At 38.2% G+C, this 288,358-nt stretch overlaps 4 protein-coding genes and 1 non-coding gene across 10 annotated transcripts; 2 read left to right on the plus strand and 3 right to left on the minus strand.

Moving 5' to 3' along the window:
• Positions 1-2,875: 2,875 nt before the first annotated feature.
• Positions 2,876-34,052, plus strand: LOC146003993 (uncharacterized). The gene is made up of 2 exons (XM_083142534.1): positions 2,876-3,026; positions 32,071-34,052. Exons 1-2 carry the CDS (start codon positions 2,960-2,962, stop codon positions 33,054-33,056), a joined length of 1,053 nt encoding a protein of 350 aa, XP_082998660.1. The 5' UTR covers positions 2,876-2,959; the 3' UTR covers positions 33,057-34,052.
• Positions 34,053-54,851: 20,799 nt separating this feature from the next.
• Positions 54,852-105,999, plus strand: LOC146004005 (uncharacterized). Its single transcript, XM_083142552.1, has 8 exons — positions 54,852-55,072; positions 56,858-56,995; positions 62,359-62,464; positions 63,778-63,854; positions 95,387-95,569; positions 100,024-100,189; positions 100,719-100,798; positions 105,500-105,999. The coding sequence occupies exons 1-8, from the start codon at positions 54,874-54,876 to the stop codon at positions 105,673-105,675; spliced, it is 1,125 nt and encodes a 374-aa protein (XP_082998678.1). The 5' UTR covers positions 54,852-54,873; the 3' UTR covers positions 105,676-105,999.
• Positions 106,000-108,410: 2,411 nt separating this feature from the next.
• On the minus strand, positions 108,411-227,370 carry LOC146004392 (uncharacterized). 6 transcript variants are annotated; one of them, XM_083143203.1, is made up of 11 exons: positions 227,138-227,370; positions 219,562-219,627; positions 154,233-154,400; positions 147,578-147,773; positions 144,553-144,633; positions 140,544-140,651; positions 136,749-136,885; positions 135,790-135,841; positions 119,668-119,832; positions 117,335-117,481; positions 108,411-114,586 (listed from the first exon to the last, which is right to left on the minus strand). In XM_083143203.1, exons 1-11 carry the CDS (start codon positions 227,215-227,217, stop codon positions 114,476-114,478), a joined length of 1,311 nt encoding a protein of 436 aa, XP_082999329.1. In that variant the 5' UTR covers positions 227,218-227,370; the 3' UTR covers positions 108,411-114,475. The 6 variants fall into 6 exon arrangements, with proteins under 6 accessions (XP_082999329.1, XP_082999326.1, XP_082999328.1 ...); XM_083143200.1 differs by having other exon boundaries at positions 119,668-119,928; XM_083143202.1 differs by lacking the exon at positions 144,553-144,633 and having other exon boundaries at positions 119,668-119,928.
• On the minus strand, positions 206,561-206,635 carry TRNAT-AGU (transfer RNA threonine (anticodon AGU)). The gene has a single exon. It is a non-coding gene; the product is annotated as a tRNA-Thr (tRNA).
• Positions 227,371-259,402: 32,032 nt separating the features above from the next.
• Positions 259,403-277,016, minus strand: LOC146003902 (uncharacterized). The gene is made up of 7 exons (XM_083142378.1): positions 276,565-277,016; positions 275,971-276,096; positions 272,624-272,743; positions 268,753-268,957; positions 267,957-268,164; positions 266,893-267,020; positions 259,403-262,716 (listed from the first exon to the last, which is right to left on the minus strand). Exons 1-7 carry the CDS (start codon positions 276,888-276,890, stop codon positions 259,483-259,485), a joined length of 4,347 nt encoding a protein of 1,448 aa, XP_082998504.1. The 5' UTR covers positions 276,891-277,016; the 3' UTR covers positions 259,403-259,482.
• Positions 277,017-288,358: the final 11,342 nt, after the last annotated feature.

A 288,358-nucleotide genomic window follows, 5' to 3' on the forward strand; every position in this document is an offset into this window, starting at 1 on the left:
TGTAAATAAATTCAGATTATATTCATTAATGCTAAGCCATCCATTGCATTAAAATAAATGTAAAGTACCTACTAAATCATGACGTCTGGTAGCCTTGCATCAATGGTTATAAAAGTAAAATAACAAATATTGCAGCCTCTCTCTACAAACAACATATTCATTTAAGCAATGACAAAATCGAAATTCTTCCAAATTTAGAAATATTCAATGTTACTTTCGTAGGTTTTAAAATATTTCATGGCTCGAGGGAGGGCGGCATGCTTCCCCCCTGGTTACGGGCCTGCTTCGACAGTGGAAGTAAGCCAAAAGCCCGGTTTTGTATGTACAGTAATTACATATTCTATTCCTTTCTAGCTACATACCTTGAACAGGAAAATGTCAACGAATTATATAGCTGACATGATTTTGCATAAGTTTTATGTTACATAGTTTTACATACTTGCCAGGATATTACACATTTTACATATTTGCTAATTTACTTTAAATAAAACAACATATTTCGGTTTATTTTCCCCTATCTTGATCCTTTTCCCTATTCGATCTCTGAAACATGATGAAGGAAATTTGTATCTCATGTGATGTCATATTTTCTAATCAATAAGATGCATAGTGCTTACGGTCACCTAAAATTGACTGCCAAGTCGAAACACAGGCTGAAGACAAAAACAATAATAATTCCCGGAAACTGTTACTTATCGAAAGATGCCCCTTCTGGACACATATTTTCGTTTCGCTTTTATGTTTAGGCGAAGCACCTAGAAACTTGGCATCGGTGGACAAGAAAATTACTTTCCTGTATGTAGCGAGTTACACAATATGTTCCCTTGCACAGAAAGTGCAAGAGTAGCTATGTAATTTTTTCGATTGTTCTTTCTGTAGACGCTCTTTTCTTCACAATTTGTTTCGAAAGTTACAAAGAGCGAGCTACCTCTTACATATTTACATATTCTACAATAATTTACGATGGGAAAAGTAATTAATAGTTGACAAAATTGGTTTCTTAAATATGTACACGTTGCTGTGCTTTTTTGAGTTTATAAATTTGATACATATTTTAATTTGAACAACTTATGTCCTTAAAATTATGTTGAATATGTTTCAATAAAATAAATATCTATCAGAATTCTTGAAATTGCTTGAATACTCGATTGTTATTATACATTTTATTTCATACTACATATTTAGGTACATATTTTGTACATTGATATTACATAAAAATCCGGGGTGTACTTATCATCCACTGAGGAGGCAACTAATTTCCCCAACTTATCCCCCTCTTTTCTATCCTTCTGGGTATTTACTTTCCAATCCTCTGGACAATGATGATGCTCAACGATTCTTTCAAGATATACCGTTAAACATTCCTACACTGGGAGATAAACAAGCAAAACTGTCAGCAAAAAATGTCCATTTAGTTTGCAGAAAATACAATCGGTATTGTAATCTTTTTCATGGCATGGGAAACAAATACAGTAAACCCCCGAGTTACGTAAGTAATGCGTTCCGTAAACCTTTACGTAACTTAAATTTTACGTAAGTTGAATTTGTAAATTGCTTAAGTGTAACTTCGTAGGATATCTACTGCAATATGTGTTATTATTATATGATATAACTTACAGAGTATTATTTTATAAATGAAACATCAAGCAGCAGTATTTATTCGGATATAAACTATAAAAATATGAAAAATGTATAAAAGAATATTAAAGCAAACTGAAATCACACTTTTCAAATAAAAAAATGTCTTGTGACAGCTACGTAGTTATTACGAAACTGCGAATTTACATAAGTCGGGGGGGGGGGGGGGGTTACTGTAAAGAAAAAGAAGAAGAAAAGTTTCAAAAACGAGGTGTGGCAATAAAATTTCCAGACTCATGCTGTAACTCTTTTATTGAAAAAATCAGACAATCGAAATATTGTACCCTTCAATGTAGTCCCCTCCCCTATCCCTACCCCGCTCCACGAGGATCTCCCACTGCTAGAAGCAGTGTTGCAAGTCATTTTCTGATATGCTGTTCAAGAGTCGCGTCGATTTGGCTTTCACCGCGTCCACAGACTCGAACCGGGTTCCTTTTACTGCAGACTTGACTTTTGGGAAGGTAAAAAGTCGCACTGGGCTAGGTCCGGCAAGTACGGTGGATATTCTAACACTGGAACGTTGTGTTTTACCAAAAACTTCTTCGCAGATAGCGCGTTGTGAATTGGTACGTTGTCCTGATGAAGAACGCATGAGCCATTCTTCCACATGTCTGATCTCCTTCTTCTCGCCCGTCCACAAAGCCGCTGTGCAATATTCGTCAAAAGGGAGTCGAAGCCGCGGCCCCTTGAGAAAATAGTTTTTCCCTTTGTTTATTCACTTTATTTCTCATGCCTGATCGATCAGTTTACCGTGGCAGTGGGAGGAATTATTATAACAGCATACAATAATAGCCATCTACGTATTCCTGCCCTGGGTCGTGTATAACAATAGTCAGCTTCGTTCCTGTTTACAGTATGATGCATTGTTAATATACAAATACAAATGTAGGTTAGAATTGATTCTTGAAATTCGCCTCTCCCAACTGTAACTTCTAGATCCGCCATTGACAGCCTCACTATTAACCTAAAGAGTCATAAAAAATAGAAAAACAAAGAAAGAACTACTAATTAAAGATCCCTAGGTGTAGGGAAATACCGATATAGTTGATAACACTTCTGTAGGAAAACCAATTGTTGTCATGCGCTCGCCAGCACAAAAGCTAACTGCAAGTTATTGCCAGTAGGTGACAGGTTAAGCGCACCGCCGCAGCACAACAGTTCTACGTGCGACTTCTGACAATCACAAAGAGGTCCAGCGGGCGGAGGTTGCATCATACCTTTCGCCCTTCCTCAAAACTCCTGTCTCGCACCAGCCACTGAGCACTTCAAGCTGAAAGCAAGAAGTTCTGTCCTCTCGTACCAGAGATTGTGAGCGCCTAGAATGAGTTGGTTGCAATCGGAACTTGCGAGATTGTTTCCTCCGACTTGCGGGAGCAGCAACAATATCTGTGAGTAAATTTAATTTTAATTTACACCGACTTTAGTTTGCATGCCACAATATAGCTTATTTGATAATATAGCAAGATTTTGCTCCATCTCGTATTTAGTTTCGAAGATGCATGTTACGAAATATGGACTTATGTAGAATTTCTGAAACGGCTAGAATGCATGGATCATATTTGTTGTTGTTATATGACGCCGTAAGCATATTTTCTATTATAAATACATGGGCAACCGAAAGTAGAATGAACAAGAAGGGTGTTTTCGGAAGAAGCCCAAACAGCAAACATTTCAGAATTTAGAAGCACACGCTTGTTCTTAGAAGCTAACGATAATTTCGAAAAATTTCGTTTCCTTATCGTCCAGAGGCACCTAGCGTTAGCGTCCCTAAATGATCGGGTTGAGAATTTGAGATTGTTCAAACTAAGCGTGGGGTACCATAATACCCCCACGCTTAGGTTGTTTACTTTCCATGACGGTGTCATTTTTTCCGTTAACTTTATAGAAGTGTTTTACAATCATGATTAGGTTCGTGTCCGTGCAATATTATCGTAAGATTGGCGTAACAATGCGAATAATTATATGAAATCGTGATACGATTGTACAAATAGTGAAACGCGTAACGAAAAACTGAAGCCATCGCAGCTGTATGAGAACGTTAGGCTTATACGTTGAGTAAAATATACTTTCAACAATAACAAGAACGGCGCTTCTTTTTCTATGACGCTAAACTTTCAGACGTCCATTCTTTACAGTAAACAGCGATTTAAAAAGTATGTAAATCATGGTGGATCACATTATATAGGAATTTTTAAATCGAAATTATTGTGGGATATGTATTGAACTATAACAGTCTTTCGTTGTCCAGCGGTTATCCATAAGTGTTCTTGGATCAGCGTTATTATCATCATTCGATAGTCCACTTTTGAGGTTATCGTAGTGGTGGGAACGTAAACTATTTAAAAGTGCATTTAGACGTAATGCATGTCATTCTTACTTCACAAGTTTTTCGTAAATATAGGAAATGTATATTTTCTGTAGGAAGGATGGCCGATGTTGTGGCGCGTACGATGAGCTGTTATGTTTGTAAATCAGATGGCATCATCGTCATTAAGGTCAATGATACGTATATTAGCCAATCCTTGATTTTTTTCGAGAATTAGTGTTTAGAATTAGAGTCTTCAGAAACTTTGGAGCTCGTTAATAGATATTTTATTCGAGAATGATGGTGGTTGGAGATATCCGATTATAATGGGACGAATTCGGTTACATATTGTTATTATTATTATACTGTTGCAATGTGCCTAATGTAATGACAATCACACATCAGCAACGGCACAAAGTAACAGATACTTAAATTGGGAAAGAGACTGAACCTAGTTGCCTTAAAAAAAAACAGAGTGTGGATATTTGTATCTGGAGCCTTCCGTGAAAAGATTTATTTATGGGGGGTCCGGATCCCCCCCCAGAAAGACTTACTAAGTACTATAATTAAATAATGAAATAATAAAATAACTGCAATTAAATAATGAAAATATACTTGTTGTTTAGTCGAGGTTTATTTATTTCCTCTGAACTAATTGGAAGGCAAGGGTTACATGTATTGGGATCATACGACTTTGTATGACAGTACCAAAGAAGATTTATGCAAGATCTATTACTACTTTTAATAATGTGCATAAAATATTACCAGGAACTTTACTTTTCGTCAAGTGGATCTAACCAGGGAGTCGTAACGTACCCAATTTGCGTTACACGGTACGTTCCATTTTGTAGGAGGAAAAGTATGGTTCCACTGCTGGTACCCATGTAACGTAACGAAATGCAATATGTTATAGACTGACGTTACAAGGAACGTAACAAAATGTATTGTGGTAGATATTAACGTTATAAAGGAACGGAACGAAATGAGCACATTGGAACATAACGTAATATGCAATATGGTATATACTACCGTTACAAGTTACAAGGAACGTAGTAACGAAATGCAATATGGTATATACTAGCGTTACAAAAAAACGTAACGAAATGCAACATGGTAGTAAATAACGGTATACATAGGAACGTAATGAATGCAATCCTCCGTAACGGAATGAAGTGAAAGGCAATATGGTTAATTAACGTTACATAGGAATGTAACAAAATGTAAACCACTGTAGCGGAACGGAACAAAATGCAGTTGGGTACATACCATCTACATAAGGAACGTAAATAAATTCAGTATGGTAGATGTTAACGTTACAAGGAAAGAACAATTCACAAATGTTAGCTAGTAACGTTATAGGCGCGTGACGAATATAATCTATTTAACATCACGGAAGAAAAAGGAATAGCCAAAATCTCTTACCTTTCATTGGAACATTGCGAAAAATAACTCAGTATATCGTATGGGATTAATGTGAAATAGCCGTGAAAAATATGGTTGTTTGTAAAAAAATGAATTTCAACCAGGGTTGTTAAAGGGTCAGGAATTTTAAATCAATTCAATTCCGGTTCAGCAGGGAATATTAGCAAGCATAAATGGATCTGGACCGTAAAGAGCCTTTTTATGTATTTCAGATCGTTCCAGGGACCTTTTCTCCTGATCAATTGAAATACGGCAAAGGGACCTTCTTTCCGGATCAATTAAAAGACGGTCTAAGTTCCATATTGAAATGAAAGAATACGCAACTTGGACCGAATTTAAACTGTGCGATAAAAAAGTTTCCAGTCTTGTTGCGGAACCCAATAGAACCCATTAGAATTTATGGGTTCGTGGACGTTTAACAACCCTGATTTGATATTAAATTACATTTTTGGCTCGAAACTGAATAAAGCTTCCAACTAGTGTAGAAAGGAGTAGCAATAGGCGTGCGCACGGGGTGCAAGGGAGGGGTAAAATGCCCCCCTCGTCATGGACATCAGAGAAATATGCCATATGCAATTGCATATTAACCCGATAATAGTGTTGCCCCCTCAAGAAACACCACTTGAATTCGAAATTATCGCATTCCTGCATCCCCATTATAATAATTAATGTAAATTAGTATGACAAATCAAATTATACGTGTGAAATATATACTTTTAGCTGACATTCGTTTTCTAAAGGGGAGAGGTGGCCATCCTCGCCCCCCTTCCAGATTTCCATGCCCTTATATTATTATACTTTATTCCAGAAATTTAGGGTAGAGGAATCATATCGCCGGTTATTAAACGATATTATGCTCTTGAAGAAAATGAAGTATTTTGAAGCCGATGAAAGTTCACAAAGGAACAACGGCGGAAGAAGGTGTTGTGGCACAACCACAGGGGGCAGGGTAGATTAGCCCTCAAACTTGTACAGAAATCAATTCTAGGAGGTAAGGAAGGCAAACATTGGACTATAGAAAGAAAGGTTGCAGAATCTAAGAGTAGCAAGACAAAAGGATACTCAAGATGGATTTAGTTTTCACGTCTTTCGTGCACTATTTCTTCCAGACGGCAAGAGCACCTGCAAGGGGGCACAGAGGGGCAATTGCCCCCTCTCGATTTCTATCTTTATACCAATTTTAAAAAAAGTTATATAAACTTGGACAGTTGCTGCTGATTACGGTGTAAGTTTTGTCCGTGTAAGGTAATAAATAGATTTATTATTAATTTTTGAAGCCGCACCGTTCATTTATAAACACACTGTATATGAGTCATTGTGAATTCGAGTCAATTTAAACATTTTGCGTTGTTGCGAGATTATCTATTAGGATACAATTTGGACATAAACAATCTAAGTAGAAAAAGTGCATCTTGTATATCAAAATTGCCATGTCCATCTGATCTCCGAAAGTAGTGTTTAGCACGTCATTTTTCAAGTATATGATTGATTGATTTGGTGTTTTGAGTCCACTTTATGCACAGTAAGGCCAATCGGGACTGAACCTTCAGTTTGAAGTGGAATCCGAACCACTTGTGCCTCCACCGGGTATCGAACCCGGGACCCCTTGATTACTAGGCGACGACGCAACCACTGCGCCATCGGGGAGGCCATTTCAAGTATAGTCCATGACTGTATCTAGTATATGAATGAGATTTGTCCCTCCTCTCAAACAATTCGTGGCTTGTCCCCACCGAACGAAGTGTGTCACTTATAAATTAAGTTTCCGAAAGCAGGCATTATGCATGAACAGAACAAAAAATACTCCTGAGAAATTACAAACATTATAAGCCAGTTCGTGACCGGGAGTTATTGACGGTCTCCCCCCCCCCCCCAACCTATCCACTTTAGGTCCCGGGTTCGAGTCCTGGTCTGTAAATATCTTTTTTAGGTGTCTCTTCATCAATTTCATCTATTTATCATCCATCTTCATAGTTTCGATTAATTATAAAAGTGACAAAAGCAAAGCAAAATAAGAACAAATAAAAATAATTGCAAAATGACTACAATGTCAGAACTACATTTGAAAAATAAAATGCGAACAGAAGATTCATTTTCAAACAGGTATTTGGGTAGAATTGTGTAGACAGACAGCATGCTCCCGAAAGATGCCAATCCACGTGTAGCATGACCTTCGATACTGGGGTTGCGCTTTTTCAGGAAAGTTTTCTCGACCCTCCTCAGGCGTCTTATCAAGAATGCCTCAGTGTTCGTAGCATTGTCAACTTATTTTCCGTCGGAAAAAGTATTTTTCCTCCTATTTAATCTGCGGTTGGCTCTACAATACATACAACAACTGAATTACGGCGAAGTAGGTTAGAAACCCTGCGTGCTCAACAGCAGCTTCGATAAGGCACCTGATTGTTTCGAGCTGAACCAGGAAATGGGCGATCTTTATTCCCCAAGGCCATTCCGTAAAACTAATGCCACAAGAAGTTTTCTGTGTGGATTTGAGAGCATGAAATTGTAGGCTGATGATAGTACTAGAAGACGTCAAGTGGATTTTTTTTCTGTTTCGTTATGTTATATAGCTTTCCTACCTATATAGTTTGAATAACTAATCAATCATTTGATGAGTAGACAAACACGAAGAAGCCGATCCCGTGGCAAATTAGTTAGCGTAATACACTGCGAAGTCTAATGTCGGATTAGAAAGTATGGATGGGTCATTTGTCTTTATACCACTTCCATCACCTATCACATCCTTTATCATCGCGATTAACCGAAAGTGGTAGACGCGAAATAAAAATAGAACCTTTGCATGAATGTCCGAAAAAAAGGCAAGGGCACGAACCACCTGGAAAAGGAAAGTCAACCAAAAATTATATATATCGCGCAATTGCATTTTAGCTATAATAATATATGTTAATTATTGCATGAACATGCTTGAGGGGAGGGTGGGGAACACAATTTTTATCCCGAAATTTTGGAATTTTGAGAGTTAGCCCCCTCCCCCTCGCCACATATTTGCAAAAATTTCATATAGTCTGAATCTCTGGTTCATTCCGCGTACAACGGTATATCACTCATCTCTCTAGGACAATTAGCTTCCGATCTACACTTATTTAATTGAAACTCTGCATTTTGCTCAAAATCGGCTCGGTACCCAGAGGCTTACTTGTGAAAAAGGTCTTGGGCGTCAAAAGGTTAAAACAAGACAAACTTTCATTCTAACCTCAGTCAATTGTGGGAGCTGCTTAGAAGTAGTAGTGTTGCTGGGATGGTGGACTTCGGTTCTTACTTTTGCTTTTAACAGATAGATACATTTTGAATAATAGTGAAATCAAAGTAATCGATTATTTTACCGAATGACAAAGTTATAATGGAATTGTGTTATCTCCATTACAGAACAACTACCTAATCTCATTCAATTCCAGTGTTCTATCTGGTAGATAGATATATCAACCTTTGCAATGATGTAAACTTTCAGTGCAATGGCGACAAAAGTCCAAGAACTATAATGTCAAACTTTAAAGGTTTCCTGACAAAATAAAAAAGGGACAGACCATTTACATTCTCAATGGACATGTTGAAAAAAAGACTAATATTCATTTTTTAAAATTTCTTTTTTTAGCGTAGGTAAAAGGAAGTCACTTGAATAAAGTGGGAATATAATCAAAATGTCCATCAGGTATTCATTGATTTCAAAAAAGCATATGATTCGGTCAAAAGAGATAAATTATATAATATATTAGTCGAATTTGGAATACCTAAGAAGCTTGTTAATATGATACAAGTATGCACCAGTGAAACAGAAAGTAAAATTCGTGTGGGTATTTATGTGTCTGACAAATTTACAATTCATGATGGGTTAAAACAAGGAGATGCATTATATCCATTGCTCTTTAATTTTGCCTTAGAATATGCTGTCAGGAAGGTAACAGAAACTAACGAAGGACTAAAATTAAATGGTGTGACTCAGTTGTTAGCATATGCAGATGATGTAGACTTATTAGGGGATGATATAAATACAATTAAGAATAATGCTAAAATACTTTTCAAAACTGCTAAAGACATAGGTTTGGAAGTTAACAAAGAGAAAACTAAATATATGCTTACAGGCCGAAACCAAGTGTTAGGTAATAATCAAAATATAATTATTGATAACAACTCGTTTGAACCAGTTTCCAAATTCAAATACTTAGGAGTAATATTAACCAATGAAAATTATATTAAAGAGGAAATAAAGAGTAGGCTTAATTCAGGAAATGCAAGTTACTTCTCTCTTCATAAACTTTTGTCTTCTAGTTTAATAACTAAGAAACTAAAAGTTAAAATATACAAAACAGTAATTTTGTATGTAGTGCTCGTATTAAATGGGTGTGAAACTTGGTCCCTTACATTGAAAGAGGAACATAAATTGAGAGTATTTGAAAATAAGGTTCTTAGGAAAATATTTGGACCTAAAAGGGATGAGGAGACAGGTGAGTGGAGAAGGTTACATAATTTAGAACTACATAATTTGTATTCATGTCCAGATGTTATTAGAATAATTAAATCAAGAAGACTTAGGTGGGCAGGCCATGTGGCACGAATGGGAGAGGAAAGAGGAGTTTACAGGATTCTTGTTGGGAAACCTGATGGTAGGAGACCTGTAGGAAGGCCAAGACGAAGATGGAGGGACAACGTTGACATGGACCTAAAGGAAATCGGTAGGGATGGAAAAGAGTATATAGATCTTGCTCAATATAGGGACAGATGGACGGCCTGGGTTGCTGCAGCCATGAACCTTCGGGTTTAAGAAAGCTAGAGAGTTAGTTAGTTAGTTTAAAAGGAAGTAGCTATAAATGAGTAAATAAAAAATATTACGTGGCAGAGTGGTTAGCACAGCGCACTACGACGCCAGGGGTCCCGGTTTCGAATCCCGATCTGCACATGAGTGTTCTCTGTGAGTGTCCCTTCGTCAGTTTCAGCATTCGTCGCTCATGCTCATCTTCGCTTTCTGAACCGCCAGGTGTACAGCACCTGGCGCAGCGTTTCGCGTCCGAATTCCAGGAACAGGCAACTTACGGTTACCTGACCAAGTAGCGTTTCGTCCGAGGGCTACCATCCTAATAGTGTTTAATGAAGCAAACTCTTGCTAACACTCTTAAATGCTCCATCGAAGAAAATATATATTTTTTTGTTTTAATATTTCTTTCCCTCTGGAAATTGCAAATCTCACCTTCGTAGTTGACAGATAGTAAGAAAGTGTTGCCATCAGCCATGACTAAAATTTCTAGATCCAAGTTCACTTCCTCTCGACGATTTGTTTTGATTTGATTTGTTGTTTTAAGTCCACTTTATGCACATTAAGGCTAATAGGGATTGGACCTACAGTTTAAAGTGGGATCCGAACCACTTGTGCGTCCACCGGGTATCGAACCCGGGACCTCTCTCTCGACAATTTGTCTTGAGTCTGCACTCCGCTGTCTATGCAATGTAGTTTTAAAAGTTGTAAACCGAGGTATACTAGTCACCAATTCCATCGCTGCCAGTGGTTAGTCAAGGTGTGACTCATCATCAGCCAGGATCGAACAAAACGCAACTCATTAAACCGTCGCAGACGAACTGTAGCATTTTTCTAGAAATTTCGCTTTCGGACGAAACGCTACTGAACCGTACAGCAGTCCCAATGCCTACTCCAAGTTGCACAGCTGCTTTCGGAGCTCTTGGTTTGGAAAGGGGGTCGGGATGAGGAAAGGGTCTTGATTTTTTATACTGAAGCTCCTTCATTTCATTCTCCTATTTCTCTTGGTTGAATTTTCTGAGATACGGAATCTACCTCATTTTGCTTGTCATTACGTTTTATTGCATCACCCACGGTACGCTTACATATACTACTTAACATTTTCAATTTCCCTGTACCCTTTGGTTAGGTACGGTAAAAATAAATAGCTGCCATTCGTCAAATGTTGTATTTTTGTTTTTGTTACCCATTTTTCTCGTACTTCAGTCAGGGAGCAATGCAGCTACTGGTAACAAATGTAGTCAGGAAGTAGCATCAATTGTTCCTTCCCCGCACTGTAGTTGACCAGTAAAAAAAAACGATGTAAAGCCTCGTTTCTATTACCACAAATTTGCCGCGCGGCATGCGACGCTGCATGTGCCAAGCATTTGTTGAAATGGAAATTGTCTGCAACATGCCGCGGCGCAAGTGCCGGGGACAAAATTGCCCCAACAATTAAGACGCACAACATGCGCCGCGGACAATGGAAACAGCCTGCAGCAAGTTCCTGGGGCATGCGCACTAGAGTAGAAACAGACGACGCGACTACAATCTGTGGTCCAACAAGATTTAATAACAATGCAAAATCACTTACAGTCATTCTTACAAAGTTTTCGTATCCACTTTGAAGACGTAAGTCTCTCATCAACGAGTTATATGCTCCTTCCGAATTTCTTTTCGCTAGAAAACTTCTAATCCACCATCTAGGTCGTTTTCGCCTCTTATTTTTACAAGTTCATGGTACGCGCCTGCCATAACCACAAAACCCGCCATAGTTGTATTGTTCATCTTTACACAAGTTAAATCACTACCAAATTATTACAATACAAGAGAAGAAACACTGACTACTCTAAAGCACAATGGAACAACGCTACACTCAAGTCCTGCACTCCGGTGCTGTTGTAGGCGTATTTTGCAGAAGTAGTTTTGAATTGGAAACAGTGCACTGAATGACGCGCAACATGCGCCTGCACATGTTGCGCGTCATGGGTCTGGAACTTGTCAGAATGGAAACGTAGCTTAACAGAAACAGAAGGCTTTCACGATTTGTCTGAATATTAAAGTGATCTCTTTTTTCACACCCAAACATAAATAACTATTTTCAAATATTTAAACGTAACAGGGGTGTAAGGGGTGACCTTCCACGTATTACATCCAATCCTCAACTTCATTCCACGTAGTACGCCCTGGACTGCTCTTTCCAGACTAACGAGACTCTGGCGACTGGCCCTATGGCCAGTATAATTCTGTGTGTTCTCCTGCTTTCTGTCATATGCGCTGAGTGCCTCTTTACAGCCTCAGCTTTTAACCTAAGTCAGAATATTTTAATATTTCAGTTATGCGACATTACAGTTATGTTATTTGTTATGGTAAGGGGCTGCACCCCGTATAACGTGGCGGGTGCAAAATAGCCTAAGTGCTGACGCACCCAAATTTTTTTAAAAAAAGTTACATATAACTTTAAGAAATGCGTATAAATATTTCACCATCGTTTATATTTATGTACATGTTGTTAATTTTCAAATATTGTGAAGGAATGCAGCAAGATGCTACGTATTTGATTACTAATGTGAGCCACTGTATATGTTATGTTTTTATTTCATGAACAATGTATGGTCAAACATTATTTTGCAGAGCTCCGTGGCGGAGTGGTTAGCACAGTGCAATACGACGCCACAGGTTCCGAGTTCGGATCACAGCCTGTGCATTATTTTCTTTGTGATGTCCTTTCATCAATTTTGCCATTTCATCACCCATCCTCGTCTTCGCGATTAGCCAAAACTGGCATAAAACCAAATTTAAATATAACAAATCAAAATCAAACATTACTTGGCATGACAAGAATGGATAGGTTATTTTGAAGCTGCTGTTATTAAAAGCAAATTGTATGTAGCTTTCCTAGACAGAAGTTTCACACAGAGAAACTGATTGATTGGATAACGGCTGCGGATTCCTACTCGAGCAGAAAATATATATATTTCCATTTATTACTTACAACAATAGCAGACTGATTTCCTGCTAAATCAAAGAAAACTTGCATTCACAGTTACAAATTGACGTGTTGAATGAACTTAACTACAGATTTCTCTCACTCCAATTCTGATTAATCGAACAGCACACCACAACGTGGGTCATTATATATTTCCAGCTTACTCTCGAGTTCCTCAACTAAAAATAAATTGACTGCGAGACAAAAACTCCTCTCCGATAACACATTATATGCAGATTGTACGTAAGTTGAAATTCCATCATAATAATAATTTGAATTCTTCAAGTAGTAGCTACAAATATAATTTTTCATACATATTTTCTTAGCAAAATATGAAGTTCCTCACTTCACAAGGATAACATATACACAGTATTTCACAAGAGTTTTTAGTTCGAGCTAGTCGTAGGCCTAATATGAATATAAACGTCACTTCATTACTTAGTTAAAAAAAAAGTGCCAGGCAATCAGAATTCAAGGGTATGCCTGAAACTATTTGTAGTATCTCATGTATAAAGGGGGCTTTTTAAGTAAAATGAAGGATACATACCACATGCTTTGGTCAATTCAGAGTAGTAGAAACGTAATTATACTGCATGTTGCAACTGAAACCGTAGCCTCGAAGGCCGAAGTCGTTTAGTAATCCATTCATACACTCGGTACGTACCAAACATTTCAAGTTCGAGTAGACATCTGGGCATGGCTGTTTTTTTTATAACATCCCGTCATAGATTTAATATGATCATCATTCATCTTCATAGTCGCGATTATCTACAAGTGGCAGAAAAGCGATATAAAGCATGAATAATACAAAAGTATAACAAACAAAAGAGGATAAAAGGATGAACTGAGTTTGAGTTAATTATAGGAAGTTTTATAAAATTACTGTTTCTTGAATAATCTTGTCCTTTGTTCCGATTGTATTTCTCAGTCACACGTTGCTCAATATCCATGTCGACTGCCGTTCTTGCGTTCTTGAAAATTACTTTCTTGTCTGTCTATGACCTTCTTTCAAACGTGGTAGGTAGGCGGGCATTCTGTCTGTTTCTACACCAAAAAGTTTAATGCACCTCCTGTCCAAGAAGACAAGAATTACTGAAAGTAATTTTCAAAATTGTAAGCGGATGAGGGCCCTTGTAAATGATAAAATATACTGTCATTTTATTCGCTTAGTTTTAAGAATCACTTTCCATACAATTCTTGCCTTCTTGAGAGTCCAATGGCCCTGTCTAGCTACAGACCAGTTGCACAAACGCGGTTTCGTTTGTTTCGTACAACAATTCCATCTAACATTTCGTTTCTACGCATTTTCTACTTGCCAAAAGTGCCTTTCATATCGCCCCAAGGCGTTGTCTACTCGGATGCTTCGTGATCGAAAGTCACGTGTACAAAGTTTCAGGATTCAGATTTTCCGATTTTGCGTGGTGCTGCTGCTTTCAGTTCGGTTCGCCTTCTCAAGGTCGCGCAACAAGCAATTATTTTTGGTCTTCCGATAGGAGAAAGCTTGCCTCTCGCTTAGGTGGACGAACGATTGGCACGGATGATTTTTTGGCTCGACCATGGTTGGTCCTTTATGTTTCGTCCTTCAGCAACTTAATCTAAGCACGAATCATTCTCATCGCCAAACAACTGTATTTTTTTTTTAAAAAAAATGATGTAACACATGTAAACAGAGAGAGAGAGAGAGAGAGAGAGAGAGAGAGAGAGAGAGAGAGAGAGATGAGATAGATAGATATAAACGTTTTCCCTCAACAAACGTTTGCTTTGCTATCGTATAAAGTGAACGTACATGTTAAAATTCATCTTGCATAACTAATCAAATTAGAACAAATTCACATAAAGCGATTAAGTATGCAGAAAAGAAATATATTTGTGATAAATACATAGTTAATAAGTAAATTCCAATAACCAGAACTTTTGTCACGCCGAATCTTGTTTACGGATGTTTTCAAACGTTTTGTTTTACAATTTAATTTTTTCACTGACATCCAAAACGAAAATACGTATTATAACTTAGTGACTTTCAAGGGGTCAAAGTACTGTAATGTTAGTATGCTGCCGATCATAATTATGAGGCTTCTTCGAAAACGCCTTCGATAACGGTATTTGCTATTCGTAACGGATATGTGTATCACTTTTTCGAAACAGACTTTTGTGGAGGAAAAGAACTGTAACGCTACAAAAGTAACGAGCACAATTATACGAGAGACCTATGTTATTCTCTCCGGAACACGGCATCGGACACGGTATTGCACATCGGAACGTCTGTATCATACCAGCTATAAATAACGTTGTTGCTTTGAGAAAAGGAGTGTAACGTTTTTACAACCGTGACCTCAATTAAGTTACTGGTTAATTGTAACGTTACTATCACTTTCCACACACACTAAAGTTACTAGTCAATACGTGACGAACCTCTTTCTTACCCTGTAACGTTACTGGGTGCCGGCAATGGATGTAACGTTAAAGTGTCACGTGAAGACCTACTCCTTTAGAGATCAGTTATGGTTCGGTACCGTTATGCACACCTGTAACGTAATGTTCATATACCTGAGGTAACGTTTCTGTTCACGAAAAAAGTTATTCTGTTTCTGGTTGTAACGTAACGGAAACCGTAATTGAAAATACCGTTCCATTTCGTTACGTTACGACTCCCTGGATCTAACATCCTTTTCTGATATTCAATTAATACTCAATTTTTTATCTATTTGACCAAGGGTCCCGGGTTCGGATCCCGCACGGGCTTGGTTGTTTGTGAATGTTCATTCATCAATTTCATCATTTCATCACTCATCCCCATCTTCGCAAATTAGCCAAGAGGCACAAAACGCGAAGTAAAATAAACTAAATCAATCAATCAATAATTTTATCTATTTGACATTAATTTCCTTGCCACGGCAGTTGTTTTTATTTACAGTTTTTTGCCGAGCTTAGCTATACGTAAGGATATGTGCTGTTATACGTATCACTATCCTTATACCGTCTTTTTACCTATCCATATAATAAAATAGAATTATTTTAATTTAAACATTATTATTATTATTATTATTATTTTGAGACCCCGGGTTCAGACTCCCTGAAATATATTTCTAATTACGTACCTGCTTCGGTGGTACTTGATATGCTGTGTAAAACAAAAGTTCTTAGGTCTCCTCGCTATCTGAAGTGCAAGGTGAAACATTGTAATTGGATATCTGTTTACTTCGTTGTTGGTTTTACTGTAATCCTTCTTTCTCAATTTATGACTGCATCCCCGATGGCGCAGTGGTAGCGTCGACGCCTTGTAATCAAGGGGTCTCGGGTTTGCTACCCGGTGGAGGCACATAGTGGTTCGGATCCCACTTTAAACTGTAGGTCAAGTCCCGATTAGCCTTACTGTGCATAAAGTGAACTTAAATCACCAAATCAATCAATCAAAATCAACATATGACTGGAAGAGGCAACAGGGTTGCTGATACAGCAAGTCGATCTTCCTTTAAGTGTTGCCACTGTAGCTAGTTTTGCCAGTGTTTAAATAATACATTTAAGAAAAAGTTAATGTGCCCCCCCCCCCGATGGGGCCCCAAACGACCAAAAAGAGAAAAAGGTTGGGCTTCTGCGTAACGCCCCTTTCCTTCCCTAGCTAGAAATATTTACGCATATCTTTCTTTCCACACCAGCTTCACTGTCACCATGCTGCTACCCCAAACAAAATCCACTTCTATCCAGTAACGACACCAGAAAGAAAGGAAGAGGGTGGGCAAAAAAATAATCTAAATGTATCCACATTTTATTTATATACCTCTATACACCATACAAAATGTGTATTTAGGCTAAACGTTTTGTTTGTTTGCTGCGGGACGGACCATAACAACCAAGAAAGGTATAAGCGCGAAAGTGAAATTTTCGCGCTTGTGCCTTTCGCGCTTATTCCATTTCGCTCTAATTCATTTCGCGCTTATTCCGGTTTTCAATTTTGGTTTCGAGATTAATCCCTTTCCCTGTTATTTTCAGAATTTTCTCCAGGGAGTGGCAAGTACGACCTTTTTGAAAACAGTGCCCAGTCCCCCAAGGCCCCAACACTGCTTGATTGGTGTTTAAAGATTACCTGTAGTACTTGTACTTGCTTTCCTTGTAATTATCAGCTCCTTATAGTACAGAAGTGCATTGAAGCATTGAAGTTGGTTTTATGCATTTTATGCACATATAGGCTAATCGGAACTGGACCTACAGCATAAAGAGAACAAGTATGTTCTTTCAGAGGGTATAGAACCCTGGACCCCTTGATTACAAGACGACAACGTTACCACTATGCCATCGGGAGGCATGATACAAAGTAATGTGATCGAATTCCTGTACAAGTGTGAAATGCGTAATTTTCGACTAACATTTACTTTCCGAGGAACATTTTCCCGTCGTCTGAACACCCACGCCAAGAATTTTTTTTTCTGCTCCTTGAAGAAAACAATTTAACAAATAGTTTCATTTCATCTTTATCTCCGGGATTAGATACCTACAACGAAATAAAAGCGACGTGATTTTTTTAAGAAATCGGTTTCGTCTTTAAGATTTTATTCTGTGTGAATATTTTAAATGAATGATTTAAATTTTTAGCAAGTAACATTTTGTACCAGTGTCCTGGAAACTTAAAACTGTTGCCCTGCTAATGAAGCATACTAATGAATTACTGCATCGAGTTGTCTATCTTGCCTTCTAAACTTTCACATGAAAGGAATAGGACATTTTATTACGCAGTGGTAAATCCTGTCCTGAGAACAAAACACTTCTCGAATAAGCTATATTTGTAAACAAAGAAAATCTATTGTTGAATGTAGATGGTAGCCATAAGACAACAATACGACTTGTTTACGCGTTTCAAGTTAACAATGCAAACCTTATACAGCATTCATTGTTGGCAGAGTACATAATTTCTTCAGATACTTAGAACAATACAAGAGAAAAAAATAGTTTGGTTTGATTTATTAAGGAGAACACTTGTCAAAGTTGAGTGTCAACGAGAAAAGAATGCTTGGTAGAGGGGTGGTGGCAATGAGAAGTAGGAAATTGTAATAGACTGTCTTTTCTTGGAATAAATTGAAGGAAAACTCTTTCAGCTAGCAGGTCCAAGAGTGAAGCTGCAAGTTACCCCCTTCCAAACAAATAAATTACGCCGATTTATTATTTGAAATTCTGTTCGATTGATGAGGTTTATTTTACGTCGCTTTTCTGCCACTTTTAGGCAATCGCGAAAATAAGCATGAGCGATGCTTATTTGTTACATTTTACGTCACTTTTCTGCCATTTTGGCTAATCGGGAAGATGAGGATGAGTGATGAAATTGATGACGGGACACAAAGAACATCAATGCGCAGGCCGGGGTTGGAACTCGGGGTTCCTGGCGTCGTTGCGGGCTGTTCTAGCCAATCCGTAACGAAGGTCGGATGAAATCCTATGTAAAACATTGCATATAAACTGTTCACTCCTATCAAGTTGTTTTCTTTGTTATTCTCAAGTATTTCCACAGCAATTTTTATAGACGCGTACTTAACTTTGGCACTTTTAGAGGGAGATTATTTCCGTAACATCTTTGGCTGTTATGCATTTGAAGCATCGGAACGAGTCACAACTCTCGAAGCAGCCAATTAACCGAGCGAGCCGCTGACGTCATCTCAACCCAGAACCTATCGCTAAACCCCTTGCTCATATGTTCTACACGCCCACTAGGCTCGCTAGACAGATTCGCGCAGTCCGCTGGGGATGTTCCGAAAGTAATTTGACTTTACCTATATATTTACGTCTGCTGGTGGGAAACTGCTTTTGCCATTCTAGTGGCATCTCTACTCTGGCGAGTGATAATCACTGGCGTACGCAGAGGTTTGGGGGGGGGGGCTGATGGGGCTACAGCCCCAACCGAAATTTGGGAAAATCAACATTTTCATGTTGAAGAACTCAGGAAAAATCAGAAGAGTAGGGAATGAAATTTGTGAGCGTGGAAAGTTCGAAATATACAAAATATCTTATTGTGTATGGCGCCCCCTAGAAAGCATCCGGGGTGTCAACTTTTAGAAAGGATTCGGTCCTTATAAGTTCAAAAAATCTCATATATCCTCCCTTCCTTGTATTATAATATTCATGCACACCAACAATGCATACTTACTATTTCAAGTCTGTAATTTACTGATTTCAATAACTAATCCACTACAAATCACAATATGCTGGCCCCGTAGCGGAGTGGTTAGCACACGACGCCAGGGATCCCTGGTTCGAATACCAGCCTGGGCATGGATTTTTGTGAGTGTCCATTCATCTATTTCATCATATCATCACTCATCCCCATGTTCGTATATTAGCCACAATTGGCACAAAGCGAAGTAAAATAAAGCAAATCGATCAATCAATCAAATCAGAATAACAAATATATTTTAATAATAATACCGTATTTTACCGCATGATTGTAACAGGTTTTATGCCAAATATTTGTGCAAAAAAAGAGGGGTGCGACCATTATGTAAAGCCTTTTCTTTAATGTATCGGTATTACGTACTTAAAAATAATTTACTACCAAGTAAACGGTCTTTGGTGCAAGATCACGTACGGAATATTCGTGAACATACGTTAAAATTTAATATAGTCCAATTTGACTTACATAATTTGTTCGCGTCAGTTCAGCGAATATTTTTACCGTATAAAAACAGTTAACACATTGATTTGTGCATTATAGTCGAGGCTGGAAGTATTAAACTTGAGAAAATTTGATACAGTGCAGTGTTGCGATGTACGGACTTATAACATTTAATGTTGTGTCCGAAGATTCTGGGCTTACGTTATCCGACGCGCGGATACGATTACGCGATGAACGGTTACAAACACTTTTTTGGACTGAAAAAAAAAAACGGGATGCGAAGATTATGTCATGAAATACAGTAATTAACAGCAACACGTTATTGGGTCGGCTCGGACATGACAGACACAAGTTGGCACCACTGCCTGTCGTGGGTAGACAAGATTGTCCTCAAAATATGACCGGCAACATTCAAAAGGACTTCTTTGTCTTTGAATCTGTACACATTTCGCAATAAGTTTAGCCGCCACGGTAAAACCTTTGATATCGAATTTCCAAACAATATCTGCTTCAGACAAAACTGTCAAGGTTGCCAGTGTCGCCAAGATTCAATTTTCAATTCTCTACGGTCCCCTTTCAACAAAACTGCTTTCTGGGGCTTTGGCGAGCCTCCAAGGATGTGGAAGTCATCTCTTAATAACCTTCTGTCACAACTTCAACAAAATGATCTCATTTAACGTTGAATTTGTGCCTCATGAGACTAATCGAGACTGAAGATGGATGACAATTAGATAAAATTCATGAAGGGACAGTCAAGAAGGGACATCCCAGGGCGTGAACCCAGATCATCTGGTACTGGCATCGTTAGCGACTTTCGTTCGCGTGGGAGAAAGGGCAGAGAAAATATGGGTCTCCCTTATCGCACACTACAGCGCAGAAGAAATAGCTTGGCAGTGACGTCATCTCCCACCTTCACCTCTCCTTCCAGAAGCGAAGGCTCATTCGCTAGAGCGGACGACAAGGTAGCGTGCAAACCAATCGAAATCATTCCGAGAGGGGTGATGCAGGCGTGCAAACCCCCACACTGCTAATTAGTCCAACAAACCGCAGCTACGAGCGAGGGATTGCAGGCTATTTTGTTTCTTTGTTAGGGAGGGTTTTTTGGTTGGTTTTGTCATTGTTGTACAATGAGCAGTGGAGTAAAGAAAGGTAAGCCCTTGCACAGCGATACAAGAGAAATAGTTTTCAATGTGTATAAGTACTTTGATTGCGATGAAAACAAAACCACAGCTGTTCACAGAACGCCCGTGGCGACAGGTGTCAGTGAAAGATCTGTGTGGAGAATTTTGAAGAAGAAACACAAAAGTGTTGCGATTGCGAGCGGGAAATCTTTTTCAACGGCGGGCAAAAACCGACCGAACGCCCAGCAACGTGTCACAAATCTGGATTCTTTTGATGAAGCAGTCGTGCGCCAAACAATCCATTGTTTAATACACGAAAGGCATTGTTGTCACCATACATAAACTGATGAAGGAACTGCAAGAAAATGTTAATTTTAAGGTTTCGCGTTGGTCGTTGCGTATGATCATAAGAAAATTAGGATTCAGATTTAAAAAAGCACAGCGTAAACAGCAGGAAGCTACTCCTTGAACGAAACAGCATCGTTGCGTTGCGGCGATCATTTTTGCGTGAAGTTAAAGAACTGCGCACAGAGCAAACCGCCGGTCTTTCATTTATATGGATGAAAGTTTCGTGAACACACACCACACTGTCCCCAAAGTTTGGCTGGATTCCAAAGATTCGGGGGGGGGGGGGGGTTAAAAGTGCCAACAGGAAAGGGTCCCAGGTTTATTATTGTGCATGCCGGTGGTGAAAGTGGATTTGTGGAGGGGCGAAGTTAGTGTTCCTTTCAAAAACAACTTCTGGTGACTATCATGGGGAGATGAACGCTAACCATTTTATGTTGTGGTTCGAAGAACAGCTTCTTTCCAATCTGTCCCCAAACTTGTTATTGTGTGTGACAATCCTCCATACCACAACAAGTTACTGAAAAAAAATCCCAACATCAAACAGCAGAAGGATGAAATGAAGTCGTGGCTATCATCTCACAATATTCCGCATGCAGAAGGTTTGCTGAAAGCCGAATTATATGAAATAATTAAAATAAACAAACATAAAATAAACATCTAGCAGTGCTAACATTAAATTGAAGATTGGTAGTTTGCACCGCGATTCTTGCTGCTCGTACTCTTACTCGTGCTATGGTTCCTTTCATAGTAGTTGGCAACGCTGACTTAGCAGGGAGTGACGTTACTGCCAGGTTATTTCTTCCCGGCTGTAGAGTAACCTTGCGTTCTGACGTCAGACGAAGAATGCCTACGTTGTTAGGTTTGGTTCTATTAACATAAATACAATGACATTTTATTACAAAGAGAATTTATCCTAGCTAGCCTAACCTAACAACTTAGGCATTTAGCCGAACAATAAAAGGAGTCCCCTGTGACGTAAGAACGGAGAGTTGCTCTAGTGTTGTCCAAAAAGGAAGACTCGAGAAATATTTTCGCGTGAGCTCTGCTGTGATTCTAATATCGTTTTTTTGCTATGTATTCCTCTTTCTTTCTTTATTATATTTGTTTTCTTCCCTTGTTTTTCTATATCTTCCCGTCTCTATCGTTCTTTTTCCAGCATTTTTCTCTTCTTTTATTTCTTTCTTCTTATTTTCCTTCTTCCTCTGTTTCTTGTTTGTCTTTCCTTCCTTTGTTTCCGTATCTCTCCCTCCCCCTTTTTTCTGTTGGCGCCTAGACGGCCTTGTAAAAATCAAGCCGAGAACGAGATCAGACCCTTCGAGACTTGTCGGGATGGGAAACAGAACGAGACAGACCTCATAAAATCGAGACGAGACCGTGACTTAGTGCTTGATATTCTCGATCACGTTCGAGAATTTGGTATTGAAAAATTTACCTAACCAAATTTATTTCACTATGCCAATTTTTCAGGCAGATATCTAAGCACCGCGACAGGTTAACTTTTCAGCAGATCTTATGTATTAATCCGCGAGCGAAAACGGCGCTCGGAATCTTCCTTGCCATTCTTGCCTAAGGTGGCCAGATTTTCTGAAACGAAAAGCAGGATATCCATGGATGCGTACGGGGAGGATTGCAGCTATAACTAAAAGAATCCAGGGTCAAGTGCAAAGGAAAAAGTCCTGCTGCTTACATGTCTCCTGAAATATTACACGATTCTTTTTCATCTGTTTTCTTTCTTCTTGATTTGATGTTTGTTTTTTAACGTCACCTTCCTCTCTTACTTACTTACTCCTTGGCTGCTACAGCCCCTAAAGGGCCTTGGCCTCTCTCACAATGATAGCCCATTCTCTTCTGTCTTCTGCTCGACGTCTCCACCGTCTTACTCCCATCCTCCTAAGGTCCTCCTCAACGTCCTCCAACCATCTTTTCCTTGGCCTTCCTCTTAATCTTCTCCCTCCTGGTGTCCCTTTATAGACCTTTTTAACCGCTCTGTCTTCAGGCATTCTTTCCACATGTCCTAGCCACCTCAGTCTCATGCTTCTTATATAGGAAACTATATCTGTTTTTTTTGTAGAGTGCTCTAATTTCATCGTTTCTCCTTATTCGCCATTGTCCATTCTCATTTACTGGCCCTTATATTTTCCTCAGTATCCTTCTTTCCCATCTTCGCAAAAGTTCTTCATCTGCTTGCACCAAAGTGCATGTCTCTGCTCCATATGTCACCACTGGCTTTACGACTAGCTGATATACTTTGATTTTCAAATTTCTACTCAGGCTGCGAGATTTGAAAACTCTTAACAGTGAGAAATAACTTCGATTACCATCTGCAATTCTTGCTTTTATTTCCTCCTTAATATTATTATCCATGGTAACTAATGTTCCAAGATATTTGAAACTTTTGCTTTTTTCATAGGTGCCTCCATTAAGTTGTATATGTTGGTCTTCCCTGAAATCCATATTTCGCGCTGAGAACATGTATTTAGTCTTGGGTTGGTTTATTTGGAGTCCCATCTCACTAGCTGTGTTCTCCAATCTTTCCAGTCCTTATTTCACTTCTTGCTATCTTCGTGCCATCATATCAATGTCATCAGCATATGCTAGATTTTGGTTCACTCTGTTGAAGAGAGTTCCTCCTGGGTTACACCCTTGACCCACTCTTCTCATGATCTTTTCTAAAGCTATATTGAATAATATCGTAGATAGCACATCTCCTTGTCTCAAACCTTGGTTCAGTGCAAATTCCCTTGTGAGCTCTCCTTCAATCTTCACCTTGCATTTAGTACCCCTAAGCGTCATTCTGGTTAATCTTATTAGCTTGCTTGGGTTCCCTAGCTCCTTCATTGCCTCATACAATTTTCCTCGTATGATACTGTCATATGCCTGCTTAAAATCTATAAATAACTGATGAATATTAATGTTATATTCATAACATTTCTCCATTATCTGCCTGACCATAAAGATTTGATCCGTAGTGGATCTGTTTGGTCTAAAACCACACTGATAATCCCCTATTATTCCCTCAGTCAGTGGTGACAATCTTCCTGGTAGGATCTTTGCAAGCACTTTGTATATTACGCTTAGTAGGGCTATACCTCTATAGTTCTCACAGCAGGTTTTATCGTTCTTTTTATGTATAGGGCAGATTATTGCCATACTCCATTGATCGGGCATCTGTTCATGTTCCCATTTATCAGATAACAATTTGTGTATATACTTTATTAGTTGATTTCCTCCGTTCTTAACCATTTCAGCAGTGATATTATCAATCCCTGGGGCTTTGTTATTCTTAAGAGGCTTAATAGCTGTTCTAACTTCTTCTAGTGTTGGAGATGTTCCGGTTTCGCCATCATGGTCCTCCTCTGGGTACTCCTCTTCATCACTCAATTCTAGATCTTGGAACCCATCTTCCATATTAAGTAGCTGATTGAAGTATTCTGCCATATCTCTCTAAGATCTCATTTTTCCCGCCTATTAGGTTTCCTACTTGGTCTTTACAGAAAGCTGTCTTCGGTTGGAAGCCTTTCCTTATATCCTTCACCCTCATATACATTTTCCTTACTTGCTGATTACTATTATATTCTTCAAGTTCCTCAATCCACTCTTTCTCAAAGCATCGTTTCTTTCTCCTGCACACACAGTCTGCTTCCTTTCTTTTAAGTCTATATTGTTCTGTGTTATATCTGGTTTTCCTATTAAGCATTCTCTTTCTTGCCTCATTTCTTTCATTTATTGCTGTTCTACATCCCTCATCAAACCATTTACCTCTTCGGATCTTCGTCTTCTCTCCCAGCACTTCCTGTGCTGTTTCATGTAGGATCTTCTTTATTATACTCCATTTCCCTTCAATACTTTCGCTTTCCCACCTTTGACTTCTTTGTTGAAGTTGGTTGCCTACCATTAAACGGAATTGTTTGGCAATGGCTTCATCTCTTTTTAACTTCTCATCATCATACCTTGAGGTCACTTTCGCTCTTCTTCCATCCCTATATGTAGCTATTCTCTGTCTGTATTTAATGCGTACTAAATAATGGTCCGAATCACTGTCTGCTCCTCGACAGCTATCTACTTGTAGTATATCAGAGGCATGTCTTCTGTCTATCAGCACATGGTCAATTTGGTTTTGTCTTACACCATCTGGTGAACACCATGTCATTTTCCTCACGTTCTTCCTTTGATGCCAGGTGCTTCTAATGACCATTAAGTTACACATAGCCAGATCTATCAGTCTCAGACCATTATCATTTGAAATTTCATGCAAACTTTCCTTTCCTATAGTGTCTTGGAATGCTTCTTCACGTCCAACCTTGGCATTGAAGTCTCCCATTATTATCTTAATGTCATGTTTTGGTATACGATCGATTACCTGATCCAGCTGCTGGTAGGATCCATCCTTTTCATCTTCTTCTGCCTCTTCCGTTGGGGCATATACACATACTAAGGTAATGTTGAAGAACTTGGCTTTCATTCTCAGTAGTGTTGCCCACGAGATAGGACTTTGGCCTGTCTCGTCTCGTGTAGTCTAGTGGAAATGCTGTCTCGTCTCGAAAATATTCGTTTGTCTTATGACACATGGTCAATCTCGTCTCGTCTCGAATTTTTAAAAGCCTGTCCCGTCTCGTCCCGTGGGCAACACTAATTCTCAGCGTACATAGCCTCTCATTTATTGGTTTGAAGTTCTTTACTACAGTTTTATATTTATTGTTTACTAGGAATCCTGTGCCACCTCTTGTACTTTCACTGCTTCCACTATACATTAATGTATAATCCCCAGTAGATAACATTCCATTTCCTTGCCACCTGATCTCCTGCAATGCCGCTACTATTATTCTGTATTTCTTCATTTCCTCCTTTAGGTTTTGCAATGCACCTGGTTTACTTAATGTTCTAACATTCCATGTGGCCAGTTATATATCATTCTTCCGTTTACGTAGTCCTTTAGCATGCCTGTGTCTTTCCATAGAATCCGCCCGGATATCATTGTTTCTGAGTTCCGTAACAATGTTTGTTTTATGGGATAGGGTCGTTAGCCCCATGCTCAACCCCCAACCTGGAGGACCAGGGTTTGTATCAGGTTTGCTCCTTTAGAACGGTTGCCATCACTACGGCTGAGGAATCCACTCCATCCCCCTCGTAACCCTGAGGATGCGACTAGGGACTAGGTAGGAATATTGGGATAGGATACAATAGGTAAGATAGGACGTTGCAGAACGCCTTAGTCTGGCTTCTCTTCTGAGACCTGTCCAGCATGGGTGACCCTGCTGGTAGAAAATCTACCGCTGGCATAGCTCTCAGCCTCAACAAAGCACGCAAACCCCTCCGCCCGCACGGTCAGTGCTACTATAAGGCTGCGTTCCCTGGAGGGGTCACCTTCCTCTCACTTTTGGCTAATTGCATCAATGAATATGAGTGATGATCAGTGGCGTCGCGTGCGGTTCGCATACGAGTGTTCACAATAATGTTTCTGTACTTAATGCAGATTTACTCCTCTCCCTTGTAACTTCATCTTCAATTGAAAAAGTGAGAATAACAGTTCAATTTATTTTCAATAATTTTCCCCCAAATTCATCGCAATATTTGAAGTAATACAAGAAGGACCTAGGGGAAATTGTCCCTCTCCTTAAAATCCGCCAGGTTTGGCAAATTCTCGCTAAAGTTTGCAACTATGTAGCCAGTGCCGTACCCAGGATTTTTCCAGAGGGGGTGGGGGGCAGACCCAACGGCGGATTTTATACATTTTCTCTAAAGAGGCACATCATGTGTATTAATGTTGTAAACATTATGTCTGTGCGGTGACAGATGAGTGTTCACCCATTTTGCAAAATCAAAGTTCCTGACTTTTCCAGGCATTTTATATAACTTTTCAGACTACTGTATAATGATTTAACATGCTAATAAATTAGAGATGTACTTCAACTTTGCAAGTTAATCAAACGAATCAAGTTTGTTGAACATTTTTGAAAATAAATGAAAAATAAAAAGGAGGAATTAAAAAAAAGGAAGATTGTTGGGAAGATAAAACGAAATGTGTTTTCGGTTACAAGCAAGCAAGCAAAAATCATGTAATTCACCTGACTTTTCCAGGTTTTGAACGCTTTTTAAAAAAATCCTTTGTTTCCAATTACCTTCTCACTTTTATCCTGGTTTTCCGGACTTCTCCAATTATCCAGGACTTTCAGGCTAGTGCGAACCATGTAAATTAATTATCTGAAGGGAACGGCTAAGATAAGTAACTTCACCCTGGCAGTGTCTCTGCTGGCAAAATATTGTTTCGCTTTTTTTCGCTTTTGGAATCTTATTTGACAGTAAAAATAAATGTCGGTGGCAACCAAGAAGATATTTGTAAATGGAGTTGCATCATGTGGGATAGAAAATGCAATTTGCAGCATCTTGCAACATCGAAATTTTTTCATCTTGATGTCCTCTATATACTGTGAAAGTTGTCAGTCTTGTATGGTCACACCCCATGTATTTATAACCCCATTAAGCCTTGTTTCCATGATATGAAAAACTCAATTTGCTGACCAAGGCAGAAATTTATTTTATTATAAAACATAAACTTATAAACTTTTTTTTTTAAAAAAATAGGAAGAGGTTTCAAAGTCAAAGAAAGAAATGTAGATTATGAAGAAGTCATATATGACATTGAAGAAGCAGTGCTCCATATAAAAGAAGAACCAGAAAGAGACAAGATTAGAAGAAGAACAGCAGCCATTCTGAAAAAAGAAATGGTAAAACAAAGAAAAGTAGATAATTTGAGTCAAAAAGAAAGGGAAGGGATGAAGAAAATCAAGGCAAGAAGTGATGTGGTGACAGTGCAGGCAGATAAAGGAGGAGCAATTGTGGTGATGGAAAGAGAATGGTACGAGAGGAAGTATGAAGACCTAAAAGAGAACGGATATGAGGAGATTTGTGGAACAGAAGAAGAACAAACTATAAGAGAAAAGGTCATACAAGACTGTAGGAGGAGAGGATTCAAGAAGTGCATAAAGGAGACAGGAAGACTACCTAGTTTGAAAGGCTTTCCAAAGATACACAAAGAGGAGATAAAGTTGAGACCAGTAATGGACTGCAGAAACAATATTTTGGAACCCTTGGAAAATAAATTAAAGAAAGTTATTGAAGAGTTAGTAACACAGCAAGAAAGCAGAGCAGTTAAGAACAGTGAACAAGTAGTGGACCTCATAAAAGGACTAAAGTTGAATGAGATGAAAACGACAATGTTTAGCTTAGACGTGAAAAGTATGTTCCCGAGCATCAGGAGGGGACACGTTTTGGACATTATTAAAAAGAGGATGGAAAAAGAAATTATAGGAGAATGGGATAGTAAAAGGGTAGTGAACGCGCTGGAAACCATTTGGAATAACGGTTACAGTATAATTGGTGATAAAATAATGTTAATGAGTGAAGGAGTGAATATAGGTTCTAGCCTAAGCCCAGCATTGGCTGAATTGGTTATGAATGAATGGGAAAAGAAAGTAGTAGAAAAAGGAGGTGACAAAATGATTCTGTTTTGCAGATATGAGGACGATTGTTTTGGCATATGGAAGGGAACGAAGAGGCAGCTCGACATATTTGCCAAAGGAATACAAGATGAAGAAAAAGGGATATTATTGGAACTCGAAATAGAAGAAGAAGACAAGATAAGCTTCCTAGATATAATGATGAAAAGGAAGAGAGGACAAGAAATTGAAACCGCTTGGCATCAGAAGAAGTGTGCAGCAGGGGTATTCTGCCACAAAAGAAGTGATGTAAGTGAGGTGACAAAAAGAAATGTTATAAAGAATATGGAGGACAGAATCAAGAAAATATGCACAAAAGAATGTGTAAATGAAGGCAAAATAAATAGCATATGGAAACAGCTAGAAAAGAATGGCTATGGAAGGAGGATAGACTGGACATAAACAGAAGAAGGAAGAAAAGTTGCAGGGGAGAATTGGAAGAAAAAGAAAAAGAGGAAGAGAAAGAAAAAGAGAGAAGGTTTGGAATAAGGAGTATGGGGAAGACCACAGAAAAGATATGCAAAGTGCTTAGAAAAGCGGGCATTAAAACTTACAGGAAGGGAGGGAAAAGCGTCATAAGAATAGCGAAGAATGCAAACAAGAAAAAGGAAAACAGAGAAGAGGAAGAGGAAGGGATTATCTACGAGGTGAAATGTAAAGAATGTCAGAGTGTGTACATTGGAGAAACGTAAAAGAGACTGAAAGACAGGTTGAAACAACATAGGGATGATGTACGACTTAAGAGAGAGAGAAATGCGATATTTAAACACACGAGAGAAACAGGACATGACATAGAGTGGGATGAGGCTAAGCAGATAGGAAGGGAGAAGAGAATGCTAGTGGGAAAATGGAAAGAGGCCAAGGAAATAGAGAAGAAAGGTGAAGACACAATGAACTGGAATGGGGGACTGATGATAAACAAAGAATGGAAGAAGGTGTTAGAAAGAGTGGAAAGGACAACAGAGAAAGAGGAGAGAAGAAGGAAGAAGAATGAAGGAAATAGAGCGTGAGATAAAGAGTCCAACCACATTCACTTTCAGGTGAAAGTAAAGTTGACAAGGGAAAGCCACCTGCTAGAATGTTCCAGAACAACTTTCTAATAGTCTGGAGGGGAGTATTTTTGTGTATATATATCGTCATTTTCATTTGTACTTGGTACATAGTCTGAAGAAGACCTTGCTAGAAGGTTGAAACGTTACGTTTAGTTTATGATTTATAAAAAATAAATTTCTGCCTTGGTCAGCAAATTGAGTTTTTCCCATGTATTTATGTTCAAGACAATTACAAGTATAAAAGAATAAAAGTTGTAGTAAAATAAATTCATATTGAGTGGGACACCCGTTATAAGAAATGTGCCATTCCTTAATGTAAATCGCGAAATATCTTCGAAACGCGAGGGCGTGTGTGCGAGGGGTGTGTGTATTTGTCGAGCGCGCAAAAAAAAAAAAAAAAAAAAAAAGGGTAAACGACAGACGCGTCTTGAATTTAATGGCGAGTTGTTGTTTTTGGTTTACAAAGAAATACATTTATGTAAAATCTTGGTTACTTCGTTCGCAATATATTACCTGATCATTCATAGATAAGTAATATATATTGTACTTTCTTTACAGGAATTCCAAAGTCGATCTGTTAGTGACAATGGTGAACCTGTGATATGTGGTTATATATTCAGGATCATGTCCAGTTTTGGTAGGGCTCGTATCGTCGAAATGACGAACCGAAGAAAAAAAAGTCAATAAAAGTTCTTTGTCTTGATGACCATTATACGCTGTGGAAGTTTGTGCCCTAACATGTATATTTCGAGAGAACATTACACCGTGCATTCCACATAACAAAATCATTCAGCTGAGAAGAGTACACATTTCAACAGTTTAATAGCTCATTTCAGTGTCATCGTTGTCGCCTTCTTGACACTTGGCAGGAAGAATAAGGTGCGGCAACGGGGAACAAGCTTCACGTTATTGAGCGAATCCTAGGTATATGGCGTTCCTGGTCCCGTCCGTCCCGTCCGTCCCTCCGAGAAGAAGTTCTAAGTCGGCTGCGAATTGGACACAGCCGTCTCACCCGTGGTCACTTGCTGCAAGGGCTGGACCCCCCGATGTGTCGTGTCTGTAATGTCGTTTTAAGTGTTCGACATATTCTCATCGATTGTGCCAATTTTGCTTTCCTCAGGCAGACTTTTAATCTTCCCAACTGTTAGTCATCCCTGTTTGGAAATGACATTCTTTTACCAAATATTTTGGGTTTTGAGAAGAGCTGGTTTCTTCCACTGTCTGTGAGGAAGTTTTTAGATTATTCTCACTTTTTAATGTGTTGTGTTTGTCTTGTGAAAGTCCCTTTATGACCTTCCACTTTTAATATATCTCAAGGGACTTCTTACACCTCTTGTTTTAACATTTTAAAAGAATTTTAGGTAAGGGGATATTTCTCCGTGTAGATTAAAGGATTAATGGGTGGAAAATGGCTACCTAGGTATATGTTCCGACGCACGCACCAATTTTAAACCAATCAGTCAGTCAATAATGAATAAATGTCGCACCCTCCTTCCATCGCAGCTGTGGATTGCCTTTTCACTCTGCTGGCTGCCCACCACGCTCTTATTCTCATCAGCAATAAGCACTCGCTTATCTTATTACAGAAAATGTGATCCAAAGCTATATCGTCATTGTAATTTTAAGTTCCAAGAATGGAGAAATTTGCAGCTGTAAATTATAATCATTATCTATCTTTATGCATAATAAATTATTCAACCAAAAACAGATGTAAATTTTGACAAATGGCGAAGATGAAGATGAGCGATGATATGATGAAATTGATGAAGGGACACAAAGAACACCCATGCTCAGGCCGGGATTAGAACCCGACGTCGTAGCGCCCTGTTCTGACAACTCCTGCCAAGGGGGTCGGTAGACGATAATTCTTAACTGGAAGTTTATATTGAGGGGTAGAGCATATTTGGGGAGCAAAACACACCATGGTTGTCACGAGGATGAATTATGAATGAACGAAATTGACGAAGGGGTACACGCAAGTACGGGACTCGAACCTGAGTCTACCCTTGACACGCTCGGCCACCTAGTCGGCTGCCACCAACGTACAAATACAAGCACGATGGTTATCCAGTAAGAAAGGGAACTTTTTGGTGTAAAATACAAACGACAAATGATGTGTGCAAAAAAGAATGGTACAGGAACTACTATGCACGATTACTAAAATACTTCGATTCTGTTTGAACAATCACTTGTTTATCTGTTTAAACAAATATTTTGGTTACTGGAAACTATATTTTTGGTTATTCCAAACAGACTTTTTTCTCTGTGAAAGTTTATATAATTCTAGTGTCATATTTATATTAGCTTTTGGTTGTTCAGATGTTATTGGACACTTATTTTTCTCTTCTTCACAGCTCCTTTTGAAATTGCCCACAACACAAACATGTACGTCAACAGCAATGCAAATGAACAATCCAAGTTTTATGCCAGCACTCCTTATATGAACATCTTTACCGTGGACAACTACGCCAGTGAACAAGGGTATGCAGGTCAGTCAAGCAAAGCTATTGCAGGGAAACAAGATAACGTATTCTCATCCCCTCCACCTGCACTGGACATTCCATCATTTGCATGCGACTTCTGCAAATTGAGCCTCCACCCGACACTTCTTGATATCCCTCAGGAATCCACAAGCATCCCTAAATTAAAATGCTTCGTCGATACACCATTGCCTGAACTGCCTGGGCCCTCTACAGGTTTCAAGAAAAGGTACATTGTCAAGGAACATCCTGTGGATACTGGAGCTTGCATGCCTGGTAGCACCGAGCCTTCAGCAACAGCATCTGCGGTGGTTGATAGCAGAAACGAAACGCTTGCAGTAGCCGTACCCAGTTCATCTTGGGCGGACAGTGCCATTCTTGATCAAAACATGAATGGTTACTGGAGCGCCAGCGCCGGGGATGACACTCCTGACTTGCTCACGCCAAGTTCTTCACCAAAGAAATCCTCCGACGCTTGCACGCCACCAAAAGAGATTGATAACTTCACATCGACGTCAACGTCCTCCCTGTGTCCATCGGCGAGTGGAACTCCGAGGCGTGGTCGATCTTCACGCAGCTCTTCTCCAAGATCCATCTGCTGCGTGTTCTGCAAGAAAAACGGAGAGTCGAAAGCGATGTACCAAAGCCATCAGCTGAAGCACCCGACCTCAGGCATCATCATATGCCCAGTTCTGAGGCAGTACGCTTGCTCTGAATGTGGTGCCACTGGGGATATCGCTCACACCAGAAGCTACTGCCCGTCCCTCCAAACCAAACTTGGAAAAAAAGTTCCTAGTGCAACTCTTGCACTCAAATCTACCCTCCGGCAGGGTAATGGTAATTTGAGGAGAAGATTGTAAAGAACATTCATTGGTCAATTTTTGAAAGAGCCGAGTCACAGCATACTAAAAAACTGTGATTCCGTGTATTTGTTCTCTTAAAATTTCTATAAGACCAATTAGTATATTTTCATTAATTCTTAAAACTATATTTTTTTGTTTCCTAGTATTTAGTTAGTAATGTAGATGTCAAATATTTTTTTCTATTTGAGTCCAAAATGTTTATTGATATTTTATGTCACGATGAGTTTTTCAATATCACAATTGAAAATTTATTTTTAAAATGCTGTATACATATCGGACACCGAGAGAAGATATTTCTAGATCCCAGAGATGAATTTTTTGGTATTACAAAAGTTTGTACCGTTTCTTCGATGACAGTAATAGTTTAAATGTATTGTGGGTGCAAAAATCATGAGTATAAAATTGAGTTCAAACATTTAGATTCCGTTACGTACAATTTATTTGTTCCTCAACGAAAAAAGCTTTGTACTGCATGAAAGTCAAATTACATATTTTGAAATAATTTTTATTAATGAGCTATGTTTGACAGGATTTCATTATTACGAAAGAAATATGTTAATTTTATCAAGAAGTACAGCACTGTCTATAGTATGTTGAATAGTGTTCTTGATTTTTTCCAGTCAAAAAAGAATTTTCTTCTACCCCATATGATACAAATGTAATGTTATATACAATTTATAATTTAATATCTCCCATCATACTAACATTTATCAGGAAAAAATAGAAGTTTGTATGTTCTCACTACACGTAAGAAAACCTATATTTCATAAATATGGCATAATTATATTTGTAAAATGTGTTGGTAGAAGAAAATTGATGTGCGGGAGAAATACATTACAGACAGTGTTCATGAAGTAAGCGCAACATACCTTGATTTTCAAGTTTTATTACTTAAACTTTGAATTTTAAAAAAAAGAATCCTTTTATGAATTCCAAACTCTGTGGAGAGTTACGTGAATATATTTTCAATTATGTCAAGATTCTCACTGATATGCAACTATTAGGTACAGTGAGTATTCTCTAAATTATGTCAAATAGTTATTGCTCATATTTTTCATACTACACCATACTTATAATATCCATGTATTCTCAAAATATGAAACAAGATTCAATTATGAATGTCAGATATGATGCATTTTTCTTCCTGTAATTTCACATATTGAACACTGGTTAAAATTTACATGTAATGTTAATGCAACATACAGTCTTGCTACTTGGAAATACAATGACTTCATATATATATTATTATGAACATTCTTATATTTCGCAGTTAAATTGTATTACAGTTAATTAGTTTATGCTATAATTTTGTTCCACCAGTGTGCAATATTAGATGTTATTGTATAGGAATGGCTTTTATGGTTTGATATACTGCATGTATGGATACATATTAGAAGTATGCGGCATAACATAGCACCAAAGCTTCTCTATTGCAGTATACTTCATTATTAAAGTAGTATGTTTTCATGTTGATTGATTTCATTGATGATTTTTAAAATTCTAATATCCAAGTTATTGTTGTAGAAAATGTCTAGTGCTACTGCAGTTTGTGTAAAGTTTAACAATTATTGTAACAGGAGGAGATGAGTGTTGATGATCTTCTTGTTGGAATTTTGGCAGTTCAAATTTTAGTTTTCAATTAGTTTTATTCTTAGATGTCTCTAATCACCTACCATAATAGCGATTACATGAAATATTCATGGATACAGATGTTCAATAATGTCTGGTATCAGACTTTCAAACGATGTTAAATTTATAAAATATGGTGATGAGTGTGAAATATGGCGGCTCTTGAAATTTCAGCGATTGGTTAATTGTAACTCTTGGAACTAACTTTTGAACTATTTTAGGTGTGTTGGAAAATTTAGCTGAAAATCATACTGTCTATGTAAAATTAGTTGAACCCTCATATTTTCAATATTTCTTTTTTTTATGACTTGGCAAATGTTTCAAGATTTTGCAAACGTGAATGAAGTAAAAATATGCACAACTCTAATTATCTTGTCTTTCAAAGTATAAACTTGCAGAAAGCTTTTATTTGTGTGTTGCTAGACTGAAAATAATTTGTTTTTAGGTTTATAATGTATTTACTGTTTTCTCACGATTTGTGAAATTTTTACTAGATAATTATTATTATCTCAATATTTGTTATTATTAAGGTAAAAGAATGTTACAGCCGTGTAATTTAATGTAACAAAAGAACACAAAGTAACATTCGATGTTTGCAGATGCATGATATGCTATGAGAGCAAATTCCCCCCCCCAACATATTCAATTATGTGGGAGTAGTATTTTCTTTGTTTTCAGTGTTCAAAATGTATGTATTTTTTCTACGCGTATAATATGTGATAAAGGTCTCATGAAAAATGGTAAAATAATTTCTCACATGAGGCTTTTCAAACTGGCATTAAATCTATAGGAGATAGCTATAAAGAATGGTATTTGCCTTCGATATATCGAAACTATGCCAGTTACGATCGGTGACCTTCAGCTCACGATATATATTGCAACTTTGTACTCGTTTAGAATTTTTTGCATTTGAGTTTCATTGTTTGCAGAATTTTACATACTCATGTTGTGTTCAATTTGTGTACCGTTTCTGAGTTCAATAAAAGCTATTATCGCAATATTTAATCTTTTATGTTGGGACACCAAAAATTGGAGTAACATTTGTCAATTAGATTAATTTTACCTAGTTCACTTGAGTGACAAGGCAGATGTAAAACTATATACTCTTAAATTGGAATGAATTCATAAGAAATACAAGATATAAGCTAATATGAATCTCTGTCCACCTAACATTTCCTTTCTGGAATATTTTCCCAAAATTGTAACAAATATTTAGTAGGCTATATTATAAAGTTTGATTTTCTTCCCAAATACGTATATGGTTTAATTTGAAAGTGATCAATGTTGTTCTATCACGTAATTTTGAAGATGCATTCAATCAAAACTCTAGAAAATTCCGAGAAGTGGCAACACTGTGAGTTGAACAGTCAATGCGTAAGACACCCACACGGCATTTCTTCATAATAGAAAATATTTTTCAATAATTGTAATTTTTTTCATGTCCCTTCTAGAACACAACTGGTCGCTTTTAAAACAAAAAGAAAAAAGTACTTTCGGTCATTGTAATTATGTATTGATAATTTAATTATGATGCAGTTCAAATATATAATGTGCTAGCTGATTTAATTAAGATGGTTGATTTGTAACGGCAGCTGCAAGGGAACGTGAAGGTAAGATTGATTGAATGGGGGAAGAAGGAAGTTTGAGGAAGTGAACGCCTATCATATCATGTTAAGCTTTTCTGTTCTAGTATATTCCGCTTGAAGCAGCCAAGTGTCAAAATCGGCAAGTTGTGTTCAGCAGAGTGTGTGAGAGAAAGAGGGGGAAGGGGGCAGGCAGGAGATAGAGCAATAAAGAAGCACGTGAGATGAACAGGGAAAAATAGAAGTACAGAAGTAAGAGGAAGAGGAGTAGAATGGGAGATAGAAAAGGTAATAAAGAAGCAGAGAGACAGAAAGATAAAGATAAGTAATTAAGAAAGAATGGGATGGGTCCGAAGAGGGGATGAGAGAGAGAAGGACAGGGGATAAAACATGTAAAGGAGTATAAAACCGAGAAAAATATAGAAATGAGAGACATTGAAAAAGATAAAGAAGCGAGTAGGTAACAAAGATAGAAAGGAATAGAGCCGAGGGAGATAGGAAGAGAAAGAAATGAGAGTGGGGAGGGATAGAGAAGTAAAGCAGGGATAGAAGCGTGATGGAACTGAAGGGAATAAATGAAATTGGAGAGAAAAAAGCGCAGCTACAGCAACAAGGAAGATAAAAATAGGGGGGAAAAAGAAACAAATCAGAGAGAGAGAACGGGAGAAGGGAGGGACTAAAGAAAGGCGGCGAGGGTTGTAAGGGGTGATCCTTTCACGTAGTAGCCTTGACTGCATTTCGCAGACTAACGAGGCTCTGGCGCCTGGACCTACGGCCAGTATAATCCTCTGTGGGGCTGTGTGTGTGTTTCCCTGCGTTTTATCCTTATGTGTGCTAAGAGTATTTTAGTCCTCCGACATTACAGTTATGTTATATTAGTTATATTTTAGTTATGGTAAGGGGCTGCACCCCATATAATGTGACGGGTGTAAAATAGCCTAAGTGCTGACGCACCCAAAATTTCAAATTTAATCAATCAAAAGAGATGGCGAAAATCTAGAATCCAGTCTCAAGATACTAATATTTGAGTTTTTGTCCACTTTACGCACAGATAGGCAAATCGAGACGACTTACGATTTAAAGTGGGACTCGAGCCACTATGTGTATCGACCGGGTATCGAACCTGCGACCGTTTGATTGAATAGCGACGACTTTAACACTACGTCATCAGGGAGGCACTCAAGAAATGGAAAACAAAAGTAGGGGAAGGGGCAAATAAAATCAAGATGAAAGTAGCGGTGATTGGGTGCCACATGTTGGGGTGTAAGAACACCCTTGGTTGACAAGGCCTAAGGCCAATGCTCCCCCTTCATTTCCGCCAATGCAAGATGGTATGACAGGTAAGCACCATATATAGTCGCTCGTAAAAACAATGGATCGTATTAATAGAAACGAGTAATTCCTCCCTAATCTAGTAACTTCTGACAGACATATCAACTTATTTTATGATCTGCCAAAAAATGTACCTACACGAGTAGATGCATATTTGCTCGATTTCTAGTAACGTGGTCTAGTTTATTCACATCACAATGGGAGCACATACTCACCATTAGACAGTGTGCGAATTGACGGAGTGGGGTGAAGTGCCGCGGATTTCTCTTCGTAAAAAAAAATATCCCCGGAGAAAGTTTTTTGTATCCCTGCTGGATATAGTATACAATTTCTACGTGTATAGGACAAACGCAACTGAAAAATCGTTCCGGAAACTGTTATTTAACCTTTAAAAGAAATGCTACTTCGCGTCTGAGGTTCGATTTTTAAATAGAGTTAGAATTACTGCTGTAAGAGGTACATTGGGATCCATGAGTATTACCGTGCAAATTGTCCATCACCATGTTCGTGCACTTTATTTGACCCATTAAGAGCTTCATGAATTGAAAGAAAACTCAAAACAAGCTGTTGACAACTTCTGCACCAGCATACATAAAAATGCATCTCTTAAAAATACATAGGATGTAAGAAATAAATTAATAAAAATAGTCATGGACAATTTGCAGGGTAATACTCATGGATCCCACTGTACAAGAAATGTACGGAACTGTGTTAATAAACAGACTGAGATCGGGTCATTTATGTACTAGGCAACAGTTGTTCAGAATTGGAGTAACGAACAATAAGAGATGTGAACGTGGTTGGGAAAGTGCAGACTGGAATGTCCAAAACATAATAGCGAAATAAATACATTATACAAAACTTTATATCAATTAGAAGTGCAGCTTCCAATAAAGTTGACAAGCTTTGTTGTCAATCCAGATGTTCGGATGGGTTATATTCTGTGTTCGATGGGTTATATTCTGTTAACATTTTTAAGAAAGTGTAACATACAATTGTAAAGGAGAATGTTTTTCTTTTTGAATATAATGTCTGTGAAATATGGGGGGGGGAACTGATATTTGTAATGTAAAGCAATTATGTATGTTTCATATGCATATTAATACGTCGTTCGGAAAGTAAGTTCCATCATGCAATACAATGAAAATATAAATAGTAATATCATGACCTTTATAGGGGTGAGAATATATACATGGTACAGTGGGATCCATGAGTATTACCGTGCAAATTGTCCATGCCCATGTTCGTGCATTTTATTTGACCCAAAAAAAGCTTCAAGAATTAAAAGAAAACTCAAAATATGCTGTCGACAACTTCTGCACCAGCATACAGAAAAGTCCATCGGTTAAAAACACATAGGATGTAAGAGAAAAATTAATGAAAATAGTCATGGACAATTTGCACGGTAATACAAATGGATCCCACTGTACAACATTCACACATAATCGCCATCACAGCGAGATACCAGGTTCGTTATACCCATGGGCGTATTTAAGGGAGGGTTCAACGGGTCCAATCCCCCCCCCCTTAGGTCCAGTAAAATTACCAGATTACCTGTTCTATCAGCTTGTTCATAAAAATTTATTCGCACTTATTTTAATCTAAAAATTAGAGACGTATAGGACGGGATACAGATGACAAGAAAATTATGTAATTCCACACACCAGATGGGACTGCAGGCCAAATGTCTGCAATTTCCTAATAGTTTCGGAATTTCTGTGATACGAAACTGCATTGGGACTGTCAAATTAGTTATATTTTTTCTCCTCAAGTCTTCTTAAAGGAATTTGGTTTTTAAATAGGCAGTGCAAGAAAATCAGGGAAACACCGTAACATTCTCAAGTTATTTGACATAAGATGGACAGAAAAGTATCAACACTAAGTTGAAATATCCCCACTTGTTCTAACCAAATTGTTTTCATGCAGTGCAAGATTATGTTGCTCACCTCAAAATGAACTGTTCAAGTACTGTGAACACGTCAGTATTCTAACAGAGATATTATTAATAATAATAATAATAATAAGAGAGAGTTCTGAGAACTTTAAAGAAATTTATTCCAAAGCAGAGAAACTACTTACTACTTACTTAGACACTATGATGAAGAAATAAGAGACCTAAAACACCCAGTCGTCAAATCTCAAGGAATAATGCACCAGCTGATTGATTGATTTCTAATTCGGACTAGACCTACAGCTTAGAGTGGTACAAGGCGACAACGCTACCACTATGCCATCGGGGAGGCCTAATGCACCAGCTGAGAACACAATTCATTATTACAAGGTAAACCTTCGTTGTACACTTTTGGACCATCTTGTAGTAGAATTGATCTCACGTTTCTCTGAACACATTGCAAAATTGCAACAACTTATTCCAAAAATGTGAAATGGCTATCCCTCATTCATTGGAATAGTGTGTCAAAATGTTGGATGACCTGGTTGATCGATTGGATTTTGATAGCCTGTTCATTATTAGGTCTGCTATGTGAGCGCCCTCCCTTGCCCGGGAAAACAAAAACTACCACTACCTAGATAGAGGCGGCAAAATCTTCCTCGGACAAGTGAAAGTGCTTAACGGTCCAGGTTGAGTTCGTGTATAGGGACGGTGACCAACAGTGCGTAGCGATTAGCCATATCAAAAAAAACAAAAAAAACATACTTTCAATTACAACACCTTTACCTGTAGCCGGGAAGCGGCTAGCTGCATACCTGAAAATCACGGGTAGCGACATGCGTATGAAATGATATTGCCCAAATTAACATAAAAAAAGTATATTAAATTCATAACAAAAAATCAATGTAGTACATGTCCCCACTCTTGCATTCACACATTCACTCACAGATCCAGGCTACGGGGTCATCAACAAAAATGATACATAAAATGCACAGGTTTTTGACGACGAGCCCTAATTATTACATTCACATTTACATTTACATTGACTTTTGTTTAATCAGGTCATTTGTGAATTTGCTCCAGTGCTACTTCAAATCACTAGCCAGCCCTTACTTAAGTTCACCTTTAAAAATAGGTCGGTGCGGTGACAATACATTATTTGTCCAGAATAAACAAAATCGTCTCAACAGCAATTACGCTCACGTGGGCGGACGTTTTCCCTTTTACTTGGCCTCACGTGGTCCTAAACATAACAATAACCTCCGTTGAGCGACGCAAAAATATGCTCTCTAGCAGGCGAGACTTCAACACTTCGCCGCGACGAGCAATTAATATTACCAGGCAAATACTTTAACCATAATCACATACGCGACCTGACGTAGCTAGCAGCGACACAGCGCTGACACATATTAAACTGAACAAACCTCAAATAGATAAAACAATTAAGCGGGCGGCATTTTATTCTAGCAGTACGCACTTCAATCAATTTAAAAAAGGAGCATAAACAACAGTGAATTTAAGAACATTAAAAAAAATCACAAGAAATGAGTGAAATGGACCTGAGACAATTAGATACAAAATTAAGCGCAACGGAAGTCAGATACGAAGTGTCGAGTTGCGTGGGCGTTTTCAAAAACATCGACGAATTTCTAGGGTATTCTCTAAATATCAATCGAGCCGGTACGTGTTGACATTCATACAGATGAATACGTTACCATCTTTCTGGTTCCACGGCGCATCCTGGTGTCTTCGCGGGCGATTGAAATCACTTAGTATGCACACGAAAGGTTTTCCTATTCTTCCTCGGTCGCGACGACGAGAAGGCGATGAGCGCTCACGCATCTGGTTCCTCGGCGGATCAGTGACGATGGGTCGTCGGCGTCGCTCGGGGAACGTCAATGGGCTCGGCGTCTCTTCCTCTCGGGGTCGGTGAGCATCTCCGTGGTCAGGCGTGATTAGGACGTCGCATCTGGGCGGTGGGCGGTCGTTCTTGGCTCGTCGGCGTCTTCTCCATCACCGTCGGACGATCTCAAGCGCCGGGACGTCGATATGGCAGCGTTCGACATCTCTATCTCTCTCTGTGGCGGCTGGTAGGCATCAGGCGGCGTAGCTCAGATTTTCGGCATGATGTAGGCATTCGTCGTGGTGTCTCGTCTGGCATCGGGACGAACCGAGGGTGACCCCTCTCCTCTCTTTCCTTGTCTCCCAGCCTGGACAGAGCCGTGCTTCTGGTATGGTACCTTCGGATTAAGCCGCCGTCAGCGCGGTGCCCACAGCTCAACTGCAATCTGTGTCCATAAACTGAACGATTATAACCAATTCGATCTGGCATCCGTAATTCTTGCTTGATTGCGACGAATCTCCACACATCCATCCTGGCATACATGTTGCTGCGCTGGTAAAAGTTTCACATCAGTCCGGCTGCTCGAACCCGAGATATTCGGATGGCTGTCGTTAAGGTCGAATTTCCTAAGTTTTGGACGCATAACGTGACCTTTCAGGTGCTCGCCCGTCAGACTCGCGACTCCCTTTCTTTCGCCCGTTGGCTTGGCAGATCAAATATATATACATACAAATAAAAACACTCAACACCTTGATTAAAGACATTTTCACCGCTATGGATTAGAATAATAATAATAATAATGATAATAATGAGGCAGGTCGACGATAAATCTGACTGTCACAGCTATACGTCACGGATTTTCCGGAACAATCCCGGAATGATATAATTTGTCCTGGTGTCCCGAATAGGTTCTTCGGGATGCACAAATGTCCTGGAATCGGGTGGGAAAGAAGGAATGATTAAGACTATACTTTCTTCAAATTAAGTGCGTAATATTAAAATACTCATTTTAACAATCTAACTCCACATTGAACCGCTCCCTCTCGATGATACAAGAGTTATCGAGTTACAAGAAGACTCTGCAAAGATATTTATTTGACTTCACGATATTGCCGCCGTCTGCTAGCATCACTGAATTTTAGTTGGAAGTGTAAACAGTCAGTGATTGGGTGCCCACACTGTTCAGTCCGCAGTTCTCAAATAAAGTTTCGTCGGACCCTGTGGCCGAGTGGTCCGAGAGGTTCATTGTAGAAAGTCGACCTCTGTGGCGGAGTGGTTAGCACAGCGCGCTGCAACGCCAGGTGTTCCGGGTTCGAGTCCCGGGTAAGGCATGGGTATTTGTATTTGTCCAAAACGTGAAAATCTGAGAATACTGTAAAAATTGAAAAGTGTAAAAGTTGAAAAAGTGTGAATGACGGGGGATACCACCGCGTAGGGGTATTCCTTTACAAAAATAAAAAAAGTGGTTAGCTCATCGCGCTGCAACGCTAGGGGTCCCGGGTTCGAATCCCGCTCTGGCGTGGATGTTTGTGTTCGTACAAAAAATGAGAAACTGTGAATAAAGTGGAAATTGACCTGTATGAATGTGTACGAATGTGTGAATGACGGGGGATACTCTCGAATAGGGGTATCCCTTTTATTATATATATATATATATATATATATATATATATATATATATATATATATATATAAAGTGGTTAGCACATCGCGCTGCGACGCCAAGGGTCGCGGGTTCGAATCCCACTCGGGCTTGGTTGTTTGTGAATGTCCATTCATCAATTTCATCATTTCATCACTCATCTCCATCTTCGCAAATTAGCCAAGAGGCACAAAACGCAAAGTAAAATAAACCAAATCAATGAATCAATCAAATCAAGTTTCGACATTGTGAAATAGCAGGTTAGTTCAATATGGCACCGAAAAGGAATTGCAAGTTTAAAATTTCGAAAGAATATGATAATGGATATGTACAGTTGGATCCATGAGTACTACCGTGTAAATTGTCCATGACTATTTTCATAATTTTTTTTCCCTTCCATCCTGTGTGTTTTTAAGCAATGGATGTTTATGCATGCTGGTGCAGAAGTTGTCCACAGCTTGTTTTCAGTTTTCTTTTAATTCCTGAAGCTCATATTTGATCAAATAAAGTGGACGAACATAGTAATGGAAAATATGCACGGTAATACTCATGGACCCCACTGTACATACACACAACTTTGTCGGGTTCAGCACCCCCCCCCCCCCACACACACACACACACTCCTCAACAAGCTTCTTGTCAGCAGTTTCCCGGATTTTCACTTATGAAATATAGCAACCCTAATCATACCAAAAGTTGAACCCCCCGCCCCCCTCTTACGTGAACTATATATACGCCCATGGTTATACCCCTATCATAGAACGTTTCCGCCTGTATGGAGAACCATTGGGAAACTGCACGTTTCAGTTCTTCGTCAGTACCACAGTGGCGGATCCGGAAATTACTGTTGGGAGTGGCGAATTCCAGAGTCGGGTATCGAACCGAATCTACAATTGCATTGTTTTACGTAACAATATATGGTTCTTTTAGCAGGCGACAGCTATGCTCTACGGATTAGCTTTTTTAAGGGGTCCAGAGTGAAATAGATGGTTATTTTAGTATATTTTAGGTAGTCTACTCAGATTGGTCCGTCGAAAGAAACAATCGCGTTGTAGATTATGAATATGTACAGGGTCTGTATTTTAAGTAATGAGAATATTTTTTTTCTGGCGCGACTAGACGTCAGAGCATGCTTGGACCGGTTGGAGTCGGTAGTGGGGGGTGTGACCTTGAACGCGCTCCAAGCGACAGTTGCCTGCTGGCGTCCATTGAGGCATGATCACGCGTGGCGTGGACGTCTGCAAAGTAGTGTGTGCAAGACCAAAATGCATCAAAGCATGGAACAGCGGTACGCGATCAAATTTTGTGTGCAGCTTGGAAAATCTGGTGCAGCAACGCTGGAAATGATTCGGCAAGCGTACGGCAGTGACAGTTTATCACAAGCGCAAGTGTTTCGGTGGCACAAAATGTTCAAAGAAGGCCGGGAGAGCGTGGAGGACGAACCCCGCGCAGGGCGCCCGTCAACCTCAAGAACCAGAGACAAAGAACAACGTGTGCGAAATTTGCTGAACGTGGACAGGCGTGTCAGGACTCGATAAAATGGTTGTTCACAAAATCATCACCGAGGATCTTGGGATAAGAAAAATTTGCGCCAAGCTCGTCCCGAAAGTTTTGACGAACGACCAATTGCACAACCGCGCGGTCGTGTCGCAAGATCTTTTGGAACGCATTGAAGACAACCCGCAGTTTTTTGACAATGTCATTACCGGAGATGAAAGTTGGATCTTCGAGTACGATCCCGACACAAAACGGCAGAGCACCGCATGGCACACTCCGCAGTCTCCTCGACCAAGTCCAGAATCAAAGCATTGCTGATTGTGTTTTTTGACAAGAAAGGTGTGGTCCACGCGGAATTTGTGCCTGCAGGACAGACAGTCAATGGCTCCTTCTACGTAGGGGCGCTAAAAAGGTTGAAGAGACGGGTCAACCGAGTGCGACCAGAAATTGCCGCCGATTGGAAGCTCCATCATGACAATGTGCCATGTCACTCGTGCTTCGTGGTTAGAGAGTTCCTGATGAAATCTGGCATCACAACGATTCTTCAGCCTCCCTACAGCCCAGACCTTGCCCCTGCAGATTTTTCCTCTTTCCCAGAGTGAAAACAGCCCTCAAAGCACACCACCAGGGAACCCTGGATGCGGTCAAAGCAGCTTGCACGCGTGCTCTGAAGTCTGTCCCAGTTGCTTACTTTCAGGGAGCGTACGACGCGTGGAAAACTCGCCTGCAGAAGTGTGTTGACGCTCAAGGGGCATACTTTGAAGACTACTAAAGGTTTGTAGCGATATCTGTAATAAATTTTGTTTTCTGGATTTATTCTCATTACTTAAAATACAGACCCTGTATGGGTTTATAAGCGACATAGGGAGTTTGAATGTACGAGTGCTTATTTTATTTATTACAGACTCAGCTTTTGAAGTTACATAATTCATGTCATCATTGCGTTTCTCGTAATTTCACACCTAGATATTTAACATCCTTTACTCTTCTAAACATGTTCTCTGAGTTTCATCTGTGGGTGTTTATTAGTATTCAGCTTACCCTTTAGGATTATAAAGTGGGTCTCCTGGGTAGCAATCATCAATTTCGCCGTATCACACAAGTCCTCGAAAGAGTTTATAGCATTGTTGGACTTCCTTTCGAATAGTGATGGGTCGTTCGTGAACGAGTCGTTCAAAAGTAACGACTCTCTCTTGTGAGCGGTGAACGACTCGTTCACCAGAATTGAACGACACGTTCAAAGGGTCGTATGTGTGCCACGACTCCTCCGCCCGCCAAGCAAACTATTATTCCATTATTCCCTCTCCTTTCCACGAATTTTGCGAGGAAGGCGCATGCGCAAGTGTATACTCGCCTGGCGGCCGGAATTTTTTAAAGAAAGCAAGTCGATTCTGCGGGCAGCAAATGGGGACTGGAGAGGAGAGGGAGGGGGGTCCTCTCTGTTCCTTTTCCCTACCTCTAGTTGAGTAAAGCTGGCTGAAACGTGCCGTGTACTACGATGAGAGAGGAAGGAGCATGCTCGCGAGTCGACTCTTTCCTTCGTTCAAAGAGTCGTGGCACACTTTAGCGACTCTTTGAACGAAGGAAAGAGTCGACTCGCGAGTGTTGTTTGCAGAGAGAGAGCGCGCAACCTCAGCCCCTGACGGGCAGCGAAGAACAGCCAACAAATTTGTCCTGTAGTTTCAAGTTCGGCCAAACCATTAGCGCTAAAATTACAAGAAATTAAATGTTAGTAAAAAATATTAGGGGTCTTGTAAAAATTTTGGGAAGGTGTTAGACACAGACCTCTTGATTACAATATTCCGATTAGCCTATTTTGAGTTGTTATTGTTTAAGTCCACTTTATGTGCAGATAGGGGGAGGGCCGGCCCCCGTGGCGGAGTGGTTAGCACATCGCGGCACGAGGGCAGGGAGTCCTGAGGCCGATATTCGGTGGAAACACATAGCGGCTCGGGATACCACTTTTGCCCAGGCTTTGCTCTTCTGCCACTTTGGCTAATCGCGAAGATGAAAATCAGTGATGATATAATGAAATTGATGAAGTGACACTCAATTCCGAGATTTCTCTTAGCGCACTGTTCTAACCACTCCTCCACAGAGGCGACTGAAATTGTTGGAAGTGAATCAGTTTGACAAGTAGCAGGACAACAGGGCCAACCCTTCCAAAGTTGGTGAGATGATGAGAGACACTCTGTGTAAAATGTACTGTCCGAGAATCTCGTCTCATTGGAGTAACGATACCGATTTATGCTTTGAAATCGATAAGCGAGCAAGACCAGACAGGTGTTTTTAACTTGAAATCAAATCGCGAACAAGATATGCATTCTCATTCACGAGTTGAAACGATGTGCCAAGTCATCTTGTCTCACCACGATACTCGATCGAGTTGCTCTTCCGCTTCGTGCACATGTAAACCTTTTAATTTACACGTTCAATTTTATTTATCCAAGAAAACAAATCTGTTAACATGAAAATGAACAGAAGAAATATGCTACTAGTTATTTTCCCATTAAGGAACAAACAAATTTTAAAATGCTATAATTTCTTATAAATTAGCATGCAGTAATTATATTTTATAATTTATTAATTCAATTTTAATATTTTAACTCCCTAACACGCTTTGTTGTATTTTATGTATCTTTTATACCTAATTACTTAGTATTGACAGCGAGGATGAATTAATTTTACGTACAGATAAGCTAATCGGGACTGGATCTACAGTTTAAAGTGGGATCCACCAGGTATCGTTACAAGGCAACGACGGAGGATGGATGGTGATTAGAGTAATTGACAAGAGGTTAAATACAGATTACCACTCATCTCTGGGCTGGGGTTTGAACCCGGAACTTTCGGTGTCAATAGGCTTACTTTGAGGAGGGCGACATCACTTATCTGTCACTCCAAGATTATTTCAAGCTGGCCAACATAGAAACCAAGAAACAAAGAACATGCACCATGGAGTATGTTTTATTTATGTTATTCAGCCATCCTTTCATTCCTTGTTAAATCCTGGTAAGGAAATCGCTTCCTGTCTCGGATTCGATCCTCGGTGGAGGCACCTTGCCCAGTGATTTAGACCCCAGTTTAAAATGTAGCTTCAATCCCGATTAGACTATCTGAGCATAAAGTGAACTTTAAACATTGTCTGACAAAATCGTTTTCATATGACGTGAAATATTTCATTAACATTAACGTGTACATATTTTACTAATGAAAACAGCATTAAAGAATAAATATAGAAGTTTAATCATAAATCTCATCGTACATGATACTGCAAAAAAGCTTTTATTGAATGACTGCAGAATTAGGAACAACTACGTAAGATGGACATGGGTCATGTTCACGAGTGATATAAACAGCTGTTGGCCATCTGCGGTGAGCCTACGTGTTAAGGTGTTTTACTAGTAGAAAGCAACATTAAAAAAAAATACATACGTATAATTTGGCCCGCTTTATAGAAATTCGATCATACATTATGATATTGGCAGAAACTTATATTGAATGACTGTAGAACAACAAAAAGCTATGGATATGGGATGGACATGGATAATGTTCAAGAGCGATATAAATTTCTTAAACACAGCTGTTAGCCATCCGCGGAGAGCGAGCGGGTGGATCCTACTTTAAACTGTAGATCCAGTCTGCTGGCGAGACTGCCGCCGCCGCGCCTTGTGTAATAGAGCTCGCGACTCGCGAGCGAACGATGAGTGAGCAGAAGAGTCGCTAAGGCGAGCGAGTCGTTAAGGTGATCCACGACTCTTCGTGCCGTCTCGAGAGTCGTGAACGATGAGGGAGGAGAAGAGTCGCTAAGGCGAGCGAGTCGTTAAGGTGCTTAATGACTCTTCGTGCCGTCTCGAGAGTCGTGAACGAATGATGGGGAAAGAGTCGTGGGACTGTGCTGTGACTCTTCGTGCTGTTTCAAGAGTCGTGAACGAGCGATGCTCGTGGAAATGCAAGCATGTGTCGCAGCGCAGATCTGGAGTGCATTTTGTTGACTCGCTTTCTCACATTTGTTGCGATATTAAAACCAGTGATCGAATGCAAAAAAGGAAGAATATGTAAATGCACGTTATTACTAATAAAAGGTTGATATAATTATATAGCATTTCTGTGTATGCTATCGTACTGCATAATTTGCATTATCCGCAGCATGAAATGTAAACTGAAACAAGATACAAATATAGAAAATCTCACTCATGAGGCAGAGTAATGAAAACAAGTATGTGCAATAAATTTTGTTTGTGTGTGTGTGTGTTTACTATTTACACATATATGTATATCCACACACACAGAGAGACTCGTATTTGTATTTTTCTTATTTTATGCCGCTTTTCTTCAAATTTTAAGTAATCGCGACGATGAGGATGATGCGTGATGATATAGATGAAGGGACACTCGTAAAGAATATCCTTGCCCAGACCGGGACTAGAACCCGGGAACTTCTGTGGCAAGATCAAATGTCGATTACTTCAGAATCTTGGCCATCTAGTCGGCTACACGCACACACAAAAATGCAATACAATTTATTAATCTTGAAGGACGTACGTTGTGTTCGTTTACTTAAATACAATCATCTGCTTCAACACCTCCTACCACCCCCTTCCCCCTCTTCAGGCATGTGTTTCGAGAAAAAGAAGCTTGACGACTCTTTTGAACGACTCATTTGAACGACTCCTCTCAGTGAGCGAGCGCTCATGAGTCGACTCACACAAATGAACGGCTCGAACCCATCACTACTTTCGAACTCTGTTCTTGAATTACCTTATATAACAATTATTACGTCATCTGCATGGTCTATTTGTGCTTTTGATCCCGAAATATTTCCTAATTTTTCTAGAGATGGTTCCAGGTTTAGATTCCACAATTCTGGACCTAGAATTCGTCTCTGTGTTGTTGATTTTGAAGCCGTAAAGTTAGGACACCTGATATGCTTTCCTGTTGGTGCAATAGCTTCCATAATTCTGTCGAAAGTTCCTGGGCAATACCTATATGTCTCTTAAGATCCTGAAAAGATTAGGCTTGGTTGGTACAGGTAGATGTCAGTTCAAAGCCTCACAACGCCGTCAACGTCTCTACCATCTGTGAGGGCCTCTTTTTTCAGTTGGAAGAGGGACGCAAGGCCATTTGTACCTTACAGCCTTGCACCGGAGAACCAACTGCAATCGACTTGATATATCGCTTGCAAATACACCTGATATAAAAAAAATTTCGATTGCATCTGTGTATGACAAGATCTCGCTTGCATGTCCATAGCGATCTCTTGTAATACACCATTCTTCCTTTTGAGTCTGCAATACTAACATGGTTAAATCTAAGGTAATAAAAATTGCACAAAGCACTTGAAAGTCAACTAACCTACAAACCCAAAAGGAAAAACCGTTCGTGGTCTTACATTACATACCTACTATTTGTATATACACACACACACACACTGGCTATCAAGACTTACTTCATTACATAGCTACATTTTCCTGAAGTAACATGGAAGATCTCGGAAATTACTGGTATTACTGTAATTGTACCGTGGTAAGTTCACCTCAGCATAACAACAGTGGATTCTGAGCCACAGTAGGACCTTCCCGACCCAGCTATATATCAGAGCTGACGAACTCGTACAGCTCGGAAAACGTCATGTATTATCTCACCATAGTATAGGGCCACCAACGCAGAGGCAGGCCCATTGTCCTAGGTGGAACTTCCACGAAGTCTCCTACCAAACAGTAGGGAAAAACCTCATCGGGAGAGGTCATACAATTTTACTTGCCATCCAAATGACAAGAATCCATGAGATATAGGGTGGAAACTTAACGTGTATAGTGCTTTTAATTTTAAAAAAAGAAAACTGCCGTCTTCAGCAAAGTGTGTTTAATATGGAAACAAGGTATAATCGTGTTACAGCAAGAATCCAAGTTACTTAAGGAAAATCCTGTGTGTTATATTTTGTTAGCACAAAATGTAACACACAGGATATAACTAGTAGATAAAATAGCAGATAAAGAGAATAACTAGCATTCATTCTGCAATCTAATCTATCAAGCTGCATTCAGCAGCGGTGATGGGACTCTTATGAGTTCACTAGACGCCATCTAACGGAAATCTGGTTGGCAGGCTTTTGCAAGACCTGTTGGTCATAGGGTTTATCTATTTTACAGACAAACACCTTTGGACATATATAGCATTAATAAGGCTCCTGGGTTCGAATGATGGAATAATGCAAATGAATGTAGCATTAATAACATAAACACGCCGGTTCGGTGACCGAGTGTGTTAAGTGGTCGACTTTGGATCTTGCCACAGGAGTTCCCGTGTTCTATTCTCGATCTGGGCATGAGTGTCCTTGTAAGTGCCCTTTATTTAATTCAATTACATCATCACTCATCCCCATCGTCGCTATTAGCCAGAAATTACAGAAAAGAGACTGAAAATTATAAAATTCAAAAACTTACGTACTCTCCTGCAGCTGCCAACATCTCTCCACTTTTGAATGGAAATTCGGCATGAAGAACTTTTAAGTAAAAGCACAATAGAATTCTTATGCCTGTTGGGTCGTCAGTTTTTGGATGTAGTTTCATAGCTACTGAAACAAACTTCAACAATGAATAATAAGTGTTTGCATGTTAAAAACATTGTTGTACTGTTGTCTGTTAGATCACGTTCACTTACAAGATAATCTAGAATGTAAAAGAATTGGTTTCGAACTTAAAGAAACTAAATATTGAAACTGAACGTGAAGTTAGTTAATCTCTGGACTTAGCTAATTTTACTTTTTTTTAATGTAGTCATTTTGACATTGTTGCTCTTTACCTGTATCAGTTCATTTTGAATTTCAGAACGTGGGCAATTATTGTGAATCTCAATTTATTGTGTACGTCTGAAATGTTCTTGGGATAATTGGTCCCCCTCGTTTTTGCACCTTGCCCCACCCGCCGTTTTGGGACACAATCGCCGCCACTGGCTGTGTATAATGTTTCTCGATGTTCTCGAACCGCTAACTTATGAGAAGTCAAAAATTGTGTTTATTCTTATCAACCTTTGTAAGAGAAAGTTTCATTGTTGTTGTTTGGCTTCTTGGATATTCTATAAAATCAGACGGCTACCACCCGGTTTATTTAAAATTCTAAGTAGTTGACGTATTCAATAAAAGTGTAATGTTTCACTAGAATTTATAACCGGTTAAAATGTTGTAGTTTTATCGGCCACAAAAATTATCCCTTTTCATCTATCTTTCTCACTTCTATTTATTACATTAAAAAAAGAAAAGAAAAAGCCCATGGGACGCGAGGCCCCTGCCGCTCGCCAACTTCACCCACCCATTGCTACGGCTCTGTTGTTATCATAATTCCTCCCATTGTCACGCTAAACTGAAGGTCAGATATGAGAAGTAAAAAAAAATAAACAAATAAATAAAAACGCATTCTCTGCAGTGGTCTCAGTTCCGATTCCCTATTAACGCATCTTGTAGACTCTTTCTGATCCAAATTTAAACTGTAGGTCCAGTTCCGATTAGCCTATTATGAGCATAAAGTGGACTTCTCGAGCCTGTTAAACGTGGTAATAAAGAAACAACGAATGAGTCTTGAATATTATTAGCCATAATAATATATCCAAAGCATGGCAGTTGGGAGGGGCGATCGCCCCTATCGCCATTCCCGTGGATCCGCGCCTGCAGTACCATAATGTTTTCCAGCAAGGAATGCCTTAAGGTGGAGGTACAAATGAAAATCAGATGGGGCAAGATCAGGACTGTAAGGGGGTGTGGTAGTTTTTCCAAATGGAAGGTCGTCAGGAGTTCCTGAGTTGCATTTGCCACATGCGGACGAGCATTGTCGTGGAGGAGAATGACACCCCGACTGAGCATGCCACGTCGTTTGTTTTGGATTGCACGACGCAGGTTTTGAAGTGTCACACAATAGGTTTCGGCATTGATGTGCTGTCCACGCTCTATAAATTCCACAAGCAATACTCCATGCCTATCCCAAAACACAGTGCACACGATTTTTTTGTTCGTAAGCTCTGGTTTTGGTTGCGTTTTCCGTGACGCGGAGTGCCTCCACTCCATGGTACTTCGTTTCTGTTCTGGGGTTTCATGCAAAACCCATGTCTCGTCTCCAGTTACAATCCGATCCAACAACTCTTCCCCCTCCTCACTATACCGTTTCAAAAACTCTAATGCACTTCCCATTCTTTCCTTTTTGGCATTTTCGGATAGCTGGTGAGGGACCCAACATTTACACAATTTGCGAAATTTCAAATTCACTGTTACAATTTCATACAGCACAGTTCTGGAGATTTGTGGAAACTCTAACGACAGCTCAGACAATACAAAATGGGGGTTTCCATTTAAAATTTCACAGTTGCCCCCCCACCCCACCCCCAACAAAAAAACCTGAGATAACTTGCATCCCAAACGGACTTGTCACTGTCCACTGCTCATAGAGCTGTGAAGAAAACTACCCTAAAACCATATCGTGCTCGAGCTGTTCAAGAACTGCGAAACTTTGATAGGGATAAACGCTTGAAGTTGAAGTACTACAGGTGGTTTCGATCTCTCATCGAAGAAAATAGCATCAGAATTCTGGATTCGGGTTTTTTTTTCACTGATGAAGCTTGGTTTCATTTGAGTGGGTACGTAAATAGCCAAAACAGCAGAATATGGTCCGCTGAAAATCCTCATGCGTTCCACGAGGTTCGCTTCATCCACAAAAACTTGGAGTGTGGTGTGCCGTATCCCGACGACGTATTGTGGGTCTCATTTTCTTTGACCGAACAGTGGATGGTGTTGTATTCACAAATATCATCACTCAATTTATCTCCCTGCTTCAAGAGGATGAACGCGATTGCTGCCACACCTCCAACGAAACTATGGCATTTTTGCGCGAGTTTTTACATGAAAGAATTATTTCCAAAAATGTGTGGCCCCCAAGATCACCAGATTTACCATCTCTAGATTTCTATCTTTGGGGTCACCTCAAAGGAGTAGTTTACAAGACACATCCAACCACCCTGCAAGAATTAAAGACAAACATTGAAACTGCAATTTTGAACATTAAGGAGGAAACACTTCACCGAGTTTCAACCAACATGCTTAGAAGCGTGCGAGCATGTATTCATGAGGAAGGCACCCACTTTGAACATCTCCTGTAAACGTGACACGTTTGCTATTGTTGTCAGACTGTTTCTCTATTCCGACTTATCAACAATATCAAACACCAACAAATGATCCCATACATTGTTAAGAGTTGGTATTTACAGTTGAAAATCAGTTCTGAGTTATTTTCAGCAAATTAACAATATTTACAAAATAATGTAATTGCTTTTATTTTGATAAATGATAACATTAACTTATTAACCCAGTGATAGCCTACATGATTAGTTTAGTGACTGCATCGGAACATAGAATGTTCAAATTCTAATCATAATAAAAAAAAAGTAGACATGAGGTTTAAAAGGAACACAATGCCTCGACGAAATCGGGACGTGTAGTCGCCTTATTTATGGCTCACCCTTTTCGTAACAAGCTCTTGCCAGCTGGGTTGAGTTGGCAGGGTTGCCAGTTGCGTTGAAATTTACACTTAAAAGTAAAATTTCGGTGTAAAATTATGATTTTGATTTTTCATGCAACAGTACGGCAAATATTTAAGCATATGTTGCGTGCGTCTGTTGACAAAATTTCCACCTGCTAGTGTTGCCAGCTACGGAGATATGTCCCGAAAATGGCACTTTTTCACTTAACCCATAAAATCGCCAGTCAAAAATCCATCAAATGCTGCACACGATCAATATTGGTCGTAAATGACAGATTGATATGGCGTCAGTCATCAGACGTCTAATTATGGCCCTTCGATAATTTCTTTTATATTTTTCTCACTCAAAACTGCATTTGTGGAAAAATTTTAACCCTGCCTTCCGCCAATTATTAATTTATCTAATTTTCTGTACGGACTAAACTGATAATGTTAAGCATTAAAAATTATCTCAATGAATGAGGCTTTATAATGCAGAAAACCCGGTGTAAATATCTCTTAGAGTTTTCATGATATAAATTTTCAAAATTTGAGTTGCTGCACTTTGGAAACACCCATGAATACAATAAAACGAAAACAGTGAGATGAAATACGGTTTCTCTTTCCCGACTGAACTTTCACCAAGGCTTTTGGCCCCCCTATTCAGGGGGTTTGCGCACGTCTATGAAAATAGATAGATAGATGTAGATACAGAAATATACGATACACTTACACATTATATATGTGTGTATGTATGTGAATGTTGACGTTCCTCGATTCAGCAATTGATAAGATTGAACATACTTTTCTGTTATCTAAAGCAGAACGGTTTGTCTGATATCGAAGCCAAGATTATCACCAGTAGATTGTGAAGGCGTGTGATACAAGAGAGAAATGTCTAGCACCTTGTATTTTTTTGCGTTTTCTTGCATTTTCGCTCTGTTTTCAGCAACCCATGGTCAAGATGATGGCTGTGACTTGGACAGTAAAATAACATGCACAACAAGCCTTATAAGTTGCGGAAATGGCCTTGTGTACGAAGAAGGCGCAACTATTTGCAATAAGTGCCCGGGATGTGTTAAGTATGCTTGTGGTAAGTACCAGTTTCCGGAAAGTTAATTTGTTCACCCAGTTACAGTAACAGATAAGATATATTTAACTAATACAAACTGTTTCCTACATGAACTGCAACAGACTGTTCTTTTTTTTCAGTAATGACATGACAAAGGCTGAATTTAAGTTTCATTAATTTATGATTTCTTAATAAGTTTCAATGTGAAAATATAGTGGTAAGAAAATGATCTTATCCTTGGAAAAATTACGTCACGCAAAACATTTTCTCGTAACAAAACTAGGCCTATACCTACATATGTTTTTTAGGAAACCGTAATTTTATTCACTATTGTTGAAACGTGCAGAAAAGTCCGTTACTCTTCACCTTTTAATAATAATAGGGTCACAGTTATTCATTGTAAAACATAACTGCGTTAAAAATAACTCGTTATTTCGTAATGCAAGTAAGATAATCGTGTACTTTGCAGGGTGGTGTTTGTAGAGGAAAAATTGAGAGGGAAATAGGTTTTCTCTTTTTAGTAGTCAGTGCTATATCTTCCATCTTTTATTGTTTGTTTGTGTAAGTCGACTTTATGCACAGAAAGGCTAATTGGGACTGGACCCACAGTTTAAAATAGGATCCGAACCACTATGTGCCTTCACCGGGTATCGAACCCGGGAACCAACCGTTGATTACAAGGTGACGACATAACCTCTACGTCATCGGAGAGACCCCACCATCTTTTCTTGAACATTTCTCTTTTCCTTTCTTTTAATAATGGACCAGAAGGGATTTTGACCTTCACCAACCGTCTACTTTGGCACGCTACTGGTCGTACGTGTACTCGAAAACCAAAATGGCTGCATGGACGCACGCAGAAAATTAGAATCATATGTCGTTACGTTAACATATTATGGTAAATTAAGATAATTGGTATTTTCAAAGAAGTAGCACAGAGACAGACACAGAGAGAGCGAGAGAGAGAGAGAAATAAAGTGGATGAGGAACAGACATAAAACTGATAGAAAAGAGAAAGATACAAAAGAAACAATGAATAAAGAGAGAAAAAGAAACAATAAAGAAAGAGAGAGAGATAAAAAATAAAATAAACGATAAAAAACGTGGGAGATAAAACAAACGATAAAAAAAGTAGGAGATAAAACAAACAATAAAGAAAAAGAGAGTTAAAGAAACGATAGAGAAAAATAGAGTGAGAAAGAGAAACATACATAAAAGTGGCCGAATGAGAGCTGAAAGGAAAGAATGATACGATACAAAGAGAGAGAGAGAGAGAGAGAGAGAGAGAGAGTGCAAGAAACAGAAATGGATAGAGAAGAAGGAGGAAATGAGACAGAAAAGGAAGTAAAAGAAAAATAAACAATAGAGTGAACAAGCAAGAGGTGAAAATATAGCACGAAGAAAGACAGAAAAACGGAAAACGAACATGAAGACGAATATAATTAATCAATATCAAGTAAGATAGACATTTAATATTCCAGAGGGAGAGGAAGGGGGTGGTGAATGAGTGTGGGTAGGGGCATTACTCTCAGATAAGAGGTTAGTGAAGACACAACGTAATCAAGGGCTCCTGGGTTGGATACCCGGTGGAGGAACATTCACATAGTGATTCGCATCTCACTTTAAAATGTATGTCCAGAGTCCCAATCAGCCTATCTGTGCATAAAGTGAACTTAAAATTTATTTTTTTAAAATTAAACGATTATACCATTATGTTTTATACAAGGCAACCAAAGTTTCAACTGTAATGTACTGTGGACAGTGGTTCGAATTACACATTTTAAATGTATTTCTGTCTATTTCTAGGTTACAACGAAGCTTGTTGCGAGGAAAAGAACAAGGATGGTTTGCAGATCGGCGAATTCCCTATTATAAAATACGAGTGTGCACCAGGCCTCGAGTGTTCGGCAGGGAAATGCAAACCACCCATAAACCCTTTAAACAGTAAGTAACTTGAACCATCCTTGAACAATAAATAAAAATGTGAAATATGTTACATTCGGGTCATACCATGTAAAATCAGGGAACATATGCCACAATATTCCCTCTTATTTTGACCAGATTTCCAGTATTTGTTCTCTCAGGTTTACTGAATATGTATATATTTTTTATCGCGAAAACCCCAGCTTTTCCGAGTAAGGGCTAGAGTGTTGTATCGAGGATTTTTTTGCTCGATCGTCTAATAGTTCGCACGGATGACGCTAGATGGCTTACGGAACCAACTGTTTCTTCGCTCCAGCGAATAACCGGTGTCTCCGAGATGCGTATACTTCGTTTATACTCCGTATATGGGCCGCAACCTGTGTTATTAAAAGGACTGATGGCGTCAAAGGATTAGTCGTGTATTTTTGGGAAATACATGTAGCTATTTGAATGAGAGAAAGCTCCTTAAAGGAAGGGTGCTCAGACCGAAGCGACACGCTACAGGGGGAGTTCCCAACTAAGTGACAAGGGACATGGTGCCTTCAGTCTATTAGCAAGTGTTGCTTGCGAACAACAGATAGGCGACACGATAAACCGCACATTACAACAACAGATCTAGGCGACACGATAAGCCACACGTGTCGCTTTGTCGCTTCTGCGTCGCTCAAACTGGGCCATTTCCTCAATAGCTTGCAACATGTTGCCGTGGTCTGTTGTTCGCGCATACGCGATGCAATGAGTGTCTTGCTTTAGTGAGATTGCGCACGAAAGCAACAAGCGGCACGCGACACTTATCGCTTGAGGATTTCACCAACCGAACGCTGGCCTGTGCTTCCCGTCATGCCGGTACGATGTGAAATGTTGCTCTTGATTTGCTCCTTTCCAAGCAACATGTGTCGCTTCGGTATGAACGTTGCCTTGGACCGAAGGAGCCGTGTCGCTTTGGTGTGAAATCCTCGTATTGTATGTCGCGTGTCGCTTTGGTCTAAAATCTCCTTGAGGAAACGTTGCAGTCAGTGCTTGTGTCCCTACGGTTCGAAAGGCTGCATTAATTACCGACTGCTCGCTTTCAAGCGACACTTGTGGTTTGTCGCCTCGGTATGGGGCGTGATGCTGATCACATCAACCCCACTCACGACCGGATCAAGAAAGTGTGGAGCCTTACCCCCACACCCCCTATACGCCTTCATGGCGTGGTGCTATGCACAGGGGAGCACTTTATTTTTTTACATTTTGTTCACTTACAAATTTTAGCAATATAGCATTATATATGTTCCTTAGTTTCACTTCTTATAGTTACAGCTTTAGTTTAGTACTTGCTGCGTTATCTCGTTACATTATTTCAGGCTAAAAAGCGTGCAAACACACTAAATTATCACATTATTTGCGGAGCACAAACAAAGTAGGTTTTTATTTTATTTTATTTACTTTTACTTGGGATTACCGCTAAGCAGTTTTGCCCATCATTTCTTCTTCTGCTTCTTCTTTATGTACATAAACTTTTACAAATATTACAGTATTTGCATACCCAAGTTGGACCGTAAGTTTTTATTCCACAGCAATTTAATTACAATTATATACTAGCGATGATAATTCTTTACGAACTTACTGTAAGTTCCAAATGTAGGATTTGTTCACTTACAAATTTTAGCAATATAGCATTATATATGTTCCTTAGTTTCACTTCTTATAGTTACAGCTTTAGTTTAGTACTTGCTGCGTTATCTCGTTACATTATTTCAGGCTAAAAAGCGTGCAAACACACTAAATTATCACATTATTTGCGGAGCACAAACAAAGTAGGTTTTTATTTTATTTTATTTACTTTTACTTGGGATTACCGCTAAGCAGTTTTGCCCATCATTTCTTCTTCTGCTTCTTCTTTATGTACATAAACTTTTACAAATATTACAGTATTTGCATACCCAAGTTGGACCGTAAGTTTTTATTCCACAGCAATTTAATTACAATTATATACTAGCGATGATAATTCTTTACGAACTTACTGTAAGTTCCAAATGTAGGATACATTTTTATCTATATCGCTTTTACCATTGGTAATTTGAAATAAATACAAAGGTACGTACATTAGGCAGAACGGTAAAGATTGAATTTTACTTTTATCAATATTATTTACGTATTTTCTAATGTCATATAACATTTGAAAAGTTCTTCAGGTTATTCAGAACGAATAAAAGAAGACGATTCAGTTAAAAAACTAAATATTATACTCTTTACAATGCACTTTGTTAAATGTTGTACATGGACTATACTTGACTAATCCTGTGACGTCACGGATGCTGGTGTGAGGCCCGTATATAATTATCTCGGACTCGGAGGCCCCGGAATAACCCTCGAACAGGCAAACGACCGGTATACGCTCGAAGTCCAGTAGTTCAATACAACCGTAATTTGTCTGTGGTAGTGAGCCTTCAAATATGGTTCGTCAAGTGAAAGACTCAGTGAAATTGAAACTCAAGTGAACATAGTCATCATCTCATCTCATGTTAAATAGTAATTTAGTCTATCTTACCAATGCATAGCAATATGAAAATGAATAGATGACTATGGGCTGAAACTACCAGCACTAATTTTACACATATTTTGTACGATTATTATTGTCACATTGAAATGATATTTGATATTCTACATATTCGAGCGAATCACGCTCGAGCGTGGGAGATTCGATCGAGTTTGAGCGAGCGAAAGTGGTTCAATGCAGTACTCTAGTAAGGACATTAAAAACAGGATATTTAGAAAGCGAATTACACGTTCCATCGGTTACCACTGCTCAGAGGACATATCCAATGGCGTAGTGGTAACGTCATCCCCTTGTAATCAAGAGGTCTCAAGGCCTCTCCGATGGCGCAGTGGTAGCGTCGTCGCCTTGTAATCAAGGTGTCCCGGGTTCGATACCCGCTGGAGGCACATAGTGGTTTGGATCCCACTTTGGACTGTAGGTACAGGTCCCGATTAGCCTTACTGTGCATAAAGTGGGCTTAAAACACCAAATCAACCAACCAAACAATCAAGAGGTCCCGGATTCGGTGGAGGTACATAGTGGTAGGGATTCAACTTTAAACTGTAGGTCCAGTACCAATGAGGCTATCTGTGCATAAAAGTGGTCTTAAAACTGAAACCTCTGATCAAAACATTGATGTCGCCAGAAATTTTTGTGTGTGTGGAAGCGGAGGGGGGGGGGGGCATTGTTAAGAGTTGAATAGTAGAAATAATAATATATAATAATAATAATAATAAGTAGACCTATAATAAACGAATAAAATTTGCCAATTTTATTCCATCTTGTGAGGATCTTTCAGTACAACTTGTTTTACATTTTTTTTTTACATTTCATGTACTTAATGTACCGGAATGCATAGTTATTCTATATTGTTATTTTTACATACCTTTTTCAAGCAGAACCTTTAAAAGTTAGGGGGGAATTTTAGTCATGAAATTTATGTTGTGTGACTACTTACAGAAAACTATTTTTTTTTGGAATTTTGTAAAATGTGGAAGCATTTAGCCTTTGGATTAAATGATAAAATATGGTTCTCTTCCTGCATTATATACAATTTTATCGATGTCAAGCATTTTCTACTTTAGTTATTCTGATCGAATCGAATGGTAAGTGAACTTTATTTCTGTTATTATCAATAAAAATAACAACCTCCCTGCTTTCTTGTAACTTGAAAACTGCCAATTTTCGAAGGGGGAAGGGTTGACGTACCGGTTCGATCCCAGGATGCCCATGCTTCTGAATGAGATACAGACCTTTGAGAATACCCGTCTTGCATCTTTTATGGTCAAAAATCTAAAATTTCAAAATTTTCAAATTCCACACACAAAGATCGGTGTTGAAACGCGTCCAGTCAAAACCACTCCTTAGCAAAAAGGGAAATTCAAAATATCTGGGAAAAAGGATATTTTAACCTCTCGGTCGCTGAAGCATATCCATCCTTCATAAACTTGGTGAAAATTCTCATTCTATTCATTGTGCTTTTTTGTGGAACGTAAATATTATTCCCTTTTCAAATAATTCAAAATATATAGCACTCTCCTCCCTGGAAAAATGTTCTTTGTCCCCTGGAAAAAGGTTAATTTGCCCACCCCCTGGAAATAGTCTGGGTACGCCCATGGCGAATGATGAGCATAGCACCGGATTTTTAGGCACTAAATATTGCATAAATAGGCAGGCAAAGGGCACTATAATGGACACTAAATGAAAAATATGCTATAATAGGCATACATTTCGAATATTCTAATGATGAGAATCATTAACCATTCCCCCACCTCTTGAAAGAATGTTACATGTTGGTATATTTTCAGTGCTGTCATCGTTATTTCACCTTTGTCAAAAATCATTGTCGAAAAGGAATTCACGCTTCGATAAGACCGAGAAAATAAAGGCTATTATTCTTTTTCGCTCTTTTAGGGCACTCAGACACTAACGGAGGAAAAAGGCCCTAACAACCGGAATGATAGACGTAACTTGTGACCCTTCCCTCTCCCCAAATTGTCAGGTTTGTTCAAATTTACAAGTTAGCCTCCTGAGTTCCTAGGAGAAAAGTAATAAAGAGTAAAATCTGTGATTTAGAAGCCACGACAGTTATTTAGCAAATAATTTTTATGGGATGGGAAACTTTTTTGATTCTGCCCGCCCCTAAAGTTAGGTCCCATGATCTAAATAGGCAATTTTAAGAACAGCAAAAACGTTCGTTATATCCTACACTAAAACGCATTTCTGTTCTGAAAGCCTACGTCACCGAAACAAAATAGGCATTCAGGGCATTATTTGGGCTCTGTGATGAGTAATTAACAAGTAGCATAATTTATACCTTACAGCTCAAAAAGATAACAATGTCCCCGGCAAACTTGTGAACTAAAGTGCAGAGTCGTCTGTTTTCATCTTTTCTCCCGTGCCTGTGAGACCCGCGACTGCAGCGCCACAGGGGCATTCTTATCTTCGCTAAGCTGTACTTACAGCAATAAGCAGAGAATGTTGAAGTTACCAAATCTCTTATAATTTAAATCCTTCCCCTTTTCTGTAAGATGTTTGAAACTAGCCATAAGCTGCGATCACTCTAGGAGGCAAAATCTAAAATTTACGCAGTAAACCTATGGGGGCAACAGGTAATGAACGTTGTTTTTGTGTGACCATTGCCTCCATTTGAGCATTCAAGGAACTACAATAATAAATACACCAAAGTTTGTAATAATTGGGGAATCCATTTTCAAGTAATAATATTGTCTACAATTGCATGGACTGACTTCAATTTGATGTAACTTTGATAATGGCTTTCACCTTCAACATACATTCTCATGTTTCGTTTTCTGGATGCAATTAATAAATAATATTATTTATTTATTTATATTCTTTCTAGGAACCTGCAGTACATATCATTATCTAAACTACATAGGATACGACTCAACATGCTTACCCGATGGATCATTCGCCCCTGTACAATCCAAAGGGGGCAATGATGGCAGGTAATGTTTCACGCGCTACTATTTCCTAAGTTCCTACTACTAACTGAACGTAAACAAGAGATGTATCCTACATACAGGAGCCATATTGGGAGCGACACTAGCGCTCAGGTGGTAATTATAATCGCGAATTCTGTATATCATTAGAAAATTGTGATCGAGTGGGCAGGAGCATTACACTGATAAATTCGGATGAACCGATATAAAAATAAGACAATTTTTTTATACAGGCACGTATCTATAAATATATTTCTGCGGTGTCAGAACCAAGTGTCCCAGAAATAATATTATAAATGTTTTAATTAATATGTTAATATAATTTATAGGTCTATTCATAATAACACGAAGAGAAGACAAGACCCATATGGGTGGCAATCTCAAAACCCTTATTTTTATAACTCCTGTACATACCTCATACATACATACCTATGTATACATAGATATCATAATGTAGTATTAGTATTATTCTTGTGTAATGTTTATATATATTTTTTAATTTTATATGTGTACGCTACGAGAGTGAGAGGGATTCGAACCACTCAGTGCCTCCACCGGGTATTATTTGCTTGATGAAAGCACATTTTTTGGTTGGAGAAACAGTAAATTACAGGGAAACTGGAGAAAAATTATTTCCTCGAAGTTTATTTTAAAATTTGTTATTTTCAACTGAAAAAATATGTCGTTTTTGCATTATTTCCTACTATTGTTAGTAAATATATATTATTTACTATGAATGATTGTGTCCTACATTTTTGTGACAGTGTTTTATACATTTTTGTTTATAGTATAATCGTGTATTCCTATGGATCATGGATGACTCCCATACGTCCGTGCACCAAAATGGAGATAACCCCCCCCCCCTAAAAAAATTGAATTCATTTTCCCGAAGAAAATAGAGCACTATTACTGGTCCTCTTCGATGAAGTAGTAGTAACGTCTTCACCTTGTAATCAACGTGGTGGTTCGAATCCTACTTCAAACTGCAAGTCCAGTCCGTATTAGCCTGTTTGTGCTAAAAATGAACTTTAAAAATTATCATTATTATTACCTTGCCCCATTTGCAAGTAGCATACAAAACGCTACTTGCAGTTGACAAGTTTCCATTTATACATAAAAAAAATAGATTATAAAATCAAAACTACAACAAATGATCTTATGAAATTTCATAGACACACTATCCCACATGCTATTTTTAGAGAATGCACAGAACTTTTTCCCAGGTCTTTCTGCCTACTTCAAAATAGACTGTTGGTGCTGTAAACGAAGCTCAAACTGTAATTATCCTTTGTGTAATTATCCGTCTATTTTTTTTTCAGGCATTTTTGCTATACCGAAGATGGAAGGCGAATATTTGGTCAGCAGTGGGCGGATAGGGCAGAAAACATGACTTGCGGTAAGCAACACTGAGAATTTATAAATATCCCTCCCAAGATTCTGTAATCACTAATCAATGTCGAAGGAATAATTAATTTAAAACTGAAGAATTTCTTTTTAAGCATGAGAAATAATCGTTTTACAGTTTACTCTCTCAAAATTACAAAATCTTGATGTACGGTATGTGGCAACTTATAATTTATATAATTTGCAAATAGCCTAAAAGAAAAAAAATCATGCAATTACAACTTATGTGACAAATGGAAATAGGAAATGCAATAGAGTAAATATTGACCAAGAATGACTTGAAAAGCGAACTGTAGCTATTAATATTAATAGCTATTTCCAGTGGTATTATGGAAGGAATAATAATAATAATAATAATAACAAACATTATCTATTTACCGTGCTTGCTGATGCGCTATTCGTTTTTGAATTACAAAGAGAAATATCATCTGACTTCGGCTCTTACCTCTTAGTGGTATAGGCATCAAAAATCTGCATGCCATAACAACTTGGCAACATCGGGGAATCGTATTGAAAACTTCAGGAAAGTCCTTTATTTCTCCAACATTTCACCATAATTCTCTAGAGGAATGCTTGAACAAGGAAGCGTATCGCTAAATTTGAAAGTCAAGGTAGATAGCATACTCTTATGAAGCAGATTTATATCTTAAACACTACTCGGTTACTGCTTTTGAAATGTTTATCCCCTCTCCCCTCACTCATCGTATAGGAACATCAGCTAGAGGATTGGCTTTCTTGAATTGAATTATATCTTATTCCATAGGCGTGCACAGACCCTCTGATCAGGCGCGTCGCCTGATAATGTTCGCATGATCACGTGAACACTCATGTATATGTTTTAAATTACGTACATATTAAATGCACACACACACACACACACACACACGTATATTAATTCGAAAAAATACTGTTTCATGTACAAGTGTATATACACACACTTTACTCTGACACGACTTCTTTCACATCTGATAACTTTTTTTAGATAGTTGGTAACACTGACTCCTACGGTGTTCCACGGAGGGCGTTGAACCCAATTGCTGTGCGTGTTGCATAGAGCTGACAGCTAAGTGGCTGTTGGCCACTATACCCCGAAGATGTTCACTTCTCTGTGCGAACACTGCAAGCGACAATACTTCTTACATTCGACACCAGAGTGCAGCATATACAAGGCATGTCTTGGGGGACTCGAAAAGGCCTGTGCTACATAGTTGCAAACTTTAGCGACAATTCGCTAAACCTGGTGAATTTTAAGGGGGAGAGGGACAATTTCCCCTAGGTCCTTGTTGTATTACTTCAAATATAGCGTGGTTTAGGGGGGAAAATTGTTGAAAATAAATTGAACTGTTATTCTCACTTTTTCAATTGAATATGAAGTTACAAGGGAGAGGAGTAAATCTGCATTCAGTACAAAAACATTATTGTGAACACTCCTATGCGAACCACACGCGACGCCACTGCCTCTGATTAGGGTAGGCAAAGGCGCCGACTTGGGGGGGGGGGCGGAAAGGCACTTTCTCCCCCCTCTAGTTATATGAAGTTGCCGCCCCGGGCAAAAACCTTGATGAAAGTCCGGGAAGAAGAAAAAAACTAATTCCATCTCACTCTTTTACTGTATTGATTGATACGAAACAGGAGGCGTAGGCTATATAGTGTGTGTCCGAACCCACGGAAAATCTTCTTAGTGTAATTTAGGCGTATTATAGTTCAATTACGTAGGAAATAATGCACGCGCCTTTCCCGTAGTTGCTTGGAACTTTCATAGGCTTGGAAATACTTCTTTTTCTTTAAGAGTATAATATTGTTTAATAACGGCGATAAGATTCCTCTACACTAAATTTCTAAGTGAAAGTATATAGTCCGGAGGGGAGAGGAGAGGCAAGTATAGCCCACCTCCTCCTGTCAAACTAAAATTACATATTTCCATGGGCGTCCGGAAGGGGGGGGCAAGGGGGGCCGTGGCCCCTCCCTGGAAAATGAAAGTCAACCAAAAATTATGTATTTCACACTTATAATTTCATTTTAGCCACAATAATATGTGTTAATTATTGCATGAACACCATAAATTCAAATTTAAGCAATGTTTTTTTAGGGAACAACAGTATTTTTGGGGAAAATGTGCCTGGTTTGCCCCCCCCTGGAAAAAAATACCTTCCTTGCCCCTCCCTGGAAAAAATCCTGCGGACGTCCATGCATATTTCCCACATATAATTGGATTTCAGTCACAGTAATTTACATTAATTATTATAATGGGGATGCAGAAAGTGAAAATTTCAAACTCAAGTGGTGTTTTTTGAAAGGGCAACACTATAATGAGGGCAATACGCTTCGTTTACCCCCATGGAAAAAAATACCTTGCTTGCCCCTCCCCTCCATGGGAAAGTCTGCGGACGTCATTTACTAGGGAGGGCAATTGCCCCCCGCCCCATGCGGACGCCTATGTCTTATTCCATTGTCTTGCAATAATTTTAAACAGTTTTCACCTAAAAATAAAGTTTTCTGAAGTCACAGAAAAATTAACTTCTAGTGTTGAGATTTATTCAACAGCAACCTTTTGCGCCTGTCAAATTATTTGATTGTTATTGATTTGTTGTTTTAAGTACACTTTATGCACAGTAAGGCTAATCGGCACTGGACCTACAGTTTAAAGTGGGATCCGAACCACTGTGCAAAGTGCCTCCACCGGGTATCGAACCCAGGACCCCTTGACGACGACGCTACCACTGCGGCTTTGGGAGGCCCTCAAATTATTTGAGGAGGGTACAATTTGGGTTTAAGGGATGTGTACCCATCTGAAATAATTTAGAGGGGTAGTGTACCCCTGTATCTCGTTCCAGCGCTATAATAGCATTTACGAGCAAGGACGTGTCCGGGAAGGAATTTTCATAGTGTTTGAGTCCATGGTTTCCAAGTAGACTGTTAATTCTTGTTGTGAAACAATGTAAAGTATATGAAATAGCATATTTTAACGGTTTATTTCAAGAAATACCCGTGTTCGAGTCCTAGCTCGTGCACGGGCGTTTTTTTCTAGATGTACCTTCATCAATTTCATGAAATCCTTACACAGCCGCTCTTTCTGCCACCTTCTTCCTAGCAAACAAGAAGAACTACATAAGTAGGCCTGAAGGTTTTTTCAGCCCAAATCAACGCTCGAACCTAGAAGTGATGGGGATGGTATCCCCCCAACCGCTAGAAATTTTTTTGCAAAGCATCCACCCAGCTGTCTGTCACTATTATTCCACAAGGAGCATACCCTCAGCTCATAGGCGCGCACAGACCCTCTGATTAGAGGGGGGGGGAGGCCATGATGAAATTTCAGTCGGGAAAGAAAAACCTCATCTTATCATTGTTTTAGTGATATATATATATATATATATACACCCATCAATGCAGTGAAACTAAAACAGTGATCAAATGAGTATGTGTGTGTGTGTGTGTGTATATATATGAGGGTCAGTCAATAAATAACGAGGCAGAAGATATTTAACAGTACTTACGTAACGAACCTCAGAAGTATTGTCCGCCACTGTTTAGGCATTTATCCCATTGTGACACCAGTCGCAAAATGGCATGCTCGTTGAACTCCTTTGGCGCTGTTGGAACCAATTGCGCACGTACTCCTTGACGTCATCGTCCAATTGAAACTGTTGTCCCCGCAGTGCTTTTTTGAGCTCACCGAAGATGTGGAAGTCACACGGGGACAGATCTGGAGTATAAGGGGAGGGGGCTCAGAACTTCCCACTTGAATTTTTTCGGACATTCTTTTGTTGCGTTGGCTGTGTGTGGTTTAGTGTTGTTGTGCAATTGGACGACACCACGAGAAAGGTGACCTGGACGTTTCGATTTGATTGCCTTCCTGAGTTTCGTTAACGTTTCACAATACCGCTGGGCATTGACCGTTCCATGCTCCAAGCAGTCGACGAGGAGCGGTCCCTTGCGATCGAAGAAGAACGAAAACATGACCTTGCCGGTACTAATGTGGAGGGTCGTGAACTTTTTTGGTGGAGGGGAATCTACGTGCTTCCACTGACGACTTTGTCGTTTCGACTCGGGCTCAAAGTGTTGGCACCAATTTTCGTCGCCGGTAACAGTTGCTGAGAGGAAATTGTCCCCACCTTCGTTGTAACGCTGCAGCGATTGAAGAGACATGTCCATGCTACAGGCCTCTTGTTCCGGTGTCAACTTATGCGGGACCCATTGGCATGATTGGACACAGCCTCTGCTCGGTTAGCAGCCTTTGCCCATACCTAGCCACAGGCACGTATCCAGAGGGGGGGCTTAGGGGGCTCGAGCCCCCCGAAAGTTTTAGGTTTACACTAGATAAAATGAGTTTTTTTTTGTTTCTTGTGGTGTGAAATAAAATAATGTGACAATAATTTAAGGAAAGAAATAATTATGGAGGCAAGACGGAGAATGTTCCGTAACCCTGTTATTAATAATAGCACGTATCCAAGATGGGGCACAGGGGGCTCGACCCTATCCCCAGGAAATTTTTCACTTTACGTTAGATAAAATTAGGTTTTTGGCTTCTTAAATAATGTTAAAATAATGTAAGGAGAGAGATAATTATCGAGGCAAGACGGAGCATGTTTTATACCCCTGTCATTATTAATAGCACGTAGCCAAGGTGGGTATGAGGTGGCTCGAGCCCCCCCCCCCCTCAGGAAAGTTTTAAATTTACACTAGATAAAATTAGATTTTTGGCGTCTTGAATAATGTGAAGATAATAAATTTATAAATCTGAGAGAAATAATTATCGAGACAAGACGGAGAGTGTTCTATAACCCTATTATTGTCAATAGCACGTATCCAAGGTGGGAATCAGGAGGCTTGAGCCCCCTTCAGGATTTTTTTTCTGTTTACACTAGATAAAATTAGGATTTTGGCTTCTTGAATAATGTCATGATAATTTGGGAGAAATAATTATCGAGACAAGATGGAGAATGTTCTATAACCCTGTTATTGTTAATAGCACGTATCCAAGGTGGGGTTGATGTGGCTCGAGCCCCCCCCCCATGATTTTTTTTATTTTACACTAGATAAAATTAGGTTTTTGGCTTTTTGAATAATGTAACGATGATTTAAGGAGATAGACAAGTATCGAGGCAAGACTGAGAATGTTCTATAACCCTGTTGTTGGTAATATTGCACGTACACTTTTCTTGCGCTTTCGGTGTTGACTCAGCGCACTTGAGGACTATGTAGAGACTTGTCAGCATTTGGATGCTGCACAACAAAGGTAGAGCCACACGTAGGGCGATTCGTTGTAATTTCTAATCTCTGGAAGGCGGGAGAGGGTACGTTCTTGAATGAGAGAAGGAGTCAATTACTGGCGATATTAGCGATCGTTTTATCTGCGGAACGTTCTAGAATATAATGAGTATATAAATACGCCGATTCAATTTTTCGATTGATCTGTACAAAGAATCGGTTAATGAGATTTCAGAGGTAAGTGTGACAATTCATACAGTCGATTGGTGATCAGATCAGTCAGCGTCCTCTGGTTGCTTTATAAGATATAGTGATTCGAAAATGAAGACATTGACGACAGCAGAACTTCCGGGGCCTCAGAGTAGTGCTAGCTCGGTTCGAGGGCCGAAGAGATCAAGGACTCTCTCTCTCTCTCTCTTTCTCTCTCTCTCTCTCTCTCTCTCTCTCTCTCTCTCTCTCTCTCTCTAAAGTGAATATTTCATCAGTACCGGATATTAAAACAGAAATAAGCTGCATAGATCAACTGAAAATCAAAGTTTTGAGTGATGATTTAGTTTTGCCAGAACTAAATTTCGTATATGCAGTCTGAGAATTTCATGATATAAAAAAATACTTTTGTTTAAGCCTATTGGGTTCGAAACACATTCAAACACTTAACTACCATAAAGAGACAGCCGAAAATTTTATGAATGTCGAGAAGAGAAAGCAAGAAGATGTTGCATATGTAGACATTTTAGGCGGAAATTGCAGGCTCTACCAGGACCCACATCAGGGCTCTACCAACTGAGCCACCTAGTCATCCTTGACTTCAACCGATTTTTCGTTAAAATGTCTACATAGTACATGTCCTGTGTATATCAAATCGTAAGGTGTTGCCTGCATAGTGAACAAGCACAGAAAATATAGGAGAGAGAAGAAAACTGAGGAGCATTATCACCGGTTGCGGATAATTTTTTTCTGTGGTCAACAAGAGCTACTACTTCAAGGTGACAATGACAGTGGCCTAATAAGGGAGATTTCACACCGTGTCGCCTGAAGATTAGGTTTGTGCGGCCATTTGTGTCGCTACGGTGTGAAACGTTGCTGTTGATTGGCCCATTCCAATCGACATGTATCGCGTGTCCCTTCGGTCTGAAACCTTCCTAAGTCTTGAAAATCCAAGTCACAAGGATGGAAAATTAGGGCCTTGTTAAGGTTCGGTGTGAAGGCAGGTAGACCACAGCACCCTAAAGGATCATATTCAAACCTGCAGGAAGAACGCATCTTACTTCAATCTCCAATACGATGATAAAAACTTCTGGTGAGTTCATTTTAAAAAATGTGTCCGAGATAAAGAGAGGCGTGCCCAGGATTTTCGGAAGGGAGAGGGGTTACGCATACTATTTTTGGTAGTCAGTCCTGATTTTGCCATTTTTTCCCTGTCTTTGACGTTCATCTTTTTTTTCTTTTTTTTTAAAAAAAAGGAATACTGGGTCAAATGGGGTTATTACCTCACCAACCCTCCCTTGGGCACGTCACTGGAGATAAATGAGTAAGCATTTGATCATACTGGGAGACGAAACATTAGATGTGCTGGGAACGGAAGGATTTTCATTATGCATTAATTGTTTCGTGATCCACCTGTATTCGAGAAGACTTCCTTTGTTTCGTACCGATATATAACAAGACAGCGAAAGCTGTGACAGGCATTTTTGAATACTTGTGAGTGCTAAGGCCTGAATCGGAACAATTTGGTGGGTTTCGGCTTTTATAAGAGCTGAAAAAATGGGAGGACAAGACACGTTAGTGGTGTTCAGGCTCGAATTAGAGAGAAATATTCGAGAGCTGTCTGCGTCCAGTTCGCAACCCACAATTTGAATCTCGCGTTGTCGAGTGGATTGTCCATCCCGTGCATGTGTAACAGCTTCGTAAAAACACTCAAAGATACCATAGATGTTTTTATACCTGATGAGAAGAAATGGACAAACACACATACTGAGATGGTTCCGGCACACATTATTAATGCATGGAAACAGAGGAGTCGAGTGGTAAAAAATGTTCCGATTTCACGTTCTGATTAAAATGATAGCCTTACAGTGGCAACGATTTAAGGGATAGTTGCTCCCCATTTTTTATTTTTCTGCTTCAAAATTATGGCCTCTTAATGTTAAGCCTTGGCTACCAAGAGAAAGTAAACTTTCCTTGCAACGCCCTCCGCACCACCCCCCCCCCTCGTTTTGGAACCCAATTGCCACCACTGGTCTTAAACATACAATTGTGAGGTTCTTACTATACCCCTTAAAAATTGGTGTTGAGCACCCCCCGAAAGGAATTCCTGGATACGTGCCTGCCTAGCCAGACACGTAACGCCATCTAGCGGGAAAACGTGCACGAATCAGTTTCGTCACACCTGCACCTCCATTTCGGGCCCGTCGATCCATTTTTCTGTAACTACCATAGTTTTGGTGTAATATCTTCTGCCTCTTTATTTCTTGACTGAGCCAAATATACAAGGTAACCAAAAAAGTTCTTTCCGTTCTAGAGCAGTGATAAACAAAGAGCAATACAGTGGACGGTACGTACCTTTAGGTTTCGAAGTAATCTCCATCAGCATCCAACACTTTTTGCCAACGTTCCTGCAGTTCACAATACTCTGGTGATAAAACTCAGTGGGCTTGGATGCAAATAAGTCCATGAGTGCGTTTCGCAGGTCTCCCTCATCTGCGAAAGATCTCCCACGGAGGTGGTTGTCGAGGGAATGAAACAGGTGGTAATCTGTTGGTGCAAGGTCCAGTGAATATGGTGGATGGCACAGTGTCTCCCAGCCAAGTTGCTGAATGGTCTCACGGGTCCTCTTTTCCACATGTGGCTTGGCATTGTCGTGCAGGAACAGCATACCCTTGCGATTCACCAATGCCGGCTCCTTCTGCTGCAATGCACGGTGAACCCTTTGCAACTGCTGAGAGTAGAGGTGAGCAGTGATGGTCTGACCAGGTGGAAGGAACTCGGAATGCACCACTTGCCGACAATTCCACCATACAGAGAGCATAACCTTTCATGGGTGCAGAGGTGGTCTTGAGATGTGAGGAACAGGGTCTCGTGGCGACAACCAATGTCTAGTACACTTGGGAGTGTCATAGAGGACCCACCAGTGAGCAAGCGATCAAATATGTGTGTGTTCAGGTGCCGAGTGAGCAAGGACAAACAGGCTGTCACTCGTTGTTCCTTGTTGGCTGCCGACAATGTGTGGGGTACTCACTTGCTTAACTTGTATGACTTCCCTATCCCATGCAGGTGCAGGTAACCAAAAAAGTTCTTGCCGTTTTTGACGTCCCATTAATCATGCACTCACAGAGAGGAAATGAAATGACACACGTGCCTGCCCAGCAATCAGGATTTAGTCTGACCATCGACTGTCAGTAATATAGTCACGTTGCGCACACACAGCAGTCATAGCTCGTCCAGTGTCGAAGAGAAATGGAGGTATCGAAGCAGCTTGTTTGCGTGTGTTTGTTGTATGACTTTAAAGTGGGCCTGTCAGCTGCCCCATCAAGTCGCCGCATTTGCCAAGCATTTGGGGAGAATGCCGTGAACGAACGCACTGCCAGGCATTGGTTCCAGAAATTCCGTTCGGGAGATGTGAGCCTTTCGGATGAACCTCGCAGTGGACGACCATAAGTGTTGGATGACGAAGCCCTGAAAGCAGCCATCGAGGAGGACAGTGGTCTAACGTGTGATGAACTTGCAGAGACGTTCCACGTTTCCGCTGAAACAGTCAGACTGCACCTGCAAGGGATAGGGAAGTCATACAAGAAGGAGCCGGCATTTGTGAATCGCAAGGGTGTGCTGTTCCTGCACGACAATGCCAAGCCACATGTGGCAAAGAGGTCCCGGGAGACCCTTCAGCAATTTGGCTGGGAGACACTGTGCCATCCACCATATTCACTGGACCTTCCACCAACAAATTACCACCTGTTTCATTCCCTCGACAACCACCTCCGTGGGAGATCCTTCGCAAATGAGGGAGACCTGCCGAACGCACTCACGGACTTCTTTGCTTCCAAGCCCGCCAAGTTTTATCACCAGGGTATTGTGCAGCTGCAGGAACGTTGGCAAAAGGTGTTGGATGCTGATGGAGATTACTTCGAAACCTAAAGGTACGTACCGTCCACTGTATTGCTCTTTGTTTATCACTGCTCTAGAACGGCAAGATCTTTTTTGGTTACCTTGTATAATATATATATATACACACATACATACATACATACATACATACATCAGTGGCGTAGCGTTATAGTACGTCCATACGCCCAGCGTTCCCTGATCTAAAATTTAAAAAATATGTAAATGCTGTTAATATAAAGTAAATCTTGACTAATTTCATATATGTTTGACCTTCATGGCATTATAATAGCTATTTTTCGCGATCCGCTTGCAACGCTCCACTAACAACACTCGGTCCAGCATTTGTTTCAATGTCTTTCCTCCCTGGACGCCGGGCAGGTTCGGCCTAAAGAACTCTATCTATATTCCTTGCTGCCTTTCTGGAGGGAAAGCTTGGGTCTCTACAGCACGCGCGCAAATGCTCTCTCGTACAGTCTTAGAAAAAAATACCTGGGCCACGGGACGTAGAATTTCGTAACGTCTTAAAGCCTGTTGTTTATGCAACCCAAATAACAAAATATTCGCTTAAGTTTGCCTGGTGATTCTGAGTTCTCGGGAAGGATTGAGCTTTGATAGCATGAGTCACATGACTCGTGCCCCAGCCACAACAAACAGCTGGGTGCTACGATGCCTCCAGAAGAAAATTTCAGGAACTGGTTTCTTGACAAGAGCTACTCGTAAGGAAATACTATTCTTTCAAGTGATATTAGAGTCATTGTCAAGAAGGTTCGCTGAAATGATGGTTCTCATCACAGACCACATGCCACGCGTTAATTGTTTAAGTCCAGTTCATGCACTGGACCTACAGATTAAAATGGGATCCGAACCAAATCCTCTCTATATTTGGTATTGAATTCGGAAGCCTTTCATTACATGGCGAAGACGTTACCACTACGACATCAGAGGCAATGGAACCCCTTGAGAAAGAGATAAGCGAAAATTGCTACGTGACAAACCATATTTGCCCGTAAATTTTAAAAATAAGACAATATTTTGTACTGACAGTTTCGAACCGTGGGAGAGGCATATATTTTTTTGTACCATCGTCCATTTCACGAGTTTATAATTCTTCCTCACCGACACGAGTAACGCGAGTGGTAGAAGAAAAGCGAAGTAAAATAACTGAAATAGAAATAAAAGGAAAAAGCGAAATAAATTTTATTCATAATATTCTGCAGTCACTTGAGTTGTATTCACGGGATGCTATCTTTAAAGAAAGCCGTGGTCTCTTCCTTGTCTTTTTCGCTTCCTTTGTGCTCTTGCTTCCCCCGTCACGATTGGTCTAAAACTAATTAATGCGACGATAATTAAACAATCCAAACAACGAAACAATGCACAATCAACTGCACAAAACAACATTCCAAATGTTTTCGAATCGGAAAACAATTGAGATGCTGTAAAATGACTTAAGATGCAGTAATAAAGTGGGAATTCGGTACCGTATAGAATTAAATCGGTAGAGATGTTCGATTTGATTGGATGTTTGTTATTTAGATTTGCTATTCTTTCACTTTTGGCAAATAGCGACGATGAAGATGAGTGATGCTGTGATGAAATTGATGAAGGGACACTTACCAAGGACACCCACGCCCAAGTCGAGATTCTAACCAGGGACCCATGGCATCGTAGCGCGCTGTGCTAACCACTCCTCCATGGAGTGGACATTATACCATATTTTGTGTGCTCAATTGGGATCAATCAATGGAATGAATAGGCATATTATATGACTAATAAATTCATATCATAATACCACGTCATATTATTCGGCACGAAGTAACATCAGAGATATTCAATCTTGCATTTTTGCCTTTCAACTAATTCTTTGAATTCAGGTTAATCACAACAATAAGATAAATTATGAAGCAAATGATAGTTATTACGAATTACCTGACAGAAACAACATTAAGCAGGCTCGGTGGTCAAGCTCATTAAGTGATTGACATTCGATATCGTCGCCAAAGTTCCCGGGTTTGAGTACCGTCCTTGTCGGGGGTGTTTGACTATTTCGTCATCAATTTCATGTAATGGTCACTCGTCCTTATCGTCGCGATCATCGAACAGGGAATAAAAATTATAAAAATAAATACGATGGAAGAGTACTTACTTCATCTCTCACGAAATCTCCTACAAAACCGGAATATATAAAATACATGTATATTCATTCACATACATTTTCGATTTCTATATTTAACTAATCGAGACCGAGAACGGGAGAGCAATTTTCAATTCGACAAACCGAGAGACGGAGAAACTGTCAAGTCTCGTTTCTTCTCGGCACCTCCGTAATCGAGTTGTTCTGTTTGTCATTGGCTTTGTATTTGCAATTATTGTCATTATTCTTTCCCTGCAGGTAAACCATAACGATGAATTATGATGAAATGAAGCAGATAAAAGGGCAAGAACGAGAAAGTCATGCCTGTTCGGGACTCCAACCCAGAACCTTACGTAACGAGATTTGAAATTCTGGAGAAGGCGTCCGTGTTTCGCTTGGTTTTCTCTTTCCTCTACTTCCCTTATATTATCATACATACGATATGTTACGATTCATAATTGTGCTGGTTAGATGCTATAGATGTGAACTCCAACCTGCAATATATTATTCCCTTTTGTTTCGTATCTGGTTGAACATGAAATTTTCTTACACTGTGACAATTTCTTTCTTAGTTTTGGTTTGGTGCACAGATATGCTAATCTGGACTCGACCTTCAGTTTAAAGTGGGATACTAACCACTATGTGCATCCACCGTGTATCAAACCCGGGATCCACTGATTACAAGGCGACGACGTTATCACTACGCCATCGAGGAGGCCCCATGACAAAATGTTATTCACTCGATCTCTACCATAATTTATTTCAGCATTTACATTTTCGTTTTCTTCTTCTTTTTTCCTTTTGTTAACTACTCTTATACAACTCTTTTTGCGTCTTCGAATTTCTTCTTGTTTCAGGAAAAAATAATACATGCAGGCTGTATAAAAATCCCCCGTTCAAATAGATAAAACGTTCACTCTCGAGAACTAATTTACATGTTTATCACTAACGTAACCATTAGGAAACTATTGAAATGTTAACTGATATAACTGCAGATGAAACAATACTTACAGCCACTAACGAAATATCTATTCTTGTGTAGCCTCACAGACAACAAGTATCTGGTGAGTCATTCACTCTTACTGACTACGGGCGAAGGTCACTGAACTAAAGGGTGGTGGCAAGCAAGCAGGCTTCTGCTCTACCAAAGACGAGGTCACGTGTTCCAGTTATCAATAGCGTACGAAATAAGGAGGAACACAGCTATCTGACGTATGTTTCGGTCCCGTCATTGCACGTAGAACACTTTATCGTCGTGGCCTTGAAGTTCCCTCAGGGCACTCCTACGTAAAGGCTTCTCAGCTAGAAGGATATCTTCCCCATTGAGTGGAGGAAAAGTGGGTGCGTATAGAGGTCCTTCAACTTTCGTATTCTTTTTCATTTCAGAACCCGTGCTGTATCGTCGACTTAATCCAATCTATCCGATGTAGGTTTTAGGTTCTGTTTCTGTTCGGTTATTTCACGTTGTCTTCCTGCTTATGTTATTCGCGACGAAGGTTCTGGATTCGATAATCTGGACAATAACGGGATTGTGTTGGTTGCTTGATTTGCTGTCTTAAGTCCACTTTATGTCCTGTTAGGCTAATCGTGAATGGACCTACAGTTTAAAGGGGGATCCGAACCACTATGTTCCTCCACCGAGTATCGAACCCGGGATCCCTTAATTACAAGGCGCCCACGATCCCACTCCGCCATCGGGGATTGTGTTCGCAACGAATGAATCAAATTTGAGTGATATGATATGCAACCATTGGAAGACTATTGAAAGAAAAGCAATGGGAACCTGCCAGTTTTTCTACTGCAGACAGGAAACCATAAACATGGAAGAGAAGCTTATATTCTATGAAACCTGACGCTATGTGCTCGAATACTGGCTAAATATAATCCATAGAGGCATAGCAACGTTAAACAACCTCTTATATGATACATATAGGTTTAAAAAGGTCGAAATACAAAGATTGTGTGCGCCTCACTGTTGGCGTAGTGGTTAGGCCTTGTAATCAAGGGGTCTCGGGTACGATACCAGGTGATCGCACATAGTGGTTCGGATCCCACTTTAAACTGTATGCATTTCAGATTAGTCTATCTGTGCCGGTGACTCAGTCGGTAATGCGTCTGACTACCATTCTATAGGCCCCGGGTTCGATCCCCGGCCGGTTCAAGCCCGGGAACTTTTCTAACGTTGGAAGCGACCCCGGCGCCCACCCAGCGTCGAATGACATGGGTACCTGGGGGAAACCCTGGGGGTAAAGGCGGTCAGGGCGTGATGCTGATCACATCACCCACACTCACGAACGAATCAAGAACGTGTGGGGCGGCGTGATGCTGATCACATCACCCCCACTCACGAACGAATCAAGAAAGTGTGGGGCGTTACCCCCACACCCCCTATACGACTTCATGGCGTAGCGCTAAGCACAGGTGAGAACTTTACCTTTTTTTTTTTTTTGCATAAAGTGGACTTACAACAAAATTTAAACTTGCGTTAAAGATTATGATAAGGTATTAAAGAATTCGGTCTAACACATTTTTTTATTGTTTACCAATGACATTGTTAACTAATATTCTTAATTTCAGTTTCAAGATGAAATCGGCTACGAAATAAAAGGAGTGGGTTCATATTTCTGTTACGAAATTCCACTTTTGTAGTAGACCTGTGCCACACTAAGATGTGACATAATAAACAAATCTGAGACACTTTCAAAGTATTAAATTGCTATCTACGTATTTAGGAAAAATCTTTCAATATAATACTTTTTTTGGATGCGTCAAATCATAGTATTTAATTCCTGTTTTAGCAGCTTTAAGAAACCTGATTTTTTTTTGGGGGGGGGTTACAAATGCCCTTTCTGCTCCCGTCAAGTTACGCCTATGACAAACAGGAATTCAAAGTAAAAGACTGTCCCGACTAAATAGGGAGACACGTCTGATAGATTTACAATTGGGAAAATCATAATTAAGCGTGTAGTTGAAAACAACCTATTTTAATATATTGCATGCAGCTCTACTTTTTCTGCAATGTGGATCAAGAACTGTGGACGTGGAGAAGCACAACACTCCACGTAACCAATAGTCACGTGACCCTCTTTGCTTTCCTGTCATGTTGACCTTCGCGTGGAACACATTTCTCGGTGTTAAGACAGGCAAAATCACCCGATCATCGAAGGGTGCAATATGTGTTGCCTACCCTCCTGCATTACTTGCTCCTATTAAAGCCTTATGGGGAAGAACTTTTTTCCATGACTGTACGCCAGCGTATGGAGCAGAGGGCTACGTGAGTGGTTCATGTGACCCTTCCTGCCTTCTGAAGCAGACGACAGCGGTAGAATTCATACCCGGTTCTTTGCGCTTGTGCCACTCGTGCTATGTGATGGTACAGTACGCAATATTGACTGACGTAACTTTACCAAATTCAAATACACCATTTCTTAATGACTATTGCATTGTATAATTTATAGCACGAACAGCGATGTGTACTAAAAACTAAAAGATCAACACAGTTCTTGTCAATAAGTTGGTGATGTCCTCGTGGTAGAAGTTCAGCCTGTGCCTGCTCTACCACTTAACCCGCAAAACTATTCTTTTTTATTATTATTTTTTCGTTAGTATCTAACTGCTTAATATTGTGTCAATGGAAATGTTTAGCATTCATTTGAAAACTTTTAACATCGAATGGTCTGTGTACAAAATTATTTTAAAATGTTTATCACCATTCCAAGATGCAATAAACAGTGGTCTGACTTACAAATCGGCACTGTTACGTCAGTACAGTGTACGATAGTTGGATTATCCACCCACCTCCGTGTCAGAGTGTTTTGCACAGCGCGCCAAGACGACAGAGGTCCCTGGTTCGAATCCCGGCGTTAGCACGGGTGTTCTTTGTGAGTGTCCCTTCATTAACTTCATAAATATCACTCATATTCATATTCGCGATTAACCAAGAGTGGTAGAAAAGCAAAGTAAAATAAACCAAATCAATCAGTAGTTGGATCGTCCACAACAATGTCGTCTACTGTTGTTCAGAGGCGCTTGTGATTCAGGTAGGTTTTCTAATGACTTGCGTCATACCGAAAAGTATAAAACACCAGAGTTCAAAAAATTTGTGGCATAGTGAGGCATCTAATTTTCTAGCTAAAACATGCATGGATGATGTTTTATTGAAAACCCAGCTGACTTGAGGCAAATAAACAAAACCTGTGGCGACTAATTCCATAAGTAAATTATTAAGCAAAAAAGGGCCGACCCTTCCTTCGGACTTGGCGTTCCCACCTAAAATGAACATGCTACGCCACTGACATACATACACACATATATACACAATACATACATAATGCAGCAACATAGAGGCAGCATAACGAATAAATAAATTGTCTCTGAAATGCCGAAGAGAAGAAAATTTTTAGATCCAAATTTTTGCAAACTGAAAACAATATTGATTTAATATGGCACAAAAAAATTTCATGGGGCGCCATGGCATTCTCTTCTACATTTTTTTTGCCATTTAGGTCGTTTGGCGCCCAGGGCCAACTCCCGCCGCCCCCTAGCTACGGCTTTGAACTTGAGTAGACTGTAAAAAAAGAAAAAGGCGAAATTGCGAGCGAAGCGAGCAAGAAATTTCTACGGAATGTATTTTTATTTGTATAAAATTTGGTATCGAGGGGAGCAATTGCTCCTCTGTGTCCCCCTGCAGATGCTCTTGGCCGTCTGGAAGAAATAATGCAAGAAAGACGTGAAAACTAATTCCATCTTAAGTATCCTTTTGTTCTGCTTCTCTTAGATTCCACTAGTCTTGCTTTCTTTTACATCAATGTTTGCCCCCTTGCCCCTTAAGAATTGATTTTCGTCCAAGGTTGGGGAGGGGCAATGCCCATTGCCCTTTGTGGTTGCACCCTTCTCCCGTAGCTGCTTTGAACTTCAATCGGCTTGAAAATGCTTAATCGTTTAATAACGGCGATAAGATTTCTCTCCACTAAATTTATAAGTGAAAGTACAATAATGAAGGAGGGACATAGACGTCTGGGGGGGGCAAGGATGGCCACACCACCTCCTTAGAAATCGAATGTCAACCTAAAAGTATATATTTCACAGGTATAATTTGATTTATATGAATGCGATATTTTTTTTCATGGGGCAACACTATTATCGGGGTAATATGCCCCATGGAAAAATACCCTGCTTGTCCCTCTGTGCAAAAAATCTACGGACGTCCATGATTAGGGAGAGCAATCGCCCCCCCCCCCCCCGTGCGCACGGCTAACCCCCAATGCTCGATCAAAAATCCACCAGCACCAGCTATAACCACTTCAAGCGCTGGCCCAAATGTACATTTTTGGACGAGCGGCTATGGATAGCCACAGGAACTTGGATATATATATATATATATATATATATATATATATATATATATATATATATATATATGCTACACCTGACCTGCCTAACCTAATCACGTATGCATCTAATAGTAGAAATAAACACGTGAATAGGTTAGGGAGGTTGCTTTTTGTTTATTTCTACTATTAGAAGAATACGTGGTGCCTATATCCAAGTTGCTATAGCTGTTCCTAGCCGCTCGTCATTTTTATAGATATTATAGGAAAAAACTAAATATGCTGACCAAGGCAGAAATTTATTTTATTATAAAACATAAACTAAACGTAACGTTTCAACCTTCTAGCTAGGTTTTCTTCAGCCTCTGCACCAACTGGTACACTCAAAACCGCGTGGTTGCCTCTCGCTTCTGCATGTGTCCAATGGGACAGAGTTGCTCTTGGCCCAGAGGAAAAATTTCCTGTCACATGCCACCCTTTTCCAATTCCTGTGATTGTAGTTAATTTTCAAAATTTATCTTTCCTGGGAAAAATCCCATGTTGGTTAGCGAATGGATGATATTCAATGTGACGTCAGCGGCGCAGAGCATGATGGGAAATGTGGCCAAATCCGCACGTGGTCCGCATCAGTCCGGGGTCATTCCATGTCAAACCATCCAGAATTTTGTGAAAATGTCACCCACCATCCCCGGTTTTGATGAAATTCGGTATGCTTATAGAACTTTTGATGGTGATTACAAAATTGACAACTTTTTTAAAAATTGGTCAAGGGGATCAGAAGTTACGCGCTTTTTAAGATCTCCGTTTACGCCACATGCGGCTCCACTTTGAATGACACGCATTAGGTTATAAACGATCGTATCTTCCCTCGGGTTTGCCGTAGAATCTTCGACTTTGTTTTATTTTCTTCAGAATAGTATAAGCTTTCATTTAAATAACGTTTCCGATTAATGCATCAATAAACATGTATTTTTATATATAGTTTTATGTATTTTTTTAGAAAAATAAATGACTAACTTCAAGAGCGAATTTCATGCAATGCCCTACTTCAATTTCCCCCCAATTTAATATGTAGGTAGCTCAGAGTGTGTACTAATGGCCGATGGAAAAATTGGGATGGGCGGTTCAGACACAGGGTGATTAAAAAAACATTTGCATAAAATGACATTAAAAGTAAATCTTATTAAAAATGCTTATGTATTTAGCACAAAGCCTGAAGTACAATATGTTTCAAGCTACAATATTCAAAATTTATGTTCACTATGTGTGAATGTAAGCATAGGCGTAACCTGGCGGGGGCAAAGGTAAGCTCTTGCCCTCTCCAAAATTTATAGATTAATTTAAAATTTGCAAGTAATAATTACAGTGGAACCCCGATTTAAGTTCCTCGAGTTTACATTTTCCTTCATTTTGCATTCAATCTTGGTGGTCCCAACATAGCAAATTGATTAGAAATTTTCCAAGATTTTACATTTTCCCGTGTATTATTTTTTTTCAGCTTGAACTACTGGGTAACGTAAAATCGAGGTTCCACTGTATCTAAGTTAGTTTCAACTGTCTTCAGTTTCTTTAAAATTTTATATATTATATAATTATATATATAATCATTATTAACATTCCCAAGTTTAGCAAATTTATCTTCGAGAACATTCTTTTTGTGCATTTTATCTCAATATGGAAGTTCTCTTTTGGCTACTCTTCATGGGGATACGTAATATGAAGTAACAATGAATACTACACATTTGTGCTGATTGAAGTTTTTATCAAATTGAGCTTTTTCGCCACATGCCACAGAAAATATCCTTGTGACGGGATGGTTGGAACAGTAAAAATACTTGTATAGACTTCTATAGTATGAAGCAACAAGTGCGGCAATCATGTACCAATTCTATAGAAGTAGTATTCAAGGCATAAATTTCTTAGTAATCATCTAGGGTAACAACAACCCACAGTACAATGTGTCAGCGATTGCAAAGTACTACAACAGTACCAGAAAGTATGCACAATTTTGAACTTACAGGTTCCGTAAGTTACTTTTTACAAGTAACTGAGTTACAGTCACTGATTTAAAAAGTTACTCAGTTATTTTTACTGGTACTTTGAAAGTAACTGAGTTTCTTTTACATTTACTGTAACAGTAACGTACTGTTAATGATCATTGATTTATGTAAAAGTTACACACAATCAATGATCATGAAGACTTCCATGTTTGACTTATGTTTCTAGTACATAATATGTATTCATATATTTACATTATTACTGCTAATAAATGATGGAAAACACAGTCAGCTTTGCTTGAACGATTATAATTAAAAAATCATTTGTGTGCTGACCACGGTATTTTGAATATGGTGTCATTGATTCCCCTTGCACCTATTTCTTTCTCCTCCATTCCAAGTTCAACAAGATCCAAAGATCCACTCCCTCGACAATGACTTGTTTCTAGCTGGACAACCACATTCCAAACGAACGCAGCAGTCTACCAAAAACAATGGAGTTTTCACATACAATAAGAAATGAATTACAGTAAAGCGTGGAGTTCTAAATTTAGCATGCAACAAAGCATAGCTTCCTTGCCAGCAATTCCAAGAAAATCCTTTCACGTAGCATCTGGAGAAGGTACATATTTTTTTTATAGTCTGGAACAGAATTGTCCAATTTAGCTATTTCCCTACTGCAAAAAGTAACTCTGTTACCGTTGTTAAAAGTAGCTACTTACAGTTAGAATTCCTAAATAAAAAGTAACTGTTACTTGTAACTTTGTAACTAGTTACTTCCAAACACTAGTTGTTTAACAGTCATAGCAAAAATAGTAAGTGTTGATGTAATATGTTTTGTAACTGTATGGTTTGACTTTTGTGAAGGAATGGCTTTCCGAATTCCAACTGTAATCTGTTATGTAGTAGCATATGTGTACGTGACTCAACTTGTTTGTAGGATTGCTTCAAAAGTCCACGTGAAAATGGAGATGCAGCTATTAAATTCTTGCATCCACTTGGTCCATCAACTGCCTACTACTGGCCAAAAAGTATGCTGTGTCCAGTGAGAACATTAACAACACAAATGGAAGGACATATGTACTTAGTGATAAGTCAAATACTTTAGTGTGTTTGAAATGGTCAAAATATCCATGTAAAATGTGAACAGCACAATTTATAGTACATGATTTGGCAATGCATAGAGTACAATTTTTAGGTACTATCTTAATGGGTGTCACTTGGAAACTATTTTTGGGTTGAGATAATCACAAAGTTTACCATCGCATAAAAATAGTGGCCAGGATTATTTGATAAATACATTTGAAAAATCACAATTATTACTCTTTATGCGTTTGTTTATCAGGTGCCAGAAGGATCACAAGATATATTTAGCTTGTAAATTTTAATTAATCTATAAATTTGGGAGAGGGCAAGAGCTTACCTTTGCCCCAGCCAGGTTATGCCTATGCTTACATCCACACATAGTGAACATAAATTTTGAATATTGTAGCTTGAAACATATTGTACTTCAGGCTTTGTGCTAAATACATAAGCATTTTTAATAAGATTTACTTTTAATGTCATTTTATGCAAATGATTTTTTATCACCCTGTGTCTAAACCGCCCATCCCAATTTTTCCATCAGCCATTAGTACACACTCTGAGCTACCTACATATAAAATTGGGGGGAAATTGAAGGGGGGGCATTGCATGAAATTCGCTCTTGAAGTTAGTCATTTATTTTTCTAAAAAAATACATAAAACTATATATAAAAATACATGTTTATTGATGCATTAATCGGAAACGTTATTTAAATGAAAGCTTATACTATTCTGAAGAAAATAAAACAAAGTCGAAGTTTCTACGGTAAACCCGAGGGAAGATACGATCGTTTATAACCTAATGCGTGTCATTCAAAGTGGAGCCGCATGTGGCGTAAACGGAGATCTTAAAAAGCGCGTAACTTCTGATCCCCTTGACCAATTTTAAAAAAAGTTGTCAATTTTGTAATCACCATCAAAAGTCCTATAAGCATACCGAATTTCATCAAAATTGGGGATGGTGGGTGACATGGCATGTATGAATTGACGTGGAATGACCCTCCGGCAAACCACAGCAAGCGTGAAGCGAAGCATATGCTGCATGCATGAAAATGACCCGATGTTTAACATTTTTAATTGTATGGGCGCTGTTCACCGGATGTTTACATCTCTGTGATTCCTTGGTGCTGGCGGGGACTGCACTTCCGGTTTTGAAAAGAATAACATTGAATTCAAAGGTATTTCTTCCGAAAACGCGACAATATTTGTGTGGCTTTAGGTTTCAACGTGAGATAGGAAACAAACAATTGTTCTCAGATATCTATGCATCGTTTTCAGACAGACCCCATAAGCAAAAATGAGTGGATTTAGGCAGTAAAACGAAAAGATTGGACACAAAGACGAGGGAGTAGGCTCTGCAGTCGGCATTTCATCAAATCAAATGAAAATATTTTACGTGTTTCGAAAATTGAGGACTAAAAGTGGTAAACGTTGTAAGTGCCAAAAGCGAAAGTGTTGAGAAATCGCATCGTTCAGCACATCAGCCCGTAAGAACGTTCACACTAGTGCCTCTTTACACTCCCTTTGAACTACTTAGAGGGCTACCAGCCACATTTCACGTTTACCACATTATAAAGCATGGCACATTTCACAGTTTAACGTGTGTTTAATAACAGAAATAAGGTTCGCTTGGTTAGTATTCGAACAGAGGAATCAATGTAAAATATGTAGCTGTGTGCGGGACCCCGATAAGTCGGGATCGGGAAAAAAATATCTCGTCCCGATCCCGACTTCGGGAAATGACTTCCCGACTTTTCGAGATCCCGAGCAGTCGGGAAATACCGAATGGTCATTTTAAAAAGTTGTTAATTCTCGGCGTTTTCTGTAAGTTTCCAAAACTTATCCGAACTTGTTAGTTTTTATTCTAGAAATGCAAAAACAATCACTTACAGTGAAAATCACGTGTAGAATTCGAGATTTCCAGAGCTTCGGGAAATTTCGAACATTTCCCGTTCCGAAAATTTCCCGACTTTGTCGGGAAATTGCGAATTTTTCCCGTCCCGAATGTCGGGATTTAAAAAAATTCCCGTCCCGATCCCATCCCGACCCAAAAAATTCTGTTCCTCACACCCCTAAAAATTAGATCGAAAAAATGAGTGAAAAATACACGAACCAGGATATTTTTTTCATATTTTACCATTTAATTCAAGTAATAAATGATTCCAGTTTTCAGAAATCGAAAAATTATAATTTTAGATGAGGTCACACAATATAAACTTTGTGAGTATTTTTTCTAACTTCTAAAGTTCTTTCTTGAACGACACTTGTCAGTATAGTAACTATGAAATGTAAAATAGTTGTGCTGGATAATCACTTGGCTTGTGGATCGAATAGCATGATAATAATGAACAACAACAATAATAATAAAATTCGAATAAATTTTATTTAATTAGGTATATATTATTAGTGTATAACAATAATTTTAACCGTAGTAATTATTTTTATTTCTTTTACTGTTGTGATCGAAGTATTTCAATATTTATAAAGCTTCATTTCAACCTGGAGAAGTCTTTTCAAAAACGAAACTGATGGTAGATCAACATTGCCTTGGAAAAATATTAGTATTGTCCCTTATATCTGCATCCAAAGGATCCGGGAAATTGCCAATCTTTTCTGGGTACCTTTGTTTCTCTATATCATTCAAAAATTTCAAGTGATCCATTTTGTTTCCGATCTTTTATAAGAAAAATAAGCTCGGTGACGATCTGTATTCCACTTGTTTACATTGGAAAATTCGCCAAACCGGAAGTTCTTTCCCCGCCATCAATAATCGAATTGTCTGATCGATCATTTTTTTGTTTACTCAGGAATAACCCCGTAGTTTCCTTTTGGTGAATTAATACTTTGTGTGCAGGTGTGTGTGTGTTCTGTGTATGCCATTGTTTATGTTTTAATTGTGGGAGAACATCATACATTCACAGTGGCGGCGATTAGGGGGGACGAGGGGGGGGCAGTTTGCATAAAATTTTCGCCACTTTTGCCCATCGCACTATGCTAAACCTTATATACAAAGGGAGATATACTGTCTTTGCCTCCACCCCAGTTTTGTACTTTGCCCCCCCGGTTTTGGAACCCAATCGCCGCTAGGTGGTTAAGATAGCGTGATCTTTCCAATCCGGGATGAAATATGAATCGTATTTTGAGGCAAGTACTGTGTTTATGGCCAGTGCTGTATGACTTTTATGCTACTCTTTGCATCCGCATGTTTTGCAACGGGCGTGGTTGCTGTACGATCTCTAATGTTCACAAAAAATGAAATGGTGCTTATCAATCAGTGGATACGTTCGCAGTATGCGTATATTTGTACGTATATACGAGGCGCATGTAAAAAAAAAAAGGGTCGATATTTTTTAAAAAAGAAGAAAAATTATAGGAGAAGAAATTTATTGTGATTGATAAACAAGTACAACCTTGTCTATTTTTCGACTTAGTCACCATTAACCTCCACACATTTCTGATAGCGTGGCACAAGCTTCCGTATACATTCTGCGTAGAAATCTACCACCTGAGAGTGCAGCCAGTCCAGAACTGATGTCTTGAGCACGTCACTGTCGTTGAAACGCTTCGATGCAAGCCATTTTTTCAGGTGAAGAAAAATAAATAAATCACTGGGGGCAAGGTCGGGGCTGTAAGTGGGATGATTGAATAGTTCCCATCGAAATCTTTCAATTGTCTCAATAGTACGAGCAACTGTGTGTGGGCGGGCGTTGTCATGGATCAGAAAAAATCCAGAGCGTAGCATTCCTCTCCGCCGATTTTTGATGCCACGTCGCAAATTATACAGTGTTTCGCAATACACCTCTGCTGTAATTGTTCGTCCTGGTTCCAAGAATTCCACAAAATCACACCCTTTTGGTTCCAAAACACGGTTGCCATGATTTTGTGAACTGGTGGTGTTTGTTTGAATTTCTTCGCTTTAGGAGAACCAGAGTACAGCCATTGCATTGACTGCTGCTTCGACTCCCCAGTGGCGTACGATATCCACGTTTCATCCCCCGTCACTATGTGCGAAAAGAGATCATCCCCATCCTCCCCCAGCGGGTCAAAAAATCACGTGCAGCTGTCCTTCTTTGCTCTTTGTGAGTGTCTGTCAGCATTTTTGGTACCCACCTCGCACACAGTTTATGATACTCCAGGTTGTCAGTCACAATTCGATGCACTATTTTTGCAGACACTTCTGGAAACTCTCTGGCGAGTTCAGATACTGTGAACCGGCGATTGGAAAGCACTTTCTCGTTAACGAGTTCCACCAGATCGTCCGTCTGAACACTAGGCCTTCCGCTACGCTCATCGTCATTGACATTTGAACGCCCTTCCCGAAACTCTCTGCACCATTGCCTGATCTTCCCTTCACTCATCACTGTCGGTCCATAAATGGCACACAATTCCCGATGCATGTCAGCTGCATTCTGTTCTTTGGCGTTCAGAAATCGTATGACAGATCTCACTTCACATCTGGCGGGATTTTGTATTACGGCAGCCATTTCATCTTACTGCTACTCGCACGTACGCAACCCCACTCTGACGATTCTATCTCTGTTGCAAGCACAGAATACTAGGGCATGCTCCTGCGCATGCTCAACTTCATCAGTGTTGCCAACCCCGCGTAAAAAAAATATCGGCCCTCTTTTTTGACATGCGCCTCGTACTTTTCAGCATATCTTCTATGCCTGCCTTAATACACATACGAAAAGTGCCAATGATACGTTACGGCCTTAAAAAATATAGTACACAATTTTGTATTTCGGAACATTTTTATAAATTAGTATTTTCACGAGACAAAGTTTGACTTTAATTAACTTTTTTTTCAATTCCCCTCCAGCGGGTATCGAATTTTGGATCCTTCGATTACAAGGGCATAGCATTAGCCACTGCACAATTGATTCCATGAGAAACAGGCTCCATAGTCCTGTGTTTTTTTGGTATGTTACGTAGCTCTATACAACGTTGTTTTGTGGCAAATAGCATCTTTTTATATTCTCTGGTCATTGTTACGAGTCTTAGGAAAATATGAAGGACTACATTTGGCATATAATCGTTATATATGTACCTTGAATCACTGCCACAAAAGTTGTGATCGCAATACTTATCAAACGGGTTTCCAACACGCTCCGAAACATTTGCCGGATTCATGGCAGCGGGCGTGCTTTCGCGCAATGAATTGTTGGGGAAGTTGTTCGCTGAACATCATCCATTGGCATCGCTGTAAGGTTATATCTCCATGGTAAAATGAAGACTTCCCTGTCCAGCGCTTCGGCTAAAAACCACCCAAATACCAATACGTCACGGGTCGCCTCCAGGCGCTGGTCGGAAAAGAATGTAAAAGAAGAAGCCTGATGATAGCTTAAAGTAAAGGCGGCCATAAACTATCGTTTTCTCGCACGGTCGTTATTTGAGAGTGTAACATCAGTCACATTTGCTAATCGATTATTTCCTGTATTTAGTCTGGGCTTCAGAGCCTAGCTAACCTAAAATATACGCGCCTCATTTATATTCTGGATTACGTGGTATAATATGAGAACATGAAATTCTGAATTGATTGCTACATTTTACTCTATTTTTTTTTTTTTTTAGAGCTAACTCATCTTGTTCCTATAGTTATCCTGAATGAATACTAATGTCAGTTCCCGGCTATCAAAAAAATAAGCATTCCAGATTCCGTTTTTTTTCTTTTCATTTCAAATGAACGATGCCGATTTCGTTCGAACGATACAACTCTCTCTGGAAATAATTATCGATCTCGTCTTGATTGTCTAATTATTGACCTCATCTCGACAGGACTCGAAGGGTTTAGTTTCATTCTTTCCTCGATATTTATTTAAATGGTGGTTTCGGTACCATCTCTAATTTTCGTCATTTTTTTTTGGCTATTCGCGACGAAGAATGAGTGCTGTTCTCCCCCTGACGTCGTCATTGTGTGTGTGTGTATGTGTTTGTATGCGAGTGAACCTTGCCCCCTCCCCCAAAATATCCTCTGGGCCCCAAATATCCTACATAGAGTAGTTCTTGAAAATCCCACCAGATGGCATATCTGATAAATTTAATCGCGAATAATGCCAGGATAACATTTTTCTCTCAGTTCTTCGCCCCCCTTGCTTATTTAGCCTTGTTAGTTGATAAAGGCTGCATTAGCAATCGACGGAGGCTGCGCTCGGGGTAGGGTGCACGCCGAATTGTGAGCTCTGTGCGATTTATAAAATGAAAAACATAAATAAGTGATGTATATATAGATACAGCATAATTTCGAAATATTTACTAGGAAGAGAAAACAAAATAAACAGGATAATGACAAAATTGAATAGATATACTAAGAAGGCTAAAATGCAGGAATATAGCTAAAGGGGAACAGAAAGAAGAAGAAAAGATGAACAAATAATAAAAGAGGCGAAAATTAAGAAATGAGAAAGCATAAATTATTCTAAATGGTGAAAGGCAGACTAGACATAAAGGTGAGGGAGGGAGGTATGGCTCCTTTCTTTCTCTTGTCATCAGTGTGGTATTTATGAAATTTCCAGAGGGAGGAAATTCCACTATCTAGAGACAGTATGAGATAACGCTTTATATACATATACAGGGTGTTTCGTAAGTTCGTTTACAACGCGTGGGAGGTGATTGTACGAGTGAAAATAAGGTGGAAAGTTAATGTAACGAAATTCCGGAAACGGCTTTGTTTCCGAGTTATTGACGTTTGAAAACGTGGGAAAATGATTTTTCGAAGTGAATAATGGCAAAACGGGTGGAGAGAAGTCGTCGGTGTGGGGCGGTCCACTAAGAAATTGGGCACGCTCTTGTCAAAAAATCACGCGGCAATGTTGTGCAATGTCGGCGCAAGGGATTCCCCAAAGGACGCGAACGAAGATGTTGACGGGAGTGGGGTGGGTGTGCGTTCTGCGTGAGCTGGTATCGACGAAAATTGGCATGTGTTGAATAGCACCAGAAAACAAAGAAAATTTCCTGAACGAAGGGCACCATGACGTAAAAACGAAAAAAAAAATGAACTGTCATAGGTTGCATACCCTGAAGAGCACACAGTATGCCTAATGGAGATGTGAAGGGAACCTCATCACAGACGGTTTTCAAAGTGTCCACCATGTACTTCCAAGCAGAGGCGACAACGGCGAATCAAGGATTGTCTAGTGCGACCCAACAACCCCGGCGTTTCTGCTATCGATGCTGACACGACAGGTGTTTCGTAAACGATGCGTTTCATCTCTCCCCAGAGGAAGAAATCCAGGGGCGTAATATCAGGCGATCGAGGTGGCCATGGCACAGGCCCTCCCCTGCAAATGCACTGGTTGTGGAATACGGTATTGAGGAAATGGCGCACATTCCGATCGAAATGTGGGGGTGCACCGTCATGTTAAAACCACAGTCTTTGTCTCAGTGCCAAGGCCACGTCCTCTAGTAGTTCAGGCAAAACCTCACTGAGAAATGCTTGATAAGTGGGTTCACATAGGCGAACAGGGAGAATGTACGGTCCAATCAAATGGTCATGCAGTATCCCGTACCACACATTCACTGCGAATCTGTGCTGATGATGTGCCACTAGCAGTGCATGTGGGATTTCATGTTCCCACACATGACTGTTTTTACTATTGAACACACCAGTTTTCGTGAAGATAGCCTCATCAGTCCATAGTACCGTATTCTGAAAATTGGGGATAGTTTCAATTTGATGAACAAACCATTGGCAAAAGTCCTCACGTGGGCCAAAGTCCCGAGGTAAAAGTTCTTGCACTTTCTTCAACTTGTACGGGTCCATCCCCTCTTCTGCCAGGACTCGCCACACATTCACATGGGAGGTGTTTCGTTCGTGGGCTAGTGCGCGCGTACTGGTGCCTGGATGATCCATCACTGCAGTTAGCACATCTTCCACAAACCGTCGTGTTCGCACACTTCGCGGTCGTCCAACTTCTCGACGAGGTGGCAACACTGATCCTGTTTCCCGAAGTCGAGTGTCTACAGTTTGAACTAAGGTGTGCGATGGTAACACCCTATTTGGAAAACGTGCCCCATACAGACGCCTTGCAGGACGGCTATTACCTCCAGCTTCCCCATAAATCAGATGCATGTCCGCCAGCTCTTGGGACGTGTATGCAGCCATCCCTTACACCGGGCTACAAGTGTTTATGGCGGTGACGTCGACATTTGGGGTAGCAGTTAGTGGCGTGCTCAAGAAGGAGGGGGGGTTGGTGTGGGTCACACACCTCCTCATTTTAGGGCCAGTATTCCTACAAAAAAGAAGAATGTCAATAATAGGAAAAGATTGCAAAATTATGAATGAGTACTAGAAAAAACTACACGTAACCCCCATCCACATTCGAAAATAAAAAAAACTATTTGATTTGACTCTAAGCCAGAGATCGTGGGTTCGAATCTCGGATTGGCCATTTGTGTTCTTTGTGTGTGTCGTACCAAAGGTGGCGGAAAAGCGAAGTAAAATAAACCAAATTGAGCAATCAATCAATGATTTGATTTCATTTTTGTTACTTAGCGTCGCTTTTTTTGTCACATTTAGTTAATTGCGAAGCTGATACGATGAAATTGATGAAGGGACGAGCACAGGGAACGCCCATGCCCGGGTCGGGGTTCGAACCCGGAACTCCTGGTGTCGTAGCGCACTGTGATAACCACTCCCCCACGCTTGGTTGTATGCAACCTATGGCAGTTCATTTTTTTCCCGTTTTTACGTCATGGTTCCCTTCGGTCAGGAAATTTTCTTTGTTTTTTGGTGCCATTCAACACATGCCATTTTTCGTCGATACCAGCTCACGCAGAACGCACACCCACCCCACTCCCGTCAACATCTTCGTTCGCGTCCTTTGGGGAATCCCTTGCGCCGACATTACACAACATTGCCTGCGTGATTTTTTGACAAGAGCGTACTCAATTTCTTAGTGGACCGCTCAACACCGACGACTTCTCTCCACCCGTTTTGCCATTATTCACTTCGGAAAATCATTTTCCCACGTTTTCAAACGTCAATAACTCGGCAAGAAAGCCGTTTCCGGAATTTCGTTACATGAACTTTCCACCTTATTTTCACTCGTACAATCACCTCCCAAGCGTTGTAAACGCACTTACGAAACACCCTGTATATATACATACATATGTGTGTGTGTACCTTTGTGGCTGCTAGAGGGGAGGTGTTGCAGGGGGGGTATCTCGACAATTTTAAATAGTAAATGGGGTGACTCCACAGTTCGTTTTATGTCACTCAACTTAAAAAAACAACATATTTTTAATAATTGCTGAAAAATTGATGATTTAAATTTGTATCTTGACAAAAAGAAAAGGCCAAATCCACTTTATGATTAGTACAGCTAATCAACACTGGGCCTACAGACTTTAAAGTGAGATTTTTACACCCACCGCCAGAAATCTAGTCTGGGATCTAACTTTTAGGGATCTGAATCGAACTTGGGCATAATTTTGGGGGTGGGGAGGCAAAATTAAAAAGTTTTCTACCCCATAAAAATAGCACCCAATACTACTTTGCTAAATTGTGGTTACATTTGCGGTATCATAAAAACTACTCATTAACTTGCTTCTCTGGTCCCAGGAGCTAAACACAAGTTCCATTAGCTTGTTAATTCTGAAAATGTGTTAGGTAAGCAAGTGTTCCTGCCAAGTTGAATATAAGACAACAGCGATTAACACTACTCGTCCATCATTGTGTACATAATTTCATGATATTTTATAAATGTGTTTAGCTTGCTGCAAAATTAAAAAAACTACCAACTTGACAACACATGCTGAAATTGAAAAATATTTCCAAAAAAGGATACCACCTTCCAACTCGCTCAAGTGTTTTAAAAGTGTTTTAAAAGTGTTTTAATTCAGTGATGTTGAATGATAATGTATGTGTAACTTCATCACTAGATACATCAAGCCATGGCCATGCAATTTTCCATTTGTTAAATCTTTTGCAAGTGCATCTACTCTTGCCTTCTTGTGTAGATACACTTGCAAATTTTCAGAACCGATCGATCCTCTGATAAACACAGCCTTCACCACTACCAGTTTTATCAGATTTCATTCATTTTGAAGGCAGATTCCTGATAATGCAGAGTCTGAAATCGCAGTGTTCAATTTTTTCACTAACATTCTAGCTTCACAAAGAAATCTAGCACATTATTCTAAAAAAAAGAAAAAGCACAGTGTGTTTTTAAAAACAAGACTTTGTAAAGAGCTATTGTGCTTGTGTCAAAAATTCCATGTACCAGGTGTAGAAGTATGAAACCGGAATTTGTTTGCAAGAAGTAAATGGCTGGTGTTTGCAACTGAGAAACAATATTTTATTCAAAGTAAGCTCCATTGCTAGTTACACATTTCTCCCACCATTCCGGCAGGTTATGAATGCCACGCCAAAAAAAACGTTCTTCTTTTGAAGCGAACCAGTCCGCGAGCCATGTTCGTACATCTTCATACGAATTGAAGCGCTGTTCTGCAAGAGCGTGTCCCAGTGAGGCAAATAGATGATAATCTGAAGGAACCAAGTCGGGAGAATACGCCGCATGCCCTAGTATCTCCCATTTGAACGCCTCGATCGTTTCCCAGACCCGTTTTGCTGTGTGTGGTGAGGCGTTGTCATGGAGCAGGATGACCTTGTGTTGCCTTGCTTCATATTCCGGCCGTTTGTCACGTAATGCTCGATGTAAATTGATCATTTGCTGTTGGTAGCGATCTGCGTTAACGGTTTCACCAGGTTTTAGCTTGCAATTCGTTGTCTTCGAACTTTTTCGGAGGTTTCGCACGTTCCTCGTTTCGCAAGTCAAAATCGCCACTTTTGAATTTCTTGAACCACTCGAAACACTGTGTTTTCCCTAGAGCATGTTCGCCGTAAGCTTCGGCGCGCATTCGATGCGATTCTGCGGCGGTTTTCTTCAAATGATAACAGAACACCAATGCTGTCCGCAAATCGTAATTCGTAGGCACAAAACTCGACATGTTCCGGGTGTGCAACACCTTTCTCTGTCTGGCACTCGCGTTACTGTGTTCCGATATAACGTCCTCGGGAGTGGCGGGCATCAGCTGGCGCTGCTTACGCGATCTTCCGGGCCCTCCACTGCCGGCTAGCACCATCTATCGGCCAATTCCGGTTTCATACTTCTACACCTGGTAGGCTATCTTTGTGCACTATTGTTCCACTCATACAAATACAGACGTTCTGCAGTGACAAGTTCGAGTTACGTGACAACTCATTTGTAACTTTCACATTCATTGGGGTGGTCCTGTCAAATCCATGAACAAAGTAAAGAGAAGAGGGGAGGTGGTCTTCAACCCTGGCCACTTGTTTGACAGTTCCAGGAATAGAGCTTGAGGCCGCTAAGTGTGTTCGCCAAATGGAGCTTCCGGTTGTCCGACAGAAAATGTTACAATTGGATGGCGAAGTGGGGAAAAACTAACTAAATTGCCAATAATTTCTTGTTTCCCACCCAAATATCATTCCTCCTGCAGGGATAAAAATTGTCAAGCAGAGGGGGGACACAAGTATCCAGAGGGAGAGGGAGAATTCTGCCCCATCCCCCTACAAATACCACACTGCTTGTTATGGTCATCCAGCATTTAACTTTCTTTTTCTCCTGTTAAAAGGAAAGTTAGGCCAAGGCCTTGTGCTAGTTTGTCATATCTTTTTATTATTCTTCTATGAAGTTTGATTTCCTTTCAGCTTGTAGCCGTGAAGTTGAGAAGCTTAAAGAAACTCGTTCTGATATATCCTTGCACTGCACAGAGGAAGGGAACTACGAGGAACTTCAATGTGATGATGGGATCTGTTGGTGTGCAGGGGAAAAAACAGGAGAATCGAAATATGCTGTGGTGCCAGAAAGCTTATGGACCCTGTTACCTTGCTGTAAGTACATACCATTTTTTAAAGTTACTTATAAGCATGTTGTGACTGACTTCCTTACTTAGTGCTATCTTTTACCATTTTCATGTCTGATAGAATGGTATTTTTAAGGGAGGAACCTCTCTGGTTGCAAATTTTTAGCCCCTGGGGGCATATTACATTTAACAGTGGCATATTCTGAAATCTTGACCTGGTTTACCACAATAATTATTATTTATTGTATATATTTATTATAGGGATGGGACCGATTAATCAGTACTCAATCGGTATTGACCGATATAGGCATATCGGTTTATTGATAAAATTACCGATTATTTTACCGATCCGATATATCATTAAATATCTGATACTTTAGTGCAAAATTCTGCCATTTTGTTGTAATTTTTATGGATAATCTCCATACCCTACTTTCTAAAAAGGTAAATGTCTAAATATGCAATTTCTTTTGCACTGCAGTCACCTCAAAACCCACATTTATTAAGGAGGTCGATGAACCTTTCAGGTTCTTCAAGGACCATTTCTAATTTTATATCGGATCGGTAGAATATCGGTTATCGGTATTGGTAAATTTTATATCAGTACTTTATCGGTATCGGCCAAAATTTCATATCGGCACATCCCTTATATATTAATTGGATATAATAGTAATAAAACAGAAATGCAGGCATGCAAGTAAACAAAAAACAGAAGTCTGACAACTTCAAATTTTCCATCAATCTATGTGTATATATGAAAAAGTTGGTTTAACAGCGGTATACTAGGTAACAAGGGAGAATATGTCACATACAAACAACATTGCAACATTTAAAATTACTTGCTGAAAATGTGCCACACTGTGTAAGGAGATGTAGTGGAAGGGATAGAAGCTCAATGGCACTCTGCTGATTGCAAGTTAATTGTACCATCACTTTATGCTAGTTTAACTTCTATCAGATACAGGTAGTATAATATGGCAATTGGATAAAAAGTGTCCTCTCTTATATTAAATAATACTGTAAAAATTTGTACTTTTATGATTGATCATACTTTTTATTTGTTCAACATTTCGACACAAGTGTCTTTCTCAAGATCAACTATATGTATGTGTGTGTGTATGTATGTATATACATATATTATAGATGCATGAGACCAACGGCGTTGTGTTTCTCTGCGTGTGCTCTTTTATATTATGCATGTTATTGTATATCGTTCCATTAAAAAAAATATGACTTTGCTCCAGATGCCCCATTTGTCGATATTTTTCGACCCACCCCATACCTCCGATTTACGAGCCCCATTTGATATTATTGTTTCCCGCAAACCTCACATCGCTACTGTTTCTGGTTTCTTCGCTATTTCAGGTGGTACTTTTAGGTGCCTCACGCGGTATACACACACTATTTAGCATTGTTTTTCTGTTGCAGTTGGTGGTTGTGGTTGATTTGGTGTTTTAAGTCCACTTTATGCACAGTAAGGCAAATCGGGACTGGACCTACAGTATAAAGTGGGATCCGAACCACTGTGCCAAATGCCTCCATGTCACTGTTGGCTAATCAGAACAATATAGATGAGTGACGAAGGGACAATCACAAAGAACACCCATGCACAGGCTGGGATTCGAACCTAGGATATCTGGAATCATACCATGCTGTGCTAACTACTCTATCACAGAGGTAAGTCATGATGGGGAGAACAGGATTTGAACCCAGGAACTTCTGTGGTGAGATCGAAAGTTGACCACTTAATGGGCTCAGCCACCCAGCTGGCAAGACCAAAGCATAAATAAATAATGGATTGGAAATCATCAAGGCTGCTAACCAATATTTTCCAACCATTCATGTAGAGCAATGATCTACAAACACAACAATTAAATAATATCATTGAAAATCAAATCAATGTTCAATAACATCCATTAAAAAAAAATTAAAGGTAAAGCTTCCCCCTGACCAATGCAATATGCCTTGAAGGTATATGGATGGGGTGAGGGGATATGGAGGTACGGTTTCAACTGTTCATGCTCTCTCCCATTTTGTCAAGGTGATGTAATTAGTATCCCAGAGTTGCCGCCAGCAGGAATGTATCTAAAAATACATTTCGGGGGGAATCCGACCAAGTGTCTCAACAACAACAATAATAATAATAATAATAAATAATAATTAAATTAAAATAATATTAATTGAATATGTAAATTAATTAATATTGTATTATTACATGAATAGGTAAAAGATGGTAAAATAATAGATATACAACAGCATGTATTCATTATCTAACTTACGTGAAGTTAATATCGCCAAAATTTGTAAAAAACAACTGCCCTGGCAAGGAAATTAATGTAAAATAGCAAAGAAGGAGTCAGATCCAATTGCAATAGACAAAAATAATTGAACGTTGATCACTATCAATTGCCTATCACAATGGACGAGAAGTAAAGTTGCTGATTAATATTTTATGCATATTATCATTAGTAGTAGTATGCATAAATCTTATGTGGTAGTCAGATGACCTACTGACCTACTGACTGGACAACCAGTACGTGCAACACATGCATTTGCATGGGGCGGCAAGCTCAAGGGGGCGGCAAAATGTATAAAAAATGGAAGCTGCATTATTTGAGGCAGTTTGGTCTTCTTCGTTCGGAGAAAATTCCAATTAAATCCATTTGCATATGCTATGCAGTATAAAGCAGAAACAGAAAAGAAAAGCAAAGAGTAGCTGCGAAAGAAAATATTAGTTGTCCTTTTACAAGAGCAGCTATTATTGTTTTGTCTGTGAAAATGGTAAGCAACATCTACCATGCGTGTGCGGTGCCAAGATACAACGCTATCTATTGTTTGATCGCTCAACAGTCCGCCAGTCCTTCGACCTTGCCTCCTGTTATCGAGGTTTGAGTTAAACTGACGTGTCGCATTCGTTAGTCGGAAGTAGAGCTGCATTATTCCTTGACGAAAGGTGGTGATGATAGGTATTGCCGAATTTCGCAACACACAATAGTAAGTACGAATATCTGCTGTTTGTGTCGTTGCTGGTTGCACCTCATTTACAATCTTGACGGTGTGACGATAGTGTAGTTAGTGTATGTTGTGTATTGTGTATTTGTGCTGTCATTAAAACAACTGGTTTGTTAAGTCGTTGTAAGAGATTAAAAAAATATTTGTTGCATTTGTAATTATAAACTAAGGTATATCTGATAAGAGGGGAAAAAAACCTCTTGGGTGCAGAATATCGTAAACGCAAACGAGAAAAAGAGCGCAATATAGAAAAACAAAGTGGAGCATTGCACAAATTTCTGAAACTTGTAGTGAAAACCGAAGAAATCGAAACCGGTGATTCTGAACTCGTGGCAGGTTGTTCTAATTGCGATCCTGATGATAATGGTGTATTTCAGCAAAAAAAGTGATACATTATCTCCTTTTGTTGGTGCTCAGGATGTAGTGGAACTGTATGAAGAATATGCAGATCCATCAAACTTAAGGGGGGAAAAGGTACAAAGTGAATAGTGTAATCATGAAGAAATCGTGGTTTACGAGGCATACATAATTGTACATACATAGTTTATTGTAAAGAGTGATGAAGTGAAGATATGTTACTTCATGTACAACATTCTGGAAAATATACATAATTATATACAGTATAAATAGTCATGAAGAAATAGTGAAACAAACAAGAGAGCTGAGAGTTCTGCACGTCGGCAGAAACTATGGTGAGTAAATGCAACAGATATTTTATTATTATTAGGCTTAAATATATATTATTTTCTTATTTATGAATAACTTATCTTCTCATATTATGTATTCTTTCATTTTATTATGTTAAAAATTGGTTATACCATGTGAAATTGCCATGGATGTTGTTCATACATTACGTTTTCTTTGTACGTATTTTGGGGTTGGGGCGGCAAGAAGTAAAATTGCACGGGGCGGCAAGAAGTAAAATTGCACAGGGCGGCAAAATCACAGGGCATGGGCTGTGGAGAACTGCAACTCATCATTGGGGAATAAAATAGCAAATTTCATTACAGCAACTGCTACATATACGCAAGTTCAAAAAGTGCAAATACACCAAAGTTGTATGAGAAGAACCACTTTTAAGTACCCTTTGTTATTTAATGTTTTGTGTAATAATACTACTACTAATAATAAATTTGTATTGAATGTTGTTATTTGAACAAAAAGGTGTAAAATAGTCTTACAGAACCAAACTGAAACTATCAACAACAAAATGGAGCAATTATACTCTTCTTGAAATGCTGGAACATGTTATTTATAAAAATAGATAATAACACTGCAAAAGACAATAAAAATCTCTATCCCTTCTACAGAATTATCTCCAAATGAAAACACAATGTCATAAGCAAAATATAGACATTAACTCTGTCACTGCAAGTTACAGTTAACTATCTTGAAATGTGATCAGAGTTACTGTTATTAATAAAGTGATCATGATTAATAACTAATTATGTTGTCAACTATCTTGTACAGACAACGGAAAAATTATTGGTTCTCAATACCTGAGGCAATGTGAGAGCACTTACATCAGCCAGCAGCGGATAGTAGAAGCACTCCAAAAGCATGGAACAAAAGCTGAGTTCGGTTTCATGCTTTGTGATCCAGATGGAAGTTATGGAAGTAAAGCCGTAGAAGACATGTACGTACATTTTTTTAATATTATATTGTTAATCAATCTATCAGAACAATTTTTTTACTTAGCATTATCATCATTCTTAGATAAAAAAGGTAAAGTGCTCCCCTGTGCTTAGCACCATGCCATGAAGGCGTATAGGGGATGTGGGGGTAATGCCCCACACTTTCTTGATCCGGCCATGAGTGGGGGTGATGTGATCAGCATCACGCCCCTGACTGCCTTTACCCCCCAGGTACCCATATCATTCGACGCTAAATTGTAAGAAATTTAGTATGCTAACAGATAAAATGTTCATATTCTTGCATATTTCACAAAGGCCAATAAGCAGTATTTTCAGTCATTCATCCTTATTTATTGCATGAATGACTTTGTAATGTAAATGCGACAATGCTAAAAATCAAATTGGAGAAAGTTGAAAAGTACCAATTTTTAGAGGTAAGGTTGGGTTCTGGTGTAAGATTTCAATGAAAATTATGCAGAGTTTCTAAGTTACATAAACAAATTGGTTCAAGTTAATTTTATTTATTTCCAGGTGCTACTGCAGATGGAAAGATAACACAAATATAGAAAGTTTTTTCACTGAAAACTCTGATGCAGACAATGTTGATTGCAGTAAGTAACTTATTAGTTATAAACAGGTGAAGTTAATTGTTAGAAATTCCTCCTAGTATAAGAACATTCAGAAAACAGATTAATATTTCAACTTTCTCTCTCAAACATGTACATACTCATGTTAGTGGAGGCATGATATGAATTGCAAAAGATATAAGAAAACAATTTTACTATAACTTACTGAAAAGTTATGTGAAAGTTGTGGCTCAACCAGGGATCAAACATGAGTCTTTGGCATTCCTGCCAATTAGCCGAGCTACAATTTTTGGTTATGTATTTTGTATTTGTATGTGTAAAATCTACAGAGCATTCCCTACGAGACTCGGCATCAGCGATTGTCTTTCCTGGTGAACGAGGTCTGCGACAGTCGCACGCTACAGTCTGTTTTTTTCGCTCTCTTTCCCATTCTGCTGACGTTGCAGACTGACGCCAGTATAATCCTCCCTCGGAAGTTGTGTTGTGTCATATCCGTGTGTTGAAGATTGTGATTTAATATGGCACCACAAAAGTTTACATTACAACAAAGGATTTATCTTGTCAAATGTTACTTCGGAAATAGGAATTGTGGAGAAGTGCGATGACGTTTTGCAATGCAATTTCCTGGTGTTCCCATTCCACATGACCACTATTTTAAACCTCATAAAAAAGTTTAGAGTAACAGGGTCAGTTCTGAATAAAAGTTGAAAGAAAAACCCATGTGTACTTACTGAGGAAAAACTCGATGAGAGGACTAAGGTTAGAACAGTCTCGGAAATCTATCAGCTGCCTCTCACAAGAAACGGGTGTTTCAAAAACCACAGCATTTAGAGCCACTACAAAGTGTTGCCGATGGCGTTGTGGATCTTATATTTATTATTTTCACAGATGAAGCATGGTTTCACTTACATGGCCATGTTATAATGCAAAACAAGATACTGGAGTACAGAAAATCCTCATCTCATTCATGAAACGCCTTTACATGATGAGAAGGTTGCCGTATGGTGCGCTATAACTGCACATAGGATTATAGGCCCTATATGTTTTACGATACAATCAATGGTGACAGATACAGAACACAAATAATCACCCCATTTCTTGAACAGTTAACCGATATTGAGTGTCAGAGTGCTTATTTCCAGCAGGATTCAGCAACTGCCCATACAGCAGACGAAACATTGAATTTAATAAAGGAAATTTTCGAGGACAGGGTTAATAGTAGAGGATTATGGCCCTCTAGGTCCCCCGATTTGTCAGCCTGCGATTTCTATTTATGGGGAAATCTAAAAAATAAAGTATACAAAGACAATCCGCACACCATCCGTGAGTTAAAAGAGAGTATTGTACAAGAAATCAGAAGAATTACAGTAGACGAACTTGCACATGTACAGTAAATGCCAATTTCCTTCAGAGATGGCAGGAATGTGTTGCAGCAGAGGGACATCATTTTCAACACCTTCTGTAGTCAAGGTTAGTACACAATATGAAAACTGTAATTTTAATAGCCAACTCTAACGACTGTTGTGGACCCCGTTCACTGGGAAAGACAAGCGCTGACGCCGGCCTGCCGAGTCTCGTAGCGAATGTCAGGGAATGCTCTGTATTAATGTAGTATTGTATTGTAATATAAGTATTGACATGTTCTATATTACCATGTACTGTTATTTGTACACACTGGTAGTCCTTGGATGCAAATAAACTAAACTAAACGCCAATGTTTGGCCTCTCTAGTCCACAATTTCAACAACTTACATTCCTGCAGAGTTGGGAAGTAATGGAATGGAAGTACCATGTTACTTTTTTTTATTGTGCAATTTTTGGCATTTGCATTTGTAACACATTACTGAAATTACATGAGAAATTTTTAATGTTATTTTGTTACTTTGCAATACATTACTCGCATTACCTAGATATATTCAGAACTGCGAGAATTTATTCACTAGGATGAAGCATGTTATATTGTGTTGTTAAAACCTTCACTGCCCTACAGAAATAGTTAAATGTTCCTAGTGTATGGCAAAGTAATATGTTACTTTTGGAATCAAAGTAATGGTAATGCAATACAGGTCGATCTGCGTATATGTGTCCGATTTTTGAACAGTCACTCCTGCGAACAGAATCGACCGATCCAAGCAGTTAAAAGTGTGGAAGGACGGTTAGAGCCTGTAGTATCGTGGCACTATTGCGTGTGTGTGTTGTGTGCAACATGGCTCCTAATGTGAACGTGAATGACGGAACATCTTAAAATACATCTGCTGATGTTCCTCACAACTTACTCATTTAATTTCAGTGGTTTTCCCCTTGAGAACATTAATGGTGTGTTTTATCACACAACAATTTTCAATTTTAGCACTTGTTGTAAATATCGAGGCTTAGCAGCAACTAAAAAATCTCAATTTCAAGTAGTCTCGAGTAACAGTCACATTCTCTGAACGAGTAATAGTTTCAACACATATTTTCTTATTGGCACGCAAACAATAACAAAGTTTCAGGCTTGAAATTGGTGTGACGAGAATAAAATACATTATGTAGCACCCATTTGGTAAGAAAAAATATTTTGGAGAGACGGGGATTCAAACCTAGGATTTCAGCTTAGAAAACTGGCCTTTAACCGACATGGCCACAAGCCACGGTTAAGAAACCAAGCTATTTGAGTAATTTATCCATAAGATTGTATCTTTTCCTGTCCAGTTCGAAACTTTTGATGTCGCTTCTCGCTAATTACATTAATTTGAAAGCAATACGCTTTATCAGATAGTGTTTGTGCGCTGTGCACATTGCTGACAGAATATAAGTCAAGCTTGTGCATGAAAATGAAGAAAAATGTTGCGAAGTCGTGCTTTTGTGGAAGTTGAGTTTCCAACCCTAAATGATAATCATGTTATAGCTTCCATCAACATAGTGGATTCTGCTATGTGACGAGGAATCTTATTAACCAACGGCACATATATTATATTATTTTTAAACTATTTATTTAAAAAAGAAGTGTCATTATTCTGGAATCTACGGAGAAATTAATTCAGCCGGTACTGATTTTACGAGTCACAATTCTATGTTTTTGCTCCATTACGAAACCAAGGTGCATGTGTAAAAAAGGAAAGTCCGACAATTTTCATTTTACAAAAATTCTATTTACTGTTAAAGTTAAATGAGAGGACAACCATTGACTTATTGTTAATAGTTTGGATGACTGATGTGTGTGTGTTTGTGGTGAGGGGTACCTCTTCCCATGTGCCTCCCTGGCTGTGACATAAACACTTCTTGCTTCGGATTTCTATTATTTTTCTCATTGCATATTCAGTGCAGACTTTGCGATTATGTTTGCCAAAGTGGATGGGGAAAGAATTTATATATTCTTCAAGCCTTCTCCCGGTCTAGGATAACACTTTTTCTGAAAGAAAAAATAAGTTTTTTTTTGTCTTTTGCATCATTTTCAGGAATTACAACGGCACTATTTCTGCCTCGCTTATTCAAATTCCTTCATTTTTTTTTTCGTTATTTAGTGTTGCTTTTCTTCCATTTTCGGCCACGCGCAATGATGAAGAGAGACTAAAAAAAAACACCCATGCTCAGGCCAAATTCAAACCCGGGGCCCTCGCATTCTAACGCATTGTGATAACCACTTCTTCACAAACGTCAAAAATGCATTTTTTTTAAAATATATTTTTCACTAATTTTTCGCATTTACATTACTTTCAATTAGACGTGGAAATTCCAGTTAATTAATATTTATGCTGCAATCTTTCCGTTAGCTCTTTTCTTTGAGTCTGAGAGACATAAAATTCCCTGCATATGGTTAAATTGATTGATAGTAAGCAACACTGCTGCTTTACGAACACTTACTTCAGCTGTATTTCTGACCACGAAGCTGGACTTCAACTCAAACGAGTGTGCAACTTTTTGTGGTACAAAGAAGAAGACAAATAACAGAAAAATTAACAAAGACAAAGAATGAAGTGGTAGATTGGTGTACAATGAGACAGACCTTGAGAGGAAAGGAGTAGAATGGTACCAGGTGGTTATAATTAAAGTGACGGTGTTCAGAGTGGTACAGCACGGGCTGTAATGAGAGTAGCAGTCTGAAACTTCGTAGATATGATAATGAAGCAATGCGCTCGCGAATTATGCAAAAAAAAAAAATAGTTCCAATTCTCGCCACCAGGGTAAAAAATGGTGCTATAAGCAGTCAAAACTTGGTATAGTTATAGAAAAAACACTATAAATCGCAGAAAACAATACTCTTTGTAATAAAATATCGCTACAATTTCACTATTCGAATTACATGAACATTACTAAAGGAAAAAGCAACAAGCGTCACCAACAACAACCAGGGAGCTCACACAATGGTTAGGCAATGTCAACGACTTTGACGTCAGAGTTACGGAAAATTCCACGTTTTGACTGCTTACAGCGCCATTTTTTACCCTGGTGGCGAGACTTGGAACTATTTTTTTTTTTTTGCATAATTCGCGAGCGCATTGCTTCATTAGCATATCTACGAAGTTTCAGATTGCTACTCTCATTACAGCCCGTGCTGTACCACTCTGAACACCGTCACTTTAATTATAACCACCTTGTACATGATCAGATATGATTGAGAGATAAAATAAGATGAGCAGCATAGGAAACCCAGAAAACCTGCTGCATGGAGTTGGAAAGGGACGAAATAAGTAAGTATGGAAACAATCACTTCTATTCATCAGTATTTCTACTTTTGCATTTCAGATTGTGCCAGAGATAGGAAATATTATGAAGAAGCTGAAAAAACAACGAATTTAAAATGCAAAGGAAATGGAAATTACGAACCTATTCAGCAAGGTTCAAACGGGAAGTACTGTGTTGATGCAGATGGTTACCCTACTATTGAATATGATGAGAATACAAAATGTGATCAGCAGTAAATTGTATCTTCAATACAACGAAAGAAGAGGCCCACAAGAGACACTGAATATTATTTATGCTAAGTCATGAACAGCAAGCAGATAAGCAATTATCTATAATTTAAGAAATAACCATTTTGAGTGTTTGACAAAGTTTTGTGATAGAGCACGTTTGTGAAACTATATGGCAATCACCAATGATATGCTGTGAAATCTTTAATCGCCATCAATACTACTGATGCAAATTTAAATGACAGACATTTAACATCGAAATGTATATACTAATTTCCTTCATCTATCAATATTATTGAGGTTTTCTTTAAATAAATTTAAACTGTATGCTATTTTTATTCTATTATTTATGAACTTGTGTTTAAAATATATTTCTTTTGATTGAATTTAGTTTATTAAAGTCACTTTTCAGCCACTTTTGGCAAATCACAATGATAAAGAGTTGAACAGTCACTTATGAACAAGAGAAAACACAAGTCCCGGAGAGGATTATACTTGGCTGCAAATCCAGATGCCAGAGCCTCGTAGCCTGCAAAATGTAGTCTAGGGTGTACTAGGAGAGAGGCTGACATTTGGGTGTCTTGTCAAAGGATCACTCCTTAGAACCCTCAACAATATTTCTAAGATTCATCTACTGTGGCTAAGGATATATGCATGAAACTTTCCTGCAATTTTGACTTGTTTTGGCAGTTTTTGTGCTATCAAAGATTCCCAACTAGAGCTAGCTGCAATAAGGCAGTAAATGCACTCTACCCATGATTACTACTGATGCTTGGCAATGGGCATGTAGTCATGGACAGACTATATCGAGTGGTTCATAAGAATTGCTCCTGTAGTTACACATTATTCCAAAATACATTCCCTTCTTGGTGCAGTACACATGAGATACAGTTTCCCAGAAAAGCAACTCTTGTTTCAACATGACTTGTTCTCAACACAAAGTTTGGTGCCAAAAATATATTTGCACCCACAAATTTAAATTAGAACTGATCCAATAGTCTTGCCAATTCCATCAATCACTGTCGTTCAATACTGTAGCAATTGAAGCTGTTCTGAATATTTATAAATTTATTACTTTGCCTTTATGCCACCATAAGATATGATAACAGGAGCAGCTACTGCTTATTCGCACATGCATACCCAAATAAATCTGTAATGCAATGACTTTTTATATACTTATTCATTAAACATCATCTTCTTGAAAATATTTAATGTTACAATGCCATTTCACTGGCCATTTGCTTCGTTTGAGCAGCATCTACCTCGGTCTCTCGTGTAGATTGCGGCTGCTACAACAAACACATTTCAAACTGTTACCTCTTGTCAATGTTTTCAGTAAGCAAAGAAAGAAAGAAAGAGAATTTGGCTCTGGCTTCCATCATAGGGACTCTTTTCGTACAGCCAGCATGCATGTTGTTACTACCAGCAGTCATGCCTGGAACGTAGTGTTACAATCCTTCTCCATTTGAGACCCTGTGACGGATTCGAGGCAGCCAAAACATCACTGCAAGCTGTTCATTTTATTAATTTACTTATTTTTTTAAAAGAGAAATTTGAATTGCAATCTCACCCTGTTCCGATAATGGTAGGGGGATAAAAATCATCCAGTGCTTTGGTATCCTGCGTTGAAGGAGAAAATGGGGAGGAAGAGGGGAAGACATCATCTTCCACTACAAGAATCAAGGTCTTTGCATCGTTTGCAAATTGTGCAGCACTATCAAAAGCACTTTGCTCTTTCAGCATCAAGTGTTTGTTTATGATGGGAAAAACTATAAACAGCAAAAACAGACACTTAATATTTAACGATGCTGAGTTTTTTGACAACGGAGCAAGGGAGGAAGTTATTAATATTCTATAAACAAAGCTACAAAATGTGCAGCGACTGAAGTAATAATGCTAATAAAAGTCTGATACGGTGGAAGGGATAGAAAAATTCTGGAGTATGAAGCAGGGCAGTATCAACTAAGTGAGTACTCTTTTATTTTTTATAATTGTTATTCTCTTGATTTTGCTCGATTTTGTTGGTTGGTCGGTCAGTCATGAGTTCTGCAGATGGCAGTCGAATTGGCTTTGTTTGGTGTATGCAAAATTATTAATCTCCTTGTTCACTATTATCAGCAGAGCGAGGGAGGGAATTTTTACTAAATATTTTGCAAATCTCCAATAATATTGATACGAGGGTCACTATTTATATTTTGAGCCTAACAATGAAAAAACAGGAATTTGGCATTGAAAACTGCTTTATTGTTTTTCGAAGTATTCTCTTTTATGGTCAATACACTTTTGCATTCGTTCGAACCATTTGTCAAAGCAGTTTTTCCAATCTTGAGACATCTCCATAATATGGTTTTTGAACGCATCAACGGCCTCTTCCTCCGACGTAAATCGTTGTCCACACAATTTATTCTTGACATTTGGGAAGAAGAAGAAGTCATTGGGTGCCAAATCAACACAAACACAAATGAAGCTATTGACAAAACATTTGAAGTAGGTTATGGTCAATAATGCCAGACGATTCCGTGCAAACGTCAAATCGCGCCTAACTTCAATCAGTGTTGCCAAGGCTTAAAATATAAATAGTGACCCTTGTACGTATTATAGATCAGTATTTTTATGTTTTGTGTGATTTTGCTGCTTCAGCTGCCACTCTATGGCAATGAAATTAAGGAAGAAAATACTGCAGAACAGGAAACTTACATTCGTAAAACTAAAAAATTCAAAACATTAAAAAATCATTTGTTCATTATTACATATTTACATTAAAGAACAATGTCAGTCACAACCAGATGCTAGACAATCAAATTACAATTTCAGAGCACAACCTGCTAACAGTACTCACAAGTACATATTATTTACACACTGTAGCAGGTCTAACAAACAAACAAATCACAAACAAAAGAAACAGTTATAATCATGGAATTCATTTTACAAATAGATCATATGTAACGCTTCAATTGCTCCAATATAGTCATTATTTTTTTTAGTTGTAATAGGTAAATTTTAGCATCTTTTTAATAAACAAGTACTCAATGTACTAGAACTAATAGTAAGTTAACAATTAAGAACTCTGCACTCTTGTCCGTCATTTTACTTCTCCCTTGTACGAATCTGTTTAGGTACTATAAATTCTGATTCAATGACATCACCAAATTTTGAAACATGTTATAATGTTAGGCAGGTTATGTGAAATTCTGTGAAATATTTAGTGAACTTCACACATTTCAGCAAAAAAACTATCTTTACAACACTAAGGTTAAGAACAACTTCCTATATCCCTCTATGGGCAAGCAGATGGACATAACTTACTTTAATTTGACTCTTAGAGCTTTCTCTGAAAATCAAAGACCTAAAAATTCATTTCAAATTTCAGAATTTTGAGCCGTGATGTGTAAACTGTAAAGCACCACTCTCCTAATTGAAATTAGCAATGTACGTACATTTACTAATTTTTCTTTTTGTATTTTAATCTTTGGGCTTTAGGCTTTGTAGATAGGCTAGATTAATTGATTTGTTTATTTTATTTTGCTTTTCTGCCACTATTGGCTAATAGCGAAGATGAGGATGAGTGATGATATGATGTAATTAGTGAAGAGACCTTCACAAAGAACACACATGCTCAGGCTTTGGTTCAAACCCGGACTCCTGGGACCACAGCGTGCAGATACTCCTGCATCAGGTACCAATACCAACATTACTAGTTGATTTTGATACAGGGTGTTTCAATAAAAAGGTAACAAAGTATCCAAAACACACCATGTTCAGTTACCTTTTTATTGAAACACCCTGTAGGACTTGTTCAAGCATTCTACATTCAATGCACTCTTGTGACAAATGGTGGGAAAAGTTTGTTTGAAGTTCACTTCATGCATGAAGAAGCTAGTTGAGGCTGGCTGGACCTACAGTTAAAGTGGGATCCAGACCACTAGATGTCTGCACATGGTATTGAACCAAGGATCCTTTGAAATCAAGGTGATGTTACCACTATGCTATTGGGGAGGCCAAAATGCACCATTGTGGAATAGAACCTAGAAACCAAACGCTAAGCAGAAAGAGAACTTCACTTAAAAATGGAACATTAGAGAGAATATTCTTCACAAGAATCTATGAACAAACTAAACATTGCATGATTTTTTTCACACTCTTCAATTTTAGCAACAAAACGGTGAAGGTTCACTTGAAATTCTCAAACTTGCCAGCGTAGTTTGAACTATTTTACCACCCAAGTATTTCATAGCTTAAAGCAAAATTCATAAAGCTTTGGACAAAATCATAAGGGAGAAATTACACAAGAAACATGCTGGCACACATATTCATTTGTTAACATCAATAATTAAGGATAAAGTAGATTAACACATTACAAATGCTACATATACAAAAGTTATTCATTACAAAAATATTAGAATTTGTTTTGCATACATTATCAACACTCTTTAACAATCACAAAACCCATGCTAACACTGTGGCAGGGATGGACAATTGTAGTCATAAACATACATTCACTATCCAGTCTTGTCAACAATTGAATGCAAATTCACTTGCAAGATATTTTATGGCTCACTAAAGTACATTTTATGCTTAAAGATATTTACTGCTTTAAGTTCAATAATTTTTGATGGGACTACTCTAGTATTGGGTACCAGTTTTTATGTAATGTTAATATTCAATAGCCATCATGCTTATTTCCAATTTATGCAGGATTAAAAAAAAACAAAAAAACTAATTGACGGCTAAATAAAGCATCTCCTGTTGCATGTAGGAACATAGTATTTTTGTCCCCACACATTAGGAAAGCGAGATTGGAAATAAGTTGCAACTCTGCTATCAGTTATCAGGGCTTAAACACTTACAAAATGAAGTAATGTTTGTTCTCCACTTGATGCATATTGAATCTTTATGAGAATCAATTTATATAAATTTTAAATGATACCAGCTATTATTTCTGGAAAAATGGCATGCCTGTTGGTACATTGGTGTCAGTTTAGTTGCAGGCAATATGCTCTATTTATGAGTTTTATTAACAAAAATGAAATGAAAGCTTGGAGTGGTGTGTCGTAATGGAAACTCCCATTAACAGTTCAATTTTTCTTAATTTATTACTTTTTATCATTTTTTATTAATTTATTACTGAATTTTAAATGGAATGTGGATTATCAAGTGTTATTTCAGGGCTACTTGAATTAGGACAAGTGAACTTTTGTTATTATAATTCAGGCCCATAGCGAGGAGCAGGCTAGGGGAGGGGGTGCCATTCAAAAGCCTTTTTACCTTTTAAAAAAAGACAACAAATGCATGCGATGAAGAAATTTACACTTGGCAGAAGTACATTTTGGTAAAACAATGCTGGTATTTTCTGTTTCCCAAAGTAGTAGGAATAGTACGTTTTTAAAGATGTTATTCAGACATTAAGAATTTTTTTTTTCAAAATCAGAAATGCACACTATGAATCTTTAAATATAACCTATATTATTTTTAAATGAGGTTTTGTTTCATTTCAAAATTTGTAGGATGTAAATATCACAAACCATGCATATATTACAATAAAAATAATAATAATTTGAAGGATGCACATAAAATGTTAGTGCTTGGTAGTGTGAGGAGGAGTGGGAGCAAACTGCAATTCTGCCTAGAGTGCCAAAAAAATATCTTGGTACGGGGCCGTTATAGTTTCCCAGTAGTTTACAATTATATTTGATGCATAAACAAATTCATGAAAACAACTGCCAAGTTAGGATGCTGGATGCTAATGGGTTAAAACATACGCTTCAGGATAGAAATTTAGTGCAAGAAGTACGGTTTGAAGTTATTTCAATTATGTATTTATGCATCTTCAATGAATTTTTAACAACAAGTATTGTAATTTCTATTCCTCTGCAGTGCTTCATGAAACATTGTAATACCTGATACTTTTAGTAGTTCTTACATTGTTTTTTACTTCTCACATCACTGCTAGATATGCACACATTTCAACAAAGGGAAGCTTTAAAACAACCAGGGAAAATACCTTGAGCTCTTCCCTACAGTCTAAAACTCTTATTTGCCATTTATAAGCTTTTCTAAACATACAGTAGAGAATATATATTTTTAACAAATACACACCCCAACTTATACACAACAAAAATGTTACCTAGTATGGTATAACAACACAAGTTTTGCTTTATTTAACACTATTTTCTTTTGACCTTCAGCATGTTAACACATATATATTATGACTGAGTTGAATAAATATAACTTTAAGTACTAGTGAAACACCGAGTTTCACAATACCGGTTACTATGGTAGCTGCCAGTTCGTCTTGTAATATTAGGACTAGATTATTAATACAACAGGAACACGTCTTAGTTAAACATATAACTTTAGTGTCAAATATGTCATGCTTATCAATTCCTCTATTCATATCTTTTCTTCTCTCTCACATGCATACAGATACAAAACTTAATATGAGGTCAACATAATACTGATTTTATCATTAAGTAGTCCAGACTTTCCTAAAACATTTGAATTTATATTGTTATTATTATTATTATTATTATTACTGAAGCACAAACACATTTGAACTGATAGACCATAGACATTTGTATCACGAAACCCAATGTATTGGGAACAAAGAACAGGTAAGTTAGATTACAACTTGCATGGGATCATATCAAAGATGGTGATCTTTAGTTGCCATGTCTACCTGCTTACTGTAGTTTTTTTTCTCTACAAACGACTCGAATGTGCTGCTACTGAGAATCCATTATCTTTTCAGTTAGAATGCAGTATCCTAATCATTATAAGTAGTTTTCCCAAAATCAACTTAGTTGTTCCAGGGCAGAGAATGTATATCTACATTTTCCCCTATTGTGTACAAATTGCAGATATAAATTCTTAGTTGTTGAGCGATAATGGAAACATGTACATTGTTTCTAAGTCATTTGCCAATTGTTTTACTGCAAACGTTGGACATTTCAGTTCACAACTTGCTTGCTTGATGGCATCACAAGTGCCATCCATTTTTCATTCAATGCAATGATTCTCCATGTAAAAAAAAAAATCTGAACTACTTAATATAAAAAAAAAGTTAAATTATACCCCATAATGTGATCATTTGGTAATAACATCCATGTCTGTCACACTTAAGTTAATGTATAGAATTTGTAACAATGTAACACACACACTTCTACAACAAATGCATTTCCAAACATAACATCTCTTCAATCTATCTGCATTAGAGGAGCACAATAATGGCATACAGTTCTGCATCATGTCTTTCTTATAATATGTGAATATTAGATCAAGTAGAATTAATGTTTTACGTGTAACGAACACATGCTTCATATTTTATACCAATTAGCCTAGATAATACATTGTCTTCTGGATTTTAAAAGAGTACAAAATTACCTATATGCTATATTTACATACGTCAGAAAATAGTAAATCTTAAAACTGTTACTGGTTTAATATATCTAAAGTTAAAATTGTCTACATATGGACTTACAAGCTTAAAATTGATCCACTTTTATGGCATTGTTATCTTATAAATTCTTAAAATTTCATTGGCTAGAAATATTCTCTGCTTTTTAGGTATTCAATTATGAATAACAATGATTTTGTTGGAAGTGTGACTGATAAAAAAAATTGTTTCACCATCCACTTCTACTTTCTTTTCAAAATATGCTAAATGTTCCTTTCCATTGTTGTAATATTAAATGAAATAATTGCAAAAACAATGAAATGTTTTTGTTAAAGGTGAAATTCTTTGCATTACAGTTTATAGACTGATATTTTATATTCAAGTAAAATGATCTTGAACAATAAAAAGAAACTGTGTAGTAGAGCCACACTCATCTTCCAGTGCAATGTTTCTTCAACCAATTGTATGTAACAGTTCAAAAGATGATTTTGGATATATCTAAGCTAAATAAAACCATAAAATGCAGTAGAAATTGTAACTCAATGAGAAGGAAAAGCATGTAGAAAAATGGAATACAATGGCTTGTAAATCGATTGTTGTGAAGATACAGGCAAGGTACGACAAATGCATGTGAAATAATAATTAGTGAAATATCAGACCAAAAATTTAAATGCAGTCTTGATGCCAGTTTTATTCCTATTTTTTATCATTTTCATCACATATATATTAAAACATTTATGACATATTTTTATTATTCTGCACAATGTTTGACCTGATTCAAGATTGATTGCCAAGTGAACAAGAATACCATCACATGGACATGGAACATCCTCCTCAAAATTTTCAGTTTCATTATTAACCAAAAGTTTCATTTATATATATGCACAAAATCTCTTCATTCAATACACAGAATCTTTGATAATTACAATAAAGTATTTTATATGAATTACTAATCAAATGCAAGCCTGAATTTTATTTTTTTTACCAAGAAAATTTATTATTTGCATATGCATAAAAAAAATTTAAAACAAGTCATGTAAAGTACATTTGAAAGTAACATAGATCTATTTACAGAATAGTGTCAACAAACATGAGATTCAAAATCCATAAACTCTTACTCAATGTTAACAATTTAACAAATCTTTCACAAATCCATCAAACATTAACTTTTCAAGTTAATTGTTCACGTCTGTTTAAAATTTTAAAATTTGTTCATTTGGCATTGTAATACACTGCTAAAAATGATTCAAAAATTAACAAAAATACTACAAAAAGTGGCCTTTCTGGTTGTCTCTATTTGAATTTGCATTATTTTTATTTCATATTTTTCTTCCTTTGTTCTTCACCATGCAAGCTACCTGTTTCTAACACATGTGGATTTCACAACTTACATCTGTCTTTTTCTAAACAGGAAAATCAGTCTTCAAGCTCATCCATTCGGCACCTCACTGCCATTTCAACGACTTCAAGGCTTGGGTAATCCAGTTCCTTGACCAGACAGAGGACAGCCGAAAGAATGTTGGAATTCTGTGGAGTATATTGACAAACAATGACTCACATTTGACCATCACAATCGTAGTTACATCAACGGAGATAACATTTTCACAACACTCAATTTTTTCACCATGACAAACTGAATTTAAACCTGCTTCATCTAGCTTTTGGGAACATGACAACGTTAATTTTATTGTCTGAAAAACTTTATATTTTTTTACCATATTTTAGCTTTACGTAATTTTTGGCAAAAGTATGGTGTACAAACTTTGCTGTTTCATTTTAAAATATTCTTAGATACATTTGTTGAAACATCGCCGGAGTTGTAATTTAACAGTGGCAATGCTAAGGGGTGGGGCCGAGGAGGGCATGCCACTTACCCAGAAAAGCAGCAATAGTTTTTGCTTGGGAAAAAAAGGTGGGGGAGAGGATTATGGATCTATACTATACCTTTACTTTACAAAACTAGAGTACATGGATTGTGCAGTACATTGCCCTTCTTAGGGATTCATAGAAAAACATGCTGAAATTTCTACAACTTACATCCAACCCTGAAAAACAACCTTGCATCATGGGTTGTCGCGTGACTTTTACTAGGGATGGCACACATGAATTGATGCTCTATTGATCTTGGCATATCGATGTATCAGTTTATCGGCAAAATTACTGACAATTTTATCAATCTGAAATACCTATAAATATCTTAAATATCATATAATTTAGTACAAAATTCTGTCATTGTGTTATAATTTTTATGGATATAAACTAGGCCTGAGCTGATACCACTTTGAACTGATACCGATACTCGTTACCGATCCTACAGGTACCACTGAGATTAGTCTATGATGATACATCAGCATCGGTAATGGCTCAGCACAAATATAAAGATGTAATCTTCATTCCCTACTTTTTTAAAAAAGTAATTGTCATCTACTAATACACATAATTTAAGGAGGTCAATGAACCATTAAGGTTTTTCAAGGGCCATTTGGAATTTTACATTGGATCAGTAGAATATCGGTATTGGTAAATTTTATATTGGTACTTTATCAGTATCAGTAATTCAGGATTTGCTTTAAAGATCTTCTCACAACAGCTATTTCCTACTGACTGTACATTTATACCCATTAAAATAATGTAATCATTTTGCACTTAATTACAGGCTATTTATAGAAATATCAGATTGGTAAAATTATTCCGGAATGTTCTAATGTTACTTAACCACAAAATACACTTCCTTTAAACGTATGTTGCAGAAAATTCGTGAGAACTATGCAACTCTGGTCATTTTGTGGACCCCATGGGATAACTCCAGAAAAGCACTGGTCAGTATTGGTGATGAAATTTGAACAAATACTTTCTGATACTGATACCAGCTCTGCCCTAGTAAATATCCAACTTCTCTATTAATTCCAAATCCGAAGCCATATTAAACACTGGCACACGCAGGAAGGTAGCTGATGAGCCAGCCCCTCCGAAAATTTTGTGACGAGGGAAAAAAAACCTAGTAGTAAATGCAAGCTCCCATTAAAACGACCCCCTATTACCAAATGTCTTTGAACAACTTGTAAAATGAAGGATAAAAATGGTACTTTCAAAATATTTTATACTGTATCCCCACCCTTCGCCGTAACGCAGCTATGTAATATCCACATTTACAGTTCCAGCTCCCTTTGAAAAAAAAAATCCTGCATATGCTGGTGATATTGAATAATGTTCAGTTCAGTGAAGCCTGGCATTTTACAATACGGTTGACTCCAAAGCTCTAAGGATCAGCGTGCCTCGTATCAGAAGGTTATCTGGAAGAGGACTCAAAAGTACCAGAAGCCTGGTGCTAACATCACCACCACCACCCCTCTTGACTCAAAATTAAGAATGTGCAACATTTACACACATGCCATTTGCCTCAACACCAGATTATCTGTTTCCAGTTTAAAATTTCAGTCCAGCTAGAAAATGAACCAGGGACCTCAGCATTAGATGGAAATGAGTTTTACTAATATCATGGATGGCTTCTCATGAAATGAGCAAAAACTACTGATAGCATCACCATGGAAATTCAATGAACATAAAATCAAATTCTAGCCTCTCACAGCTGGGAAATACATTTTAAAATTTATAATAGCACAGAAATAGCATACAAAATACACATACAGCAGAGGTGTTTTATGAATATCTGATGTATATCTTAAAACAAAATGGAAGGATAATGAGAAACAGGGAAATTGAAGAACCATGTTCAAGATGGCAGATTACTACAGACAACTTTGCTGTTCTCCCTCTTTCTTCACTGGATGTTCTTATGTATTTTTATGCATTTGGCACACATTGGATTTAAAAAAAAATCTATATTTCACATAGGTGCAAAGAGTTGAGTGGAAAAAAGTAATTCTTAAGTCAATGTCCATGACAGTTAAGAAAAACATTGAAATAAGTGGAAATAGGAAAAAGATCTTGCAATACAGCAATCATAGAGATTTCCTCTAAGGTTTATACTAAACATTAAGATGCAACTTGTTTTACATGCTCCTCCTTTTTGATCTGTCAGGTGTGAAGACTCATATAAATTATATAAATTTTTATCAGTGTATTGTGTGTTTCACCTGGTGCTTCATTAATAAATTTAAAAATTGTTCAATATCCCATATTTTGTTTACAATGGCTCTACTCCAAGAGTATCTCACATTTAATACGACAAACAGGATACTTAGCAAAGGAACATTGCTTCTGATGGTTAGTAACTATACTACGGAAGCAACTACTAGCACTATCCACTCTTACCCTTGTTTTTGGTCGAGAAGGATATGGACGGTGATTGGTGCCTTTCTCTGCAGGAAGTCTTTGAGATGCACTTGCTATCTGCTGTTGCACCTGCTTGTACGTCCGTTCATAATGCTGATTCACTATATGGCGTGGATCTTCATTGCCCTACATGGGAGAAACACATGTTAGCATTATGCTTATTGATGATTTTTAGGACTGCAAGCTGATGCTGAAAGTGCAGCGTATAAAAACATCACGAGATTACAGAAATTATGCACAAGAAGCATAAACACCAAGTGAATTTATTATGAAGACAAGAGAACCGTCGCTTAATTCTTGACTTTCTGGATGACAAGCCATTTATTTGCTGGCCAAAGACAGGCAGGAATGTGCAGCTAGTGCATCACATGAAATGTCTATATCCTTAAAAAGTATCCAAGTGTATATCCTCAGGCTATGGTATAGGTGGTGCAGATATATATGCAAAATGCTACATTGCATTTCACAGAAAATTGGTTTATCCTTTTAAGAAAATTCAGAAGATGCAACTTATCACTTCTTTGCATCAGCCTACATGTGATACAGTATAAATACTTTATGCAATATTTCTACCTAATTGTTAGTTAATTGTGATGATGACAAAGGATGGATGAAACAACAAAGAATTCTTATTGTGAATTGAACTAAGGATCCCTGGTTTCACAATGTGTCATGCTAACCAAACATTTTCGAAGCTGGTGTATATATGATACAGAAGAATCATTTTTGGGAAGTCTTTTGTTGTGTTCTGCGGGAAAGAAAGCACATTGTGTATTAACACAGGGAAATTATTCTTCCCATGAACTCAAGAAAGCAGGGAGAGAATTATCATAAACTTTCAGATATTATGATTAATGATTTTTATATGACGGACACAACAAAATAATGATAACATGAATTGATGTGAGAGAAAGCACAATGACCTTCTGAAGATATTAACCAAAAATATTTTTTTAAAAAAATAGTATATGGATGATTTATTTACCTGTGTGTTTAAAGACTGTTTACAAGGAAATTATTGGAAAAAGACTGGTGGTAGTGCTAAGTCTCAAAGATCTGGAGTATAATGACTTCAGGCACCATTACCGTAAGTGAAATTTACACAATTCATAATTTCATCTTTGAATTAAAGAGTGCTTCAAAGTTAATATTTTTACCATTCATATGCACAGTGTTAGGTTAAAATGGAGCAATAAATAGGATTGTACAGGGAAGAAAGAAAAAAAATATAGGATTGTAAATCTGTTTCCACTTTTGGACATTTACCCTCCAGGTGCCCACACACACTTTGAGGACAAGCTTGGTGCTCCATGAACTAGACAGTCACACACTCTACAGAAACAAATAGGGTGGCAAAAATACACTGTCAAGTCCCTTGCTTCCTACCTTTTTGCATGAATGAATTAAAAGGTGTGAGATGTTTTGAAAAAAATATTTCAACTGAAACTTCAAAATTTTGAAGATACTTCTGAGTTTCCCAGTCACAAACTGATTGGATCTCTGAACGAATGATATTTTAAAATTCTGATACTCCCATATATGAAGGTATGAATTTTGTTAGGTAAAATTCTTCATACATTGATAGGGTACACTTGCAATACCAATACGAGATTTGGTAAGACTGCTGACATTAGCTCCAAGTGGTATTAGGTGTAATAAATATGCTACGGATAACACCAATACAAGATTTTGCAGATGTTGATAGAGTTTACCCATACTAAAAGCCAGATATTATACTGATCAGATATAAATTTACAAATGCTTCATGAAGACACTGAACTGTTTACTCACCTCCTTAATGTATGTAATGAGGTGAGTTCAAAACTACATTTTGTTAGACAGTCCACAAAATCAGAGTACAACTTTATATTTATTTACGAAAATTCCAACTTGAAAGCATTATAACACCAGTGATGGACTCAACATGCTGACCATGTGCTTGGCATCCCTTGGGCCTCAACTCAAAGTGGTGGTGTGCCAGAGTTGAGTTTAGTTATATTCAAAACAAAATATAATTTTATCCAATACCATGCAATAGGTTAATCTTCAATCCCTCCCATCCTCAATATAAACATTACTAATTTTTGCAGTGTACTGTATTCCTGTATCATTGAAATGCAACAATCACCAAATATTATGCAAGGAAAGGAGTGGAAACGAGGAAGGCCGAGGAACACAACTGGTAAATACATTATGCAAGTCAAAATAACATTCGCATGCCTCTTTAATTCAGAACAAAAAGCATGCCCACGTTACCACATCCCAAAGACAACATCAAACCAGCATGCAGTCGACGACCAATGCACACTCACCTGCCCGTTATGAGTTCCGTCAGTATACTGGGGCTGGGGTCTAAAGTTATATTGGTTAGTGTCACTGTCTGCATGGTGCCTATGCTCCCCACGGTATCGGATGCTCTCGATCTCCACGGGAACAGGCATCCGGGCCTCGTATGCGACAGGGGACTGCAGCCCCCCCTGTGGAATAGGTTCCTGTGAGTCAGGTGAGGCCACAGCTATCGCTTCATCCTCAATCTGCAAGTCTGTGCCTGCCTCCTCATTAGTGTGTGAGGACTACATAGGTTAAAAGATAACAGAAAAAAAAGAAGACATAGGTTATAAACAAAGAGAGCAATCTACAGCAAGCTTCTGTATCTTACCATGCAAGCAGGTCAGAAACGCAAGCAAATGTGTGTAATGCCAAGAGTGTTGTGGAACATGTCTGAAGTACTTTAGGTATATAGATTCACCATTTCAAAAACTAGAAACTGGGTTCACACTTAACAGTACTACAAAGTACTGTTCTTATGACCTGATATAATCCCGTTAGGCATTTAAAATGCCAAAAGTTTGATTCATTTCACTACTAAAAAGAATTGCTCTTAAAATACATATAATAATAATATATATACACAATAGTGGCATTAATTCTGGACACTTTTAGAAAAATGTTATTTTTTAAAAAAATCTTGAATGTAACAACTATATTCTGTATAGAAACATTAAACAAGTTTAAATGACATCGTTCAGTAACTTAATAATTGCATCTGAGTGCAGCATTGTAGTCTGATTATTATTGTTATTGTTATTTTCAACCAACAGAACGCTTGTGTGCGATTGTTGTATACTGTGAGCATCATTCAGTAACTTCAAGAATTGCATCTTACTGCAGCATTGTTGTCTGATTTATTGGTATTTTCTGTACTGTACTGTGGGCCAAGTGTGAGCTTCATTGTTTACAGCAGTTGGTAACTGACTTTTGTGAAGTGAACATCTTTTAGGTGCTGTACGTACGTACGGTACGTAGAGCGAATTGAAAAGTGTTACTGAAATTGCAAATAATGGCTCCTAACACAATAAAACATGCTGATTGGTCACCAAGTAAAAGAAGTAGGGAAGTATCACTTCGTGATGAAGGCAATTCTAATGAAGAAATAGCGAAAAGGTTGTTTGCATGCAGTATGAAGCAACTGAGAGCACAAAAAACTGCTCCAAGAAGTGGCGGGAAACCAAAACTAACTTCTCACGACTGTCGTAGAATCTGCCGCATTTCTCTACAAGATTGCTGGCGTTCCGCAAAATATGTTAATGCCATCTGAGAACTTATGGGGTAGAAGTTTCTGACTGAACAGCCAGACAAAAACTTTGCGAAAATGGTTTACGAGCGAGGGTCGCAAGAAAGAAGCCTTATCTCAACTAAAAGCAGAGACATAAGCATGTGGATTGGGCATTAGCACACAGGGAGTGGACACAAGAAGATTGGAGTAAAGTCATTTGGAGCGATGAAAGCAAGATCAGCATCTTTGGAAGTAATGGCATCAGGTTTGTGCGTCACTGAACAGGTGAAGACATGCTACCTGAGTGCACCACCACCACTATGAAGCATCCAGTCAAAGTCATGATGTGGGGAAGCATGGCAAGGCATGGTGTCGGGCACCTAGCAGTGTTAGAGGGCAACATTAATGCTAAAAAATACCAAGAACAGGTCTTAAGAGATAAAACTGCTACCCACTATTCGTGATTTGTTTGGGGGTGACATTCAGTGGTACATCTTTCAGCAGGACACCTTTCACTGTACATGATATTTCGTCGAATATAACATGGATAATTTGTATATAAATGTTTGTAAAATTATGAGAAATTCAAAGACATTCTGAAAAATCATTTTCAAAAATAACATTGAAAAATCATTAACAAGGAGTGTTATTATTGTGTTAGGAGCCATTATTTGCAATTTCAGTAACACTGTTCAACTTGCTCTACGTAATGTACGTACATACAGCACCTAAAAGATGTTCACTTCACAAAAGTCAGTTACCAACTGCTGTAAACAATGAAGCTCACACTTGGCCCACAGTACAATACAGAAATACCAATAATCAGACAACAATGCTGCAGTAAGATGCAATTCTTGAAGTTAGTGAATGATGCTCATAGTTGACCTCCTGTACAACAATCGCACACAAGCATTCTGTTGGTTGAAAATAACAATAACAATAATAATCAGACTACAATGCTGCACACAGATGCAATTATTGAAGTTACTGAACGATGTCATTTAAACTTGTTCAATATTTCTATACAGAATATAGTTTATACATTCGAGATTTTTAAAAAAATAACATTTTACTAAAAGTGTCCAGAATTAATGCCACTACTGTATATATATCTTAATGGCATGCATTGCTAGTAGAGCACTTAAAAATCACAAGAATTACATAAACGAACACTGTATTTCTTAAATTGGTAATGTTTTAATACTCCAGTTTTTTTTGTCAACCCATGCAACTGAAACTTGTTTATCTTCTATACATGTAGTTACAGCTACAGAGAAGTTTCATATTACAGTGAGATTCCCCACGAGGAAATGCATCACTGATATAACAAATGATAAAAAAAATGAATTCCTTCAATGGGGTCCCAGTACCTATTTCCAGTTTCCAAATGCTGAAACTATACCTGGTCTATCTCCCAGATGTTATGTATATATAATACATCTTGTATACTTCTTTTCTGATACGTGAGAAAAATGTGATTGTGATGAACTGTTATAAATACTGTTAAAACTAAGTGAAATATGAGCGTGTAGTGGGAATGACCCAGTAGTAATTTGTATTGGAAATTTAGTTTGAATGTGTAGTGAAAGTGAGTTTATCATGCAGATATAGTTACTATTATTGCAGAAACTAAAAAAAAACACATTTATTCATAATTGCTTGTTCACTCATATTCTTCCATTCTTCCCTTTCAATTCTCATCAGCAAAGGTCCAATGTTCTGTATGATTTGTTTCCAAGATAAATTATTTTTATTATCATCATCCCCAGAACCAATGTACTGTATTTCACTATTCATAAAATATCACTGTGGTGTAATAGTACACAATTTTTAAAACTTTACGCTGTAGTTACTTTGCCCTCTCCAAAAAATATGCAGTGCTTATATATATATATACACAGTGCGTCCATTTCGATCTGCAGCCGAGAGATCGGGAGAAACGTGGCGGGCGGCGCTGACGGATATGCCGACATTTGAGGCCTGTAATGCCCGCTTATTTTTGTGGACATCTTGCAAAACGAGCACTAACCTGTGTTATAACACGCAAAAGTTCTTCTGTAATTCTTCCAAGTTCCACCCTTATATACACAAATAAATACGCTTTAGAAATCATATTAAGAGTTAATCATAGTTTTGACCAGTAACGTCCTGCTTAAGTTTACATCCTTGAAAGAGTTTTGTGTCGATGGGGATCGTTTGGAGGTTTCGAATGTGCAACACTGTATCAAGATTACGCTGCAGACGAACCGTTAAAAGCTAATGGTGTTCGTGAGCTTCCTTGCAATCCGAAATCTCCTAGCTCAAGTTTTTTGTTCCTTCACGACTACAGAGCTGTGAATATAGTGGCAGGCAGATGTAAATCAAGAGCGTGTTAATTTCGTACTGTGCGTAAGAGTGTTATTCTTGGTTACTTGCCGTTACTTGTTTGTGTTATTGCAGTGTGTATGTGTGTTGTGTCAGTCAGACGATTGGAATGCCAGCCGCAAGGTTCACGTTAGAACAAAGAATTTTTATGTATGACACTTACGTGAAAACAGACTCGTGTCGAGACGTGTGTAGGCAATTTGTACAGAAATTCCCAGGCGTTTCACCTCCACATAGAGATACGGTTAGACGTCTTGTCCTTAAATTACGAGAAACTGGATCGTTAAATTTTAAAACACCTAAGCAAAAACGACGGATTCTAACCGAAGCAAAACTCGATGAAATTGGTGCAGCGTTAGAACGTTCTCCAAACAAACCTCTACGCCGTGTTTCACAGGAGATGGGCATGTCAAAATCATCAGCACATACAGCCACTAAGCTACTAAAATTAAAACCGTACAGAGTTTCTATAGTGCAAGAATTACAGCCCCCTGACAACGTAAGTAGAGTAAATTTCTGTAATTGGGTTTTGCAGAATATTGTAGATGGTATTGTTGATCCACAGTTAATAATTTTTTCGGATGAGGCATGGTTTCACTTGCGTGGTCATGTTTGTTCACAGAACAATAGATACTGGAGCACTGAAAATCCCCGAATAATACACGAAGTTCCGTTACACGATGCAAAAATTGGTGTGTGGTGTGCTGTAAGTGCCAAAAGAATAATAGGGCCTATATTTTTTGAAGACACAATAAATTCAGAGAGGTACCGCACACAAATACTCGCGCCGTTTTTTCAGTTGTTATCAGATAATGAGAGACAATATGGGTATTTTCAACAAGATTCGGCCACAGCCCATACCGCCGCTGATTCTTTGGACGCTATAAGGGAGGTGTTTGATGACAGAATAATTTCAAGAGGTTTATGGCCTTCACGTTCGCCAGATCTTACCGTATGTGACTATTATTTGTGGGGAACCTTGAAAAATAGAGTCTACCGAAATAACCCTCATAGCATCGACGAACTAAAAGTCAATATAAGGGCAGAACTAGGAAGAATTACGGAAGAAGAACTTTTGCGTGTGAATCAAAATTTCATCAAACGATGCCAGGAATGTGTGAATGTAGGTGGACATCACTTTGAACAACTCTTATAACACAGGTTAGTGCTAGTTTTGCAATATTTATATAAATGTCTGCATATGTCCATAAAAATATGCGGGCATTACAGGCCGCAAATGTCGGCACCTCCGTCAGCGCCGCCCGCCACGTTTCTCTCGATCTCTCGGCTGCAGATCGAAATGGACGCACGGTATATATATATATATATTAATTTGTTAAATGAACTTTGAAAGTGATTGAACTTATGTTTTTTCCTAGATTTTTATTAATATTTTGCTGTGTCTAGTGAGTAGTAACTATTTGTTATATTTGCAGCATTACAATGCCAACAAGTATTATGACTAATGTCTTCTCATGCATTAAATGTCAATTGAAAAAATTTAATGCCTAAAATTTTCACCTGTGAGGGGGATGACAATAAGGCTAACATGATCAGGACAACAGGTGTTCCAATTATGTGATACCATGCAGGCATTTACCATGACCTAATCAATCACTTGATCTGCAAAAAATTAAATGTAGGTTGCTGTCATGTAGACTTCTTACACAGCTATACTACAGCATCTTGAATAACGTAGTGTGGAAAACAACACAAGAAACTGGATGAGAACATAGATGGCAGTGCAATCAGTATCGGTGCTAATTTTCTTATGAAAGTAATGCGGCATAGTTAGTTTTTGGAATATATTATGTAGATTTGTTTGTCTTGAAAGGCGGTACGTGCATTGATGGAAACAGTTATATTTGTGGAGTGATTTGCAGTCACAAAATGGCATTAATTTGGAAAGAAAAGTAAAATAAAATTAATAAATAAATAGCATGTGTAACACAAGAAAAACATCGCAATGTGATTCTGGACGTCAGGTGTTGGATTGTGTACTAGAGTTTATTTTTCTATGTTATTAGAATATAAATAGTATCCTGATAGATGTTTCATACCGAGGCGACAAACCACAAGTGTCGCTTGAAAGCGAGGAGTCGGTAATCAATGCAGCCTTTCGAACTGTAGGGACACAAGCTCTGACTGCACCGTTTCCTCAAGGAAATTTTAGACCAAAGCGACATGCGACAAACGATACGAGGATTTCACACCAAAGCAACACAGGTCCTTCGGACCAAGGCAACTTTCATACCAAAGCAAGATACAACACATGTCGCTTGGAAACGAGCCAACAAGAGCAACATTTAACATTGTAAAGGCATGACGGGCAGCACAGGCCAGCGTTCGGTTGGTAAAATCCTCAAGTGATAAGTGTCGCGTGCTGCTTTGGTGCGCAATATCCCTAAAGCAAGACACTCATTGCATCGCGCATGCGCGAACAACAAACCACAGCAACACGTTGCAAGCTATTGAGGAAATGGCCCAGTTTTAGCGACACAAAAGCGACAAAGCGACACGTGTGGCTTATCATGTTGCCTAGATCTGAAGTGCCTCTTGAAGGCTGTCGCATGTCACTTAGTTGGGAACTCTCATTGTAGCACGTTGCTTCGGTCTGAGCACCCTTCCTTTAAGGAGCTTTCCGACCGAAGTAACAAGTAGCATGCAAATACGACATATGAACTTGTCGTTTGCTGTTTCGACCCTCATGCGCAATGAATGCTATTTTACAGACTGGAAGTGTCTGTGTCACTAGTCACATCAGTGTAAACATCACGTGTCGCTTGTCCCATTGGTCTGAAAGTTTCCTTATACTCATGTCGATGGCATTAAGGACGTTTTGTGGGTTTCCCTTATCTTTCATGCAATCATCATTATCATCATTGCTGCGATTAGTTTAAAGCGGAAGAAAAGAGACAGTAAATATAAAAAAATATAAATGCTTCAGTGTGTATATCTTTAAAAGAAATGATGATGATAATGATAATAATTATGAACCTAATTCATACAAAAAAATTTAGTTACAAAGAGCATCCCACACATATTTTTTCTCCCGTATTATTAATGAAAGTATAACGATAACAGGACGTGGTTGACTGTATGGAACTTCATTAATATCTTCGCGACCACTGTATCATATCAATTATTACATTCATAGAAATGCTTCATGTAAAACAATCAGACATTACAGCAAAAACTGCATTTACTTACATTATAAGCAGACAAATACCATGCACCGAGACCAGCACCTCTAGCGGTATCATATTCGAGTGGAACCAGCCACAGATCCCAGAACCGTGCCATTTTCCACACTACGTTATTCAAGGTGCTGTAGCTCTAATGAATGAGTATTAAACTGTATTTTATAATGCTTCTTTGCAACTTGATATTTAATTTGAATTGCTGGACTCTTAAAATGTTGTTGTTATGCTTGATTTAAATTTAAACCCTCACAACATAAGGTTCCAAATTTAGCCTACTGATTTTTACGAACTTAAACTTGGTACTTTGGTTTAGAAAAATTAATTTTTTACAAATTGTGTAACCTTTGGATAAATCTACAATTTACTTTAGAAGAACTGTTTGATGTACAAGCGTGATTGATACATATAACCAATACAGAAGTTCACCGTACCTCTTTGTTTTAGATTCTACTTTTTTCAAGGTCAATCATACTCGATTTTATACTAGGTTCTGAATAATATCCGAAAAGATTCAGTATTAAGTGTTCATTCAAGTTATGCCATAACTTACTCCTACAAATGAGTTGCTAGTTAGATTACCCTCCACTATATTCACGAAAATAAATGTACAGAAAAAATGCTACGGAACCACCACACTAGTAGTACAGTTCAAGAAAGCCAATCATCATCTAAATATAGAATACCATTAGGAAGAGATGCCTATACACTACAGCAATTAAACATATGTATATTCTATGATATTTGTGAATTTGATGGGAAATAATTTTTTTAAGAAATGTATTGAAGTAACTATGTAATGTATAACAATTTTTTCAGACTACTACATGCTATAGAATTAATTATTAATGGACAGGCACAGTACTTTTGCTGATCTCCTTACTGTTATTTCAGTTTTTACTAAAAGTTGTACGACTATAAATAGGTAAGGTAAAGTTCCTTGTGCATACAGCACCGTGCCATGAGGGCACATTTAGGGGATGTGGAGGAAGGGCTCCACACATTCTCGATCTCTGGTGAAGCAATGAGCACCATGCTCCGGCCACCTTTATCACCCAGGGTTGCCCCCAGATACCCAATGATTTGAGGCTGGGTGAGCCCCAGAGCTGCTTTATGCAGAGACAAGGCTGGAAAAATTCCAACCTTAGATCACCCAACTCGGGAATCGAACCTGGGTCTCCCGCATGGCAGTCAGATGCCCTACCGACTAGACCACCGCGGCTCTATGACTATATCTATCTACATATAAATCCAACCATTCTTGCTATTTCTACATTTTTTTAAATATTAGTCTTATAGAATTACTATTACATGATTCGATGGTCTGGCATGCTACAAAGTCTGTAAACATTTTTAGACAAAGATTTTGGTTTGCAAAAGTATTTTAAATTTAGAAGATACTTATTCTCAATTCAACTGATTCACAATTGATATTTTTTATGTTTTTGATCTTGAAATTAATATAGACAACAACCTCTGTTTCATATTTCCACTGACAATAAAAAAAAAAAAAATCACTGTCAAAGTTAAATGGTACCATAATGTCCTGTTCACATATATGCCCAAAAATAGTTCAGTTTTTAAAATCAAACATAGTGTTCCTTGTGAATGAAAAAGTATTGTAAGTACTCAACAATTTCCTATTACTTGGACCTTCATTGTAGCTTAATACAAATCATTATATCCTTAAGATCATGACTGGAAAATTAACGGGATTAAATCACTGCCCCCTCCCTCCCCCCAAAATAATGGAAGAAGTATTCACATGCATTTATTTTTTTCCAACACAATTTACTACTTTCGTAAAACTTTAAATAAGACAGAATAGACCTATTTTAAAGATGTTAGTATTCTAATTTTAAAACATAAAAAAAATGATAGAAAATATACAAAGATAAAACATTGGTATAGAACTCAATTTTATGAACCAGATGTACGATTCATGTTAGGAACAAAAGCAAGCTAGCACTAGTCTTAGAGAAATGGTATAGCGTATATTATAAAGAGAAATCGTTAAAAAGATCAAAGATCAATTACTCGTGTGTGTGAGTATGAAATGTCGATCAAAAGCAACGTTTCAGAGGTCAAGACTGCCTCCTTCTTCAGGTTGAAAAAGAGGAAGCATGGATAAAAAGGGTGGGTATAAAAAATGGATATACAGTACTGGATATGGAAAAGGCGGCCAAGAAAGCTAAGAAAATAATTAGGAGGGAACGCTCCCACAGCATTAAAGAGGAAGAGAAAGACGAAACCGAGGTAGGAAAGGGCGGAAATGAAACTCATTTTGTCAGAATCCCCTATCGAAAAGGTGTCTCCGAAAGAATTGAAAAAATAGTGAGAGGATATGGTGTAAAATGTGGGATGAAAGTGCCTCGGAGCATCGAAAAGCATTTCACAGGGTATAAAAAAGGGGGAGGGGATAGGCAAGATAACCCAGAAGGGCAAAAGAGAGTTTATAAGATTGGATGTGAATGTGGGAAGGAATACGTAAGACAGACGAGGAGACATGCACGTCAGGTGGGGTGAACACGACAAGGATATAAAGGAGGGTATACCCAAAACAGAACTATCAGAGCACATATTAGTTAGTGGACATAAGATCGCAACAAGAGAAGTTTTCAGGAAAGTTAACAACAAATTGGTTAGAAATGTTTATGAAACAGCCTGTATATGCACAGATAATTGGAATAAACTTATCAGAGACAACGGTAATTTGGAAGACAGATCGATTGCATTTTTCAAAAAATGGGATAAAGCCGTAAATAATAACGCCAAGATGGGTTCCCATGGTACATCCGAGGTCAAGAGGGCTGCCGAGGCGGAAACTGAGTTCACCTTGGACTGGGAATGCACCAGTTTCAAGAGGGGAAAACTATGGAGGGGAAGGTAGCTTCCCTCTCCGTGTTTAGCATACGCTGCACCCAAGCACTGGCCAGGTGGCTTCTAACAGCCGCTTAGGACGTTTTTTTAAGTGTTTTTAGATTAGGAAATGCGTGGTTTTATTAGTGTGAAGGTTTTTACAGCTACAAAGCGAGGTCTTTTCCATAAGTGTTTTTTACCATAACCTTTTACCTGTATCCTCAACTAACACTTTCTTAACGTGTCAACATGTCAGGTGTCTAAGTATACACATCAACCTGAAGAAGGAGGCAGTCTTGACATCTGAAACGTTGTTTTGATCGACATTTCATACTCACACACGTAAGTAATTGATCTTTGATCTTTTTAACGATTTCTCTTTATTTAGCAGTGAGTAATATGCACATCACAATATGTATATTATATGTATATATTTAAAATTTCTTATATTAGTTGAGTGATTCAATCCTAGATATGTTCTAGTCAGGACTCATTCCGTATGCTACATAAAACAAATATATGTGAATTTATTTACAAGATGTTAAAATTCATGAGGTTATATGCTCATACAAAATTAATCAAGCTAAGTTAAGAACAAGAAGCAAGCATTATAATGCCTCAAAATTGGAATATCCCATTCAGGTATAAAAATGCTAGGAAGTGTTCAAACTCTCAGAAATCTTAGGAAATGCACAAAACTTATTTTTCAAAAGAGAAGAAATATGAACAAGAAACTTTGAAAAACAGGATTAAGGCAATATGTACATCATTGTGGAATGCAATTTAAAAGCTACAAATGTGCGCCATAACTGGGCAAAACATGTATTTCTTGAGATAAGAAGAGTTTCTGTTGTGTGTTGATTTTATGAAAGTGAAAATATAATTTTATTGTCTGGCCTAACTATGCACATGCAGAATTCTATGGTTTTCTTGCTAGATATTATTCAGGAGAGGACTATTAAAAAAAGCAATAGCACAATGCACAAACACTATAATGAAAATAATCTTTATAATTTAAACGAATTACATTATAAGTCATGTCAACATCTCTTCTAGGAAAATAAGAATGATTTCAGGAAAGAGCTGACAATGTCAAGCCTCCTGTCCATGAATTTCAACAGTAATATTAAGTTATGTGCTAGCTGAATGGAACGTGAGGCTTACAACTTTCTAACTCATCAATAGATTGCAACACTGATGCACAGTAAATATAGTTTTTGAAATGGAAATCTCATGACAATTCCTTAGGACGTTAGTTTAATTTCTTATCACCACAAATCTGCCATTGCTGGTTTGCACTCTTCAACTTTTTTTTGGCCCAATGATGTTACTCACACTTAAATGTGCTTTAAGTGTCTGTGAATCATACCTGGAGTAATGCTTTTAAGAGTGAGACATTACATCACCACAAACTGTTAAAGCTACCCGAAAGAATGGTCTCGTCATGTCTCCATTTCAAGAGTTACCATTACTCACCCTTCACCACACATAAAATGAAGTAAAGATATCAAGGAATAAGCAAGTGCTTGCAGTTCACCGTTGTTGCTATCTATTGATAGGTTATAAAGTTTTAGCATTACTTTTTATTCACCTCTCATACATATTATACACAGGGTTGCCTGGCATTCTGGATTTTAAGGGACAATCCCTTATTAAAAGCTAGGCTGGACTTTTGGCCGCCGAAAGGGCAGATGTTCTTACATTTTCCTCTCCTCTTGAAAAACCACTATCACATTTCAAAATCTGAAAAATTACATCAGCTTAGAATTCCTTCTAGAGCATTGACGTGAATTCTTGTGTGGTTTGCTTTTGCTGTTATCCAGATATTCTAAATACGAAAGGTGTCCCATAAGTAGTGAGCCTAATAGAGTTCCCATAGGTCAATCTGAAAATAATTTGGGGATTTGAAATATCAATTCTTTGTAAGTGTATATGCAATGCGGTGTCCAGCTCTAACCATCCCTTTCTTCTTGGCAGGAGCTAGAAGTGTGCTAAGTGAGTAATGTCAGAAAAATGAAGAGAAAAGAGATACGAGCAGTGATCAAGTTTCTGTTGAAAAAGAGGTTGAGTCCCAAGGAAATCCATGAGGATATGGTGACAACATTAGGAGAGGATGCTCCATCCTCTGCCACATTGAAGAGATGGGTAGCCGAATTTAAGTGGGGGAGAGTGAGTGTGGAAGATAGCCCTCGCCCAGGCAGGCCAGTGGAGATGGTGACACAAAAAAATGTAGATAAAGTGCACAAGATTATTCTTGCAGACAGACGTGTGATTGTGTGATATATTGCAGAGGAACTGAAGATGTCAAAATCAACAGTGGAGCACATTGTGCATGACCAGTTGGGGATGAAAAATGTTTCTGCGAGTTGGGTTCCAAAACTTCTGATCTGCATCAGGACAATGCACATGTTCACACATCCCTTGTTGTGATGGCAACCATCTGTGATTGTGGGTTCGAATTGTTGGAACATCCCCCTTATTCACCCGATCCTACTTGCAGGGAAACTATGTAGAAAAATAGGTTGATATTGTGGTCCCATCCTGTTCCCTTCTAGGTTAGGCTCGCTACTTATGGGACAGCCCTCGTAGTTTAATATACTTAAGTAATCACAAAACTATTGAGAATATCTAGATAACAGTAAAAGAAAACCACACGAACATTCACGTTATTGCTCTAGAAGGAATTCTAAGGTGGTGTAATTTTTCAGGATTTGAAATATCATGGCTGTTTTTGAAGAGAGAGGAAAATTTGAAAACAGCTGCCCTGGCAGCAGCCAAAGGTCCAGCTGAGCCTTAATATGTCTCTTGTCCTGTGACAATCTTTACCAGAACATCAATTGGTCTGTATTTCACAGTTATGCTTTCTTTGACTGTTATGTTTCTGAATGCCCATATCATAGTTTCCTTCATTGATGACAGTGCATTGTGGGACAGATGTTAATTCTAGGTCTGCTTCCCCACCTGTTTGTGACCGCTAGCTCCCTGCACTATTTCTTCTCAGTGAGTGTGGTGTGTGAGCACTGTTGTAAGATCTGTTCAAACTGTTTCAAGGTAAGTGGTAAATATAAAGAACCTTCTGATACAGAGACGAAACATCTGTGTATATTTTGCAAGTCATGGTTACAGGAAGAAGATTTTCACCTGTGGTTGAAGGATAGTGATAATAAATATAATCAGGTTTCAAATACTGCAAGAAAGAATTCTTAATAGCACATGGTGGTCGCAGTGATGTTATGAACATGCTTGAGGAATGGAGCACAAGAACGACAGAACAACTTCATCTACAGCTTTATTAGTAGTTTCTTCATAAGAAAGAACTGTTCTGAAGATGAAAAGGCAAGTGAAAATGTTTATTTAGGCTACATATTCGGAAAACAGGTAAGATGATGTATTCAAAAGTGATTGCAATTCTATTCCTTATTTTCATCAGCTGGCAACCCTGATTATAACACCTTGTTTATGAATTTACTTTGATCCATGATAGCCATGGACTGTCACTTTTCTCTAAATGGGCAGCTGATGTAGACAGTGGAGACATTTCCACACAAACGTAGCTCTTGAACAGTCTTTGTTGTTTTATGCAGTAAAAACAACAGATACATGTCAATATTCCCCCCCCCCCATGATTCAGGACCATTAAATAATGTAAAATACATACTTAGTTTTCCCATACACCATCCATTTTGTATGGAAGTATATTCTATTAATTTTCTATACAATAAGTGACATATATGGCACCGAGATTGAGGAACTCTACGAAGAAACTGGGTATACAGAAAAATAAACACACATTATCATAAAAATGTTGTTACATTGTAAACAGTTAAATATTTATAAACATTTACATGTCATTGAAGTAAACAAGAAGTTTGGGAAATGTCACTTGATAAAAAATATGTGCTGTTAACAGTTCAAGTAAAAAATGTCCTCCTTCGTTCTAGATGTCTCCTTCTTTAAAGTTTTTATTAACTTATCATGTAGTTGACAACAGAACTCACCAAAATTCAGAGAACTCTGAAAATGGATATGAGGGGAAAATAAGTAAGTATTACATGCTTATAAATAATATCAATTTGCCACAAAAATTACTCTACTATTCCATTCATAGCAGCTTACTTTTTGGGACCAGTGCTTGTGAACCTGTTTTGTATTATAATACGTATTTCAAGTTTTTAAAAAAAATATATATAAAAAATATGTTTGCGATTGTGAAAGCAAGCCCAACAGCACACCCTTCCAAGCATGCTTTTCACGTAATGGAAATAACTCAGCCACAGCCATGGAGGTGAAAGCAGTGAGGTAAGCATGAAGATCACATAAAGGACAAAAACATTGTCACACAGGTCATAGAACTAAGGGATATCCACCAAACAAATTTAGTGTGCGCATGAGAGAGAGGAGCAAAATCACAGTTAGTGTGACACTTTTGACATATTCATTATCAGGTCTTGTATATCTATAGTTAGCCATACAATTAGTAATTGTTACTGCTGCATATTGAAGGAACAAATGAAACTTCATGACTCCATTCTAGCCAGTCTCATAAAATTTAACAGCTAGGCTTATGCATCAAACATAGATTGCAAACTCCGTATCTATTTCTTGAGCTAATGAACAAGACAAGCATGATGCAATGTTGCTACGTTTTGGCAAAATCCTACATAAAACAATATGTATATGATGTATGAAGCATTTGGTAGCATAAGATTACTTGATGAGAATAAGGATGTGCCTTGAAAGCAAGAAATCTACAGTCAAAACCATTATGAACTGGTTTCTCTGGATGTGTTCCACAAAGTAAAAATCCGTAGCTTCATTGTTCACTTAAATACGCTCTAGTAACTTCATGAACACTATTATCTTGAAAAATCAAGGGAAATAGAACACTGAAACAAAATATATATTAATACAATACTGAAACAGAGTAGCATTCATCAAAATATTCAAAACAGTGTTTCAATTAGTAAACTCTTAATCATGTGATTAAGTTTACTGCTCCTATTTTTATTTTTATCTATATTAATCATGCTAATAAGAAACGTGTATAACCCTATTTTGTAAAAATTATAGAACACACACCAGTGAGTGTGGAAGTATAAGTTTTTACATGTTTACTAATCTAACATTGTACAACAAAGTCACAAATACTGCTGTACTAATAATGGCTAAAATCATACTCGCACAGTGAAAGCGTCAAATTTGGTTTACCTCTGTACAAAAATGTCAATCTTGTAGTGGGATTTATTACCAAGAATTATTAGGTACAAAAAAGCTTGTTCTAATTTTTAATTTGTGCATGTAAATTACAACATTCAGTTGAATATTTTTTTATTAATGCTGATTTGCAATACCAATGGCAGTCATACGACCATTGTTTCCAAGTGCAATGAAATATATATCTCTAAGTGAGCTTTCAGAATGAAGTGACAGGCAAGAAGGGACTAGCCACAAATGGCACTTGTCACTTGGTAATGAACCTACAGATATAAATGCAATCTTTTGTATCAAATTTACTTGTTTGATTGATATGTTTTATTTTACTTCACTTTTCTGCCACTTTTGGCTAATCGCAAAGATAAGGATGAATGGCAATAAGATGAAATTGATGCAGGGACAATCCTAAACATGAGCCCCGGTCCAGGTGCCAGAGTATCAGTGGTCTGTAATTGCAGTCCAGGGTATGCTATGAGGAAGTGAGGTTGACATTCAAGTTCCTCTGAAAGGGTCACCCCCTGTACCAAAGTGTAAGCTGCACATGCCATTTGTTGCTCGCATATCACTCAGACCGAGCCATTTTCTCAATAGTATGTCAACTTGGTCTGTTGGTTTCATACCTGCAGCAATTGCTTTTTTTAATGACTGGAGAAGCCCATGCCACTTATTGTTCGGTCTGAAAGCTCCCTAACAGTAAAATTACAATGAAAAATCATGACTTTATGCTTTTTCTGCAGTGTGTACTTTTACACATGAGCACAATGATCTCAAGTCGAAGATAAATTCTAGACTGCAAGTGTTGCTAGCAACACAACACAGATTTTATGTCTTGAGAATAAGTGTTTCTAACTGCTCCCCCATATAATTGCATCTACCAAGTGGTGGTATACATGACTCTTACTGGTCACGAAACTTTAAAATATGATCAAGTAATGAATTTTATGTCTGTTATTTTCCCTCTCAATGTGAATGCTGTAGAAAATTATTCATAAGTTTCTAGATGTTCCCATCTGGTGTAGTTCAATGGAGAAAATTATTAAAAAATGTCTCAACAGATGTGGTTTCACAATGCAAAAAAAGCAATGTCAATATCTCACATAATTTTATTCATGTTATTGACAAACTTTCGGTTGTGCAACTTTTGTATCATTTTATAGAATTAATGCTTTTGAAAGTAGCATCCTATTTTTATCGAATACTGGTAGATTAAATAACTATTACATATTAAAAATATTACTTACATGTACTTGATTTTCATATGCATGAACATCAGGCACACTTGGACGTCTGTATCTGAAAATAACAAAGAGACAGAATTTATAATTTTTTATATCTGCATAAAAAAGTGGCATTTTTCACCAACCACATGTTTATGGTCATGCAAAATACATTCAAGGCAAATTCAAGATGATATAACTTAACAAATAATCAAAAATAGAAGAATTAGGGTGTGTGTATAACTTCATACAAGGCTTTCCAACTCTTTTTACACTAATTTAAGAGTAAGGGTTGAAGGGCTCCGAGTTACAACCAAAAACTGTTTTCTAGTCATTCTGGTTCAATATTCTTCAGCCTTACATTCATATCTTAATATAATAAAAAAAATTTAAAACTTGGTAAACAATATTGGCAATATATATTCACATTCCTTGACATTTCCAAGTCAGTTAGCAACCAGAGACGATTAATACAGTTACAGAATAATCAGGAAAAAAATGTTCAGAGAAATGCATGGAGATAAATAAAGTTTTCAATACCATTCTGTGCCTTCATTGATATCCTCCAGCACTGATTTGATAGATATCACACATTCAATTATATTACTCGTGAACTTAGCATGGGGGCTCCAGAATAAAAATATTATCGCTCTTGGCTTTGGTACAAGCTGTCCTGGGTCATATTCCCCAGTGGGAGCCCACAAAATTTCGGCATTGACAAAGCATCATGAGGACAATTGAGGAGCTACTTGAAAAGAAGTAGTAGCTAACTCTAGTTTTGAAAGGTAGAAAGCAGTGGCGATGGGACTCTATGCACTGACCACACATCATCCAATGAAATAGCCACTCTAGCAGGTTCTGGACCTTAGAGTGCTGTTGCACCATTGTCTCTTTAGTTTTAGAACTTAGCATGGAATTAAAACTTATGCTATTGAGATCTTTAAATAACACTGACTTGGGAGTAAATTAGTTTTTATTTTTACCCTGTGTCATGCTCATAGTTGGCATTTCTTCTGTCGGTTTCAAAACATTCAGGTTCGTCATCCTGTATGCTCATCCTTCTCATCTGTTCTGCTTCCTGCAGCCTGTCGGGAACCTGAGGTCGCCTTGCGGGAGGACTCTGCAAGGAGATAAATGAAAAAAAAAAATTCATACCGACACTGTTGTAGTAAGAACCACCAGAAATTAGAACACTGAAATGCTTAATTAAAACTAAAAGCTTATTACAAAATCCGAGATATTTATGTAGCCAAAACATTTACAAAGAATCACTGAAACATGTTTAGAATACTAAAAATATATTAAAACGTGTAACAATATTTTTCAGTCTTTGGTCATTTTCTTCATTTCTGTGCTATTTTTAAGGTCAAGTTGCTATCTTTGAAATCCCATCAGAAACACTACCTACAGTCACTATCCCAGAAACAGCAGGGTTTGTTGTTGTTGTTTTTTTTTTTTTTTTTTTTTTTTTTTGCAAAATATGGAAGTAACAAAGAACAAAGTACACATGGAGCCTTGATTCACTTTATAGAAATTGTAGTTTGATTGATTGATTGATTTAGTTTATTTTACTTCGCGTTTTGTGCCTCTTGGCTAATTTGTGAAGATGGGGATGAGTGATGAAATGATGAAATTGATGAATGGACATTCACAAACAACCAAGCCCGACCGGGATTCGAACCCGGGACCCTTGGCATCGCAGCGCGATGTGCTAACCACTCGGCCACATGGTCGGGCGTAATTGTAGTTTGAATGTTTGTCCCACAAATATATCTGGATTACTTAACGAAAACTAGAACAATAGTGTAAACATGGCATTTTATATAATAGTATGCACTAAAATAAGTAATATATCTCAAAATATGTAAAAATATGAAACATTACATTTATTTATTTAAAACAGTATTTGTGGTGCTGTACACAGAAAGTTTCCAAGTACAGCACTTTTATCCACACACTTAAAATAAAATGTTAAAAAGTAAAAGAAAGTGAACAAATAAAATGAACATAATAATAATAAAATACAAGATGTTTGAAAAGGACAAGAAATATATAAAAATCTGAACAGTAGTATATAATAATCTAACGTTAAAGTCAAATGTTAAGGAACAGAAAATCCAAACAAAATACATATACAATCAGTTATTGTTAATGACATATTTTACTTATTAGTGTGTAAAAATAATTCCTTCACATTACATTTATGTATTACTGATACTGTTCTATAATTTTGAACACCATATACTGGCATTTTTAGTTCCAATTTCATATGAATATTGGGACATGATATTTTGCCAGTATATTGCTCTTTGATCATCATTCTCTACAGTGTTGAGCAGGCATATTTTCAGGCATGCACTTAGAAAGGAGAATATTTTTATGCACATGTTACAAAATTGGCATGCTATACAACATTGGCATGCTAAGTCAAGCACTACATTTATGTACTTTGTAAATTATTAACCGTCACATAGAATATAACTTTTCATAACTACAGAAAATTGAGTGTATTGATATTTGATTGATTGATTTAGTTTAATTTGTTTTGCTTTTTGGCTACTTTTGGAATCATAAAGATGAGAAAGTGATGATATGATGAACTTTTGGAATCGTAAAGATGAGAAAGTGATGATATGATGAAATTGATGAAGGGATACTTACAAAGAACACAAATGCTCAGCCCAGGATTCGAATCCAGGACTCCTGGAGCATACTGTGCTAACCACTCCACAACAGAGGTTGGCAAGTGTATGGGCCTTCCTGAAGGCCATACTGTTAACACTGCTGCCATTGTAATCAAGAGGTCCGAGTTTGATCTACAGTGAAGGTATATGGCACTTTAAACTACCTGTATTAGGTGATTTTCCTCCTTTCAGAAAGCATCAATAGGTGTAGCACGCAGTAGAGAGAATAATACAGGGTCATCGGAAAATAATGACATGATTATAAAACAATATACTACAGTACGTGCAAAAATTAATCCGAACAAGATACACATTTTGCCATTTAATGCAATTGCTGCAATATACATAACTATACATGTATTTAGAAATACCCTTAGTACTTTATGTGACCTCCCTTGTTTGTAATCACATATTTTGCATGTTTAGGCATGGATGACACTTAATTTGCACAAATGTTTTTAATTTCTTCATCATGGTACCACACGTTAACAAGGGCACAAAGCATTTTCTCCTTGGTTGAACAATCCACTTTTGACATCCTTCTTTTGCAGATAGACCATAAATTTTCAATTGGATTTACGTCAGGTGAGTTTTCTGGCCAGGAGAGTACTTGTACATCGTTATTATCAAAGAACTCATTGACTTTTCGAGATGTATGACATTTTGCTAGGCCCTGTTGGAAAACACCATCACCATCAGGAAAAGATTTCTTGAGATGAGATATGACTTTTTGTCGCAGTATGTCAATATATTTATCACTGTTCATTATCCCCTTAACATGAACTATTGGTCCAGGCCCTTCAGATGTGAAACAATCCCAGAACATTATTTTTCTTTGGGGGGGGGGGGGGTGTTTTGGAGTTTGTTGCATGTGTTCTGGTGAAAGTTTTTCACATTTTTCTTTACGAACGAAAGACACCTTGTGACCATGCACTTCAAAATGGCATTCGTCCGAAAGAAGCACTTTCTCCCAGTCACTCACGGTCCAGTCCCGATGACGCTGTGCTCACGTTACATGCTTTTTACACATTTTTTTTGTAAGCAACTGTTTTTTCAATGGCCTACAAGCTTTTCGTCCAGATGCAAGCAGTCTGCGACGCACTGTTGTAACGTGGACGTCCACTCCACTTGACAATAAATCAAGTGTTAAATCAACAGCAGTCAGTCTGGGGTTCTGTTTGCTTTTTCTAATAAGAATTTGGTCATCCTGCAACGAGGTCTTCCGTTTGCGACCACATTTTTCCCTTTCTTTGAGGCTCAATGGATCCAGTCTCTCGGTATTGTTTCAAAATTGAATTAACCGTACCCAATCCGACACCACATTCTGTAGCAATTTGTCTCTGTGTCATTGAAGTATGCTGTGATATCGTAACAATTTTCGACCATTCGCGTGGTGTTGTATCCATTTGGGTAGAAGCCGAAAAAGAACCACTCACACAAAAAAACTTACCTTCCGCTTGGCACATAACTTGCAACACAACTGACTCTTCGTCTGTCGATGATAACAAAATACTTCAACAATAGACTCCACTTCGGGTCTTCAACAATGAACTATTGAGTAAAAATGGATCATTGTTCATAGCACAGGGCATTATCAAGAGAGAATGTGCATTCATTTCTTAAAAAAAGTGAAACTAAAGCTTAAAACTGCAACATATTTTAAGATTATTGTATACCTGAAAAAGTATGCATCTTGTTCAGATTAATTTGCACACTACTGTACTTGTAAACAATTATACATTTTTCCTTGCTCAGTATTCTTGAGGATATTTATTTGAACGTTGCAGCTACTGGATTCATTACACTTCAAAGTAACAATAAGTGCAATTCAATATCAACAATAATTATTAGCAATAAACATTAAAGACAAAGCAAGCACAAAAAAATATTTGTAAGGGATGCGTGCAAAACAGTTAATTTCCATGTTCAATCATCATTATTAGTAATGATTAGCACAATCACTGTGTCATAAATTTCAAGTATGAAATATTTTTCTAATTCGCAGCATGTTAGACACAATAAGTATGATTTTGCAGTCGTCATGCTTTATCTGTTAATTCCTTTGAGGTTAGACTTGAGACATGATCACAATACCTCATAACTTTGATGTGTACACCAACTCCCTTGAGACGGTTGGTAATTATAATCCGTTTGTTGAGCATAGTATCTTTCCTGATAGACTGCTCTACCACATGATGCAACCTAAAATTAATTCAAAGAGTTCATACAAAAGTCTTTCTGGTTGATAAAATGACATATGAACACTGTGTACGTTTCAAACTACCTCCATTACATATCACTCAGTCATTTACATATCTGCATACAGTATTATTCATGAAATTGACTCAGGATACCTTGGGGCAATCCTAGGAGGAAAAGGCAGATGAAGTGTAGTATTCGTGTATAGCCAAGCTCAAGAATGTGTGAAATTGGATCTCCACATCCAAGGCACTTAGCCTTCATGGCACCTTTTTAATTCCTTAAAAATTATTATTAAATGTATGGACGAAAGTTCAATCAACACCAAGGGCCAACACTCAAATTCAATTGTGTGTAAAGATGAGAAAAACCTTACTCAACAGAAGAAGGGCTAGTAATATTTTGAATGGTGTTTAACAACTGCATTGTTGGAATTAACCTAGAGAGGTAGAAAGGATTTGCTAAATAACCAAATGGAACAGTAAAAATGGGAAACTGACCAATTACAATGCTCTACAACATCTGCATATCGCCGGCTCAATGCAGTTTTGTTATATCCCCACTTTTCATCAGAGAGGAGTTGATGGTGTTAATGTGTACCTTACAGGTGTATGTGTTACGTTCAGAAGCGACGTATCTGTCAAGTGTTGTGAATTTTAATAAATGTTTGTGCAAATCTTGTAGTGTATATAAATCCACACACATTAAACTTTAATCACCTATCCTGTAAAGTCAGTGCAGATGGACATATGACAATACAGTATTCAGCCAGCGATATAACTACTGTAGTTAAACTAGTTCTTTTCACTCTTGAAAACATTTCTCATGTAACAAAACTGGATGATAGCTTGGAGAATCACATGAAGATTGTTTTGCACCATGCAATATAATATGTAATAGATAAGGATGCTTAAAAACTAAACATAACAGACATAACTAATGAACACAATTTATTATTTATTGCAATGAGTTTAATCATACAGCACACACACTCTCTCTCTCCCACACATCGTCCCTAGAGATGATCAAATGCAGAATATTCGCCATCTTCCCAAATAAACTTGAATTTACAGTACCACAAACAAAATGATTCAAAAGTTGTATAACTTGACTGTGATTTCCAATTATTTGCAGTCCCATGTCCTAGAGGAATGTTAATTACTGGCACAGATCAGTATGTAATTCTTCTATCATTACCCACTTTCAGTGAATAGGTACACTGGAACCTCCATTTTACATTCCCAGATTTTACATTTTCCTGTATTAACATTCAATCTTTGTGGTCCCAATAGTGCAAAATGTTATAAAATTTTCCTAGTTTTTCACTTTCTGCATTTTAAGTTTTTTCACCTCTGAAAAACTTAAAAATCAATGTTCTACTGAACAGAAAAAGATCACGGCTTAACATGGCTGTGATAGGTGACATATGGTTTGCAACCAAGCTCATGGAAAACACTTGATGGGCATGGGAATAGTAAAAATGCTATTTCAAGGCATTTGATTTAGGTTGAAAACACTGGCAGTACAAGTATGTTTGAATATTCTATTGGGCACAAGCAATGGGCGCAACATCACTCCTGTTTCAAAGCTTTGAATTGTGCTCAAATAATAATAATCCTGCAATCTTTCCTGGAACAATGTTTCCTTCACACACATTTTGACTCCACTGAACATTCATCATCAGGTAAAGGAGAAACAAGGATGCACTAATTTATCTCATGATAACTTGTATTTGACTTTTTCTTATTTTACATTTCTTCTCTGCTGCTTTTATCTAATCACAACAATTAGAATGAATGATGATTATGTCAAATCAACGAGCAGACACCAAACCCACAAGCATAGCTTACAAGATTGCGAGTTATGAAAAACTCATGAGCACACGCCAGAGGTGGATTAACAAGTTTTCCTTGCAGGGAGTGGATGAACTCCCTTTTTGATTGTTGCTCTCTAGGTTAATTGAAGACTTACTGGCAGCTTTAGATGTCACAGGGAATAATTGATTAATTTTGGAATACCAAAAGGAAGGGGTGACGATGATAACTGAAGATTTACTGTTATAATTTTAGAGTATGTGGGGCCAGAGCGTGAAGCGGAAAATGTTAGCTGGAGGGATGTTTGGTCGAGTCTTGGGGTTATATAAAGGGGGAAGGAGGGGTGCTTCCATGGTATAACATAGTGACAATGAGGCAGTCAGAAGGTTGCTTTGCACTTTGAGCACACTCCATGGAATGTGTTAAAAATGTAATACGAGGTGCATCCAGAAAGTAAGTTTCCCTATTTTTTTCCCGTGAAAGTAAACATAATGAGCCGTGTAAATTGCGCATGCGCAGCAGAGCTAAGAGGTATCAATCATATGCCAGGCGGACAGATCCCGCCTGGCACCAGTAGCGACGCAGCAGTGGCCCGAAATGGAAGCTCGTATTCCTTCTCCCGCCGCATGAGAGGTTCGGTCGGTGATAAAGTTCCTGAATGCACAAAGCATTGCGCCAATTGACATTCATCGTCAGCTCTGTGAGGTCTATGGGCCGAACATTATGAGTAAGCAGATGGTGCATCGCTGGTGTCGGCAGTTTTCGGAAGGTCGTCAAAGTGTCCATGATGAAGAGCGCAGTGGGCGTCCGTCCCTCATCACTGATGAGCTGGTTGAGCTGGTGCGGCAGCGCATCGTAGAGAACCGTCGCTTCACGATTACGGAGTTGAGTAGCCTTTTTCCGCAGATATCGCGATCCGTGTTGCATGAGATTGTCACGCAGCGCCTGCTGTTCAAAAACTTGTGTGCCAGGTGGGTGCCGAAAAACCTGACACCCGAAAACAAAATTAAACATTCAGGAGCAGCACTGACATTCCTGCAATGGTACCATGATGACGGCGATGATTTCCTCGACAGGATCGTCACGGGCGATGAGACGTGGATTTTGCACTTCACCCCGGAAAGCAAGCAGCAGTCAATGCATTGGCGGCATAGTGGATCTCCGATCAAGAAGAAATTCAAACAGACGTACATCAGGTGTTTTGACGGAATTTGGCTGGGAGTTGTTTGATCATCCACCTTACAGTCCTAATCTGGCTCCTAGCGATTTTCACGTTTTCTTGCACCTCAAGAAATTCCTGTCCTCCGGTGAGCGTTTTGGCAACGACGAAGAACTGAAGACGTCTGTCACACGCTGGTTACATTCACAGGCGGCAGAGTTCTACGACAGTGGGGTCCAAAAGTTGACCACGATACGACAAGTGTCTCAATTCTGGTGGTTGCTATGTTGAGAAATAGCTGAACCTTTGCTGTACCTGTTGCCAATAAATGGTTTCCTGAAACTGTGTTGTTGTTTTTTAAAAAAATAGGGAAACTTACTTTCTGGATGCACCTCGTATATCCTCTACGTGCCCTATACTTTTATAAAGCTACTTCGACTGAAATTTTATACAATTTTCCTATACTAGGATCTCTGAACTGCACCAAACTTTCCACATGTTCCTGTATGCTTAATACAGAATAATAATTATAATAATTATCTCAGTGGTTTATGTTTTATAATGAAAAAAACCCTCAAGGTTTTAATGCCATTAATAATTAAATTTTGAGTTGCATGACTGTTGAATCATTTTGTACTTCTATAATATTAACATGGAAAATTCAAACATCACTCAAAAACAAATAACTGAAAGTTTCATGTGCAATATATGCCAACAACTGTGCTAGCAAATCATAGACATTTGCATGCTTATTCAAAAGACCAATTGCACAGTTTACACCACAGATGGAGGAAACCTATGTCAGGCCAACAACCAAGGCAAAAGTCATGCTTTTGTAGCAAACGGATGCATAGACCCATGCAAAATTCTGCTAGTGCTTACAGAAACATCTCGCATAGATCTTGAGGGAAGTTTTCAGTTTCAATCTCACCTGATTGCGCTCATGTCTTGACCTTCTCTCTAATTCCTCCATCTCTTCATAATATGCTTGCTCCATTTGTCTAGCATACTCCTGTAATCAATCACACTCTGCACCTTACTCTGCCTGTACCACACATTCATGTGTGCATATGAATCATTCAAGAATTTTACATATTTCTAATGTAATAAAAACACTATCACGTAAACATGATTTTCTCTATTGATCACTACTTTTCATAATGTTATCTGGTGTGAAGAAAACCACACCAATAATGACAATTAAACTAGGCAAGGAAGGTTATGAATATCTTCTACCTGATATCAGAGTTTACCTGTTACACACTATCTAGGTAGTATGGTCAAGCCGATATCACTTTGAACCAATACCAAAACTGATCCCACTGTAACAATTTCTCGTGCAGATGGATCAATATGAAATTTTGGCTGAAACGAATCAAGTTCCGATATAAAATTTACCGATAACTGATATTCTACCGATCCCATATAGAATTCCAAAATGGCTCTTGAAGAACCTGAATGGATCACTGACCTCCTTAATAATTGTGTGTTTCGAGGTGACTGCAGTGCAAAAGAAGTTGCATATTTAGACACTTACTTTTTTTAAAAAAAAGGACAGCATGGAGATTATCCATAAAAATTATAACAAATGGCAGAATTTGGCACTAAATTAAAATATATTTATAAATATATCGGATCGGTAAAATAATCGGTAATTTAAGCAATAAACCGACATGCCTGTATCAGCCGAAACCGATAGATTACCGACTAATTTGTGCCATCTCTAATTTTTAGTACTCCAGAATATTTATACATGCTATCATACGATAAGTATGAGTATTCTAAGTAGTCTACTGAAATTGTACCATACCAATCTACCACAGTTCTAGTTGAAATATTTTCAAGTTCACGTGTAAGATGAATAGAATATGAAATGCATGTTACTTAATCATGCAATCAATTTTTCAACAAGAAAATATGGCAGACTGATATAGTGTGGTTACAATTTAGAGCTTACATTCTAAGCCAGCTTTCAGGCTGAAGTGACAAGCAACAGGTGACATGTGTCACTTGGAAACAAACCTTCAGAAATGAATGAATGAATCAACCTTTCGTAGCAAACTGACATGATAAGCCGGGCGTGATGCTTATGTCACTCGGACTGCGCAATTTTCTCAATAGGATTCATCATATTGCCTAGGTCTGTTGCGAAGTGAATTTTCTTTTTTCTTTTCATAATGGATGGGGTCTGCCTTGCTTGTCTCTTTGGTGTGACCTCGCCTGTCCCCTTAATTTTATGTGTGACTTGTTGCTTGTGGCCTGCTGCATGTTGCTCTTCACTTTGGTCTGAAAACTACAACAACTTAATTTTCTTGGTCACCAAGATAGTTGCCATTAACGTAATGGATGATGCAACTGTGGCTATTGTGAATTTGACAGTATGAACCCATATCTAGATTGCTATGAAGAAATACTTTACAATATTTTTAATATTTATTATAGTTGGCCACAGCTGAGTAATTTCTAATAACCTTAATGCAAGAAGTTAATAAGATTGCAAATGCACACCATCACAAGGTTTCCTCATCCATCATTCTCACATCAAATCCTGTTCAGATAAGGTGGCACACACATCAACTGTTCAACCCTATAAAGTGTGCCAGTTATGTAAGCAGGAGTGTACGAGAAGACCAAGCTGATGAATTGTTTATGAAAATTGACACACAGATTTCAGAAATGTATCTTCTAAACATTGCTTCTACAAAAATTCAAGTTTCCGCAGAATAAGATAATGGCAAATACAGTTTGTCTGAGGAAGGGGTGATGAATTCAGAGATTTCTTCTGATAACTTGGTTTGTGAATGGAAACTTGGTTTGTGAATGGAAACTTGGTTTGTGAATGGAAACTTGGTTTGTGAATGGAAACAATGCAATGTTCTGAAGCAGAAGACACCTGACCATTTCTTTTAAAGTGCAAGTTCAATATTGTTTAACATTTTTCCTATCATCATTTGGAAGCTGCGGTGGCCTAGTTGGTAGGGTATCTGACTCAAGACCCGTGTTCATTTCCGGCGTGGGTGATCTAAGGTCGGAATTATTCCACCCTTGTCCCTGCATAAAGTGGCTCTGGGGCTCAAACAGCCTCAAATCAATGGGTACCTGGGGGCAACCCTGTGGGGTAAAGGCTGCTGGGTGTGATGCTGATCACATCATCCCAACTATGGGCCCATATGCCTTCATGGCATGTGTACACATGCACAGGGGTACCTTTTATCATTTTTACTTCTGTACCCAGCAATGCAGGTACAATATTCAAAATAATATTTTTCATTGAGTGTAATTGTTTGCACCTCTTCCGATTTTCCTTAGGTTATTCTATGTAGTACAAGATCTTTGTAATTCGAGGTAGTCTCGTATACATCTCCTAAATGCATTAACAATTTTGTGAAAAAAAAATGAAAAATCATTATGGTCAATGGTGGAAAAGTAAAAGCCCAGTTATTATTGTTAATAAAAATAACAATGTGTATTTATCTCCCCTAAAACGAGAGTGCATTTATGCATTTACAGTGTACATATTGTACCGAATCAGGATCCAGTACTTGGTGGCAAGTTTAATTCACAATTCTCTTTCCTTGCTGATCCATACTATGTTGATACTTCAATACTGTAGCAATTTGAAACTGTCCACGTAGCTAGGAATGACAGAATATAAGAATTACGTTGCAACTAACAGCTTTAACTAAAACTCCACTTTTTATGTTGTGTAATTTTGGTACAAAATTAATGAAAATACTGCATTTTGCATACTTCCTAGGCATCTCTGGACTCCATGAAGATTCTGCACACCAAAAGTATCAGTCAGAGGTTAAATTCAGACCAGTATTTTCTTGCTTATGGTGGGCAATGTTTATCAACTTCAGCATAATTCAATGTATTTACAAACAAAGATCTTTGAAGAAAATAAAGATTTGCAAATTCCGTCAAATACACATAAACACACATACTGTACTTACTTCTTGGGTGTTGCTAGGACTGCGAGCTGGAGAACTTGACTGAGATGGCCACCTTTCTGGAGAGGCATCACCAATTTCCTCTGGATGGACCAACTCCCTGCCTTTCCGCATGGCATCTTGCAGTTCTTCTGGTTCCACAGTAACATTATCCAACTTCTGCAGCCGAGGAAGATTTTTCAGCACTGTCAGGCGATATCTACACAAGCAAGCAAAACTGTATTAGCATTGGCATTTTAATTTGAGTAATATTACTCTATTCATTTTGAAACTTACTGTATAAGATATGAATTACACTGGCCAAAGGCTTTTTTTTTAAAAAAATAAAATTAAATAATTTTGCATTTCATTTATTAAATTTCTTTCTTATAGGTTTGAAACATACCTACCTCACATTGTGGAAGCCAGAAATCTGAAACGGCCCCACCGCGTTATGAACGTCAATAACTGAAACACCAAATAGTTTAACTTACTCACACTGCAGGGGCAGATATTCAGATTTACCCATTGTGCTAGCATTATGTCCGTCGGAGATATGATAATCTTGTACACTCAGGGTTCGGGTATACACAATTAAAGTTAGTGCCAACTTAACAAGCTTATTACACTGGGGTAAATGTATATATCCACACAGAACGAATTCACTAGATCTTCTGATATAACTTCACTGCACTGCACTACGTTGTCCCTGAAGATCTGGGTTCAAAGCTCCTCTGCTTGAATTTTGTAAAGGGAGGGCAGTGACCATTCAATTTTTCCTCTTATGAGGTACCAGTGGGGAAATATGAGACCTTATTTTCTTAGCGCATCAATTAAGTATTGCATTAACATTTCTCTTCTGGAATATAACAGTGTTGGCATATGGGAACAATAGGGCACTAGTTTGCGACTCAAGCAACATTTAATCTGCCTTCCTATTAGCAAAAGAATAATACCAAAGAACAATATGAATTTAATGTAAGCTTGCAATATTTAAAGCTTATTTAACTTCAATCATTTAATTAAATATTTAATTACGCTAAGCTAATTGCAGTAATTAATTAACTGCTTATTCACCTTTAATGATAAATTAATAAACTGTGAATGCCATATTTTGTATAATCTACCTGGTAGGCCGAGGGATATTGCTATCTCTCGTTTCCGTTCTACCAGAGTAGGCCAGAAGACGAAGCCACTTCTATAACGGTTGTTGTGAGATGTATAATCTACTAGTAGGCCGAAGAATACGGATACCCTTCGTTTCCGTTCTACTAGTAGACCATCTCCCAACAGTAAAACAATTCACGAACTAACCCGTAACCTGATACAATGCGTATTCGTTCTACCTGTAGGCCGCACAAAGAGTACGTTTCCATTCTACAAGTAGGCCACACTGTAGGAGGTTGAGTTCAAGACAATGTGTATAATCTACCTGGTATGCCGAGGGATATTGTTATCTCTCGTTTCCGTTCTACCAGAGCAGGCCACACTGTATGAAGATTTTTATTCCTGATCACTCGTGTGCTTGCAAATACTGGGCTATTTTGTGGGAGCAGAGCTCACCCATGAGTCGCAGAAAAGCCAACACTGGTCGGGACTGTGTTGCTGCTTATATACAAATCTGAGTGCAGCACCAGCGCCTCTAGTGGATACTCGTGAACTATGACTGCGCTGCTTATTATTGACTGCCATCTATATGGGATAACAATGAACTATTAACACAGTAGCACTCCCTAGTGAGATACGGTAGAACTTCATTGTCTACCAAGCATTGCAGTGAAATTCATATGCAGAAGCGATAACAGATTTGCTAAGATTACGCAATGCGATTCTCAACAATGACAAGAAAAAGAACATATGCATAACCTTGTAGCGATCTCGCAGGATCATTGCAGGTTTCATAATTCAATCACTCAAATTGTAGCATTTCAAAAAGAATAGTTTTCTCCCATTATTTTGAAGCAACATATAACATACATTTAAACTGGACAGTAATGAGTTTCAGCTTGTTGAAACTACTTTGGTGTAGTGCATATACTGGGAGTAATTTTTATGTAATCATTCAAATGACAATAAGTTGTTTAATTTTTTAAAAAATAAAATGTGCCACCAGAAAACATTTGAATATTCTGTCTTGCATTACAGATTTTTAATTTGAACTTCCAAATAAAATAACGCACATTTTATTTTCAGGTGTCAAAGGCATATTCTCTTACATGTAACTATAAAATTATATGTTAGTTAAATAATATTAACAGCGACTTTATTAATACAATAAATAGCCATGTATTTGTTTCAACTATAAAGTGTAAATGTATTGAATGAGTTGTTGATAATTCACTTCCTTTAAAAAGCATAATATGCTATTTTTATGTTTTGTTTTGTGTTTTTAATGCTCCACCCATAAGTGCATATTTTGTCATTTTAATTGCTTCTCAATCATGACCATACAAATGTATCAATCAGAAACTATAACAACCAACAGTCCACATATGCAATAGTATATATTTTGCACTCATTGTACAACCAAATCAACAAGATATCACTTTTAGTCGATCAAACTACATTGGTTACAGAGCAGAAGTGTTATGGTATCATGCTCTGTCTTGGATTGTAAAATTAAATTTCAAAATAATTATTAGATACATGAAAATATGGTACAACATAACAGACTGGCTACTAAAAAATGCCTTAACCCACTCATACTGATGAGCCATCTGTCATCAGAGGCACAAAATTAGGTAGCTGGAAGAATTTATGGTGTTGTCATGTAGGTGTCAGCATGCTTGCTCACAACATGATACGTCTGGGGGCATAAAACATCGAATGCTCTCATTTTGCTGTGTATATATATGTACACTACAAATATTGGGCTATGCAACATGACCATGGGCATTAGGAAGAGGAGGTCAAACCAATCCCTTGACTTTTCCTGGAAATTGACATTGTTTATATCACGTTACAAAAAAGCAGGAAGAATGTTTTCTTATTGACATTAACAGAAAAACTAACAGGTAGTTAGTATTCAAAGATCATAACCTAGGTAAAAACAGCTTTAGATGGGAAAATCTGGGTGTCAAATACAGTAACTACCTTATGTGTTTTTTCCTACCATTTTAAACCAAGGAACAAATGGTTCTGTTAATTTCAATATTTCATAATTAGAATTTTATGTGAGGTCAAACAATATTAACATTATGACTAAAATCTCTCCATCAAGCTCTTTCTTGAGGCATGTAAAAGTTAATAACAAAATAGAATAACAATGCATTTCAGTACATGAACCATATGAAATATAAGATAATCTAAAACACTTCTAATTTGTCTAATATGGAATAAAGAAGAAATCCCTCAACAGTGGAAAGAATCAATCTTTGTTCCTGTGTTTTAAAAAAGTGAGAAAATGAACTGCAATAATTACAGTGGAATTTCTCAACTCTCAACATCATATAAAATATTATCTAATATTCTACTAAAAAGACGAACTCCATATGCTAAGGAAATTATAGGTGATTATCAATGTGGATTTAAACGTAACAGATCAACTGTAGATTACATTTTTCACATCAGACAGACACTTGAGAAAAAGCGGGAATATAATCAAAATGTCCATCAGCTATTCGTTGATTTTAAAAAAGCTTGTGATTCGGTTAAGAGAGATAAATTATATAATATATTAGTAAAAGTGTGGAACACCTAAGAAGCTTGTTAATCAGAGGCATCTGCTGAGTGCATGCGTATCTGAAGCGAAAGCAAATAATCATTCTTTTCCCACAATTGACACATGCGCTCAGCAGACGCCTTTGTTGTTAATATGATAGAAGTATGAAACAGAAAGTAAGATTCCTGTGGGTATTAATGTGTCTGACAAATTTACAATTCATGATAGGTTAAAACAAGGAGATGCATTATCTCCATTGCTCTATATTTTGAATTAGAATATGTTGTTAGGTAAAAGGTAAAAGAAACTAAAGAAGGACTTGAACTGTGACTCAGTTGTTAGCATATGCTGATGATGTAGACTTCGTAGGGGATTATGTAAATACAATTAAGAATAATGCTAAAGTATTTTTAAAAGCAGCTATAGAGATAGGTTTGGAAGTTAGCAAAGATAAAACTAAATATATGCTTACAGGCCGAAACCATGTGTTAGGTAATAAACAAAATCTAATTATTGATAACAACTCGATTGAACCAGTTTCCAATTTCAAGTACTTAGGAGTAATACTAACAATGAAAATGATGTTAAAGAGGAAATAAAAAGCAGGCTTAATTCAGGAAATGCATGTTACTTTTCTCTCCATAAACTTTTATCTTCTCGTATAATATCTAAGAAACTAAATATTAAAATATACAAAACACTAATATTGCCTGTAGTATTATATGGATGCGAAACTTGGTCCCTTATATTGAAAGACGGAATGCTTGAAAATAAAATCCTTAGAAAAATATTTGGACTTACAAGAATGAGGAGACAGGTGAGTGGAGAAGGTTACATAATTTAGAACTACATAATTTGTATTCATGTCTAGATATTATTAGAATGATTAATTTAAGAAGACTTAGGTGGGCAGGTCATGAGGCATGAATGGGAGAGGAAAGAGGAGTTTACAGGATTCTTGTTGGGAAGCCTGATGGTAAGAGACCTGTAGGAAGGCCAAGACGAAGATGGAGAGATAATGTTGAGATGGACCTAAAGGAAATCGGTAGGGATGGAAGAGTGGATTGATCTTGCTCAGGATAGGGACAGATGGAAGGCCTGAGTTGCTGCAGCCATAAACCTTCGGGTTTAAGAAGTCTAGAGTTAGTTAGTTAAATCTAAAACACTTCTGCTGGATGTTCACTCATCTGGTGGATTGACTGAAAAAGTAGAAAAGAGAAATTTGGAAAAATAACATTGGTTTATGTTTATCAGATTATAATAGTGATTATTCAAAATAATAATCATTAACATGATAATAATATGGTGGAAATTCATTAATATGTCAAATTCATAAATTAATTTGTTTAATATGGAATAAAGAAGAAATCCCTCAACAGTGGAAAGAATCCATAATTGTTCCTGTGTTTAAAAAAGGTGATAAAATGAACTGCAATAATTACCGTGGAATTTCTCTACTCTCAACAACATACAAAATATTGTCTAACATTCTTTTAACAAGACTAACCCCATATGCTAATGAAATTATAGGTGATTATCAATGTGGATTTAAACGTAATAGATCAACTACAGATCAAATTTTTCACATCAGACAGACACTTGAAAAAAAGTGGGAATATAATCAAAATGTCCATCAGCTATTCATTGATTTCAAAAAAGCATATGATTCGGTCAAAAGAGATAAATTATATAATATATTAGTAGAGTTTGGAATACCTAAGAAGCTTGTTAGTATGATAAAAATATGCACCAGTGAAACAGAAAGTAAAATTCGTGTGGGTAATAATATGTCTGACAAATTTATAATTCATGATGGGTTAAAACAAGGAGATGCATTATCTCCATTGCTCTTTAATTTTGCCTTAGAATATGCTGTTCGGAAGGTAAAAGAAACTAAAGAAGGACTAAAATTAAATGGTGTGACTCAGTTGTTAGCATATGCAGATGATGTAGACTTACTGGGGGATGATATAAATACGATTAAGAATAATGCTAAAATATTTTTCAAAACTGCTAAAGAGATAGGTTTGGAAGTTAACAAAGAGAAAACTAAATATATGCTTACAGGCCGAAACCAAGTGTTAGGTAATAATCAAAATCTAATTATTGATAACAACTCGTTTGAACCAGTTTCCAAATTCAAATACTTAGGAGTAATATTAACAAATGAAAATTATATTAAAGAGGAAATAAAAAGTAGGCTTAATTCAGGAAATGCATGTTACTTCTCTCTTCATAAACTTTTGTCTTCTCGTTTAATATCTAAGAAACTAAAAGTTAAAATATACAAAACAGTAATTTTGCCTGTAGTATTATACGGGTGTGAAACTTGGTCCCTTACATTAAAAGAGGAACATAAATTGAGAGTATTTGAAAATAAGATTCTTAGGAAAATATTTGGACCTAAAAGGGATGAGGAGACAGGTGAGTGGAGAAGGTTACATAATTTAGAACTACATAATTTGTATTCATGTCCAGATATTATTAGAATAATTAAATCAAGAAGACTTAGGTGGGCAGGCCATGTGGCACGAATGGGAGAGGAAAGAGGAGTTTACAGGATTCTTGTTGGGAAACCAGATGGTAAGAGACCTGTAGGAAGGCCAAGACGAAGATGGAGGGACAACGTTGAAATGGACCTAAAGGAAATCGGTAAGGATGGAAAAGAGTATATAGATCTTGCTCAAGATAGGGACAGATGGAAGGCCTGTGTTGCTGCAGCCATGAACCTTCGGGTTTAAGAAGGCTAGAGAGTTAGTTAGTTAGTTATGATAATTATTATTGTTTCAAGCTTTATCAATACGCTGACACCCCCCCCCCCCTTTACAAGATTTTCTAGGGTTCCTATAAACATGACATGGTGAATGTTTCGACACCATGTGCATGAACCAGTGTCCTTTGGCCTTCATTTGCTTTGTTTCTCCCACATGTTCCACCAGTGCACTTCTGCTCAGCTGCCTAATTTCATGGCCATTGGTAAACACATTGATAAAATAAAATAACGTTAACTACACTCACAATTCTGCTTCGGCACATGGATTTTCCTCCAACCAGAGATTCCTCAGTTTTGGAAGTTCTCGCAGGTAGCATATTTCACTCAGGTCCCGGATGTTGTTCTTCCGAACATAGAGTTCCTGCAGATTCTGACAATGCTGGAAATCTGCCAATGTTGAGATCTTATTCACACTGAAATAGAAAGAAACATTGTCATTAGATCATTTCAAAAGAATGTTACTGTTGCATGAGGTCTATATTATTACATACTAACAAAAGGTTGTTGATTTTGTGGACAATAAATTGCAGGTTTAATGCAATGTTTAAGAGGGAATGGTCACAAGAACATGGCATGTCTGACATGTGATGATTTGATTGGTTGATACTTCAATGCAGGGGTTTATTCAGAATTTATCATTTGGGAGGGGGTTATGTAAGTTCTAAGTTAGGGGAGTGTAAGGGTAAATTTAGAGCTAAGATTACCATAAACCACTTGCTAAAAATAAATAGGGTGTGTGTGTGTGTGTGTGTGTGTGTGTGTGTGTGTGAATAAATCACGGCTTAAATGCATGCCTCACAGTCTTCCGTTTAAATCTTAACTTATCTTTTACACATATGGCCTAATAATTCCTGCACCTAATGCGTTTCCAAATGAAAAATAAATGCAGGGTGTGCCTAAAGGTTGAAAATTCACAATTTTAGAACATGACTTTAAACTGACACCAGAAAAAACTGTAGTCTATGTGATACACCCAAAAAAGTTTATATGTAGTGTTTAGTCTACTTGGACATGTACAATTTTGGAAACCAGCATTCAAACTTAATGGAGCATGTCTACTTCAACTGTGGCAAAACCACTTGTTATTATGGTCTTCAAATCAATGGTGTCCTGTGCCAATGCCATAGCCAAATTATGCTACATGGAACAGAGATGGTAAATTAGTAAATACCTTCACAAAATCTTTTGATCTAGTGTATCACATGAACCACAAGTAATTATGCCAATTAAAAGTATTCTCTCTCGATTGTAAACAACCTTTATGTACATCCTTTACTTCTGACGAAATAAAAAAGGAGATCCTATGGGTACTTTTATGGACAGATTGTTCATTGCTTAAATTGAAAAGAGGAATGTCATTGCTGTGAAGGATATATTGTATTGAACTTCAATTATTTTAATTGAGTTTTTAAGTAATCACAAGACTGGGTTCCCGGTATGATTTCTAGCAATCACACCTCGCAGGCCGGCGATAGTTTTCAAAAGAATAAAAAACCCTGTCATATATAATGAATAGTAGTCAAGAGTAAATTGCCATTGTTAGGGACACTGAAATTCATTCAATTTACACCACATCCTGCAAAATAACCTTGAATTGTGTACTGCCTCTTGTTTTTTACCATTAGCTGGCTTGTTTCCAAAAAGGTATAAATTTAAACGATTCCATAACAGCGTCAATTTTCTCCTGACTGAATCTTACTTTCCGAATAGCCCTCGTCATTTCACACTGTTTGGAAAGAAACACCTCTTGGCAATGCAGAAATTGGAATATTCAGTATGATTTAGAAACTTCCCGACAACGGGCATTGTTCCATTTGAATGCAGGTAGCCAGCTGTAAATAATCCTCCTCGACACCGAAATCCACTCGGGAGAGAAATGGTCTAGAAAAATTGGTCTCTGCGCTGATACCCCTTCCCCTAGATCTTGCAAATGGCCCTCTCCTAGTCATGATAAAAGTTTTCGTGTGCATAGCGCTGATCGATCGCGGCGACTGATTCTATCACTGCATGTGCAGTTGTTTCGCCAAATGAAATCCTCGATACTCGGAACCGTCCTCACGTGCAGAGGAGGGAAGGAGAGTTCCTTGTTTGGAACTGCATCGAAGTTTGCGAGGGAGTCGCTCTGTTACCATAACCTTCAAGTTTAAACTTTTAAGGTCGAGTATTCAGCACGAAAGTAAAGACTAGTTTTTGTGCTGAACTCCACAAGGCAGACCGGCACGATGCGGCGATAGGAAATGAATGGGATGATGAGGAAAGCCATATACAGGGTGTACGATAAGTCACTCCCTATTTTAAATCTGTAACTTTTTCTCTTTAAATATCGTAAATAATTACTGCAAAATATAGAATCACAAACTTAAGTTTAAGTAATCAGTACGTACTCCTAGCCTTGACTGGTTCTGCCACTTATGGCTAATCAATCGGGACGATGAGGATGAGTAATGACTGGATGAAACCGATGAATGGACATTCATAAATCATATGGATGTCAGGGAACTTCAGTACCTAGATCGGAAGTCGACCATCTAACTCGCTCAGCCACAACCAACCAACAACCCCCCCCCCCCCAAACACACACACAGATTAGCGAGAGAGAGAGTAATCTGCAAAAGGTTACTGCCGTAGAAGGCCACAAGGAAATATTTTATCCTCTCTCGAGCCCAGTCACCTCAAAAAAATCCTCTATTGAAGGCTGTGTTCTTAACTGGGAGAATATATGCTGCTTTGGGCTCCCATATAGTCAAGCAGCTAACGCTGTTGCTTTTGGTGCGAGCGGTCCAGGGTTTGATTCCACACCGAAGCTCAAAATTTGTGTTCACGCAGCATTAAGAGGACAATTGGATTGACTGATTTGTTTTATATTACCTCACTTTTTTGTGCCACTTTTGGCTAATTTGCGAAGATGGGGATGAGTGATGATGTGATGAATGGACACTCACAAACATGCCTAGGTCGGGATTCGACCCGGAACGCCTGGCGTCGTAGCGCGATATCTGCCAATGAAAAGTCCCCCATTTTGCCCCCCTAGTTTTGGAACCCAATCTCCGCCACTGTCAGGAAGTATTGTAGGGAGTGGTGCACAAACTGGCTGAACTGTATATCCTTCATTATCCGCTGGAAACGCACATGTAGGTGCATAAGTTGATTTATCTATTTTCTTTTTCACTACTTTTAGCAGGAATATTCTCCACTCTTATCGCCCCTCAGCTAAGAAACATGCTCCTTTAGCCAGAATATACAATTTGGGTACTGTGTCTAGGGGTATATCAAAATGCGCCTCCTCTCCTACAAAATTTTCCCGCACCCTCCGACTCCTCACTCACATGTCCTCGCGCCGTCACTGAGATACTGCTCTTTTCAGCAAATATACGCGTTCACGTGAAAATACTGCGGTGACTCGAGGGGAATGAACGTTTAAAAACACACAAGTACGGGGCAACACCAGCCCTTACAACGTTATCATATTTACAATTGTGACTATTAAAAAAGCGAAAGCGTGCCGTTTTCGCCATTCACGCAGTTATTTAATTAGCGCCAGGCATTCGTTTCTCTTTACGGCGTTCATTAACATTCAGACGCGTGTACGCTTATTTATTTATACGAGTTCAACGAAGTGCGTTATGCACTAAGCCGGGTTACAAGTGTCTGACATGACGCAAGCCACGCTTCAAATAACAGCACCATGTTTCCTTTACAAGGAACGTGAAGATTAAAGCCAGATCATATAGTTGAAGTCCTGATTCGAACAGCAGTCCCGTATTTTTCACACAACTCGAGAGGAAGCCGATCGGACGCGCATCTGGTTTCGAGCCAGCCACCGATATCTGAGAAGCGCTGTTGTCGTCACTTTTACTTGCACCATTCATAATTAATTCACTGCAACGTATACTCGCGAAGTCTCCACATTGTGTGTGTGTTTAACATACATATATATATATATATATATATATATATAACAATACAATTGATTGATTGACTGATGGAGATGAGTGATGAATGGACATTTACAAACAACAAAGCCCGAGCGGGATTCGAACCCGGGACCCTTGGCATCGCAGCGTACAACAACAACACAATAACACAACCTAGCAAAGACAACGCAACTGCAACCGTACGTTATCTCTAAAGAAACAGAATTGACAACATCTCATTTACTCCACGTGGACTTGACAAGAGCTGTCAGTTCCTAAAACGGACGCTATTGGTGGGAAAGGTTTGAGGGGAGGATATGCAGGACTCCATGCAGACGTGGCGGATGGTTGTTTGCTCGTGTAACAGAGGGAACTGATCTTTCGGATCTTTTGAATCAGGACTTCAACTATACCAGAGTATTTACCGTATTTACAGGAGCGTGGTTTGAGAGATGTAACTAGGGACGGTGGTTCGAAGGCCACCAATCAAACCTCGAGACAAGAACGAGGCAACCATCTGTAAATTAGAAACAAGACCGTGACTTTAGTTCGAGATGTAGGGATTGTATCCAGACGAGACCAGACTTGGCAGTCTCCGTCTAGTCTCGAGTTGTAAACGTCTGTCTCGTTTTCGTCTCGATTTGTCTCCAATAAACAAACTTTGACGCACCAGCTTTAAATATAGCACCACCACTAAGTGTTATATTTATAGCATTGAAACTATTAAACTGGTCGACATTTTTGCCCCCCCCAAAAATAGGTTGTTTTCAAACCAATAGGTGACTAGAAGTATTTAATGCCGATCAAGGAACTGACATCCATTTTTTTCCATCACGTCAGGATTTTTCACGATTTTATAATCGAAGTTCTCCTGCACGACATTACGTTACTTAACGCAACAAAATAAATCTATCCAAGGGAAATTTAGGTTATTTCCAAGCTATTTAGGTGAGACTGAGTATTTTGATCACGGAAATGACATATTTTCTTTCAGGACATACCAGGATTGTCAAATTTTCACAATCAAAATTCTCATATTCGACATTTCATTACATTTATTACATAAAAACCGTATGTGATGGGTAAAATTGGATTTCATTTTTAGAAGCGAAATTATTCCCAGACAGCAGTCATTTGTGAGACAGCCGCCCCCATGCCGACCAGTGTTAACCAATGTCAAATATAGGGCCTCCCCTATGGCAGAGTGGTAGCATCGTCAACTTGTAATCAAGGAGTCCCGGTTTCGATACCCGGTGGAGGCACAAAGTGGTTTGGATTCCACTTTAAACTGTAGGTCCAGTCCCAACTAGCCTTACTGTGCATAAAGTGGACTTAAAACAAAACTCAATCAATCAACCAAGTCAAACACTGTTTATGGTTCACAACACACACCCTTTTCTCTGTTACCTTTTGCAATACAGTATTGCGATATTTATCCCTTTTCCAAATTCTTTATCTTTTTGCTCGCTCAGTGCTAGGCCAGGGAATAAGTGATCCCCCTCTCCTCAGTCTTCAAAAGCAAGTCTCGGTATTGTCTATAGTCTGTGAATATGTAGTATATACAACCTACACGACATGTCATCACAAATTTCCAGTGTAGAGAACTCATCACGGAAAAACATTTTTTTAATGAAGTTTTTTTTTTTATTTGACGCCTCGTTTTGACGCTACGGATCCTTGGAAATCGGAATTTTGAACTAAATAAAAACCCGGCATCGCAGACTCACAACTGTCCCTAACGGATTGACTTTGTAATTATAAACAAAATACGTGACCCGTCTATAAATAATCAGATATCCGCCTCAGGAAGTCACATAATAAAGTGAATTGGATTTAGGTAGATTTTCAATGTAGGTCCAAAGTCTCGAACGACAATGAAAACTTCGGATACAAAATCTTCTTGTTCGTCTTGATTTTACAGGCCTGTCTCGTTCTCGCCTCAATTTTTACAAGGGCGTCTCAGTACCATCCTTGACGAGAACGCTCATTACTCCCGCAGAGTAATTATAATGTGCCATTATTGTGTATAATTACTCTGATAATTCTCTCAAATTATTGGTCTTGTATGTTTCAAACTCGTGCAACACCGCCATGAAGACCACACGATGCCTGCCGCAACCGAACAAAGCTTAACTGTAAATAAAAAGTTTTATCGCCACATTATCCCTCGAGCATGTCTGTTTCAGGAATAGTTCATGCGAGAAGAACGGCATATTACACAACAAAAATTTCCACTCCATCGCTAGCCTCGTAAACTGCGTTGGAAGTTCACAGACCCCAGCGATGCGCTTTCCCCGGGGCATCCACCGCTCTCCAGAGCATACCCTGCACATGATGATAGTTTGCCTGTTTGAGTTTATTAGCGTCGGGTGTTTCTGTATAGATAACCACGCCGGCTGGGAGACACTATTCTACGAGGGACGAGAGTTTCGAGCTTCAGTGAACATTTGCCACTTTGGTAGGTAGGCTGCGTTGGCCCTTGAACCAGTGCTGTAGTCCCAAAATTAACACAGGGTATACGCTAAATATTGTGAAACGTTAAGTGGAGACCATTTTTCCATTAACTTTGGATTATGTTTCGATTAAACAATTGGATTAAATCATTTAACTTCTATAAAATTGTTATTGATGATGATGATATGCTCATGATGGGCATGAAAGAGGCATATTAATTACAATAGAGAAGGCATTTTTACAATAAAAAATATGAAACGCGTATTTTAATGATTGCACTTAAAAGTAAAGGCTACAGTACTGGGAAACACTCCAAAAGTGTATATTTTGATACGTCACTATACACTTGCCACTAGAAAGTTTCGCACGCACTCTTGAATTAGTGTGATTTGCTCCATGGTAGTTTTCCAGCCACACATTTCTGAGGTCTGGTCAACTGGTGGGCCTCCTCAACATTATGTCCGCTAACGTGAAGCCATAAGTATTTTACGGTAATAATAAGTCAAACGGCCAAATTATGTAAATAAATAAACGAAACGAAAGTACACGTATTGTAACATAACATAAGGTACACTGTAGAATCAGTAAGGTTAGCTTGAGGGTAGATAAGTGTAGGGATTGCCTCTGCTCTCTCCGACCTTCTTGCATGAACTGGGACTAGGCGAAGGGTAAATTATGAGACTGAGGGTAAAGCAACCAAGCTACAGCACTGTACTCACCCTTGTCTCCTCCTTCATTTGAAGTCGCAGAGTGTAGTTCTGTTCTTAAAGAAAATTAAATCCCTTCCGTCAGATATATACATTTTTTAACTGATTCAGTTATTTTATGTTGCCCCATAGGGTGATTAAAACGCATTGCGAAACAAGGGCACCCGATATGATTCTCAGTAGAAGCTCAACAACATACTCTGAAATCAACCATTAACTCGATCATGACATTGCTTGTATTTGTATAATCAAGTTATTTTTTTGCTTTTCTTCCTCTTTGTTCTTGATGACAAGGATGAATGACCACTAGATGAAAGAATGGAACTGCCCTAGCCGGGACTCCAATCAGGAAATTCTTATCTTCCAAGTTTGTCAGCGTTATTTCTTGTGCTAGCATTTTCCACGGCCATATCTCGGTAAACACGCTTTTATGCATTTAGTTTTGGTTTTCATGTAATGAATCCACGGCCACTGTTGCCACTGGAGTTTAACTTCAATTTATGCAGATGGACTAAGCAGGACTGGACCTACAGTTTACAGTAGGATCTGAACCGGGACCCCTTGATTACAAGGCGACGACGTTACTACTACGCCATCGGGGAATGCCATACTACCAGTGTACTCCACATGACATTATCAATAATCGTACCATTAGAAATCATGAATTACATTATAGAGCACGGCTAAATATCACAGTATTGAGTTAACTGGAGGGCTCCTGTCTACGAGGGAACAAGTCTGTCTCAATCTAATGAATCTGCATTAACTGTCGCGGCGAAAAGTACAACAAAAATGAGCGCTGCGAAAATCAATACAAGCATCTGAGCGTAGTAAAAGACGTTCATTTGCAAGAATACGTATACGGTAGCCTGGGTCCATCAGAAGCGTAGGGACCCGTACCTAAATGCGGTAAGGGTATGCAACTAACGCTATACACAAAAGAGAAGTTAAAAAATTAATGACCTCTTGTACACACACGAGCAAAAGTGTGTTGGCACGAGCCAAGGTTACCATACTTTGTGAAGCGAAGAGAGGACTTCTTAAATTTTAAAAAATCAGTAAATCTAACTAACTCAATAAATGAAATAATACATATATTACCTTTCTACATCAGCATGTTTGTTTGTTTTATTACAACTTTGAAATGGGTTATCTTTGCAGTATCTTCCGACTGCTTAATAAAACTTGTAACAAAAATGTACTAAAATACTATTTAAGATAATGCCTAATCACTTAGTTTCTCGACCAGACATATTTATCAGACGAGCCTCTTTTATTTAACGGCTTTTGGCATTTTTTGACGTATGAATAAAATTGTTCACAAGACATATTTTTGTGGTATAAGGGGGGGGGGGGGTGACCCTTTCCGAAGACACCCAACCTCCCTTCCACGTAGTACACCCTGGATTGCATTTTGCTGACTAACGAGACACTGGCATCTGGACTCATAGTCAGTATTCTCTGTGGGGCATATGTTGTCCATGTGTGTTTGTAATTGTTAATTCATCAATTTCATCTTATCACCTTTCATCGTCATTTTCGCGATTAGCCAGAAGTGACAGTAAACTGGTGACGAAAAGCACTTAAAAAATATGTGAATGTATGAGGATTCTTCATAATGCAGCAAATCGTGTCAATATATCATATAGTTTCTATGTTATGGGTGATCGGATACAGGGCTGAGCGGCTTTTGAAACACAGTTAACAAAACATGAAAACACTCGTGGCTTTTGGGGGTTTCGAACCCGGAACGTCACAACGGGTCCATATGTCTTGTTACCCCCCGAATCAATACCTTGTTATCTCTAATTCAGTGTTTCTTTGGCAGAGATGGCTGACACAAGCTCCTACAATGTAGAAGAGCGCCTTGTTGTCAGTGTTTGGGCCCATGAACGTCCAGATACCGGCAAGACCATGGAGGATGTGCGACGAGATTTCACAAGACGATTCCAAAAAAATGCACCACCAAAAGTGACAATACTGCGTTGGGAAAAGAAACTGTTTATGTTGGGATGTAGCAAAGACAAACCGAGGCCTGGTGCACAAATCAAAAGACAGAACACATGTGCAGGAGTGGAGGCATCTGTGCTTCGTTCACCACAGAAGTCACTGCGCAAACGGTCTGCTGAGCTTGGAATCCCGAAAACAACAATGTTACGACACATGAAGAAGGATCTTGGATTGAAATCCTTTGAACCAGCAAGCGTCAACGAGCTCAGTGATGATGACATGCGTAGACGACATGCAGCATGTGGAAGAATGTTGGAGGTATTTCCGACACTCCCGCAGCGGGCTGACATTTTCTTCTCCGATGAATGCGCAATATATCGAAGTGCACGTGCAAGGATTGTGTATTTCTGGTCCAAGGAAAATCCGCATTATTACGAAGAGCTGGAAAACAACCCCCCACATGTGATGCTCTGGTTCGCTATGTCCGCTAAACACTTGATAGGTCCCTATTTCTTCGATGGCGTAGTCAATCAACACTCCTCTATCTCGCCATGTTACGGGCATTTTTTGTTCCACAGCTCCAAAGAATGAATCTCCTGGGACGTTCCTGGTTTCAACAGGATGGAGCACCGCCCCACTATGCCATCGCTGTCAGGGAATATTTAAGTGAAGTGTTTCCCAATAGGTGGATAGCACGCGGATCGGTACATCATCCGGCGACTCTGGATTGGCCTCCCAGAAGGTATCACAACAACAATACCAAACAACAGAACAATTAAAGGACGCTATTAGGACAGCTTTTCTGACAACAATCACGAAAAATTTGCTTCGTAAAATCTCTCACAGGTCATGGCGCCGTGTCATTTTGTGCCATGAAAATAATGCTGGTCATACTGACCTTTTGGATGCGTGAACAACATCCTGGTTGACGCTGAATCCATACGTCTTACAAATTGTTATAGTGTTATTATCATAATATAAAATTATGTAAAATTGTTGGTGTCACACGACATATGGAATGAATGGCTACCTTACACTTCATTATATTATATTGTATTATTATAAAGTTGTATTATTATCAAGTTATGTAAAATTATGGGGGTAACAAGACATATGGACCACCCTGTACTACGCCACCAACTAGGCCACGGAGGCCAACGAATCCTCCCATTCAATCAACTGACACGGAAGGCGAGAGCGTTCGCCTGACCTTGCGTTGACATTCCCATTTGGCGAAGAAGGAGATGACTGCGTCCAGAGAGGGGTGTGGCCGCGCTTCCATTCGAAACCTGGCATTAGGCGTTGGGGAATGACGTCATTCGGTTCGGCACTCACTCAGCACGCCTTCAGATAAGGATAAACAATACCAAAATCGTACTTTTCACCTTTTCCCCAAAAATGGGTCGACAGTGTGTGTGTGTGGGGAGGTGGGGGGGAGGCAAAAGAATGAGCAATGGGCTTGGCCAAAGCAAACTTAGGTGGCAGCACCCTTGTTGCGTCCCCACGCTTTTGATCGGCAATTGTTCTACCATTTAAATACATGGGGAATTTGATGCCGAACGTGCTGCTATTACATTAAATTTCAAGTTTAATATCATCTTAACCTCAGAAATGATGTCTGACAATGATAGTTGAATAACCAACCAGCGCTGTAAGAGTAAGACTTTTGAAAAGACGATCGTCATCAACAGAAAAGATATCGGAACTCAAAGAAGCCTTAAAATTTGCACAGCACTTTTTTACGTCACTTGCAATTTTCACAATTTAAGTGATCTATTGTTGAGAATCCGATCAAGAATAATGCATAATAATTCCACGCGACTGTACTTTAATTTTTATGGTTGTTTTTAATAACGGACTTCTTTTCACGTGATATAATACTTTTCCACGTAGCTAGTAAATATGGTCCTTTGTTTTATACACACACATTTATCATCAAGAATAGTTATTACATAAAATATTTTATCTTGCTTCATGTTTCGCAACCTCTAGGGCTATCTTATTTACAGGTATTGTAATTTTGTTGTTACCAAGAAAAAGAAGGACGAAAATACGAGGGGAGAATATCTGCTTAACACAATGAAAACATACGTTAATATTAAATTATCGGATAGGGCATAATGTCAGTCATAGTGTATAATAATAATATATATCATGCATTTACGCACTTAATATTTTTTTCTTTATAATGTTGGGACTTTCTTCGATTCCTACCCGTTGAATTACACATGCTCGCAACCAGAAAATAAGCAAAGCATAGTGTAAAAATATAAATTTTTGTATTATCGACCCATGGCAGCTAGAGACGATCCAAATGACGTCAGATTTAGTGTTCTTTGTGCATAAACGTACTATATTTAGCTCGTTTTCGCAACCATTCCGTTGCGCTTTAATATATTAATTCTTAGGTTCAGGAGAATGTAATTTTCGGAAACTTATGACTGGCTACATTATCTTAAAGCTTTGCTAAACCCATTTTTATTATCGATTTACACGAGAAATTCTTACCTTCATTGAAAAGAACGTTTGAATAGCAATACCATCGAGCTCCAATGTAAAGCTTAGGGCAACCAAATGACGAACGAAATTATTTAGGGACGCAAAGGGTGTGGCGCCGCCACCGGAAAAGTTTAGCAATGAACAGCCCCATTGTTCACCAATGAGGAACTAAAGGTGGCTGAGCTGGGGGATTCGTTCAGATCGAACAGATCCGCTTAAGATTCAGAACAGAAAGAAATACGAGGGAGAGTCAAATGAAAACCTTAATTTGTGTTTTACCTAGCATATTTCTGCATGCAGGGTTGTGCAAGTTTGCTGCATTTTAGCACAGACCCATTGCTGATCTACATAGTGAGTTGGTGACGTATACCCCAAGAAGAAGGTGCAGTCGGTGGCTGCAAACTGAGGTCATTGCTTAACTTCCTCCTCCATTCGTAAACTTGCTGGTGTGGTAAGCATGCATAGACATAATGAATTTTCATTTCACGGAGAATTTCTCTAAGTTTTAGGCTTCCAGGGGGTAAGAAACCACTGCTTTTCACTGGTGCAAGTGTGTGGAGGAGGCGACTTCTTTAAAATTACAGAAATAGCGTTTTGATGGTCACTTGAATCAGCGTTGCAGCCTTGGGGTCGTTTTATAAGTAACAGTCGATACCTAATGTAAATTTGAGCTGCATACAATATAATATGTTTGTCGGACATTTAAGGTCTTTATTTGACTCACGCTCGTATTACACTGGTGGAGTATTCAACATTTATAACTGATTTTGTACCAGATGAAACTTTTTTTTTGTTGTACAATTTGTACTTTATTTACGTCGCTTTTCTGCCACTTATGTGGCTGATCGCGAAGAAAATGACTTGATGAAGGGACATTCACGAAGAAACAAGCATGCTGAGGTTGAGAATGCTGCGAATCTAACCTGGAATCTTTGACAGCTGTACCGAGAATCGAACCGGGAACCTTTGAATTCAAGATGACAATGTTACTCACTGTGCTATCGGAGAGAGAAATTTTCATCCATGCCCAGATCTGGTCTCAAAGTCCTAATCTTTGACTGAGATAATCTGCAGCCATAGTACGGCCAGAGTTAACGTTCTTATTGTGAGAGTGACAAAATCCGTGGTGCAAAAACCCGTTTAGAGTCAAGGCACATCCATCGACTTTTAATTGGCTGATAGTGGCCGGTACATTGATTTCCATCGTCGCTATTATCTGGCTCTTTGGACCGAAGTCTGGTACTCCTTTCACGCAGATCTCCAGTTGACCTCAAGATTCAGGTCAGAAGAGATATTTAGGAGATCCCATCGGAGATCGAACACACAACCGAAAGGCAAGAGCATGAAGTTTAAGCCAACTTTATGCACAACTAAGTAAATAGGGACTGGACCTACAATTTAAAATATGTTCCGAACCACTGGCCTCCACGGGGTATCGAACCCAGGACCCCTTCATTACAAGTCAACGGCGATACCACAACGTCATGGGAGGTCTTCAATGATTTGACTAGGCGGTAAGTTTGACTTTTTTTCCCTCAAGTAACAGTGCTCTTTTATTACATAAAATGTATTCCACAGCATCTTGTTAAACTTCTGAATATGAGTAAAAATTTAGTTTCGCTCGTGGAAAGAAGTTGGCCACACATACCAGCAAGATGAGGTTATAAAAGTCCTCAGTTAAAGCAATGCTCCCCCAGATCTCTAATCAAGAATATCTCTCAGCCAAGGGAAATAAATGTCCCTGGTGTCACTTACATTCTTGGAAGGAAATTAAGACCACCCCCTTGTCAGGGAAAGAAGATTAATATATCATTTCGCAAAAGCAGAAACAGAACTTCATTTGGGTTTAGAATGGAACACATAAGGGGAAACGACATAGAAGGGGGGATATATTATGACCTTTTCCCGTCTGCTTTTTGGGAATTACCTCCCGTCGAGCAATTCCACTGCAGGAGAAACAACTTCAGAGGAAAAAAAAGCGTGGAGCGAAGAAAGATCCCTCAAGCTAAACCTGCATTTACTGTTGTTTCCTTTTTCTTTTCGCCAATAAATTAAAATTTATTCAACATTAATGCCATAATACTTACGGGGAAAATCAAAAACAGTCAGTCAGATTCTTGTGGCGTCTGTCAGTCCAAATGTGATGAGATTCAACGTTAGGAAGAAACGTATAACAAAGCTAAAAGTAAGAGTTACGTTTTAAAATCAGTAACTGTAAGCCAACCCACGTTACTTTTTTTTCAGATAACGGTTAACGAAATTAATAGATGTAAACAATAACGAAGAAAATGATGGCTTGTTAAAAAAAATAATTGACAATTTTATATCTTCATATTTTCACATTTCATACGAGCACATATTTTGAATCACGTAATTTGTCCAAGCATAAGGGTTTGTTTTCCATTTTCTCGCCCCTATACTTCCACATTTAAAAACATAAGAAAACATAAGAGGTTTATGTAATTTACTGGAAGTTTTAGATGGTTATCAGTAAAGAACAGCTTGCTTGAAGTGTAACGTGCTACACGATCTACACAATCAAGGATAAAATAAAAGTAACTTACTTTCTTAAATAGTTAGTAACGGTAACTAATCAAGTTACTATTTGAGCAAAGTAACTGTAATTCAGATACTTTTAACTAGCAACTTTGAAAGGACTGACAAGATGTGAAAGTTAATAAAAATACCGTATACGATAGGAGTCTGCTGGAAAATTCCTATCTGATGTGTTCATGCTTCAGTCTTCGATCGCGCATTTCTTATCTGTTCTGATTAGATTTTATGGACAAAATTTGGATTCAGAACACATTTTGCCTTTAAAAGGCATTATGATCTTTTAGTTAGCCTACTTCAACTGTGTCTGGGACAATTCTGTCTTGTTCTTTAGACAGGCCCGTAGCCAGGCAGGGGCCAGGGGGGCTCTACCGTCAGCCTCTTTGACATTAGGTAAAACTATTTTGTATAATTGTTTTGCAGTGAAGAGTGAAAATGTAGACAGCAGATATTATTTTGCTCACAACTTTGGTGAAGGATAAATGCACATAACATGAACAGCAGCTATTACATTATTTATCTCTACCTTTGCTGCCACTGTTGCGACCTCCCTTTTAGACAGAAATCTGTGACTTTGACGTCATCATGCAAATTCCCTCCGCATCTGCGTCAAAGGCAACAGATCCCAAGTTTTGGGAACGAAGAGGAGTTTCATTGCTTCTACTAGGGGTAGAATGTACTATAGGCACTATGATTGAATATTGTACATTTTTGTGTGATTATAAATATCTGTATCATCAAAAGTAGTATGGATTGTGTAGTAAAGGATAATTTCAATAGCAGTCACTTAACACTTCAAGCGAAGCGAAGTTTTTGTACATTTCTAAATTTTATGTAACTTTATGACCCCCCACAGACGCATATAATTCACCTTCATTTAACAATATTAAACTTTTGAAAAATGGACTGTTTACAAAGTCCCCCCCTGATAACCTGTGAGCCCCCCTGGAGATCAATTCTAGCTACGGGCCTGTCTTTAGAGTATGCAATATGTAAGGGGAAATATGTAAGTATTCAGTTGCAGACTGCTCCTAAAGAAAGAAAAGTAATAATAATGCTTTATATAAATATCCTTACAATGACATTTTCCAGCAAGTTAAGTTCGTTGCTTGAAGTTGGAAGCAGCTTTCCCATCAGGATTTCTCTAAAATAAGAGAAACTCCTCATCCGCTTAGTGTTGCAAACGAATGGTGCTTGCAACAAAAGCAAACAATGCTGGAACGAGTTTTCACCGTCAATTCACTCGATTACATCCTACCGGGACAGGTATACATTTCTTGCTTTCTTAACAAACTGAATACTTGGATACTGTCTTGTACAAAATGGGTAACATACTGAGTGTTGATTTTTGCAGTAACCCTTACCCTAACAACACTGCACACAATACTTGTGTGATGTTTTCATGACGTGGAAATATGCAACTAGAAGACATGATACTTTTAGTACAAGACGTAGAAACTCAAAGCGAAGGTTTCGTACTAAAGACAATTACAAAGAAATATATCTCGATTGCTCATTGACAAAAAAAAAAACTAGTGGTTCTGCATGGCAGACCCGTTAAAGCATATTTCCAATAAAACAATAGAATTCTCGAATTTAGACACAGCGGATTTGAGAACAGAGGGTTTTAATTTTCTCCAGAACTAAAAAATAGAACGGTTGCCCAAAGTGCTAGATGTAGCCTGAAGAGAAGATACAGCTAGTGGTGGCATAAGCTGGAAGAAATTTAAAAATCATATGAAAGTTGTGAGAAATGGATTGATTTGCTTTATTTTACTTTGCTTTTTTTGTGCCACTTTTCGGTAATTTGCGAAGATGGGGATGAGTTTTGACATTATGGAATTGATGAATAGACACACACAAACATCCATGCCTCGGCCGGGACCCTTGACGTCGTAGCGCGCTGAAAGTTGTGAGAAAGAACGACATAAAGTGAAACTTTACATGTCAATTTCTAGAAAACTCTAATTAGCTAAGATCAATTTGCTTGAAAGTTGTCAGTTAAGATGCTTTTTATGTAGCTTTATTTAATTCTTGCTATAGATAAATTAATTTGATATTTGATCTGCTCCAAACTCCCTGTGAAAGAGAAGCCACAAATAAAAATACTCTTGGTGTGCTTAGGAAATGACACACTGACGTAATTGCATATTTGACAAATATGCTTTAGAAAGAAGCACTAATACCGGAGGGGAGTCAGTGTGCAGAATTAATATCTATTTTGGTTAAGTCGCAATTCTACATCTCCAAGTTAATCATAGCGATTAGAATATGTTGGTAAAAATAGATTATTGGGCAAACCACTCCGTCGAAGGTCGGTTGAATAGTATTGTCTTTGTTAACGACGGGTTCTTCGTTTACCTCTCAGCTTTTATTGGCGAACTGATTTGGTCTTTCATTTTTTAAAAAAAAAATATAAGATCTGGTGTCTCAGTATAATTTTACGGATAAAAATAGCCCAATGGCTGACACACTCATAGACTTCAAATTATCATAAAGTTCACAGAAAAGTGTGTATTAGTTTATTTTGCATCGCTTATCTTATCACTTTTGGATAATCGAGACGATGAGGATGAATTCTGATTTCATGAAATTGATTGACACCACTCACGCTACGCTAGGACTCGAACTCGGAATCTTAGGTAGCGAGATCGTGGGTGGACAACTCAACACGGTCCACCAACTAGGAGACTTGAGCGTTTCTCAACCGCCGGTCGGGAAAGATTCTCCTGATACACTGTTCAACAATGAAATTTTTACAGAAAGGAAAATGCCCAATCTTTATAGATTTTGGTACGCTGAATTCGAAAATGACAATAGTTTTTGTTTTTTAGCTCCCGTTTTTGAGATAAAGTAAAAAAACAATCTTAGAGATTTTGGTACGCTTTCGTACGTTTTCGTGCCATATGAAGTTTGTCACGTCCTTATTTCTGTTTTTTAGCTCTCGTTTTGTTGTTATTTCAGGAATGCCAATGAATGCTGTGTTTCACGCAGTTATAAGATACGCACATTGTAATGTGATGCGACGACCTTGACCACATCCTCAGATATATCGATCGGTGAACACGTGCTCCGCGTGATATTACGTCAGGATTTTGTTTCTAGCTAACGCAGTCTGAGATTGCTTGCCTTCCGGAGTGCTCCATTGTGTGTTGTGACGTGAGTTTCTGAGTTACTGTGTGGAATCAAAACTGCTGTTATAATGCCCCGCAGATGTGTTAATAACCCCAACAATTTATGTTATATATGTGGAGATGCAATTTTTGGACAAAGGAAGCGAACACTGTCAGAAGCAGTGAAAAAAGCTTTTTTCCTATATTTCGGGTGCCGTGTTGGGGACCAATCAAAAGCATGGGCTTCTCATGTTTGTTGTACGACATGTTCATCAACTCTAAATGCACGGATGAAAGGAAAAAAAGTTTCCATGCGTTTTGCAGTGCCGGCCATTTGGCGCGAACCTATAAACCACGCAACAAATTGCTACTTCTGCTTGGTGCGTCCGCTAAGTAAAGGATTGAACAAGAAAAAGAAGAGCATCATACAGTATCCTAATATACCAAGTGTGATGCGACCAGTGCCTCATGGAGTGGGTCTTCCAGTGCCAGATCCTCCAATAGCCACAACAATACACTTTTCTAATGACAGTGAAAATGAAGACCAGTCAAATACATGCCATCCTTCCACATCTAACGATCCGAGACTTGGACCTTCCAAAACATAAAGCCGAAGTATTAGCTTCTCGTTTAATGGAGTGGAATCTTCTGGAAGATACAGCTCGAGTATGTACTTTTCGCCAACGTCAAAAGCCACTCGAAAGGTTTTTCAACACAACAAACGAAATGACATACTGTACGGATGTTGAAGGTTTGATGCAAGAATATCTTATACAAACAGGACGATTGGAGACTTTTCATAGATGGTTCGAAAACTAGTTTGAAAGCCGTGCTATTACATAATGGCAATGTGCTTCCTTCCATCCCAGTGGCATATGCAGCCCTAGCAAAGGAAAGTTACATAATGATGAGAGGTATTTTAAACAGCATCGACTACGATAAGCATCAATGGCTCATATGTGCTGATTTAAAAGTCATCTGTATGCTTATGGGCCTACAAGGTGGGTACACTAAGTACTGCTGTTACATTTGTGAGTGGAACAGTCGTGCTAAGGATTTACATTACAAACATAAGGACTGGCCACGACGACAAGCTTTATTGCCTGGCAAGAAAAATGTCTCATGGGAGCCACTTGTAAATCCCAGTGAAGTCCTGTTACCACCACTACATGTGAAGCTAGGATTGATGAAGTCATTTGTAAAAGCAGTGAATAAGAGGAACGAACGAGCATTTGAATACTTGCGTGTAAAATTCCCTGGACTGAGTGCTGAGAAGATCAAGCAGGGAGTATTCATTAATCCACAAATACGTAAGGTCCTTGGAGACCAGCAATTCGAGTGTATTCTCGGTCCTGATGAGCTAAACGCGTGGCAATGCTTTCGGAAAGTTACGTCATTGTTCTTGGGCAATAGGAGGGCTGAAAATTATATTGAACTTATGAATGACCTTATATGTGCCTATGAGAAACTGAAATGCAACATGTCACTCAAAATGCACTTCATTCACTCACATATCGACGTTTTCCCTGAAGATTGTGGGGCGTTTAGTGATGAACATGGTGAGAGGTTTTACCAAGAAATCTCTGTAATGGAACATCGATACCAAAGAAGATTCAGTGCTTCAATGTTGGCAGATTTCTGCTGGACTTTGCAGAAAGACTCTCATCTTCCCCATAAGCGGCAGGCGAAGAGAACACGCGTGTTGTAAACAAGGTAGCTGTTAATAGTGTATCTTTAATTTAACTAAATTGACTAGCATTTCATGTACTTAGTCTAAAGCACTTTGATTTATTTTTTCACATGATTTGTGAATAGGTTACATTTTACCAGTTTGCATTGTTAGTTTGCTTTGTAAAAACTAGTCTGACAAAAATGATGTGATATATGGAATCAGCAAGCTTGTCATCCAAAAATTTTGAATAGAATATGAAGAATATATGTATCAGTATTTCAGTAGCAATATAACCTTAAACGCCCTGTATCTTAAAAACTAGAGCCATTCGAGAAAAACAAACTCTATATTTGTGATCAGTGCATCGAATTAACCCCAAAACCACTGTCAATTGTTTGGTAAGTAAATGTGTGTTAGACAGTGCTACGCTTGTTAGACTATGACCCATTATAATATGTGAAGAACATAAAAGTTTCACTAACTTCCAAACCTGAGCTAATCTAGATTTTTAATTGTCATTTTCAACTTCAGCACACTCAAATCCATATGAATCAGCTATTTTGGCCTCTGTAAAAAACAAAAAGTTAAAATTTGTTGTCTAGTGATATTTGCGATTTTAGTTTCTGTAACAATTTGCATTAACAAATATTTTGTAGTGGAAATAATTCTAATTGAAATTTTTCGGTGTTCAAAATGCAACATGCCAACGAAAATCAGTATATATCAATTAATTTAATGATATTGGCCTAAGATTCAATTTGATCCAGAGGATGACAACTAATTTAAATCCAACTTTATATCTATCAACAAGCCTAGATAAGTAGCTATAATCAAACTAGTACTCTTTATGATTATGCCATAATTCGTTAATATTTAATTTAAAAAATACATACGAATACGATTATTGGGATCGGGACATCGACTTTTAAAAAGAATTTACCGAGATGCGGTCTCAAGGATGTTGAGAACCTCTGGACTACAGAGGGATTACGAAAGCGAGTGTTATATACTTGGTTACACTAGATGGGTGAGAGTGGAGACGGATCAGTCCCGCTGTTTTATCCAGAATTTTGAATCGGGGAGAGAGATGGTGTAGTGGTAACATCATCACCTAGTAATTAAGGGTCCCGGGTTCGATACCCGGTGAAGGCACATAGTGGTTCGGATTCCACTTTAAAATGTAAGCCCAGTCCCAATTAGCCTATCTGCGTGTAAAGTGGAATTAAAACAAACTCGATAGGGAAGAGGGGCGTAAGGACATTTGTAGGCAGATGTAAATGTAAATTTAACTCTGAATTATCATAAATTAGGCCTTTGTGAAAATTTCTAAGGGGTGCCACAAAAAACTGGGGGTTGTTAAATCACTGATCAGCTTTCCCTAGATCTACACTTCAGTTGCAATGGTTTGACCTCTTCAAATACAAGTTGAAGTGCAGGTGCGATGACCTCCCGTCGTTGCCAGGATGGTCAAATCGCTCCGTCACGGTTTCTGCAGTCCGTGGCACACAAATCACACCACGCAGAACACCTGCCGAGGATCTGTGAAACGCATTCGGTCACCTCGTACCGAAAAACCACAAGAGCCTCACGCTAGACGGCGTGAGACCTGCCTGCACTTCCTTTCGCCCCGAAGACAACGGACCGCTATCGATCATCTCTACAGCATTCTCACACCGGACTTCTGTACAAAAATGTCGCATCCAAATATAGCGTGATTTAGTCGTGACACCCACTTTTCATAACCACATTGCAGAAGTGAAGTCTCAAACTTGGTGACGTCATAAGGGGGCACCCCCGCATAGAAAGACACACTGCCCTACACCTTCTTTCCCGCTACTACAAACGAACAAGATAAAGTTAACTAAATTGATTTTAACAGAAAATGACTGCTCGCTTATGAAGAAATGCGGGTATGTACCAAATCAGACCTGTGTAAAATCGAGAAGAGACCGAAACTTAGTGTTCTAAACTCTGGTATGTTTGTTTGAGTTTATTTTTAAGTCCACTTTATGCACAGAAAGGCTAATCGGGGACTGCACCTACAGTATAATGTGGGATCCGAAACATCATGTGCCTCCACCGGAGATCGAACGCGGGACCGCTTTATTACAAGATGACGACGAAAAACTCTGGTATGATGTTGGAAAATGGATGCCAATCTCATTATTTATTTATAGATAAATAAGTCTTACATTTTATTTATAGTAATTGCATAGCCAATGCATCAGTGGCACTTTTGGACATCTTCCGCGTGGTTACATATACACTTGGGATACAATTCGTGTAGCGTCGGAATGAGGTGTCAAATAAACATTACTAGGAAAAGTTGTTTGATTTAATGACCTCTATACTCTGTGAAAGAGTGTGTTCTGACATGCTGTATATGTTGTTTAAACTATACATTTCGAGACTCGAGACTTGCCAAGACTCGTCTCGTCTCGATATCATTCCTTGAAAATCGAGCCCCCACCCATTTTCCCTTCTCTTTTTGCTGGAGACTTCACTGCTCCAATTTCATCAGGGTAATCCACTAGTACAATTAATGAAAGTAACGCCCACTTAAGACGTGTCGTTAATTGTCGACTTTTTACGTGCCCATATGCCACACACCGGTGCGCTTTACATCATACCTGAAGTCTAGGTTCTTACTTTTCTATGTAGGCAGAGTAAGTTAAAGTAGAAGTTCTGATTCGAACGACACTTTACTTCCACAAAATAAGTTCCGAAAGTTTAGTTCCCTCTAGGAGTAAAAAACTATCCGCCACGGCTGCATGGAGTCCTACATATCCTCCCCTCAAACCTTTCCCACCAATAGCGTCCGTTTTAGGAACTGACGTTACTTGTCAAGTCCACGTGAAGTATGTGAGATGTTGCCAATTCAGTTTCTTTAGAGATTTCTTAACGTGCTATTTTTCTTTACACAATGTGGAGACCTTGGGAGTATAACCTCGCAGTGAATGAATGGATGTTTAAACACTGCAGGCAAAAGTGACAACATAGCTTTTCAGAAAAACAGGTGCGGACTTGAGAACAAATAAGCGTCCGGTGGGCTTTTCCTCTCGAGCTGTGTCAAACATATCGGACTTCAACTATACGAACAGTTCGAAACTTTTTCTTCTTCAATTTCCACACTGTATAGTTTCGGCATATAAAACTAAAACTAAATGTACACTTCTGTTAACATAATACGGGACACTGTTTAACCATCCGAACTGCCTGACCACAGTGTTTCCGGCAAAGGCAGTGGAGATGGCTAAAGGATGTAGGATGCCCAAGTACAATTACACCTTGGTAGAATGAAAAGAAGATGTTTGCTCACGTAAGGCAGCCGGAGGGGTTAATGACACAGGCGAATATAAGATAGAAACCTTTCCACGGAAGTTTTGACAACATTCCCTGCAGATGAAAATGACTGTGTTCCATTTGCAGGGAGAAGAAAATTTATATTAGAATTTTATTGGGAGGGTACCGAAGCAACCTTGTAAAAATCGAGATGAGACCGAGACTTAGTGCCCAAAGATTATCGGTCTCGTTCGAGACTTTCGTATATTTGAGAAAAACTACCTGAACCAAATTTATTTCACTTGATGACTTCTTCAGACATACCAAGTGGAAATCTACCTGATTATTTACAAGCCATGTATTTTGATTATTTTAATTACAAAATCAATCCATTAGTTGCAATTGTGAACCTATGCAGCGTAGTTGTCTACATTAAGGATACATCTTTTAGGGTTCGTAGCGTCGAAACGAGGTGTCATACAGATAAAAACTTGATTACCAAAACTTGTTTGCTTTAATGATATCTATATGCTATGAGAGTTTGTGCGGTGACAAGTTGCAATTGCTGTTTATACGAATACTATATATAATTCGAGACAGGCTACTTTTGGCGAATTGCTAAGATGAGGATGAATAGTGATAAGATTAAATTGATGAAGGGACAATCACAAACACACATGGACAGGACACAACGTAGGCCTCACACTGGATGTAAAACCAGACGCTAGAGCCTCGTTAGTCTGCAAAATGAAGTCAGGGTGTACTAAGTGAAAGATACGTTGACATTTGGGTGTCTTCGGAAAGCCAACTGCGGGTTCACTTCCGATTAGCCTGTCTGAGCATATAATGGGCTTAAAAGCTGTCAAACATATCTGCCAAATATGTAACAAACGCTCGGAAGGATTTTTAAATTGTGTCCGAAGAAAGGAAAACAATATACTTGTAAATTTTAAAACATTAAATTATGATTATCTTTGTAATACAGCGTGTCCACAAAAACACTCCTCGATTTTATTTGGTTATAAAATGAAAACTTTTTGCAATATGTTTGTAAGTATGGTGTCAGAAGGTGTAGTAACTCAAAATAAATTCAAGATGGCGCTTTCAAAACAGCAACGAAGTTGGTGTGTGTTACAATTTCACGCAACAAAGAGTGTCGTGTCTGTTCAACCTTCGTTCAGGCGTAAATTTGGTGTGGAACCACCTTCGAACAAGTCCATTTTGAAGTGGTACAAGGATTTCGTCGAAGAAGGGTGCATCTGTGACAAGCGGAAAGGGCACTCTGGCCGACCGACAGTCCCACAGCAAGTTGTTGAGAGTGTGAGGGAAACCTTTGTTCGGAGCCCCAAAAAGTCAGTGCGCAGAGCGAGTATTGAACTACAAATCCCAAAAAGTACGATTAGCAAGGTGTTACGAAAACGCTTGCACTTTCAACCATATAAACTGCAACTAGTGCAGAAGTTAAAACCTGAAGACCGTCCAAAGCGACAGCAGTTCTGTTCGGATCTCCAGCAGTTAATGAAAAATGATGACAATCTTCTGTCGAATATCATTTTCAGTGATGAAGCAACCTTCCACCTGCATGGTAAGGTAAACAGACACAATGTGCGGATATGGGGATTGGAGAATCCCCACGCCACGCTGGAGATACAACGTGATTCTCCTAAGTGTAACGTGTTTTGTGCCATATCTGAACAGAGAGTTTATGGTCCTTTTTTCTTTGAAGGCGAACTGTGTCCGGCGACAGTTACTTGGATGTGTTACAAAACTGGTTGATGCCTCAACTTACTGAGGTAGGTGACTACCTTTTCCAACAAGATGGGGCACCACCGCACTGGCATCGTAACGTCCGTAACTTTCTCAATGAGGTCCTGCCAAACAGATGGATAGGTCGTGCTGGACGCCATGATCAGGTGTTTCTTCCCTGGCCTCCTAGGTCACCGGACCTTAGTGTTTGCGATTTTTTCTTGTGGGGGGTATATCAAAAACATAGTGTTCGTACCTCCCCTACCTGCATCCATTGAAATTCTGCAGGACAGAATCACAGAAGCTATAAACACAATCACGGCCGATATGCTTTCCAGAGTCTGGAATGAGCTCGATTATCGCCTAGATGTTTGCCGTGTGACAGGTGGGGCACAGATTGAGTGTCTGTAATGAAATTCAATCACATGAAACTTTATGAGTTTTTACACGTTTACCCAAAAAATGAACACAATATTCCTCAAAGTTTTCATTTTATAACCAAATAAAATCGAGGAGTGTTTTTGTGGACACGCTGTATTTCGAAACGAAACATTTATCGACAGCCATGATATATTAAAACGTTACGCAAAAAGTTAAATTTACTTAGGTTCCCTCAATACGTAACTACTGTATACTATTATAATTTCCCTTCTTAGTTCATGAAGAAAATGTCCCTGGTTCAGACTCAACTTTAAACCGCACATTAGCCTATCTGTGCATAGTTTACCAAAACACTGAATCATACAAGGAAAAATAATCTACGTCGTTATCATAATCGTATGGACAACTGATCCCTGCCAAACGAGGTTCACACCACCACCAACCGAGATTTTAATGAACCTTGAAAAGTCACTTCTGTCACAGACGTATATATGCGCTAGTTCGCTAAATACACCGGTAGCTTGTACATACTCCTAGTTGTTTGTTTTGCGAACAAAGTGCATTGTCATATCTTGGCTACGGTTACAAGATAAATACGGTCTATCTGATTTGGATATTATTATATGCAATCCCATCGTAATGTGCCTGAGATAATCAGAAGACTAATCCCATTATTCTTATTTAGTATGTCATCAAGCCCGCTGACTCATGCGCTCACGGAAAACCGCTAGAATGAGGGCAAGCACGAACTTTGTCAGGCAACATAGATGGGCAAGATAAGTGGTCGACAAAAGCTTTGATTTAGTTTGCAGGAATTGACATAAAGGGCACAAGCCCAGTTACACAGAAGTCAATATTTCGTTTTCCAAGACGAGCACTTTTCCGGCTTGGGAAGTTTATTTTAAGAGGTGAATAAATAATGGTTCTTTGAAACGCCCCTGATAAATGATATAGTTATCGTCCACTTATAGTTAGCTATCTCAACGGCTTCCTTCTATGTAAAAAGTCTCCTTTGGAAGAACCGCGTCGATATTTTCAACTCTGATAAATTACGTGTATTTAGAATTCCGCTAGTTGGCCACATAAGCGAAACTTAAACAGATGCACGAATTAGTGCATATAGTGGGTGTGCGCTCTCCCAGAATTTGAGTACACAATACTGCAATTCAAGACGGTAATCAACTTCACACGTTATCATCAACACATTCTCGAAACAGAAAAAAAAACAAAAGTCAATATTTAGTGCATAATTTGTAAAAAAAAAAAAAAAAAAAAGGTAAAGTGCTCCCCTGTGGTTTGCACCATACCATGCAGGCGTATAGGGGGCGTGGAGTTAGGGCCCCACACTTTCTTGATCACGGCCGAAGGTGGGGGTGATGTGATCAGCACCACGCCCCTGACCGCCTTTACCACCCAGAGTATCCTCCAGCTACCCACTTTATACGACACTGGGTGGGCGCCAGAGTCACTTAAACAGGTGGAAAAAATACCGGTTCTCCCCCGCACAAAATATTGGCTTTGCTGTTCGTCGTTTCGAACATCTGGCTATGTTGGTGAAATACTGATCTCAGAATTTCTGATGCTCTTAACTTCTTATAGGAGTGCACAAATTATGTACGAATTACTACCATATTTTATTATCATTATTATTATTTTAATATATGGCCATGCCAACTTAACGTATGAAGACAATGCGAATTCGCAGCAGAGATCGAGAGTTTGCAGAATCCGGAAGTCAACTGCCAAGGTTCTTTCTTCTGGACAATGATGGTGTTCTATTGGTTGACTATCTCGGGAAGGGGTCCAGTATAACAGGTGAATGCTACACGTCACTTCTCGATCAGCTGAAGCAGAAACTAACGCCGACACGCCGCGGGAATTTGTACAGAGGTGTCATCTTCCTCCAAGACAACGCATCACAATGCAGAAATTGACGGACCTGGGTTCGAATTGCTGGACCATCCGCCATATTCCCCACCTTTCACCCCCTTCGGATTACAACCTCTTACCAAACCTCAAAAATACCTGAAGGGGACTCTCTTTTGCACCTCTGCTGAGGCCATCCAGACTGTAATTGTGTGATTTGAGCAGCAACGATAAATTTTGCCTTTTGTGAGTAATATTACTGAATTAACATTTGTTAATGTTGAATTTTTGGACTTTTAACCATTGTTTATTACTTTATATTCGTAGATTATCTGAAACAGTGGTTCAAAGTTCCAAAATTCAACATGAATCAATCACCACTGATCAGATCAGCTACAAAGAAGAACTTACCATCTGATGGATCTCTATATGAGAAACACAGAGAACAGTTCATAAACTCTGCTTGTACAGATTTGATGTTAGAATGGCACATAGTATAGATTTTCCCGTCTTATAAAATTTTTGAATTAGATTTATTAATCGGCTACGTTACTCTTTCAGGGTGCCTACCAAAATAACAAATCCAAAATTCTTGGCTTTATCTTGACATTTTGACGTTTTTCTTAACATTTAGGGGAGACCGGGGTAATTGGAACAGGAAACAGCCTGTAGAAGTTCCACTGTAAATTACTCAGAAAGTTACTGATGGATTTTTTAACAATTTCTACCATTTAAAAGGACATCTTTTGCATATTTTTGAAAAAAATAATGACCATACCTGCATTGCAAATACTCGTCCAAAAAAAAATTGTCATGACACCATAAAATTGTTCCAATTACCCCATTTGGGGTTAATGGAACATAAGTTAGAAATTTCAACTGAATAGCTTTAGATTGCTGTTGGGGTAATATGAACATCATATATAAATGTCCCATTTACCCTGCAAATTTGAACACAATAGCTCTACTTCTTCTGGAGTTATCAATGCTTGTTTAAATAAAATCCCAAGTTAACGTCTTTTTTTCATAAAGTTCAATTTCCCAGCTGTGAAGCAAATATGTGTGAATGAAAATCAGTGTTCTATGATTTATTTGAAAGGTTACAGGCCATTCTACAATGTAGTAAAGAAAAAACTTCTAATAGTTACATGTACAATCTAGTATACCCAAGCGAAATCAAGCAAATTACGCAATGTTCTAATAAATAACCCATTTGCAGAAATTTTTGGGGTAATAAGAACTTTGCTTATAAAAACCAGGCAAATTGCCCATAGACAACCAAACTCACATGAAATGATGTGTGCCCTTATGTTTTATTATAGGGGTGAAGAAAATTTTGAAAGGGTTTTCATTCACATCCAGTATATGCAGAAGCAGAGAAACACCAAGCATGCGTCACATCATTTTTGCAGGTGTAAACTTACTTTTGTGTAGTTATTCCAATAACAAATTTTCTGCATGTAGGTTTAGTGTAGGTACATAGGTATGAAATGTTATTACACCAGTCTTTTCGTTTTAAATTATTCTACATTAACATGTTCCAATAACCCCATGTTCTAATTACCCCGGTCTCCCCTATTTATTCGACCCCTATTTAGGTAAAGTTTGAAATTAGCAATTAAGAAAATAAATATTTAATTAAAAAGGCCAAAAGGCCAGTTAAATGAAAACTGTATTTAGCAAGAGAATTAGACTTGCCTGATCTATTAATGCATCCTGGACTGCATTTGACAGACTAGCGAGGCTCTGGCGTCTTGACTCGCAGCCAGTATAATCTTATGTGGGGCTCATGTTGACGTCCTTATATATTCGTGATTGTCCCTTCATCTATTTTAGCTTACCACCATTCATCCTCATCTTCGCGATTAGCCAAAGGGCAGAAAAGTAAAGTAAAATAAACTAAATCAATTAATCAGTCATTGTGATACCAAAAATTATTGACCACAAGTTCAATTTCTTTACTTTTCATTGACTTCTTGGTCTACTTGTTGATTTATTTACTTTCTGTGGACTTTCATGACTGGTAGACATCCTGTATTTTAATCCAACAGTAACAAATGTGTAAAATATTGATTGTCGAGTATTTCTTCATAATAAACTGTCAGATTCGCAATAGTAATTTCTGGTTACGTTTGAAAATCTGGATAAAATCTTCCCTAGTATAGGGGCGAAAATTTACCTCCGTTGCCAGTGTTACTTGAGCCAAGCGGAGCTCGCGCCCTGATCTTCATTCTTTGAATAAGTCTGAACAGGCCAAAGTTCTCTGATAAGGAAGTAGTACGCGCAATCCGAGGCAGCCTCAACTTTTCAGATGTTAATACATTCCGCAAGGAAACCTGTTACCGTCGGCCGAAACAAAGCGTATTAAATTAGGATTAACAAGTGGTCGAATCGAGAAGGAATGTGATCAGGCAGCGTGCCAATTTTCTCCCAAGAAAGATGATCAAGACAGGTCTCGGGAAGATTAACGTGCGGAACAAAGGCGAGCTTGTACAGCCTTATTGGGCCAATTTGGGAATAAATTAGCAGCAGTTCAAAACGATTAACAAAAAGTCACTTATACAATTACACGAAAATAATACAAACATTCGGAGCAGTAAAGCCTCAGCCGTTGTGATGATTGCAAAGATGTTTCTTGTCAGTCATTAATTAATAAAGAGTGATTTTGTCACATAACATTTCAAATTTTGTAACTGGTGTCATATTATAGGCAATTATAAAAATTGTCATATTAGTAAACAACTTGAACTTTAAAGAGACTTTATCAATATACAATACTTCAATTCTGAGTTTGCCGCCTTGGTGCCAGAGCACGATAAGTGGTCAACACACAACCTCGCCACGGAAGGGTTGCCGGTTCGAATCGCAGCCTGGATATGGGTCTTCCTAGGTAGTGTTCCGTCACCAATTTCATCAAATTGTCATTCATCCTCATCGTCGTGATTAGCCGAATAAGGTAGGAAAAAACAACATATATTCCAATTCTGAATTTGTAGGGCTATAAATTAGTGCCGATGTGGCGAAAGAACACACATATACACAACGCAATACTCATACTTTTTGTAGTAACATGATTGGTTTATTTTACTTCGCTTTTCTGTCACCTTTGGCTAATCGCGAAGATGAGGATGAGTGATGATATGATGAAATTGATGAAGGGACACTTACAAAGAACACCCATGCCCAGCCCGGGATTCGAACCCCGGACCCTTGGCATCGTAGCGCGCTGTGATAACCACTCCGCCACGGAGGTTGGCTTGTAGCACTATGCAACTAAAGAATTATCGACCGTTGAAAACTGACATCTTTATCACAAAGTGAATTGATGGGGGTAGAACGTTTAAAATTCGCATTTCAAGTGTGTGGAAAGATGAGGGGTTGGTTTTACCTACTAACCATGTTATAACTTCTGGATGGATTCGATACATCGCGATCGGAACGTGTATATTTAACAAGGAATAAAACGGTCACGCTCGCCTGGATTGTCACAGGAAAGGATGATGTGGAGCGGATGCTGGAAAGAATTACTTTCCTCTCTGGCGTGCAGTTTTCGCTCCAGTTATCTTAACGCCACCTGACTTGCAAGACAATGTTCACTTCAACATGTGATTTACGTTAACTTTGTCGCAGAGTAAACAGTCCTTCTAGTCCAGGTTGGAGTGACATCAAAACCATACAACAAATTGGATCTCCCTTAGTGCACACGTGTCGTTCCTGGACTCGTAAACCACCGAGTCGTCGTATCTTTTGCACCCCTTTATCGCAGGCACCACGTGACCGTGATGTTGCGGCGTGTGAAGCAGGGGGCCGAAACTGGGGGGGGGGGGGCAATTTTCGTTTGCACCCCCCGATAACGGGGCCCAATGTATTATGTACTTTCAACACAATTTCATTTTGTAACAAAGTATTATTTGTGTGATGAAAATTTCATAAATTACGTAAGGGCTCTGTGGGAAATTACGCAGAATTCTGCTCTGAAATGAGCATTTTACTCCATCTCAGTATTTATTTTTCCAAATACACAGTTAGTTAATGAAAACGCATGATTATGTGCGAGAATAGAGGAAGAAGCGTGGTGTCGACGTCTGTTGTTGATGTATCGGTTACCCAGTCGCGTAACCATAGGGGGGTTAGGGGGCATTGCCCCAACCTTAGACGGAAATATATTCAACGGGAGGCAAACATTGAAGTAAAAAAAGCAAGGCTAGCAGAATCTTCTAAGAGTAGCAGGACAAAAGGACTCAAGATGGTATTAGTTTTCATGTATTTCTTGCATTTTTTTCTTCCAATCTGCCAAGAGCGCATGCAGGGGGGATTGCCATCCTTCATGTCAAATTTTATGCAAAGAAAAATACATTTATTTCGTAAAATTTTCTTACTCGCTTCGTTCGCCGTGTCTACTTTTCTTATTAATTTCTTAGTTTCATCCTGTTCAGAGCCGTAGCTAGGGGGCGGAGAGAGTCGGCTCAGGCCTCTAAACAATCTAAATGAAAAATGTCGTAAAAAGGAGAATGCCATGACGACCTATTAAATCAATATTGTTTGTAGTTTGCAATAATTTGGATAAAAAAATCTTCCTCCCTACACTCGCACATTGTTTTCTGTAATGCATTGTAAATTACCAGAGTGAGAAAAGACCAAATATGTACTTCAGACTGTTGCTGTTAAACTTTTGTCTTAAATGCATGAACAATTGTTTTGAGGAAAAGGAGCGCGAACATTCGAGAGACAATTTATATAATTTTTGCTGTTGGTTTGTTATGAAAGTTATAGACTTTCAAAATGTTGGAGTATCATTGTGGACACGCTGTATATGCCATATATATATATATATATATGTGTGTGTGTGTGTGTGTGTGTGTGTGTGTGTGTGTGTGTATTAAATAAACTTTGAATACGTACACAATTTAGTGTTAACATGTTGCATATGTATTTTCTTATTCAACGTCGATCCATGTTGTATATGTGTAAAACATATGTTAAACACGAAAATTATACATGTCATATGCAGAGAAATAATTATACTCGGAATGCATTTATCACGCATTTTCTGTCTTTTAAAAATACAGTTTGTGTGCTTGTTTTCCATTATTAGCTAATGTGAAATTGAACGTGCTGAAAAAGAATTTCAAATCCTTTGTTCCAACACAAATGCTTTAGCACCGACTTCTACCCCCGTTTTGCGCTATTTACGAGAATAATATCGTCTTTGATACTACTACTAATAATAATAACAATAACAGTGATCATAACGATACATTTTAAAGTAGCTTCGCTACTGCTATTCTTCCAGAATGTAGCTTCGCTACAGCTACATTTACCAAAAAGTAGCTTGCTACACTACTCCTGTTCGCTATTCGCTACTTCGCTACTTTTGCGCTACTTCTGCATAAAAAACAAAACAACCACATCGATATTCAAAAGAAGCCCCTAGTATGATAGTTGTCCTTACTGGAAAATAGCTTCTGTTATTTATTATCATGATTCGCGTCATTCGATAATTTTGATAGCAGTGTTATTTCAGTTACTTATTCTTACTATAGTGTTTGAGAATAACGTACCTATGTAGGCCTAAGTGACGTATCAATTTCAAATTTGATGTGTGAGTATTGCAATTAGGGTGTTACCCAAATTAATGATTACAACTATATACAAATAAAATTCGGTAGTATTATTTATGTATATCAACATATTTTTTCTTGAGAATAAATATTTCATTTTTAATAGACTTATATGAAGGCAGTATTTTGAACGAAAAATATATCTCAATGACCTTCAAGGATGATAACTGTCGTGAACATGATGGATAACCAGATTTTTTGAATATCTAGATAATTATGACTGACATTCATCATTAAGATAAAATAATTCTTCTACAACTGACATTTCCACCAAAAGTTTATGTACAACAATTTTAAAAACGACATCATAGAAACATGAGCCCTGCGCGTTCTCGTGTTTCTGTCTGTTCAATTTAAGGTAAAAAACGAGACATCCAAAGTTACAAGGCCAGTGGGGCACTTAAAACGCGATCCACCATGTTGATACGTCACTGGTCCCAGACTGTTTTGTCGTCTGCTCTTCGAGAATCCATTTACTATACTCTGTCCCAGGTATCTCTAGAGTGGGGTGGGGTCTCTGTGCAAGTAGTGGCTCCGGAGAACTGACTAATGAAGGCGTGCGAGGGAAGGGGATTGAGGACAGGGAGAAGAGCGACTGCAGTTATAGCTCGACCACAAGGTAAAAAACCTTCCGCCAAAAGCGTTCGCGCATCTTCCCTGCTGTTATCGGTGCTCGGGGCAGTGTTGCCAGGTCAGACTTGAAAAAATCGGGAGATTGTTCCTTGGGAAACCAGAAGATCTGCTACAAAATCCGATGAGGGGGAAACAATGTATTTTTATCAGGCGGGTAAACGAGGCATATTACCCCGTAATAATGTTGCCCTCTCAGAAAACAACACTTGAGTTTGAAATTATCACGTTCAATGGATGTAAATTATTGTGACTGAAATCAACTCATACGTCTGAAATTATAGGTACTTTTACGTCAACATTCATTTTCCAGAAGGGGAAATAGTAATAGTAATAAAATAACAATAATGTCCTAACACAATTGAGTATCGTTTGGCATAATTTCACAGTTCAAACAGCACTTTTCATGGCTGAGTGGAGTTCCACTCTACCTCTTCCCTCCCTGTTCAAGTAAGATGAGCAGGTAACATGTTTTTGAGCAGGCCGTTGGAGGTTACATAACAATAGTTTATTAAGGAATTCTCCCGAGAAATCGATAAGTCTGGCAACACTGATGTGCGCCGCGCTGAAGGCTCCTTTCCCCCACCCGCCAGCGCGATGAGGTTCTGCGCAGGTTTCTTTCCTTGTGGTTCCACTATACCAGCCTGTCCAGCGGCGTGTACTGCTTCGCTCCACCCCCTCTCTCTCCTTCTTGCACAGCCTTGTTCCAGAGATACCCGGAACAGAGTATATACCTACGGAGAGACAACGTGCGGGGCAGTTTTACCATCTGTGTAGATTTAAATAATGGAAGAAGGAGCAATAATTGGAGGGTAAACTATGATTTGTATTGAAACGAGGTCTTACTCGTGTGCGTGTTCTCATTACGTCATGTCAAAAATATTTCTGTCACTGACTACTTTTTAAAAATTAATTGGAATTAACTATAACGTGTTAAGCAAAAGGGGAATTAGATAAGAATGTGATATTTATCAATTTTATCTTCTTGTACTCCTGCTCATCCATTCTCCACACACTGCTCATCATAATTTATCATTGTAATTCTTACAATTAGCCAAAAGTGACAGAAAGCGAATCTAGATAAGAGAATTACTAAATAAACCATTCATTCATTCTCATTGTCATGGTTAGGGAAAGTTACAGAAAAGCGACGTAAAAGTAGGGAAAATACATAAATTTGGAAACTGTATGTTAACTAAAGAAAACTGTCGTTTTTGCAGGAAAGTCAATAACTCGTACGTACGTCTTACAATATCATAAAATATATTGAGAAAACTGACGTGTAAACCCGAGTGTGCTAAACGTATTGCAATTTTAAAATTTGTGAACAAACATTATGACGAAAATAATTGTAAATCCCGAAAGTGTATGTCTATCGTTATTGTAATAATATTTTTTTTGCAGGTGGGATCCTATATACTGACAATAATCTATGCTGTTAACGTCGTGCTGAGCCATTGATTGCTGGCACTATTGCTTTGTCATTGTAGTGGAGAATGGATCTCTCGTTTTTGCACTGCAAGCTGTGTTTCACACAGTAATTAATTACATTTTGCTGTCTCTTACACCATGGATATCTACAGGATTTGTTCCAGGGTTGGCTCGAACGAGACATGTTTCTCCCCAAAATAGGGATGCAGCTAAAAAAAAGTAGCTGTTAGCTGGAATATGTTCATTTAGTTATCTGAATATTAAAATTATTCAGATAATAATGAAATAAATTGCGCGGATATCTACAATCTGCGACATCAAGATATTTATATTCAGATTATTCGTATTTCCGTGTAATAGACTTTGTGTTTATGAACCTCCTGCAAAAGTAAGCGTTATTATCGATGATCTTTTTTATTATTCTGTTGCCATTCAAAATTTACCTCAAAATGCTGAGAAGAAATGTAGTTGTAGTGAAATTTTCGCTATAACTCCAGCTACAAATTTTGTAGCTAGCTACAGAAGCGACGCTACAAATAGCGCGCTACTTCCGACCACTGAATAATAATAATAATAATAATAATAATAATAATATAGGTACGTTAATTGCCACTGTATTATTTAATCAGAATTAGTATTTTTTTACTTATACATGTAAACATTTGTGTGTTACTTCATACTGCATTACTGTGATTAGTGTTACATTTTTATACAATGCGTAAAAAAATACCTTTGTGTATGTATGTGTTAGCGTGTGTGAAGACATTAAACTCCCATAAATGATTATGCGAAAAAGTACAGTATATAAACAGAATATGATAATCAAATTCTTAATCAAAAGTTACATATAAAGTATTATGTTACATAATTATATAATCACAATATAGCCTAATGATTTTTTGACAAGCTCATCAAGTAATATGTACCCTGATATGTATAATTTTGTTGTCAGAGCTAGTAATTTTAATTACAATTTCTCAAAGGTTAACTCAAGTGTGAATATTTTTAGGTCTCTACTATTGATTTTAAAAAATGCTCCCTCCCGCAAACGGAAAGAAATAGGTATTTATGCTTTGCTTAGCTTTGCCCCCCCCCCCATAACTGAAGAAAACGGCGCCTATGGTGTGAAGGGTGGTACGCCGGGTGATGTCGAAATGGCCCTTATCAGGGAGGGACGGTGGAATTACTGATGGTTTCAGAAACCAGTGACACGAATCCGTATCTCAAACTCGAGCGCGCTGCTACGTTATTGGCTGTATGTTACTGACACGACGGGGCAGAACATAAACAGGGTGGCGAAAACGTTCGGAGACTTGCTAAGCTATTTTTTCGTCTTATTTACGTTTTTCTTTCTAATATCCAGTTCTTTTTTAATTCCTCGTTTAATTTAAACTAGAAAGTGTTATTTAAAAATTGATCACGCTCACTTCCATGAACGAAATTAAACAAAAGTGGTTGGAAAAAGCACGCCGATTGCTTCGGTTGGTCGCTGGTGATGGTCTTCATAAAGTTGTATTTACTGATGAGAATATTTTCACCATGAAGCACCTGCACAACAGTCAAAAACACCGTCAGTTACCGAAGACGGGACAGAAAAATTATACTGCTGCAAAAGTTGTCACTCGCCGTCATTTTCAGGCTTCTTTGACGGCTTGGGGGTTATATTTGTGCGACGGAAAAACGCCCTTGCTGTTCATCAATCAGAATGTCAAAATTAATGCTGCTAGATATCAACAAACAAAACGGAATGTTTTGGAAGCGTGTGCAGTGGAGCACTTCGGCGAAGACGGATTCACGCTTCAGCATGACGGGGCTCCAGCGCATTCAGCTCGATCAAAAATTGCAATGTGTAGAGAGCTGTTTCATGGTTTTCGGGCAAAGAAACTTTGACCCTCAAATTTGCCCGACTTGAATGTCGTGGATTACTCCACGATTTCGCCACCCTGCATAGAGATTCAACACGGTGTTACTAATTTCCTTGACTTCTCCATGCCTTCCAGAAATAAATTCTTCAGAATTTTGGGCAAGATACTGAATTATTAATTTTGCTTTTCTGCAGAAATGAGATATTTAAAGGGGAACTTTCGACTTTCAACTTGTCCTAAATCATGCTTCATTTTGCACCGAAACATGAGCTCGGTGTAGGAAAAAAAAAGCATCTGCCTCTTCTCAAATAAAACTACCGACGTTCAACTGGCTGCGTAGGTAACAGGTTTCACATATGCAATGGCGTCCGGAAAAGGGGTAAGAAAAGTCACAGTCCTCCTCTGGAAAGAGATCTTCGGTTCAAAATTATTTATTTCACACATGTAATTTCATTTCAACCAGTCTGTTTGGGTTATTATAAGTAACTGGTAATTACCAGCAAGGTTAGTCCGGGTTTGTGCAAGAACTTTATAAATTCAAATTCAAGCTGTTTTTAGAGGGGCGGGAGAGGTGGTCTTGGAAAAAAAAATGCCTGGTTTCACCCTTTGGAAAAAAATCTGTCAACGTCCATGTGCAAGATTCAAAGGAAAGACATTATGTATTTAGATAAATTCTTTGGGATTTGTTACGTTTAAAAAGGATGGGATTTATGACATATGGACACATTGTAAATTCCCAACAGGTTAAACACAACTTCATTAGTGCGTCTTTTGTTTGCAATAATTACCACTACAGAAGGTACTATTGCAAAGAAAATTAACATTAAAAATGAACAAAGCAATTACACCCCAGGTTAAGAATAAATATTATTCATTTTTGGCGGAGGTCACGTTTCCTGCTTACCCTCAGCTTAATGAGGTAATAATGTTTGTCCGACAGTAATGGCACGCATTGACGTCATTAGGCAGGCTTTATCAACGGCCACGATCTCAGCTCATGAGAATTCAGATGAAATTTGATAGAACACAAGAGATTTTGCACTAATTATGAAATAATAAATTACTGCGAATTATGTATTTTAACAATGGAAGGAGGGGGGTAATTGTTCTCGTGTACACCACATTTCTCACAATTGTTTTTGAGCAATACATGGACCGAAGAACGGAATTACGGCACGGTTGTTACGTTGAAGGTATATCTTGACAATGTCCGGTTTTACGGAAATTCTGTACATCGTACTTATTACTCTTGCACTTGTCATTGTGCATGTTAAAACTGTAGTGCTGTAGATTCCAGTAAGCAAATAACCCTCGCAACAGAGGCATATAATTTCTTCCAGACGTAACTTTAATCTCACATAATAGTCTCATTTAGAAAACAAAACGCCTTTCAAATTTAAACGTATTCAAATAACAATCATTTCAAGTTTTCAAATGCCATTAGTGCATTTGTTGAGACATATCTGGCTACTGCGAAACTGAGGGTATGTGCCCAGATTTATATTGAGATATCTAACAATATTTATTTAAAGTATTTTTTATTGTTGGGTAAAAATAGTCAATAAATGTTATGCAAGATATTCATAGGAAGTGGGAATCCACGCCATTGAAAGTCTTCAGGTTTCCTAATTTTCGCTTTAAATCTTTGCACAAGACTGGTTTTGAAAATTCATATGTAAAAATCAAATACTAATGTTAATTTAATTCCAATACTGATGCCATAAAACTATTTTTGGTAAAAGCGGGTGGATATCTTTACAAGAACATGCACTTCTCCATTAGATCAGCTATGAATGGCATTGTTCTACATTGCACAGAAAAAAAAACCTTATTTATTTGCTTTAACAAAACAGGTTTGGTTAAGTTTCTTGGTATGCAAACCAAAATAATTTAGTAGCCTTCTTGAATTCAGTAATTTTGGCCAAATTATTTGGTAATTCTAAACACATACACAGATTTAGTAAAAAGATTTGGAACTGGGAAAGAATCATTTGTCTCTCGCCTATTAATGGTTGGTCATCAGAAACATTTTTTTTTTTCGTTATTCCAAACAAGTTATTTTTTTGCGAGTTAATCAAGACTATGAGTGTGAATTGATGAAATTGAACATTCATGCTCGAACCTGCGACCTCTGGTTTCGCAGCGCTTTACGCTAACAACCCCGCTACGGACGCTTTAAAGTAGCTCTCAAACTGTCCTAACGATGCTGGATAATACAGATATTTTGGCACTCTCGCCCGAATGAAAATTGTAGATAATGCTTCTGCATACACAGGTAAACCCAAGGAATATAGAGATTAGGTAAAGCCATCCGAAGATTGCCGATCTTACACGAACGCGTGACGTCGCCGGAGAAGCAGTGAGCTCGGCTGAAGCAGACGGCCCCTAGCATTTATATGGGAGATTCAGAGAGCGAAAGTATATTATTACTTTTAGGAGGGGGAAAATAATAATTGTCATCCTCCAAGATGGTATTGAGGCATCCTTTTAATGATTAGTAACATAATTGAAAACGCGCTACTTTTAAAAGGGGGCAAAGTACATGTGAAAAAATGTATTTTGAAAATGAATATTCCTGAAACTTTCTGACCGATGCGCTACAAAGAAATTTGCGTGTTCTCCTTTAGAATTTCGTCATTTTACAAATCGTAATATAATTTTAACAAAAACGTGGCATGCTAAAGAAGAATTAAAGAGTTTTAAAAAATAATTGATTAATATACTTAGTTTATTTTACTTCGCTTATCTGTTACATATGGCTAATCGCAAAGATGAGGATGCGTGATGATATGATGAAATTGAAGAAAGGAAAGTAGACCCATGCCCGGGCGGGGATTCGAACCTGGGGGCCCTTGGCATCGTAATGCGTTGTGCTAACCACTTCGCCACGGAGGTCAGCATTACAAGGAAATAAACAGAAATTGGCATCTATGTTTTAATATGCGAGAAACATTTGCGAGGAGGTTATTGAAGTAACAAATAATTATTACAAGACGTTGTGATGAAAATTTTTAATATATCTGAAATATCGAGAGTTGACCTTGCAGTTTCAAAATGTACTTTTAGGGTTACGCAAAACCTTTACTCAAAATTGCTAGTGTAAATTTATAAGCTATTAAAATTTAAAACTTATTTCTGTTCTAAAAAAGAAACTGCCAAGTCAAATTAATATTTCGTAGAAATACATATATTTGTCTTTCATGAGGCCAAGAGAGTTTTTGGAGGGGACGGTGGCTTGGGAAGGTTATAGCCCCGGATCTCGATCTGCAAAGGGGCTTCCAGTGGGAAAACATACCTATGAAATAGTCCAGAAGAAGGGGCGAAATATATATATATTTTTAAATGGTTCAAGAATACAAAGATATAAGTGGATATTTGACAAGCTTAGTCTAAAACTTACAACTGAAGTCGTACGTGTGTGTGTGTGGGGGGGGGGGGGTGGCTACGTGAGGTAACACAGTGGAATATGATTCCCAATAGTAAAATTAAAATAAATATGTGGGAACAATAGAAATCAAAATATGTTGTAGCTAGTGACAGCGCAATAGTAAAGATGGAGGGGTAAAATCATATTTTCCCGGGGCAATCATTTTTATTATTCCGTCGTTTTACTGGGGGCAGATAAGAGAGAGAGAGAAATTGTCGAACGAGAATTGGGGGGCGTTCCTGTCCCCCCCCCCCCCACGTAGTGTGGTCACTGCCTATGGCTATGCTGGAGAAGAATGCACCAATTAATACGCTATTAAGTAAAATAGATACTTTTAAAACTTTTAATCAAATTATTTGTGAACTATGATTTAAATTTAGAGAGAGCACATACCTGTTTAATTTAATTTGGATGAGTTAACTTCTGAAGCCTGCCATTTCCGAGCCTTCTTCCGGTGTAACTACACTGCCCTTTGAGCCGTAGCTGCTGCGTTCAGGTGGCGGAACGAGCAGAATACTAATTAAAACAAATATGTGACAAATATATATAAAAAAACAACGTGTTGAAGCTATTGACGGCGCCAAAGAAAAGACAGAAGAAGAAGAACGGAGAGTTCAGTGATATTTTACGGGAAGCAGCAGGCACGTATCCAGGAATTCCTTTCGGGGCGGTGGCTGAATACCATTTTTTAAAGGGGTATCACAATTGTATGTTTAAGGCCAGTGGTGGCAATTGGGTTCCAAAATGTGGGGGGGGGGGGTGGACAAGGAGACAAGCATTAAGAGGCCATAGTGTGATAGTGTGGAGGCAAAAGAATGGGGCGAAACTATCTCCTAAATCGTCGCCACTGTTCAAGGCTGTCTTTGTTTGTTTGTTTGATTTGTTTTATTTTACTTCGCGTTTTGTGCCTCTTGGCTAAGTTGCGAAGATGGGGATGAGGGATGAAATTATGAAATTGATGAATGGACATTTACAAACAACCATGCCCGAGCGGGATTCGAACCCGGGACCCCCAGCTTCGCAGCGCGATGTGCTAACCACTCGGCCACGGGGTGCGGCGTTTAAGGCTGTCATTTTAATAAGAACGTGAAATCGGGACATTTTCTACCACTCAACTCCTCTGTTTCCATGCATTAATATTGTGTGCCGGAACCATCTCAGTATGTATGTATGTTTGTCCATTTCTTCTCATCAGGCATCAAAACATCTATGTACCAGAAGTGTTTTTACGAAGTTATTACACATGCACGGAATGCACAATCCACTCGACAACGCAAGATTGAAACTGTGTGCTGGCAACTGGAATCAGACAGTTCACAAATATTTCTCTCTCATTCGAGCCTGAACACCACTAATGTGTCTTGTCCTCCCATGTTTGCAGCTCTTATAAAAGCCGAAACCCACCAAATTGTTCATATTCATGCCTAAGCACTCGCAAGTGTCCAAAATTGCCTGTTGACTGTGTGTCGAACCCAGTAGCCTTAAACAAAAGTATTTTTTTATGCCATGGAATTCTCGGACTGCATACACAATATTTGGTCCTGGTACAACCAAATCATCACTCAAAACTTTGATTTTCAGTTGATCTGTGCAGCTTAATTCTTTTTTAATAAATCGCTCCAATGTCCAGCCCGATACTGCCGAAATATTCACTTTAGAGAGAGAGACCTTCGATCTCTTCGTCTTTCGACCCGAACTACTCGCAGCACTACTCGAAGTTCCGCTGTCGTCAATGTCTTTAGCTTTGGGACCGAACTGGAACTAGTGGTAGACTTCGTTACTTTACGGTATTTAGTCCATTTCATTTTCGAATCACTAGATCTTATAAAGCAACCAATGGACACTGACTGATCACTAATCGACTGTATGAATTGTCACACTTACCTCTGAAGTCTCCACGTATTCTGTTCTACAGATCAACCGGGAAATTGAAGCCGCGTATTAATATCATCATTATATTCTAGAACGTTCCGCAGATATCACCATTCGTAAATATTGCCAGTAGTTCGACTCCTCTTTTTCAAGAACGTTCCCTCTCGCGCTTTCCAGAGATTAAAAAATTACGATGAATCCGAATCGCCCTACCTGCGGCGCTACCTTTGTTGTGCAGCTTCCAAATGCTGACAAGTCTCTTCTACATAGTGTTCAAGTTCGCTACGACAACACCGAAAGCGTAAGAAAAGTTTACGTGCAATATTATCAACAACAGGGTTATAGAACATTCTCCGTCTTGCCTTGATAAGTATTTCTCTCCTAAAATTATCGTCACATTATTCAAGAAGACAAAAACCTAATTTAATCTAGTGTAAAATGAAAACTTTCCTCGTGGGGGGAGTCCACGAGTTACGTTCCCCACCTTGGATACGCACTATTAACAATAACAGGGTTATAGAACATTCTCCGTCTTGCCTTGATAAGTATTTCTCTCCTTAAATTATCGTCACATTATTCAAGAAGTCAAAAACCTAATTTTATCAGTGTAAACTGAAAAATTTCCTTTGGGAGCGGGGGGGAGGGGCCTCGAACCACCTGATCCCTACCTTGGATACGCGCTATTAACAATAACAGGCTTATAGAACATTCTCCGTCTTGCCTAGATAATTATCTCTCTCAAATTATCACCATATTATTCAAGAAGCCAAAAACCTAATTTAATCTAGCGTAAACTGAAAATTTTCTGAAGGGGGGCTTGAGCCCCCTGATTCCCACCTTGGATACGAGCTGTTACCAATAACAGGGTTATAAAATATTCTCCGTCTTGCCTCGATAATTATTTCTTTCCTTAAATTAACGTCACATTATTTTATTTGACACCCCAAGAAACAAAAAATCTCATTTTATCTATTGTAAACCGAAAACTTTCGGGGGGGCTTGAGCCCACTAAGCCCCCCCTTACACCCTTACATTTACATACAATATTATAAAGTTTTGCTTTTAGATCTCGCACAATGCCTTTTTCACAAAAATGGGCAATCTCGCATTTTTTATATCAATCAAGCTGTGATATTTTAGATTTATTCCGTTAGTTTTCTGATAATAGTTTTCACAGGTTTCCATAGCATTTAGGCATGATTTCAGTTGACAAGAACAAAATTATATTATTTCAAAACATAGAGCAAAGAGAAATCCAACGCGCTTAAGTTAAAACTCCCTTACATTGGAAGCCTGGAGAGAACAAAACAGGGGTTCCTTCGTAACACGATTTCTTGAAAACCATTTTACACATTTGAATCAACTTTGTGATAAATTGATTAGAAAGGATGAATCTTAACAGTAAAAGTTGTAGCTTTTCCCTTGCTACTATATTTTAGAAGATATTCGTTGTCAAATTTCTCAATATTTGCATAAGGAACCAGCCTTTCCGTGCCGAGTGCTTCGATGGTGACGTCATGCATCCACGGACAACTGCGCATACGATCTGCGCCGCCGAACGAGCACCCCCTGAGGTAAACCCTGATACCAGGAAACTTGAATCCTGGGGGGGGGAGGAATTCTCGTCACAACTACCCTTAAAGCTGTGCCAACCTTTATGTTTTCCTAATCACGAAGGGGGTACATATGGGAACAATTTCCGGTTTAAAAATTACACGGTTGAGCGTTAATGAAATAAGAAAACACCGGCGCGACATGTTCTAGGCTATAATTAACTGGGGCAAGTGGACAAAAAGCAGGGAGGAAGGAAACATTACTCAGAGCAATGCGCATACCAGACAGGAGAACAAGAGTGAAATAAAATTAGCTCGGGCGAAAGGGGAAAGATGAATGCGCAAAAAGGGAAAGCCAACCTCCTCGTGGTGTTGCATTACACGCTGGGAATGCAAGCTTGCCTTCAAAAGCAGCTCCAGAATAATACATTCATTCCTATGCTAAAATTTTCAAATCCATTGCCGAATCTTACCTTGTTTTCTTAAACACAGAGTACTTCCTGCTTGAAAGAAATATTTTAAGTGTACTTTATTTACATATAGGCTAATCGGGTAAAGACAGTTTAAATTGTGATCGAACCAGTGACTGAGTTCCGAACCTGGAAACCTTTGAGTATAAGGCGGCGACGTTACCACTACGCCATCGGGGAGGCCCACATGGCAATATCTGTATACTTTCATGCTATTTTTAAAATATCACATTGTAAAGTGAAAAATTAATAATTGGGCAACGCAACCTAAAGCATTAAAATACTGTTTAACTTACAGTTCAAACCAAATAGTAAATTGCCACAAGTACACTCTACATACTAAAATTGTTTACTTTTCAGCTGCAGAAACTTTTAAAAAGATTGTAATATGTTTGTTACCCACTCATTGCTCACACTCAATACTTGGCATTCATTGTTAATGCAGTATTCAGATTCATTGTTTTCGACTTCACTTAACATCATGCGATCTTCATTTCTCAAAACTCAAACGTGTAAGTTTGTATGTTGAATGTCCCAACAATACTTCTATAAACATCACTCGATTCGATTCACCAAAAACGGCAAGAATACTTTTTGGAGGGAAGTTGGAACTATCTCGGGGCAGTTCTATCTTAACCCCCATAAATACGCCATTGCAATTAGACATGCATCTGACATACTGCTAAACGTGTGTGCTTAGAAAAAGCACTGAGATGCTGCCATCATTAGCCACGATGAAAAAGTTAAGCAGCCAATAATTCATTCTACAACTCACACTGTCGAAGTTTGCGCTAACAATGTGATATCTACGGCTTAACCAAGATAAGAATGTCCCCATCAAACTGGTGAACTAAAATGCACAGTCGTTTGCTTTCCTCTCTCCTGCCTGTGGCCACAAAGGCAGTCTCATCTTGGTCAAGCTGTACACAACATGATGGAATTATGTATGTATGTCCAGCCTGAAATACCGATACATCAGATAAAAAATTAAGGGCATTGACTTTGACATACCAGATCTCCTTGGAGGTAGCACAGTAGCCGGAACAAGGATATTTTATTGTTTTCTATAATGGGAGGAAAATACGTCAGGTTTCATTCCTGCAGAACCATATGACGCCTAAATGAAACCAGTCCTTCCTTTGAGAAAGTGTTGGGTGTCAATAAATGCTAGAGTGCCCATGTTAGGGAACAGCTGGAGAAACTCGCTCACCTTTCCCCTCGCCTCCCACACTGGCCAAAGCCCACTTCCCTCTGAACGACGCAGCCTACGCGATCCACCATCTCGTTCATTACCATACACCTTCTCATAAACAAGGAGACTTTCACGCTGCTCCAAAATGAATTTTAAACAAAGAAACACGGTTCCGACAAAAAATACTTTGCTCCTAAGATGCACACGCGACATCGCTGGCTTTCCCAAACACTTTCAGGTTGAACATTCCCACATATATTAAGAGCGCACTCGTGTGGTGAACGAATGAATGTGGTGGACACGATTAACGAATGTTGAAGACAATGGCCACCACAAACTGTGTGTAGTCAATCTCCCTCCCCCCAAAGATTCTTGGATGTTCCTATTAGCATGAATTGAATGAGATATTTCCATACTTCTGGCACATAAGAACGTAACTGCAAAATAAGCTTAGTATGCGCACACAAGTGGTTCTTAACCTGATTTCCCAACCATTTTTGCAAAATTTACGACTTTTCCAGTTGTCGTGGCAATTTTAAAATAAATTTCCACACCTATCCGTGGTACTTTCACAAGTTATCAATCAAGTTTTAAGTACTAAACTGTACTTGCTATTCAAAATAATTAAGTTTACCAAGGATATTTAAAACAAATGAATAAAATTAATCGACAAAAACATTGCTTTTTAGAATATTTCTCATCAAGAAGCTGGTCCAAGACAAACGTGTCATTTATATTCATTCCCAAATCCTAGCAAATGTAAACAAAAACAAGAAGTCAAGACTTCAGTTACAGATTTTTTCACTCATTAATTTTCCTGATTTTTCCAAGTTTTCAAGGGAAGTGGGAAAACTGTTTAAAATAAATTTCTAAAATCAGCTGGTATCGAAAAACAAAAATCGAGTTATCATGATTATTGTCCGCTAAGTATACATTAGGAAAAAGTGGGATTCCGACCAATGAAATAGATCCCCTCCCCACTGGAAAACTACGCCAGTAATCCTTGAGTACAAGGAGAACTATCACCTGTACATCAGTCCCTATTAGCCTATAGTTCCTTGACATATAATTTAATTGCCATATCTTAGACCAAGATAGTGTAATTCGACCAGTTACTATACTGCAATGCACTTATCCATCAATATTTTAATTCATTTCTTCAATACACCTTACGTATGTAAAGAATGGAATTGCACAGATGCTGATGCTGAGGTTATCATTTGCCTCATCTAGCGTTTTATTTATGTTCTTGAACCTCGTACTATTACAACAAGATGAATTAAAATGGCGATGGAAAATTTGCCTGGTAATACTTATGCATCCAACTTTACAAGAGCAATGGCATACTTGTCATTCTATTACTGGGCGGATTACTTAATCTTAGAAGATTCATACTCCATAGAATTAAAGTTTCAGATCGTGGATATTTCAAGAAGATCAAGTCCGATAACTCAAATACACCAAGAAAAAGAGTACAGATTGTACATACAGTATCCTATCACACTATATTTATTTAGTTAACGCCTATTTTGAAGATACTGGGAATAACAAATATACTTGTATGATCAGTAAACATATTGGTTAGGCCCGTCGCGTTGTAACCACCAAGCGACATGCGTTGAAGCACATGACAAATGGCATATCGACCACAGACACAGTGCTGATCATACATCTCTGTGATTGATTGTGACAAAAAGTGCAGACTGTCGAAACAGCACACTGCATTGCGTGGAAACATTGATCTATGTAAGTCAGTATGGAAACTGTTAACATAGTGATGGCAGAGTGGTTTTGCCCATACGTTTACCCATTTGTTTGTTTATTAAACAATGCAAAAGTTTATTTTTAAAAAAAAGTTTTCTGTGAAAAATATTCACAACAAAAAATACAGGAAAGGTTAGAAATAGAAATGGGTCTTCATTTTCTCTCTTCGGTCCCCGTGGCGGAGTGGTTAGCACATCGCGCTACGACGCCAGGGTCCCGGGCTCGAATCCAGGCCTTGGATTGGATATTTTTGAGTGCCCATTCATCAATTTCAACATATCATCACTCATCCCCATCTTCGAAAATCAGCCAAAAGTGGCACAAAAAGCGAAGTAAAATCAATCAATCAATCAATGATTTTATCTCTTGGCCAATTATGTACAGTTTACTACGTATGAGCACATTTCTTTCACAATACCCCCTTCCAGATAAATCTGATAAATCATGATGATTGGCAAGAAAGAGGCATTATTACAACATGGTAAGCATTTTAAAAATAAGAATGAAACGCGGATTGTATTTATTGTATTGTACAATAAAGCATATTATATTTTATCTTCTTGTTGTGTTTGTGAATTGTCAGTGTGTGTGTGTACTGTTAATAACCTTAATATTACTTTTAATAACAAAAATGAAAAACTTGGGGGGGGGGATGTTTTCGAGTAGACAGGTAGAAATTACTGTCATTTGCAGCATGGTAGTTTTCCAGCCATATCTTCACATATTTCTGAGGCTAAAACTAATCAACTCGGGCTTCTCAACATGACGTTTACCATAATAACCTTAAGGGAAGTGATGGTCAAATTACATAAATAAACGAAACGAAAGTCGAAGGTATACTCTGATGAGTATAAGGTTATATACCGCCGCATACCCTCAACCACAGTCCTGCTCCCAGTTAGCCCAAGGTTCAAGCAAACATCCTCCCAGTTAAAGAATTTCCACTTCGAGCCTTGCTAAGAACAAGAGATAATTAAAGATGTCGGAATCTGAAAGCGATTAAGTTTAACACTGATGAAAATGAGCCCCCCCCCCCCCACACACAAAAAAAACTGCCCCCAGGCTACGATCGTGCGAAAAACCGTTCCATCAGCAATTTCAAAACGAATCACTGTTCATGCCGCGTCGTTTCTTCCCAGCTATTTCAGTCACGGAAAAGCAAAGAATCCAAACGCAGGGTAGAGGAACTTTCAAGCCATTTATTGGAAATTCGTGGCCTTCATGAAATCTCATTGAAGCAGATATTACTCACGTCTGCTCGCTCTTTTAGCTCCACTCTCCCCTTAATCACTATTTTGGACTAATAATGCAAGTCATTCGGCTAAAGAATCCACGGTTCATGTAGCATGATCGGGATAATGTCTGCAATTACGACCAATTAGTTTACACGAACGTCGCGACACCTTTGATCTTAAAAGCGGAAATACAGCATTTACGCTACCGTGCAAGAAATGCGCAGATTTCCGTGATCTAGAGAATGGCGTAACGAAAGCAGAGGTTTCTTAGAACAGAAAACTCACTAAAGCTCCACATGAAATTGGTAGAAAGTCGCTACGGCCAACACATTTGATGTATACAAATGATGGAACACAATCATGAAACATTCGATGCGAAAAACATTATTTTTGGTTTTAGTAGAATCAATGATAGCAGACGAAAGATCTAATCTAATATATTAGAAGTATTGCAAAAGTCTCGTCTATTAAAAGATATGCTAGTGTTGGTGAATCTTCGGTTACTCTTCCTCATTCTTCGAACGAAGAGAGTAATTTCTGACCCATTCTCAAGTCATCTAAAAAAATGTGTTCTAGTCTTAAAATGACAATAAATTATACCCAATTAAACAAAATTTAATTTAATTACATATCAGAGGTAAGTGGACAATTAAAAATATTACTATTACAATTTGATGCCTATGACATCCACCCATGAATTTTCATCACAATATAGATACTGAAGTAGAGGTCTGCCTTAATTACTGAAGTAGGTATTGTTATAATTTAAGTATAATTCTGAAATATAAAAACATTATAAAAACTTTACGTAGAAGATGACAGAAACAGGGTTATTGTTGAAGTCATCATGGCCTTGCAGATAATGTCTGCTAATCTAGTGGATATGTGCTTACAAATTAGCTACCTTACACGTATTCAGGTGAATTCCTCATCCATACTTATGAATTCTTAGAAATGAGATCTTGCATTCTACTAATATTCACACATTAACAACAACAAGTACATCCAGTTTGTCTTCCTCTGTCCGCTTCTATATCCTAACTCGGAATTCCTTTGTTTGTGAAACAAAATACACTATATCCATTTCTTTCCTTCTCTTCACCATCGCCTCGAAAGTTTCTCCATTACTTGACCTCTTACCGTCAGAATTTTTAACGCATAAGGAGAAAAGAGTATGATACAAATTAGTTACAGTATGGGAGGAAAAGATAATGTAATGTTTACTTATCCGTGTACTGGCCCAAAAACAGTACCGATATCACCTTTCGGCCCATGCAGCGATCAATGCAGCTCATTAAATATGATTGCCTGATACATAATGGGCAATCCTTTCTATTAGAAAATATGTTTCTAAGTCCACTATGTCTACTAACGGCAAATTGGACCATGTCCTACAACTTAATCTAGGACACGCAGGCTGCTAGAACGGAATCCTCATTCTATCTGATCAGGGAATAAAAATCCTTTATAGTGAATTTCATCAAAGTGCACTTTTTGAATGATTAGATAAACATGCGAAGACGTTCTTTTACGCTCTCAAAGTACATCAACGGTTTACACTTACGGACAGATACACGGTTCATTTAAGGTAGATCGCACATAATCTATTTGTACTTACATGTGGAATAATCTGATTTTTACACAGTGAAGATAATTGGTTACATTAAAGAGCTTATGGCATACAGAGGATATACAATTACTGAAAAGTTGTGTTAAATGTGGCTCAATCAGGTGCTGAACCTCTGTCTTTGGCAGTCTTGCCAATGCTCTATCACTGACCCAACCTCTGACCTCATAATTTCCATAACTTGGATCTCCGTGTACGTTTGTACGTTCATTTCAGGGATGCATTGGCCAAACACTATTTAATATACAACAAAACATCGTCCATCGAATGATATCAAGCAGCCTCGCCATCAGAACATACCTACTCAGAGCTACCTCTATAGGAGATACAAATCAACCTGTTTGTTCAAACACCGGTTTCAACTCAGATCATGTAAGAAATTAAAGGTAGAACAGACCATCACATTTGAAATTCTACACCCAAATTATCGAATATCTCGAATATCCCCCACAACATGAATTACTGCCCCAGCACATAAGAACAATAACGATTTAAATATAGCATCTGTTAGTAAATGTAAAAACGATAATTCTTGAAGTCCCATAGATAATGTTAATATTATTAGCAGGATGGTTTGCAGTAGGTAGTGCTAGACTAACTCGATTCTTCTCCTTTCACTTTCGATTGCCGTTTATTTTAAGATCAATATCAATAGTACATTTATTATTCCTTCACCAAACAGAGTCTAACAACCTCCTTTCTATCCGATGATTACAATGGAATACGATTTAACATTGTGCTACTAAAGGTGTGCTGTGGTCTAGATTTTCTTTACCGTGAAGAATTGCACGAGTAGGAAGTGGGTGGAGGATTATGGTGCAAAAGATGACGTACAACCAACACACTGAACTGTAGGTTCAGTCTCGATCAGCCTATCTGTGCATAAAGTGGACTTAAAAACTCAAACATTACTGCATCGAAGTATTATTGTATATTTTATGAGTGTTCACATTCTGTTTTTGCTATTCTATGTTCCTTTTCTACCTTCCTAAGATAATCGCAACGACTAGGATAAACGATGACTGCATGAGACAACAGAAGACACAGTAATGACCACGGGGTTTGAACAGAAAGATTTCCGAATAAGCAGTGCGTTAGGTGTAGAGTTCCCTTCCTAATAAAAATAATACTGTGCAAGTTATAAGTTACTGCAAAATTTCTTAAAAGAAAATAACGTGCAACGAACAGATACTTGATGATGAAGTAAGAAACGGACTCTGGACATACGATACTGATATATAGCTCCTAATTCTACACGAAGTTAGATTCCAATACCCTTTCTTTTTTCACCTTCGACTAGACTCTTCAGACTCTCGTGGAATCGACCAACAGAAATGAATGAACTGAACTACTGAAATAATATACATTCATCGTAAATCGAATCCTGGACCCCTTGATTACATACTGTAACTTCCTGGCAATGGCGGCGATTGGGTTCCAAAACTGCAGGCGACGGGGGGGGGGGGGGGGAGCAAGGAGAGTTTACTTTCCATTGGTATACCTAGGTATAAGGTTTAACATAGTCCAGAGGCAAAAGTGGCAAACGCTCCCCTGCTTCTTGGAAATACCAACAATATAAAAGGAGAAAACCCCCGAAAAATGTTCTCCTCCACCCGCATACATTCGGATGTATGCAATATTGTCCCGGTGCCTTAAATTGTACCAGAACGTCAGTTACGCGAAATATTTACCGGATTCCCCCGATTATCTTTGTTCCTTATCCTTTATTTGTTATTTCCATTTTCTTCCATGATGGTATGATTTAATATCATACCAGAAAAAGAACCAATGATTCGGAGACCAGAATAATCATTGGTTTACAAATAAAAGTGTTAGTAGGGTTAAAATGTTATTGTGTTAGATCTACAATTATTAATTGTACCAACAATACCAACTATACGAGTATACACAGAGTTTTGAGTAATGAATGGCAAATAAAGGAAAGCTTGACAAAGAAACGCTTGGTTGCTTTGCTGCTTCTAAAATCTCTGCCTTTTAATTTAGATTAAGCGTTTAAGCGTTAAGTAAATCCATCATATCCTTGGATGGTATGTACCGTGTAAATGCTACTTCGTGTGTGAGTTCCCTTAGTTTCCAAGATGACTGCGGGGAAGTTTTGAGACAAACATTGATTGATTGATTTGCTTTATTTTACTTGGCCTTTTGTGCCACTTTTGACTAATTTGCGGAAATAGGGATGAGTGATGATATGATGAAATTGATGAATGGACACTCACAAACATCCATGCCAAGGCCAGGATTCGAACCCGGGACCCCTGGCGTCGCGAGACGGACATTGCAACGACAATAACACTACAGGAGTAACTACAATAATAACTAAGCCCTTTTGTATTGTTACATTACGTTCACAGGATAGAGGAGAGGCTTGTTTCTGCCACTATTGTAAGAAGCTCTCAATGTCCAAATGGTCCAATGTACACGAAGAGAAGTTCACTTGCAGCCAACAATGGGTATTTAGAAAGTGCAACATGCACTCCGACAACCATGACCAACCCTACATGTGCTTCCTTCGTGCGGAAAGACCGAAAGCGATAAACTGTCACGCACAGTTCATTCCCAGGCGTCGAGGCGCTACTTTTACATAACTTATACTTTGGAGGCGAGAGAGGGGATCTCAGCTGCAGTCTTCCACTTGTCGTCGACAATGATTTTACCTTCCATAACAGGTTGCCCAAGAATTCTCTCAGTTACCATCATCGGCATGGAACTCTTGCTCCAAACTCTGTGGCAAATTGATGTCGATTAACAGAGGATGAATTGATGAACTACAAACACAAGGACACAGCCGTGTCTTCCACGGGATTCGAGCCTAGGATCCCTAGCGTCGTAACGTGTTACACTAACCACTAACGTTGACAACAATAGTAATAACAGCAACAACAAATAGCTACAGTCGTTAGGGCGTGGATGATTTTTAATAAGTCGGAATTTCTTCGTCAATGTCCCTGCATAAGAGGCACTGGGGCATCATCGCAGCTTCTCATCAGTGGGTACTTGGTGGCAACACGAGGGGGGGTATCTAGAATCGACTTCCGTGGCGGAGTGGTTAGCACAGCGTGTTGCCATGACAGAGGTCCCAGGTTCAAAACGATACTTTTGCAACAACAGGCAGAAATATTCAATCTCAAATTTGAAATCGGTGAAAAATGACGAGGAACGCAAGAAGGGTTGTGTAGCGAAAATTCACATTTGGAAATGACCGAACAACCGTGTAGCTACTCTATTTGCGTAAGAAAAGTGCACAGTATTAAAGCATATAAACCCTAGCTCCCGTGTGGCATCATGTAAAACGCTGGAGACCAAGTTAAACGAAGATGCATCGATTTCTTATTTGAATCGGAAACCCGTTCGCGACTCGACCGAAGCCGTGGCTAATGGAGCAAGAAATCAATTCCCGGTGTTCATCCCTCAGTCACACACGATGCCTCTCTCAACCACCTTTCAACGCTTTCTCTTGCATTCAAGCAACTGCACCAGGCACAGGCTGGGCAATGAGAAAGAAGTACAGGGAAGCGGATACGACAGATCACAATGCAACAGAGGGCATAACTACTTCCAATTTGGTTATTTTACGCTGTTCTTCTACCAGCGATGAAGATGAAATGAGCGATGGGACCAACACAGTGATGCATTAGCTTTGGTTTGAGTTGCTGTTTTAAGTCAACTTTATGCACAGTAAGGCTAATCGGGACTGGACCTACAGTTTAAAGTGGGATCCGAACCACTTGTGCCTCCACCGGGTATCGAACCCGGAACCCCTTGATTACTAGGCAATGACGCTACCACTGCGCCATGGGGGAGGCCCTAGTGATGCATTAGCGCCTGATCATGTTCGAACCTGAGACTTCTGGCTTCGTAACGTGTTACAAAACACACCGAAGATACGAGACCTAATGAATACAACCGGACGGTAATACAATAACTAGGGCTAGGATTTTGATGACCTAAAAATTCGTAAAAAATGCCCTTAAAAAGATGCATTTATGACCTAAAAAATTGCCAAAAAATGACTTCAAAAATGACCTAAAAACCGTTAAAAATTCCAAAGTAAAATTTTATTTGCCCTTCAAATTACAGCAACTCTAGTATGCAACTTTTGACAAATTATGAGAGGTTACTGTTCAGTTTTGAGTTGCAGTGTGTAACGAATATTTTCTGTAAATTTTCAAAAAGAAATGAATGACGATTGTCAGCTAGCACACTTTTATATATAGAAAAGCTCCTTTCAATATCAACAGAGGTAATAGGGGCATATTTAAAACGTACAATGTCACTTGGTTCTAATTCGGTTTCAGAGTCTGGCAATGAAAACGTTTTCCCACACAATACGTCACGAATAGAACATATTATTGTGTATCCTGCATTTTTCCCTAGCACTTTCTGCATCTTTTCTCTCACTTGTATTCCAACAGTACCTGGAACTGCTTCCAAATTATCCTGAATTTTGTTAAGGACATTAACTTGATCAACCAATGTAGCTCCAGATGTCTCGAGTGAAGTTATGGCAGAAGGTAGGAAGCCGAAGTTGGACTTTATATAGCATAATTTTCCCTCCATTTCGGGATCAGCCAAGAGTTCCTGTGCTTGTCTTATACACAATGCTTCACTGCTGTCGAACGAGGTTACAACTTCTTTCACAACTTTATAATTTTCACAATCGTAACCACAAGCCTCTAACCATGTACCCCATCTAGTAAGAATAGGAGCTGGTGGCAAAGGCACATCAGGTGCATGAGACCTAAAAGCTAACACTCGTGATGGGGACTTGAGGAAAATCTTCTTAATGTTTGCAATCAGTTGGTCTACATCAGGAAAGTGACTTCGCAGTTCTTCAGCAATACGGTGACACGCATGTGCAAGACATGTTACATGTACCATTTTCGAGTACAGACCTTTCAGAGAATTCCCTGCTTTAACCATGTACGGTGCCGCATCTGTTACGAAAAGCAACACCTTGTCATATTGAATGCCGTCGAGCCACAATAACTGCATCGCGTTATTGAAAACTTTGCTGATCGTTGAATAATTCACTTTTTCTAGACATTCACAATTTATTAGAAACACTTGAGTAGACTCGGATTCCTGCATCGTACCAATCACTACATTTGCAATGTACTGTCCGAGTGAGTCGGTACTTTCGTCAATTGACACCCATATTTTTTTTACCATGAATTTTCTGCCGAATTTGGTCCATTGTTTGGTTGTAGCATTTGTTGACATAATTTTTCCTTAGCGTGGAAGAATCTGGTATCGATTTCCCAGTATGTTTTTCCAAAAATGCTCGAAGTTTAGGATTATTTAGTTTACTTAGAGGAATGTCAGCAGAAATAAAAGCGTCGCACAGTTCTTCAGAAATAACAGAGGATTTGGAGGAACACTCACCCATTAACAATTGCACCGTCCTCTTCTGATCTTGAATTTGCTTCAGAGCTGCCTTGTGTTTCTCGCGGTTGACATGTTGCTCCACCGTGAATTTCTTTTCCGCAGCAACTCTTACACCACTAAGCTGACAGAATAATACTGATCCGTCCGTACTGAACGTATTTTCACCATACTGGGACACAAACGGTTTTAATTTGTACTGTGTACTTTGCTTGGTTTTTGGCATCTTGTCCAATGCTTCGAAAACCTGCTCTACTGAACACTGCACCAAAGTAAATTCTCGCAATAAACAGGAACTTCGACAATGGCCAGATCACACGTTCCATCCATTCACTTTCAAGGAACACAACAATTGGTCTGAGCAGATTAGAAGATAAGATTAGGCAGGGCAACGACTTTCTTCTCGTGGGGCAAAATTGCGAGCTGTTTTGAACTTCTAACAATTGAATTTCATTGTAAGGAAATCGTTATATTCGTGTTGTTTATTTTCTTCTGAGACGGATGGAAGGTAGCTGCGGTTTCATATATTTTAAATTGTCTAGGGAAGATATGAAAAAATAGGATATTTATTCATCTTAATCCTTTCACGTTAATGCTGCCCATGCACTCGCAGCGTACAAGTGCTCTGGAAAACTAAGAAAATAAAAAAAATGATTTGGGTTTCTTATTCACCAGAAAAAAAGATGCAATTTCATCAAAATCCTAGCCCTGACAATAACTATAAACGTGTGGGTACTTTTCCTGTAGTGAAATAATGAAATAGAAGGAAAAAATATACAACTGGTACAATAAACATTATTGTGGAAGCTATACAAAAACTTCTTTTTACACGAGTTCTCACAGCGTTAATGTATATTTGCAGTTATGTCATTTCACATCATTTTTCAGGCTTTTAAAAATTAATGGAGGCGATAAAAATTGCTAACGAAAACCCATAATTAATAGGGGATAATGGTCATTCATCCTGTACTTGGAATTTGAGCCCAAGGAACATGATTTCGCAGTGCGCTTTGCTAATCACTATATCTATGATGCCGATACTTGTTTGTATTGCATCTTATCAAGGTGGTATTCGGTTTGTTTCGAATGGATGTCCCCCTCGCCTTTGTTACGAACAGTATCAGGTTCGATTTCCGATGGGAACCCTAAAATTTCGGCATTGATCAGCCATAATTAGGTAGCTACTTTAAAGCGACAGTAGCGGGCTCCGACATAGAAAGCCTGAAAGAGTGAAAACAGTGAGCACGTGTCTTGGCAGAGCCCTCAAGAGGTGTTGGTTTCGTACCTGTATAGTATAATGTTTATATTGGGCATGTGTAAAGAGACTAATCAGTTATGATCCAACATGCATATCATGTCTGTAACGTTTGATATTATAATAAAAAAATGTCTGTTGTAAAATTAGATTTTTTCGTTTTTTTACCCAAGTGCTTTTCCCGAACAGCCAAAATTTGTAGCTTCGGTTTAGTTTCCAGCCGGAGTGTATTTGAATGGTTCTGGAACTTATGGTGCATAAGGTAGAAAATGGAACCAAGGTAGAGTCCAGCGCAGATAATTCTGCCGTGCAATGCGCGACAGAACTAAAGAAGCAGTGTTGCTAATGGAGCAGATAGAAAAATCGCTGCGGTGCGCCGATGCACAGCTGTTACGTACAACAATAAAATTAGAGAATTCAGGTCTATCTAACGTTGAGTTTTAAACGTCATGCATTATACCAGGACTAGGATTAATATGTACTAACAAGTGACTATGTATGTAGCTACATACATATGGACTAAAAATTCGCAAAATATGAACTAACACATAAGTAAAATTACCAAAAATGCTGCAAAGAAGACTTCTTCATACGATTCCTTATTTGAGTGATTTCAAACAAAATAAAAAAATATATATATTATTTTTCATTGCATTAATGCACTGGTGGCGTTCTAACTTTTCACTCCCAAAACCCGTATACACTGGTATGGAACTGCAACGGCAGATAATAACATGCCAACGTGTTAAACCGCTACAATTGCACCATAACACTCCTCCTGAAGCAGTATTATTATTTCCTCTCTGAGATCGGCGACAGTCGGTTGCCTTTGTTGTACATTTACAAAGGATGCCGGCTTCCACAACAATAACAAGTACATATACTGCCACTAGACGATAAGCTGCGCGGCTTTTTCTTTTGTTATGAACCAGGGCCGGCGCTAGTAATTTTGCCTCCCTGGGAGGTGGCGGCAGATGCCGCTCTATTTCGACCCCCCCCCCCGGTCATTACGCAGCAACGGAAAATTGAAAATCAATATATTCCTAACTAAAACATCAAAATATAAAATAAATAATGAGACTTCTTATGCTATTTCAATACTATTCAGCGCAAAAGAATATCTCGCTCGATCACAGTTTTCAATAGGCTTATTTTTTTCTTCTCTTCAAATTTTGCCGCTCTGGGCGATGGGACGGTTCGCCCTCCCCTTCTGCCGGCCCTGCTATGAACTTGGTCACCCATCAAAGCATGGCAATTTTAACACAGAAAACAATATGTATCGCATTAAGCAGCAAAAATGACAGCCTCCTCTATGCAATTTCTACAAGAACACGTGCCGGAGCCAGAGTTGAAATGATGTTGGAGCCACATAATTTATTTATTTTGAATAATTCCAAAATTATGAAATATGAACAATTTGTTGCTGCTGTTCGCTGCTCTCTTGCCAAAATGCTTTATTGGGATGCTAACACCATGACTGGCTTCCTCCTTCATGAACTCGTGCACGTTGCTTAGAATTTCCCGAGCTTGGCTATGCAAGGTTTTTGATTTCAACTTCGACAGAACTGGAGGCATTATGGAATTTAACGTTCATTAGCAAACACACACTTTTACATAAACACACGCAATACACGCACACAACGTCAAACCGGTCAAATACTTAGTATAAAATAAAAATATGGTGCTTCCAATCCAACAAAACTCACCGCCACTTTACCTGCCTTTTCCCCTTCCGTGACAGAAATAGTGCTTCATTATTACAGTTGGCAACACTAGTTACTAGCTAGCCAATGAACATGCACTGCATAAAAGAAGCAAGCACTACGCCGTGCTATATTGCCACATTAGCGTCCCTACCGAACGGTGGGAACCGCTAGTTGGAGCGCTATTTAATTGTTTTCAATGATGTTTGCGCGAGTGTGTCCAGGAATGGAATGACAATGTGGCAACAATAGCGAAGGTTTTCGAGCAGGGTAGAACACGTGATGCTAAGAGAGAGGGAGACGAAACGAAAATTCGTTTCTACGCAACGGCAAATTTACGTGTGTGGCACTCTACGGCAACATTCCTTTTTATCCGTTACAGGTTAATACAATCCTTGTCCTCCCATGCTTACCCAACATTGTTAGTCTCGTCTAGTCACGGCTGCAAGATAAATTTCAGTCTACAATACACAAAACAAAACCAACCACCTTCAATTCAGCCACGAATACCGAGATAAAGGACGAAAAATACAGGAGACTCAGAAACGGAAGCTTTGCGTGTAACGAATCGAGACTCAAGGCCATGTATCGAAGGAAAAAGACCAAAATTCAATTCCGAGCCGACGAAGAACAAGCCAAGAAAGAAATACGAAGGGACGATCGTATCCTTCGTAACTATTCAACCAGAACGGAAGCCCGTGGCTCCTTTTTTGGGCGATTTTTTCCTCGTTCTTTCTTCTCCGTGGCACGATGAATTGAGCAGCCACTTATTTTCCACGCCATAAAACCACATTCGAAACAAATTACAGCGCTGGAAAACGCCAAGATGGAGAAATTTCACGATCTAAATCCACCAACCCTGCACGTGATATGGATGAAGGTTTTGGGTCGACGCAGACCTGACGATACACATGAGCCGGTGATTAAACAGCCCAAGACATTTTGAAGTCATTGTAACACCTACCGATGCAGCATGTGACGTCACGAGATCATTTGAAGGTTCTACAAGCTAACATAACATCCAATAACCAGGACGGCCCAAGAAATCAGGATGACGGGTTTAATTTGATTTCGAATTCGGTTTGAAATAATCTGGTGTCGAATGGCAAGGGATAATCCGTATGTTCGGATACTTATATGAAATTTAGATATAATTCTGTACGTACACAATAGCCGCATTCGAATGTAAATGAACACAAGCTGTCGTCAATTAAATTCATTTCCTTTGCTTGTACGGGACGATTTTGTGCTGATGGTGTTAAGAGTTAGAATCGGGGCTTTATCAAAGTCAAATTTCGTCTGAGATTTTGATAGATCATAAATTTTCTTTGTCGGACTTGCAAAGTTAATTCGTTAGGGCAACTGATGACCTGTGCAGCGCGGTTGCATACATTCAGGATAATATTAGGATTCGCTTCTATACTGTATATTTCGAGACGAGACCGATACCTGCCCCGCGAGACGGACACAATTAATTGACGGATATTTACGAATCGAGTCCAGAACGATAGACTTCACACACGAGACGAGATTGGCAAGACCTGCCATCCCTAAAAGATGTATCCTTTGCTTTACCGGTTCTTGTGTCCCACATTGTAATTAAAAAGTATATACATTCAGGCACAGGATTAATTTGAACGCGACCAAGTTTTTCGAGTATAACTGTCCAGCAATTAAATATGTAAAGCACATTTCTATTTTAAAATAAAACTAAGAACTAAAATAAAACGAATTCAATGTAAACAAATGCACTCAGCTTTTGAGAAACCCTAATGGTGGCATGAGTGGCAGCTGTGCAGGAATCTTGCGCTAGAAATATGGTGCATGGTACAAAGACATATTGCTCAAGGTAGCTGATATATTGAAGTTGTGGGGCACAATAATAACAGAACCGACACACAGGGCAGAGAATTCTAAGAAGTCACACGGTTTTATTTTCATCAACAACGTTATTGTAGTGGATGGAGAATAGTACATTTTACTCCCTGTTAACAATGGTAAAGTGTAGCCTCCTAGAGTGGTGGGCTCACTCGCCAACGAAAGTTTCGGTTACGAGTCCCGGTCGCGATTTTTTTTTCCCCAGTCAACTTGTGAATGCGGTTTCATTTCTTGCTCTTTGATTGGCTGTTGAAAAGTTACGGTGCTGTGATTGTGAGAATGTCTTATTTCCTATTTTTTAGCGCAAATTTGCTGCTTTCTAATCTAATCTAACATAACCTAACCTAACGTACAGCGCAAACACTTGCAATCACAGCACCGTAACTTTCCAAGTCCCGGCCTGAGCATGGGTTTGTGTGAGCGCGCAAGTATCCAATCATTACGTTTATTCTCATCGTCGTGATTATATTACAGGCAGAAAAGTAACAGAAGAAAAATACAAATGTACATTACAGTACACAAACACGTATGTAGAAAAAGTATCCTAGATCGGACTTCGGATAAGTATGTCCATATTCTTTCCAGGGCTCGATTGATTCATTTAGTTTATTTTACCTCGCCTTTTTGCCACTTCTGGATTATCACAAAAATGGGGGTAAATGGTGGTAACAAACACACGTGGACAAGACGCCACAAAAGCCCCACAGACGATTATACTGACCATGGATACAGACGCCAGAGCCTCGTTAGCCTGAAAATGCAGTTCGTGGTGTACTACGTGGAAGAGAGATTGACATTTGGATGTCTTCACCCCTCCAAGGTTCGAACCTGTAATCGTTGGAAAGCAGAGCTAGCTTCTGTGGCGTTATTTTTCTTTCCATTGCTTAATCGTGACAATGAGAACGGGTGGATACTTTAAATGGACAAAGGAAGAGGTTTGGTGTGATTTTGCGCTCTCTATTCAAATGGCAGACTATGTGGAACAATGCCAAAATACTTCAGGGGGGACAAATACCGAACGTTCTCCCGGTTGTACCAGAGTCAAAGAGTTAACAAAGGAAGGAGAAATGAGAAGTCTACATGGGAAAAGTGAGAAAAAAACACTTTCCTTTGTGAGAACGAGAAACAGGCACTGCTTTTTCCATTGTAGAACTCCTTAGTACGTAACAGGGCGATGAACGTAAACACTTCCTGATGTGGAAAAGAGGGGGTTACTGGAAATTTATATTGATGACTTAGGTGGATTGTCGAATGACACTTTCCCAATGCTGTCAAGAGATGTAATTAGTTTACAAATTGGACATCCTTGATAGTGTAATGGTAACTCTGTCGCCTTAAAATGAAGGTATCCTCTGTTCGATTCCTGGTCAAGGAAGGTACGGGGCCCATTTTAAACTGCGGATCTAGTCCCTAATAGCCTTCATGAGCATAAGAGTAAGTTTAAACCAAACCTTAGTTTAAAAATGTATACCAAGATGTAGCGAACTCTGTGATAAGGCTTGAACAGTTACCTCGAGAGATTACGAGCTTCAGTCGTGTGCAAGCAGTTTGTGAAATAGTTCGCAAGTTAGACGTGACGGAGTGCAGAAAAGTGTCATTGTGTTTGGGCGTACACATGTAAACGAAGTGGCTCAGTTTGTAGGTGTGTCAGAGCGGACAGTCCAGAGGGCGTATGTACGTACAAGGAGTGGTGTACCTCGCAAGAAACCTCAAATGGGCGTCGTAACTGTAGCTGAAAAACGCTTCTGACCGACAGGTATCGTCGCCGATTTGAAAGTCTTATACGTAGCTGCAGATCGTTTTAAATTCGCCAGGAATTACTCCAAACCGTCAATGAGGGGTCGCTCCCAACCAGTTGCAGGAAGGGAATCGAGAAAAGAACTGCAGAAGATGGACATAATGGAGTCTAGTACCCCGGAAGAGCCCCATTCTACTATATGGGTAACTTAATATTTGTCCGGGGTGTGTAATTTTAGTTTCAAAATCGGCAGGTGGCCCGCTACATACTACTGAACTCATGACCTGCTAGACACGAATTTATCCAAGTATCTCCACTGCCAAGACATCGCAGGAGATTTGACAGCTGTTGGATCAGCCTCTGGGAACCGACTCCCGACTCAAAGCAAATGATAACTCTTCGCTACAGGATCTAACGGTGAGGTCACGGAGCAACAATTCGGGAGAATCTGAAAGCAACGCATCTTCTCGGCACCATTATTTATTCTTGACGTTAACGTACAATAAAGATGCGGAACCGTTATCTCCACTTCTCCTCCCTCCACGACGCACCGGAGCGTACCTCTCGATTTCTCGATATACGGCTCATGCGGGATATAGCTTACTTAAAATGCAAACACATTCAAAGCTATTTTCGCTTTCAACGGTAATTTTCAAAGCAATCTTTTATGGAAATACATGTGTTTCGTGCAACTTCCAATGTTAATCGGGAACTATTTCTCTAATAATTACAGATATTCTCAATAAAATCGGAATAATTTTAATACATTTACGAATTTATTATCAATACACATTATTCTGTATTTTTTTAAAAAAATCTGTCAGCCTTTCACTATTTTCAATTGAAAAGTGTTGGTGCCCACAAAAAAACAAATAAATCTTTATGCACATGCAACAGCAAACGATTGATTGATTGATTTGGTGTTTTAAGTCCACTTTATGCACAGTAAGGCTAATCGGGACTGGACCTACAGATTAAAGTGGGATCCGAACCACTTGCGCCTCCACAGGGTATCGAACCCGGGACCCCTTGATTACAAGGCGACAACACTACCACTGCGCCATCTGGGAGGCCCTCAACAGCAAACGAAATAGGCGAATTGTGCACCACCATTTTCATTCAACATGTTCCCATACTTTGATGGTCGTGGAATAAAAACCTCAATAAGCACAGGAGAACATCTGGTTTTCCTGGTATAAAGAGCCTGCCGATTGTGCTAACTACAATGTTCAAGAGATTTTCAACGACGGACTTGCCTGTTATAGCACTGGCGTTAAAAGAAAATGACAAAGAAGAGATTGATTTCTTTTATTTTCCTTCGCTTTTCTGCCACTTTTGGCTAATCAGAAAGATAAAGATGAGTGATGATATGATGAAATTGTGAAGGGATACACACAAAGAACACCCATGCCCAGGCGGGGAGTCGAATTCGGGACCATTGGTAGCGCGTTATGCTAACAACTCTGCCCCGGAGGTCGGTCAGGAACGTTCGATAGCAAGAGATCGCTCAAAGATTTGGTTACCGCACCGTTAAATAATATTTACAGATTTTTAGAGGTAGTGTATTTGTGAAAAATTATATAAAGCATGTATGTTATTCTTAACATTCATAACGATAAATATTGGTGCTTCCCGCTGCAATTGAAAAAAAATCGTCACGAATTAAAAACGAGCTATTTTCAGTCACAGACCTATTCAGTTGCTAGGAGGGGGATTACATTCACTCCTAGAGCAGGACCCAGCAATTAATAGCTTCCGGCTGGAAATATTCTTGGAACATTCTGAGGCTGTTCTGATTGCAGAGAGTTGGAAACAGCCGTCGGATCGATGCATCCGCACGTGCAGATTTCTAGCTCCGCGCACAATAGATGCAATGCTCAGACATCGGAGCTCAATAAATGTCGCACGCCATGAGCCGTCAGACTGTTTATCCTTTTTCTTGCAGGAAAATAAGTCTGGAAGAAATAACCTTAAAAAGTAAGACATCCAGATACTCCGAAAAAAAAAAACGAGACATTGCCAAACGGATTTTTTCAGTGTGTCGCGGAAATTGTGGAAAATATTAAAATACTTCTAAAGCCTATGTTGAGATCACACAAATACAGATAACAAACTTAAACAAATGCAACGTTTTCTTGTTTGTATTACATTGATTCTGTAACCTTTCACTAATCTATTTAAATCAAATTGCAGCAAATTAACTATGTAGATAATATATTTAATTTAGTATTAAAATGTGTTTTTCTCCATCTCTGGATGTATTCTCTGCATCACATTTTCTACAATTCACTTCAATGCGATTCTTTATGTAATTTCCTATACCTTTATGTGCAAGTGAACATCAATAACACAAGAACCATGGTTTAGCTCGTGGGCCTGTTGTTCCGTTGATATGGAGAATTTTCCAAGTAAAAAGGACCATAGTTTGATTTTGAAAGAAACCTGTTAAGAGCGAGTTATTTTAGCGCGTGTGTGCAGAAAAGTAAGCATTAAAGATTAAAATTGTAATGTAGGTCTCGAGGACTGAAAGAAAATTTTCGTGGATTTAAACTAATCTGGCAAAGTTAAACTCCTTAACCTTAAAACAAATTCATGTAAAGAAACTATAAAACGTACATACCAAGTAGGCGTGTGAGGTGTGTAATTAAAGCTGAGGTTGGAAAGGACCGCTCAACGCACACAAGACAACATGCAACCCTGCAAAGGATGGGTCCGGGTGCCAGTTTCGTAGACCTGTTAAAGGCAAGGTAAGATAAAGTTGCCCGTGCCATGAAGTCACATTTAGGGGACGTGGGGGTAGGGCCCCACACATTCTCGATCTCGGCCATTTTGGAGGTGATGTGATCAGCACCTCTCCGGCCGCCTTTACCCCCGCCTCCGATAGAGGGAGATTATTTCCGTAACATCTTTGGCTGTTATGCATTTGAAGCATCGGAACGAGTCCCAACTCTCAAGCAGCCAATTAACCAAGCGAGTCGCTGACGTCATCTGAACCCAGAACCTATCGCTAAGCCCCTTGCTCAGCTTCTAAACGCCTACTAGCCTCGCTACACAGATTCGCGCAGTCCGCTGGAGATGTTCCGAAAGGAATTCGACTCTACCCATTGATTTCAGGCTGGGTGAGACCCAGATCCGCTTTGTGGGGAAAAGAGTGGGAAAATTCCGACCTTAGATCACCCACCCCAGGAATCGAACCCGGGTCTTCCGCGTGGCAGTCAGACAACCTACAGACTAGACCACTGCGGCTACCTCGTAGACCTGCAATAACGTAATTTCCAAGTCGTACGGCATTGAAGACACGCTGACAATTTAGTGTCATCACGCCTATTCTCCAATAATAATGGTCAGTGTTTCTTTTGGAAGGCGGCGGTAACCCTCGTGTTTTCTATGGCCATACAAATGGTATAGGCCTACATACAAAAATTAAATAAAGAGCGACTGAAAAGTCCTGCGATGTATCCATACATGATCGCATATTCATACATATTTATATAGTTTTCGTTAACACGAACTATTATAAGGTTATGGAGAATGTGTCGCTAAGGCGAACGCCAGAAAAAAAATCCACTGACAGTACATAATTAGTAAATAATAATAAAAAATAAGAAATAATATCTTCAAATTTATTTCCTTTTTCAGGCATACGAAGCTCAAGAAAATAAGGGAAATTGAAACTACCCAGTTCGTTCCCGCCTGCATGTCTTGTCCTTCCCATTTGTAACTCCCTCCGGACAAATGTCCAGGCGCCCAGAACAATCGAGCTAAAAGCAAGTGACAAGATCCAACGCAACTCTGGAGCGGAAGCAGGCGAGCTGGAAGACCCAGTTACTGGTCTGCAAAATATACTACGCAGCTACCTCTCCGGCATCACAAAACCCTCTTGCCCTTACCTCGAATATTCTCCTGGACTACTTCCATCTAAAGCTGTGTGCGAATTACCCTGTGGATTCGAGGGAGGGGGTTGGCCGTTCATTGCTTGATTCAGGAACAAACATGGATTGCAAATACATGCAAAACAGTCCATTCTCATTGCGAAGAGACTAATGTGCATTACTATGATTATTATTATGAACAATAACTAATGTAGGAGAAAATAATATAAAACTACGCCTCCTCACAAGTATTTTTCCAGACAATTCACAGTTTCACCTATTGAATTTTCAGTTTTACTGGCATTTTGCAACACTTACATTAGTTGTTTACTCGTTTTACAACAAATTAAAAGGTTTTCTCTTTACGGTAAAGCTCCCCGTGCATATAACACCGTGCCATAAAGGCACATTTAGGAAATGTGGTGGTAGGGGCCCGCTTATTCTCGATCTCGGCCATTTTGTAGATGATGTGATCATCAACGGGTGAGCCCCCGAGCCGCTTTATGCGGGAACAAGGTCGGAATAGATCACACCAGAACCTACATTAACGCCAACTCCGAGTTCTTTGCAAGGATTTATGTGAAAATGACGAACTATACAAGGAGTTGCACAACAATAATACGACCTCCAAATGAAGTAGTGGTACGATGTAGCCTTGTAATCAAATGATCCGGGATTCTATTCCTGGTGGAGGCTCGTGGTGGTTCGGATCCCATTTTAAACTACAGAGGCCCAGTCCCGATTAGTCTTTCTGTGCATAACGTGGACTTTGACAAGCAATAATAATCGTCACAAAGTAAGACTTGTGGCCGTTAACTCAAAATCCAGGGCCCTAGAAAGAGTGCTAATTCTTGCAATTGGATATTGCAGCAAATAATTTATATTAAGTGGCTGTACTCACCTTAGGGACAAGACCTCTACATTTTTCATTCGGCGCAGTAAACTGACATCTGAGAGTTCGCTGCCCCTGCAAGGAAAAAAGAGATTATCTTGTGGGAAAGAACTGATAACTACATGCACAAATCTACACACACAGTACAACCCAGGGGTACCATACACACTTACCCGCCACTTTATAATTTCTACTTTGCGCCGCATTTACCTTTCTAAGTTGATCATGAAGATGAGAATGAATGATGCCCTTATTAAGATGACAGGACAAACAAAACCCACATCGGGCTTCCCAGATGGCGTAGCGATAACGCTGTCGCCTTGGAAGGGATCCCGTGTTCGATCCCCGATGGAATTTCGGTGTTGGCCAGGACAATCACTCTTTTTGCTACTGGTAAGCACATGGAGTTACGCACATGATCATTACTTGCTCGGATGGCATCGTGGATATTCCGAGTAGGGCGATAACGTAACAAGTAAGGCGCTACTTTGTTCTTTACAAATAACATTTTTCCGATTCGGATTTAACATTTACCGATAAGCATAGGCAGGATAGCCCTACTCGGGATATCCACGATGTTGCTCGAGCAAATGAATTATCATGTCCGTAACTCCGTGGGGCCACTGGCACAGTGCTTGAAGGGAATAATAGTCCCGTCTCTACAGAGCGATCACGCGCCACCAATGAAAAGCAGGTTGGCAGGCCGTGGCCCGCAAAGGGCTATTGGGTATCCAAGTTTAGTATCGAGTTTAAATCGTACACCCTGGTTCTCTAAGGTAAATGTCTCAATAAGCAGTGTTTTTGTTTATGTAAAACCTTCATCAATTCACCTGGTTACATGCATTAATTAAGGAGGCGAACGAAATAACAGGTTCTTCATGAAGCGTTAGAAATGTTACATTGGATCGAATCGAGAGAATATCGGTTATCGGCAGAGGCAGATATTTTTGGAGATTAATTTTTAATATTCTACCAATGGAGATTGTTTTATACTCCTGGCCCAGATTGATCTAAATATAATTCTCTTGCAAGGAATTCAACAAAAGATGACTGCTCTCACTGCTCAAAATAATTATGGTGACAGTGTGAACTACATTACTATATATTAACTTATTTCTGCCAATGATGTTTGTATTTATGATCCTATTGCAACTGAAGTTGATTGGTTGATTCAGATATTTTATGTCGCTTTCCTTCCCTTTTTTGGTGTATCGCGACGATGAGGATGAATACTGATGAGCTCACAAAGAACATCCATGACCAGGTTAAGTTTCGAACTCGAGACCGCTCACGTAGCGCACTGTGCTCCACTCTGCAACTCAAGTTCAAATACAACCTTCTGCTTACCAGTAGCATCGTCAATTATTATGTCCTTGTCCCAAACATAAATTACTATGGAAAAATAAAATATTCATATCATTCAAATAAAGTTAAATATTCAATATGGCAGTAATTAATTTAAAGTTATTACTATACTAATTCAATGTATTTCCTGGCAACATCTGAAAAACAGTGCCACGTAGATGGCAAATGTAACAAAACGAAAATAAAAAAGGTCAGCATAGAAAATATGCTATAAAACGATACGTTCGTGATAATTCGCGATTGTGTTCAGATTTCGCATGTAGGATCCCATTTTTCGAATATCACGATTGTTTCGATAGGTTGCCAGTCAAAACCCCCTAGTTCGTGAATAAAGTTAAGTAAAATGTTTTTATATCATGTGATTATCGCCTATAGTTATCGGTAAATGTCACATCCGAATCGCCAAAATTTTCGTTGTAAGTACCAACAAAGTAGCGCCTTGCTTGTTACGTTCTTGCCCTACTCGGAATATCCACGATGTCAGCCGAGCAAGTAACGATCACGTGCGTAACTCCGTGGGCCACTGACACAGTTCCAAAATGGAAGACGATCTCCTATCCTATCATTTGTGTTTTTCAGCTGTCTCAAAGGCGTGGCTGTATGCTCATTATCCTTGGACTACCTCTGTTTGCCATAGACAGGTGCCTCAAGGTTCCCACGTGGTAGGGCACCTGACTTTCAGGAAGTGGCCTTCTCCGCTGAGCAATCAACGCCCCAGGAATGCCGCTGCCTACTGTACAAACTGCCGCACCACACATTGTCATGCAATGCAAATTTGATAAAGTACATACACCAGTCAGTGTGCGAATTAACGGGTGGATGGCGGTGATTTACCCCTAACCAAAAAAATATCCCCGACAAAAGAAAACTATTTTTATCCCTTATAGGAATGTGTTATCCCCGTCAAAGAAAATGGAATGGAGAGCATATAATATACCATTTAACGACATAACAAACACACACAATTGAAAAATCATTCGCGTCCAGTCATCATACATTTCCCTGCCGAAAAGTACGCAGCCTTGTGAATTAAAGGAGGACACCATTCTGCAACTGAACAACCTCACCGAGTCAAGCCAACAGGTTGTTTTCCATTTGGCATAGTGTTCTAATTTTGCATGTATTGAAGTGTTCACAAGAAACTTGTAGGTTTGAGCTTGGCAATGGAAATTTCGTCAAGTTTTCGGGTATACTAGTTCGATAGCTTTCTCTGTGTAGGACTTCTTAGTTTTCTTAGAATGTAAATATTCTGTGTTTCTAAATTACTTACGTTTATTATCATAAGGTTTAATGACCTAGGTTAGAAATAACGTTCTACGTTACATAGAGCCGCAAGGCAACAGTTTACTTTACTGACTGGAACGTATACAAATTTGCACATAAAAAAACGCTCCTGAGATGAAGAGAATTCCCTGACATTTGCTACGAGACTCTGCGGCAAGGGGTCCGGCGTCAGTGTTTGTCTTTCCCGGTGAACGGGTCCGCGACAGTCGCTAGAGTCTGCTATTAAAATTACAGTTTTCATATTGTGTACTAACATTGACATCAGAAGGTGTTGAAAATGATGTCCCTCTGCTGCAACACATTCCTGGAAATTGGCATTTACACGTGCAAGTTCGTCTACTGTAATTCTCCCGATTTCTCGTACAATACTCTCTTTTAACTCACGGATGGTGTGCGGATTGTCTTTGTATACTTTATTTTTTAGATTTCCCTTTTTTCTTTCCACTTCAGAACGGACCCTGTTACTCTAAACTTTTTTACGAGGTTTAATATAGTGCTCCTATATGGAACGGGAACACCAGGAAATTTCGTTGCAAAACGTCGTCGCACTTCTCCACAATTCCTCTTTCCGAAGTAAGACTCGACATGATAAATCCTTTGTTGTAATGTAAACTTTTGTGGTGCCATATTAAGCCACAATCTTCAACACACGGACACGACACAACACAACTTCCGAGGGAGTATTATACTGGCGTCAGCCTGCAACGACAACAGAAAGGGAAAGAGAGCGAAGGCAGGGAGAGCGAAAAAACGGACTGTAGAGTGCGACTGTCGCGGACCCCGTTCGCCGGGAAAGACGAGCGCTGATGCTGGGCCGCTTGCCTCCGAGTCTCGTAGCGAATGTCAGGGAATGGTCTGTAGAAATACGCCACTGAGTTGTCATGCCCTCCTTAATTCAGTGATATACACACATGCACGGACGTCCATGGAGGGGCAAGCAAACAATTTTTCCAGGGCGAAGGGGGGTTAAAGGAGGCAAGTTTTCCCCATATACTATTTTCCCCATAATATACTTTAAAAAATTGCTTCAGTTTGAAGTCATCATGTACCTGCAATGCCCTGCACCCAGGCTGGGATTCGAACTTTGGAACCCTGGCGTCATAACTCCCTGTGCTAAACACTCCACCAGGGAGGTCAGCTCTTATTCAATATCATAGAATAATAATAATCCCTTCGTTTAGCAGGCGAGGTTCAGCCATAGACTACTCCACCATCATGATTTATTGAGATAAACTTTTAATATCAAGTACACGTTTACCTAAATCAGGTTTGGGAAGTAACCTACCTTGAATAATTGCGCTATTATCGCATATTGATGTTCTTTGTGAGTGTTCCTGTATCATATCATCATTCATCCTCATCTTCGCGATTAGCCAAAATTGGCAGAAAAGCGAAGTAAAATAAAAAAAATCAATCATTCAACCAATCAATATATTGAATAAATAATGGAAATCCTTAATTTGTCATATAAACTGTCCTGTGGAGTTGTAACAATAGTGACGCTAACGGAGAGGTTACAGTGGTCATCCATCACCACAGAAAGACGCCCCCCGTCGTGCTTTCAATTTTATTATTTATTTTTTTAAAAAAAATATTGACTGTCAATATACAGGGTGAGGCAAAAGTTTAGCACCCCCTTTAAATTTGAAAAGGCTTGACGGAGGTCGATGAAACTTCGGATATAGGTGGGGTTAGTATGCATCATGGCGGCCATATTGAAAGCCGCCATCTTGGAATTATCTCCAGATTTTCAGATGGGAAGGTGGTCATGTGGCACATCATTTAAGATGTGTTTCCTAAGAAATAAGAAAATGCAGTTATTTTTCCCCTAACCTTATTTTATTGTACTTTCTTGATCAATTTCTTTGTAATCTGAATTTCATTTTAATTTTAAATTTTTATCTGTTCTATTGTATGAGATTTTGTTCCATTTGTATTTTATTGTACTTTCTTGTTCATTTTCTTTGTAATCTTGAATTTTATTTTATTTTAATTTTAATCTGTACTTTTTGGGGTTTGGTAGACCAGCAACAGCTGAACCTCGCCCAGCAATAAAGTCAATTCAATTCAATTTGGTGAGGATATTTTCACAGTTGAAGTCCACATTTGGCGTAATGTAATGGTTGTTATTTATTCGTTCCAGGTGATATAACATGGCTCTAATCCTCCAAGAATGAATTGAAATTGTTGTGATAAGTGGAGAACGCAGTGCCAGGGTCGTCGCAGAGGATTTCAATGCCCGGCATCCAGAGAGAAACAACATCTCTCACACCACAGTGTTGCAGAAGTTTAGAGACCGGATCCATGCATGACAGAGAATGTAGAGGACAGCCGAGGATTGCTACCGACGATGAAACAGCAACGGCAATCGTCGCATCCTTGATCAAGAGTCCGAAATGCAGTACCCGACGTTTGGCGTCAGTGTCGGTCAGAGATCCATACTCCGGATGTTGCATATGAACAAGTGGTATGCCTACAAAATTCAAATGCAACAGTTCTTAACTGAGGATGACCCAGGCAGGCGGTTACAGTTTTCAGACTGGGCTTTGGCTCGGTGCAATGAGGATCCCATGTTCCCAAAAAGTGTTCTGTTCAGCGATAAGGCCATATTCTTTGTGAACGGTGAGGTAAATAAACAGAATCATCGTTATTGGTCAGATACCAACCCAGAGGATCCACTGAGTGGCCACCCCATTCTCTGAACCTTTCACCTCTTGAATTTTACCTTTGGGGCCATATTAAAGCCATGGTTTTATCAAGATAAATTCAATGATCTCTGACATCTCCAGCACGTGTGTAACTCTGTGGACCCTGCAGTGTTATTGCGTGTCCATGAGGACTGGCAGGAACGTTTTAAATTTTGTACGGCACAGAACGGGTAACACAGATGCCAAATGTGAACTTCAACTGCCCAAAATAACCTCACCAAATAAAGTTATGAGAAAAATAACTGCATATTCTTATTTCTGAGAAAACACACATCTTAAATGATGTGCCACATGTCCCCCTTTCCATGTGAAAATTTGAAGGTAATTTCAAGCTGGCCACCATGATGCATACTAGCCCCATTTGGTGTGCTCCCACCCACATTAACCATATCTGAAGTTTCATTGTCCTCAGTCAAGCTGTTGTCAAATTAAAAGGTTGATGCTGGACTTTTGCCTTACCTTGCATAATGGCACCATTAGATCTGAGCATTTCGAGTACCCCAATTTGCCAATCTGTCCCCCCCTTTCCAATTCTAATTTTTCCTTTTGCCGCTAATGGAAAACAACCAGTTTTTACCTTTTTGGGGCTATCCATCCCGGAATCGGTGGGAAATTTAAACTAAAAAAATATTTTTGTTTGAAATTTTTGAGTCCAAATTTCCCACCGATACCGGGCTCCGCCGGAATTTCCCCTTACATATTGCATACTCTAAAGAACAAGACAGAATTGTCCCAGACACAGTTGAAGTAGGCTAACTAAAAGATCATAATGACTTTTAAAAGTAAAATGTGTTCTGAATCCAAATTTACTATCCTTCGGACACCTATAACTTATTTGTTTCGTCAATTTTTGACATTTGTACTTACCTATCTGCTTCGCGGAACATTTCTTAAGGTGTATTGACGTCTTTTACATCACAGTCATTGCAATTTTTTACATTACGAGTACTTCTCGTAGTCTTTTCGCTTGCCTGAGACACAATATGGCGTGTACACCTTCCTACATAATCGTGCGTCATGCTTGTGTTTTGTCTATTCCGAGTAATTAATTGAGTGCCTTGTACAATGTAACGTTGCCGATTCTAACATCGTTAAAAAAAAGAAAATAAGCTACCTAGACAGGTTCAATGACTTTGATTCTGAGTATGAACTTATTACGGTAAGTAGTTTCTTCTGTAAAAATGAAGAAATCTGTCCGAACAATAGTAAACTAGTACCCAGGAATATAACTAAGTTCACTATACTGTAAAAAAAATAGCAAAAGTTCTTGACCTAAAGCATAATTTCTTGACTGGTAGATACCCTGTTATAATGTCAATTAATCTGTGATGCAAATAAACACATAAAGCCTACATCTTCAAAATAGTTCACATAATTAAAGCAAGTTAGTGAAGTTGAAAATTATTAGTACAAGAACAAGCATATTTTATTCCTTCAGGTGTGTTTCATTGGGACTCAATGATAATTAGATGATTTGGTAAATTTCTCGCAAGGGACAGACAGATTTCATCAAATTTACAGGAGAAATTACTTACCGAATGCAGTTTCTTTATACTTCTGGAAGTTCGGGGAAGTGTTTTCTCGCATCGTTCATTGAATTTTGCCAGTAAATCACCCATTTTTCGATATAAATATGTGACCGATGCACGAAAGCTCTTGCATCCATTTACTTCCAGGTGGACGTAGCCTGTGTGTGATGGTGTAATCCCTGTCAGTGTTTCCAAACATGTGTTTTTGTAACTGAAGAAGGTACTTTTCCGCAAATGGTTTGTGGGGCTATGTGTCAATGGTTCGTGGGAAATGCGAGAATGGTGTGTGGGGCTACGCATATTTTTTTCGAAACCAATTTTTAACTATTATAACCTATACGTAACCCTACCTAACCTAACCTAACATTTTTACCTAGTGGATAAGTAACAACTAGCAAGTTTTGTATTATTTGAATTCAGTCTTGTGCAAGAAATTTAAGCGAGAGCTGAATAAAAATTTAGAACATTATATCTGACAGCAAAGGCGCAGTATTAATCCAAATTTCAACCGCAGTAGATTTGATGGAAAATACCGACCAAAATTAGTATATTGCATACTCAGAATCAAAGTCATTGAGCCGGTCTAGGTAGCTTATTTTCTTTTTTTAACGATGTTAGAATCGGCAACGTTACATTGTACAAGGCACTCAATTAATTTCTCGGAAAATCATGCAAAAAATTCTCACATTATTTACTTACCAACAGTTGAGCTTCTTGATGTTCCCAAGATCTGAAGCTCTTGTTCGAGCTATTACCATTTCTTCTGTAAGTCTTGTCATGATTCACTGACTATAAAAGTTCGACGTATTACTACAGAAATTTTGCATACCGGATATATTCACTACTAGAAGTTTGGGTAACGTTCCTTTAAATACACAAAATAGCATTGATTAAACTTGGTTCCGTCAACTGTGTATTCAAAAAAACAACTGACTAACTAGTGATGGGTCGTTCGTGAACGAGTCGTTCAAAAGTAACGACTCTCTCTTGTGAGCGGTGAACGACTCGTTCACCAGAATTGAACGACACGTTCAAAGAGTCGTATGTGTGCCACGACTCCTCCGCCCGCCAAGCAACTATTATTCCATTATTCCCTCTCCTTTCCACGAATTTTGCGAGGAAGGCGCATGCGCAAGTGTATACTCGCCTGGCGGCCGGAATTTTTGAAAGAAAGCAAGTCGATTCTGCGGGCAGAAAATGGGGACTGGAGAGGAGAGGGAGGGGGGGTCCTCTCTGTTCCTTTTCCCTACCCCTAGTTGAGTGAAGCGGGCAGAAACGTGCCGTGTACGATGAGAGGGGAAGGAGCATGCTCGCGAGTCGACTCTTTCCTTCGTTCAAAGAGTCGCTAAAGTGTGCCACGACTCTTTGAACGAAGGAAAGAGTCGACTCGCGAGCTCGCGACTGTTGTTTGCAGAGAGAGAGCGCGCAACCCCAGCCCATGACGGGCAGCGAAGAACAGCCAACAAATTTGTCCTGTAATTTCAAGTTCGGCCAAACCATTAGCGCTAAAATTACAAGAAATTAAATGTTAGTAAAAAATATTAGGGGAGTCTTGTAAAAATTTTGGGAAGGTGTTAGGCACAGACCTCTTGATTACAATATTCCGATTAGCCTATTTTGAGTTGTTATTGTTCAAGTCCACTTTATGTGCAGATAGGATAGTCGGGACTGGACCTACAGTTTAAAGTGGGATCCACCAGGTATCGTTACAAGGCAACGACGGAGGATGGATGGTGATTAGAGTAATTGACAAGAGGTTAAATACAGATTACCACTCATCTCTGGGCTGGGGTTCGAACCCGGAACTTTCGGTGTCAATAGGCTTACTTTGAGGAGGGCGACACCACTTATCTGTCACTCCAAGATTATTTCAAGCTGGCCAACATAGAAACCAAGAAACAAAGAACATGCACCATGGAGTATGTTTTATTTATGTTATTCAGCCATCCTTTCATTCCTTGTTAAATCCTGGTAAGGAAATCGCTTCCTGTCTCGGATTCGATCCTCGGTGGAGGCACCTTGCCCAGTGATTTAGACCCCATTTTAAAATGTAGCTTCAATCCCGATTAGACTATCTGAGCATAAAGTGAACTTTAAACATTGTCTGACAAAGTCGTTTTCATATGACGTGAAATATTTCATTAACATTAACGTGGAAATATTTTACTAATGAAAACAGCATTAAAGAATAAATATAGAAGTTTAATCATAAATCTCATCGTACATGATACTGCAAAAAAGCTTTTATTGAATGACTGCAGAATTAGGAACAACTACGTAAGATGGACATGGGTCATGTTCACGAGTGATATAAACAACTGTTGGCCATCTGCGGTGAGCCTACGTGTTAAGGTGTTTTACTAGTAGAAAGCAACATTAAAAAAAATACATACGTATAATTTGGCCCGCTTTATGGAAATTCGATCATACATTATGATATTGGCAGAAACTTATATTGAATGACTGTAGAACAACAAAAACATGGATATGGGATGGACATGGATAATGTTCAAGAGCGATATATATTTCTTAAACACAGCTGTTAGCCATCCGCGGAGAGCGAGCGGGTGGATCCTACTCTAAACTGTAGATCCAGTCTGCTGGCGAGACTGCCGCCGCCGCGCCTTGTGTAAGAGAGCTCGCGACTCGCGAGCGAACGACGAGTGAGCAGAAGAGTCGCTAAGGCGAGCGAGTCGTTAAGGTGCTTAATGACTCTTCGTGCCGTCTCGAGAGTCGTGAACGATGAGGGAGGAGAAGAGTCGCTAAGGCGAGCGAGTCGTTAAGGTGCTTAATGACTCTTCGTGCCGTCTCGAGAGTCGTGAACGAATGATGGGGAAAGAGTCGTGGGACTGTGCTGTGACTCTTCGTGCTGTTTCAAGAGTCGTGAACGAGCGATGCTCGTGGAAATGCAAGCATGTGTCGCAGCGCAGATCTGGAGTGCATTTTGTTGACTCGCTTTCTCACATTTGTTGCGATATTAAAACCAGTGATCGAATGCAAAAAAAGGAAGAATATGTAAATGCACGTTATTACTAATAAAAGGTTGATATAATTATATAGCATTTCTGTGTATGCTATCGTAGTGCATAATTTGCATTATCCGCAGCATGAAATGTAAACTGAAACAAGATACAAATATAGAAAATCTCACTCATGAGGCAGAGTAATGAAAACAAGTATGTGCAATAAATTTTGTTTGTGCGTGTGTGTTTACTGTTTACACATATGTATATCCACACACACAGACTCGTATTTGTATTTTTCTTATTTTATGCCGCTTTTCTTCAAATTTTAAGTAATCGCGACGATGAGGATGATGCGTGATGATATAGATGAAGGGACACTCATAAAGAATATCCTTGCCCAGACCGGGACTAGAACCCAGGAACTTCTGTGACAAGATCAAATGTCGATTACTTCAGAATCTTGGCCATCTAGTCGGCTACACGCACACACACATACACAAAAATGCAATACAATTTATTAATCTTGAAGGACAGAGGCTGATATATTCCGTTGTGTTCGTTTATTTAAATACAATCATGTGCTTCAACACCTCCTACCCCCCTTCCTCCTCTTCAGGCATGTGTTTCGAGAAAAAGAAGCTTGACGACTCTTTTGAACGACTCATTTGAACGACTCTTCTCAGTGAGCGAGCGCTCATGAGTCGACTCACACAAATGAACGGCTTGAACCCATCACTATGACTAACACATTCAGCTAGGAAATTCAACAATATACTATTCGGAACGTCAACGGATACCACTCTCTCTAAAAAACTAAAGATAAAAACGATTGGCCGTTCCGAATTGTAATTTCTTACATTGGTATCAGATGGCAGCAGTAGTCAACTAAGTGCGCCATAGACATGTCAAAGGACTAGACTACAAAATGGAATTTAAAATCGGCTAACGTAGTTATTCCATTATTTTCCCAATCCCAAACTTGTAAATAATTGAAGAGAAATTGGTAAACGCTGTAAGTGCCACAATAATTCAAACACCGTTTTTCACGTTAAACTGTGAAATGTGCCATGCTTTATAATGTGGTAAACGTGAAATCTGGCTGGTATCCCTCTAAGTAGTTCAAAGAGCGTGTAAAGAGGCACTAGTGTGAACGTTCTTACGGGCTGATGTGCTGAACGATGCGATATCCCAACACTTTCGCTTTTGGCACTTACAACGTTAACCACTTTTAGTCCTAAATTTTCTGTGAGAAAGAAACTAACCCAATGGCGACGATTAGGGGAGGCAGTTGCCCTCCCACACTTTTCGCCCCTGCACTATACTAATTCCTATCTACCAAGGGAAAGTAAATAAAGTGTATTTTATTTGACAAATTTACTTGGCAGATCACCTGCAATCAGTGGACTTTAACATTTTTAGATGGGTATGGCCATAGCCATCTAAAAATGTTAAAGTCCACTGATTGCAGGTGATCTGCCAAGTAAATTTGTCAAATAAAATATATATATGCTACATACCTTAAAAGACATATAAAGTATTCCTGTAAATTTATTTATGTCGGTTAAGGTACATACAGTGGTGGCGATTGGGTTCACTTTATTTACTTTCCCTTGGTAGATAGGAATTAGTATAGTGCAGGGGCGAAAAGTGTGGGAGGGCAACTGCCTACGTTAGCCGATTTTAAATTCCATTTTGTAGTCTAGTCCTTTGACATGTCTATGGCGCACTTAGTTGACTACTGCTGCCATCTGATACCAATGTAAGAAATTACAATTCGGAACGGCCAATCGTTTTTATCTTTAGTTTTTTAGAGAGAGTGGTATCCGTTGATGTCCTCTAAACCACAAACCCTGTGAAAGTTTTCGGTGGTTCCCAGCAATGCTGTGCCCAGGATTTTTGTATACCTTTTTAAGTAGTTAACGCTTATTTTCTTGTCTTTGACGGTTTTTTTTTTTTTTTTTTTGCAATACTAGGCCAAAGGGGAAGGGTTATGACCCCACCAACCCCCCTTGGGCATGCCACTGGTTCCCAGTGACACAGTTTTGTGTGTGCCACTTAAATATTTACACACTCCACTGGTATTGTGAAACATGAAGATTTCAGATGGTGTGGATGCTACCTTTTATGTAGCGTTATCGAAGTCAAGTTTTGACACCAAATCACTTTCTGTTAATAATTCGTGGGAATCTTTTTTTAAAAGATTTTTTTTCTCAAACAGATAAAGGCAAAGTTCCCCTTGCATACTGCACTGTGCCACGTGAAGGCACATAGGGGGATGTGAAAGTAGGGCCCTAAGATTCTCAATCTTGCTTATTTTTGGAGGTGATGTAATCAGCACCATACTGTGGCCATCTTTACCCCACCCCCAGGTACTCATTTATATGTGGCTGGGTGAATCCCATGGCCACTTTCAGCAGGAAGAAGGCTGAAAAAATTACATCCTTACATCACCTACCCCAGGAACTTAACCTGTTCTCCTGCAGCTCCAATTCTCAAATATACCTTGATTAATTTCAAACAAGAGAAGCTCCTATGCATTAGTGACGGATTCACACTGCAAACATCCCTTATATGGGTGGAGTTTTGATGGAAGTAAAAATAAAAGTACCTCCAAATCTTTATTTCTATTTAGCTACGGATCCGTTCACACAAAAGACAAAATGCAGACCGGGACAAGTTTCCCTGTCATATGGTCTATCCTCTTCTTGACATCTGTTCTCAATTTACTGAGAACGTAAATCCCCAATCCTCAAATTTGGGGCCTGGGAGCTCAGTTTCAACACAAAGGATGCCTGCACTCAACACAAAGAACTCCACTGTTAGTGCTGAAATTTTATTTTCACAGCAGGCTAGCTGTCCCCCATTTTCGATTTTGGTTTCCTTTTCTATAGTATGACTGCAAATAAAGCTGTATTCCTAACGTAGATTCTTCTCTTTTCTTTTATCTATTCTAATGTGATCAATTTTTCACTAGAAATAAAAGTGTCAATAATATTAAATATCATGAAGCATGAGGCCCTGTGTGGTGGCATGCGTCGGACACCCCTAACGGTGGCCCTGATTTCAATATTGTCAGAATGAGCACTGCTGCTAAAGAAAACCCCCATCAAAATTTGAGAGGATGAATTTCTCCCCATGTTGCAAGTGGATTTGAAGCTGAAATTCTTTCATTGATTCCTGCACTTGTTGCATTTTTTTTTAAAGTTGATTAAGTGAGATACTATGTGTAAATATGATGAACAAGTGTTTACAAAATCTCATGTATTCCTTATGGAGAATCAACTTCAATTTACGACTAATCAAATGGGAGTTTCGACTTTTCCAACTACAAAAACCTTCTTCCGTTCGTGTACTTTTTTATGCCCCTGGATGTTCAATATTTCAGAGAGAACAAATAAAAATAATGCTCCCATAAGTGCAATGTATTTCTCCAGTGCACAACTCCTCTCCACAGCAGTTGCCAAACCTGATGTGCATAAAAGAGCTAAATTTAACCTTAAATGGAGTTAAAACTGACTTTCAAGGAGCTAGATTTTCGAATGGCTCAATAAAAAGCCTTCTAGGGTAATGTTAGGTGTCAAAGGAAGGCGGGTGGCACTTGCTATTACCGTTAATTTTATTCTTAGTTTTCGTCTAGAACTTGCGGCATCAACCATCTCAATAATCCTCTGATGGTCATATGGGTCATATGAAATCTAAAATAAAGGATTCCCAGATAACAATATTATGTCATCTTCACGTCAGCCACGGTGCTATAAAAAAGTAGCTGGGGAGGCAAGAGTGGGTGGGGCAACACAGTCAATATAACAATATCACGTGCAAAATGTATATTTATGGCAAAACTTGGCCTATGTGGGCTGGAGCCAGTGATGACACCATAGTGGGGTAGGCACCCCAGTTCACAGCCAAATGAGTGCACGAAAGAGCCATCCAGACCTGGCTCCAAAAGAGCTAAGTGGGCAACAGTGTTTGCAGCCTCCACAGAGCATGCGCGCCGACTACGTGGGTGCTCCGGGGCTCGAGCACCCACATAAATAATCTTGTGGGTGCGCCGCACCCACAGGATTTTTAGTTTGGTAAAAACAAAATAAAATAAATATTTCTCACTTGCCATTATCAAAAAATAATAAGCAATTAAACATTGAGATATAAGTTAAAATTTCTAACCTCTAAAACATTATTGTTTCAAATGTGTTTGTGCAAAGACAACCAAGCAACACATTCCCCCCTTCCTTGCCTGTCTCTGGCCAAGTCAAAGGCAGTCCCCACAATAACAATGGAAGTGTATTGTATTGTGAATAGAATCCCGTCTTCTCGGCTTGCTTTGATGTTTCCTTACAAGTGACACACTACAATTCGCCCACTCCATTCGTCAACAATTGTTTTAAAATAACTACTTACTGATATTGAGCACTAATAAAGAATAAACCGAATGGTGATTCTTCGTGAATTAATATAATTTGTAAGACATTCGCCAAAGAGGCTAGCAGTGTTTCAATCGCTACAAGAAGACAACGAAGATGGTGTTGTAAAAAACATTCCCAGACTGACTTTGCGACCATTCGGTCCCAAAAGGTGGTGTGTGAGGGTAAAATCACTACAATCGTTGGAAAGTAATTGTGACGTTCTCTTGAAATTTTTGGAAGATCTGTCAGAAGAAAAAAGTGAAGTCGGTGGGAAGGCTAGTGAATATTTTTCAAACCTACATCAATTCAGATTTCTTATTTTCCTGAAAATGTTAATTTCAGTTTTTGGCAGGATTGAACAACTTCATTCTTCTTTTCAGAAGAAATCATTGTCATACCGAGAAATCAAAACTTTGGTGGAAACTTTGTCTGCAAGTTTAGCTTCACAAAGGGATATATTTTTTGAGTTGTGGAATGAAACCATGAGGAAAGGTAAGGAATTGAACATTGATAAACCGGTTTTTTTGCCTAGAAAAAGCAAGATGCTAGAACGCTACGACGAAGGTAGTGATCCTTATACGTATCAAACGCCAGAGGAAATGTACAGACAAATATTTTTTGAAATAATTGATGTGGCTGTGGATTTGCTAAATCGTAGATTTCAAACAAAAGTTTTGGAACTTATTTCACAACTTGAAGCTTTTGCTATCGGTCAAATTGCTGCTGATCGAATTCTGCAGTTCTGTGGTACAGACTCTGATAAAGACAAGCTAACATTGCACAGGGACATGTTTCTAGATGTGTGCAGAACGAACAAAGAAAAAGTGGCCAACTTGTCAGACATTACAAATATTTTAAGTAGAGAAAACAGTGGTCGTATGCGTGAAATGCTCACAGAATTTGTGAAGTTTGTACGGGTGATATTAACTATACCTGTTACTTCTTGTATCTCTGAGCGGTCATTTTCAGCATTTAGACGATTGAATACGATTTTGCGGTCAACAATGACCCAAAAAAGATTGAATGATTTGGCAATTTTGCAAGTTCATAAAGAAATGACTAAAAATGTTGACATGACCAAAATTGCAAACAAATTCATAAGTGCAAATGACGTAAGAGGGAATGTGTTTTATATTGAAAGTTAACATGTCATTATTATTATTATTATTTGGTACATAAAATTAGTCATTTTGTAGTTTCTGTTCACAACAAAATCCTTGCATAGTTCTTTCTGCAATACAATTAAAATTATTTGCATTTATGAAGTTTTTTCATTTTAATTTGTATGAATGTGATATTTTCTTTTAGTAACGTGTTGATAATATCATTGCATCTTGCAATCATTGTGCATGTAAGTTGTTTAAAGTATAAAATACTTGATAATTGCAGATCTAACCGCCATTGATATGCACCCACAGAAATTTTGAAAAGTCGGCGCCCTTGCCACAGAGAGAAGAGTCTAATGGAAATCCGTCCCTCATGCCCTTAAGTCTCTATACACCAAGGGTGGCCAACGCGTTGACATGCAAGCTGCGAGAGATAGCCTGCGGTGCTGTCATATTCCTATGGATTTTATTATGCAGTCACAAAACATTTTATTACTTACCTACCTGTATTTTCAACTGTTGTATCAGGAAAAGAGCTTTGTTGAATCACATAATAATTAACCATAAAAAATGTAAATATTATTTGCCTTCTCTGTTCGAAGAAACCAACAATTTGTTATTGAAGGACTGAACAATTGGCGATCGAAAGCTTTCTTCTCCTACACTACATTGTTGTTAGCGACAAGGCCAGTTTGGTTACATTGTTCAGGGTGGCTACAAACAAGCAGAAATAAAATTCCCTGACTTTTCCAAGTTTTCCAGGACAAAATTTACATTTTTCCCTGACAATTATAAACCAAATCCATGTTCTTGCAAATGCAAATAAGAAAGTCATACAGATCCAGGTATGTATTGTATTAAGTACCCATATTAGCTTCCAAGAAAGTTGCTTATGAAATTTCCCAATGATTTGTATTCAAACTGCAAATTGTGAATTTTGAAAATTATTACAATTCACAAGCTAGGAAGGGATTACGTGATTTTTTTATATGCAGCCAGTTTTCAATAAAATAATTGATTATTTTTAAAATTACGACTAAATGAGATTAAGAGTGAAGTGTGATTGATGAAAAAAGAAGTTTTGTAATTTATCAATCTCCTTAGCCTTTCTCGTTATTACATGTTGATATTTCCACTGAGGTTTGGAACCCTCTGCTTGCAAGAACCATGAGTGCACTTATTTTTTGATGCATAAACCTACCTACTTCTCTTTATCTATGAAGCAAACAACAACTCTTGCACATAAGCGAAACAATTGATTTGTACAAAATAAAGTGTCATATTTCCTTCATTATCAATGGGATGTCTTCTTCACTACAAACATTCACAGTATATCCAAGTGAAATACTGTGAAACTGACTACACGCAGTTATAAAATTATTGTTGGCAAAAAGGGGTATATAGGGACATATTAAAAAAAATTAATGCGAGCAATTAATAGGAGAATCTACTTCATTGTACAGGTGCCTGATTTAGCTAATCAAATATTAAAACAGGAACACACTATTGATAAGAGCTTCCAAAAGTTTATACATGAGGAGCATCCAGAAAAAGTTTGAATGGCATCTGTAAGCGACGCTAGTGGTTGGAGCGTGACACACATATGTACGCAGAAAAAAGTGACTGCAATCTGGTGGAGTTGCAGCGCAACCATTTTAAGTTACAGATGACAACTCTCATACACTCTCGCCCACCGACTACGAGGTATGTGTGGTAATCAGATTGTTGCACGCTCAGAATCCGGCATATAGCCACCAATAATTGTGCGAGATGTACAGGCCGGACGTCGTGAGCGATAATATGGTCAGACGATGGTGCAGACAATTCTTGGAAGGCCAATCCAGTGCATGACCCCATACAGCTGAGAACATGTGGGCTCTCTTGCATCACATCATGAGAGATCTTGGACCACAGTCCCGGCTTTGCATGTACAGACTTTCATATTTTTGTTCAGCTGAAGAGGTTTCTGGCAGGACAAGGTTTTGACAGTTACACTGTAGTACAAATAGTTCGAGTCTTTGCTGAGACACACATATACCATGGCATATAAAATTTAATGCCATGCTACGACAACTGCCAGAACAACGATAGTATTTATGCTGAAAATTAGGTTAGGAGTCACTCTAATACAATAAATTACTACTCATATTTTTCTTTATTTATGCCTAACCGGTAGGGACTATGATTTTTCATTATCTTTGGTGTTATTCTTTTATATATTTTTTACTATTCGATGTTATTTTTCCCAAAATTCAAATTTTCATTTTAGCACATTTCTTTGAAAATATACCTAAAATTATACCTTCATGGTATTTTTAAACTACTGTCTTCAATTATAGGTCACATGGTCTACGTATGTTCATGAGAGACTGCACTCGGCGAATTTGCTCCCTTGAAAACTCTCAGGGTGAGAGAAAGCAGGAAGCCCTGGATCACCCCTAAAATTATTAAATTAATTTCACAGAAGAACCGTTTGTTCAAGAAAGTGGTGGATCCTTCCTGTGACTATACGTGGGAGCAATACAAATCTTTTAGAAATCATTGCACAACAATTACTAGGCAGGCAAAAGTAAATTACTACAGAGATATGGTGAACCAGACCACTAGCAATAACAACTGCAAATGGAAGGTTATCAATGAGATCACGGGTAGAGAATCAAAAACTGCAATTAATCATTTACTTGTTGACAATGTCCTCCTAAGGAGCCCGTCCAACATAGCTCATTATTTAAATATTCATTTTTCTAATATCTGCCAAGCATCGAGGCATGTTAATCCTCGTAATTCGAACATAAATATTCTAAGAAAAGACCCCAATTCAGCTGTTGTCCAACAAATTGAAGAGTTCACTTTAAGATCTGTTACGGTCGATGAAGTTTTGGCAATTCTTAATAAATTAAACGTAAAAAAGGCAGGAGGTTCGGACGGCATTCCAACAGCCTTCTGGTGTGTTGGCCCCACTTATAGCGGAGCCACTCGCCGACATAATAAACACGTCCTTCAAACGTGGCCAATTTCCAACGAGCTGGAAGCACTCTATAATAACCCCAATTCACAAATCTGGATCTCCTACCCTAGCATGTAACTACAGGCCGATTTCCTTAACCCCAACATTAAGCCGAGTTATGGAAAAAGTAATAGAGAAGCAACTGACAACTTTCCTGGAAGCCAACAATCTGATGTCTGATCGACAGTATGGATTCAGGAAGGATGTATCCTCGGAATTATTATTACTTAGTTTAATTAATGAATGGCGCGAGACACTGGACAAAAAAAGCAAATTCCCTAATTGGATTAATTTCCCTGGACGTTTGCAAAGCCTTCGATACCGTTGATCACAATTTGCTAATAGAAAAATTAAAGAACAGATTTGGTTTCAATAGCAAAACAATTCTCTGGATGGAAAGTTTTCTTGCAAATAGAATAATCTCAACGAAAGTACGATGTTCACTTTCCACCGAGCAGTCAGTGTCTGCAGGCATTCCACAAGGATCTATACTTGGCCCAAAATTATTCAACTTATTTATTGACGATATCACACTAATAAATTCAGATTTATCAATTACTCTGTACGCAGATGACTGCTTTCTCGTCCATGTTGGAGATACGTACCAGGATGTAAAGGAGAAAATGGAAAACTCATTCCCCAAAGTATTAACGTGGTACAACATGAACAACCTGAAACTTAACGTTGCAAAGACGAAGGCCATGGTGCTTCACACCGGTAAGGGAATCCCGGCTAACACGATAGATATTACCCTTAATGACGCCAGAGTACCTTTGAGCAATCATTTAAAATATCTCAGAATCATTATCGACCCTCAGCTAAATTTTAATTATCAAATAAATAACTATATTCGTAGAATCTATCACCATATTTACATATTCCGCAAAATTCGTAAATATCTCAATAGAAATCTGAGCAGACATTTCTACCTTTCATTTATTCATCCCGTATTCGAGTATGGTGCTAGTCTTATTTTTGGCGGTAACATAACTCATCTGAAGAAACTTGAAACTATCCAAAACAATTGCTTAATCATCATACACATGCACCCCAAGAATATAATTCCCAACGATTGCGCAAGATTTACAATATACCTACAGTCACTTCGAGAATACATTACATCTACTTGAATAAGGTATTCCATAGCATACATAACAAATCATCTCCCTTGCATCATAGGATTAAGCTCTGTTCCGAGTTCAGCACCCGAAACACCAGATCGTCCTTACATAGAGACCTAGTAATCCCCAAACCCAACAAAAGCAGATTTGGTCAGAAGTCTTTCTCGTACTTAGCAGCGGTAACCTGGAATTCACTCCCGACGAAGATCAAACTCGGTACCAGCAAAGCGCAGTCCTGTCGTCTTCTACGTTCACATGTCTATAAATTCTAACTCCAGTAATATTATTTTCAGTGCTTACCATCCCCCACCAACACACATATATTTTAAAATTTTCATCCCTCCACATCGAACAGCAATTCCGTACACACTCATATCCAAACCCACACACCTTTACACTTTCTTTTCTTCTAAATGTGTATAACTCTCAAACTTACTTTATTTCATTGTTACTATAGAACACTATATATACTAATGTAAATTCATCACATTTTCCTTAGATGTAGCTTTTGCATATTTTTTTACTACGTATATAGGGCATCAAGTCATTATTTGTATTAATTTTGTTCAAAATGAAATGTTGTATGGCTTAATTGTAACCCTATGGAAATAATAATAAATAAATAAATAAATAAATAGAGTTTGATACCTAGGAAGTTATTTTCCATACCCCCTTTTTAATTTTAAGGTAAGGGGATTTTTACATTTTTGGCGATGCACCCTAAAATTTTAAATCAATCTCACGTAACAGATACCGATATATTATGGCACCAAAAATTGGCATTATATTTTTCTTTACTTTTTCATTGATAAGTTTCTCAAAATTCGCGTTTTTATTTTAGAACATTTTTCTGCCAAATATACCAAAACTTATACTTCCATTGTGCTTTTTAAACTATTATTTTAAATTGTAGGTCACATCGTCTATATACTTTCGTGATAGTTTAATATGTTGGAACCAATTCTTGAGGAATTTATTTTCCATTATTTCTAGCTCAATAAATGCTGATGTTACTACTCCCCTGTGGCGGTAGGTGAACACTATCTCCGCTAAAATTGCACCACAAATACTGATGCAGCGGCTCAGTGTTACGGTAGATACACACTATCTCCTGTCAGAACCCTGCGACTTTGGTCTCTGATGCAAATTGTTCTGATAGAAGTTGAAAAAATCATGGGAAATATGTGATTTAATGTGGATGTTGGAATTATTTCATGTATGACATGCATTATACGAGGGGCATACTATAATTTACACTATTTTTTTTTTGAGGTCCCATGGTACACCATTCGAGAAGCGAAGACTGGCATATGAAGCTACGAGTCTACTCTACTGATTGCACGCAGCAGTGCCCAAAAAGGATTTCCGGTGTTCACACAGCAGCATGTTCCATAAATCATTGTCAGCGCACTATTGGACAACATGGAAAGTTACTATAATGGTCAGCGTTGGACAAGTTGGTCTCTATGGAGAGAGGTAAAAAGGTAAAGGTAAAGTGCTCCCCTGTGCATAGCACCATGCCATGAAGGCATATAGGGGGTGTGGGGGTAACGCCCCACACTTTCTAGATCTGGTCGTGAGTGGGGGTGATGTGATCAGCATCACGCCCCTCACTGCCTTTACCCCCCAGGGTTTCCCCCAGGTACCCATGTTATTCGACGCTGGGTGGGCGCCGGGGCCGCTTCCATCGTTAGAAAAGTTCCCGGATTTGAACCGGCCGGGGATCGAACCCGGGACCTTTAGCATGGTAGTCAGACGCGTTACCGACTGAGCCACCGCGGCCAGTTCTCTATGGAGAGAGGCTGACCATTATTGTAGCTTTCCACCTTGTCCAATAGCCTGCTGACAATGATGTACGGAACGTACTGCTGTGTGAACACCGTGAATTCTTTTTGGGCACTGCTGCCTGCAATCTGTAGACTAGACTCGTAGCTTCATATGCCAGTCCTAACTTCTTGAATGGTGGACCATGGGACCTGAAAAAAAATGAAATGTAAATCATTATAGTACGTATGCCCCTCGTACTTTTCTCTTGGATAAAATGGTGGAAAACTTGCACATTCTAAGCGCACAAATATGGCATATTTTTTTAAGCCTAATAAAGGCAAGAATGTTGGATTTCGTGCTTTTTTCGTTGTTAAAGCACATTTTTTTAAATTCGTGAGAAATGCCAACAGTTCACATTTATGCCAAATTTGCGTTATTTCGCTATTTTGAACAGGTGAAAAATGTGTCCAGACATCACTGCACATTCATAAACACTACTACTACAGCAATTAACATTTTTCACTGTTATCTCGTGAGAAAAATCAAGGTCCCTACTAATTGGAACATACTTTCTGGATGCCCCTCGTATAAATTAGTAGATGAAAAGTGAACATTTAGCAGGACTGGCAGAGAAATGATTCGAGTAATTATATTAAATATTATTATTATTTGTATTTTATTTCATAACATTGGACATTAACTTCACTCAGGGACAGATTAATAAATCTCTCGTGAGTTTAAACAGACAGGACAGAGGGGGTTGTGAATTGCAAGGGAGTGTTGAGGTTGGGAGTATACACTTGTCAAATTTGTATAACATTTACCAATACAGGTTTCCGTTTCACTTTTTCGTGATATTATTCTTCAACATATACTATGTCCCGATTTGATGGTTTCTTCTTGATATCAAAGTGCAATGTCATTGTAAATGTACGTTAACTTGTGCAAAACCAGTATTACATCTGGATGATGAAAGAAAACCTTTGTATGCATTGCTACATTAAATAAGGTTAAATGAGCCAGAAGAGTAATAAAATTCCAGCAGCATATTTGCAGTGATGCAGCAGACTAATAAGGCTCAGTTTATGCATGCAAATATCGTAAATGGCAAAAAATGTCACACTGGAACATCCAAAAAAACATCTGATTCACAAGAGAGCAATGCATGCCATTTTTGCCGGATGTAGCAGAATGACCAATATCGAATTGCTGACTATTCCCGGTTTTCCAGGTCTGTCGCCACCCTGATTGTTAGACGCAACATAGTTTGCACGAAATAATGGCCAGTAGGCAGTTATTCACAATCCTGTGGAACGCTCTGATGAGTGTTTATGAAAGAATAAAATTGTAGTAATTATGTTTGTGTAAAAAAAGAAAATTTACCTTGTTATTAAAAGGATGAAAAGATGCTATGATGAACTGGGGAGATACGGCCTAAGACAGGTGCCAGGCTCACAGTACTGAAACTAAAACGTATTTAATCAATAAATAAATAAAATAATCAATGTCAATTTTATGGTATTGGCCCTTTGCTTCCTTTTTTAGGCTATCGTTGTTAGGTCTAATAAGATAAGTAGACCGCCAGCGATTCTTGAAATGTAAATTAGCCCTCAAACCAAAAAAGGTTGGTCACCGCTGCTATACACCTACCAAATTAGCAGGGCACTCAATTGTACCCATATTAACGCTCTACCTCTGTTGACATGCATCTTGTTAATGTATATTGTTAGTGTTTTTCAGAATTTATGACTGATGAAGAGTCCAGTTACATTGGAAGAAAGTTTAATAATGACAGTTTGTGTGAATGAAACAGTACACAAATTGCATCCTATAAAAATGAAGGATCAAAGGCTCAATATCAGTAACAAAAAGGCAATATTCAGAATTAAAAAAACAATACAGTTTTATTAACTTCTTTGAAAACATATGTAGCATATAGGCATTTTTTTTGTTATGAACTGATAAAAGTAAACAAAACATGACATGTGATTATAATTTTTGTCATCCAAAATCCTCAAAATACAACAACGTTATTCAGCAGACCCCTCCACCATGCAAGATACTAGTACAAGTAAAAACATAATTGACATATTACATACAGAGTACAGACAACCGTATGCGACTGTATACACACACACGTGCATTTGTGCATTACAAAAACAATGCTTTTTCTAACGCAGTGAAGTTGATTTTCTCAAAGCTGCTGTTGGTCATGTTGCAAAAAGTCAAAATAGCAGAGTTAATTGCATTTTATGTTCTCAACACATGAATGAATGCCACTCCATTTTCTTCCATTCAGAGCAATTACTAAGAAATTAAACTTGTTTACTTTCTTCATACTATGTATATATTTAATTTTGTATTTTGTAACTTATTTTTATCCATAAAATTTGAAACTTTTGTTCCTACAAAATGATGCACATTGTGTTGTATTTAAGTATTGCAGTTAATGTATGAATCAACCTCTACCTAATATATTCATTGCAATAACTTGGACTATTTGCATGAACTTTAGGCATTTAATTTCTAAAATGCTTGCTCCTTCAACATGTGCATTAAATTTGCTTCATATTTATGCATATGTGCTTTAAATTTGCTTCATATTTATGCATATCTGAAGCAACATGCTCCAATAGATACACCTAAGAATGCATTTTTGATAATATTTTTCTGTGCATTAAAAAAGTCACATGTTATGTGTAGCAAACATTTTTCCTTCTGCCATACTCACCTCTTAGTGAAATTGCCAATTACACACAATTCACTCATAAACCAATGAATATCAATCTTTCATCATAAAATGTTAAATTTATTAACTTTTTGGAAAATATCTGTGGGACAATTTAGTTTTCATCCCACTTTACTTACATTTTAAAAATGAAATTTACTATTGAATGTTCAGGCACAATAGCAAGACATACATATACAATGCAGTAAAACACACACGATAAAAAGTGTTATATTCAGAAAACACAGGTCTGTCTGTACTCTGGGTGTAATTATGTTACAACTTTTGGAAATCTTTGTCAATTTGCGTTGCTTGATAACACATGGGCATGTTTATTTTTTACAAAGAGGAAAAAACCCTCTCAAGTATGAAAAATTTGTACTTAAGTAGCTGACTGGCAATAAAGGATCATATCGACCCTTTTTCTCCCTTGCTTATGTATATATTATAAAAATAGAGAATTCACAGCATGCTCACGAATCTATTTGTGAACAGCTCCAATCTCATAATGCTTTCCACATTGAAAATTACTACCACACTGAAGCTCACCACATCTACACAAATTTCGACTAGCATTAACATCTTATTCATTTATCACACAAGATATCATTCTTAAACTTTTTCTTTATACATATAATAACTTGCTTTTAAAGTAAAAAAATCCTTTTTCATTTCTACAGTCAAGCTGTTAGCAATGTTGACACATTCAAATTACAGAATATGAATTATTTTCTTAAATCAACATAACACTTCCCCAAAAATCTGTGAACTTAAGCATATTACAATTAATGTTTCAAATTTACACCCTGAAAATTAGCTATGGGGCCATGGCGAAATACATGCTTCTTATCACATTTCTTCTCAACTCTATAAGTCTCTTAAATTTGTAACCTGTTTTATCTCTGTAATGAAAAGATACTAGCAAATAGTTGACTTATTACTGAAGAACAGAGATCACCAAACTCCAGAGGGTTCGATTCCCGGTGGAGGCATATAGTACTTCAGATCCCACTTTAAGCTGTAGGTCCAGTCCCAATTAGCCTATCTGTGCATACAAATGGACTTAAAAACTCAAACCAAACTCCAGATACGAAAATACATGCAAACTACCAAGGGTGGATTGAATTTTTTTATAATTTCCTGGTTCATAAAATATTTTCATATGTAATTGAATGGAATTATCCTTCAATCAAAAAAAAATGGCACGTTAAACTTATATTTGCAAGATCTTGAACTTAAAAAAAAACTATAATATTCACATTTACTAGTTCATGCGATATTGACAAAACACTTTAGATTGATAGTTGTTCCTAATGGCCAGACATGCCAAGTGAGTTAATTTACATTGGCTTGAGCTACTCTTTGCTATGTTTTATCAAATTTAGAGCTTGGGTAGTTACTAATAGTTAACAAATGGACATTAGCAGTGCATAAGTGTCCAGAAGATCATAAGATTCCAGATTACCAGTGACATATTTTTTTAGAAAATGGCAAAACTTTTACTGTATTACAGACATATTGCATAACTAATCAAATTAAAGGTCACCCTCTGTAGTGTGAATATGAAAAAATATATATAAAGGGTGTCCCAACAAGAATGCTGATTTGAATTGCGCCATTGTCTTCTTGTTGTTGGGTTAGTGGCACTGTTTTCTTTTTCCTTGTTGATATAAAGTGCTACACAACGGAACGAGTTTTGATTGTCAAAACTCTACAGGTATGTGGAGGCTTTGTAAGATCCTTGGTCGTAATGTTAGTGCACCTAATGAGAACAGTTTGTAGGCTAATCATGTGACCTGACACCCTGTGATTTCTTCCTTTAGGGTATGTGAAATTGCAAGTTCATGGAAACAATCTCCGAACCCTACCAGAACTCAAGAAGGAAATTTGACGTATCATTGGCCAAATCGAGGAGAATGCCTGTGTAAGAGTCTGAGCAAGTCGTGGGGCACATATAACAGATTTTGTTTTTCATACTTAACTGGCAACATGTACCCTTTGTAATTAAGTAAAAATATATGCCATTTCATGAAAATAAAATATTTTTTTTTTAAGTTATTAAATCTGGCGTTCTTGTTGGGACACCCGTTATATGGATGAATCTTATGCAATTTTTAAGGGAAGGGATGAAACCTTATGATTTCAAAGTTTTCATAACATATCACTTTCAGTATAGCACTGTCCAGAAAAAAAAAATAGGGTCACCTACAACCCGAAATCTGTGCCATACACATGTATGGGATATAAAATTCAGTTTTTTGAAGGCCCACAGCACTGAAATGAAACCTCAATGAACAAAAACTTATGTTCACCATACACTGAAAATATGTGTTTTGTACAATCCTTCCCCCTGTGCACAAAAAAAAAAAAAAAAAAAAATCAGAAAAATTTGGCTTGAGAACATGTTAAATTGTTCATACGTGTAATGCCAGTTGTTTTTGACTTGTAAATTCAATCAAAACACTCCTAATCATAGCTTTTACCTTAAAAAAAAAAAACATCAATCAAAATGAATGAATATGATCTTCAATGTGTTTTCTCCACAAATTTTAAAAAAATGCACTCCCATCAAGTGACAAATACATACTACGAAACTTGACAATTTCAGATCTGAAATACCAAGATAACTAGTTCACAGATTGTTTGGAAAAGGTTTAAAAAATGACTGTATTACTGAGGCACCAAACTCCTCAATATCAAACAAGAAAAGCTATGCCACAGGAGATCACTGGTAGCAGATAACTGCCTCTAGGAAAAAAAAAATATATATATATTTATATACACACACATCTCGCACACTCTCGCACACATGAAAAAATTGCCGCTGAAGGCAAGCAGCTGACCTGCTGCACATCAGATGCTTAAAACAAAAATCTGGAAGTGGCCTTTTATTTACAGGCAACCAGGTATCAGCACCTTATATCTAATAATAATTTGTGCAATCAAACACCCACAAAAAGTATATGAACTAACTCCCTCTTTACAACCTTACATTTCTATGGAAATTTAGAGGAATATATGTAAAATATACAGTTGCTCTAAAACGTTTCCTCTCGATAAACTCACCAGAAAGGGTGTTAGGTACATATATAATCTAACTGAATGTATGCCCATTCTATATACACACGTTACACAGAGGGTATCATCATTTTTTGACTACAATTCGGCAAAACTCTTCAGCATGGTTACATGAAGAGATATCAGTCTATTCATCAAGGTTGCCACGTTTGGTAAGGGTATATGCATTCACATTCCCTAATATGATCTGTGAAGTGCGAATCACCTGATGCACAACACAAGATTTATGTTATGCTCTCATTACAAGCCAGGTGATCGTTACAACAGTAATGGATGGTTTCGATATACTAGTAGTAGTAAATAACACAAAATGGGCATTCCCAATTCACAGGGCTTTCCACGTATCTAGTGAGATATTATTTCATTGTTACATTTCTGTTTTTAAAACTGAAGAATTAGTGCCTTGCCATTCATATTATATATTCAACAATATGTACAAGACAAAATCGAGTGTGGGTATAAAATAGGTATTGGACAAGAAACATGCCACGCATTAGTATTTTGAAGCAAGGTGAAGCAACTTTCTATTTGCAACATACAAAACTCAATCTTTTGTTTCTCTGGTAGCACCATTAAAACATCACAGGAAGATACTCTAGCAATACATTTTGGCTATGTATATCCTTAACAAAGCAATAGAAAATGACATTCAAATCTAAATTGCTCCAGCATACATGCAATGCCTACACATGGTATTGTCTGGAAAGTGGTACCAACAATTACATCACAAGAGAAAAACAGTAAATTTTACCGACCAATACTTTCTGTAGCTTACATTATGCATAAGATGCAATTGATTTATACTGTGGTATTCAATAATATTTTTATATCTATTTAATGATCCCACTCTGTATTGTTCAATTCATTACATATTTTTTGCAAGTTAAGCTGCAAAAGTACTAAAAAAATCACAAAATAATGGCAGTTTGTCTGCAAAAGTATTTACAGCAATTTTTTTGTTCATTTTGTACTTAAAACTGCTATAATTACAAAACTGCACACTAAAGACAGGAAAGGTCAAGCAAAAATTACTGCCGCCATCAAACATCATACAAAGTTTTGCTGTGAATATATTGAAAAACTGTTGGTCGAAAGCGCAAAGCTTCATAGGTAAAGAAGGATATCTCTCTCTCTCTCTCTCTCTCACACACACACATATATATGTACATTACAAACACTCAGTAATGTGTAGAGAATGCTGTATAATTATATGCAAAAGAAAGGTTATATATTTACTGTACTGTATGGGCAGTTCAGGGATCAAATACAAAGTTCTCTCTTCATGTTTAGACACTGAGCACTAGCCATGCTGGCCATAGCAATTCCACTGTTGCCATAACATGCATTGGAGCCCACATTTGTACACTGCAATACTATTGAATTAGCAATAAAATGTTTCTCTTCCCAAGTTGTGATGCTTATGCTTAATTGCTCCCCCATATTTTATGACAGGATATTTTTGTCACAGCACACCAGTTAGGAAACACTGCATTAGAGACATATCCAAAGATGATCAACACCTTATGAAGCTTCACTGTCACATATGGGCAGTGCTGAGCATGCATACCTAAATGACTGACGATGGAAATCTTGCACTCTTTTTCTATAATACATACTGAACACTGGTTGTCTACAATGAACCTGCCACATGCAAAGCACTTTAGCTCAAGTCATAGGGATACATTGCATGGCTCTTTTAGTTCACCACATTCTTCATTTGACGAGTGTGAACAGTGATTTGATACATTCATGTCCTATCCAGGGATTGAACCTAAGGTCTCTGGTTTCATAGTGTGCTACACTCTGGCATACTGGCTGGCATGGAGAAACAAGCATACCATGCACTATTAAAATACCAGCAAATTCCTTGCTGGTTTATTGGTTGCGACAGTGAAAGTGGCACTGGTTAAGGGGTTGCAATTTCATTATATGCCAAAAGCAACTAGCTCTACATTCTCAAAAAAAAAACTATGCACAGAGATTAATCCAAACTGAATGTACAGTTTATAGTTGGATCTGAACTACTGAAATGTGGCTCCAGAAGGGATCGAATCTGTGATCCCTTTGCAAGATGACATTAACAATTGCGCTATGGAGAAGACCATGTGACTGGCTGCAGCTGAATAAGTTTCATCAAGGTTCAAAGTACAAATGAGTTCACTCAGTCGAGCATTTTACCCCTAAACTTGTCTAGGATCACACCACCTTAAAGTTAAAACAATCCAGCTAAACAAAGTGCTACAATTCAATGCAAATGCACACAATAAAAGAACATGATTCTTATTCAAATCACTCCATGAAAATAATTTTCCCCACACTTATCTACTGTTTGTTTTTCCTTTAGACAAGGGTATTAAGACAAGCACTGCAATTCACCTCACACCATGACTCAATTAAATGATGTCCACAAGATATACACATGTAGATGATACAAACCTAAGAGTTCCTATCTACATTTCACCATCAAAAATGCTTTGAACGTGGCCCTCCAAGTTAATTTCTACTCTAGCACAGAACTTCATTCAAATACCAACAACACTACATAATTTGTAACTAACTGTACATGGCTAGCAAATATGTATAGAGGAACATGCTCTTACATATATATTGTAACAAGTCCTAACAATGTTATCACAGATTTTTTTAAAATTATACATTTATTGACACACTTTCTTGACAGTTCTCAACGAGTCAAGGCTACACAGAGCACTCATCTAAAAGCTGTCTACATACATATGCCAGTACTACATCATCAATTTTCAAAAATTTGGGTTTAAAAAAAATAAACAAAAAAAAAGTGAATTCTCAGTATTTCTGGAGAAGCACAAGCTTCATACTATTGCACCAGTACTGACAAGTACAGTACAAGAAATAATTTCATGTTTTCATGTTTAACCTACCATGATGCCATGCAGAAGAATATCACATCTAGTTTTCATTTGTGGCAGAAAATGTAGTGGAATACTCTGAATGAATTAAAGGACTTCCAATTTGCTGAGGAAAGACTGTGTGCCAACACTATGACATGCTGCACGATTAAGTTGAGGCTTTTTTGTAATTTCTGAAATAACTTTTTTTTCCCCTCATGTTATTTTGATATTTTTCATGATAAATAAATATGGAGAAACTAGTACTCACTTTTTCAGCGAAACTGATTTTTCTTCTTTGTTCTATTAATTTCAGTGGCCACTGTCACCATCATCCTTGGAACTCACTTTGTAATAGTACATAGAAAAAACAGTTTCGCGGATAAAGTGAGTACTAGTTTCTCCATATTTATATACTACCACGTCTCTTTTCCCAATTATGAATAAGATTTATGAGTAGAATAATTACTTTTGTCAATTGTAGTTCTTTATTTAAATTGTAACTATGGCTGAACCAACATACACACTGATACTCGTATCATTCCCACAGATAGTGATACCAATGCTTAAAAATTGTAATGATTTACCAAGAGTTCAGATTTAAAATATTCAAGAATTACATCAGAATATTAAAATGCATGTTTTCAAACATAACCGTAGGAAAATAAAAAAATAAAAATCGAATTTTGCATAATTTCCAGGATAAATAGATTCTGTAGAATTGTCACACGGCATTTTTTCAGACCGTGAAAGACTAAAATGCTGGAAAAAGTATTGGCCAGTAGCAGCTCAGGCCTATTTGTAACACCTTATATATTCATTGTACAGTTACACACGTTTGGGGTCTAATGTCCACACTGGCTGCCAATAGCCCAGAAATGTTTGTGACTACATAATGACACTGGTTAGGTGCATGAAGACCTCAGGCTGTACCTTGCCCACACCAAATAAGAAATTTGTATATCGATCAGTGGAGCAATTTCTCCAGTGAATCTAATATGACAAAAAAATTATGATTTGGAATTTTTGATAAAAAAAAAGTATTTTGCTGAAAGTTATGAATTTGAAACAGGGCAATACTGGTATCATTCATACAAAAGATAAATTGCTTTTACTTGCCAGTAACAACCAGGCCCGTTGGGTCTTGTCTTTGAAAAAAAATGAAGTTTCATGTTAGGAATAATGGTTTCAAAACCAGAATATATCAATTACACCTTTATATAATAATAATTATAAAATCAGAATTCTGAACTCTATTACATACTATGTTTGTAAACAACATCAGATCTATAAAACTGCTAGCAATTTTATGTTTAATGGACACAGGAACATGACTCCATTGGCCAGTATCAATCAACGTGTTACATCCTTAATGAAACAGAAAATCATATTTGTTTAATGTCGGGATTGGTGATAGTAGATATTAACATGAGAGAAGTAGCGACATTTCTGCTAAAATACTGCTGCTACTACAAAAAATGTCCTCCCCCCCTCCTCATACACATACATAATAGATGCAGCAAGATAAATGACAAAGTGGAAATTTAAGGTTCAGCATCAGGGTTTCAACTGAGCTGTTGCGTCTGCTTTATGCAACAGAAGTAACCAGGTAACAGAAGCAACCGAGCAAATCCAAGATTAATACCAAAAGCAAAGTACGAGTTATATGAACATGTGCACATAAAGTGGCTAATGAGAACTGGTCTTAACACATTTTATGTAAACAGAATCCAAATTTGCAATTTCCACTTACAGGAGAAAAACTTTTCGTTTAGCATTAAACCTTCTGTTATACAATGTCCTTAACTGCTACGATGAGAGGGTTAGAATACATCAAGAAAACTATGAGATGTTCATTCTACATTAGTATCTTCAGAAGAAAATATTTGAAACTGGAAGACAGAATTACCTAAATTGTGCCTTTCAAGTAAATTTCTTACAAATTTATCAAATAAAAAGTACTAAAAGTGTTTATAATCATCATGTCTGCAGATATAAACATGTTGAGTGCAGCATATGGCATTAGCAAATAATTATCACAAATTTCTGCTATATCCTTTACAACCCCCCAAAAAATGTGTGAAAAGTTTCAACAAGACCATAGAATGCCATCCTAAGAAAATTGATGATGTAGTGACCACACCCTTCCAATATCAAAATTATGCACAAATCTAAAGCAGGATCTGAAATTATGCTTTAACTATTAGTTTCCTCTTCCTAAACCAAGGATATAATTACAATACACTGTAGTAACGGTTTTACCTCTGCTTATCCTGACTTTAAAGCCCTCGCATCTCAACACAAACAAGCAAGAACACAAAGAGTTTGCACACACTGGGTGGCCAGGTCATTGTGACTTGTTAGAACCTGTTGACTCACAGATAACTTTCTAGTTGGTTGTGCAGCTGGTCATTGTACTGGCTATTATCTTTTGGCTACAACAACCTATGTTTGCTGCACTTTGGTTGTCCAGTACACAAGAACATATTTTTTCACATCCACATGTTCACTACTACAGAAAAAAATGCAACGGCATTCCATTTTCATACAGTTGTGTGTTTCGTACATGCAGACAGATGTCTGAGCTACATCACATACAAAGACACTATCAAGATCAATTAGGTTCAAGTGTGTTTCATCAAAGTATGGTAATGTAGGAACAATGAGGGTTTGAGCTGGTTACTTGGCGATTGAAATACACTGAAACAAGCATCAGAAAATAGGTCAAAGGCATAGCTACCTACTGCACATTGCAATAAGCCACAAAGGCATATGGAGGGGGGGAGTTAGTCTTTCACAATCTTGGCCAGTTGTGATCAGCACCATGTTCCAGCCACCTTTACCCACTGATACCAATTTATTCGAGGATGGGTGAACCCTAGAGCCATTCAGTGTAATGATGGGAAAAACCCACCCTGGGACCACAGTGCTGCTTGCATTGGAAAGTAGTCAGCATTTTTCTTAAAAAAGGAGGGTGGGTCAGTTCATTCGAATTGTTATTTACATTGTATTATGCCACAATACACTCTCACTAAAAAGCAGTGTTTCCCAAAAGTGTCCGAATACAAGATATTGAGGAGAAAACAAAAATCAAATCAAATTAATTCACCAAATTTTTAAAACAACAGACAATTGTAACAATAAGCCTTGCCTTGAATCTCAATTGTGTGATGAGAAAGAGTTATTAATGTTTTGGGGATATCATATCTTATCCTAGTCATGAGGATAAACTATCCCCAAAGCATTAATAGTGCCTTGCAGCCTTTACTTTCCATGCTGCTTTGTGTGCTGCATTCATAACCTGATCTCAATACAGGTAAGACTATGATATTTCCTGCACAAGGTGTTTTCTAACACTTGAACCACCTTAACGACACATTAACAGCTCTTGTACCTTTACAACTAGGAGTCATAATGACATTACGTTGTAGTAATTTTATTCTTTGTGTGCAAGAGCTGTAGACTACAGAAATTGTAAGAATGATATTTGCCACACTATATAAAAGTTTTTGGATTATTTTTATTTTTCATTATGCTTTGTAATAGTTATTTCAAAAGTAATTCATATATGGAGCATTGCCTTGAATGCAAATTTCAAAGTAAATAAATGGATCATATCTGCATGTCTTCTCATTTTACCAGGGTGGCCACTCTAGGACCATGAAAAATTTCAAGTATAATTCCCGGTTTTTAACGTGGTACAAGCAGATGTTTCCTCCATTTCAACCTTATGTATTACCAGTACTCACCACCTATATACATGCACACACAAATATATAACAATATAAAGGATCTGTGTGATACCAATGTATGAAAAAATGCTAATTCAATTCAATTAAACGGTATATATATATTTAAAATATTTAAGGTGCGGAGTTTTCATTAGGCATGTCACATATTCAGACTCTAAATACATTTTCAAGAACAAGTCACAAATGATACTCTAATATACAAAAAAATGTTAATTATATACGAATTTCAAACTCAAATTTAACTAATCAATTTCAAGGTATCTTGCAACAAGCTTTGTTTGCTCTGTAAAGGACAGTAACAAAGTAAACGGATTGAAAGTTCATTTTTTTTCCCACACAGCTTTCTTTCACTTTCTCGATTAATATAAAAGTTAAAGTGTGAAAAACTTGCCTCAGGGCATTTATAAATATGTATAAATTCAATGGGATTTGGACTAATAAAAGTTGAAATTTTTCACATCTACGGAGAAAAAATCATCCAGAATTCATGCAGAATTCCCGGAGCCAATAACTCATGCATAATTCCCAGGTGGGTAGCCACTCTGTTTACCAGCACTAAGCACAATTGTTACGTATTGTCTGTTTGAGGTAACAAAAGAAAAAGTGTACCAAGAGCTGTCAAACAGTTCTGTAACCTAACCTAAGAAAGATTGGGAATCACTGCTTTGGAGAACAACTAATACAAAATAGAGTTACAATTTGTGTCACTGAACTGTAACAACTTTTTTTTATATGCTGACTACAACAGATAACATGTTGGATGAATAGAAACAAAAACTGGCAGTCTTACACACAACCCTCACAACTGGAATACCCCAGACAGAAGACTATTCTGGTTCCCATCCCAATAAGCCATTCCCTCAATCTTGGAGAAGGGATATTTGACCTAAAGACTTCCACCTACACCAAAACTTCACACTGCCTACGAACATGTTCTACAGTTTAGGGATTTTCTCATAGAAATAAAGAAAATGAATTTAACACTTATCAAATATGATTAACACATCACACATATGTGATGCATGTATAAAAGAAGTTATTCCCAACAATTGGAATACAAATCTGTGTGTCCCTGTGGTTTGATAAAACTTGTATAACAATATACCATATTGTTTGAGCAATTCATTGCAGAATAAATTACATTTTCTAGCTTGCTTGCGAGTGATAAAAGAAACTGGGAAAATGATTGTTTTTCACAAGCCAAATTCGTAAATATTTTCCTTTGCTTTGTTGAACACAGTCAAAGTATGCAGTGTTTCAATTGTTCAGTAATAAAGTATGATCAGAATTACAAATAGAATGATTTTCATGCTCTTTTCTGATGATTCAAAACTCATGCATTTGGACACATCATACAGTTATTCGTTCTTAATTAAATCACACTGCTTTGTCACTGGATATCAAATGTACAAAACCCTACCTTCCACTTCTTGCAAGTGCATTTATGCATGACACTGTGCTTCACAAGAGGTCACTGAGTGGACCTCTCGTCTAGGGTGCTACACTCACGTCACAAAAATGAATTTATCTAGGTAGAATTATCATCTTAAAAAAAGGATTCGCCACATAGAACGACAGGCAGGTTTGACCTCCCACTCACCCATCTGACTTAACAATTAAATTGTTACCACTGAAGTATTAGTATCATTATGAAAACTATTAGCACTGAAATAAAGTCTGTCCTATTGCATACCTCCATTTGGGTCAAGAATTTTATAAAAATACCTCCACTCTATGGCAAAACTCAGTTGTGTCTTGTTAAGGATACTTCAAGCTATGCAATAACTCCAAGAAATTCTCACATAATCTCCAAAATATATACAAAAAGAGCTCCAATTGAAAAAACGTTAAAAAAATCTAATTTTTAACATCCTCAGCATAATTTCTCATTTCTATTCTCAAATTACAGCTCAAAATGAATAATAATGGAAAGCATAAAACTGAAAACAGAAGGGGAACAGTTCTTTAAAAACTTCATGAAAATTCACTACTTTCTTCATTAAAATCTAACAAAACCATGATCGTTGCACCTATTTCATTACATATTTACACAAAGAAATCTTCAACATCTATCACTTGGAATGCCATCTAGGGATAAAACATTACCTCACACTGTATTCTCCTTCAATCAACATTACTGAAAGCACTCACTCACTATATATATAAAAATAAAATTACGTGTTTAAAACCCAAAAAATAATTAGTACCTCTAGAACAACCAACTGATCACGATCAATATTACAGAAACATATTTACAAACAAAATAGGAAAAAAATTATATATATAGACAAACCACAAATGCCAAATAAAAGAAAAGGTTTACAATAATTTCTTTCCAAACAAAATATACATACGTACAATTTCATACATTAGATTTGAATTGTGTTCTGTGGCACAATATGCAAATAGACTATTTTTCAGATGACCAGTGAACCTTTTTTGTTAATAAAATTAGAATATCTATGAACAAAGTTGCAATGCAAAATTGACATGGTTAGGTTATTTATAATGAAGGAATAATGAAATATTTTTTCTTAGACTGAGGATACACTAAATTATAGGCATAGGCTGTATTAGCATGGCAAGCTTAAATTTAGATTTAAAAAAATCACTTACACAAATACAAAAAGGAGAAAAACATTAAAATAGCAAAAGAAATTAAAATTTTACTGGTAAAAGTTAAGATGCAATTTCAATATATATATTTAAAATCTGATCATTAATGTGATTTTCAATGTTGCACAAAGAGTACAGTAAGAATAGCATGTTTGCATCAAGTGTCAGCACCAGACATTTTCATTAGACTAAAATTCCAATTAATTTCAGTTTCTTTTTTAATACATGATTACCAGCTTGTTCCCTATTGCAGACGAAGGATGACTAAAAGAATCAATTTTGAAAGTAACTGCCTTCCAATCAAAACATTCAATACTGTATTTGGAGTAAATGTGGAATGGAAATATTTTAACACCATGTTTGGTACAACAGATTAAACTATTAATTTACTTTAGTATTTTTCAATGCAATCGATCACCATGAAACAAGCAAACAGTATTTATTTGTGATGGTCAAGTTTCTCTTCTCCAGAATTTGACTTGTGCAAGCACTGTAATCATAAAGCATTCATAAATGCTATTTGCTTGATTTTGTAGTTCTGATTTCAATTTCTTATTAAAGAAGTACATAATACCTAAATTAAAATTAGTAATATCTGCCAAGTTACATTATTTTCATATATATATATATATATATATGTCGCAAAACAACTTCATCAGAACTTAGGTGCTGGTACATATCATAAAAACAAGTAACTTTTCCTTTTAAACTTTGCCTCGAAAGCACTTAGTTTCAGCTATAAGCTCGTAAAATCTAGCCTGTATGTATGCAACCCATCACTCTGACATAACTTCCAGGAACGCTTGTTGGGGTTGCCACTAGCGTCCCTTGTTAAGAGAAACAACTTGAAAACAACAACTTGGGAGTCTTACCTTAGCAAAATACAAAAGAATAATGATACTTGTGATCTTGTAAGAAGTATTTACAGTATTTTCAAACAGACCAAGACAAAGAATTTCCAATAAATGGAAACTAAAATTCCAGTGAGTTCATTCCAGAATGCTTAAATGATGAAATCAATGAATGAACGAATGCAAACATAACGTGTTGACCACCTCGTTTCGAACAAGTAGACTGTAATGTTTTAACAATTTATTTATTTAGAAATTACACCTAGTTATTTTAATGCAATTTCTAATTGAGACTTCACGTAACACAAGGGCAAGTCCCTTGCTGAGAAGAAAATAATGTAAAGTGCTCTTCCAATAAAATGTAAAATGCCATTTAATAAAAATTAATTCAGAATAAAACTAATAAAGGGATCACGTTCTTAAGAACTATAACCAAACAATCCATACATAATATGTCAAGCGCTGAGCTGAATAAGATAATAGCACTTGAAGAAAACTAAATTAGTATCATTCTGTTGAACGAAATATTTTATTCACATGCAGGTAAACTATTCTGTGGACATTTGGCGAAATGAAAGTAAATCGTATGGTAACTTGGCACCAGCATGAGAAACACACAGAAAAGCATTACGAGGCCCAGGTAAAAAACATAACCAACATACAATAAGTATTCTAGAAAACAGTGGCTACAAGGATTCACTAAACACATACTGCCTAAAAATGTCATTGACAAGTTCAGTGTCTACTGATATGCATGTGAGAAAAATTATTTGTTGTTACGAGTGGGTTTCAAGAAATCTGCACAGATTATTTGCAATACTTGGAAGATACAAATTAAAAACTGTGTTACAACAAACTCTCTCGTCGCTCACTCTCTTTCTGTCAATACTTCTACAACATCACAAGTACCATTATTCTTTTAAATTTTGCTCAGGTAAGACTCCCAAATTGCTGTTTTCAAGTCGTCTCTCAGGGTGGCCACTCTAGGACCATGATAAAATTCGAGTATAATTTCCAGTTTTCAAGGCGAACTTTCCAAAAATTCAAGGCCACAAACCCATACATTTAAAATATATCATTTAAGGTGCAGTTTACATTTGCCATTTCACATACTCAGTTTCGAAATACATCTATAAACACAAGTCACAAACATTACAGGATAAATTAATTTACCAAAAAACTGTTAATTGTATAAGAATTTCAAGCTCAAATTTACCTAATAACTTCAAGATATCTTAGTTCTCAATAATTTTCAGTTTGTTAGATAGATTGTTCTGCAAAGGACACGAACAAAGTAAAGGAACGGAGAGAATTCGGTTTTATTTTCCATGCAGTTTTCTTCTCTTTTTTGTCCTCGATAAAAATAATTGCTAAACTTGCTTCAGGGAATTAATAAATATGTATAAATTCAATGGGACTTTGAGTAAGTTGCAATTTTTCACGTCTACGGAGAAAAGTTCACACAGAATCCATGCATAATTCCCAGAGCCAATAATTCATGCATAATTCTCGGAATTCACGGTGGGTAGCCACCCTGTCCCTCGTAACGAGAGATGCTAGTGACAACCATGCCATGTGTTTCAGGAAGATATGTCAGAGCGATCGTTTGGATTATTGGGTTGTACATATACAGGATAAGTTTTAAGCTCTTATAGCGCAGAAAGTAAGTGCTTTCAAGGTGAAATTTATGAAGAAAAGTTACTTGTTTTTATGATACCTACCAGCACACAAGCATTGTTGAAGTTGTTCTGCGACACCCTACAATCTCTGCTGTTACTTGCACATGCAAATCTGATGTCACTCAAGCTAGGATTTCGTTGTTAATCCTTCAGTTGCAACAGAGAACCATTTACAGTGGAACCCCGATTTTTAAGTTCCCCAGGTTTAACATTTTCCCTCATTATACATTTAACCTTGATGGTCCCAACATAGGAAAATGCTATAAAATTTTCCTAGATTTTACATTTTCCCGCATTTTAAGTTCGTTAAACTTGGTCCCCTGAAAAACGTAAAATCGAGGTTCCATTGTATATGTTTATGAGCAGCAACATATTTATGAACTATGAGGTCATGTCCGTGTATATATGAACTAATGAACTTAGTTCTAATCTCTGTGTGTGTATGAATATCGCCTACACACTAGTGTGTATCTTAAAGTAGCTCACACTTTGGAGCTCTATATGCATTAAATGAAATATAAACAAGATACATGAAATAAAATAACTATGTACTGCCATGCAGATGCAAAGTTTAACTATGCTGTTGTTACTGGCATTGTGTACTTTTTACTTGGTTTATTTTTTATAATTAATTATGTATAAGAATATACAGTAACTGCGGTATCATTTTAAACCCACAAGATATAGCTTATCAAGTGAATCCAGTACCATCTTTAAAACTTGAACATTACTTCAGGTTAAAAAATTGAATAGCACACCCTGCACTTCTGAAGAATGCCACAACTCAGTAAAGAGCACAGTAATGTAGAGCATGCACATACAGAACTAAAGTACATTGTCTATTGTGCACTATGGTATTTACAAACAATTTGTATCAGTTCTAATAATCAGAAGATGGTGGCAAGCATGCAAAGATTTTTCTTTTAAAAGTTCTAATTTAACCTAATATTTCGTTCACATATTATCGCAGCAAGTATATCTTGTTTAACAAGATAATTCTAACAATTGCACTTATTTAGGAGAACCATGTTATGGCGAATGTGTACAATATCACTTGTACACAAAGAATAATTCCTCAGTCCCTTAACTGACTTAACTAGCTAAGATAAATCAGTATCACCACAATCCTGTAGAGCTTCCATAGTCTTTACTAATTCATTTTCCATCATTTGCTCATCTAGTATGTCGTTGAGGTTTCTCCTGGCTGTGTAGTTACATTGGGTGGGTTCACTTACTATGTTTATTGCATTTAGAGTCAACTGGCTGGAAGGATTAACTTGGAAATTGCTGTCCGTAAAATGCGCTAGAGTAACAGGAGTTGATGGGTAAGAACGAGAAACATTATCAGAGAAAGGGGTACTACTGTCCAAGGTATTACCTCCACACATACTTGGTATAGGGGTATTAGGGTACGACCTAGATGACTTTCGTTGACTGATGGACATATTCGGAGTGGCCATACTTTCCACGGTGTCTGCATCAAGACCAGGCTGCTGATTAGGAAGAAATACATCATTCAGCAACTGATTGATGTTTTCCGGCATGAGCGGAACGGTCGAATCCAGATTGCAATCCAAGCTGCTTAATGGAATTGCATCACCCGTACCTGCATCCAGCAAGCCATCGTTGCTTCCAAAATCTGCATATTCACTGGGAACTGGAGTTTGAGCTACGGAACTGCTTGCAGAGTCTATTGTGCTGGAACTGAAGGTAAATGGCCGATTTATCACTGGTGTTGTTGGATGAGACCTTGAATAGCTGCTGCTGCCTGCTGTCCGTAGGTTAGTTGGGTAGGGTGCATGCATGTTCTGTATCATTTGATGCAGAGGGACCGATTGAGAACGGTACAATGGACCTGGTTCCAAAGATGGTGTTCCATCCTGTAACAATTTACTTACCTCTTGAGACAGTGGGTCCAAATGTTGAGAGCTGATGGGAATTATGTTTGTCATCCTCTGATGGCCTGTCATCACAGTTCCAGCTGAAATGTGCCTTTGGCGGGTCGAGTCCCCGTATCCAAAGTGCTGGTACGGATTGTGTTTCATCCGCAGAATGCCTGAGAGAACACCTCCATGTTCAGCTTCGAGAACCCCAGGACCCAAAGTGGGATCCGAAGTTGGGTGAACCATCGGGGAGTGTGGTGCTGAATTTGGTGACATGGGCGGCATGCTGTTGGCTGAACTATGACGTGACCGCATGGAACCGATTCCCAGGTTATTTTCAGACATAACAAAAGATGCTTGCTGTTGAATAGCTGGGAAAGGCAAAACTGTCTGGGAGTCAGTCATATCAAGATGATTACTCAAAGGAGAAAAGGGATTACCATAATTGGTGCCAGATCTGCAAGAATTGGCACCCGAGGAATGCCTGGAACGAACACCAGATTGGTAAACACTTGAGACCGAACGACCGTTCTGATTGCTTGATCCTTGCCTTGACCGTGCAAAGGGCACAGGAGTGCTTTGAGGGGAAACAAAAGGAGTACCATTTTCAGATACATGGTTAATATTTGAGTTAGTTCTTTGCACCCCGATGTGCATTTGTCCTGAATTGTGGCGAGATCGAGGCACAGGAGTGTTTCGTGGTGACACAAATGGACTAACATTAGCACTCGAGACAGAACCACGTTGCATGGATGATGGTTGTCCAGGGGAATGTGGTGTGTGTCCACTCTCAGGTATGGGTGTATAACCAGGTGAAATAGGTTGAAAACTGAAGTTCCTTCGATAAGTATTCGGACTTGGTGGAACTGACATGGGGTGAGCTATATTTGGTAGATCATGGTGTTCAGTTACGGATGTTTCAAAACTTACCCTGCGACGAGACCCCAATGATGCATTGTGGACATTTAGGCCTGCTGAACTCAATGTCGCAGACTTACCTTCACCAGGATGGCGTAATCTCATCAACCTAAGTGCTTCATTAACGTGCACATTTTCAGACATGTCACTGCCTGGTTCCGAAGAGGATGATGACATCACCACCCCTCCGACACTACTTAATAAGGATGTGCTTGAAGTATTCCTGGTAGAGCTACTTCCACTTGTAACTAGATTTTCCGCGAGCAACCTTCGCAACTGGTCAAAGTCGGGAGCAGGATTCTCTTGAACATCCACGTCTTCTCCCGTATTTTGGTTGAAGTACTGCATCAGTTCCTCTTCCTGTTCTTGCGAATTGCCCCCCTGCAGGTAATCGTCAAAGGCATCCTTCTCCAGACATGGAATGCTCACTTCACTAGTCGATGACGTGGACACTAAGCCATCAAAGTTTTGCAACTTTTTCTTACTATCCTTTGGTTGGCTGACAGGCATCGTAAGTTCCTTACCTAAATCTGTACCAACAGGGAATATATCACACTGTGCTACACCGGAATTGTCAAACCACTCCACGACCGAACTTTCACCATTAACTTTTTCTTCGGCAAATCCTGACTGACCATCAGCAGCCTTTGTGCTACTTGAGTGATCACCTTTGAGTGAAGACTGGTTTTCAAAAATTGGCTTAGGCTGTATAGGCTTGTACTTCTGCCTTGGTTTCGTAGGAGCAATGGGTGGGATTATTATTATATTGCCTATTTGCTTGCAAGAACTCTTACTATTGGCTAAGCGAGGAATAGGCATCTTTGAATTTGGAATAGGGCCATTTGTACTGGATGAATTGTTTGCACTTTTCAAATTTGTTGGGGGAGTGGCTACTTTTTGTGAATTCACTTCCTTTACTGGCGAAAATGTAAATTTTGATGACTGTTCATCACAGTTTGAAGTAGGGAGCACAAGATCACTTCTCGCAGTCTTTGAACTTTCATCTGCACTTTCCACTTGAGAGAAGACACCAATCTGTAACGAGTCTTGGTTTTTCCTCTGCAACACATTGCTCATAGAAGAAAAGTCGGCACACTCTTGTACCTCACCGCTTGCATTGCCAGCTTTCAAACTGTGTGAACTTTTCACTTCCAATTCATTTGGCACTAATCTGTCAGTACCGTCAATTAGTTTATTCAAAAAAACATCATCATTATGGTTATTCACAAATGTTTGTTCCTTGGAATTTAGGCACAATTTACCACCATTACAATGGTTTAGAAAGTTCCTCTCATTGTAACTAGTAGCCCCTGACAGATCTTCCAAAGGTTTCTCTGTCTCAAATGGCAACAACGTGGCATTATCACAGATGCGTGTTTGGACAGTTGAAGAGTTGCCAGTTCCCTGAGTACTATTTTCCTTTATCTGGGTCCCATTTTGAATCAACCTCTTCTCCCCTGAACAACTTAGTTTTGCCTTCTTGCTGCCCTTTGGCCTTTCCATGCATCCTTTGCTCAAAGCAGACTGCTGATCCTGAAATGAACCAAGAATAACTTACTGCAAATGTACAGAAATGACAGAAATAATCATGTACATGTACAGTGTGTCCTAAAAATGTAAACACACATTTATAGTACACTTTTCCACTAAATTTGCATTCTTTGTGAGATGCAACTTACTTTAAATAATGGCTGAAACAAGCATTTGAGGAAAATAAATTAATGAGGCTGTTCCATATCAAACTTCCCGGTGTCCCTAAGCTTTGGAGAGCAGTAGGATGGCTATTCAAACATTATTTCCAACAAAAGGGTAAGAATCTCTCATGTAAATCGATAATAAAAAATGTGTTTAGTAAACACATTAGTGTTTAGTAAACCATAAGTTTCCGAAAATTACATTCTCCTGAGCCTAAGAATTAATATATTAAAGCACAATGGCAGGGTAGCTCGAACGGGCTAAATATCATGTTTATGCACAAAGAGCACTAAACTTGACATCACTTGGGTGATCCCTAGCTGCCATAGGTCAATAATACAGAAAATTAGATTCTACACTAAGTTTTATGTTCTTTCTGGTTGCGAGTAGGAATTTGAGAAACTCTCCAAATTATAAATAAAAAATGTATTAAGTGTGTATGAGAATGATATTTATTGTTATACACTATTCCCTATCCGATAACTTAATATTAATATATGATTTCCTTGTATTAAGCAGACATTTTTCCCTTTGCATTTCAGTCTTTCTTTTGTTTCTTTGTTATAACACTTTTAAAATTATAATTCCTGTAAATAAAGTCGTAGAGGTTGTGACACATGAAACAGAAGATAAAATATTTTTTGTAATAACTATTCTTCTCGATAAATGTGCATATATAAAACAGGACCTAACCATGTGAAAAAGTATGACACCTTAAAAAAAGACAGTTATTAATAACAAGTAAAAACTATAAAAGTACAGTGGCATGGAGTAATTATGTATTATTCTTTACCTGATTCACAACAGAGCACTTAAACTTTGAAAATTGAAAGTGACGTAAACAAATGTGCTGCAAATTTTAAGGCTTTTCGAGTTCCAATATCTTTTGTGATGTTGACGATCATCTGTTTTTTAAAATCTTACTTTTACAGCACTGATTATTCATCTATCATGTTCAGACATAATTTCTGAGGTTAAGGTTAAATCAAACTTGCAATTTAATATAATTGCAGCACATTCAGCATCAAATTCCCCATGTATTTCAATGGGAGAATAATTGCCCATCAAAAGAGTGGGGGGACAACAGGGATGCTGCCACCTACAATACCTTTCGTTGAGCAGACCCATTCTAAAGTGATACCATAATTATTTCTTTTGTAGTTTATGTATAGAGATAGGTTTGGAAGTTAGCAAAGAAAAAACTAAATATATGCTTACAGGCCAAAATCAAGTGTTAGGTAATAATCAAAATCTAATTATTGATAACTCGTTTCAACCAGTTTCCAAATTCAAGTACTTAGGAGTAATACTAACAATGAAAATGATGATGAAATAAAAAACAGGCTTAATTCAGGAAATGCATCTTACTTTTCTCTCGTATAATATCTAAGAAACAAAAAAACAAAATATACAAAACCGTAATTTTGCCTGAAGTATGAGGCGCATCCAGAAAGTAAGTTCCGAAAGTGCCCCAAGATGGCACGAGTGGTCAGAGCGGGATGCGCTTGTGCAGGAGTGGAGGAGAAACACGTAGCCATAACCTGGCACGAGCGCAGTTGTGTGAAGTCAATGGTGATAGAACTGTGGTACAAGAAACATGGCTGCACGGTAATCAGGTTTTTCCATGCTAAGAAGTTGTCAGCGGCAGAGATCCACCGGCAGTTGTGTGAAGTGTATAGACAGAATGTCATGAGTGCAGGAATGGTCTTAAGATGGTGCAGCAAATCACAGTAGGCTGCATCAATGTGCACGACGAACACCGTAGTGGCCGACCGCCCATGGTGATGCCTGAATTGGTGGAAAATGTCCAGCTAGCAATGCTGCAGAACCGGCAGTTCACAATGTCCGAACTTTCATGTCAGTTTCCGCAGATCTTCCATTCCCTGCTGTATGAGATCGTCATCCAGCGACTGCAGTTTCGCAAGTTCTATGCACGATGGTTCCAGTCCTTGGCGGCAGAATTCTTTGACACAGGCATACAAAAGCTGGTGCCGTGTTATGACAAATACCTCAACAAGGATGATGAATATGTTGAAAAGTAGGTTATGTATCACTAACTCCACAGTAATAAATTCATTGTCTTCTGATGTTCGTCTTTCATTTTACAGTCCATCGGTACTTACTTTCTGGATGCACCTCGTATTATATGAATGCGAAACTTGGTCCCTTACATTGAAAGAGGAACAGAAATTTAGATTATTTGAAAATAAAATCCTTAGAAAAATTTTTGGACCTAAAAGGGAAGAGGACACAGGTGAGTGGAGAACGTTACATAATTTAGAACTACATAATTTTTATTCATGTCCAGATATTATTAGAATGACTAAATCAAGAACACTTAGGTGGGCAGGCCATGTGGCACGAATGGGCGAAGAAAAAAGAGTTTACAAGATTCTTGTTGGGAAACCATTTGGTAAGAGACCAGTAGGAAGGCCGAGACAAAGATGGAGAGATAAGTTGAGATGAACCTAAAGGAAATCGGTAGGGGTGGATGGAAGGCCTGTGATGCTGCAGACAAACCTTCAGGTTTTAGAAGGCTAGAGAGTTAGTTAGTTGTTTATGGCTGTAACAAGCATATAAACACAATTTTTGTTGTAAACTTTCGAGAGAATTTAATTTTTTATCCCTAAATTATTATCATTTTAATACAGTGGAACTTCGATTTTATGTTTCTCAGGGGACCAAGCTGAAAGAACTTAAAATGTGCGAAAATGTAACCGAGGAAAATTTTATAACATTTAACTATGTTTGGACCATCAAGATTGAATGTATAATGCAAGAAATGTAAAACTAGGGAATGTAAAATAGGGGTTCCACTGTACACACTACTTGTCATTATGAATAAGTTTTATTGAAAAAATGTGCCATAAGGACTTATTTACCCTCTTTGAAACATTTTCATCCCACCGAGAAACTATATGGACAATATTCCATTACATGACCCTACACATATTTTTACTCCACTGAAAAACATTCTGCACCTACATGACCTATGATAGGACTCGCATGGGGTAATTTTTTACCATTAAATTATTTTCATTGTAGGACACACTATTTGTCAATATGAATAAGTTCTATTGAAAAATATGCACTAACTACTTATTTGGAAGTATTCATCTTCTCTCCTCTGACGAAGATGTATCTCCGCCAACAATGTCATTGTCTGAATCTTCAAGAGAGCCTCAATTTCATGATGAATCAATCTACTTCCTCTGTTCATTTTAACTTTCAACAATGCAAGAATAAACCAAAACTACAATTACTGGTACAATGGAATCTTGATAACTCGAACCTCAATATCTCGAATTCTTTGATAAGTTGAATTTTTTGTAATCCCCTTGAATTGTCCTAAACACTCAATACTAATTTTACCTCAACAATTAAAATAAAATCTTGATAAGATGAACTTTTGTAGTTTATGGGATGCCCTTCGAGCTCAATAACTCGAAGGTAGACTATAAAACACATTCCCCCCCCCCCCCTTCAAGTTCGAGTTATCAAGGTATCACTGTAGTAGACAGGCATGCACGGGGTAAACACTTTCCATATATAGCAACAATGCAATCAAATAACTGTTATTGCTGAACTAATTGTTGGAGGGAGATGAATCACAGCAAGACAATCAATCATGCTAGCAGAGGTTACATTTTGTGAACTTGTATTTGAATGTAAGAAAAAATGTTATGCCACAGAAGATACGCAGGTAAGACAGTAAGTTGGTCACAAACATTTATTTCAAAAATACTAAGTGAGATACGGACTTGAAAACAGTTTTTACTTTGCAACATAATCTCCACCATCATTGATACACTTATCCAACTGCTTTAACAGCCCCCAAACCCTGCTGCATAAAGTCTTTGGGCCGCTGTCCCAGCCACAGTCGCACCTCACATTCAACATCTTTATCAATTGCCTTTCCTAATTAGCATTAGAATAAGTAAAGTACACAATGGATAATTAGCATTTACACTTGTGTGTTAATGCATGTACAAATTGTAGAACTAAATTATTTACCTGAAGCTTTCTCTTTTGTTCCCTGATAATTTCCCGCTCTTGAAGTTTTCGCTGTAGCTGAAGCTGTGTTTCCCTGTGCTTTCCACCATGGCCAGATAGGTTCGGGGGAAGCAGGAGTGGGGAAGTACCTGCAAATAATAACATTAATAATAATTCTTATACTCCAGCAGGCTAATGGGGACTGGACCTACAGTTTAAAGTGAGATCAAAGGAAGTTTATTTTTTCATTTAAAACAACATCCTCTTCTACTTGATAAATGATAGGCTTGTAGCCCAATCTGTACTGGAAAAAAAGCTAACTCTAGCATTTGTAGTTACAGAGTTATAATTTTTTATTTAAAACCCTGTGTAATCTTAAACTTCCTGCTGAAAAAGTGTTCGGTGTTGAGGCCTTATCGCATAAAACTGGCCTTATAAGGGTTAAATCACATCAATTTCCTGCACCTTAGGCTAATCATAACAATAAAATGAATAAGAAAAAATCGATGGAAATTCATAAATAGAACGTCAATACAAAAAACACGGATTAAAAGAAACCAAATTTATCAAAAGTGCAAAAGGACCAATTGAACTCAATGTAAAAAAGTCATTTGCTATCTTAAAAACAACAGACAATCTAAATGAACATGCAAGACCATTAGATAAAGGATGGCAATTATTATTAGAAAAAAACTACTAACTACAATGCAGTGTTTCTGTGTGGAATCCAGACAATCACATCACAATAAACAAATCACCAACAGGAAGTGCAGCCATCTTTACTTCCTGTCAGCCAGGCAGCCATATTGGATAGGACAGTCAGTTCCCAGCCAGACATGGAGTAGGAAGGAGTGAAAGTACAGTTTTTTTTATGGTCTATTTATCTTTTTAACCTTAACTTACCTTCCCATATCTTAAATCTTGACTATTCTTGTCCCATCTCCTGAGGAAGCCACATGATGTGGTGAAATCTAGAGAACAAAGTAAGCACATGCCAAAATGGGTCTTTATTGCTTAGTGAAATGATGGCATGCTGTGTAAGTTATGCATTATGTAAAGTTTTAGTTCTAAATTCCCAGTCTTACCTTTTCCAATGGGTTTTTTGGGCACCGATGACACAAGTGTGAAAGCTGCTACTGATCGACTATCGACACACAACTTCTCTACCAAATAGCAAGCGAGATCCTTCAGAGACTCAAACTTTATATTAAGCAATTTCTCTGCCCATTCAATGATTAGACAGGCAGCAGCAGAGCGAATCTCCTCTTCGCCTTCGGATGCTCGAATTGGAGTCTGAAACAGAGATTACAACGCTTGTTAACAAATAGCTTATTGTCAGTTATTGTTGATCACAAATTGAAACCAAGATTGTGGCAACCAATAACTTCACAGCAACCCTTGAACCTAGTATAGTCCACATTGAAGGAGTACAATACCTAACTCCAGCAAATTAATAATGTAATTTAAATCACACTAGTTTCATTTATAGTGTGGTTAGGGGGTGGGGAATGTACTCTTCACTATTTGCTCTTCTGAAGCCCCTATGGCAAAGCCCTGAAAAAAATTTCCTGATATTTTTTTCCTGTTTTCTAGGTATGTAACCATCCTGCTGAAAATACATTAAACTTACATATATAGTAATTACACACAAATATAGATAAGAGCACATCTAACTTACCAATGGAAATCTAACTTCACCTTATTGTAACTAATATAGCTAAAATATTGGGATGAAATTGTTCATGTCTTAAGCTGTTATTCTAAAAACAAAAATAGAGAAATGGTCATTGTGAAAGGAACAGAAAAGCTTTGGATGCCATTTGAATTCTGGCAGCATAATACGTGTCAATATTAATAAGAATAATAAAAACACTGGATCACCTCTGAATTTTGTTTTCCATCATCCCCTATATCTGGCAGTAGTGGAGGTTCAAGCTTCATCTTTTTACGAAGGCCAGCATAGCAGTACCTGGAATTCCCCCTGGTTCCCAAACGTCTTGGGCGAACTTTTGGAAACACCTGCTTCATTACCTTTCCAAAATCAGCCGTGGACAAGGGCTTCATGGTGTTATTATCGCAGTAAGCTCTGAAATATTAATGTTAATGCTCTCAAAATACATATTTGGTATGCAAACTAATTTTGCTTACACAAATAAATAAAACTTCAGTTATGGCGCTAAGCGCACAAGGGCCTCCCCGATGGTGCAGTGGTAGTGTCGTCACCTTGTAATCGAGGGGTCCTGGGTTCGATACCCGGTGGAGGCACATAGTGGTTCGGATTCCACTTTAAACTGTAGGTCCAGTCCCGATTAGCCTTACTGTGCACAAATTGGACTTAAAACATCAAACCAAACCAAACTAAGTGCACAACTACTCAACAATTTGTTTATGCAGATATAGATTTGTTAAAGTCGAACCAAATTCAGGTTGTTGGAAACAACTCCATACATTATACAAGATGAGCCTAAAAGAAATAGATTATAAATGCTATATAAATCAAAAACTGTTTGTTTTATCAGGAAGCATTTAGTACTGTTTTATGGAGAAAATCTTCAAGCTTACAACCTCCACTTTTTGTAACATCAGCATCACATGAGCACCCTTGATGTCAGTCTAGCAATATGGCTGACAGCCAGGTAGAAAAGGTGTTCTGTGTACATTAATTTCCAAAAACAAATTCTGTTACTGTCGTACAGTATGAACACGGTATGGCAAACAAGGCAGTCCATCTACAATTGGAGCAAGAAATTTTGAAGAAACCGGTTGTCTGTGGAAGGAAAAAAATTGTGATTGGGGAGAACTGGACTATCACATTGATATCTGTAGTGTTACAAAAGGGTAACACATAAAGAAAACTAACCAGTGCTGCCATCTGTACACATACAACCACTTATCTCTTGCAGAATCAAATTCAAGTCCCTTTTACACATTGCACAGGTTTGTTCTTTGTGGAAAAATACCATGACCCAGGTTCAGTTATATTGTCTTTCCTAGTCACTTCTTTCTTCTCATTTGTATACATACACAATCTTCTATGGAGAAGAAAACTCTCACTCAACACAAACAATCCTTACATATGACAAGTTGAATTGCTACGGTATATCTGAAGGTTGTCTTGTTCATGTACGTAATACTTTTAAAAGCCAAAAACATATACCTAGGGAGACAAATTTATGGTAAATAAAAACTGAGGAGAGCGGTACATAAAATGTTAGATCAGCGGTATATACCAGCAGTGAAAAAAATAAAATTGGCACACGCTTTTTCATTATGACAGGAAACAACATACAAAAGAGCTATAAATTGATAAACTACTTCATTTTTATATACTGTACACATGCACAAGTACTTAGCTGTCCAACCAAAAAGAAAACATCAACACAAAATCACCTCATTTCTAAATTGCATATCTCAAGTGATTTATTCATTGTATGTATTTAAAGAATATCCATGCTGTCCAACAAACAAAATAATCACTACTGCACATACACAAACACATGTTGAAAATCACATGATGATAAACAAAATTCATTCATGACTGAACACAAATGACACCATTGTTTCCCTTGATGTGCGGGAACAGACTAATCTTATCGCTGCTACAGCTAGCAAGTTCAATGAAACTGGAAGTTGAGTAGACATTCGGGGGAAGAAAGGAATGCAGCTTGACAGGGAGCGAAGTTTTCGAACTGAGATTATGTGCATGGGAAATCCCAATTTGCAGCATCTTCCTGATGTGATCGAAGATAAAACGTTCTTCAGCTGCAAGTGGTAGGAAACTTTAGGCAAACGTGTCGTTACAAATTGACAGTTTGCACGCACAACCTCAATTGCCGGTATTTGCATGTTTTCTATTTAATTTGATGATATTTCATGGTTATTTCGTGAATAAAACTCATGCATATTTCATCACTGGGGGTGTAGTTACGTGCAGAATGTTCAAAATTGCATCTTTTTTTCACTTTTCACGCATCGCGAAAATTCAATATCCCTACATATACAAAACATCTAAAATTTAAGAGGGCAACAACTTCCATGAATTTACTCTTCAATATGAAAATTCACCACAATTACCATAAACTGACAGATTCATGTTCTACAAATACCAAATATTAACTCCTTATCATTAGAGCCACATATTTATGGAGAGTAAAATATCAAAATTTCAGTACAACACTGGGCACTTTTTGGGATCAGTGTTGAAATAGTAAATACAACCCTAAATTTGATTTAAAATTCCATTTACACAAAATAAAGATTACCCTTCTGATAACACAATTATGTAGTTATCAGAGTATTAAGTTTATTCCAGTATAAAGGAGTCAATTTTTGGTTCTCAAATATTTACAGCATAATTAACCAATTTTCCAGGTTTTGCATAACTCACAGGAAAATTCAGACTTCAGAAAGTGTCAAGTCGGTAAGTAAACTCTAGTGTTCATGAGTCTATTTTGCATTAGTAACACTTATTGACTGTGATCTTCATCAGTAATGAACACCATTTACAGACATGGATCACTGGAGAGGAGCTCAACATGCTGTAGCTGTGAGTGCATTTTACAAAAATGGTGACACTGTTGCCGCAGCAAGACAAGAACATCGTTGTTATTTTAATCTTGGGAGACCTGATCTTATTCCATCGGCCACGGGATGTGCATTGAAACAGACATAGGCGTAGCTACGGGGAGTGCCGGGTGTGCCTCGTCACACCCTACTGGGCTGCTTTATCAAAGAGAATTAAAGACAGATATTTCAATAAGAGCGGCAGTTTGTAAGAAGTTGAAAACGTCATTCCTTGGTACAAATGTGTGCATTATCGCTGATGAAACGGGTGTCTATAGATTTTCGATTTTTTGATGTCATTGGAGAAAGAAGATATTTACTGCATTCTACTCTGTACTGCAGCGCCTTTCTTCTATACATGTCACAAGCTGCACGTGTGAGAGAGCTTTCTCCAAGCTTACCCAAGTTAAAACTAAATTAAGAGCAACTCAGAAGCAGGATAGATTGGAAGCCTTGCTCTTGGAACAGGAAAAAGCTTAGTCCATTGATGTAAATGAAGTTATTGATGAGTTTAAGAACATTGTACCTTTTGACAGACGTCTCTTGTTATAGATGACTTGTATTTTCATGTATTTGTTTGTAACATTTATGAACATTTTGTGTGTGTAATTTCTATGCAATTTGATTTCTTTTCTATTACATATATTCAGAAATTTCCAACACTGTCATTTAGTGAATTTATATTCCTTTACGAACATCAGTGCAGTTAAAGAGCCAAGTGATTGTGTTGCAAAATATGCTATTAAAAAGGTACAAGACCTCATTTTTTCTTTGTGCACACCCAAATATAAAGTTCTAGCTACGCCTATGGAAGCAGAAAGGTTTCAGATGTTGGAATGTGCCATTAATGATTTCCATCGCAGATTGTCCAAGTGTTAACGACAAAATGGTGGTCACCCATGGGACGAAATTTTCAAAATATGAACATGACTGCATATTTTGCAAATGGCAATGTTTAAGGATGAAGTTGATGTGTTTGTATTTTTTTTTTTTTTTTTAAAAAAAAAAAACATTTTTATGCCACGCTCTTTGTGTGTTTAACCAATCAGAGTCTTTCAATACTGGAGCAAAGGCGGAATATAACCCTCCCGCCTTTTCTCCTGCAAACCTAGGCATGCCACCCACATACACTTTTACTTCTAAAAACCCACATACACTTTTACTTCTAAAACAAATTTATTTTACTTACAAGTATTCATCATAAACGTCCTGCTTTGGTAATGACACATCAGAATCTTCTTCCAAGTGGGTTTTAATCCATGTAATGGTCTGTTGGATTTCAAATCGGTTCCCAAGGGGATTTATAGGCCTGAAAAATATTAATTCTCTGAACTTTCGGAACAACAGTTCTTTATTAGCATGCAATATAAATTGTACAGTTTCCATTGTCTAGTTCTTGTACTTTACCTATTGTAACACTACGTTTTGCGAGAGTACCTTTTGTCATAGATTCAATCCACTGGTCCACTTTAACCTATAGGTCCAATCTCAATTAGCCTTTCTGTGCATAAAGTGCACTTAAAACACCAAATCAATCAATCAAAAACACCACTGGTAAAAAAAAAATTGAACATAGAGCTAGAGTAGATAAAGTAGAAACACCATACAATGGAAAATGTCAAATTAACATTATGTATTGGAATATATTCACAAACCATAAGCATGTGAGGCAGCAAGTACAGAAACAAGTACTATGTGTCAAACTAAATGCACTGTGGCTGTGGTAAAATCTAGAACTAACAACCAGGAATATGAAATTGTTTGGAACAACTAACACCAATCCTTGGCATTTACAATACAATAGATCTGCCACATTAGAGTAGATGGACGAGAAAAACAGTTGAGTTTTGAGTTACAGACCTAAACCTTTTAAAATAAATTATACTGCAGGACACAAGTAGCCAAGGTGCTGTCGCCATGTAGGGCTGATACTGACTCTCTCAGAGTACAATATTTTGTACCTTCATACCCTATACTTGATACTTTTTTTTAAATATATCAAATGACAGAAAGGAACAAGTGAAAAACTTAACAAATGAATAAAACATTTAAAATACTGAGTACAATAATAAACACACCACACACCAATGAAATGTATCTCACTTGTCAAAACTGTCATAACAGGAAGGACTATCCTCTGTCAATCATACATTCCTCTCAATGCTTCAACGTGTCAAACACGTATCTGCCAGACCTCTAGCATCATTTTGTGAACTGCCTCATGTAGCAATTTCTCAACATCTGCTATTTTAAAGTTTCGATGTGATAAGCTACCTCCCCTCCCACCTGTGATCAGTTCTATTGCATTGTAATGAGTGTGGCATAGGGGTAAACGAATGACCTTCTGACCCATTTCATTTGCTGTTTTGTCAATTTCATATATTATTGGTGCATTCTTTATTTGTCATATTTAACAACTCATCACTGGTTTCATCCTCGGAAAACGTAACATTCGCCTACCCCAAGCACCGATCGGCAGTTCGCAGTCATCAGCTTTGAACGTTCTTTTGTTTTTATAGAGTATTGCACGGTTTTAGTATGTGTATTTTACATTCTTTTTTTAGAAAATGTCTTCCCTATACCATTTTAACCTAAATCCTCAACCATCACTTTCTCGACGAGGCACCATGTCAGGGGTCTGAAAACATCGTTTAAACCTGAAGGAGGAGGTAGTATAACCTTCGAAACGTAGTTTGAATAATCTCATGCTCACACACGTAAGTTACTGATTTTTAATCTTTTAACCTTTAGTTTGTATTTAATTGTGAGCAATCAGCACATTATCAGCATGTAACATTATGTTTCTTGGATATCTAACTCCATCCATGATGGTTGCGGTAAACGCGGTTTAAATTTCACGTAAGTAACTCCATCCAGTTTGAACATGGAACTCTGTTGCACGACCCAAATAATAACTCCACAATCATAAAAACTAAAAACATACCTACATTTTATCACTCATGTAATCTGGTTATATTTTTTTCTCTCTTGTAGTGTTTTCGTAGCATGTTAGTTGGTTTCATTTCCTTCTGCATTATCTGTGGACCTTTTAATGCTTTGAACACTCATCCTGCCCATGCCATAAGCATTTCCAGTCAGCTTTGGAACCTGTATGAAATTAATAGTACTTGCTCCTTCTGGATTATCAGTTCATGTTTGAAAAAAGCTGTACAAATGTGTGCACTTTGTCTGCTGAGCCCATGCCTGTTTCAGTCATTGCTGTGGTGTACAAGGAATAATTTCATTGTCATCAGCACTATTAGTGTCACTTTCAATTGCTATGCTCAGTGCTCTGAAAATCAGACACCAGGAAACCAAATACTAGCAATTGTGCATACTATAAGAAGTTGAGTATCACCGTATTTAAAACGTTGCAAAATCATGTGAGAAAGCAGGAAATTGGGGTTGTGGGACAAAGAGTAAGGAATTGTTACCAATTCTATGGAATCTTCAAAATTTTGTACATGCAAACTTAAAAAATGGCAATATTACAGCAAAAGATCACAAGTCGCCAGGCTGAAATTTATAGTCATCATGGCGACCTGGATGCTGGTGACCAGTTTTTATGATGTGAACTTTGTAACAGAAAGAATAATATTTGTAGCTGAATTTAGGGCCCAAGTTACTTTTGTTTTATAGCGATTTCATCATGCTATGAATGCAATTTAACATGGTTCAATTTGGATGTGCTTCTGTTAACACATACTGCAGAGTTTTAGCGAATACTTAAGATTTTGTTCAGTATATGCTTTTGTAGTTAGGTTAGGCAGATGAGGTTTGGTTCTCTTAGCATTAAAATAAAGTCCCTAAATGCATTCTACTAAGGTTCCGATTTACTTACTACATTAATTCCCACTAGTCTACAATACTTACAGTCTCTTGTCAATGTAAAATACATTACTCATGGTTTGGTGTTTTAAAGTCCACTAAGTGCACAGTAAGGCTAATTGGGACTGGACCTACAGTTTATACTGGGATCCGAACCACTATGTGCCTCCACCGGGTATTGAACCCACATTGCTCATGGGAAGCCCGCATGCTTACGTAAGGTAATTTTTACGTTGTTTTTTTTCAACATATATAACATTCTTTTTCGAAATCCAAACAGTGCTCATTACTTTAAGGAAGGTTCAAATTTCATGTGACAATGCTTGCCAAAATTCTACATTAATTAGTCTTCCAGCTAGGAGAATTTGAAAAAATCAAAAACAATCAGAACTGTTACCGAATTTAGTGAAGTCATTCAAAGTACATCACCTATTTCTCTTATCTATGTAGACTGTGCATCATAAATAATATTAATAACTGGAGTGACGTGCGAGGGTTATTTTTAAAGATCAATCATCCAAAGTAATACCACTCCCGTCTCACACAAGCATGCGGACAAATACACAATTAGTGCATCATGTATGTACCAGCTTACTTTTTTCTTTAAAAATAAAAAAGACTGACCAACAAAGGCAATGTAGACTTCTATCAAAACGAAAGTATAAATATTTTAAATCTTGACACACACATTAAATGTTAAAAACTTACTGCCGTAGGGGATCTACAGTCTCACTTCTTCCTGTAGGAAGTTTCAGGTACAGGAGCAACTTTTCTGCAGCTGATAGTTGATTGATCTGATCCAAAATTTGTGCAACAACAGTCTTGGATTCAGCACTGTAAAGAAAACAATTACACTGACAATAATTAATCTAATTGAAACAGCTTAAATACAAAATATAAGTAGTGCTAAAATTATGAGTGAAATACTAATTTCTCATTTTTCAACAACTATTCATGCTATCAATGGAAAACGCAGCAAAATCTAAAATCAAAACAGTTTCAAGTTCTCAAATAATTATCTAACAATCAACCTACCCTTACAGGGTAATTAATAAGAAATGCATTATTCAGTTTTCTGAATGATTTTTTAGTATGCTAACAAAACAAGGCCCAGCAAAATTTGAAGACTATAATCGGGAGATTTGAAGGGTTGGTTTATTTAAAACGACATTCCACAGGCGAAGAAAAGAATCTTAAAAATTAACAATTACTGATAAACAAGCGAGGCTTAAACAAGTAAACGGCATTTCTGAAAAAAGAAACCTTCATTACAAACACATTATACAAAACACCGCTACATACCTAGTTGCATCTTCCACAATCTGCTGTATCTTGTTGGTTTTGTTAGATAAGCAACCCGCTTCCAAATGACCTGGTAAACAATCGGACTCATCTGTTCCAGTAGGATCATTAAAACTGTCAGATATACTAACAATTCCATCGTTGTTTAATAAATCTTCGTTTCTTCTGTCACTTGGAGCATCTACATGATTGCTTTCGTTCAAGCCGTTGCTGTTGCATCTATCTTGTCCAGTATCGTTATCTACATTATTCTCTATCTCAGTTTTGATATTTCTACCTCCAAATGTACTTCCCACAACTCGTTCTTTGTTTTCTGAGCTCTCCATTTCTCCACATTGGACACAGGACTCAAATCTAAGACCCCACTCCAGCAAAACCACCCGACCATTTTGTCATTCTGATCAGCTGTGCAGCATTTGGTTGTGCCTTTCTGTCCAACTTGTTACTCCAATTCCAAGTCGTACTGTAAAGTATGCTGTAAAATTAATGGCTACCACGATTCTCGTTCTCCAATAGGATTGAAGCACACATTTAATGGACTAGCATAGCGTTTATCGAGTAGTTTCGTCATGTAGTAATAATTCAGTACTTTTCAATATTATGGACAAAATAAATGTTTAAAAATATTAAACAATATCTTGCTTACATAAACGTTATTGCATTTCACAGAATTATCAAGTTAATCGGCGTGGTCTAAACAATAAGTTATATAAATTTTGTCTTGGTATTCCCATTGCAACGAGGAGGGAAATGGAATTAACTTGTTTTTCAAATTAATAAAGCGTGATGCGCAATCATTTTCTGTCTATAACTTTCGAACCATGTATGAAGTCATTGAAGTGTATTCTGTAAAAGTGGATTACATAGCAAATATGACAAATTTGCTTCTAATAAAGAGTAGCGTGTTTTCTGTCCGTAAAAAAAAGAAACTAAAAAAACTACCCTATGGGTAGTATTTATGTATTTCTCCCCGCCTTTTTACAAGGTCTATCACAGATTTTTCAAGTCCACTACAAGCACAAATATTTCGCGTGAAGAAACTCCATGGCATCGCGAGTTCGAAACTTTGCTTTGCGTGGGTACTCACGTTATTCCCATGTCATCTTCGCAAGCGTACTAAAATAAAAATATTTAATCTCGGTTTTAGGTTAGCACACAAGTCCGGCAATGGGTAATTCGTAAGACCACTGTGTACTTCAAAAGTCACTTACAAGGTACCTTTATAAGGTAGGCCATTCCCGAGGTTCCGAGATTTTCTCCCATGATTCTGTGCGCGCTATGACGTCATTAAGAGGACAGAATGGAACTTACTTCGTTATCGTATACGGAAGCTTGAGATAAATAGGTCGATTATTTACTTATACACACTTTTTCTTGAATGCCGGTAGAATGAGAACAAATCAACCTGTTTGTGCTCTTGCAATAATAATAGAAGAAAATCGCCTGGAATAAAATTATCATCGCTTCCCAAAAAGTTGCTGTAGCAGGATTGATTCAATTTGTTCCTCCAAATTTCGGACTTACTCAGTGGTGCAACCACATGGGAGGGGAGGGGCATTGTCCCCCAACCTTCGACGGAAGTCAATTCTAGGAGGGGGGCAAACATTGATGGCCAAAGGAGAAATTGCCCCTTCTATTTCAAATTTTATACAAATAAAAATACATTTCGTAAAATGTTCTTGCTCGCTTTGCCTGCAGTGCCAGCTTTTCTCAGTCTCATCAAGTTCAGAGACGTAGCTAGGGGGCGTCGGGAATCGGCCATGGGCGCCAAATAATCTAATTTTAAAAAAAAATGTGAAAGAGAGAATGCCTTGCCGCCATGTGATATTATTTGTTCCTTATTAAGTCAATATTGTTTTAAATTGCAAAAATTGGATCAAAAAATTTTCATTCTCGCTTCGCTCGCAATATGATTGTTTTTTGTAATCTTATGTATTTAAATAATATGTTTTGTATATATGTAATGAAAAAACTTTGAATACGTACATAATTTAGTGTTAGCATCTTGCATATGTATTTTCTTATTTTATGTCGCTACATGTTGCATATGTGTAAAACATATGAAAGTTATACATGTTATATGTACAAAAAAATATCTTAGGCATGCATTTATCATTCATTTTCTGCCATTCAAAAATACTGTTTGTGTGCTTGTTTTCAATTATTAGCTAATGTAAAATTTCTGGTGTTGAAAAAATATTTCAAATCGTTTGTTCCAAATAAATGCTTTAGCACAGACATCTACCTCCCTTTTGCGAAATTTATGAGGATAATAACGTCTTTGATACTGCTACTACTACCACTAGAAATAATAATGCCATTATTAATGTTATTATTATTACTATTATTATTATTGGTACGTTTATCCTGGTACTTTCTCCCTCCAGATAAAAATTTGTGGTTGCGCCTCCGGCCTTATCTTCCACACTCGCCTTCCCTATCATCACGTATACAACTTTCAAAAACCTTTACACAATCGGAACTCAGTTTCTAAGTATTGCTTCATTGAATATTGAGTGCAAGATAAGATTTATTAGCTTTGAAGTTGAAACATCGTCCGCGAAAATAATACTTTGAACATCTCGTAGGTAGCGAACACTAATTAACAAATTGCACTGTGTTACTTTACTTTATGTGCGTTTGTTGAGAAATTGTGCTGAAAATAAAATGTACGACTTACAGGACAGATGTTTCTCCCCTGCACATCCTTTCAATCTTCTCGTCAATCAATGAGAAGAGCTGTCATGTAAATAATGACCAAAGAAGCTATTCAATCAGGCCCGTAGCCAGGAATTCTTTGGGGGGGGGGGCGAAGTCAATCCTAGAGGGGGCAAATTTTTAATATATTGTGTCGCATTGGCACATATTATGGTAGGGTACACAGAGACACTTGCCCCCCTCCTCCAAAAGCTATAAGTAACAGAAAACGGATAGTATCTTGAAACTGCAACGATCAAAAAAAAAAAAAAACTTTGAGCAACATCAAATAGCAATATTTCGATAATGACCTTTCCAGGTTGCCAAAGAATATAAAGTTTAACATAAATAGGCTAATAGGGACTGTACCTACTGGATATTGTAAATGATTGATTTGGTGTTTTAAGTCCACTTTATGCACACTAAGGCTAATTGGAACTGGACCTACAGTTTAAAGTGGGATCCGAACCATTATGTGCCTTCACCCTACTTGATATTTACAGGTCGATAATGTTAATTGATGACTAACAACAGCTTTGGGCCTCTCTGCAGAACTGATTAAGGGAGCCCTTTATAAATCATGCTTCATAATGATTCCCTCTAGTTTCCAGTATGCAAGATTTTTTACGCACAAAGGAATCTATCGAGAATCCAACAACACCATTTTGTTGTGTTGTACAAGCAAAATCGGATTAATTACATAATAATGGTTAGGATCTGCACTTTGATGAATTGTGGAAAAAAAATGTAATACTTTTTTTGACCTTGCTAAAACATTAAAACATGGGTACCTTAGTCCACCACGGACTCTTATTTCCTTGCATCACTACAGACAATGTTTGCCTACTGGTTACGTTAACCATTTTGCAAAATAGTGTGTGAATTGTATTATATTATAGTTGAAATACATGTTTCGACACCTGACAAAAAATAGGAATCCCTTGATTGACCAATGACTTCTTGGATTACAATGTCATCATTAATATTTGATATTAAGTTTCATAGAAAGAAATTGTTTTAATAGGGCGCAAATAATTTTACGGGGGCTCCCAGGTCCGACTCCCGCCGCCCCATATAGCTATGGCTCTGAACTTGGACTATAAGAATAGGAGAAATTGTAAGCGAAGCGAGCAAGATAATTTTACGAAATGTGTTTTTATTTGTAATAAAATTTTAAATCGAAGGGTGCAATTGCCCCTCTGTGCCCCTTGCAAGTACCCTTGGCCGTCTGGAAGAAAAATGTAAGGAACACGTCCTCCCCGATGGCGCAGTGGTAGCGTCATCGCCTTGAAATCAAGAGGTCCCCGGTTTGATACCCGGTGGAGGCACAAAGTGGTTCGGATCCCACTTTAAACTGTGGGTCCAGTCCCAATTAGCCTTACTGTTCATAAAGTAGACTTAAGAAACCAACTCAAACCAAACCTACCTGTATTATTAGTAAAACACATTTTATGTGTGTGTTGGATATGGTATGAGATTTAATTAGGAAAAGCGATGGATAATGTAATATTTATACAAAGTAAATTAATGTATTATGTTCTTACAACAAATATAACTATTACAGAATAGGAAGCCAGTGCCGAAATTAGCCGTAAGTTTTTTTTTTAATTCCTGGCAGTAGTAAATATTGTTACAAATAAAATCCAAAAATTTAGATCCTCAACTCAGGTGGATAAGAGATCAAATTATAATTCTCAGCTTCCATTTACCTCCGATTATTAGAAGTATAATTCGACCGAAAAGCAATCTCTGACTATTGGCTGATACATGCGACGTACCTAAAATACAGGAAAACGTAACAGCATAATCGTTCCATTATTTTTGTTTTTTATTTGTATTGCTTTTGTTTTATTTCAAGTATAATTTACCCTTTGGCTAATCGCAAAGATGGAAATGAATGGTGAGTAGATTAAATGGATGATCACAAATCCATGTGGATCACAAACAGTACAGAGTACTACACAGATTGTTGGCCCACATGCCAGAACCTAGTAAGCCCGCAAGAATGAAGTTCCTAGGATATATTACCTGGAAGAAATATTGCTATTTGAATGTTACCCGAAAAGACACCCTTTATACAATAGCCATTATCTAATTCATTCGCAGGCTCGGTAGCCGAGGACGTTAAGTGGTCGACTTTCGAGTTCGCCTCCGAAGTTCCCGGTTCAAATCCCAGCATGGGCATAGGCGTTCTCTGCGAGTCAGGCATGTATCCAGGAATTCCTTTCGTGGGGGACTAAACACCATATTTTTAAGGGGTATAGATAGAACCTCACAATTTTATGTTTAAGGCCAATGGTCGCAATTGGGTTCAAAACGGGAGTGGGGGTGCAAGAAAAGTTTACTTTCTCTTCCCAAGGGTTAGCATAAAGAGGTCATAGTGTGAAGGCAAAAAAATGAGGAGCAACTATCCCCAAAATCGTCGCCACTGTTCAAGGCTGCCAAATTATTCAGAACGTGAAATCGGAACATTTTTTACCACTCAACTCCTCTGTTTCCATGCATTAACATTGTGTGCCGGAACCATCTCAGTATGTGTGTTTGTCCATTTCTTATCATCAGACATCAAAACATCTATGACGTCTTCGAGTGTTTTTACGAAGCTGTTACACACGCACGGGATGGACAATCCACTCGACAACGCGAGACTCAAACTGTGTGCTGCGAACTGGACGCAGAAATTTCTCGAATATTTCTCTCTGATTCGAGCCTGAACACCACTACTGTGTCTTGTCCTCCCATGTTTAAATTTCTTATAAAAGCCGAAACTCACCAAATTGTTCATATTCAGACCTTAGCACTCACAAGTGTTCACAATTGTCTGTCACAACTTCCGCAGTCTTGTCATATATTGGCACAAAACAAAGTAAGTCTTCTCGAATACAGTTCGAAACAATTAATTATTCACAATGAAAACCCTTCCGATCCCAACACATCTAGTGTTTCTTCTCCCAATATGATTAAATGCTTACTCATTTATCTCCAGTGACGTGCCCAAGGGAGGGTTGGTGAGGTCATAACCCAATTTGACCAAGTATTCCTTAAAAAAATGAACGTCAAAGAGAAGAAAAGATGGCAAAATAAGGACTGGCCACCAAAAATTGTATGCATAACCCTCCTCTTCTAAAATTCTGGGAAAATTTGGTCCGGGCACAACTAACTCATCACTCAAAACTTTGATTTTCAGTTGATCTGTGCAGCTTACTTCTTTTTTAACTAACCGCTCCAATACCCGTTACTGCTTAAATATTCACTTTAGAGAGAGACCTTCGATGTCTTCGGCCCTCGACCTGAACTAGCACTACACTGAGGCTCCGGAAATTCCGCTGTCGTTAATATCTTCTGCTTTGGACCCGAACTGGAACTAGTAGTAGACTTCGTTACTTTATGGTATTTAGTCCTTTTCATTTTCAAATCACTAGATCTTATAAAGCCACCAATAGACTGTATGAACTATCACACTTACCTTTGAATACTCATTAACCGATTCTGTTGTACAGATCAACCTGGAAATTGAAGCCGCGTATTTTAACCTCATTATATTCTAGAACGTTCCACAGATAAAACGATTCGTTAATGTTGCCAGTAGTTCGACTCCTTCTCTTATTCAAGAACGTTCCCTCTTGTGCTTTCCAGAGATTAAAAAATTCAATGAATCGTCCTACGTGTGGCGCTACGTTTGCAGCTTCCAAATGCTGACAAGTCTTTGCATAGTGTTGTGACAACACCGAAAGCGCAAGAAAAGTTTTAATGCAATATTATCAACAACAGGCTTATAGAACATTCTCCGTGTTGCCTTGGTAAGTATTTCTCTCCTTATATATTATCGGCACACTATTCAAGAAAACAAAAACCTAATTTTGCCGGATCCTGTGGCTGAGTGGTGTCGACCCAAGGAATATAGAGATTAGGTAAAGCCATCCGAAGATTGCCGATCTTGCACGAACGCGTGACGTCACCGGAGAAGCAGTGAGCTCGGCTGAAGCAGACGGCCCCTAGCATTTATATGGGAGATTCAGAGAGCGAAAGTTTATTATTACTTTTAGGAGGGGGAAAATAATAATTGTCATCCTCCAAGATGGTATTGAGGCATCCTTTTAATGATTAGTAACATAATTGAAAACGCGCTACTTTTAAAAGGGGGCAAAGTACATGTGAAAAAATGTATTTTGAAAATCCATATTCCTGAAACATTCTGACCGATGCGCTACAAAGAAAGTTGCGTGTTCTCCTTTAGAATTTAGTCATTTTACAAATCGTAATATAATTTTAACAAAAACGTGGCATGCTAAAGAAGAATTAAAGAGTTTAAAAAATAATTGATTAATAGACTTACTTTATTTTACTTCGCTATCTGTCACATATGGCTAATCGCAAAGATGAGGATGCGTGATGATATTATGAAATTGAAGAAAGGAAAGTGGACCCATGCCCGGGCGGGGATTCGAACCTGGAGGCCCTTGGCATCGTAAAGCGTTGTACTAACCACTTCGCCACGGAGGTCAGCATTACAAGGAAATAAACAGAAATTGGCATCTATGTTTTAATATGCGAGAAACATTTGCGAGGAGGTTATTGAAGTAACAAATAATTATTACAAGACGTTGTGATGAAAATTATTAATATATCTGAAATATCGAGAGTTGACCTTGCAGTCTCTAAATGTACTTTTAGGGTTACGCAAAACCTTTACTCAAAATTGATAGTGTAAATTTATAAGTAGAGCCCGGAAGTTTGGCAAAATGCCTCTTTTTATCTACTGCATATATTGATAAAAAATTTCCGGATAAACGTTTTTTTATGGTTTCGAATGTTTTAGAAGCCTTTTCATTTTGCCTATTTTGCCTATTTGGGACCCCAGTGCCTATTTTTAATTATAATGCCTTTTTTTGCCTTTTTCAATGAAATTTGACCATTTTTTTAAAAAAAATATGTTGGCATTTATTTTTCTTCCGTTTATTATGTGAATAATTTTCACTTTATTTAAGTAATATTGAACTCACGCATGTTTCAACATTGCTGAAGGAGAATAGTGTGAGAAGAAAGTATTTCATGCTCAGTTAGGATATTGCCTTTCGGTTAACATTTCCTTGTGTATGATTGACTGCTGAAGTGGACAGGTTGATTTCGAACACAAAGAAGACATTTCTGAAATCTCCCTCTCGAACCCGAAATAAGGAAGTTGCATCTAAGCTTAGTTTACCTCCGCAACCAGTCTTGACCAGATGGGGAACCTGGATATCAGCAGCTATATATTATGCTAACAACCTTGAAAAAATCAGTGAGGTGATAGATGCTCTTCCAGAAAATGAAGCAGCTTCAATTCGTGAAGTGAAAAAACTCCTGTGCTATTCAGAACTGAAGAATGAACTGTTGTTTATTTTTGCACATTATTGTGCATTGCCAGAGACAATTACAAAGCTAGAAAAAGATGTGAGACTCTTGTAGCATCCATGAAAATCTTCGAGGAATCTATGCAGCAGATGATGGAAGTGCCAGGAGAAAAGGGGTCAGCTGTTGCGGAAAAGTGCTAACGGGTAGTGAGTGCAAATGAGGACTTGAAACAATTGAAAACAATTTGTGAAGGTAAAAGGTGAAAATGCTGTTACCAAAATGAGTCCAGCTACATTAGCTTGTTTTATGTATGCTCCAATAGCTTCTGTCGAAGTAGAAAGATCATTTTCTATTATGAAAAACATTCTCTCTGACAGACGACTATCAATGAATGTTGAGAACTTAAAAAAAACAGCTTGTAGTTATGTGCAATCAAGACGGAGAAAATTGAAAAGCTCTTCCCAATGTAGATTTTAACATTTTGCCAGAGATTATAGATAAAAGTAAGTGACTTCCAAATGTGCCTTTCTTCGCTTTATTTTGCCTTTTTTCATTTTTAGTGCCTATTTTCCACATTATAAATGCCTTTTTGCCTGCCTATTTTAACGAAAATAAATGCCTGAACTTCCGGGCTCTATTTATAAGCTATTAAAATTTAAAACTTATTCCTGTTCGAAATGAGAAACTGCCAAGTTTCGTAGAAATACATATATTTGTAGAAATACATATATTTGTCTTTCATGAGGCCAAGAGAGTATTTGGAGGGGACGCTGGCTTGGGAAGGCTATAGCCCCGGATCTCGATCTGCAAAGGGGCTTCCAGTGGGAAAACATTCCTATGAAATAGTCCAGAAGAAGGGGCGAAATGATTTTTTTTAAATGGCTCAAGAATACAAATATATAAGTGGATATTTGACAAGCTTAGTCTAAAACTTACAACTGAAGTCGTACGTGTGGCGGGGAGGGGGGGTGGTGGCTACGTGAGGTAACACAGTGGAATATGATTCACAATACTAAAATTAAAATAAATATGTGGGAACAATAGAAATCAAAATATGTTGTAGCTAGTGACGGCGCAATAGTAAAGATGTAGGGGTAAATCATATTTTCCCAGGGCAATCATTTTCATTATTCCGTTACATACGACACAAAAATGCACATTTTGGCATTCATTTATTTATTTTGTCGTTTTACTGGGGCAGATAAGAGAGAGAGAGAAATTGTCGAACGAGAATTGGGGGGCGTTCCTGCCCCCCCCCCCGTAGTGTGGTCACTGCCTATGGCTATGCTGGAGAAGAATGCACCAATTAATACGCTATTAAATAAAACAGATACTTTTAAAACTTTTAATCAAATTATTTGTGAACTATGATTTAAATTTAGAGAGAGCACATACCTGTTTAATTTAATTTGGATGAGTTAACTTCTGAAGCCTGCCATTTCCGAGCCTTCTTCCGGTGTAACAACACTGCCCTTTGAGCCGTAGCTGCTGCGTTCAGGTGGCGGAACGAGCAGAATACTAATTAAAACAAATATGTGACAAATATATATATAAAAAACAACGTGTTGAAGCTATTGACTGCGCCAAAGAAAAGACAGAAGAGAAACGTGGAGAGTGCAGTGATATTTTACGGGAAGCAGCAGGCATGTATCTAGCAATTCCTTTCGGGGCGGCGGCTGAACACCATTTTTTAAAGGGGTATCACAATTGTATGTTTAAGGCCAGTGGTGGCAATTGGGTTCCAAAATGTGGGGGGGGGAGGCTGGACAAGGAGACAAGCATTAAGAGACCATAGTGTGATAGTGTGGAGGCAAAAGAATGGGGAGCAACTATCTCCTAAATCGTGGCCACTGTTTAAGGCTGTCATTTTAATCAGAACGTGAAATCGGGACATTTTCTACCACTCAACTCCTCTGTTTCCATGCATTAATATTGTGTGCCGGAACCATCTCAGTATATACCTAGGTATGTTCGTCTTCTCATCAGGCATCAAAACATCTATGTACCAGAAGTGTTTTTACGAAGGTGTTACACATGCACGGAATGCACAATCCACTCTACAACGCAAGATTCAAACTGTGTGCAGGGAACTGGAATTAGACAGTTCACGAATATTTCTCTCTCATTCGAGCCTGAACACCACTAATGTGTCTTGTCCTCCCATGTTTGCAGCTCTTATAAAAGCCGAAACCCACCAAATTGTTCATATTCATGCCTAAGCACTCGCAAGTGTCCAAAATTATCTGTTGATTGTGTGTCGAACCCAGTAGCCTTAAACAAAAGTATTGTTTTATGCCATGAAATTCTCTGACCGCATACACAAAATTTGGTCCTGGCACAACCAAATCATCACTCAAAACTTTGATTTTCAGTTGATCTGTGCAGCTTATTTCTTTTTTAATAAATCGCTCCAATGCCCAGCCCGATACTGCCGAAATATTCACTTTAGAGAGAGAGACCTTCGATCTGTTCGTCTTTCCACCCGAACTACTCGTAGCACTACTCGAAGTTCCGCTGTAGTCAATGTTTTTAGCTTTGGGACCGAACTGGAACTAGTGGTAGACTTCGTTACTTTACGGTATTTAGTCCATTTCATTTTCGAATCACTAGATCTTATAAAGCAACCAATGGACACTGACTGATCACTAATCGACTGTATGGATTGTCATACTTACCTCTGAAGACTCCACCTATTATTCTGTTGTACAGATCAACCGGGAAATTGAAGCCGCGTATTAATATCCATCCTCATTATATTGTAGAACGTTCCGCAGATAAACGATTCGTAAATATTGCCAGTAGTTCGACTCCTTCTCTTTTTCAAGAACGTTCCCTCTCGCGCTTTCCAGAGATTAAAAAATTACAATGAATCCGAATCGCCCTACCTGCGGCGCTACCTTTGTTGTGCAGCTTCCAAATGCTGACAAGTCTCTTCTACATAGTGTTCAAGTTCGCTACGACAACACCAAAAGCCAAAAACCTAATTTTATCTAACGTAAACTGAAAATTTTCTGAAGGGGGGCTGAGCCCCCCCTGATTCCCACCTTGGATTCGAGCTGTTACCAATAACAGGGTTATAGAATATTCTCCGTCTTGCCTCGATAATTATTTCTCTCCTTAAATTAACGTCACATTATTTTATTTGACACCACAAGAAACAAAAAATCTCATTTTATCTAGTGTAAACCGAAAACTTTCGGGGGGGACTTGAGCCCCCTAAGCCCCCCCCCCTTGGATACGTGCCTGGGAAGCAGTCACGTTTATTACACCCTTACATTTACATACAATATTATAAAGTTCTGCTTTTAGATCTCGCACAATGCCTTTTTCACAAAAATGGACAATCTCGCATTTTTTTATATCAATCAAGCTGTGATATTTTAGTTTTCTTCCGTTAGTTTTCTGATAATAGTTTTCACAGCTTTGCATAGCATTTAGGCATGATTTCAGTTGACAAGAACAAAATAATCTTATTTCAAAACATAGAGCAAAAAGAAATCCAACGCACTTAAGTTAAAACTCCCTTATATTGGAAGCCTGGAGAGAACAAAACAGGGGTTCCTTCGTAACACGATTTCTTGAAAACCATTTTACACATTTGAATCAACTTTGTGATAAATTGATTAGAAAGGATGAATCTTAACAGTAAAAGTTGTAACTTTTCCCTTGCTACTATATTTTAGAAGATATTCGTTGTCAAATATCTCAATATTTGCATAAGGAACCAGCCTTTTCCGTGCAGAGTGTTTCGATGGTGACGTCA

The sequence above is a fragment of the Lepisma saccharinum genome, chromosome 21, assembly GCF_977018435.1.
Source record: "Lepisma saccharinum chromosome 21, izLepSacc3.1, whole genome shotgun sequence".
NCBI classification, from domain to species: Eukaryota; Metazoa; Arthropoda; class Insecta; order Zygentoma; family Lepismatidae; genus Lepisma; species Lepisma saccharinum.

Excerpts from the sequence above, each read along its gene's own strand:
- LOC146004005 (XM_083142552.1), top strand. The coding sequence starts at position 54,874 with ATGTCTAGCACCTTGTATTTTTTTGCGTTTTCTTGCATTTTCGCTCTG. Across the intron at positions 56,996-62,358 it reads ACCCATAAACCCTTTAAACA|GAACCTGCAGTACATATCAT; the intron begins GTAAGTAACTTG and ends TATTCTTTCTAG. Across the intron at positions 100,799-105,499 it reads TGCAGACAATGTTGATTGCA|ATTGTGCCAGAGATAGGAAA; the intron begins GTAAGTAACTTA and ends TTTGCATTTCAG.
- LOC146003902 (XM_083142378.1), bottom strand. The coding sequence starts at position 276,890 with ATGGAGAGCTCAGAAAACAAAGAACGAGTTGTGGGAAGTACATTTGGA. Across the intron at positions 272,744-275,970 it reads ACTGTAGATCCCCTACGGCA|GCCTATAAATCCCCTTGGGA; the intron begins GTAAGTTTTTAA and ends AATATTTTTCAG. Across the intron at positions 262,717-266,892 it reads AACAAAAGAGAAAGCTTCAG|GATCAGCAGTCTGCTTTGAG; the intron begins GTAAATAATTTA and ends GGTTCATTTCAG.
- LOC146003993 (XM_083142534.1), top strand. The coding sequence starts at position 2,960 with ATGAGTTGGTTGCAATCGGAACTTGCGAGATTGTTTCCTCCGACTTGC. Across the intron at positions 3,027-32,070 it reads CGGGAGCAGCAACAATATCT|CTCCTTTTGAAATTGCCCAC; the intron begins GTGAGTAAATTT and ends TCTTCTTCACAG.
- LOC146004392 (XM_083143200.1), bottom strand. The coding sequence starts at position 227,217 with ATGACAAGACTTACAGAAGAAATGGTAATAGCTCGAACAAGAGCTTCA. Across the intron at positions 147,774-154,232 it reads CCATGTGCCGAAGCAGAATT|ATATCGCCTGACAGTGCTGA; the intron begins GTGAGTGTAGTT and ends TTGCTTGTGTAG. Across the intron at positions 144,634-147,577 it reads GTCCTAGCAACACCCAAGAA|GAGTATGCTAGACAAATGGA; the intron begins GTAAGTACAGTA and ends GATTGATTACAG.